This window comes from Balaenoptera borealis (assembly GCF_965194805.1).
Source record: "Balaenoptera borealis genome assembly, chromosome: 14".
In the NCBI taxonomy this organism is placed as follows: Eukaryota; Metazoa; Chordata; class Mammalia; order Artiodactyla; family Balaenopteridae; genus Balaenoptera; species Balaenoptera borealis.
This window is the reverse complement of record NC_138875.1, coordinates 55,886,848-56,124,500: the sequence shown is the minus strand read 5'-3', so window position 1 is coordinate 56,124,500 and position 237,653 is coordinate 55,886,848. Positions and strand designations below refer to the sequence as shown.

Sequence of the window (237,653 nt, the reverse complement as noted above, 5' to 3'; positions counted from 1 at the left end):
GAAGGAATCCAACATTATTTTGTGTGTTCCTATTTCATAAATAATGTTGATTGTTAACATTTTAATCAGGAAAATTTTTTAAGTTCCTAAAGGAAACTAAAATTTCCACTGAAATTTTAAAATAGGAAATTGATTACGAAAGCTTTTTTGCCAGCTCAGGGTGAAAGAAGAAAGAATTGGAAAGATGCATTTCCTGAGAGGAAAAAAAAATGTTTAGACCCTCTAGTTTTTTTTAAATACACATTTTGCTTATTTATGTGATCTCATTGAGATTTGACTGCGCACAGTAACAAACTGCCCACAACGTTTGTTACGTTGTTAACAAACACCTTTGACAGTAGTTTAATTTCTAAACAATTCGCCTGTTTCAGGTCAGCAAAGAGAGAGATCTAGGACAGCTATGATTACTCCATCAGAAAATACCCATTTTCGGGTAATTCCCAGCGAGGACAACCTCCTAAGTGAAGTTGAGAAGGATGCTTCTGTGGGGGAGACGGTCTGTACCATCGTGAAGCCCAAGCCCCGGGCCCCAGGGAAGCAGAGGAGTGGAGCAGCCTTGGCATCAGGGCCTCGGGAGCCCCCCGAGGGGTCAGACGCCCACCACCCTCCTCCCCCCGTCCTTCGCCGAGGCACCCTCAGAAGCTAAACCAGCCGCTAAAGTCGACTCACCCTCAAAGAAAAGAGGTAATTGGTGGTTTGATTTGGCCTCTGCTGCCCCAAATCTACGTGGTAAATTTCTCCAGGGTTTCAGGTAATACTCAGGGGCTGCCTTTGTGTCTGTGCTCTTGACTGGGACCTGCCACGCTCGGGGGGCTCAGGCGCCCCTGGAGGCAACTCTGACCTCCTCCCTCTCCCGGCCGTGGCTGCTCAGGCCCCTGAGAAGCGTTTATTGAAAAACTTATGAAAGCGTTAAAATCAGTTAATGACTAAAGTTAACCCCTTTAGTGACTAGGTGTGTCAACAATGTGAAGTAGACTCCTAAACAGTTATGTTTAACAGAAAAAATTAGACTAGAGAGATGCTTACACCTGAAACATCTGGCTAGTTGAGGCCAAACTAAGTACTTTTGTTGCAGTAATATGGGCCCTATATAAATGCACACTGATTACTAGTGTGTGTCCTCTTCTTTTGATTGTTGATTGGAATCCTCTAACAGCTAGAAGACAGGGTGCAGCTCCTGGCGCAACAGCTCTCACTTTTGGAAAGTAGTTGACATCATCAGAACGTTCTTACTGTTGAAAAATATAGTTATCCATTGATACTGGATACAGTGTATCTGAACACTGGCTTTGGGCCTATTTTTAGGGAAGTAAAACCTTCCCTAAAAATACTCAGTTGTCACATAGAGCCAAATACCTACTTCACTTTTCAAAAAATGCCAGCACCATAAGTTAGATGATCATAAACTGACTTAATAGCCACTACAGGTGTGGACCTTCAGGGTCACTCAGAAACCGTTTATTTAAAATAAAAGAATATGACTGTCAGGGGTGTTTGTGGCCACATGTGCTCACCCGGCTGGTGAGGAACTCGGTACCTGCTTCTTCCTAGCTCAGCGCATCTTCTCAGACCACGTGTGCTACTCTGAGAACTGCTAAGGGGGCATCCCGTGTTCCGGTTTTAGTCCAGGGAATAATGACCCCTGTTCTCGGCACACAGGGCAGGAACTGACTGGAGAGAGAACACCGCGTGGTGGTTTCCACCATGGATTTGGCCTCATTCTTTTTTCCCCCCCAACTTTTTATTATAAAAAGTTTAATTCACATTTGCTTTGTCTCTCCACTCACACACATACAGTTTTTTATTTTAAGCCATTTGAAAACAAGTTGCAGGCATGATGACATTTCACACTCAAGACACACCTTCTAAGGCTAAAACATCCTCTGCATAACCACGGTTCCACTGTCATCTTGAATGCATATTCATGTTCCCCAGATGTACCTAGAATAGCTTTTTAACTGTTTGGTTTGGGTTTTTTTTCCCTCAAACCAAGATCTCATCAGGGTTTTACATGTTGCATTTGGTTTTTGTGTTTAATCTTTTTTGTTTAGAACAGCTCGTGTGCTTGTGCACACACGAGCACACACACGCACACACCCGCCACTACCACTCTTTCCCCCTCTGCACCCATGATACTGACCTTTTGAAGAGCCCAGGCTATTGTCTTGTGTACTTACTTTCTCACAGTCTGGATGTATCTTGATTGTTTTTTCAAGGTGACATTCCCATATTTCCTTAAACTGGAACTTAAGTCTTTAACATTAAAAAAAAAAAAAAAAGTAAAAATAAACAAGTGAAACTAAGTTTACTAATGTATTCTATCTAAAGCAGTAAATTCAAAACTGCTTATAGTTTGAATATAGTTGAGTAGTATAGTTTTAACAAGTAATTAATATAGAAGTTATGGAGATACTTTACATTTTTTATAGTAAGCCTTGGAAAGCTGGTATGTGTTTTTCCTTTTTTGTTTTTTTCTTTAACATCATTGTTCATTGGATATATACAAATTAAAACCAGAATGACCAAAATAAAAATAGTAGCACCATCAAATGTTGGTGAGGAAGCAGAGACATTGGATCATAATTTCGGGAAAATATACCAGACAAGTGAAAATTACGTTCACACAAAAACCTGTACAGTAATTTTAATAGCAGATTTATACTTAATAGTCTCAAACTAGAAACAACCCAGATGTCCTTTGAATGGTGAATGGTTAAGCAACCTGTTATAAGTACTTCATACCTTCATACCATGAAATACTAAGGGAAAAAAAGGAACAAACTAGTGATAATACGCAAGAACTTGGATGAATCTGAGGAAATTATGATGAGCAAAGAAAGCAAGCCAATGTCAAAAAGTTACATATTGTATGATTCTATTTATATAACATGCTTGAAATTACCAAGTTAGAGAAGGGAAGAACAGATTAGCGGCCGCCGGGGGTTAGCAGTGAGGTGGGGGAGGGAACAAGAGAGAAGTGGGTAGAGCTGTAAACGCTCGCAGCAGGATCTATGAGGTGACAGTATTTTATATTGACTGGGATGGTGGACGCATGAAGTGCACGTGTTGAAATAGCATAGAACTAAAGATAAACGCGCACACGCTTCTCGCGTTTTACAGGCCTCACTCAGGTTAGGTCAGGTCACGTGCCCAGCAGCCGCGCGTGGCAGTGATGAGTGGGCAGCACAGCTCTAGAGGCGTGATTGGATTTGGGATCAATGTTCTTTATTTTTTGACTTGAAGATGCTCCCTACTGCATCTCATCATGTCCCACTATGAGATGCTAACCGTGATCCTGTGTCGAAGGCGTTGGCTGCCAGGTTTGCCCGTGGTGTGAGGGGTCCTGCCCTCCGCAGGCACCGAGCAAGCACCCTGTCCCCCGCAAGCCTCCCCTCGTGGCTTTAGAATGATGGCCTCTTTCTCAGTGCTGGTGGTCACGTCAGGTTCGGGTTCGGTCTCCTTTGTTCGTGCTGTAAATATAATAAACGTTAACCTTCAAGTGTAAACGATTTAGGGCCCAGGATTATTCACGTGAGAGCAGGTGAAAGAATGCGTGACTCAGCGCGTGTTTATTGGGCGGCTGTCAGGAGTGCGACCCTGACGCCCTCTTCCATTCGCATGGATGCTGAGAACCCACACAGGGAAAGAGGTTAGTTGACACCTTTAAAAATACAACGAAATTCCAATCACGGTCTGTTTTATTACTTGCAAACTTTTGTTTTCTTGCAGAGTTGTAAATGAAGAATAACCAAGTTCTCATCTCCAATTTTTTTTTTTTTTTTTTTTTTTTTACAAAACCAGGTGTCCACAAGAGAAGCCAACACCAGGGACCTGATGATATTTACCTGGATGACCTAAAGGCACTAGAACCTGAGGTTGCAGCTCTCTATTTCCCCAAAAGGTAGTGGATTTTATATTGAAGAGTGGGCAGCTCTGAAATATTCTCCATGTTTCTAGAGCAAAGCATTCTGTCTGAGAAAAAGGAGCAAGGGGATGGTATCCTTTAGCTAAGTTGGATGATTGCTTCAGATTTTGGAAAATTCAGAAATTGTGCATGTGTTGTTTTGAGTATAGTGATTTGAAGTTAATAATTTACCTATTTATGAAAATATTTTCAATACAGTAAGAAGGTAAGGTGCACTAGTGAAGCCTACATAAGGGCCTGACATTGGACGTGACTTCAGTTTAGCACCTCCTGTTCATTAGCATTTGTTTCCTTTACTATGTGTTTTAAAGGTAAAATATCTTTATTCAGAGATGCTTTACAAAGGAGGCCTCCACTCTTCAGTGAGTCTACGCTTGCAGTCCTGGGTCTGGTGGGGCCCCTTCCAGGGCCTGTGCACCCCTGGAGCTCAGCTCTCGGCTCCCCCTGGCACCCCCTCCCCCTTCTCCTCCGTGGGTCTCACCTTGGAATAACACTGAGATCTCAGCAGCGATAGACTTGCGCTGTTTTCCCAAGGTCACTTCCATTCTTGGGGAAATTCCATGATAATACTCTATCTATGATTATAAAAAACAGTTTACTTTTCTCGTGAGAAGTATGGTTTGAATATACTGAGCCATAGTCACACATAATTAAACACTTTTAGGTAAATTATTGAAAAGCATGTCTTAAGTTTTTATTTAAAATAGAAAGATGGGATTGAAAAGAAGATACTTAAATTTTTACAGATATTTTTGGAAGATCCTTAAAACTCCTTCCTAGCTTTCTGCCCTACATTTGTCTCCAAGTATCCACTTCTTTTGAAGTAATAGCTGGGTTTTTAAGGTGAGAGAACTGAAAACTGGTCCTTTTTTTTTTTTTTTCCCAATAAGAAAGTTAAAATGTAAGCTGTCTTAAAATTATCTCTTTGTTTCCAATCTCCCAGTCCTTAATCATTTATTTACACTGGGATTCCTAAGACAGATTTCTTAGTTTTCCTTTTAAAAAACGGGGAAGCGTGACTACTGCAGTGGGGCCTCCCAGTGCTGTTATAACTTCACCATCTGGGGCCGTTGCCATTCACCAAGCAGGCCTCTTACCTCAGAAGCTGGTTGTTTCTTGAGACATTCATAAACATTTAGAGACAGTGAGATTATTGAAATGCTCGTAAGCATTTGTTTTATCATCGTGACCATTGCCGTCTTGACTGAATAGCCAGTATTTGTAATTAGAGCTCAACTTTACCCTAAATCACATCAGTCTCATGGGTTTGGCGGCCCGTTGAGTCAGGTGGGTCCTCTGTATTTAAGTGGTGGCGTCGGTGAGGGTCACACCAGCTGCTCTGACTGATAAAACTCAAGACCTTGGTGGCTTGACCACAGCAGTTTATTTCTTGCTCACGTGATGCTGTTCTAGTACTGGTGTTTGGTGGGAGGCCTTGCACACAGGGGCTCAGGAGCACAAGCTCCTTCCATCCTGAGACTCCACCATGCCCTCCGGGGCCTCAGCGGGGAAAGGAGAGGATCACACGGGGCAGTTTATTCAGGGGCCCAGCTTGGGAAGGACACAGCACACGCCTTCTGTCCACATGGACAGCTCAGTCATCTGATCAAGTGGCCACACGTGACTGCAGGGGGACCTAGCCGTGTGCCTAGGAGGTTGAAGACAAGGGTGTTTGTGTTTTACCCCAGGGGTCGGCCTGCACTGGGACCCCAGCATAACAGCATGTTTTGCTGCTTTATGTGGCTTTGGCTTCTTCACCATTTTCAGTGAGGAACACATTCTGTTGATCCGATTGATCTCAATATTGTGATATGTGTGTACATTGCTCTTTAGGAGAGAGAATTCCCAAAAACCTGATTCCCAAAAACCTAAAGTTTTCTTCAAAGGCTCAAATACAAAACGTGATCATGTTCGAAACTGCTTTATATTTATGACATATCTGTACTCTGCTGCCACCTACTGTTCAAATTTCAGATTTTTTCCTAAAGATCATATAACTTCACTGGATAGCATACATTCATATACTGGCTTTTTTTAAAAAAAAAAGTAAAAGAATTTGAAAATTCTAGAACAGTATTTCAATGTGACATTGAAATAGAGCAGTAAACATTCATGACTAAGAGACTTACGGCGCCATTTCCTTGGTTTTTTTTCTCTCAAACTTAACGCTCCATTACAGAAAGTTTCCTTTAGGATCAGCTTCTAAAACCTAGCTTCTGTGCCTTATTTAGAAAAGTGAAAATATTGAATACCCTCGACTTTGGTTCTGGAGCTCACTAGTGTAAGAACAGCTTATTTCTGGTTTCTCAGTACATTTCTTTCTTGAGGTGTGTCTAGGCTCCTGAGAATTTTCACTTGGTTAATTACTTTGTTCTATTTTGTGAAGTAACAGACGATTTAGAAAAGCCTTGTTTTTAAAAATAATACAACCTTGGGCTACAGCATTTTCTACAGGATGTATATAGCACTGCAGCTTTTTCTAGAAAGTTAAGATCAAAAGGTTTTCAAACATCAGATTTTTCTTAATTACTCTGTCATTTTCATCATACAGATGTAAATAAATGCTTATAACTCTTTTACCCCTTTAAGTCAGAACGGCCATCTTTGAAAAGTTTACATTATTGTGAATGACGGTAGTGATGTTTGTGACGTGTTCACTGTATTCAGGTAATTCCTCAGCAGTGCTATTAGGTTATTTTAGTGTCATCTGTGATAGGGTTCTCAGCACTCCCTAAGGAAAGCCGCGTCCGATGCCAGGTCAGCCTGCTCCTATTCAAAGCGCCCGGGGAGCCCCGTGGTTGGAAAGCTGGGAACGCGGGCAGTTGTGCGAAGGCCCATGCTTTTCTCCCGCAGCGAGTCGGAGCCCGGCTCCAGGCAGTGGCCCGAGGCCGACACGCTCTCTGGCTCCCAGTCCCCACAGTCTGTGGGCAGCGCGGCCGCCGACAGCGGCACCGAGTGCCTCTCGGACTCTGCCATGGACCTGCCCGACGTCACCCTGTCCCTCTGCGGCGGCCTCAGTGAGAACGGAGAGATTTCTAAAGGTAGGCCAGCAGCCACGCCTGCCCCGCTGAGAAGGCGGCCTCAAGCCGTTGTGGGAATCCAGCTCGCGGGGTCTTGTGCAGGTCACTGGGGTCCCCCTCTGCTGTCGGACTCTTGGCCCTTCACTTAGGTACCTCGTGTTGGGGTGACGCCACAGGTAAGTGGGTGGGAGAGGGCACGTGTCTGGGGCCGAGGTCTCGGGCGGCCCGCCTGCTGGGCGGCCGGGGTCAGCGCAGCTCTGGCCACCGTCTCTTCTGTAAGGTTGTTGGAAGAACAGTTGTGGGCCTGGGGCCTGGCTGCCCCAAGCCTGAGACAGGAGAGGAGGGCCTGAGGCCGCCAAATTGATTGTCTTCTGAGTAGATGGATGTTTCTGGCTAAAGGTAGAAGGGATTACTTTCTGTCTCGTCTTGAGAGTTGGTCCAGGAGAGTAAAGGTGCTCAAGACAAGGGAGCTTCTTAGCGGGGCCGGTTTGGACGACTCTGCTGTGGCTTGAGCAGCCGTGTGTACATCTGTCCCAAGTTCTTTGGCCTTTCTGGTTTTCCCTCCTTTTGTAAACTGAACTCTTCTTAACGTTTTCTCAGTTTGGCTAGTGGCCCCTGATGGACTTTCCTCTAAGGAAAGATTTTCTTTTTACAACTAACATCATCCTTCATCTTCTGCATGTGGCAGGCCAGGCACCCTGAGCCTCACGTCTGTGCTTCCCTGAATCTTCTTTTTCTTAGGGTCACGGGGTGATCACTGTGCCTCTTTTCCACCTCTTAATTCTATTTGTTTGTTTTACTTTTTGCTAGAAATTAAGAGCATGTTATTATGGCCAGTGGTTCCTTCTAGGGACAAAGTTAAATAGGTCACATTTTAATTATAATCCTCATAAGCCTCCACTTTAAAAAATATAGGTGGAGGAGGGGATATACAATTTATATAAACGATAGAATTTATACTTAAAAAGAATATTGTTCACTTAGGTAGAGTTTGTCATTGGGGGAGACAGAAATGGCCAGTAAAAGTAATAAATACACAGATTGCCAGGAGGAACAACCCCAGGGAGAATTGTCTCTGTTGGCCTGCATTAGAGCGCAGGGTTGCGATCAGCATACAGAAATTCATGCACAGTTCTCGTTTATTCTACAAGAGCTTGGCATTTATTTCTTGATGAGACCCTACGCCAAATTCTGGTGTGTGTTTGGTTTTTTTCCTCCAAGCATTGTAAAATGTTTTGATTGTTTTTTCTAACGTAGCTTGTACTTGTGCACTTAACGCTGTAAGACCCCCACGAGTATTCCCCAGTTATGCAGTCTCTCCTGCTTAGAAGAACGAAGCTCACAGTTTTCACTGGTTATGGAGTGGAGTGTGTGCACGTCTGTGCCTTCGTATCTTCCTCCCTCTCGCCACATCTGTAATCTGTTTTCCTAGGAGTCCTGGTTTATCCCTTTCTCCCGTTTTTCTTTGGTTGGTTGGTTGGTTTTTGGTTTGGGGTTTTGTTTTTTCCCATCTGCGGGAGGAGTGGTAGCAGAGGGGGAGTAGAAAAGAAGTGTTCTTTCTTGTCCTGGGGAAAAAAACCCCTCAAGTGTCTGACATTTGCTTTTGATGCATATTGAAAAGTTAGTTGTTGGGTTTTTTGTTTGTTTGTTTTAAAGGACTTTTTTTTTTATCTTTATAGTCCTTTCAGTGTAGAGAGTATTGTGATAATCTCATATGGGTATTTATTTATGTAATCTCTAACCAAATGGATAATTATTGTTTTACACTGCAGAGAAATTTATGGAGCATATCATTACTTACCATGAATTTGCAGAAAACCCTGGACTTATAGACAATCCCAACCTTGTAATACGGATATATAACCGGTAAATACTCTTGCTTTTGTAATTATTAAATACTCTTGCAGGTTTTTTTCCCCAAGTGCTGTTTTTAACCATTACAGTCTTTCTCGCTATAAAATATGCATTTCACATAAACGGGCTAATGGGCAGTGGAGTGACTTTGAAGTGAAGGTAAAGCCTCAGCTTTATTTTCAAATGATGTGTTGAAATGCTACTCTCTTTTATATTGGGTGGGCCAAAAAGTGCTTTCGGTTTTTTAAGTAAAATTAAAGGCACATTTTTCATTTTCACCAAAACTTTACTGAACAACGTATTCACCCTTTTGTTCCACTACTTTCTGCCATTTTTCAGGCAACTTTGTAATTCCATCTTCCCAAAACTTATCTTTTTTGAGCAAAGAACTGTTCCAGGTGCCTTTTACAGTCTTCCAGGGAATTGAAATTTTCTTCCATTAAGAGAATTTTGTAAAGACCTATAAATACATGGAAATCCGAAGGTGCAGTGTCTGATGAATGTGGCAGGTGAATCAGAACTTCCCAGCCAAGCTGTAACAGTTTTTGCCGGTCATCAAAGAAACATGCGGTCGGTCTTGTGTTATCCTGATGGAAGATTACGCGTTTTCTGTTGACTGATTCTGGTCGCTTTTCGTCAAGTGCCGCTTTCAGTTGGTCTAATTGGGAGAGGTACTTGTTGGAATTAATCATTTGGTTTTCCAGAAGGAGCTCATAATAGAGGACTCCCTTCCAACCCCACCATATACACAACATCACCTTCTTTGGATGAAGACTGGCCTTTGGTGTGGTTGGTGGTGGTTCATTTCGCTTGCCCCACGCTCTCTTCTGTTCCACATTGTTGTACAGTATCCACTTTTCATCACCCATCACAATTTGCTTTAAAAACGGAACGTTTTCATTACATTTCAGTAGAGAATCACATGCAGAAATATGGTCAAGAAGGTTTTTTTCCCTTAACTTATGTGGAACCCAAACATCAAAGCGATTCACATAACCAGGCTGGTGCAAATGATTTTCATACTCATATTTTGAGTATGTCAGCTATCTCCCATGTGGTATAACGTTGATTGTTCTCAATTATGGTTTTGGTTTGATCGCTGTCAACTTCAGCTGGTCTACCCTGACTGTGGAGCATCGTCCAGCGAAAATCTCCAGCACGAAACTTCACAAACCACTTTTGAAACGTTCAATCAGTCACAGCACCTTCTCCATACACTGCACAAATCTTTTTGTGCGTTTCAGTTGCATTTTTACCTTTCTTGAAATCATAAAGCATATGCTGAAAATGTTGCTTTTTTCTTCCATCTTCAGTGTTAAAATGGCTACACAAAAATTCACCAATTTTGATGTCTGTCTTTCTTTCTTTCAAATTTATTTATTTATTTTTGGCTGCGTTGGGTCTTCGTTGCTGCACGCGGGCTTTCTCTAGTTGCAGCGAGTGGGGGCTACTCTTCGTTGTGGTGTGTGGGCTTCTCATTGCGGTGGCTTCTCTTGTTGCGGAGCACGGGCTCTAGGTGTGTGGGCTTCAGTAGTTGTGGCGTGCGGGCTCAGTAGTTGTGGCTCACGAGCTCTAGAGCGCAGGCTCAGTAGTTGTGGCGCACGGACTTTGTTGCTCCTCAGCATGTGGGATCTTCCTGGACCAGGGATCAAACCCGTGTCCCCTGCATTGGCAGGCGGGTGCTTAACCACTGCGCCACCAGGGAAACCCCATAAGTCTTTTTTTAAATGCATGCTGATGTGACACCTGTCACAATACAATCTAATAAAATTGTTTCAAATGAAGTTAAAGACAACTGAGTGCTACTAGAGCCATCCTACGGAAAAAACCGAGCAAACCTTTTGGCCCACCCAAAGTTTGGCTTGAAGTTTGGCTTGAAGCAAAGATTACTTATGTGGCAAGCAACTGAGCTGATCATCTTTTCATTGGAGAGAATAAGGCATTTTATGTGGTGTTTCTCCCTCCCGCCCTCTCCTCTCTTGTGTGACGGCCTTGCACGGTTTTACTCTCACAGGTACTACAACTGGGCGTTGGCGGCTCCCATGATCCTCAGCCTGCAGGTCTTCCAGAAGAGCTTACCTAAGGTGAGCTGCTCCGCTGTGTTTCGCCCCCTCAGAGGTATCTACAGCATGTAGTGCTTCGAAAAATCCGGGTGTGCATATTTCTAAACTGGGTACTGTTCAGTTTTATTTAATATTCTAAAATTAATATTACCACTCAAATTATCTCATACCCCAAAGTGTAGGAAATTAGCTGGGCTGCCATATCTTTGCCATTTTTACTAGATATTTATACCGGTTTCTGATGGTATATAAAGGTTGAGAGATTTTACTAAATGTTAGTTAAATATAGAATAAATGAAAACATTTCCTCCCATTAATATGGAAAGAAGCAGCAAGAAGAGGGTGATGGGGCCACCAGAAGCGTGGCATGGGTGTGATCCATTCAGCTTGTGGTTTAAAAGTCTGTTATGTAGAACCTAAAGCTTTGCTTTGAATCTGTCCACCAAGACGACATCATCAGCCTAGCTGGTCCTCATAACTCACGAGAACCACATTTCCCAAGGGTAGAGAAATGAGAGCAGGCTGCCTGCCAGCCCCTAAGAGGGCTGCTCCTACGTAGCCAGACCACCCAATCTCATACCACAGAACTGCCACAAAAGAGGACACGGTCCGTCTTTCAGAGGAGTCTGGGAGGTGTGGAAAGCGTTGCTCACCGTCCTGTACGTTAATGGTTGAAAGGAGTCGAGTGCCTTGTGACTGACAGATGGCTAGACTCACCTGTGTTGATTGTTTTCAGGCCACAGTTGAGTCCTGGGTCAAAGATAAGATGCCAAAGAAATCTGGTCGCTGGTGGTTTTGGCGTAAGAGAGAGAGCATAACCAAACAGGTAACTGAGCTGGAGGTAGTCCTTTCCATGGGCTGAAAAGAAGTGAATCTTTGGTTTATTCAAAAAAAAACCTTTTTGCCAAGCACAAGTCAAGTTGGGCCACATAATCCTCTTTTAATAATAGTAGTCACCTGTTTGAACAGTTACGTGTGCAAGTCTGATGCTAGGTGCTTCACATGCATTACCTCTCACCTTTACTACAGCCCAACAGTATAGGTGTTTGGATTCCTGTTTTACAGGTGAGGAAACTGGAGCACGAGGAGGTGATATAACTTGACTGAGGGCACATAACTGGTGAGGGCTGGAGCTGGGGTGTGACCTTAAGTCTACGCCCAGAGCTTATGCCCTTTCCACCGCGCTGCGTCACCGGATGGAAGCCAGAGCTTGCCACCTTCCCCCGCTGGAGGGTGGGGCATCAGTCCCCTCTGTTCTGCAGGTCCAGCATCCCTGCCATGCACCTAGTTGTATTATACTGTGTGACTGAGCTGGTGCTCTCTCAACAACTCCTGCCCCTGACTTTGTGGCGGCAGCTTTTTGCACAAACAGCATATGACTTCTCTCTCAGGTTTCCGTCCTTTTGGCTCAAACTAGAGGAAGTTTGTTTCTTAAGCGTTTTTAAGTTGTGGATTCAGAAAGCGGTTTTGCTCGTTCCTGGAGAGAGCTACTGATGAATTTTTGCTTGACCGTAGGGGGAGAACTGCACATTGTCATTGTTATCTTGCCGTTCCAGCTGCCAGAGACCAAGGAAGGGAAATCGGAGGAGCCGCCACCCATAGACCGGCCGTCGAGCGCGAAGGAGCCGGCCAGTGGCAGGTGGGGGCCCCCGGTCTCTCCAGGCTCCCCCGCCTCGGCCATTGCATTCAAGCTGATGTTGGCCGTTTTGTTTAATTCTTAGTCAGAAATGTCTTTGTCCTGTGGACGTGCATGACAGTCGGTGGCTTCCTTCTGCTGCTCAGTTAGCAGATGATAACTTCCGCTTTTCTTTAAAAAATATCATCAGCTTCGGGACTTCCCTGGCAGTCCAGTGTTAGGACTCAGCACTCTCACTGCTGGGGCCCCGGGTTCAGTCCCTGGTCAGGGAACCAAGATCCCGCAAGCCATGCCGTGTAGCATGGCCAAATGTGTGTGTGTGTGTGTACGTGTACTATCTCATCAGCTTAGAGTAAATATACTCCTCACTGCTTCCTGAGTACCTTGCTCCTGTCCCGGAGCCGTGGACTCGGATGCCCTGAAATGCAGGCCTTTGGGAAGCAGATGTTGCGAAATTGTGAGATGTGCCGTCCCCGGTGCCCTGCTCCCTGGCTGTCAGGCACAGCAGGGGAGACGTAACAGGATCTGAGTTGGGCGTGGGTCCCTTCCATTTCTTGGAAGGAGTAGAGCCGCCTTAGACGTGTGGATTGGCTGCCCTGTTTCTTCCCCCATCAGGTTCTTTTCTCTTCCCGTTCTCTAAACACGGGTTTATCTGTCTTCTTGCTCTTTACCCTCTTCTTTTGAAAGGACTGTATAAAATCTTGTTAGTTTCTTAAATCACTAAGAAAGATTCTAAAGATGTGTATCTTTAGAAACATACATATATATCCCTTTCAACAAGAATCAGCGGACCTAGTAGCATTCACTGGTTGTAGCAGAAAATGGCCAGTCACAGTGGGCGAGTCACCACCGGCCAGTCGTAGAGGGAGGAGGGATACGCCGGTGTGGACCCTGGGTCTGGGGAAGGGCTCCTCCTAGAATGGATTTGGGATCTCTTTCTCTTCTTGATCCTAAATGAAAAGCTGTCGTCTGTAAAACGTCCTGCTGCCTCTTCAGTAACGGGGTTGTGTTGAACAGGCCGGCTGAGGAAGACTCATCGAGTGACGAGGGGTCCCAGGAGCTGGAAGAATCCATCCAAGTGGACCCCATCCCTACGGAGCCGCCGAGCCACAGCAGCACCACCTCCTATAAGAAGTCTCTTCGTCTGTCCTCAGACCAGATCGTGAGTTGCATGTGGTCTGGGTGGATCCAAGTCACATGAGCTCAGTAACTGTTTAACTCGACGGGTCTCCTCTCCTGTCCACCTGGCCCCAAGCCTTACACACGCGGCCCAGCGTGTGGTCGTGGAAATGCTCACATACGTCCGGGAGAGCAGCGTCCCTCACACCGGGACCACCAGGACCACCTGAGGACCTGCAGCACACTTCCTCCTCCTCCAGCCCCGGGCCTCCCACCTCCGTGTCTGGGAGTGAACCAGGGCATCTGTGTTCTCAGCCTGTTTCCAGGATGAATCTTATACATCTGGCCCGGCACTGGGCCACACACTGTCTTTTAGGAGCCACAGCCATAGGGAAATGACGTTTTCTTACTTGGATGCATTTTCCCCCTTCCTGTTTATTTCCTGCTCCCTGACTACCACCCATTTTCAATATGAAATTGTCCTGCTGTGCTCCAGGGCAGTCCCGGGTACAGAGGAAAAGGTTGGCGGTGGGGGGGTGGGGGGGTGGTTGTGATCAGAAAAGTGCCTGGCACCTAACACGTGGTTCAGGCAGTGGCTCGTGTGAGCCACGGGCGCAGCCCTGGGCCATCCTTCCTGAGCTGGGGTCCCAAAACGCTGCTGCTGGTTTGGGGAATGTTCAGATTCTGTTCCAAAACTGTGTTTTCTGCTGATTTTCTTTGCTTTTTTTTTTTGTTAACAGTTACTATGTCTTGTGTATTTCCGTCCATTCTTTCTGTGTTCACACACACACATTTATATATTTAAGAGGCTGGGATCCTTTTTCACGTAACATTGTGTCATAAGCAATTTCTCTGACCACGTATTCCTGGCAAGTGTGACTTAATTGTTGCATGTAATTCCATCAAAGTGATGTGCCATGAATTTTCAAAAGTCTCTGATTTTGTTTATTCTTATACTTTTTATAAAAGGCAAAACTGAAGCTCCAAGACGGCCCAAATGACGTCGTGTTTAGCATTACAACCCAGTATCAAGGCACCTGCCGCTGTGCGGGGACCATTTACCTGTGGGACTGGAACGACAAGGTCATCATTTCTGACATCGACGGGACGATAACCAAGTAAGCAGGAGCCTTGGGGTGACAGGGAAGGGCGCCCAGCTCAGTGTGTGGTAGACGGGGGGTGGGTCCCTCACCTGGGCAACCAGCCACCATCAGGAGAGTTTTTAAACTATACACACTGAGACGTCCTGAGTGCGGTCCCCACAGAATCATGTTATGGAGGGAGGAAATAGGTGGGACTGTACAGACGTAACATCAAAAATAACACTTGGGGAATTCCTTGGAGGCCCAGTGGTTACGAGTGCGGTGGCCCAGGTTCAGTCCCTGGTTGGGGAACTGAGAATCCCGCAGGCCGTGCAGCGCAGCCAAAAAAAATAATAATAATGATAACTTCGGGGAGGATTTAGTTATTTGGTTTCCAAATTCTGGTATGGGGGGGAGGAAGAAGCTGTTGAGATTAGGGAGGAGAAAAACAGGATGTGTGGTTGTCAATTCCCTCATGTCTGATGGCTCTTCTGGAAGCTCCTGGTGGGGTCCTTGTCTCCTGTGCACAGGCCAAGGAAACCGCCTTTGGGGATTGTCCCTCCACCCCTCCCCCATCTGGCAGCTGCTGGCAGCTGGTATTTAAGTAAATAGGTAAACACTTGGCTTTATATGCTTGATTCCTGATACCTTTTTCTGTTTCTGTCCTCTTAGGTCTGATGCTTTAGGACAGATCCTTCCACAGCTGGGTAAAGACTGGACTCATCAGGGTATCGCAAAGCTCTACCATTCCATCAACGAGTAGGTATCCCGACCCACGTGTCTGGTGAGCTAGAATTTTGCTTGAACTGTAGAAAGAGAGTGTTCATCAGCCAGCCCACAGAAATCTTGTTCATGAGCCAGCTGTTCCCGCTCTCCTTTCCCACCCCTTCCTAGAGCCTCACGCAGGGGAAAGTGTGAGCCACCGTCTGTGGGACAGGGGCTCTGTGCCTGGCATGGTATGCGCTCTTACGTGTGGTAACCTCGTCGTCTTGTTTTCACAGGGCTGTGGGTTGTAGGCACGGCCTGTGTCTATAATCATAGCTGTACTTGGGGGTTTTAGCTGTAATTTAACAAGAGAGCCAATTTTCAGTTTTGGTTTTTTGAGTATTTTTAATTGTATTTCTTGAAGTAGGTAATACATGCATGCATGGGGGAATCAATTTACCATGGGGTCCTCTCTGTCAGAGTACTTTTTTTGTGAGAAAATAGTGCCGTGGCCTTTGTGGGATCCCAGTACCTATGAGTTAAGTTTATCTGCAGAATTACAGTGTCTTAAGCACAAGTTGAAAATGTCATAATATGAAAATTATGAGTATGTCAGTTACCCAGGTAAAGTTTTGCTCCTTGTTTTATAGAATGATTTGCATTCTGGAAATTGCCTATACAAGTAAAATTCTTTGTATCTTTCATCTATAACAGATCATTTAAAGATAACCTCAAATTTTTGTCTGTTTTGTAATTTGGCTTCCATGGCCCAGATGCTGAAGCTATATCATTACTTGTAAATTTAGCATAATCCCTAGTTGCATGTACCTCCATTTTCCCCCCATGGTGTTTTTGATGGAATGGTGAGATCTTTATAATCCTAACAATTTTTCTATTAAATTTAAGAATTTGATTTTCATAGTAAATGAGAGGAACTTTATTTGGGCCTTTAAAAAGAAAAACACATTTTTCCCCCTTTAGCTAAAGCACACGGGCTAAACAGGACGCGTTCTCTTTCAGGAATGGCTACAAGTTCCTATACTGCTCCGCCCGCGCCATCGGCATGGCCGACATGACCCGCGGCTACCTGCACTGGGTCAACGACAAGGGCACGATCCTGCCCCGCGGCCCCCTGATGCTGTCCCCCAGCAGCCTGTTCTCCGCCTTCCACAGGTGCCTCTGTGTGCGTATGCGTGCGTGTGCGTGCACCTGCGCGCACACGGGGGCCTGATGCGACTGTATCTGTTGCGGAGCTTCTGCATCTTGGTTCCGTATGGTTCTAACTCACACATAGCTCACCTGGTCTGTGTCAGACACGGTTGAGAAGTCAGGTTGGCAAAGAAGGAGAAAGATACTGGTTATGAAGGATTAAAAAAATTGGGTGGTTGTGAGCACTATAAAATCTTTTTAGGACCACATACCAAGGAAAACTACCATTTTGGATTTGGTGATTGTATTTTCTTCTCCTAGGGAAGTAATAGAAAAGAAACCAGAGAAGTTCAAAATTGAGTGTCTAAATGATATCAAGAATCTCTTTGCCCCGTCTAAGCAGCCCTTCTATGCGGCCTTTGGAAACCGTCCAAATGTAAGTGTGTCTTCTGGGCTACACGTTCGGATGCGGTGTGTGAAAGTCAGAGGAGTGTACTTTTAGGGTATAGCCCTGTGTTAATTCTCAGACCAGTTGTATAGGCACAATGAATGTCTGTTCTGCTGAGTAGGCTTTCACTTTGTCTTTGTAAATTTTCTCCAGCGGTTGGGAAGGGCCTGTCAGAGGAGATGTGCCCCAGAAGGTAGGTGTGTGACAAAGGGCACGCCCTCTGTCTCTGTGGCTTCAGTTCCATTTCCTCAAGCAGTTCCGACTCATGTTCTGAGTGATTCTAAGCCGAGCCTTGGATTCGCCCCAGAACCAGGTCTCGAGGGCCCCCCTTGATTACCGCTTCCCCTCTCCTACTCCGGGGCCCCTGGCGTCTCCATGGCGTCCAAGTTTTCTGGCTTCCCGAGCGCCCTCTGCGGTGGCTCCGCTCTTCAGTTTGTGTGTGTCTAAAGCTCGGCTCCAGCGGCAAAGCTGCGCCGCGCCAGCTCCATGTGATTTCCATACGCTGTCTCCTGTCAAGGCGATTCTTCTGGCTCGCAGGAACCACAGGACTGTCTCCTCATTTCTTTGCTCCGTAATCACCCTGCCCCATGTTTTCTGCTGCAGGATGTCTACGCTTACACACAAGTTGGAGTTCCAGACTGCAGGATCTTCACCGTGAACCCCAAGGGTGAGCTGATACAAGAAAGGACCAAAGGAAACAAGTCATCGTAAGTGCGTTCCCACTTCTCAGCCTGGAGCCCTGCAGCCAGGGGCCAAGAATCAGAACTGCACCTGCCTTTGGAGGCTTTCCCCTCTGCCGGGGTATCTTCTCCTCTGCCGTAGCTGTTGGGGGAATTGCTGAGGAGCCTAGACTTTGAAGAGGGAGGTGGTGCCCTGAGAAGGAGGCCTGTCTGGGATCCTTCCCATCTGGGGAATCTGAGTAACTGGCTGCACAACCTACAGTTTGTGCTCGCAGATCAACTGATGAGTAACAGCTGGTGTGTTTCCTCCCCAATTCCTCCTGCCAGGTATCACAGACTGAGTGAGCTCGTGGAACACGTGTTCCCACTTCTCAACAAGGAACAGAACTCTGCCTTTCCCTGCCCGGAGTTCAGCTCCTTCTGCTACTGGCGAGACCCGATCCCTGAGGTGGACCTGGACGACCTGGCCTGAGGCCGCACCTCCAGCAGGAGGCCCTCCGCCGCTCGCCTCGCAGCAAGGGAAGGTGACCAGCCCTTCTGCTGGACAGAGGACATGGGGTCCCCTCCCGGCCACAGGTGTGGGACAAGACGTGCCGACAGTCGGGCACCAGCAGGGACGGGAAAGCTGCTGGGGCTGGACCGCCTTCCCCCTTCCCCCTCCCGGGCCCTGAGGGGCTGCTGTGGGGTGCTGCGGCCAGAGCCGCGAGGGGAGCTTGGCCCTGAGGACGGAGGCCTGGGCTCCTGTCACTGGCCAGTCCTCCCACGCGCTCTGTGTTGTGTGCTGGGTGCTCCTTTAATTGCATAATTTAAAAAGAAGAAAAAAGAAGCTAAGAGTGGACCAAAACGTTGCACAAAGTAAAGTATTCTAATTTCCACTGGGCAGTTGAGAGTGTTTCTCTCTAAAAAGGAGGGCTTACTTCAGGGGATCAGGGTCCAGTTGGTGATGTTGGTCCAAACCGCCCGTGCACATTTCTTCTGTGGGCTCCTCCCTCCCTGCTCCACGGAAACGGGACGCTTGCTCGGGCCCCAGGGTGACAAACGTGGGCTTCGGGGGAACATGAGGTCCTTATATCATTGCCTTCTCACCTGTGACTATTCCACGGTGGGGACCTGAACTGAGGTGTCGTGTCTCAGACCGGAAGGAAGGAGCAGGTCTTGCGGATGTATGCGATGCCCGTAAGAGCCGTCCTAGCAGCAGGAGTTGGTTAAACAGCAAGGAACAGCTCTGTTCTCAGGGGGGCCTTGGAAATGCAGATGGGCACTTGTGACGGGTCCTGGGAAGGGTCCGTTCTCCGTCCCCCTGCCTGCAGCCCAGTGTCCCAGCCTGGTTGTGACGAGCTCTTGTCGGACCCGAGCAGGCCGCCCCAGGGAAGGGGGGTTCTGTCCACAAGCCTCTGCAGAGCTGTGGGCACGAGCCTGCAGAGGTGAGGCTGGGTGTGGACAGTCCCCTTGGTGTTAAAATCGAGAGAACTGTTAGAGAGGAGGCTTTCCTGGGACCAGCAGTGCCCACACACAGCCCTGCGCTGGGTGAGAAAGCAGTGAGCAGGTTCCAGGGCGGAGGGTGGGCGCCCAATGGGAATACTGCAGAGCAGTGCAGACACAGCCCCCGGCCCCCATGGTTTCCCTTCCCACCTGTGCTTTCCCTGTGCTGGTTTGGCAGGGGGCACATCTCCTTGTAGTTTGCTCCACTGAAATAATAACTGATCTAGAGCTGGGGAAATGGGGGCAGTTATTTTCCAGAGTGGAGAGTTGAAAGTCCCTGACTCAGTTGAGCCGTGTTTCCCAGTGCTGTTGGGTGCAGGGACGATGGCACCGTCCCCGGAATGCAGCTCTCAGTGGCAGAGGCTGGCGGAGCCACATATGCTTCCTCCGGTGCAAACCGTCCCACCGTGAATAGCTCAAGGACTCATCATTTAAAGAATTTATTTATGTACAGGGTCAGGGAAAGTAGGTTGTGTTTGTATGAAGTTCTGCCCAGTTAGTGAAATCAATTCCTCGTACGGTGGCCCTGCAGTTACTTCATCTCATAGATGCCATCGGCCTGTCGCCCCACGTTTGCTGTAGGCAGTTACCCTGAGCTTCGTAGGGCTTTGCTATGTGCGGTACGGAAATCTTGATAACACACCTTCTGTAGTCCTTTGTTGGCTGTCCTTTAAAGAGTTTCTGACTAGACACTTTCTTTTTCTCGATAAGCTCTTCTCTCTGGACACAGGGGCATCTTAGAGGGTCGAACCTGGGAACCCAGGTCTCCCGGCCCTGCACTGAGGGTGGCTGACCCCTCTGCCCAGGGGCCATCAGCACTAGACTTCGTCATTTTGTCACCGCAGACTGATCCAGTGGGTACATATGCTAATTAACCTGAGTCTTTTTCCTTATTTAAAGGGGTCCCTCTTGCTGAAAGTAGATGATTACTATTACTATAGTGTTAAGAAAGTATGAAGTTTGTGCTGAAAATCCATTGCCATTTGGTACAAATGACATTTGTTCTTTCTGTGAAAGAGAGATGCCCTCGAGTGTGTGTGTACACAGACCCTTCTGATGGGAGCTGAGGAAGGAGCAGCGGCCTCTCGCTGCCTTCGGGGACGGGCAGCATCCCAGGGGGCCGGTGGGGGGGCCGAGGTGGACCGGGCTCCCCTAATCACTCTCCGCTGCTCCACTGGTGAAATGGCCGTGGCCCCTTTCCCTCTTTCCCGTCCAACCTGACTTGAATATCTGCCTTGGTGTCCGCGTGCTGAAGCTTGTATGGCTGTAGTGTTGACATCTGTATCTCTGCAGGGCTTACGAAGTGCACGCGTGGGCCCAGAGCATGCAGACTTGGCCCACGTGTCAGTATCGTGTTTGCTGTGCTTTAAAACATCTGCATAGTTTTCAACTGGAAAAAGAAAAAACTTACTAGTGTGATGTCATGAAATGAAAGCTGTTGACAATCTAGGAACAAGAGCCAGCTAACCAGCCGGAAAGTACTCATGCCTTTGGCTGCACATGGCCCTTCTGGAGTGTGTCCTTGAAGCTGCAGGCAAGACCTGAAGAAACGGGCAGAGAGTAAACTCTCATGTTTTGCAAGTTGGTGAAAACAGACTCTCCCAGGGAATTTCATCATCTTTTCAAGTATCATCATAGTTACTCTGGGAAGCCTTGTTTTCCTCTGTTTTAGGGAATGCTGGGTTTAATGAAACTGGTTAAAGATTGAGTTTTTGTTTAAGTGCTCTTTCCAGGTGAAAACTACTTTTTTGGTTTGTTTTAAAGGTAAGAAAGGGAAGGGAAAACTTTACTCTTTTAATTTAATCATTACGTTCAGTCTGTGATGGCATATTTGATTATTAGGCACAGCAGTGCCACTAACAAGTTTTTTAAGTTGTCAGAAATTAATTGTAAACATCAGTTCAGTACTTAGTTTATGGCAAAGACAAGCTGTCTTAAGGTAAATGGCTCATATTTTGGTGCAGTGTTTGATGTTCAAAACAAAATGGTACAACAATAAACAAATGTAAACTGAATGCATCTGACTGTCTCCTTCAGAGGACATTAAATCCTCTTCTCTAAACTCTTGCCAGAAATTTTTAATTTCCATAAATTAGCATTTTGATCTTTGCTGACACTTAAATTTGTGTATAGAAAGGACTTCTCTTTTGGTGCTTGTTTTTATAAAACCTGACTCCAGAGTGAGGCTACACCCACAGGAACTAACCTCTCTTGCTTTGTAGGTTCTGCCAGGCAGTGATCCATTCATACATATGTGATTTCTAGGGGAGTATCCCTGGCATCCTCCAGGCTGCTTCCTCCGCCGCCCCTCAGCCCTTCAGGGGTCCCCTGAGCGCCTTGCATTAAACCCTTCCTCTGGGTGAATACTACTTAGCCGTCCTGATGTTTTCATCAGCTGTTAGGAGAGTCAAAGTGATCTTGGATCAAAAACCACACCCCCCATGTGATGTTATTTGAGTATCTTTATCCCCTAGACGGCTAAGCACACACTGAGCCTGCCGAGCGCAAGAGCCCGTGTCCACCATGGCCCCGCTGCGCCACCAGACTGCGCTGTCCTTCCCCGTTGATGGGACGGGACAGGGACAGCGCGCGTGGATGTTTAGGAAGTGGGTGTGGATGCGTGTAAAGCCATGTTTCACTTGTCTCTGATCACAGATACTTCTTTCCTTTCAAACTGCAAATTGTGAGAAATAACTCAAGATGATAGGGTCACTGAGAAAGGTTAATGCACTAACACGGGAGTGACGTCAAATGAAGTTTGCACTGATTTGCCGTCTTTACCGCTGGTCGTCTATCGTTTTTCACCATTTAAGCGTCAGGCCATTTGCTGATGTTAGATGTGGGGGCATAACGTCCCGGTCCTGTCTCTGCTTCTCTCGGGGGGGCGCCCTGACCTTCTTTCCAGCAGCCCCTTGTTTCAGAAGTTGTAACCTTGTGCCTGATTGCAGTCCAGGGGCCTGGTCCGTGCGTCTCACTCCCAGGCTCACAGCGCCGGGCCGCTGACATCTGGAGGAGCTGCTCCAAGCCTCCCAGCCTGAGCTCAGCCCAGCTTGCTTCTCTCTGTGCAAGAGGACAGCCTTTCCCTTGTACAGACACTGACTCCTGTGAACCACGGTCCAGCTTTCATCCCATTGAAGTCAACGCAGAACCTGCTGCAGTCGTGGATAGAGAGCGGAACTTCTCCGTTGTCAATAAATGAGTCAGGATGCACCGGCAGAGGGGGTGTTTTACTTGCTGCTCTAAGCACTGTCTGTGGAGTGGAGGAAAGTAATTCTCTGCCTTCTGTCTGCTCCCTGCCTTTCCGGCTGTTGAGCATTTGTTCCCTTTGGCACCAGGTAAGGTCTTTAAATGGGGTGTGAGGTGGAGAGGGCAGAAGCATGTGCCCACTGGGTTTTCCTGAAAATGCTCCACTGCAGTGGGGTTTTTCCCATGAGTCATTTCTAGGAAGCCACTGCTAGCCAGTCCCCCAGCTGCAGAAACGGGGCAAGTGTGCTGCCCCACCCCCATGCCCCGGACAGAGGCCCCGCCTTCCGTTCTTGGCCCCTTCGCCCTAGCTGGTGGAGGGGCTGAGGAAGAAGGCCTCTCTCTCTCTCCACCGGCTGCCCTGGGCTCTCATTTGCAAGCAGTCCTGGAAAAAGCATTCTTACAGCATAAGAGTACCTTGGTGGCTTGATGTCGGCCAAGGAAGCTTGTTTCTATTGTCCACATCTTTCCCTAGGGCTCTGGGGGACATGCCTCCCCGCAGTGGCACTTGGTTGGCCCAACAGGTTTTACCAACCTGATTAGCAAAGACCACGCGGAGCTAAGGGTTTGCTGTCCTGCTGGTAGAGGAGTGAGGGGCCTGGGCTTCCTGGGAACAGAGCATGCTCTCCACGGGGAGAGTCCTGCTTTCCTCAGATGACCTCGGTGTTCAGTGTGGTCGGTTTTGTTTTGGGCCTCTTGTTGCCTGGGAGCTCAGGAGTCCTTATAGCTGCATCTGCTGTGAGCTGGGCAGCTGCGGGTTCAATGTGAATGTTCAGCACCCCCTGGAGGAGCCCCGTTTTCAGCTGTGGGGCTCACATGGGGACTCTGACCTCCAAGCACATCTAGTCTGTCTTTACAAGCCAAGAACAACCCCCAAGTGCACGGCGTGGATGCTGAGGGATAAAACAGATGCATGGTTGAGATGAATTTACTCAAGCTTACTTTCTGCAGCCATTAAAGTCATTTACTGTAGTTTGCTTTTCAGCAGCAACTCTCAATCCAGAAGGCACCAGACTTAACTGGAAGTGTTTTACATCTTTATTGACACTCCCTGTCTTTGCACTTAAGTCGTACATGTCATTCAAGGAGCCCAACAAGCCACATGACAGTCTCTCCTGTGTCCCTCTCAGCCAGGCAAACCCGGGGCGGGGGTGGGGGAGGGAGGGGGGTGGCGAGCCAAACCTGGGACAGCCCACTGCCCACCCTAGGTCTGTGGTGGCACGTGCCACTTCAGTGTTTAAACTCTTCTCCCGCATGCAGGGTAAGTGAAGACAGAAGCAGCTGGCGACAGCTCTGCTCCAGTAAAGCCTGGCCACTGGTGCCAGTTCTGCCTCCTCTCAGCGGCTCGTCCTTCTCCAGCAGCAGGGCGTGATCCCACCGGGCAGCAGTTGGAGCCTCTGCGGTCAGCACCCTGTAGGCCCAGCACAGGCCACCCGGAGAGAGCTCAGGCCACGGCAGAGCCAGAGGTGGGAGCTGGGAGACGCAGTGGGGGGAGCCGGTGTGCAGGCAGGGGCGCTTCCGACGTTAGCCCGTGGTCTACTCCTCGCTGCCTTGGCAGCCAGGCGTGGCCTTTACCTGGGGGAGGTGGTGGGGTGTCCGCAGGAAACTAGACCAGTGCTCCAGTTACACACACGCTGAATACATTAAAGCTGCCGAGTTCCTACAACTCTTACCCCTTCCCTTGCCCGGCCACCTCAGAGGTGGGACAGGAAAGGATATAAGAAAACCCCACTAAACGTGGAGTACATTTCATCAAAGTCCGTGTGAGCCAACCTGCCCCCAGTCACCACGATGTTGACGCCGTCCCCTGCCTTCAAGTGCACGATAAGGTGGAATGCCCCCGGGCCCCCACAAGTGTGCAGAGCCCCCTGGGGCCGGTGGTATTCCAGGAATTCTCTCTTGTAGCCGGCCGTGTGCAGCTGTGCCACGCTGGCGTTGGCGACCGAAAGGACGGCTTCCACGTACGTGTCCCTCTCGGGGGTGAGCGTGGCCGTGATCAGGTAGCGCCCGTCGTACGGAGCTGTGAAGACCCCTGGGAGGAGGAAAGCAGACACCGGTGTTCACGTGACACCATCACAGCCTTCTGCGACAAGCTGACAGCCCGGATGAAGGCAGACCAGCCTCTGGGTTTGCCCTGGGTGGCCTGGGTTTGGGCTCAAAGTCCTGCTCAGCCTCCCCACGGGAGGCAGGCCCACTCAGGGGCGCAGCCCCTCTATACTAAACCCACCCAGCGACAGTGACAGTCCCCTTGGCCTACACTGCCCTCGCACTGACCTGGTCCTCACTGCAGACCCAGCAGCAGCCGGAGGGAAAACTGGCCCCTTACTGCGCACGCTGGCCTGTACCCCTCACCCAGGTTTTATCGGTAGGAAGCGGCCACGCCGATCCTGGCTGCCTCTGGGGAGTTTTCTCTGTCACTGAAAGCACCTCGAGGCCAACTTAGAATCGACCTCACGGGCACGATATCCACAAAACGCCTTAGCTGCCTTCTGGGGAGGCAGGACCAAAAAATCCCCACAAGGTCGGTCATTAACGCAGGAAGGAGAGACACGGAGCCAGAGGTGCAGCCACAGCCAGCCCTCCTCCGCTGGAAGAGCCAGGCTCCCTGCTGAACCAGTACCCAGGTGGCATCCACGTGCAGCCAGAAGCGAGCGGGTATTTAGACACACGCTCTGGGGCTGGGGAGGCAGGGGAAGCGCTGGTCGGAGGTGGGGGGATGAGGTTCGCAGATGTTGCCCATTTGCAGAGCAGCAGCACGTGGGCCCACAGCCAGACCCGGTGCTGGCCGGAGTGGCCACTGCCCAAGGGCTCCCGGGAGGGGGCTGGACATGGACCACTGACCACGGGCTGAGAGCTGAGAAGGAATCTAAGGGGCCTGAGTCTTCAACCTGCCCTGAAACGTGCCAGGCCGCCCAGCTCCCTTCCCCAGCTCTTCTTAGTAATTTAGAGCCTGGGGACAGACAGGCCCCAGCACTCCGGGCACATGGCCAGCGTCTGCTCAGGGTCACGCAGAACTCCCTTTGCTGAAGCCCCGCTGGAGAGAATGGTTCTAGGCATCCTGGGAACAGGAGAGAAATGTAGGTCACGGTCCCTGTGTGCCGAGAGCACCTGGCCTGTCGGCGTGGAGTGAGGGCCCCGGGGGAAGCCCGACTTGAGCACAAAGCGAAGCAGCCTTCTCACACCCCCGCCTCCAAGCCCGTTAAAAGCAGAGTGTGAGGCCGAGCTTCACGCCCATGGGCCGGGAGGCCAGGAGCCCCGTTTTTACACGCTCTGCAGTTCATTCACTCTGATGCTCGCTAAAACCCGAGGCCCCGCGGTCCTGAGACCCGGGGCCAGGGCGGCAACTCACATCTCTGCCCGCAGAGAGCCGATTCCCTCCCAGGGGCCACGCAGAGCCCGGCCACCGCGCGCACGCGACACCCCGATCCGCTAGTGCCCGTGGGCGGGGGGACAGCGGCGGACCAGGGGGTCCTGGCTCTCCTCCCACAGGTGAGATGCCCGCGGCCCCGAGGACAGCAGTCCAGGCACCGGGGTGGCCTCTCGTCCCTGCTGTCCTCGGGGGCTGGGGACCACGTGGACCGAACCCCCGGCAGGGCGAGCAATTCTGCCCCAGAGCAGGCGCCCCGCGCTGCTGCTGACCCACTTGGGGCTCAGAAACCAGGGATCCTGCAGGCAGCGGCGTGGGCGCACCTGTCGTGGCAGCCGGGAGGGACCTTCCTCACAGCCTCCCGGCTGGGAGAGTCCTCCCGAGCGGCCGTGTGTGTGGGCGGACTCACCGGTGCTGGGGTCGTACACGTCCCCGTCGTTCACCAGCACTTTGTTAAAGAGGACGACGCCCGCATCGCTGGGGAAAGGCTTCCGGGTGAGCCCCGCGGAGAAGGACACCAGAGACGGCGCCGGGACCCCTGGGTGGAGAGAGGATGCGCCTGCGGTCAGGCCCCGCCCGAGCCGAGGCCTGCGCGCAGTCCCGAGGGGCAGCCTGGGCCTTGCATTTCGCCTCAAAGTGGGCACACCCCCTCCTCACATCCTGGGCCCGACAGTGCCCTTGTCAGGGTGGCAGGCAGTTGCTGGGAGTGCGCATGCGTGGACTGCGTTGGACGCTGCGTGAGATGGGAGGCTTCGCGCATGCGTGGGCCTTGTGCATGATGTCTGGGGTGTGGGCGCCGAGGCCCCACAAGGTGCTTCTGTGTGAGCGCTTCTGTGATGAGAGCTGTGAGGCTGTGCGCGTGCACATGCGAGGCGGGAGCTTTGCGCATGTGTGATGCCATTCGGCGGGGGTGGGGGCCGTGCGTGTTCATGTGCACGCGAGCAAGTGAGCCAGGGAGAGCTGCACCCGTGCCAATGGCCCAGAGGGAAGAGACAGGACCCGCGGTAGGGGTGGGGGGCGGGAAACGGGGGCTGCCCAGGACCGCCCGCCTCGGCCTCCCGTCCTGGCTAACGTACCTGGGGAGGCTACAGGCGGTGACTTGGGGTACCCTGAAAAACAAAACGCAGATGCAATGTCAAAGCTCTAACAAACAGCGCACCTCATTTTCCTGAGCCTCTCCTTTTCTGCCTGTTTCTCACACTGTGTAAGTAGACAGTAAGAGCACCCACTCCCAGCTGCCTGCACAGAGAAGACGGCCCTGAGGACGAACTGGCTGGGGGAATAGGAAGAAGATGGACTGGAGCCTTGGGGCCCAAGCCAGCGAGCAGGCTACAGACTGACATGTCCACTCCCACGCTTGCCCTCCAGGAGCAGGGACTGTTCACTAGCTTTGCCCCCAGGGAGACTGGATGCAGTGTTTGTCATACGGATGCGTGGAAGGAAGGACAGACGTACAAATGAACAAATTGCCCAAAAGAATATAAGCATCCAGGATACGTGGAACTAACAAAAGGAAAACTGTCATCTTAGAAAAAGCACCACACCTGCCTGAGAGCTATGATCGCTGGAGCTTGGGGTGGCTGAGAAGGAAGGGCAGTGACCTCACCTCCCCAGCAGCCACGGTGCTTCATTCAGGCAGGCTGTCCGTGCCCGTAGCTGAGTGCCTCCAACTGTCAGCTTGGTTTAACTCTGAGGCAACTGGTTGGTACTATCCTGTGACAGCTGACGTGATCTACCCCAAGCAGCATCACGTGTTTACATGTCATAGCACAGAGCCTCACTTTCCTCATCTATCAGTAGAATATCAACTTCACAGTGCTGTGGGGAAAGCTGTAGATCCAGCATGCAGTGGGTGTCCCATAAATGCTCGCTCCCTTTTTCTTCTCCCTCCTGCCTTTACCTGACTTCACCTCCTCTACCACCAACACCTCCTTCACCACCACGGTGCTGACCTTCCGACTCACATGAAGCACTTAACTGGCCAAGCCCTGACCTAGGCTTTTCTCCATCCTCACAATAACTCTCTGAAGTCCTATTAGTATCCTCCCTTTGCTGTTGACAGAGCTAAGCCTTGCAATGACATAGCTAGGGTTGGAGCCAGAACCTTCCAGCCTACCCACTTTGATGTGTGCTCATCTTTGTGGCTACGCAAGCTCCCAGTATCCTCTTGGTTTCCCCAGTACACTTCCTGCTAGGGAGATCAAGGAGCTGCCTGGGTGGTCCAGGTATTACAGCCCATGGCACAAATCTATTTCTAAGTATGATGTACTATCCCCAGGGTACCACAGAACCTTTGGAGAGCCAAGTTTTGGACCTTGTACCCTGAAGGCTGCACCCATGGCCTGCAGAGACGCTGCAGCAGCTTCCTGGGGCTCAGGCTGCCCCCTCTGTGCATCCTCACCTTCTGTAGCTCAGATGGCCCAGCAGCGGGGGACCCTTACCTGGTGCTCCCGCGTAGCCTTCGGCCCTGGGGATGGGCCCCTGCCCAGTCTGGCCGTCCACGCCCCGGGGCAGTCCCCGCCCTGACATGCCCATCCTGCCCGGGGGCCCGGCCTCTCCAGTCTCCATAATGACCCCGGTGGAGCCAGGCAAGAAGGGCAGCCCCGTCCAGCCGGGCCGCAGCAGCGGGGGCAGTGGCCGGGGGCGTCTCTTGGGCAGGACAGGCTGCTGGCCTGTGTACGGCTGCTGTCCAGGGTCCTTGGGCGGCGGGGGAGCACTGGACGGCGGTGGAGGGGTCAGCGCAGGAGCAGGTGGCTTGGTGGGGGCCTCTGCCGCGTGCGGGGCCTTCCCTTGGGGCAGAGGCTGGGGTGCTGCTGAGGGCTCCTCCGCTGAGCATTTGGAAAGTGGAAAGAAATACACAGGGTTCAAAACCTCAGACTTGACTGCTCGACCACAGGCCCCTCTGAGACTCCGTGGGCATGGCTCCCTGGAACGTGTGTGCTTGGGGGGCTGGCCTGTGGCCTCTGCGGGGTCCCTGGGCTGGGCCCACCAGCAAACACAAGAGCAGCCGCCACAGAGTGGGGACAGTCTGCCTGGACCCCCTGCCCATGGGGGGGGGGGATCTTCACCCTCTTTCTTCGTGATGGTCACACTCCAAAACAGCACCCAAAACTCCCCGATTTCACGGCATGGTGATACCACAGGGGTATCTGCCTGCTTGCTGCCACCCATGGCCTTGCATTCTCTCAAACAAGCCAGTCTCACAGTCACTGTGGACAGCCTCACAAGCTGAGGGCCTGCTGGGTGCAGACATCACGGGACCCAGGCAGGTGTCAGGGAGCTCGGGCTGCCTCTGCAGTAGGCACAGTTCCCAAAGGAGTGGCAGTGCCCCCCACCTCTCACCACAGCCTTAAGATCACCAACTGAGGGAATTTCCACTGCAGAAAAGTCCTGATTCACATTTCCCTGCCCTCTTGGGATGGCGCTGTGACACAAGCGGGAAGCTGCCACCCTTTCCTCCTATGAATACATTCCTGGAACTACCTTCCAGGAAGCCCTTCCTAAGGCCTGTAAGACAGCTAAAAATAACCAGGACTGGTCACAATACCATCCTCAAAAGCCAAACCCCACCCACCTCCTCAATCTGTATTATGCCTGCAATGGCCCAGCTTCCATGGCTACAAAATTATGACCAAGCAAAATCAGTAACTGCATTGTGCCCCACTGTCTAGTTTTGTTTTAAAACTCACAAAGGTAATTATGGCAGATCGAACCCATGCTCCCCCTCTCCACTCACAGGTTGCTAGCCCACCTCCAGCCCCAAAGGGAGACTATTTCTCAAATAGCCTTTCCCACCCAGTACACTCCATGAGAGGATTAATCCCTAAGGAAAATGATTTGAATGAAGTGATCACTTTCTAATTTCCCCCATGGATGGTACAGAACTAATACCATTCTAGATGCTCTGAAGATAAGTTCATTCACACCATACAATGGAAAGGCATCAGGCCTTATATTCTCTTCAGGACTCTGGTGGGAAGTGTTGGGTTGGGCATAGAAACTGAGGCAGAGCAATTCCCGACATGGGGACACCACGAGCCACAGTGAAGGACAAGAGTGAGAAAGGAAACCAACGAACAAAAAGGAACTTTAAAGAGATAATACAAGAAAATAAACATGTAATAAGGCGTGCTCCACACTAGCGAGGATGTCCACAGGCTTCTCCAAGTGTGTAACTTTAGCTTCTGCCCTAAATAAACCGCTTCATTGCGTGCTCTCCCACACATACTGTGCCTGCTTTAAACAAAAACAAACAAAAAAAAGTAATAATCTCAGAAACAGAAGACACTGCATCCAAAGTATAAGAATAGATTGGTATTAAGCCTAACCAGAGAATAAAGATGAGTCTTTGCTGATTAAAAATATACTTGCCAAAATAAGAAAATTCAATGAAACAGTTGGTAGATAAAATCAAGGTGCTCTTTCAGAAGGTAGACCAGGAAGAGAAAATAATGGACAATAGGAGAGAAACCATAGGAAAATTAGACTCTTTCCAACCCAGAAGTCTTTCCCAAAAAGAAAGATCAGAAAAACGGGTATAGGGATGATGAGGTAGTAAGGAGAAACTCAAATACACAATTTCTCAGAACTAAGAAAGATCCCAGCACAATTATTGAATGAAAGACCCAAACCAAAGCATATTCAGAACACTGAGGATAAAGAGAAGACCACACAAACTGTCAGGGGAAAACGAAAAAGTGACCTCAACTCAGAAGGGCATCATCAGCCTTCTCAACAGTACTGGAAACCAGAAGACAAAAGAACACCTTCAAATTCTGAGGGAATATCATTGCTAACCTTGAATTCTATACCCAGCTAAAATATCTGCCAGTTGTGAAACTAGAATAAAGACATTTCCAGACATGCACTATTTAAAGACAAACAAGCAAAACTGTCGAGCACCCTTTCTTAAAAAGCTATTGGAAAATGTACTCCACTGAAACAAGGGAGTAAACCATGAAAGAAAGAAATGCAGAGTAAAGAAAAGGGTCTAAGACAGGAGAGAGGTTCAAGAAATTTCTAGGATGGTAGTGAAGGAAGTTTCAGATTGAAAGCTTTAGAGCAAGTCCAGAGAATAAGCAGTCCAGACTGGGTCAGGAAGAGAACTCCCGGAGGGAGGTCACTAATTTAAAAAATGGAACTGACAAATGATCTGGTAATTTTTATGGTATTGAGAGGGTATCAGAGGGTGAGAAGAATCCAAAACAGATATGTAAAATCTAGCAAATAATAATGCAGCACTACTACTAATTCAGAGAAAAGCAAAACAAAAAGCATGATCATATTTGGCCATTATTGAGCTGTTTAGCTCCTCATAGCATAAATACTGACTTGATTTTTGTGGCATAACTCCAGTGGGAGCTGGGAGGAGGGGAAGCAGGGGGAGACATGAGAGAGCCTAATACATAGGCTAATGTCTACAGCTGATAAGTAATATATATAATGTCAAATAATACCCATATAGAGATATCTAAAGCTAATAAATTGATGGTAAACATCAGGAGGAGAAAACAGCTGAAAGAGTGGCACGTGGCCACCTCTGGGGTGAGAAGGGTAACAGGGAAAAGGGGACAGGAAAGCTGGTTTTCATTATAAACTTCTCAGAACTATTTCATTTTTATAAGACATAATTATGGAAGACACCCAGGGCCTGTCTCTAAACTCTTTTCCCTCCAGTCCAAGCTCAGGTCCCTCCTTGTCTGTCTCCCCCTCCCTCCTCACGCTGTTTCCAGGCTCACAAGCTGGCCTCCCTCCCAGGGGCACAGGCTCCTGCCTTAGCCCCACCTCCCTTCTCTGCTGGAGATGCTCCTCCAGCATCACCCCTCTCTCCTCCGTCTCTTTCCTTCCACCCCACCAGCTCCTTCCCTTTAGCCCACGTTTATGTGTCTCCACCCAAAATTTAAAAACAAGTACTTTTCCTCAGTCCTACAACCCTCAATGAATTACAGTTGACAAAGCACCTAAAAATAGCCAAGTACAAGCCCCTCAACCGGGTCCTTATTTTCGTACCTATCCCCCCCAAACCCTTCAAACCAGCCCTCTTTCTCTGAAGCCCCCCTGTCTGTCACTTGCCCCATCACCTAGTCCAGGTGCTCTCGCTTATCACACACGCCCCAATCTGGGCTAAGTCCAGCTGATTCTAATTTTGACTTGTCCTTTGGGTCCTTCCTCCACACCTTTCTCAGAATGCTCTTAGAACGCGTCCTAGCCATTTTCCCTGCTCAGAAATCTCCGGTTGTCCTACACTGCTCATAAAATCCAACAGAATCTCCTCCGTCATCCGTGTCCCCACCCCCTGCCCCATCGCCTCCTGCCACCTTCAGTACCCCCACTGGGGCCCGGATCTCATCTGAGCGTCCCTGCCTTTGTGTTTTGCTGTTCGCACTCCCTAAAATGCCTCTTCAGGTTCCCTCACCAAAACACACCTCTCCCTGCAGTCCCGGTTCAGACACCCCCTCCTCATGAAGCCGTCATGAATCTGCCCAGTAGGGCTTGAACATCCTGCCTCCGAACCATGAACCACCTTGGCATCTAAGGGGTCTTTTCAGTTTTTTACATCTCTCCTTTCTTGCTGGATGATGAGCACTTGAGGACACATTTTAATGATCTTTTATCCCCAGGGCCTGGCACGTGACATTGAGACATCTAAGTATTTGGTGAATGAGGGAAGGCTGGAAGTACAGCAGGTACCATGGGCTGCACCCTCACTCCTGCCAACCATTCAATTAGGCGCCCTCATTTTGCCAACGATAATCATTCTGGGGTCCTATAAGGGCAATGCCAGTGCCTAGAGTCAGTGATGGTTCTCTTTTACGTTCACCACTCCCTCAACACCCAGGCTTGTCATAGCAAGTGGAAGGTAGAGGGAAACAAATGAACAACCTGCTTGGGCCAAATACCCTCCACCAATCTCCGTGGGGAGTCCATCCAGCACACTGCGCAGGACAGGCGGCTCCAAAACACCACTCACATCACAGCAAAGACGGTCACGAGAAAGCTGCCCCGGCTCCAGACTGCTCCCCATCCCTGGCCCCCAGCACAGGCTCAGCCCAGCGCATCACGTGGTGTTTCTAATGCACACATTTACTACGTGGTTGTAACAAAGACTGGACGGCATCTTGCTCATTCTGGAAAGATAACTCTGGCAGTCAATGTCTTTCCAAAGCGAACATATGTTTCTAATCCAGAGAGTGACCATTTGTACTGAGTTCCTCATAAGAGCCAAGTGTTGCTGCCCATGTTTCACGTGCGAGGAATGAGGAGGAATGATCAGCCGCACGTGCGCTTGCTTTTGTTCCAGAACTTGCCCCAAGGCGCTGGTCCTGATGCCACAGTGTGGCCTTGTGCCACTGTGCGTGGGATGGGCAGGGCCACAGCCTTACCAAGGATGGACCTGACACCATGTAGGAAAGGCCACTCTCTCTCCATTAAAGTTCTTATTAAAAGCCAATTTCAACTTTGCTAAGACAAAGACCTGCCTGAGGAAATCCCCAAGAGTCCACGAGACTGACATGCCTTCCTCCGCTGTCAGGAGCCTGGGTGGTCTGGCTCCTCCTGCAGCCGCCAGAGAACCCTGCAGAGTGGCAGCTAAATCGCCAAAGTTCCGGCCCCGTGGCTGTGCCTGGCAACTTGGTGGTATCTTGTCACAGAGCAGGGATGCGGGGACAGACACGGGCCTTGGACGTTAGCATCTTGTTGGTGGTGTGGCTGAAGGAAAGCCACAGAAACCTCCTGAGTTATCAGCTCAGCCGTCACTCGGGCTAAACCGGCAAAGCCTCCTGACAAGCCGGCGGCATCGGTGCCAATCAGATGAAGTGATGGGTGCAGGGGCGCGTCCCTGACTGTAAAACACTGTGCAAACGTCAAGGGCAATTCCCGGTTGGGGGGAAGCTGAGCTGCCTGGCATCCCAGGGGTGTGTCTGCCGACCAAAGCCTGCAATTACGGGGACTATTTTAAAGATGTCAATCAAGCCTTCTGACTTCATATTTTCTTTTATTTATTTATTTTTTGGCCACGCCGCACAGCTTGCAGGATCTTAGTTCCTCGACCAGGGACTGAACCTGTGCCCTCAGCAGTGACAGCGTGGAGTCCTAACCACTGGACTTCCAGGGAATTCCCAAGACTTCTGACTTTAAAAAAAAAAACCCATCCACATGCTGACATACAGCAGGCTAAGTGGACGGAGGGCCACACTGCCCGGCAAAGCTCAGTTCTTGGGAAGGGCCTGAGAAACGCGGGGCTCAGCAGGAGGTTCCCCGGGACCGTGTTGCTCTCACTGACCGGCACAGGGCGGGCACGAGGCAGGGGCTTCCGAGGAGACGCTTGCTGGTCTCCCCGCAGAAAGGCTGAGGGAAGACAGGCCGTGGAGGCGTGTGAAGGACTCTCAGGACTGGGGAGACAACCCACAGAAACCCTGCACTGCTCCTCTGACAGCAGAGGAGGGGAAACCATGCGTGCGCAGGAACGGTCCTACTCGGAGCAAATGGCAGTCGAAATGCTGCTTTGGGCTTTGGTTGGAACGAAGAGGAAAAGCGTTCAAGCTCGTCCAAGGGGCGCTGTGGTTCCATCACAGAAGGGCCCGGACCGACTCTTCCTCTAGAGGACAGAGCCCACTGGCCCAGCCGAGAAAGGAGTCCAGACGTGATCACACTTCCGGAAGCCCGTGGAATCAGGCTCAACAGGGGAAACAGGTCGACATTTCTGAAAAGTACAACCTAGAGAACACTGACACAGAGAGACGGCTCCGGCCGCTCCTGCTGACATCGGGGGCAGCTCATTTGGGACCGAGAGTCATTCGATGTCACTGAATCCCAGAGAGGTGGACCCAAGCATCAGCATCACTGGGGGATTCTTTCTGGTAGAAATTCACAAGCTGATTCTAAGTTGTATATGGAAATGCAGAGAGAGGATCTACCTGATTTTCAGACTCACTATAAAGCTGCAGTAGTCAAGGCCTACGGAGACACATCAACAGCGAAGCAGAGTCCCTCAGTGGACGCGCACGTCACGGTGGAGCTTGCGTGGGTGACGCTGGGTCAAGTCCGGGATTTTATCCTCTCTCCTCACCGCCCTCCCGCCCCCGCTCCTCTTCTTTCTGGGCACGGCAGCCCCGGTGCCGCCTCTGAGGGGGCCTGCCTTCCACTTCTGGGACCAGAGCTAGGGGGTTCTTTGTTTTAATTACAAATTTAATTACAAATTCCTGGATCTGACCTCATCCCTGCTGAGCAGGAATCTCCCGAGTGAGCCCAGAGTCCTTATTTTTGTAAAGCTCACAGAGGATTCTGCACGCAGCTGTGGGAGAGCCCTCCCGGAACATGGCAGTTCTAAAGTCAAAGTTAAGATGGAGAAAAGCAGCTGCAACTTTCACCAACTCAAGAGCTTTACAACAACCAGATGCTCACAGGGCAAAAGGGCAGGTATCGTCCGGAGTTGGTGTGGTCTGAGTGTGGGCAGTTTGTTTAGCCTTTATGTATTTATAAAACTCTGACTTACTCCATCATAATATCTTGGACCTACACTGGCCCCAAACTCAGCCAATTTCAAGTTGAGGGCCAAAACCATCATAACGCTGGCATCAGGCCACACTTCCCCTGGCCATGCTTTACAGTTAAATACTTATTTGAAAAAATCTGTGCTTTTTCATTCTTACGGCGCAGCTTAGGCTAAGCAACTGGATAAAGATGGGATTCTTAAGTCTGTAATACCCCCGAATGAAACGTTATTAATATAATTCAAAACTAAAAATAGAACTACCATATGATCCAGCAATCCCACTCCTGGGCATCTATCTGGAGAAAACCATCATCTGAAAGGATACATGCACCCCAATGTTCACTGCAGCACTATTTACAATAGCCAAGACATGGAAGCAACCTAAATGTCCATCGACAGAGGAATGGATAAAGATGACGTGGTACATACGTACAATGGAATACTATTCAGCCATAAAAAGAATGAAATAATGCCATTTGCAATAACATGGATGGACCTAGAGATTATCATACTAAGTGAAGTAAGTCAAAGACAAATATCATATGCTATCACTCATATGTGGAATCAAATTTTATAAAAATGAAACAAATGAACTTATTTACGAAACAGAATCAGACTTACAGATATCAAAAACAGACTTATGGTTACCAAAGGGGAAACGTCAGGGGGAGAGGGATAAATCAGGAGCTTGGGATGAACACACACACACTACTATATATGATAGATAACCAACAAGGACCTACTGTACAGCACAGGGAACTCTACTCAGTATTCTGGGATCACCTATATGAGAAAAGAATCTAAAAAAAAAATGAATATATGTATATGTATAACTGAATCACTTTGCTGTACACCTGAAACTAACACAACATTGTAAATCAACTATACTCCAACAAAATTAAAATTTAAAAGAAGAGAGAAAAAAAGTATTTATGAGAAATTACCCTAAGACATTTGCAGAAGAAAGAGGCGGCGGATTAGAAAGAGGAAGCAGTGCCGCTGTCACTGGTGTGTGCTGAAACAGTGCTGCAACGTCCGGCAGGCACGGCCCTTCTTGGAACCGTGACGCAGGGGAGGAGAGCTTCCCTGACGCGCAGACTATTCCTCTGCCCCATCTCGGCTCGGGTGGGAGCCCCAGGTTTCTCAGCAACGGGAACTGCCCTTATGTCCCAACTGGAAGGGGAACAGCAGAAACGTCACGGTCTGGTCCCAGGGCCCCGGCAGAAAGCAGACTCTGGCTTTCAGCCACGCTGGGGACAGACCCTGGAGCTGCCAGCGACACAGCGACCCCTACCCGACAATTTCAGTCAACCTGGGGACAAGTTGCAGCTAAAGGAAAGGGACAGGGTGCTGGGGAGATGGTGTGAAGAACCAACACTGAAAACAGGAGCCCGTGGGACCGGGCACAGAAGGCCAAAGCCTAGGGCCACATCCACAGAAGAACAAAGGACTTCCCCATCTCCTTGCCCTTCAGAAGCTAATTTATTTGAACATGAATCCTGAATGCTAGGAAGGGGAGATTTCTAGGCTTTTTACACTTTCTACCTGACTCCCAATTTAGAAAAGAAGAAAAGGAAAGGGAAAGAAGGAAAAAAACAAAACCCTCTGGCTTTCTAGAAACATTTGACAGAGCAGCCAGGAGCCCCACACCCAGGGCTCTCATCCCATGTCTGCGGTGTAGACAAGCCTGCTCTCACTCCTCTGAGGCTGCAGGCCCAGGGGCTGGCAGGGAGAGAAAGAGAGAAGTTCACCCAGGAGCAGAATGAACATCCACCACGGGGGACAGAGGGCCGCCATCACAGCTGGTATTTATTGAGGGATTACCAAGTGCCAGGCACTATTTAATACTCCACTAGTTAGGTATATTAATCCTCATACTAACTTTTTGAGGTATTATTGTTATCATGATTCTCTCCAATTAACAGGTGTAGAAAGTGAGGCATTAAGTAGATAAATAACTTGCCCAAAGTCACAAAGAATGCGTAGAGTAGCTGGGATTGCAAACCTGGGAAATAATAATCACTTCCTGGCTCTAAATTCTCCAAGAGTTTCTCATGATACTTAAAATCCAAATCCGTTATCACAGCCTATAAAATCCCACCTCATCTGATTCCTACTCCCTGACCTCACTGCCTATGACTTTCCCCCTTGCTCACAGACCTGATCAAACTGGCATTCTGAGTCCTCAGTCAGGAAAAACACATTCCTGCCTCAGGGCCTTTGAACATGCTTTTCCCTCTGCCGGGAACACAGATCTCTGCAGGGCTCGCTCCCTCGTCTTATTCATGTCTCTGCTCAAATGTCATCTCCACTGAGCAACCCTCCCCGACCTCTGATCTAAAATACAAAGTCCCCCATCCTCTATCACCTTCTCTGTTGGGTCTTTCCCCACACACTGATCGCCAGCTGAAATCAGATCTTCATTTGCTGGGCTGTGCATTATGTGTCTTACGCACTAGAGTGTAAGGTCCTTCAGGGCTGAAACGCCAGCCCTAGGACATGACTCAGTAAGTATCTGTTGAATGAATGACTATATAAATGAAGGGGTGGGGCATATGGGGCCCAGGAGAGGGGTGTCACACCCACGTCACAGAGCGTAAGGTGAGACAGTCATGAAAATACAGTGGTTCTTCACCTTTTAGAAGTTAGGCAGTGCTGGGCTTCCCTGGTGGTGCAGTGGTTAAGAATCCGCCTGCCAATGCAGGGGACACAGGTTCGAGCCCTGGTGCGGGAAGATCCCACATGCCACGGAGCAATTAAGCCCGTGTGCCACAACTACTGAGCCCGCATGCCGCAACTACTGAAGCCCACGTGCCTAGAGCCCATGCTCTGCAACAAGAGAAGCCACCACAATGAGAAACCCATGCGCCGCAACGAAGAGTAGCCCCCGCTCGCCACAACTAGAGAAAGTTGCACACAGCAACGAAGAACCAAAGCAGTCAAAAATAAATACATTAATTAATTAATTAATTAACCAAAAAAAAAAAAAGAAGAAGTTAGGCAGTGCTCTGAGTCCTAGATGACAGGCACGGGCCTTTCGTCCAAAAAAGTAACCAAACATTTGTATATAATCTCAAGAATCAGAGGGATAAATTGGGAGATTGGGATTGACACATACACACTACTGTATATAAAATAAAATAGATAAGTAATAAGAACCTACTGTATAGCACAGGGAATTCTATTCAATACTCTGTAATGACCTATATGGAAAAGAATCTAAAAAAGAGTGGATATGTGTATATGTATAACTGATTCACTTTGCTGTACAGCAGAAACTAACACAACATTGTAAATCAACTCTACTCCAATAAAAATTAATTTTCAAAAAAATCTCAAGAATCTCTTTTAAACCCCAGGGAAGAACATCTGCACCAACGATGCGGGGGGTGGCAGGTAACAAAGAGACTCGGATCTATCTGAGCGCCAGCTGAAGCCCCTTCTGCTCCCCCGGCTGCCTTGTGGGTAGTTCCGCCCCCTCCGGGTGCTTCTAAAGAAAAGAATGGGGTCTGTGAACAGGGCAGTAGAAACAGCAGAGTGTGAGTCCCTGGCCCAGCAACGTGGCTTCTGGTGGCTACATCCTGCATTCTCAGCTCTGGACCTTGGCTCGCAGTGGGAGAGATGACGACTATCGTTAATATTCCCTCTCTCCCGTCGCCCACCAGCCGCATCACCTTGCCTTGACCAATGGAATGTGGCAGAAGGGACACCATGCCAGCTCCGGGCCTCGCCTGGAAGAGGCTTCCGCTTTCACCATGTGATAAGTCTGACTACCCGAGACCACCTGCTGTGAGGAGGCCCAAGTCAGCCACATGAAGAGACAGAGGATGGCCCTGCGGAGGGACCCCTGAGGCACCGGACACATGACCCGTCTGCCTGGACCTTCCAGCCCAGCTGGGCCCACCAGCCCCCTGACTGCAGCTGAGCAAGTGACTCACGCTGACACCAAATGGAGCAGAAGAACGGCCAAGCCAGTTTCCTGACCCGCAGGATAATGGAAAACGATAGAGCTTTGCTGTTTTAAGCCACCAAGATTTGGGGTAGGCTGTCACACAGCAGTAAATAACGGGCCCATTCACACAACTCCTCAGCAGGTATGTCCTCCCCTCCTGCTTTGCTGAACCCTACCCACCCCTCAGTATGAGCTCCAGTAACGCCTCCTTCCAGAAGCTTCTCTCATCACTCCACCTTACCCTTCACCCCACCAGCCTCTGAACTCTCAACCTCCTCATCGTTGAAGGCTCCCTCCTCCGAGAAGTCCTCCCTGACTTCCACAGTGGCCATGTGCCTGTGCCCATCTCTGTCTGCCTGTTTCCCCTCAGAATGTCACTGTCACACACACTGTCACACATCCACATACTCCACAGACATAGCTCATTACTCCCACAAAGTACGGGTTCAGTAAGATCCAATGAACTAAAAGGATAAACCCTGACACCACTCACTGGGCCTTGACACACCACCTCATTCATCCTCTCTGCAGACTGGTGCATGTCGTTACCCCCGTGACTGAAAACGCCTGGAGGGTGAGGGTCGTGCTACTCACCTCTGCACCCCTCACAGAGCCCTGCACATAGTAGGTGCTCAATAAATGTACTGTTGACTTTTTTTTTTTTTTTTTGGCTGTGTTGGGTCTTCATTGCTGCGCCCGGGCTTTCTCTAGTTGCGGCAAGTGGGGGCCACTCTTTGTTGCGGTGCACGGGCTTCTCATTGTGGTGGCTTCTCTTGTTGCGGAGCACGGGCTCTAGGCGCGTGGGCTCAGTAGTTGTGGCTCGCGGGCTCTAGAGCACAGGCTCAGTAGTTGTGGCGCAGCATTTGGGATCTTCCCGGACTGGGGCTTGAACCTGTGTCCCCTGCACTGGCAGGCGGATTCTTAACCACTGCGCCACCAGGGAAGCCCCTGTACTGTTGACTCTTATTTGGTCCATGTGACCTGAACTCCAGATTCACCCACAGACCTCTCAGGCTCAGGTTCTCCTAGACCTGGATGCACCGCAAGGATGGATAGACTCTGCCTGTTTGTCTCTTTTCAATCAATGAAATTCTCGGAAATCCATGCTTTCTACACTCACAACAATGAATTCATTCCAAAAGGATCATCTTTTGGAAGCCACATTCTCTTTAAAGGCACTCACCCCCGACCCCTCCTTTCACAGCCAAGCGTGAAGGAGTTAACACAGCTTGCCACACTGCCTGGGAGCTGCAAATCAACTGGAAATATCTGGTTCAATCTGTTGTTATAAAGCACAGTCCAGACAGAACTGTCACCATGAGGGACAATCATTCTATGTACACACATAGTCCTGTGACCTTTACCCAACATTCCAGAGATAGGGGAGCTGCATGGGCCTGGGGGGAGGGGAGGGGGAGGGTTATAAATATCGGGACTGCCTGGGTAATTCCTTATCTACAAACTCCTTATCTCTGGGAAGGTTCAAAGCACTTCCCACCCACCACCTGGGACCCTCCCGCCTCCTGGGGACCAGGCCCTGGCTCTCCCCGGCCAGGCCAGGGCTCGTCTGCTTCTCCTGCTCCAGCCTCCCCTTCTCAGGCTGTAAGTCTCAGCTGGGACCCGATCCTAAAATTCTATAAGCTCACACCAGGCCAGGAACTTGCATCAACAGGTAAGGGCCTTTGTCACCTGGAGCTGAGCAAGGTGGAAATGTGATAAAGGCCAACAAAGAAGACAGGATTGGTCAGGAAGTCGGGTCCTTTCGGGCACATGGCTGGCCCTCCCCAAGTCCTCATGGACCCAGTAAGTGTGCGTTCATCTCTGGGAGACATAGGGGAGATGTGTGCAGGCCTGGAGGACAGCGCCTGGGGTCCTCACCCCACCTCCACCGCTTCCCAGCTGTGCGACCTTGGAACACATCCCTGAGGGGACTAGGCCGGTGCTGATTCAAATAAAAAGCGCTCAATAAATGTGAGCTCCCCGCTCATCCCTCCCGCGTCCATTAGAAAAGGCTGGCTCAGTACTGAGGCTACTGAATCCAGGTACAAGGCATGCTCTATCCTTCAGGGATGATGTGCTGAACCCCCAAATAACAGAAATTAACTTGAATATATCACTCAGTACTATTAAGGGACCATTCATTCATTCAATTCATTCATTCATTCATTCATTCAACAAACATTTGTCGAGTGTGTCACGTGCAGCCAGCGTTGCCCTAAGCGCAACTTATGAGTGTCCCTGTTCTGGAGACTATGGGGCTTTAAACAGTTACTGCCCCTAAAGTGCTTTTGTCCACGGTCCTGTCTCTGTCTTTGGAAAGGAATACAACGCATTCTACCTGCCATCATGTAGGCCCTAGATTTTAGGGAACAAGAGGATGCTCAACAAGGATGCTCTGTCATGATAATGACAGAGATTCTAACGACACCAGCAAACAGAAGTGATGCTCACGCAGAGGTGAATGGATACACACACAGGAGACTCCCTGAGTAGAAAACAAGACAACATATCCACCGCCCCAAGCTGCTATGCCACAAATCTGACCCCGACTCTAAGCTCACAGACATGATAGTATAGATCAACCTTCTACCACCTACCTGTGGGGAAGGACCAGTTTTCCTTTTGCATTTTTCAATTTGCTGTCGGCTGATAATTTGCAAAATGCACAGATCGTGTGCTTGAATGCTACGGTGATGTCAAATTACGTTAAAAGTTTCTAAATACTTTCTCTCACTGTTGGTATTTGCCTTAATTTTACCCAGCACCAAACGATTCACAAACTGGCCCCCATCTATGAAGCACACTTTGGTTAGCAGTGATGTAGTTAATTCCACAAACCATCCCAAATCGAGCATAATACGTGTTGCAAACAATTATAAGAAATGGAATTGTAAAGGTCCACTTACTTGCCGATGGTCGAAATCTGATCAGATCTTGCAAGTCAGTAGAAATCTGGAAAACATGGCTATAGAACTGCTGGACTGAATTCTTCAGGCCAGAGATGTCTCTGGAATGTGTCTGGAGCGTCCCGTTCATCTGCCTGACACAACTCCAGAGGCTGCTGACATGCTTGTTGAGCCCTTCCTTGATTTTCTGAAGACTTCCTGAGATGGAGTCCAGTTTGCTGCAGGTTTTCTCCATATGAGACAACCTGTCCTCCACCACGGAGACCCCCCTCTGGACCCCGTGTGTCTTCTCCTTACAAGTGTCCAGCTCGGCGAGGACCTGGCCCTGCAGCCGCTGCCACCTCTCCTCCAGCTGGTCGCAGCAATGCACCGAGGCGGCCGGGGGAGACGGGAGGGGCTCACCCCCCTTAGAAGACCCACGTCCTGCAGCCTTTTTACCTTCTCTACCACTGCTCAGCTCATTATGAAGATGACTCACGTGGTCTTCTGTGCGGTTTAGTTGAGAATAAAGAAAACTAAAATCCTGTTGAAGTCTCTGGATGCTACGCTCGGTTTCTTGAAACTTCCTATGCATTGTGTCATTTAGAGATTTCAAAAGGCTCAAAGGGTCACCTTCTGAGGAGTCGTCTCCTTTTCGCAAAGTATCTTCTCTCCCACGAGGCTCTCCCTGGAAATTCTGTAGGCACATATCCTCCACCACTTGCACTTTGCCCTTCAGGTGGTTTAACTCCACCAAGACCTGCTCGTTCCCAGCCCCCGACCCACCAGGCGGGGCTGACGCTGGGGGAGCGAGTTCTGCCTCCGAGCCATTGGCCATCGCCAGGAGAGCGCGCCCCAGCCGCTCCTCCAGAGACTGGATTTTCTGATCAAGAAGCTGCTTCAAGTCATCTACCTCCCCACTGATGGTCCCCCGGAGGGTTTCTTCAATATAAAAGCAGTGTTCCTCCGCGTTCTTCTCTGTCACGTTGATCCTTGCATCCAGTTCATTCCATCTGGCATCAAAGTCCACATCCGGCTCTGGAACTACGAGGCGGTCAAACTCATTGTCTAGTCGTCCGTTCAGCATTCTGGTCGCTTCAGCAACTCTTTCAATTTTCTGGTCTAACATCTTGATCTGTTGCCCAAAGTCACCATGCTTGGCACCGTCACAGCAATTTTCCCTGGTCGAAGGGTCTTGGACCCGGGCTCGAAGGTCACTGATTTCTTTTCTCAGGTTGGTTTCCTTCTCTCCTATAAGCTCGATCACTCCCAGGTAGCTGCTCCCATAGTCATCACAGTGCTGCTGGAGACCAATGAGCTTATACTCACACGAGTTCTTCAGATCAGCCAGCTTCCTGTCCATTCCCTCCATGAGCTCCTCTCTCAGGGCATCAATCTGACTATCGACATACGCTTGGTAGAGCTCATTGGTCGTCATGGTGACCGTAGGGCCCTGGGCCGCCTCCTGGAGCTGTTTGAGCTGCCCTTCATAGCCCTTCACTTTCCCATCCAGCTCTTCCAGCTTGCTACTCTTGGTCTTCAGAGCATCCTTGACTTCAGCCAATTCAGACTTGATGTCCTTCATGCCAGACTCCTTATTGTTGAGGACACCAGGAAGCTGGACCATTTCTGGTTCTCCACCAATGGCGCTGTCAGGCACTGGCTGGGGGTGCAGGTTACTGAGCCACGATGCCAGCATTTTGCTGGCATCATCCTGAATGGAGTGTTTGAGGTTTTCATTCACTCCAGCAATGGAAGACTGGAGATCAAGAACTGTCCTTGTGAGTCGGAGAACCTTCTCCTCAAGCACCTGGATTTTCTTTTCCTGAAGTTCTAGGGGCCCCTGTTTTAGATCTACGGTCCGACTTAGTTCTGCTGCAGGAGTTGGTGACAAAGTCTTCTCAGGCTCTGAGACTCGGCTTGGTTCATTGTCTGTTACAAAGAAAGAGTTGGACATGACTTAACATTTTCTACCTTTACCCAGTTTCTGCAAAGACAATAAACAGGGTATTCATGGGATTCACTTACAGCTCCCTTCTCACTGCAGGTAATTTTTGTGCTAGAGTAGAAAAGACTATGGGCTTTAAGTAAAATAGACCTCCAGGGGCATTCTGGCTCTGCTGTTTACAGTCTGCCCTCGAGCAGGTTAACTCACTTCTGTGAACTATAATCCCCTCATCTATGAAGAATAGGTACTATCTTCCCTCTTGGGTTGTTAAGAGGATATTTACATGGCACATAATAGATACTCAATGGCCTCTTTCACCCTGAAGGGAGATATTCTTTATTTGTGTTATCATATGAACACACATCATTCCCACATTAGTAACTGCACCCACACCCGGACAGTTGACTGCATTCTGTAAAACCACAAGAACCCACTTGAGATCCACCCATTAGCAGTTGGGTGGTATGATATCACACGAGCAACAAGTTACCCTCCAAGCAACCCCTAAATGTTTGCTTACTTTTAATAGCATCCCTGTGCTAAAAGACTCTCATAGACATTGTTCAGTGCTGTCATGCAGCTGGGGAAACTAACAGCAAATGAGAGATAAAGCAACAGAGTCTACTGGCATCTCCCAACAACAGAGCTACATGGCCCTAAGTAGTGAGAGTCACTAAGTCAAAGAATACAAACATTGAATTTTTTTTGGCCAAGCCCCACGTGGCTTGCTGGATTCTAGTTCCGGGACCAGGGATCCAACCCGTGCCCTGTGCAGTGGAAGCACAGAGTCCTAACCACTGGACCGCCAAGGAATTCCCCAAACATTCAAATTTTGATAATCGTACTTTAAGAAATGTACCCTGCAAGGAAACAGTCCAAAAGAAAAAAATTATTATAAAATAATTGTGATGAGTCATAAAATGAAAATAAACTAACGTACAGAGAGAGAGATAAATTAAACAAAAAGCAGGTTATCAGAATCTGAGGCACTGGACTTCCCTGGTGGTGCAGTGGTTAAGAATCTGCCTGCCAATGCAGGGAACACAGGTTCGAGCCCTGGTCCGGGAAGATCCCACATGCTGCAGAGAAGCTAAGCCCGTACGCCACAACTACTGAGCCTGTGCTCCAGAGCCTGCGAGCCACAACTGCTGAGCCCGTGTGCCACAACTACTGAAGCTCACGTGCCCAGAGTCCATGCGCTGTAACAAGAGAAGCCACTGCAATGAGAAGCCCGCGCACCCCAACAAAGAGTAGCCCCCGCTCACCGCAACTAGAGAAAGCCCGCACACAGCAATGAAGACCCAACGCAGCCAAAAATAAATAAATGAATTTATTTTTTTTTTTAAATCTGAGGCACTAGGAGAATAAGTGGCAAACCACGCCCTTGAACACAGAATACAAGGAATACTAGAATACCATCGACAAGCCTACAGACGATACTGAGACCTATCGTGTAAAGTGGAAAAAGTCACACACAACATAGATTACAATGAAATAAAATGTATTAATGTACACTGACAAACACTGGAAGTAAATTTAGAATGTTGTCGATATTTGAGCTTAATGTTCATTGTTTTTTCCTCCTCTAAACTTTTGCAGACGATCATATCAACAGTTATTATTCATTAAAATCGACATAGTGTTAAAACCAAGACTGGAATTCAGATGTCTAAATTCCCAAGGAGAAAACTAGAAAGAACACCTTGTTTTCCATACTGAAAAATGTATTCTATCTCAGGACACCAGAAATAAAATTCATTGAATCATGTACAAATGAAATGCTGTTCTGAGCAAAAGAAATTCTTTTCAAAGGGCCGGAGAAGCGGGGGAAGATCAGGATGTAAGCAGATGTTTTTTTCATATACTACTGGGATATAAGAATTGCTACAGCTTTTTGGAAGGATAATTTGGCGAATGTATCAAAATACTCAGAATCCTTTTGACTCTGCAATTACACTTCTAGAAATTTATTCTAGTAAATAATAAGGATGAATCCAAAAATTTAACAGGGAAAAAATACTTATTCAAATACTATCTATAATAATGAAAAATTGCAAACAGTCTAAGTGACCAACGGTACAGGATTATGTCCAAACAATCACACTCTATGAAGCCATGAGATGATATTGTAGTATATTTAATGACATGGGTGTTTTTTCATTAAGTTGAAAAATAAGTTCCAAAAACAGTATGTTCATTATAATGATAGTGGATTGAGGATAAGCACTTCCTTTCATTCTCTTCTGAAATCCCACTAAAATGGCAAAAAAAAAAACAAGCAAAACAAACCCCAACCAAGTCACATATAAAAAATTGGGAATCAGAATGGTTTTGGACTTTTTCACAGTGCATTGGAAACTAGAAGAAAAATATTTTTTAATTGAAGTACAGTTGATTTACAATGTTGTGTTAGTTTCAGGTGTACAGCAAAGTGATTCAGATATATATATATATATATATATGTATGTATATATATTCTTTTTCAGGTTCTTTTCCCACATAGGTTATTACAAAATATTGAGTATAGTTCCATGTGCTATGTAGTAGGTCCTTGTTGTTTATCTATTTTATATATAGTAGTGTGTATATATTAATCCCAAATTCCCAATTTATCCCTCCCCCGCAGTTTTCTTCTTTGGTAACCGTAAGTTTGTTTTCTATGTCTGTGAGTCTCTTTCTGTTTTTCAAATAAGTTTATTTGTATCATTTTTTTAGATTCCACATATAAGTAATATCATATGATATTTGTCTCTGTCCGACTTACTTCACTTAGTATGATAATCTATAGATCCATCCATGTTGCTGCAAATGGCATTATTTCATTCTTTTTATGGCTGAGTAATAGTCCATTGTATATATACACACCACATCTTCTTTATCCATTCACCTGTCAATGGACACTTAGGTTGCTTCCATGTCTTGGCTATTGTAAATAGTGCTGCAATGCACATTGGGGTGCATGTATCTTTTCAAATTATAGTTTTCTCTGGATATATGCCCAAAAGTGTGATCGCTGGATCATGTGGTAACTCAATTTTTAGTTTTTTAAGGAATCTCCATATTGTTCTCCATAGTGGCTGCACCAATTTACATTCCCACCAACAGTGTAGGAACGTTCCTTTTTGGAAACTAGAAGAAAATTGAGTGAGGCTTTCAAAATTCTAAAGGAAAATTATTTCCAACCTGATATTCTGAAAATATTTTCAGAATATCAAAAAGCTTACCTCCCATGCAATCCTCTCATGAAACTACTAGAAGATGTGCTCTACCAAAACAAGGGAATACATTGAGAAAGAGCAAGCAGGGGGTACAGGAAGCAGGGAACGGATGGGAGAGAAGTCAGTTAAGGTCATAGGGTGGCAGCTGTGAACAAGGACAAGCAGATGACCAGTCCAGGTGGGGCAGGTGAGAAGGCTCTAGGAGAGATTTCTTCAAGAAGATGAAACCGATGTGTCTGAACATAACGAGGGGACATGTAGATAACCAGTGGAGAGTCTGGGTTGAAATAGGGATAAAAATATAGAAAACCAAGCAAAGGAAAACATACTTATTAACTCTAGAGAAATCCAAAAACAGTGTAGGAAAGGCAGCATATTCATAGTACACTACAGAGCTCAGCTGTAAACATTATATAACTACTACAATGTAACCAATAAATACTGAACAGATAAAAACACAGTATAACTGAATGGAAAGGATGGCAGTATAGGAGCCCCATGTTAGATGAAAGGGACTTAAATCCTCACCTTCCATAATGAGAAGTCAAGGGGTGTGGAGGTAAATTCCAAAAGACCATCTAAAGAGTTTAAAGCACTGCTCACTTCAGCAGCACATTTACTAAAATTGGAACGATACAAAGAAGATTTGCATGGTCCCTGCACAAGGATGATAGGTAAATTTGTGAAGCATTCCATATTTTTAAGCAACCTAAGTGTCCATCGATAGATGAGTGGATAAAGAAGATGTGGTATATGTACACAATGGGATATTGCTCAGCCATAAAAAAGAATGAAACAATGCCATTTGCAACAATATGGGTGGATCTGAAGGGTTTTATGCTTAGAGAAATAAAAGTCAGACAAAGAAAGACAAATACTCTGTGTTATCATTTATATGTGGAATCTAAAAAAATAAAACAAATAGATGTATATAACAAAACAGAAACAAACTCACAGATACAGAGAACAAACTGGTAGTTACCAGTGGGGAGAAGGAAGTGGGGAGGGGCAAGATAGAGGTAGAGGATTAAGAGGTACAAACTATGTAAAAAATAAATAAGAAACAAGGACAACACGGGGAAATATAGCCATTATTTTGCAATAACTTTAAATAAAGTATAATCTATAAAAATATTGAATCACTATGTTGTACACCTATAATTAATATAGTACTGTAAATCTATACTTCAATTTTTTTTAATTTTTAAAGAGTTTAAAGTACTTACCCCTGAGAAGGGAAAGTGGGAGAGAAAGGGAATCAGTGCTTTTCCTAATAGTCCTTATAAAGCTACTGAACTCATTAAACTACATGTATGTTTAAACTTTTATAAAATTAAAAGTAAAACTAAACAAAACAGAAATAAACTGCCCACTATGATTCAACACGCCCCCTCACTACTTGTCTAGTGTCTGCCTTCCATGAGGTCAGGGACTGTGTCTGCTTTGATTTTCTCTTTTCCTAAGAACCTAGTATAGAGCCTGCAGATATAGAAGCTCAATAAATATTTGTGGGATGAATGAATGAATTTTTCTTTAACAAAATGTATGCACAGAAATAGAAAAGAGAATAGTGCTCTATAGTAAAATGTTAACAGTAGTTGTCATTTGGTGGTGAGATTATGTGTACTTAAATATTTTTCCTATAAACATTCTGTAATAGATATGCATTACTTTTATAATAAAAATTATTTTAAAATCTGTTTTACGGACAATATTGGGAAACACCACTAGTTTCAAAACCGAAAACACAGGACTTCCCTGGTGGCACAGTGGTCAAGAATCCACCTGCCAATGCAGGGGACACAGGCTCAAGCCCTGGTCCGGGAAGATCCCATATGCCGCGGAGCAACTAAGCCCGTGCACCACAGCTACTGAGCCTGCACGCCGCAACTACTGAAGCCCATGCGCGTAGAGCCCGTGCTCTGCAACAAGAGAAGCCACCTCAATGAGAAGCCCGCGCCCTGCGACGAAGAGTAGCCCCCGCTCGCCACAACTAGAGAAAGCCCGCGCACAGCAACGAAGACCCAATGAAGACAAAAAAAAAAAAAAAATGAAAACACCTCATGGGAAAATATAATCATTTAAAGACGACTTAAACATTTAACTCATAAGAAAATCTAGGTTTTTCTCACTGAACTTTAAAAAAGAAGAAAGATAAAGTGATGTAGAATAAAATGTCAAAATATTTTTATCCATAAAAGTCAGTTTCTTAGTGTTACACTTAAAAGCCAAGGTGACAATTATCATTGCTTTCTAAGCTATTCATTGAGTTTGTGCTACTTCACTTAAAAAAAAAATCAAAAGCAAATTTAAGAACAGCCTCATTGGATACTTCTAACTTGGGGCTTAGCTTTGCAGATATCTCACCCCAAACAGAATGAGAATGATTCTACTTACCTATTTTTTTTTTGAAAAAGAAACAATTTTAGTTTCTTCAAATTCAGGTTTATGGGAGCTTGTACATGAAAAGTAAAGTAAAAACAAACCAAGCATCATTACCTCATTACATTTGACTCTCTTCTTTCTGTGCCTCAGGCCACACGAGGCTGAGACCAGCAGCATCTCCCACTCTAAGGCCTTGGCTTTCACAACCAGTTGGCCCTAACAAAGCAATTTACTTTTTAAAAGTCTGTCTTCCGATCGCTACTGCTTCTGCAAATAAATTTGTGTGCCATGTGTCTACTGCAGGCATATATGCGTGTTTTGGGAAGACCGTGGAAAGCTCGACACTGTAACTCATAAATCCTGTAGTTTGAAGGAGCAGTGGCGGCCTGCAAAGCAGAGCACAAGTCAGAAGTTACCTGTGGCTTTCTTCACGCTGTTTCTCGGCCGAGCGGGTGTGGGGCGGGGAGTCTTCACGGGGTCTCTGGGACCTTCTTGGCAGTCTCCTCCCCTGAAGCCAGGGCAGCACCTCCATTCCAACTGTGTCACCGTCTTGTACCTGGTGACATATCTGGGTCTGACATTCACACGATAACTGCCGAAGAAAAAGGTGGCATCTCTCTTTACTGGCTGCTGTTGCAAACACCCCCGGCCCCCCTGGCTGAACCCGAATGAAGACGCTCCAGGTCACTGCTCTCTCCAGGCTGACCCAGCGGGGATCACTGGTCTCCTCTAGTCCGGCCCTGCCCCCCTCCTTCCTCCAGCTCTTGCATCCACCTGCCCCCAGCTCCCCTCCCACTAAAGGCTGGAGAAACAGACAACTCAGAAAAACTTGGCCCATGAATCTCATTGGATGTGGACATTGTTCACAAACTGGGCTTTTATTTCACCGAAAAACTTATACAATTCGCTGCTTTGTGGAGGCTTTTCCAAGGTAAGTCAGGGCCGTTTGGTTTGTGGTTTAGAGAAACACCCCCGGGTGCCCTCGCCTCCCATGGCTCCCTGTGTATTCATCTCGGCACCGTCTTTCCCAACACCAGCAAAGGGAGCAGCGAGCCTCTGGAGACCCACCTCACGCTATTTGTTTTCAGATCCTTTTAAAAAGATGCCCCGGTCCACACGGCTAAAGACAGAAATAAGGAAGCAGAATGGGAACCATTCAAAAATCCCATTTACGGTGCACTTGTGTATCACATAGAGACCCTGGCAACAAGCTGGAAAGTCCTTCAGACCCAGGGCTGGACCTCAGCCCAGAACAGACCGCGACAACCCAGAGCCCCTGGGCGCTCAGAGGGACCAACCAGGAGTTCACCCCCCAGGGGCCCTCCCTGCTCACAGCACAGAGGCGAGCCGGCTCCTGGCTCACCCCGGCTTCTCTTTTTTTTTTTTTTTTTTTTAATTAATTTATTTAATTTTGGCTGTGTTGGGTCTTCGTTTCTGTGCGAGGGCTTTCTCTAGTTGCGGCGAGCGGGGGCCACTCTTCATCGTGGTGCGCGGGCCCCTCACCATTGCGGCCTCTCTTGTTGCGGAGCACAGGCTCCAGACGCGCAGGCTCAGCAGTTGTGGCTCACGGGCCCAGTCGCTCCGCGGCACGTGGGATCCTCCCAGACCAGGGCTCGAACCCGTGTCCCCTGCACTGGCAGGCAGACTCTCAACCACTGCGCCACCAGGGAAGCCCCCAGCCTCTCTTTCTGACTGGGAACGACAGCTCTCTTGAACCTCGTCACTTTCTCTTCATTTCCAACACCAGCACGAGTGAGCAGCTAGCCCCCTTTTGGGACCGATTCCCAGAAAGAAATGGGCTTTGCATCACGTCCTCAGGGTTGCTGTGTGCTGCTCAGGGTGGAATCGGGGGGCCTGGTGCCAGCCTAGTGACTCCATCAGGCCCCGGCCTTGTGGCAGGTTGGAGTTCAAAGTTACATTCCGGAAAAAATTACAAATGGCTAAATGTAATGGACTTCTGGCATCCTCCCTGAGGGTCCAAACCATGACACTCAAAACCTCACATGCCAGGAACTACCTCACGTGCCAGGACAGGCAAGGCAACCCTTCAGAATTCCAGGAGGGCCCACCGACAGCACTGCCCCAGCGGGAGTATCCCAACACCTCACTGACCCGTCTCACCTGGTCTTGTAGGGTAGTGGTTCTCAACCTTGGCCGTGTGTTAGAATTACCAGGGACCTGTGAAAAACTACCCATGCCTGGGTCCCACCCTCAGAGGCTCTGATTCAATCGGTCTGCAGTGCGGCCTGGGTGTGCGGATTTTGAGACGCTTGGGTGGGAGCCTTTTTAAGGAAAACTGATGAGAAAGCCCAATAAGTAAAACAGAAAAGAAGGGCGGGCTGCTCAAGGGGTCAGGGGCAAAGCAGGTGCAAGACCTCCCTTCCTCGTTCTTCATTCTCTCATTCCCGCCACGTCCCCCATCAAGGCCCCACTATACACATTATTCCTTTTTCACAAATGAGAAAACAGAGGCTCGTAGAGGTTAAGTGACTTCTCCCAGTTCCAATGATCAGGAAGGGCCTGGACTGGACTTTATAGCCGTGTGCTTGCCTGTACCCTGCAGGGCCCTCCCAGCGCACAGAAGCAGCCAGTCTCGCTGGCAACTGCCTTCAATTTGAAGCAACCGCACCCACCCAGGCCTGTTCCAAAAGGGCCCACAAGCTGGGTGAGAAGGCAGCCTGAGCATCTAATTCGGTCCAGGTCCACACTAGCCCTCAGCCCCCAGCACCCCACCTACCAAAAGCATCCTCTGTGTGGTCCCAGAAACTACAGGAAAAGAAAGAAAAATTCCACTTCATTGTTTTGCAGGCTCAAGCACAGCATAATGCTGGAAAAATGTGTAATCTCAGAAAAACTTGGTTCCTCTGAGCATTTAGGATTGAATGTGAAAATGTGTCTGCTCTGGGGTCTTATCCGTGTGCTGGAAGATAACAGCCCTCATTAAACCCTTCTGGCCATGGCTGAGCGGGGCCGAGGGGCCCAAACCCCGCAGCTTCGATGCCGAGGGACGAGGAACGGCCCCCCACCCCACCCAACTCGGGGGACTTAGCCCCTCACCGCCCAGCCAAGCGCAAGAAAGTTCTTGCTTTTCCAACACATTTCATTCTTTTAGCTGAAGGCAGTGATGATTTCGGAGCTAGCGCATAACTTAGGAAAGCTCCCTGGAGCGCCCTCCTTTCTCTCCGCCCCACCCCCACCCCTCACCCTCCACCCCTACTCCTCACCCCCACCCCTATGTCTCACCCCTCACCCCCACCCCTCCCCTACCCCTACCCCTCACCTTCACCCCCACCCCTACCCCTCACCCCTACCTCTACTTCTCACCCCTACGCCTCACCCCTACTCCTACCCCTCACCCCCACCCCTCACCCCTACCCCTCACCCCTACCTCTACTTCTCACCCCTACCCCTCACCCCTACCTCTACCCCTCACCCCTACCTCTACTTCTCACCCCTACCCCTCACCCCTACCCCTACCCTCACCCCTACCTCTACTTCTCACCCCTACCCCTCACCCCTACCTCTACCCCTCACCCCTACCTCTACTTCTCACCCCTACCCCTCACCCCTACCCCTACCCTCACCCCTACCTCTACTTCTCACCCCTACCCCTCACCCCTACCTCTACCCCTCACCCCTACCTCTACTTCTCACCCCTACCCCTACCCCTCACCCCTACCTCTACTTCTCACCCCTACCCCTCACCCCCACCCCTCACCCCACCTCTATTTCTCACCCCTACCCCTCACCCCTACCTCTACTTCTCACCCCTAAGCCTCACCCCTACCCCTACCCCTCACCCCTACCCCTACCTCTCACCCCTACTCCTCACTCCTATTGCTCTAGATTTCCGGTTTCAGTGGATTTCAGGTTGATCGCATCTCCAACCAAGTTTCCAGCCCTGCATGTGAAAGCAGCAACAGCTGGAAGCCACTGGGGGCCACCTGAGCTCACGGCCACATATCTGTGCACGAGGACACGATCCCTGAGGCACCAGAAGGTCCCCAGGTCTCATTTCAGGGGGGTGTGATGGGGGGAGGCGGGGGTGTCCAGCCCCACAGCCCTACTAGGATATCCTGACAGAAACCGGGCTGCCACTTCCACGGGGGCAGCCAGGGGGCTCCCCAGAGGATGGGGAGGCACCAGGTAGGACTCCCAGGCCTGCCCCCATGCCCTGGATCCGCGGGATAGTATCCCGGCCAGCAAGCTTTAAAAAAATGCCTAGGCCTTTACCCTCAAAATTCTAATTTCATTGGTCTGGGGCGGGGGGGACCCAGCTGTCTGTACCTTTCAAAAACTCCCCACGTAATCGTCAAGTGCAGCCAGAGTTGAGAAGCACGCCCCAGACCCAGGCAGCAGCCCAAGCGTCACCCCGGGGCCCCTGGGCAGTGGGTGCTTGGAAGATGCTCCGTGGACATTTACTAAATCAGCAAACTGCACCCAGCTGGGGGCGGCCAAGGAAGGGCCAGCAGCCAACGGGACAGAGTCACTGCCCGGCGGGGCTGGAGCCCGGGGGCTGACTGGGCTACAGCCTTGGCCCCCATCCCAGCCTCGGGTCACATCTGTAACAGCATCCTTTCCAGGGGGAGCCCCGATCAGCTGCCTCAGGCACCCCTGGGGGCGGGCAGTGAGCTGCCCCACAGCCCTGTCCACTCTCCCCAACTCTCCCCTCCCCTCCTCTCCTCTGAAGCCCTTTTGAGGGGTGAGACAAGGGCTCTCCATTTTTACAAGTTCAGTCACCGTGTCAAGGCACCAGATGGGCCCAGGAGATGCTAATGAGAAGGAAGTTGGAAGAAAAGGACTGGAAGAGTGGAATCAGAGCTCAGGGACCACATGACAAAGTGTCCCTGTTAAAACAGAATGGGACAAAGTGTGCCTCCATTTGATGTCACCCCCACCAAGACTCCTTCCCACTGGTGGGAGGTGAGACCTCGCCTCACCTGCTTCCATTCACACTTGTATTTGCTCATCCAGAGTTCATCCTCCCCGCCAACCGCGGGGCCCTTGAGGGCAAGAACGCCTGTTGGCTCTGTTCTCTACAACATCCCCACTTTTCAACACAGTGTCTGTCCTATTGGGCTTAATAAATGAGTATTAATCGTTAATCAGTAACTGATTGATCAAACAATTAATTAATGACACTAGGCCTACTTTTGACAAGGTTTGGGGGAGTCCAGTGTCCATAATAACAACCCCAGAGCGACCCTCAGGTCTAACCCAGCTGAACCCAGGAGGTTCAGTCCTCCCAGAACCCAGTCGAGCTTCAGGGTCCACAGTCATGTGAACAGGACAAGAATCAAACACCAGAAGGTGAGCCAGCGCTGGGCTTTCCAAGAAGACAGCCATTAAGCGGGGGCGGCTGTTTAAATGTAAACTGATTAAAATTAAATAAAATTGAACATCTACTTCCTCAGTCACACTATCCACATTTCATGAGCTTTATAGCCACAGTGACTATGGTATTAAATAAACAAAGTGAATATCTCCAACATCACAGAGAGTTCTGTCGGACAGGACTGCGCGAGAGCGTCACAAGATTGTCAAGGGAACAGCAATGGGCTCACGTCTACCTGTTCATCTGATTTCTCCTCCCATCTCCCCAGCACTGCAAGTAGAACATTGCTCTGAAATAACCACACATCACTGGCACAGGACCATCTAGACAGTGGTTCCACAAGGCAAGGATCTTTTCCCTGCATTTAGTGTTTACCTGTATTTTATTTTAACGCTCTGCACAAACTGAAAACCCAGAGGCCCCCTGGGGGCACTCATTTGACTGAGATTTCTCCCAAGAACGGACTTTATAGTAAACTCCTCTCCCTCCTCCAGTCACTGGCTTGCCCCCCCAAAACCTGGAGTCAACTCTTGTTGCTTCATTCCGTGTGTGTAGCTCCGCCCAGTATCAATCAGAATGGGACAGAGGATGGAGAAGAGGTGCTTCCCCTCCCTTGTAGGGAGCACCCAGGCCCGGGGAAATAGCCACCTCCCCAGGGACAAGGAAAATCCACACGAAAAGGTGAGAAATCATCTCCCAGAGTTTCCGAATGCGCACCCAGGGCAGACTTGGGTGTCTGGCATTCAGCTACTGCTCCAAGTTTTCCATAGAGCAGTTCACTCCAGCCATAGCAATTCCATTTTTTAAAAACTGTGGTACAGTAACGTAAGTATGTAAATACATATTACATAAAATGTACCATCTTGGGCTTCCCTGGTGGCGCAGTGGTTGGGAGTCTGCCTGCTAGTGCAGGGGACACGGGTTCGAGCCCTGGTCTGGGAAGATCCCACATGCCACGGAGCGACTAGGCCCGTGAGCCACGACTACTGAGCCTGCGCGTCTGGAGCCTGTGCTCCGCAACAAGAGAGGCCGCGATAGTGAAGTGGCCCACGCACTGCGATGAAGGGTGGCCCCCGCTTGCCGCAACTAGAGGAAGCCCTCGCACAGAAATGAAGACCCAACACAGCCAAAAATAAATATAAAAATAAAAATTAAAAAAAAAAATGTACCATCTTAACCATTTTTAACAGTACAGTTCAGTAGCACTAAGTACATTCACAGTGTTGTGCAAACATCACCACCACCCATCTCCATAACTTTTTCATCACCCCAAACTAAAACTCTGCACCCATATTAAACATTAACTCCCCATTCCCCGCCCCAGCCCCTGGGAACCGGCATTCTACTTCCTGTCTCTATGAATCGACTACTCTAGGAACCTCACATAAGTAGAATCATACAGTATTTGTCCTTTTGTGACTGGCTTATGTCACTTAGCATAATGTCCTTGTAGGCGAGGAAAGGACTTTTCCTGTACCCTCTTAGATTTGTTCCTGAAGCCTGTGAATTAAACTGACAAAAGACAGATTAACAGGAGAGAATGATATACAAATGTCATTGATATGAATATTTTTATGTGCATGGGGGCTTCAGGAAAGAAGTGAAAACTCAAAGTAGCAGTTAGACTCAGAGGCTTATGTACCATTTTAACAAAGGATGATAAAATGTGGAGAAGGAATCAGACAAAGGAAAGGGGGTTTGGGCTTCTAGGGGCAATAAGTTGTGGGAATGCGGGTAGGACACTAATGGGCGATAACGGCTATTTTAGGAAGGTTTGTTTACACAGACTTCTCTCTGTGCTGGCTCTCTGTCTCTGGTGATTAGGGTCACTCCCCTCATCCCGATATAGGAGAGGCAGGAAACTCACACCCTGCTTTTGGGAATAAATGGGAAGGGTAGAAAGGTCTTGTCTCTGAGGTTTCTCAATGGCCTTCAGCTCAAAATAATCAATATGGAAAAGTGGCATGTTTTGAGGTGGTCTGTCCTTATCCCCTTCATCTCAGGCTCATCCATATTATAGCGTGCATCAAGATTTCCTTTTTAAGGGGACTTCCCTGGTGGCTCAGTGCTTAAGAATCCACCTGCCAATGCAGGGTACACGGGTTTGAGCCCTGGTCCGGGAAGATCCCACATGCCGCGGAGCAACTAGGCCAGTGCGCCACAACTACTGAGCCTGCACTCTAGAGCCCGTGAGCCACAACTACTGAGCCCATGTGCCACAACTACTGAAGCCTGCGCACCTAGAGCCCGTGCTCCACAACAAGAGAAGACACTGCAATGACAAGCCCACGCACCACAACAAAGAGTAGCCCCTGCTCACAGCAACTAGAGAAAGTCCGCGTGCAGCAATGAAGACCCAACACAGCCAAAAATAAATGAATAAATTTATTTTAACAAATTTCCTTTTTTACACAGAAATTCACTTTTACAAAGTTTGGTCTCAGTGTTCTAATTTAGAAATTGCTAAGACAGTGGACTGATTTTCTAGGAACTGCTTGTGACAAATGGATTTGCTTTCTCTTTTGTTATCGTTCTACCAATCAATGAATAAATAAATGAACTTTTTATTGAAGTAACACTTTGCCAAAAATAAATACAGCAGTGGCTATAAAGTTTGAAACAGAAGGGATTTCAGAACTACATGAAGGAAAAGTGGTTCTGCACCAGCAGAAGAGACACTTCCATCTGAATCCACTGTGTCTACTGACGATCAAAAAATTGGCCATTTGAGGGGCTTCCCTGGTGGCGCAGTGGTTAAGAATCCACCTGCCAATGCAGGGAACACGGGTTCAAGCCCTGGTCCGGGAAGATCACATGTACCACGGAGCAACTAAGCCCGTGAGCCACAACTACTGAGCCTGTGCTCTAAAACCCGTGAGCCACAACTACTGAGCCCATGGGACACAACTACTGAGCCCGCATGCCACAACTACTGAGCCCGCGCACTGCAACTACTGAAGCCTGTGCGCCTAGAGTCCGTGCTCCGCAACAAGAGAAGCCACTGCAATGAGAAGCCTGCGCACCGTAACAAAGAGTAGCCCCTGCTCGCTGCAACTAGAGAAAGCCTGCGTGCAGCAACGAAGACCCAACGCAGCCAAAAATAAATAAATAAATAAATTTATAAAAAAGAAATTGGCCATTTGAAACCATGTGCAAGACAATCTGAGGAGGTGACTCTGGTCCCCAAGGCTAACTGTCCACAATCTGAAAAAGTCTCCCCCCACGAGAGAGTGAAGAAACCAGATAGCATTCTTCCAGGTTAAAGCACATCACACACACAAATCACAGTTCTCATCTTATCTTTTTCTGCTACATTGCACATTTTTAATTAGATCCCTGCCTGGAGAAATTAATAATGTGGAAGGAAAGAAATGCTCAATATTTTGCTTGACTCCTTAGGACAAACCATGTAAGTTTTAAAAGTCAGAAGGCTTGGGTAAATACATTTCTGAAATACAAAATGCATCTAATGAATCTCGAAGTCAGATGGATGCGTCCTAATTAAAATCAGATTACAATACAGCTTTGTACATTTCTTCTTTTTTTTTTTCTTTTGGCTGTGCTGGGTCTTCGTTGCTGCATGCAGGCTTTCTCTAGTTGCGGTTAGTGGGGGCTACTCTTCGTTGTGGAGCACAGGCTCTAGGTGCGCGGGCTTCAGTAGTTGCAGCACGTGGGCTCAATAGTTGTGGCACACAGGCTCAGTAGTTGCGGCTTGTGGGCTCTAGAGCACGGGCTCAGTAGTTGTGGCGCATGGGCTTAATTGCCCCGCGGCATGTGGGATCTTCCTGGACCAGGGATCGAACCCACGTCCGCTGCATTGGCAGGCGGATACTTAACCACTGGACCACCAGGGAAGTCCCTGCTTTGTACATTTCTTTTTTTTTTTTTTTTTTAATTAATTAATTAATTAATTTACTTTTGGCTATGTTGGGTCTTTGTTTCTGTGCAAGGGCTTTCTCTAGTTGTGGCAAGCGGGGTCCACTCTTCATCGCGGTGCGCGGGCCTCTCACCATCGCGGCCTCCCCTATTGCAGAGCACAGGCTCCAGACGCGCAGGCTCAGCAGTTGTGGCCCACAGGCCTAGTCGCTCCGCGGCATGTGGGATCCTCCCAGGCCAGGGCTCGAACCCGTGTCCCCTGCATTGGCAGGCAGACTCTCAACCACTGCGCCACCAGGGAAGCCCCTTTGTACATTTCTTAAATCACAGACCCTAGACCAAGGCAATGTGCTCAAAATGAAAGAGTACGTATAGCAGATTGTCTGTTTCCCAGTACAAAGGAGACACTTGCTGGAGAAACCACAATTGTAAGCTGTTTCTTTTTCCATTTCTTCTTGAATTAATTTCCTTCCTTACTTAGAGTGGCAAGTTAGATTCCAAACCCTAAAATCCTCTTTACTTCTCAGCCGTTTTCTCTGATCATACAGCATAATGAGTAGAATAAGTTTTCCCCACGACGGGTCACCCTCCTTAACCCTGAGGACAGAAAAAATTCTACAGTCCTGAAAGAAAGGTGATTGAAGGAAAGCCCAGCGGCTCAACTGAGAGGCTGTCCCAACTCGGCTGCAACAGACAGTGAAGTGTCATTTTCAGATTTACCATAAGAGCGGCCGGTACCTTCCTTCGGAGCAAACTTGCATTGCTAAAAATGACATCATCTCCAAGCGCGGGGCGCGCCCAGCAGCATGAAATACAGTTTACGCGTGTGTGCCGTGGAGTCCGCATTCTTAGTTTTAACTTCCTCACTTGGGGAAATACATGACAGAGCTCAAGTCTGCAGTGGGGGAAGGGCGAGCGAGCGCGGAGGCCTCCAGGGCCCGAGCACCACCCCGGCTTTCTGGCGGCTGAATAATCCAACACTAACGAAGGCCCACGTTCCCCTAACAATTCTTTTGGGGAAGGGCCATCGCCGCTGCAGGCTGCTTTCCCCCACTCCACTGTACAGGATTCCATTTCTCGAACTCACATCCCATCTCCTCATTCTCGGAGTCAGGATCACAGAGCTCCCTCCGCCCCAGTCGTGCCCGGATGCGCTCATTCCCCATGTTCCCACGGTGCGGCCCGGAAAACAGCTGCGGCCTCAGCCTTTGGCGTGATGCTCACCCCAAGGGTGACTTTCTGTGGTTCGGGAATCCAAATCTTTCTTCTCAGAGCCGCTGAATAACTCTTTTGATCATTTCCTCTTTTTTTTAAGAGGAAAAATGATTTCCTCAAATTCTGCTACAGAAGTCACAATAATTTCGAAAGCCCTTTTCCTGTGTGTCCCCTGCCTCGGTTTGCAAAATTCCTCCCCCCTCAGGGTCCAGTCACTCTGTGCTTTCTCTCCTCTCTCAACTTCCATATTTGCCAGTCACCCTTCAGCTTGCAGCTGCCCACCCGGCATTCTCAGTACAAGCGACCCTCCAGATCGGCGGTTCCGCATTTGCAGGTTCAACCCACAGCAGATTGAAAATATTCACGCAAAAAAAAAAAATTCTGGAAAGTTCCAAAAAGCAAAACGAATTTGTCATGCTCCCAGCAACTATGTATTTATATAGCATTTACATTGTATTGAGTATTATAAGTTATCCAGAGGTGATTTGAAGTATACAGGAGGATGTGCATAAGTTATATGCAAATATTATGCCATTTTATATAAGGGACTTGAGCATCCGTGGATTTTGGTATCCGTGGGAGGTCCTGGAACCAATCCCCTATGGAGCCCAAGGGACAACTGTACTGTTTTTCCATACAAAAAGGGAACTGGCTATGATACCCCATCCGTAATCAATTTTGGACCTTTGGATGGTGACCACGGATGGTGGCAAGCTCTTAAACAGGCCTCACCTGGAACTTGGTGGGCTTAGAAAATCCTAAGACAGTAGGAGTTTCTCTGCAGATATAAAAACAACATTTTCTTCCTTTGGGCCAATTCATTCTCATTAAAAAAAAAAAAAAAATCTGGGAATTGAAAACACAGGAACACATATTTCTTTTCTAATTTATATCACACTGGGGGAAAAAAGGACCAAAATGTTATAACCTAGTTTCATATTTCTCACATTGTCCAGGCGATCCCAGTATTACTTTATGTCTTTTAAATCCACACTTAACAAAGTAGAGACATTTACATTCGCCAGCCCTCTGCTTAGAAGGAGCATGGTTTTTCTTTGGAAGATGCTACCACAACCCAGCCCACCTCCAGGCCTGAAGATGTAGACAAGGAGAGGGGGAGGGACAAGATAAAAAGAAGAATTTTGCTTCTTTGCTTTTAAATAGAGAGGGGGGGTGAAGGCTGTGGACTACCACTATGTGGTCGTGTATATATGTCCATGCCACTCTCTCACTTCGTCCCAGCTTCCCCTTCCCCCTCCCCGTGTCCTCAAGTCCATTCTCTACATCTGCGTCTTTATTCCTGCCCTGCCCCTAGGTTCTTCAGAACCTTTTTTTTTTTTTTTAGATTCCATATATATGTGTTAGCATACGGTATTTGTTTTTCTCTTTCTGACTTACTTCACTCTGTATGACAGACTCTAGGTCCATCCACCTCATGACAAATAACTCAATTTCGTTTCTTTTTATGGCTGAGTAATATTCCATTGTATATATGTGCCACATCTTCTTTATCCATTCATCTGTCGATGGACACTTAGGTTGCTTCCATGTCCTGGCTGTTGTAAATAGAGCTGCAACGAACATTGTAGTACATGACTCTTTTTGAATTACGGCTTTCTCAGGGTATATGCCCAGTAGTGGGATTGCTGGGTCGTATGATAGTTCTGTTTTTCAAAATGCACTTCTATCTTTGGTCACTGTATCCTCGCAATTATACCAAGCCATTTTTTAGAGCTGTGTAACATGAACCCTCCCAAAATCAAAGCTGTATCATACTTCACCCAGACAGTCAATGTACGCTTACACCTTGGTAAAAAAGCTTTCCAAGGTCACAATGAGATGACCAGTTCAGGACTCTAAACGACAATGTACATCATTACTTTGCTCGATTTAACTAGAGTCTATCATACCACAAATCCTCATTTTAGCTGCAAGCCACTGTATTTTCATTCATCATGAACAATCATTTCAAAGACTATCCATATGTCACAATTTCCATTTTAAAAACACAGCCATGGACAGTTGTTCAAACTTATGGTCTCCGGGCCTGAAACCTGAAAACCAAACTCAGCACATATGAGTCTTAACAATGGGAGGAGGCTTTCCTGGTGGCGCAGTGGTAGAGAATCTGCCTGCTAATGCAGGGGACACGGGTTCGAGCCCTGGTCTGGGAAGATCCCACATGCCGCGGAGCAGCTAGGCCCGTGAGCCACAACTACTGAGCCTGCGCATCTGGAGCCTGTGCTCCGCAACAAGAGAGGCCGCGATAGTGAGAGGCCTGCGCACCGCGATGAAGAGTGGCCCCTGCTTGCCACAACTAGAGAAAGCCCTCACAGAAACGAAGACCCAACACAGCCAAAAATAAATAAATTAATTAATTAAAAAAAAAAAAAAACAATGGGAGGAAAAACAAGCTAAAACCTTTCTCTCCCAAGAATGAACGCTAATGCAAACTATGGGCTCTGGGTGATGATGTGTCAGTGTAGGTTCATCAGCTGTAAGAAATGCACCACACTGGTGGGGATGTCAATAGTGTGGGAAGCTGTGCATGTGTGCGGACAGGAGTTTATGAGAAATCTCTGTACCTTCCCCTTGGTTTGCTGTGAACCTTAAACTACTCCAAAAAAATATAGTCTTAATAAAAAAAAATTCACATGCTTTCTCTTTCATCCATTCATTCAGTAAACATCCTTTTGGTGCCCACCAGGACCACACTATGGCTTTCCTTGGGCCACCAGTATCTACTATGGAACAATCATACTTAGCTGGAGCCCATCTACTCCTATTATCCATAACAGTCACTGTTCTAGTGCCAACTCAGCCAAAGACCAGTTACATCAGACAGGACATATATAATTATTTTTACCATAAGGCAAAAATCTGCAATAAGACTAAAACTATGGGCTGCTTCTATAGAATAGACCCAATTGCCCACATGCAGGATTAGAGTTGATTCCGGATCATCAAAGGTGGTGAATAATGAGGTCCTGATCGTTCTGTGGATAAAGGCAATCCTGCCATAACCTCCAAACAACAGTCCATGAACGAATTCACCTTCTTTCACAAGGTATGGTCCTTTTTATCCACACTGTTGACAACGGACTGACAGATGCTCGGAGACCCCAAATCTCAGCAGTGCTACTGTGCGTGAAGCACAGTGAAGTGGTCACCAGGCCGTTCCAACTCGGTCACTGCTCATCCCTCCACGGCCAGACCCACTTCTCCCGCCACATCTGCCTCAGCGCCGCCCACCAGGAACCCTGGCCAGGCTCCCGACAGGGCCCCTCCTGCCGTCCCCCAGACCCATCCATCCTCTCCCCTCTCAAACCCATTTTGCACAAATTGCCAGATTAACATTCGGAAGCTCTGCTGGTGTCCCTGATCTAAAACCTTCCATGACTCCCCTTTGCCTAAACGATAAAGCCCAAACTCCCAACCCTGGGTTATGGCTTGAATTCTCTGTCGCCCCCAAAATATGTTGGAGTCTGAATCCCAGTACCTGGGAATGTGGCCTTATTTGGAGGTAGGGTCTTCTAGGGGTAAGCAAGTTACCATGAGAGCATCTGGGTGGGCCCTACCCCTCATAAATAAGGGAAATTTGGACAGAGACATACAGGGAGACGATGACCATCTACAAGCCAAAGGGACAGGCCGGGAACAGACGCCCCTGCACAGCCCTCAGAGGGACCGGCCCTGCGGACACCGAGACTTACTCCTCCCTTCACCCCCTCCTCCAGGCCCTGGCTAACGTCCTCTCTTGGCCTCTGCTGGTATCCTCTCCCATAGGCATATATTTTCAACTGGAAGCTACCTTCAAAGCCCTGCTAGGATGTCACCACCTACAAGCAAGTTCTCAGATTCCTCCTGGCTGGAAACAGTTTCCTCCACCTCTAAACATCCTCAGCTGTTTGTGCTTCTCTCATTGCCATTCTCTTGCCTACCTTTTACTTTGTAATTATTTCTCTTTATGTCTCATTTCACCTACTGGACATGAACTGCTGGAGGGCAAGAGAGAGGTCGGGTTCCTTGTTGTGTCCCCATGGGGCCTAGTCCTGGGCCAGACAGAGGCCGTGCCCCAAAATATTTGTTTAATGAAACCAAGGAACCAAGACTCTTCAAATAGTAAGTCTACTTTAACCCTACTGAGCTTTGTGCCAATTCGACATGGTGTATGCTAATTACGCAGCCTCAATCCAACATTTCCCAGGGCGAAAATGTGCAATGTGTTTTTCTTACTCCATTATGTTTTATCCAGCGTTCTACATCTGTTAGGTATTTACCATCTCAAAGGGTCTTCGGAAAAATCAGAGCAGTAACCTTACTATCAATATAAATGAGTTTCCACACTGCATTTCACCAGGAGTCCTCAGCTATAAAACAACTGTATACAAATGGTGGTGGACACATACAAAGGAATCCTACTCAACAGTAAAAAGTAATCAGCTATCGTTCCATGGTACAACACGGATGTACCCTGACATAACCAAGTTGAATGAAAACCTAACGTGATACTACAGACTGTATGACTCGACATAAATCTCTAGAAAATGCAAACTCATCTGCGGTGATGGAAAACAGATCATCAGTTACCTGAGGAGGGAATGTGTGTGGGCAGCTGGAGGAAAGGATTACAGAGGGGTGTGAGGACATTCTTGGGGGTGATGGAGATGCTCCATATCCTGGTGTGATGTTGGTTTCACAGGTACAGACACATGTTAAATTATACAACTTTCAATATGTACAGTTTATGTAAATTATACCTCCATAAAGCTGCTTTATATATATATATATGTACTTTTTGTATATAATATACGTATTTTATAGATAAACATATTTTGTATATAACATACACCTTATATATATATTTTTATGCATTCAGGTACTTTAAAATCTCATCAGGGACTTCCCTGGTGGCGCAGTGGTTGAGAATCCGCCTGCCAATGCAGGAGACACAGGTTCGAGCCCTGGTCAGGGAAGATCCCTCATGCCGTGGAGCAACTAAGCCCGTGAGCCACAACTACTGCGCCTGCGCTCTAAAGCCCATGAGCCACAACTACTGAGCCCGTGTGCCAAAACTACTGAAGCCCACGCACCTAGAGCTTGTGCTCCCAACAAGAGAAGCCACCGCAATGCGAAGCCTGCGCACCACAACGAAGAGTAGCCCCCGCTCGCTGCAACCAGAGAAAAGCCTGCGCGCACAGCAATGAAGACCCAATGCAGCCAAAAATAAATAAATAAAATAAAATAAATTAAAAAAGAAAAAAATCTCATCAGAATTGCAAAAGCAAAGTGCTAGATAGTCTTGACTATCTGATTATATATCTCAGTGAAGACAAAACCCAAACCAGCATTATTAAGTCTTTTTCAGAGTTTCAAAATGAGGATTTAACTAAAGTTTTGTTGTTTTGGGTTTTTTTTAATGTATCAGATTACTGTTCAGACACACAACCAATTGTTTTATCTACTGGGAACTCAGGCCTAATATTTATTTTTGTACTTTTGAAGGTATGGACCAATGATTAAGGAAAATAGAACAGAATTTTCCTTTTTATAGCCACCTTGAAATTGCCATTTTGTGTAAAATAACACAAAACGTCAAAGATGTAGATGAACATTTTAGACATATGACAAAGAGTGACTCCTCACCGGGATGGTTATTTCGCGCTGTCGATTCTGCTATGGAGGGCTTAGAGGGCGCCTTGCAAATTGGTTCAGGAAACAAGCCATGAATGGTATTTCTGCCTTCCCTCCCTCCTGCACCGTCAGTGAGCAGGGAATCTGGGTTACATCTTGCTAGTTGTTTTCTGCAGTGATGCAACAGAACGACTCCCAGATATGTTGAGAGTGGCCAGAAGATGATGCAACATGTTGGGATGAGATCAGGCACATCGTTTATCACGACGGAGCCAGGGCCCTGACGCTGCACTGTGGTCCTGGAAAGCTGCTGCCCGAGCAGACAGCAGCTGGGGAATCTCCAAGGTGGGCCACCTGATGTATAAACCAGGCCTGAGCACCATCAGGGCCGCGGCCGGCCTAGAGATTCTGTAATGTTCGAAATATCCAGAAAGGCTCGCCTATGCCTCCCTGCGCAAGGCCGTCATCCCCCCAGCATGTGAGAGCTCTTGGGGTTGAAACCAACAAGAGCCAGAGAATCACTTTATTGGTGAAAAGATCTCTAGTGAAGGGCTGGATTGTGAAACTCGTCCCCGCCCTGAGCTCTGTTGCAATCACCACCACAGCTTTCGGGCTCCGCTTTCAAGATACACAGAAAAGCTTCAGTTAGCAGAACACAAGTGGCATTTTCACCACCATGGTTTAGAAAAAAAAAAAAAAAATCTAGGTCCTTCTCTCATGATCCTTTTAACAGCATCCGGGCTGGGCAGATGCAGGGAAGCAGCTTTAAGCAAGAGGGAAATCTCTAGTACCTCGTAATGGACTGTAGGCAAATCTCAGAAAAGATGATCTAGTAAGCCCACACATTTGGCAGACCCTAACAATCACAACTGTGGCTAAAGATGGGAGAAGTCAGGGAAAAGCTGAGAAGTCTCACGGCAAATTCCCTTTCATCGAAAGATCAGCTTGAGAAGACTTCATCTAAACTACTTGTCTCAAATTTCTTTGAACCAAATGCTCAGCAAAATACACTGTCCTGAAAGGCTGATGCTGCAAAGAATAATTTTTAGGCGTATTCCTTAATCTTCTAATATTTTTTTAGGTGAAAAAAAAGAGCAGCTGGGTCCTGACACACCCAGAAAAGTTTGCTTCCACAGCATTTTCAAACCAGGAATTTGGTTAGTTTGAAACCTCCCTACTTTTTTTCAGCACCCATCACCACTTTAAAACAGGAAGGAAAGAAGAAAACTTATTGGTGAGCTTCGTTTTAATCATTTCATTATTTTTTCTCCAGTGTGAACTGCTGTCATACTGAAAACTACTTTGTTCCTCTCTTGGTCCTCGCAGGAAAATCGTTCACCAGGCAAAGTCACACTCATGTCGTTTTATCAAGTGGGTCATTGTTATTTTTAAGGCCAGAAAACTGCTTCATCAAGCACAGAAGCAGTTAATTCTGAGTAGTGAAACAGTCATGTAACCAACAATAAATCAGAACATTTGGGTGACAGTCTGGAAGTAATCTGAACACTGGCAGTCTGTCAGTTTTCGGTTTTAAAAAACAGTATGTAAAACACTGGGTAACTGTCATACACAGTACCTGCCTCATTATTCACACTCAGTAAACATGAGTAACATCTTAATGTTCCCAGTACAAGGAAGAGGAGTTTTTCCAAGAGCAAAGAATTCAAACAGCGTGTTCTTGGCTGGATGCAAGATGGTCCGGGCCTCAGCAAAGGCATCCTTGAACACCCAGCTGACCTCGCTCTACGGCCCCGCCATGGACACCCAAACACCTGCAGAACCAGGAACCAAGGTTCCCATGGCAACCAGAGCACTTATTTAAATCGACCGTAACCACTTACGTGCTTTCCCCAAAGAAACTCTACGACTGGCTCTGCTTCCAAAGCAACCTCTGAGTTTAACTTCACATTGAAAAGTCGATTTCAATCATTTCATTTTCTTAATTATTATCTTAGGTCACTGAATGTATTTATTTCATTCTTAAGCACCTCAGCCGTTCTCTAACTTGGCAGGAAAGTCAAAGCCTTCAAAGAGGAGACCACCCGAGAAGCAACAAATCCAAACAATGAGAACAAGGAGTGTTCGTTAGACATGGCTGGTGAGCGTACCTTACAGCTCTGTCACCTCCCCCGTAATGTAGAGATGAGGAAAACACACCTCAGAGAGGCTGAGTGACTAGCCTGAAGTCACACAGCTCGGTGGTGGTAGAGGTCAGGCCAGAAGCCGCATTTTCTATCTCCTCTTCCAGAACACATTGGCCACACCAGCCAGCCTCGAGGGACTGCCTCAGGGGACACCTGCCCCCTGACCTTCCCCCGCCATCTCCCCTTTTCTCGCTGTCTCAGAACTTTAATTCAACGACCAAGTGCCAAAGTGGTGGAATCACAGATCGTTGGAGGAAGACCAGTTAATGGGAATAACAGGAGGTTTCACAAAAACAAACTCTTTTCCTGAAGGCCATAACCTCTATGTGAATCCTATTCATTCTTCTCCAAGATAAGAAAGCTAGAAAGTATAGCCCATAAGCATAAAGTTCTTTTTCCAAGACCTCAATCTCTGCCCTACCTAACCTCCTGGCTGAGCTTGTGATGAGAATAAAATAATGAATGTGAAAGTGTTCTGGAAACACCAAAGGGCTCTACAAACACAGCATCTTATCTACTGGGACCCTAGGAAAAGGAAAAGAGCAAAAAAAGCAAAAGAGCAGGGCTTCCCTGGTGGCGCAGTGGTTGAGAATCTGCCTGCCAATGCAGGGGACACGGGTTCGAGCCCTGGTCTGGGAAGATCCCACATGCCGCGGAGCAACTAGGCCCGTGAGCCACAATTACTGAGCCTGCGCGTCTGGAGCCTGTGCTCCACAACAGGAGAGGCTGCAACAGTGAGAGGCTCGCGCACCGCGATGAAGAGTGGCCCCCGCTCGCCAGAACTGGAGAAAGCCCTCGCACAGAAACGAAGACCCAACACAGCCATAAATAAATAAATAAATAAATAAAATTAAACTTTAAAAAAAAAAAAAAAAAAGCAAAAGAGCAAAGCAACTTGAAAGGAAGGTCTGAGGAGTCTAGGGAAGCAGCAAAGGCTGGTAAGGACAGGGACCCGAAGAGGGGGAGGCAGCAGGGCCTGTGAGCAGCTCTAGGTGCCTCTGTGCAGGTGCTGCTTCCCCAGGGCTTGATTTGGGGTCCCTCAGTACCAGGGAGCAAGGCTCGTCACAGCCAACGAATCGCAAGATGTTGGCTAAAAAACAGAAGGAAGAAACACTCTCTCAAAGCTATACACACAAAAGGCACATTTTGAATTGAAAGGAATTCTATTTCTGGAGACATAAAAAACGTAGAATTGGCTCTAGAAGATGTTAGCCCTCATTTTTTCCCCCCCAGTCTCAAGTGTTTTTCTCTTTTTAAGTTTTTCCTGGCTGAGATTGCTCCCTCATAGAAAACGTTTCTTCCAAATGAATGACCATCTGCTCCCCCTAAAAATCTAAGGATGAGAGGAGTTCTGGAAACTCGGCACTCAGAACTCACACCTGCTGCAAATTCACAAATTCTCCCTCTGTGTTATCACAGCAGCACAGGCTTCTCGAGTCGGCCTCACCCAGCTCCCCTGCCTGACTGATGAGATTTTTTTTTTTTTAAGAGCTATTAGGAAAAATTTCACCAAGATTCTACACACCCAAGAAAGGGGGTGGGGGCCGGGCTGGGTGGATGCCGATAAACCCCAGTGAGTTTGCAGTATCAGAGGGAAATGAATACAGGGGAATAACCCTGCCTTACATTTGGGGTCCTCCGTGTTCTTACCATCGAGGCAGCTGCTCTGCACACTGGACGCCCCCAAATGCCTCAAATACTAACAGCAGTCAGCTGGACCAAGCTGAGTGGGAGGTTTGGAACTATCTGGAATTACGGCCATGAGGCATGAATGATGCATGAAAGGAATAACGCCTAGTCCAGGAAGGAGAAGAAAGTGCTGTTTTCCACCAGCAGTGCACCCAAGCATGGCCAGCCCACGTGGAGGGGGGCTCTAAAGGAGCTCAGGCCCTCACCTCCCCCTCCCATCGCACCAGGGCTGTCAGTGCCACAGCATCCCACATGGTCACTCGCACACGTGCGTGCACACGCGCACACACACCCCCCCCCGGGCTGCTCCTCACAGGGTGTGGGTTTAGACAGCAAGGGGGTGCAGGGGTGTGGGGTGGGAAGAGCCTAAGGCTTAGAAATAACAGACCTGGATTTGGGTCCAGGCTCTGCTACTTCCTGACTACATGCCCTCCTGTAAAATGGGGATAATGCCCCGGGGTTGCTGTAAAGATGGAAGATAATGAAAATAAAGGGGCTCATCACGTTACAAGGATGTGCTCTGGGGAGAGATTCTCACCAAGTCAGCCCTGGACACTGTATCAAGCCTCCCAAGAACGTCAACCTGCCCAATTCCCACCCCACAGAAAGAATTCTAAGTCGCCCACATCCCCATGTCTCCCAAAACGTGTCCCTAAAACCAGCCCACGACCAAGACAGACCCCCTCCATGCTCAGGTGCCACTGCGGAGACCCCAGACTCAGGTGTGGATCCCCAGGGACCATCCCAAGTGCTACGTGGTGGGTGTGTGTGGGGGGCAGTGTGACAGTAACAGTCTACCAAACGGGCGGAACTGCCAGAGGTGTTTTTTTTTTTTTTTTTTTTACAATGAATCAGAAAAACTCTTCAATGCAATGAAATTTTAAAAGATTTATGCCTTTCTTAACATGGAAGTGTAAAGTGAAACAATGATCTCAGAGGGAGAAAAAATCCTTAGACCCATCTTAAGAATTAGGAGTAAATGGTAAATCACGACTCAATTTTATGCTACTTTAGAGTCTACAGCAGCTGCCCTTCCTCCTCAGCGGATAATTATCACCAGATAATTCCCCTTATCTCCTCTTCAGGTCCGATCAGCCACACTTAGGAATTAGCTGAGGGAAGACAAAGCGGTGTCTGTTGACACAATCCTGTGCCTTGGGGATCCAGACCGCTCCTCACGTCTAGTGCGCAAGAGACACAGACCGACAGAGAGAGCCCTAATTTTAAATTCCTAGTGACAGAAAAGTCTTCGTAAGAATTAAGAATTCTCTGCACACAAGAATGGTATCACTACCTCACAAGCATCAGGACACGAGCTTTGAATGGTTTTTCCGGAAGCATACTTTTAACTCCATCCCCCGGTTCCAAGTTTCAAGGTGGTGGCTCAGCCAGGGGACACAGGTGTGGCTTCCCCAATGTCTCAAGCTCCGCCACTCCAGCCTCCCTAATAGCATCCTTTAAACAACCAGCCTAACAACCCAAACAAAGAAAGCAAATCGGCCAGTGTTTTCATAAAATAAGAAACTGCACAGCATGGTGGACGGTGTGAAAAACGATGTGGTCCACTGCATCCTCCCAAATGACCCCCAGGAAAGAGAGTAAAGCACACGGGCGTGAACACACGTGCACATGCTTGCACACAGACCAACGGTGCTCACTTCACTTTTATATGGGAATTGCCTTCCATGAAAGAAGGTGGAAATGTTCCTAGTAGTTGAGTAGTGTGCTAGCGACAGAAGGCACACACTCAAACACACACACATACACACTCTCTCTCTCTGTCTGTCTGTCTGTCTGTCTCTCTCTATTGTTACAGGGACAGAGGCCGGTCCACAAAGGCCAGGTTTGGAGGCAGCTCAGCCACTCACCTGTCATGCGACCACAGGAAAGTCAGGGAACTTCTTGCCTTGTTTATTCATTGGTAAAATGGGGACAGTGGTATTCATCTTGAAGGGATGTTGCAAGAATTAAACTAACATATGGAATGAACAGCCCTAACGCAGTGCCTGACACACAGAAGGTTCTTTACGGCTTCAGGAAAGTGATTATTCAAAATGTCCACAAATCACACAGGAACCCTCTCTGCTCCCAGTTTCACATGAGGACACCCAAATTCACAGTCTGGAATCTAAGTCTCTCCATATATGCAAACAGAGCATCGTCTAAACCTTCTGGAAGCATATCCGTGCTAGGTCCCCACAGCCCATGGCGGCTGAGCGCCCGACGCCTCGTCAGGCTCGGAAGTTCTCCTCTTGTTGCAGGACTTCCCCATCGAACCCCTCGTTTCCCTGCCGATTTCCCCTCCGTCTCAGAGCGTATTCAGTCTCTCCCTTTGGCTTTTTCACTTCCGTCCTAAAACATGCCGAATTTTCTAATTCTTCACCTGCTCAACTCCCTTTTTCCACCAAAACCTTTGCAACACATTTGATTCCTAGTAAAGGGGTTTCCTCACGACCCACGCCCTGAATCTCACACAAGTTACAAGGCCTATACCCCCCGCTGACCTGAAATTGTCTCCTTCTGCATAAGCAAATCTTCCTGCTGCCTAAAAGCCCTGGCCTTTCTGGACCCCTCAGCCTTCTGGGCTTCTCCCCCCGGGGTCTCTAAGATGGAGCTCCCTCCTCTGAAGTCTTGGCTTTGCTCTCTCTCCTCTCCCGGCTTCTCTTCCTCCGTTCACTCCACCGCCCCTAACAACTCAGCTCTGCTCCGACTCTGTGAAGTCCTCACGGGCTCCTACCTGCTCCTCCCAGACACTCGACTGTCACCAGCGGCTAAACTTCACTCCTCACTCAAGCAGCTTGCTGGCCTCCAGGCCTGCACGTCCCACACCCGGAAAGGGTCCCTCAGTAACTCCAGGCTGAGTTTCCCAAGAGCCTTCACTTCCACAGGTCTCAGGTTCTAAAGATCAAATAATGAAAACCTGACAACACCTGTGAATTGAGAGGAGTTACTCAGGCTCCTGGACTCATCAGAAACACCTGGGAAATTCCGTGTTAAATGCCCCTTCCAGCCAGAGACACAGGTAGTATGACAGCCCTGCGCCCTTTGACAGGTTACACAACTCAATGTGACAGACAGCAATTCAATTTCGACCTCATGCTCTGCGTAGAGCAAGTGGGGAATCTCTTCTAAGTTTCTGTTTGTTTTGTTGGGGAGGGGGGGGTTGTTTGTTTGTTTTTGCTTAACAGGAATTATCCCTTCCCTGATTCAGTTCTCATCCCAGCCCATGTGCAATGATCCAGGGACCACTACCACCTCATAGGCCTGAAGGCTCATCTACGGCCTTCTGGAATAACGTTTCCTGCAGCACAAGTTCCAGTCTGTCCCTCTGCTTTGCCAAAGACAGATCCGCCTACTGGCTATTCTTTGCTGTAAAGACAACTGTGCTCTAAGACAAACAGTTTATTCTTAGGGGAAAACAATTAATTTCAACCATCACATGCGTTCTCCAACAGCCATTGATTCACATGGCAGATTCCTCCTCTGGCAGATATCAGCTCATCCTCTGATATCTGGCTTCCACAAAGACACAAAGACTTGCCAGATGACAACTGAATGAACGTGATGTATGTAACAAAATCTGTACTCTGTCAACATGATGTATGTAACAAAATCTGTACTCTGTTGCTTCGCTTACTGTTGTTTTTTTTTTTTTTTTTTAAGACAGTGAAACCTTTATAAGGAAAAAGATTAATTCTTCCCCTGGTCTTTAAGGACCATTCTCTCCTGACAACCACTTAGCTGAATCCCCCAAATCTAACTTGAAAAAACAACAATCGCACACTTTCAAGCAAGTTGTTCCTGGGGACTTTAGAAATCTACAACACCTACAACTGAAGAGGTCAGTTTTATGGGGACATTTGGATAAAACTCTCCTGTTCTACAACACTGGCTAGAGCAAACCTCTCAGCTAATCCTACATGTAAGTTTTTAGCAGTATACATTTTGGAATCTTCTCTGTGCCCCAGAACACACAATATGGATCTAATTAGGTCCAGCTGCCTTATGTTAGTAATAAAATTGAAAGAAAAAGAGAGAGAGAAGTGGGGGTCGGTGGCTTTGTTCGTCCCCTCCTGTGCCCGGCGATCGCCAGGCGGGCGCATCCTCAACGTTGACTCCAGGCAACACACGCTCCTTAAATACCCCATTGAGCCTGGTACCCTGCTCAGCGCTCAAACTTTTCAGCTGCTGAGTTTTCACCCGCTGGAAGAGATTTACTGAGCGGCTGGAGCCCAGCGCTCTGACCCCACCCCCGCGGCCCCGGTCCCGGCGCGCCCCGCCCGCCCCTCGGCTCCCGGGACTTACACGAGCGCGGACGGACAGGGCATCTGGTTCCAGGCACAGTTGTACTGAGCCTGAATAAAACTCTCACTTCCTTCCAGCACCGAGCAGCTCACGTTCTTGTTCACGATGTAGGCGCACCAGTTCCTGGGGTGGAGAGAGAGGGAGAAGGGCACGGTATAAACCGGGAGAACAATGAGGCTGGGGGAGAAGGGACGAGCCGACCCGGCGGCTGACCGCGCGAGGGTCGGGGAGCCCGTCGTCCCCGCGGAGGCGGGAGCTCGACCAGCAGACGTTCGGAGGGTGCGCGGGTGCGCCTTTGGAGAGAGTGCACCGTTATCCCACAAAAGACAGACGGGAAGAGCCCCCACGGCCCCAGGGGCCCCAGTAATTCCCGGGGGAAGTTTCCTGATCGCCCTGCTCTGCGGGACACTCCCTGCGCCCCACGGCCCCGGAGGCAGCACTGCTGGAGGCGAGGGCGAGGTCGCCCGGGACGCCCCGCGCCGGCCACGGAGCGCGCGGCCACCGCGGAAGAGGCGCCGCCCCGGCAGCCCGAGAGGAACCCCGGCTGCGGCTCCTCGCCTCGGCAGGGCAGCTTCGGGGCCGGCGGCCGGTCGGGGAAGGGCAGGCGGGGGCCCACGGCTCTGGGCCGTCCTGGGGCAAGGAGAGGCCGCGCACTTACTTGTTCCTGGCGCTGGGCCGCGCGGGGTGCCTGGGCTGAGGGCCGGCGTGGCACAGCCCTGCGCCGCCCAGGGCCAGCAGCGCCAGCGCCCAGAGCCAGGGCGCGCGGGGCCGGGGCCGTGTCCGCTGCCACATTCTGTGCGCGGCGGGCGCGACCCGCCGGCCGGATCCGGAGCGCGGGTCGGGCGAGCGCCGGGAGGCTGCGGGCTGCCCGGGCGCGGCCGAAGGCAGGAGGCTCGGGCGCTGCGCTGCGCCCCCACCCGCGCTCCGCGGCCGCCCCCTGCGGCTTCTCGCTCCCACTTCTCCTTTTCCGCCCCGTGCGCCCACGCTTCTCCCCCTCAGTGACGCACAGGTCCCCCCGGGTGCCGCCCTCTTTATTTCACTTCCCTCTCCGGAACGTGACTCTCGCTCAACCACGTCTGTCTCCAGTCCTCTTGCTTCTCGGCAGGGGGTTGCGGGGGGTGAAAGGGCTGTAGGGTTTGGGAGAAGGGTCTCTGTTACAAAATTTCCAATTACTCATTCCTTTGGTCTCATCCCAGGAGCGGGGCAACTCCGCCTCCCACCTTCCAGCAGGCGCGCCCGGCCCCTCGGGAAGGGCCGCCGTCAGCGAGTCTGGCAGTCCACACGTCGGGCCTGGGTGCCGGCTTCCCAGGGCGAAGGAGGAGCATCTTTATCAGTCCTTTATCAGACTCGGATTTCCTCCTCTGGCAAGACGCGGCCATTCCTCCACATTTGAACTTGAGAGTTTAGGGGAAATGAACGCGGGTCCCCTTCTCTTTCTTTCCCTTACGCATCCATTAAATAGTTTCTAAGTCAACGTGCGGGGCAGCAGGGGACACTGGAAGCAACAGCCCCACAACTTCCCAGCAGATTCTGAAGCACAGCATCAGGCTCTAGTATACAGATCATCTCGCAGCCTCTGCTTCTGATGTCCTATTCTGAACTTTCTTTTTCTATCAATATTAAAGACATTTACTCCACAACAATCGCCTTTGCTTCTAAACAGTTCAGACACGGCTAGACATTTGTCTTTTCACTTGCTTGCATATTTTCTGCCTATTTTTTTTTTTGGCAGTTTTCAATCCTGTTATTTAATATGATTATATAATGAGCCATAATTATAATTTACCATAGATCTTAAATTTTCCTTTAAAAATATTACTTAATGGCTGTATAATATTCCATTTTATTTCTGCCTATTTTTGAGTTACACTAATCTCTACCAATTTCTTTTGGGGATGAAGCAACTCTGCAGAAGAATGTTACATAAAATCCCCACCAGAGTGTTGTGTTCTTGGGGTGAGGAGAGAACTATATATCGATATTTGAGTTAACTTGCTGAATCTAATGAACCGGAGTGGGGTTATTTGTAGACTGCATAGATTAACTGCAATATCTGTGAGTTGACAGGACACTGTTGGCTGTGAATTGTGATGTGGACCATAACACTTTGCTATGTTCCCTACTGTAACTAAATGAAACTAGTGGTCCATTTTACTTGATATGCTTTGATGATGTTGTAGGGCCTTTTGATTTGCAAATAGAAGAAAATTCCCTAAGTAGAAACTTCACAAGAGCCAAGCAGAAAAATATACCATGTAAGAACATAGTCTGTCCATGAACTCTCTAAATGGAAGATCATGCAGATAATGGACTGATGTCATCCCAGCCTTCGAAAGAGCCACCCTGAGGGGGAAGTAACAGAAAGGGATAAAAAGCTGTCTTGCATAACCCGATCTCTATCTTTCTGTGTGGCTTCCCTATCCTTCCCATCCTAACACCATTTTTGTCCATGAAGTGTCATAGGGAAGCAGCAGAGCACAGAAATGAAGGAGAGGGACAGAAGGGAAAAAATGGAGGAAACACACAAGTTGTGTATGTCTACAGCTGACAGCTAACAAACCACAACTTCTCTTAAATACCGGTAATTCTCAAACTTGAGAGTGAGTCAGACTGATCAAATCACATCTAGTTTTTTCATTGACTCAAAGTTATACCGGGAAGCTGTCTTCCAGTCCAAGAGTTGGAGGACCAAATTTTTATTGAGATGACCACGACACCAAATTTAATCAGCTATAAATGGCATTTATCAGTAAATAAATGTTATTGTGGGCATCTGTTACATGCGAGGCACCTTGCAAAAATAGTAAGTCATGGGTGAGTGAACACGGACGGGGGCTCTGTGTTTACAGAGCTCCCAGGCCTTCCTGTGCAACGAACCGTGTGACGTTTCTGATGTGCAGTCAGATAAGTTAGACAATATTTGTCCCATGCGTCTCTCTAGACACATCCCCACGGGTACCCACTGTGGGGCTGCTCTGGGAAGATGGAAGATTTGAGGCCAAGATCTCAAAAGACCCTTTTCTTTTTCTCTTCTCTAGCCAGAGGAAGGGACCCTTCAGACTCAGGAAACAGAGAGCCTTCCAGAAGAAGCAAAGCAGGAGAGGCTTCCTGAGGAGAGAGTGGAAGCACCTCAAGAAACAGTCTAACTGGGCAGATCATCTGGTCCCAGTCATAAGCAATAAAGTGTAAATGATTGGCAGAATGCTGCAAGTGTGAATTCTTTATAAGCCGCCAACTTCCTCAAATAAGCCCTTGAAAGCTGTCAGTTTCCTGTAACAATCCAAAGTAATTTCTTTCTCTTTTGAAACAAACATGCCCCATAGTGATTTATATTCTTGATTGTGTCACCAACTTACTGAACCGAACTTGGGTCTGCTCACCCAATGAGCAGCAAAGCCAATCTACTGATACCAGGTTGTGGTGAAGGAAAGTACAGCATTTATTGCAGGGCACCAAGCAAGGAAAACAGGCAGCTCATGCGCAAAAGACCGGAACTCCCCTTTGGCTTTCAGGGAAGGGTTTTAAAGGCAACATCTGGGGTGAGGGTCGCGGGATGTGTGATCAGTTCGTGGACTTTCTTTTGATTGGTTGGTGGGGAGGTAACAGAGTGATGTGGCAGGAACCTTAAGCATCAGTCCTCTGGTTCCACGTGCTTATGGTCAGCATCCTCCACCTGGGTTGGGGGGGGTGTCTTAGTTCTTGCAGAACAACTCAAAAATATGTGTCAAATTGTTGTGTACGTCCCTTGAGGAGGAACTAGGACTCTGTATTATTGCTCAACTATTGTTTAAGCTACCATTACTTTTCTTGCTTGACTGCTTTTCCTTTGTTTCTGAATTCCCTCACTTCTCTAATTAGTAACTGCTTGAGTCTGCTCTTTGGAACGCAGGCAAGGCCTGAGAGACTAAAGCCTTTTTCTCTACAAAGAAGAAACAGGGAACACAGAGGGGCTTTTGTACCCAGGGAGGAACCACAGGGTCCTGCTAGGTTTCAATCTCCACTTTTCTTGATATGCCTCAGTCCTGAGGGAAACAGGGGCTGGACAAGAAAGGGAATAAGGTTTTGTTTATTTATTTATTTTTGGCTGCACGTGGGCTTTCTCTAGTTGCAGCGAGCGGGGGCTACTCTTCATTGCGATGTGCAGGTTTCTCATTGCAGTGGCTTCTCTTGTTGCGGAGCACGGGCTCTAGGCACGTGGGCTTCAGTAGTTGTGGCACACGGGCTCAGTAGTTGTGGTTTGCAGGCTCTAGAGCACAGGCTCAGTAGTTGTGGTGCATGCGCTTAGTTGCTCCGTGGCATGTGGGACCCTCCCGGACCAGAGCTCGAACCTGTGTCCCCTGCATTGACAGGTGGATTCCTAACCACTGCACCACCAGGGAAGTCCCAAGAAAGGGAATAAGGCTTTGGATAGAGAGGATAATCATAAACTCAGTAGGAGAACTCGGATTTAGGGGGACTCAGTCCCATTAACTAAAGCAAAAATGCAAAATAGAACTATTTCATAAAATCCATTCCTTCACTATGGGTCATGATAAAAGAGCTCATCAGGCTCTGTACTTGGGGGGTACTTCTTGTGAAGCAGTGAGCCTGCTTGACCCCTACCACACCCAGACTCCCTTCAGTTGCCTGGAGGAGGAGAGTGGGCGATCATTACAGAGGTGGCAGGGGGGTTCATTGCCTCCACCCCACCACCAGTCATCTGGGCACAAGACATTTGATCAAGATGAACTGATCTGTATCTAGGATGTGGTCAAGAGTCATACGACTTAGCCTGGGTGTCCCAACCTACTCATTCCTCATCTTTTGTTTTCTAGAACTCAAAAAAATGTCTCCCCTGATTTCTAGCTGTAATTTTAGGTGTCTTAACTTCTTTGTGCTGTTTACTAATGATGAAAAACGAAAGTCCTTGAAGATTAGACATCTTGCATAAATTTTGATTGCAAAGCATTTCTAACATAATACACCCTAAGAAAATGTCTTATACATTCTTAAGTTAGTGATAAGATGCCCTTCATCTTTGTTTGTTTGTTTTTGTTTTTTTAAGTGTGGTTGGGTAGGGAAGGAGAGACAGAAATGTCTCCAAGGAAAATGAACTGGCTGCACCACGTAGCTTGGTCTCTGCTTTGGAATGCCAAGATTTGGTTGATACAATTTTGTGTAGCTCCATTCGCCATAGGCACAGCATTTGACAAGGCACCTTTGGAAGGAAGTCAGTGAGTCCCCAGACTTCAAAATTTACAAACAAGAGCTACTTTCCCATCTTGTCAAAGGCTTTGCTCAAATAGACCCAAACTGAACAAAGAACAGTTGCTCTCTTCATTTTTTCCTAACTATATATTGCAAATATCCCATCAGCTATACAGAGCTAAAGATTCAAAATCTCTTTATCCTCTGAACCCAAGACTGATCTTATTTATCAATTGATTGATTTGATAGCATTGTGAAGGATTATGGCCATTATGTTAATCATCCTTCTTGAGAGATGCCAGGAGCATACCTCCCTTTATTGGTCAGGGGTGTGTGCCTTAATACATGCTAAACTATTACCTGAGAACTTCAAAACTGCGAAAAGTTGAAATTATGCCTGAAATCACACATGAAAAAAAATGTTTAGGAGCTCATGCAATGGACTTAGCATACTGTTCAAAACTGGGTACCCTCACCTCCTGAGCAGAACAATGGGGACAAATCAAAAGCCTCCCAATCCTCCATTTCCTCCTCTGGAAAGGGGATGCCTCATGTAGCTGTTGGGAGGGTGCCTTGTGTTACCACATGTACACTGCTTAGCACAGTGCCTGGCACAGGGTAAGTGGAGGATAAATTTTCACAACTGTTATTGTTACCACTTTGGTACTGCAACAAATTTGCAGTCAGGTCCAGGAGCTTTGTCATCTTTTTGTTGTGTCCACTGATGTGGGAAGCTGACCATCTACTGCAGTTCTTCTTTCCAAATAAGAAATATATATCAAGAGGGCACGTGCACAACTCAATCAGAATGACTCTAAGTGTGATCATCGGGAACAGAACACTGGGTTCTTGACTTCTACCTCAGTTTTCTTTCTACTGCTCTCCAAGAGAAAACGTATAGCTCAGCTGATTGTTTAGGAGATTTCATCCTCTACTTTGCAAAGGAATTTATTTTAGGACAATTCAATGAAATCTTTGGGAGGATTAATAACTCTACAAAAATAAACTCAGATCATCAGGCAATTCGATAATAAGTTTCTTCTTCTTCCTCAAAAAGATGAAATTAGTAACTAATTCCATATCCTTTAATTTTTTTCAGATGTTGCTTAGATCTAAAAATGCTTCCTATAGCTAACTGTGGGCCATATACTGCATTTGAGAATTCAGTGCTGTCACACTGATGGTGTGGTTTTGAACACATTTTTTTCTTCATAAGAAATATGACAAAAATAGGCTCTTAGAGTTTTGTTTGTTTCCAAGAGAATTGTAATAGCTTAGGCAATAATGCTTTCATATATATGAGTCACATCAAACTATGTTGTATAGTTCATCATTTATTTATGGAATGAGAGTCAATTGTTCTGGAAACAACAGAGTATTTTAAATAGGCAGAATGTGTTTGATGATTGTAAAATAAATTGTTAAATTTTAGGACAATCTTGGTCCATACTCATTAGAATAGTATTCATGAGCAAATGAACTCTTTCTAGTATTTCAGGTTGTGCAGTTCTAAACCATGTTTCAAGTATTTAAGTATAGTCAGCTCTCATTATTTGGTGTCATTTGTTCTATTAAGTTGCTGCAAACACTGAATTCGTGAATACTGAACAATTGCTTGCAGAGGAAATACAGGAGTAAGAAGCCTCTGATCAAAAATGTTTTTGTCAACCAATCAATACATAACCTTCTTTTCTGTGTGTTTCTATTTAAAGACACCTTGTTTGATATTTATTATTGATTCATTGACAGTGAACTCACAGCCAACCCCACTGTAACTTGTGCCTGAACAAAGCTTACCTCAAACACATGTTTTCTCCATAAGGCACATCACAACCTTCTTGAGCTAAGGAACACAAGACAGGGCTTCATCACTGCGCTTGGGGGCCATTTTAAACAACGAAATCACCAACAAAAAGCACAAAAATGCAAAAAGCATAGAATTCAATTTTCCATGAAAAGGACACTTCTTTACAGTATGAGACCTAAAACAAGAAGGCAGAGCACTGCCTTGCTGGACCTCAGCTGGAAATGTGCACAGTTGGGCAAGTCAACTTTTTTGCCACTCTGCTCAGTTTCACCAATGGCCACGAGAGTGCTGCAAGTATTGCTTTTGTAGTTAAAAATAAATTCCATGAAGAGGCAACTTCACAAAATATAGAATCTGTGAATAATAAAGATAGACTGTATTTCAACTTAAGTCTGGGAACAGTAAGAAAATATTACATCTGGGGGGAAAAGGCAAAGTTCTTGGAATTTTGTGGCCATCAAAAGATTTGTTTCATCAGTAAGCATATTGAGGAAGTTCTGCATATGGAACACTGCCAGGCAATATGTGAGCCAGAGAAAAAAAGATTTAGTTCTTTATCATCTTAATTGGCTGGAAAGCAAAACACACATGTATGAAATGACCTAATACGTACAAAGTTACATTCAGTAAATAAAATACTGCATAGTAAAAGCAGTGTACCTAGGTTATGATAAAGAAGCAGAGCTTGAGGCAATCAGAAAAGTTCAGTATTAATTAGGAAAGACCATAGAGAAGTGTGGGTTTGAGTTGAGTGTTTCATTTTTTGTTTTGTTTTGCTTTGCTTTAAATCAGCTATAATATCAAAACCGAATGTGATTTGCAAGAGAGGAAGGAGCAATTAATGTGACCTTGTACACTGTATGTGTTTAATAAGTAGAGACAGGGGCCAGCTTGTAGATTAGCTAAGCCAAAGTGTGTGGCCTTAGAAGTAGCCAGGAGGTTGCAGCAACATGAATGGACCTAGAAAGTATCAAACTAAGTGAAGTCAGTCAGAGAGAGAAAGGCAAATATGATATCACTTATATGTGGAATGTAAAAAAAAAAAAAAAATGATACAAATGAATTTACTTACAAAACAGAAACAGACTCACAGAGATAGAAAACAAACTTATGGTTACCAAAGGGGAAAGGGAGGAGAGGGATAAACTGGGAATTTGGGATTAACAGATACACACTATACTATACATAAAACAGATGAACGAGGACCTACTGTAGAGCACAGGGAACTATATTCAATATCTTATAATAACCTATAATGGAGAAGAATCTGAAAAAGAATATATATATTTTATTTATATATATGTATAACTAAATCACTTTGCTGTACACTTGAAACATTGTAAATCAACTATATTTCAATTTAAACAATTTAATTAAGTTTAAAAAAAAAAAGTAGCCAGGAGATAGGTGAGTTGGGGAGGCCAGTCGGGATTGAGGGGTAATGAACATGAGGAAAGGGTGAGGATGTGTCACTGTTAAAAAGTACAACATAGGCTGGTGGAAAAAACAAACAAACTTCTAGTTCTTTTTTCCCCTCATCTAAAGAGAGGTAGGGTGACCAGATGTCCTGATTTGCCCGAGCCAGTCCCAGGTTACTCCTGTTGTGGATCAGTTGACACTGTTAATTATCCTTAGTGTCTCCTTTCATCTTCAAAAGTGCCCGGATTTGGACAATAAATTATATGGTCACTCTAAGGACCTAAAATGAACTGAAAATCACAACTCTGTTTAACACCAACATAGTGTTTATAAAAGCTGAATAAAACATTAGTAAAGATCAATGCAAATAACAAAATCAGAAAATAGGAGTGAACTGGACTGCTGCAAGTCATAACTTTACTCAGGGCAAGTGCTTCTGTTCTGTTACTGCCTCATGCATTTTATTTATTTATTTATTATAAATTTATTTATTTATTTATTGGCTTTGTTGGGTCTTCGTTGCTGTGCATGGGCTTTCTCTAGTTGCGGCGAGCAGGGGCTACTCTTCGTGGCGGTGTGCGGGCTTCTCCTTGCGGTGGCTTCTCTTTGTTGCGGGGCACAGGCTCTAGGCACGCGGGCTTCAGTAGTTGTGGTTCGCGGGCTCTAAAGCGCAGGCTCAGTAGTTGTGGCGCACGGGCTTAGTTGCTCCGCGGCACGTGGGATCTTCCTGGGCCAGGGCTCGAACCCGTGTCCCCTGCATTGGCAGGCGGAATCTTAACCACTGCGCCACCAGGGAAGTCCTGCCTCATGCATTTTGGTGATGTATTATATTTTAGAAAGTTGATTAGGCACTGGAGACTTGGTTTGTTTAGTTGGTTGTTGATGAAGCTGGTTATTTGCATGAACTTTCCTTGGCTCTGTCTTTTCAGACGTAATCACTTTAAAACTCATCCGCAAGAGCTACGGAAGAAGAACACAGTGCCGTGGCTACATTCTTCTTAAATGCTCCAGCCCGGCCACAGCTCCTTTAAATAGTGCAGATCAAGGAAGACCCTACTCAAGGGCAGCTCACAATCAAAACCCACTGACATCTTTGAACACTTATTGGTTGAAGAGACTAAAACAACATAAATAATCAGCCATGAGCAGATAAAAGTTGCTAATGTCTTTTGACTAACGGTAACTACAACGTGAGACCAGAGTTTCACATTCAGAGAATGTTGAGGGGTCAAGGAAGAAACTGCCTTCGTTTTTTATTGCATTCTCACATGTTTTTCCCCATCTTTTAAAAATATAAAAACAAAATACGGGACTTCCCTGCTGGTCCAGTGGTTAAGACTCCACGCTCCCAATACAGGGAGCCTGGGCTCGATCCCTGGTCGGGGAACTAGATCCGGCATGCCGCAAATAAAGATCCCGCACTCTGCAGCAAGATCTTGCATGCAGCAACAAGACCCCGCATGCCGCAACTAAGAGCCGGCACAGCCAAACAAACAAACAAATAATAACATCTAATTAAAAAAAAAAAACTTTATTTCCTGAGTATTCTGAGGTTATGCTTTCCAAAGTGCTGTTTGGGGGCAAAGTGGTGCCAGGATTCCTGGGAGAAATAGGAAGGACATTAGAAAACAGGCACCAGAATTCAGTTCCTATGTTTTTCAACCCTGAAAGAATCTTCACTTTCCTGCTGGGGATTCCAATTTCATAAAGGTTTTTAAAAAATAAATATTTGTGGACTGTGGTTTTCTAATGTAAATTTTATCAAAGGATAGCATTCTTGCCAACAAGTGCATAAAATGTGATCAGCTCACTGAATTTTTCACAAAGTGAAGGCAGCCACGTAAGCAGCACCCAGATCCTGAAGCAAAACATGCCCTCAGGGCCCCTCACAGTCCTTGCAATCATTAACCCTTCCTTCCCCAAAGTCACATCAATTCTGACCTCCAACACCATCACTTAAAGATTTGTTGAAGAAAAACTATTGATTTGTCTTATTTTGTCCATAATAACTGGCACAGTGCCTGGCACATAATACTTGTTTAATAACTTGTTTAATACTTGTTGAATGAATGAAAGAAAGCAAACAGGTGTCTAACTTTTATAAGACAGTGGATCAAATTAACATACATAATATACTAGGGGGAAAGGGGCATTACACTGGGTGAGAATTGGGATCTGGGGATGCGAACTTGGACAAAAGTTGAAAACTCAAACTTCGAACAGAAGAGTACATTTCAGTTTTATCTTTTAACAAATATAAACAATTTGAATAAATCTAATCCTCTGCAATTTTCCTTGGGCTTTAATCAACTCCGCTCACATCACATCCACTGTAACTGGTGAGGCCAACCTCCGGAGAGCTTGTTTCTCTTTCTCACTTGTAAATGGACCCATGCAGCCAAGAAATGACTATTTTCAGCCCTTCTCCACCCCACTCTGAGGCCCGGTCAGTCAGAAAACAAAATTAGAGTCACCCTCTTCCTCGGCCAAAGCATGTGATCTCTGGCCAGAGCCTTTCCCGCCCTAATGAATGAGGTAATGAGGGGCCAAATAAGGTTTCATATGTACGTCGCCTCAGAATTACAGTTTATCTTCACTGTGCTTTTCAAAAGCTGGAATTAAGAACCTAGCGCTGCCAAATCACAGCTTAGAGAGATCTGTCAACTCTAGAGATAACAAATAAAAGGAAAATCCATTTCAAGCTTTGAACTGCTGCTCCTAAATGATTCCCAGGGAAACACAAATAAATGATGTCTTCAGAGGACAGATTCATTATGAAAAACCTCATTAAGTTGGGGTTTTAAATATTTCTTTAAGATACTTCCAACCTTTAAAGGAAGCAAGTCTGGAAATGGAAACTATTTTGCTTAGAGGATGAAACCCTCCAATTTACACCACCCCCCCCCCGCCCCCGAGATATGTCATGCTTTATCATAGATGAACCTTCAAAGGCAAGGTGCAGAGGTAAAGGCCAGACTGGAGAAACACACAAATCCACCAAATCCATTTAGTCTACATTAAAACTAGCCTTCTAAAACAGGAGTGTTCGATCCAGAAACAAATCTAATTTGCCTGAGGAGGAAGAGCAGGTCTTTTCCCTCTTTCACTTTTTTTCTAGTTATGTTTGATTGGAGGCCTGTAAGCAAGTATAATCTTTGCATAAACTGTTCTCTGTGTGGAATTTTCTCCACGCCTGGAGAACTTCAACTTCACCTATGAGACCTTGGCAGTCATTCGTTCTCTGAAGCTTTCCAGGTGCCTCCAAGCCTTCTCACATGTTGCAACATACAACTGATAAAGAATTGATAGAGGAATTGATTTAACAAATGAACAAATCAACAAGAAAAAGAATCCAGGGACTTCCCTGGTGGCGCAATGGTTGAGAATCCGCCTGCAACTGCAGGGGATACAGGTTCGAGCCCTGGTCCGGGAAGATCCCACGTGCTGTGGAGCAACTAAGCCCGTGCGCCACAACTACTGAGCTTGCGCTCTAGAGCCCGGAAGCGACAACTACTGAAGCCCGTGCGCCTAGAGCCCAAGCTTCGCAACAAGAGAAGCCACCGCAATGAGAAGCCCGCGCACCATAAGGAAGAGTAGCCCCCGCTCACCGCAACTAGAGAAAGTCCGCGCGCAGCAATGAAGACCCAACAACAAAGACCCAATGCAGCCAAAAATAAATAAATTAATTAATTAATTAAAAAAAAATAATAAGTTCCCTCTGAGGACTTAAAGTGACATTTAAAAAAAAGAAAAAAGAAAAAAAAAAAAAGAAAAAGAATCCAATAGAAAAATGGGCAATCTGCTCTTCACAGAAAAGGAAACGCAAACGGCCAATGAAAAATATGTTCAGCCTCATTAATAATCATGGATGTGCAGAGTAATACCTAAGTAATTAATTAATATCTAACGCAAATAGATACCACTATGTACTACCAGATTAAAATTTAAAAGCCTGACAATACCAAGTGCTAGTGTGAATGCGGAGAGAAACTCTCCCTCACTGCTAATGGGAGTGTAAACTGGTACAACTGCTTTGGAAAACAGTTCTGGCGCTTCCCTTGTGGCGCAGTGGTTAAGAATCCTCCTGCCAATGCAGGGGACACGGGTTTGAGCCCTGGTCTGGGAAGATGTCACATGCTGCGGAGCAACTAAGCCCGTGCGCCACAACTACTGAGCCTGCTCTCTAGAGCCTGTGAGCCACAACTACTGAAGCCCACACGCCACAGCTACTGAAGCCTGCGCGCCTAGAAGCCGTGCTCCGCAACAAGAAAAGCCATCGCAATGGGAAGCCTGAGCACACAATGAAGAGTAGCCCCTGCTCGCCGCAACTAGAGAAGGTCCATGCGCAGTGACAAAGACCCAATGCAGCCAAAAATCAATCAACTAATCAATTTAAAAAAAAACTGTTCTGCACTACTTTTTACATTTGAACAGTCACATACCCTAAAACCCATCAACTGCACCCCTAGATGCATAACCTAGAGATGGATGAAAAAACTGGGGCTGCCAAGGGGAGAACCTCACCACTATTCTTTTCATCTCAACAAGCCCAGAGTAAGCAGCAAACCCTATGCCATAGTGATGGTTCTATCTCTGTGCACAATTACTATTGTTCTTTTCAACGAATTAAAACAGTTTCACAGAGTTGTGATTAGAAATAATGGAATATGTTTAGCACAGTTTCTAGGAATTTGTCTATTTCATCTAGGTTATCCAACTTTTTGGCATACAATTGTTCATAGCAGTCTCTTATAACCCCTTTTATTTCTCTAGAATCATTAGTAAAGTCCTCACTTTCATTTCTGATATTAGTAATTTGTGTCTTTTTTCTGTAGTCCATCTAGCTAAAGACTGTCAAGTTTGAACCAATTTTTGATATCATTAATTTTCTCTTTTTTTTATACTCTATTTGACTTATCTCTACTCTGGTCTTTATCATTTCCTTCCTTCTACTAGCTTTGGGTTTCATTTGTTCTTTTTCTAGATCTTCAAGTTGTAAAACAAGAGTGTTGATTTCAATCTTCTTGTTTTTTTTAATATGAGCATTTATAGCTATAAATTTCCCCCCCCTCAGCAGTGCTTTCATTGTGTTCCATGTGTTTTGGTACATTATGTTTTCATTTTCATTAGTCTCTAATTATTTTCTGATTTCCCTTGTGATTTTTTCCTTGATTCATTGGTTGTTAAAAAATGTGTTGTTCAGTTTACACAAATTTATGAATTTTTAGTCTTCTATTTCATTTATTTTTAAAATTGAAATATAATTCACATACTATACAACTGACCCATTTAAAGTTCACAATGCAGTGGGTTTAGTACATTTACAAACATGTGCAACCATTACCACAGTCATTTTTGGAACCTTTTTATCATCTCATGTAGAAACCCTATATTCCTTAGCTATCACCTCTGGTAGTAGTTTCCTAGGGTTGCCATTATAAAGTACCAAAAACCAGGTGGCTTGAAACAACATAAATTGTCTCGGTTTTGGAGGCTACAAGTCTGAAATAAAGGTTTTGGCAGTGCTGTGCTCTAAGAATCTTCTGTTTTAGTCTCCTTAGGCTGCTATAAGAGAATACCACAGACTGGGTGGCTCATAAATGAATTTATTTCTCACAGTTCTGGAAGCTGGGAAGTCCAAGATCAAGGTGTGGGCAGATTTGGCATCTGGTGAGAACCTGCTTCTTGGTTCACAGAAAGCCCTTTTTGTTATGTCCTCACATGGTAGAAGGGGTAAGGGATCGCTCTGATGTCCCTTTTATAAAGGCGCTAATCCCATTCATGTGGGCTCAACCCTCATGACCTAATCACCGTCCAAAAGTCCCACCTCCAAACACCCTCACGTTTGTGAATAGGTTTCAACATGTGAATTTGAGAAAGACACAAACATTCAGTCTGTAACACCTTCGTCGCCTCTTCTAGCTTCTAGTTCTTTGGTTTGTAGATGCATCATTCTCATCACATGGCCATCTTTTGCCCATGTGTCTCCACACGATCTTCTCTCTGTTAGTGTCTGTGTCCAAAGTTTCCCTTTTCATAAGAACATCAGTTACATTGGGTTAGAGCCCACCTTAATGATCTCATTTTCACTTGATTACCTCTGTAAAGACCCTATTTCCAAACAAGACCAAATTCTGAGGTACTAGGGTTTGAACTTCAGGATCTTTGGGGGGCATACAATTCAATCCATAAAGTTAACTCTGTATCCTTTGGCTATCAGAACCCTACTCCTAGACACCCCCCACCCCACCACTAAGCAACCACTAATCTTTGTTTCTATAGATTTTCCTGAATTTTCATAGGAGTGGAATCATACAATATGTGGTCTTTTGTGACTGGCTTCTTTCACTTAATGTTTTTGTAGTTCATCCATGTTGTAACACGTATAGGTACTTTCTTCATTTTTATGGCCAAATAGTATTTCACTGTGTGGATGTTAAAAATTTTGTTAATTCCTTGATGGACACATTTTAGTTATTATGAGTAATGCTGTTATAACATTCATGTACAAGTTTCTGTGTGGGCAAATGATTTCATTGCTCTTGGGCGTATACCAGGAATGGAATTACTGGGTCATGTGGTAATACTATGATTAATCATTTGAGAAACTATCTGATTCAGATTGTTCTCCAAAGTGACTGGATCGTTTTACATTCCCACCAGCAATGCATGAGGCTTCTAATTTCTACACCTTCTTGACAAAATTTGCTGTTATCTGACTTTTTGATTATAGCCATCCTAGTGGATGTGAAGTGGTGTCTCATAGTGGTTTTGTGTTTCCCTGATGAATAATGAGGTTGCACATCTTTTCATGTGCTTGTTAGGCATTTGTGCATCTTCTTTGGAGAAATGTCTGTTCATATCCTTTGCCATTTTTAAACTGGGTCATTTATATTTTTATTATTCAGTTATAAGGGTTCTTTATATATTCTAGGTATGTCCCTTATCAGGTATATGATTTGTAAATATTTTCTCCCATTCTGCTGTGTTGTCATTTCATGTTGATAGTATGCTTTGAAACAAAATTGTCTTATCTTGATGAAATCCAATTTATCTCATTTCCTTTTGTTGCTCTTGATTTTGGTGTCATACGTAAGAATTCTTTGTCAAATCCAAGGTCATGAAGATTTACCTCTATGTTTTCTTCTAGGAGTTTAAAATTTTTGCTCTTCTATTTAGGTCTTTGATACTTCTTGAGGTAATTTTTGTACATGGTGTGACGTGAGATCCAACTTAATTTTTGCTTGTGACTGTCCAGTTGTCTCAGCACCATTTGTTAAAAAGACGATTGTATTCCCTTTTGTTGATTCTTGACACCCTTGCTGAAAATCAGTTGACCATAGAAGCATAGGTTTATTTCTGAACTCTCTTTGTCTGGATAACTGTTGCTTTCTAGTAAATTGTGAAACTGAAAAATACATCTGCCTACTTCATTGTTGCACATTTTCTCTTAGCCTCTGCTCATTTTTCTTCATTCTTTTTTCTCTGTTCAACCTGCATAATCTCTATCAATCTATCTTCAAGTTCACTAATTCTCTCTTCTGCCAGTTTAAATCTACTGTTGAGTCACTCTAGTGAATTGCTTATTTCAGTTATTGCACTTTTCAACTCCAGAATTTCCATGTAGTTCTTTAACATTTTTCTTCTTATTGATATACTTAATTTGATAAGACATTGTCATTGCACCTTTAATTCCTTAATCAAGTTTTCCTTTAGTTCTGCAAACATATTGATAATGGCTAATTCAAAATATTTTTCTGTTAAATCTGACAACTAGTAGCTCTCACAGGCAGTTTCTGCTGCCTTCATTATTTCCAGTGTAGGAGTCATACTTTCCAATTTCTTTGCATCTCCTAATTTTTTTGTTGGAAATGGCACATTTTAGATAACATATTGTAGCAACTTTGGGTACTGGTTCACCATCCTCTGGGACTTATTTCCTTACTTAGTGACTGGCTGGATTATTTTAGTGAAATCTGTGCCCCACCCCATCCCCCAGTGTTAAGTTGGATGCTCCTCTTCAGCGAGGCACAGCTCTAGGTGTGCCCCACAGTCACTCTGGGAGAACAGTGGTGGTGTTAGGACTCTCTTCTCTTTCCTCGACCCTACAACCAGCTGTCAAACTCCATTAATAGCTGGTTGGCTGCTCTAAATAATTTATATCAATGCCCAGAGCAAAAATTCCTGCACAAACTAATTTAATTAAAGTATGGCTTTTTTGATGGGGATGGAAGTTTCTGAGGTGTTTGATATTTGTTCTAACCCAAGGAGGGCTTCTTCCAGGTGTCTTATTGCTCCATTCTCTCCTGAAAACTAGCCAGCCTATAGACTGTATCTTCATTAGTTCCATGGACCTCTTCCCAATTCCCTATACAACCTCCACTGTTTTTGAGAATGCTCTTAGGTTTAGATTTCTCCATGTTGTGAACAAAGCCATTTCCTTTGCGAAGTGATTAGGAGCTATTTGTTTGACATGTTTATCTCCCCTCCTCGCTCCCAAACAAAATCTCAGAGCCAGGGCTCTGGAGCTGGGAACGATGGCAAATTTCTGAGTAACACCTGTGCCCTAGGAGCTAAACGTGGTAGAGGCGGCAGTAGCCCAAGATCCTCTTGGCTTGCTTCTCCTGGGGTGGAACCACCACCTCATGAGCTAGAGGAAGGGCTAGCAAGGCTCCACCATCCTCAGCACGCCAGGTCCAAGGTGGAGCCTCCATCCCACAAGTGGGGCCGGGGAGGAAGGAGACAGCCCACACCTCTTGACCACACTGACCTGGGACTCAGCTTTCAGCAAAATGCAGTTGTGGGTACGGTAAGAAACCACTGAAGTCTTGCTCCTCCTGGAAAGCAAGTCCTCTGGCTGGGAGATGGAGAGGCAAGGGAGCACAGGGTCCTTGGCTGCAGCAGTCTGGACTGGGGTCTCCACCTTGCTGAGCTGGGAGGTGGGAGGGGGACAACAAGGTTTGGTTTAAAATGCCACAGATCCTAAACTTTCTTACAGAATTTTCATAGATTTTCTTGAATAGATGTTTCTTCATTTACTGTTTGTCCTTAGGACCATTCCAAGAGGTTTTAAATGGTTTTTACTGTTTGTCCTTAGGACCATTCCAAGAGTATTAAATGCTTTTAATACTTCTCACCAGCTACTGGGGAGCAGCGTCAGCAGAGCTCCTCAGGCTGTCTTAGCAAAAGTTGATCTCCCTCCACATTTTTTTTTTTAAACAAACATCATCATGGAATTAATTTTCTTTTTTGACCACACCGTGCAGCATGCAGGATCTTAGTTCCCTGCAGGGATTGAACCCCCGTGCCCTCTGCAGTGGAAGCACCAAGTCCTAACCACTGACCGCCAGGGAATTCCACTTTTTTAAAATTTTATTTTTGGCTGCGTTGGGTCTTCGTTGCTGCATGCAGGCTTTCTCTAGTTGTGGTGAGCGGGGGCTACGCTTCATTGCGGTGCGCGGGCCTCTCATTGCGGTGGCTTCTCTTGTTGCAGAGAATGGACTCCAGGCTCGAGGGCGCAGTACTTGTGACTTGCAGGGTTTAGAGCGCAGACTCAGTAATTGTGGCGCACGGGCTCAGTTGCTCCGTGGCATGTGGGATCTTCCCGGACCAGGGCTCGAACCCATGTCCCCTGCATTGGCAGGCGGATTCTCAACCACCGGGCCACCAGGGAACCCCCTCCCCCCTGGCCCCCACTTAATTCTTAAAGCATAGGTTTGATTAGGACTGCTGGAAAACTTGTAGTTACTTGTACTGATTATTTCCTTAAAAGCCCAAAGCTTTAGAGGTCTGCTCTCAAATTAGATCTAATTTTATTTCCCATTGCACTGGAGTCAGACTGAGCTCCTTCCAAAGACATGCTCTTTTGTCTCACTGTCTTCCCTTACAGTGTCCTTTCAGCTCCTCCCTCCTTCCCCAAACTGCAGCATACATAAATCCTACATACCCATCAAGGCCCAGTTTGTGTCACATGCTCCGTCATCTCTCTGCAATTCACACTTACCTCTAGTCAGATTTAGTGATCATATCATCTGTCCATGTAATTGGCCTAACAAAGGGAAGAAAGTGATATCCATTGGAAACTCACCAAATGCCAGACCCTATACTAATCATTCAACTAACCGTTTCATTTGATTATTAATCAACCTTACAAAATAGGTACAATTATCCTCATTTTAAAGATGAGAAAAACTGAGATACAGACAGGTTAAATAATTTGTCCTAGCCATAAAGCGGGTAAGTGTTAAAGCCTAGATTAGCATAGGCAGAGCTTACACAATGCTTCCTTAGCTCGGGGATCAAACATGTATGAAAAGAATATATGTAAATGTTTTACTCAGCATATAGAAGCTATTATCTCCTTCCACAGGTCAGATACACTGGTTTGCAAAAAGCACATATATGTATTTGCTAAATTAATGAATTTATGAATGTTCCAATAAAAACCATTCTGTATTTCAAACAACTAAGGCCAACTACTTTTTAATTTTACATTTTGAAACATCCCCAAAGTCATATTTATAAATGTCTTATGAAATTGGCACTCCATTCTAACCAATAGGATAATCTATATTCTATTATAAAAACATCAGGCAATCAGCACATGAACATTTAACACAAATGTAGCCAAAGCTCAATATATTATTACTTTTTTAAATTTAATTTATTTTTGGCTGCGTTGGGTCTTCCTTGCTGCGTGCAGGCTTTCTCTAGTTGCGGCAAGCTGGGGCTACTCTTCGTTGCGGTGTGTGGGCTTCTCATTGCGGTGGCTTCTCTTGTTGCAGAGCACGGGCTCTAGGCACGCGGGCTTCTGTAGTTGTGGCACGCGGGCTCTAGAGCGCAGGCTCAGTAGTTGTGGTGCACGGCCTTCGTTGCTCCACGGCACGTGGGAACTTCCCAGACCGGGGCTTGAACCCTCGTCCCCTGCATTGGCAGGCGGATTCTTAACCACTGTGCCACCAGGGAGGCCCTATATTATTACTTTTAAACACATATGATTGGTTTTTTTAAATGATTCTTTTGACTTTTCATTAATATTTGATACAGGGATCACTGTTGAACTGTCAGCAGTTTCTTTTTCTGTTTCTTTTTTTTTTTGGCCGCACCCCAGAGCTTGCAGAATCTCAGTTCCCCGACCAGGGATTGAACCCAGGCCACAGCTCTGAAAGCCCAGAATCCTAACCACTAGGCCACCAGGGAACTCCCAGCAATTCTTCGTACAAGAGATTCACTCTGCAAAACTACTGAAGAAGAGAAATATGCAATATGCTTAACAAATCAAGACATAATTCTAGTCTACAAAAACATGGAAGTAAATTTTTTCACTAAATTTGGTAGTCATTTATCAATATATCACAGAACTAGAGAAATCAGAAGAAATACAAAGTAAGATTCCTCTTTTAAACGTCATCCTATAATTTCTAGCCCAACATAACGAATGGTCTTGTATAAAGTATAAAAGTGAATTCCAATTATGTTTAATTATACCTAATAAAAAATTCAAATCTTCACCAGTGGAATATCAAATAAATAGGTCAAGGTACATAATTTTTTATTCCCACTAAAATGAAAACATAGAAAAATGAAATGCTATGTTCCATTTCCACCAAGAATTTAACAAGAGGTTAAGAATAACTGAGGAGAAACACAAGTGAAAAAGATGTAAGCAAATTCTATTAGTAAGATTTAAATATGGTACTACACAAAAATATAAATATTTTCTAGTCCATGTTATTTGTTTTATTGGAGTGTGGTCTAAAGAGTCAGAATACTAGGAATTTATATTATCAGACATTATTTTGAAATTAGGCTTCCTAACATTAAAAAAATATAACTAATGTCTCTTTATTGCTTGTCACTTGGGATAGTGATTCTTTAACACTGATTTGATCTCTCTCCAAAATACTTAAATAGTATTTTCAGATACTCAAGTTATTGATGAATTCATAAATGAAATAACTGCTTGCATAAGGTGGAGAAACTTTACCTTATATTTAAGACAATTAATATTTTAAGGCCAAGTGTCCTACCATGAATTTTAATGCTGCTAACCTATCCCTAAACATATACCTGCTAAAAAGAAGCAACCTCTTTTTGAAGTCAAAGGAGGTACTATGTGTTCAAAAAAAAATGAGAAATAATATGAAATTAACATGTATAAAAGTAAATTTATAAATATAATTACATTACCATGAAGAGATGATACCATGAAAATGTTTAGCAGATATAACTGAAAAGACATTATGACAGTAGAAAAATGATAGAAATTAAAAACTTTTTTTACTAAAAAGTATTATGTGAAAGTTACATACTAAAAATATTAATCCTACCCATTTCATAATGACTGTAAGTAACCAAGTCATAACCTCAAAAAGTTAAAAATCTCAGAAGGTGAAACTTACCTTTCTGGCACTAATATTTAACACTTAATAAGTAGTAGTTTTACTTACAAGGAATCCAATCTTTCTTTTAGTTAATTCTTATTACCGCCATTTTGTATCTTTCTTCAACAAAACAGTTAAATGACTTCCAATTATAAAGAGAGGTTAAATATCATAATATTTTACCAAGGTAACTTTTATGGAGTTTTAAATTTTAAAAAAGGAAAACACACCTATTCAACAGGGAAGAAACAATCTTCTTTATTAACCTCACTGTATAGTCAGAAAGGATTAAAAAACACACATTTCCTGGGCCACAAAACTGTACCAAAAGTATTTCCTTATAAAATAACTTCACAATCCAATAGTCCTGGACTGACACAAAGACATATATTGACATACATTAGCATGAATTAATACACAATTCAAATGTTTTTGCAGCAACTTTCTAGTAGACCCTTATTCCCTTAATGAGGGAGTGTACAACTTCTTTAACCCCTTAAAAATAGTACTAAAAAATTACAAAATAACGTAAACATAGAATTAAGGCTGAGACTATATAATCTAGTATTAATAAAGTCAAACAATACTTATAAAATTGCTGCTGCTGCATATTATATATATATACACATATATATACAGGATAAGTCTTTAGAAATTTAAAATGCTACTGCTGTCACAAGTCCACCCATCACTTTAATGTTTTTCCATATATCTTAACATCTGAATTCCCAGATACCTGTGCTTGTCTACGTTTATTCTGAATTCTTAAAAGTTTCCCTGCATATTTACAATTAAATACCTAACCTCTAGAACTTTCCTTAAACACAACAGACATAACAGGTATGTTAAATAAATTCACACAAAAGTAATAAAAAGGTTTGCTTTCAAGAAATAGTTCTAGCATATTCATGATAAACACACTGAAAAATAGTACATACACTTTTCTTCAGGATTAATAAATGCTATGTGTCAGGTTTGCAGTCACTACCATAGTTGCACATCTCTGACACATCTGCAAGACAATGACAACCAAAGGGCATGATGACTGGAAGAATTCCAGTAAACCCATATTGTTCGGTGAGATTCACAAAACTGAATGGTTGCTTCCAGCGCCATCTGGCTAGACACGGAAATACATGTCTAGATACTTGTTATCATCCCCAGAAGTATTCGTCTGTAAGTCACCCTCTTGATCTTCTGAAACAGAGCTGCAGGAGGCAGGGCATTCTTAGGGAGACCAATGGCCCCCTCTTCTGTCACCTCTCACACATCTGTTTTGGTTATAATCCTGATCAAAATGGAAAAAAAACACAGTAAATTTTAAGTACCAAAGTTTTCCTTTCCTGTAACTCCCTCATCAGACCTGGATGGTTAAGTATCCAGTGGAACTATGTTCTACTAATTATAATAATTCTTGGTATAACAGACAATTAAATCCTTGTATATAACCACTTCTTTCACATGTATGCAACAAACAAACAAAAGCTTAACATAAAAACAGTAGTTAACATATACAGAGGAAGGGATAAGTAATTTGTAGCACAGTTCTCTGGAATGGTATATCCCAGACCCAAATTCTGCAGATTTTTGCCTATTTTCCCCTTTCCTAAAATGAAATGACCATTTAAAAAATTAACAAGAATTACAATGCTCATTAGAGAAAAGTCACAAAACAAAGACAAGCAAAAGGAAAAACACTTAAAAATACCCACAATTCCATTCACGTAGAGATGAACAGAATGAACATTTTAGTATATATTTATGCAGATATTTTCTTATTCAGATATACTTTATTTTTTAATAATAGTTCCCTGAACTGCCATCTCCAAATAGAAGACACCCAATTTTGATAAAGAGCTATTTTGTAATCTTTATTAGTAGAAAATCAATTAGAAAACTGAAGCCTCTACTGAAGAAAATGAGTCTATTGCATAGTATATATTGCTAAGTATATTTTGTTGATTCTAAAATCCACATTTTTCCACATTTAACATCTCTGAAATCTACCTTAATGTCATGAGCTAATTTGCAGTGTTTTCTTTTAATGTTTCATGAAAAATCGTGTTTCTAATAATTACTGACATCCTACAGTTGATGAAATATGGTATATAATCCCTATAAAAGCTAACAATAAATATATAAATAGGTAATAGCCACATACTAATATAAATAATAACATATAAACACACACACATTATGTTACTATTTCCTACTACTGAATTTGTTTCCAATTGTATGGATGAAATATACCACTGTTTCAATACTGTTAAAAATACTTTAATTTCAAGTGCTCTAACATTTTTGATATGGTGTGATTTATGGAGAACAGGCAGAGACTGGGGCAGAGGCTGGGGATGAGGAAATTATTAATTAAACAGTGACTTAAATTTTAAACTGAAATTTAAAGGATTTTAAATTTCCCAAAGGTAAGCAGGATGCAAAAGGGAAGCCATAGGCTAGAATACACCAAATTTGCAACCTAAATCTTCTCACCTGTCACCACAAAGCTAGACGTTTGTTTTCTGTGTTTCAAAAGCTGTACTGACAATATGGTTTCTCTCTCTCTATGAAAACATTTACACTCCTCCTCCTTTTCTTGATATTCTACAGTTTTGCTATGAATTATCTTGGTATATCTTTTGTCGGTCATTGTGCTGGGCGTTCAATGGACCCTTTCATCCCTGGGAATTCTCTTCCACATGATTTTTCTTCTCCATTTTCTTCTTTCTAGGATTCCTGATAGTCTCAGTTGGTTCTCTACATCTCCTCTCCTTTCTCTTCACATATTTTCCCTATTTTTCTGGGAACTTTCCTTTACTTTAGTCCTTTGAATGTTTTTCCCCCTCCTCGCCTGGCTTCCCCCACCCTTAGTCCTTTGAATTTTTAAATTTCAGCAACAGTATTTGTAATCTGTAATCTTGTCCTGGCTGTTTTTTTCTCCTAATACCCTCTTAGTTTCATGAATATAACTCCTTCTGCAATCTAATCAGAAATTACGTACAGTTTTTAAAAGAGTTCGGTTGAATCATCTTCCAGGGTTGGTTTTGCTATTTATCTTGGATCTCCCTTCACATGTTGTTGACTCCCCTCATATGTGTGATGTCTCTTGGTTGTACGATTACATTTAAGAAAGAGGACTGTGCTGCTGGCCTGGATTTCTTCTGCTGTTATAAAAATAGAACTGTTTTCCCATTAAGGCTCCTCTCTGAGTGGGAATTTTAAGGGACAGTGGGAGCAGGGGCGTGGACAAACAGGCTTTGCTTTAAGGGTGCGGCTGGAGAGCCAACCAGTAGGTTGCGAGTCCCTAGATGCTGGCAATGGACAAGCCTCTAGGGTGCCACCAAGTACACCAGAAGCCAATATACCAACATTTAACTAACTAATTACCATCATCATCTAACTTCCTGGCGGGAGCTTTAATTCCTAGAACAAGGGAACAAAGCTCTCAAAGTTTGGGGTTGAAAATCTGGCATGTTCTAGGCTAGGTTTCCTCTCCTTTTCCATTCTGCTCCCATCCTTCCTGTTTTGGGCTGGACTTCTCTGACTGAGTCCAGGGTTCCACCAGGCACTGTGTCCCACTGTCTCTCGACTATTCCCAGTACCTTCTCCTTTAGTATATTCCAGCCTTGTTTCTATCCTGTAATTCCCAGAAAACCTCAATCAAATGTGAAGGCAGAAGGAAGACCGTTTCAGACATGCAAGGGCTCCAGTTTCTTTCTACACACTTTTCATAAGGAAGTTATGAGAGAAAGAAAGACAAGGAATCCAAGAAACAACGGATTCAACCCAAGAGAGCAGCCAAGGAGGACCCAGAAGGCCTACATGGTTACTAGTTACTAAAGCAGGTGGAAGAATACATGATCAAGTTACATAGTGAAGGAAAAAAGAAAGAAAATTAGAAACTCCACGCAGGTTAACAACATCCAAGAAACAGTCTAAGTAAGAACCGGATTAAAATTTAACATGATTTTAAGAACTGATACAGTACAGAAGATTTATTTGACTTTCATGCTTGGAACACTGACTGGCGGCCTAAGTAAGGGTCATGATGTTAGAACCTTACAGAGAGGGAAATGTAATCCTAGCACACACTTTGCCTACACTAAATATTTACATAGCTATAATAATGTATGTTGTTTATCACCTTCTACCTTTGAAAAAAGCATGGAGGACTGGGTTGATGGTTACAGGAGAGAATATAACTAAATAATCACGAGAAAGGGTAAGCTCTAAAATAATTCAGAACAATTTAGTCCAAAAGTCATGAGGTGGGCCAGGCAAGACAGACCTCCACACCAAGGTGTTGGGTGGGCTGTGTTGTCTGAAAGCTGATAAAACAAGACCGACATAATGTATACAAAAAACGGAGGCAACAACAGAATAACCAGAACAGTTAAAACAAAGGTTGCCTCTGGGAAACGGGATGGGGTAAGGATACACAGGAGCAAGATTTCATCATCATGAGCTCTTTCAATACCTGTGCTGTCCAATCTGGTAGCCACTAGCCTTGTGTGGCTCCAGAGCACTTGCAATGTAGCTAGTCCTAACAGAGGTTTGCTGTCTTTTGAAGTTTGAAGACTTTGTATGAAAAAAAGAATTTAAAATATCTCATTAATAATTTACTATTTGCAGTACGTTGCAATGATAATATTTTGTACACTGTGTTCAATAAAATATACTATTAAAATTAATCTCGCTGTTTCTTTTAAAATGGCTCCTAGAAAATTTTAAATTACATGTGTGGTTCACATTTTACAGTACAACACTAAATCTATACACCAATTCATTTATATACATGTATTACTTTAACGAAAATGATACTATTACTAACAACTTAAATATAAACTAAAACTAAAAAAGAAACTTTAGCCCATACCACCTCTGAATTGCTACAAAATCTTAATTAACAAGATCCAAATTAATGACATCATTTGTAGTTCTGTAGAACTGTAAGGTCCTAGGCTAATTCAGTGCTGAAGCTGCAGGGCAGCCTCAAGAATATGTACTTTAATACTGCTTGACGGGAATTTCCTCACTTGGTCTTTTAAAAAACTGGAAAAATGTTTCCCATCTTCCATAAAAATTATGGCAAACCTACAGAAAAGCAGAAGAAATAATATAATAACATTTTGCCCACTCTTATTTTGATATGCTGTCACTTTTTTTTTCATCCTGTAGTGTTTTAGAGTATACCCCAGACAGCATGTTATTCAACTGGTAAATACCTCAGTATACATTTCTAACTGTGTATTTATCTTACTATAAACTCTGTGATGCTGTTATACAAAAAATTCACAATTTCTTAATATATCTAATATCCAGGTGATTTAAAAATTTCTCCAATTTTTTCAAAATTGCATTTTAAAGATTCAAAATCCATATCCAAACAAGGTCTACAATTTGCATTTGATTGTTATACCTTTCAGTTACTTTTATTCTATAACAAACAGTTCATCCTTCTCCCTATGCTTCTTTTATGTCATTAATTTATTAACAAAACCAGTCATTTGTCCTGTACAATGTTACATTCTTGACATTCTAGATTTGGCTAATTGCTTCCTGGTGGCATCATTTAACTTGTTCCTAAATTTCCTTTATTTCCTGTACACTTGGAGTTAAATTGAAGGCCCTTCTCAAATTCGTGAGAGATTTAAGCTTTAATACCTTAAGGTATCTATTGTATGCAATGAATTAACCTCCTTCTTGCGCATCTAGAATGTTAGATGAACTATCCTGGGGAAAAGTCACCCAGTTTTCTGCAGTGCTTATTTCCTGCACAGAACCCCAGCTGAGAAAGGCTGACTGGAAGCTTCATTAGATTCAGGTTATTTCTCTACTGAATCACATAATAGCAAATATCCTGCTTTTTAATCAGTGGGTTCAGGAATGTCCGTCTGATCTTTCCATTATTATCATTACTATTATTTTTTTTCAGGCAAGGCTTTATTGGGGCCCCTCCTACAGCAGGGGGGCCATTATTATTAAGTTTCCCCCTCAACTTTTTACCTAATCATTTGGGTATCCATTGATTATTATTCCCTAAATCTATTATTTTATTAGGAGTGGCCAAAATGTGAAGTTTTAATTTTATCATGCTTCTTATACTTTATTCTTATATAAAGAACTTTATAAAGAAGAACTTCTATATAAAACTTTCTCCAATTATTTGGTTACTCTGAAAGTTCATATAAGAATGAACATGTCTTTTCTATATGAATATATCAATGAGTTGGTGTCACTATCTCACAATTTTTTTGCAAGATATTATTTTGGGGAGGGGCATACTATGGCTTCTGTCTACCTCTCCAACCACCTCTTGGGACTTTCTCCCTCTTACCCACTATATTTTAGACTCACAAGCATCTTTTCAGTTCCTCAAATATGCCAGGCTTGTTATTTTCTCAGAGCTTTCATACCTATTCTCCCTCTGACTGAAACCAATCCCTACATGGCTGGCTTCTCATCCTTCAGTTCTCTGTTAAAATGCATCTTTCCCAACAACCAACATCATCTTCCCATTATTCTACATCACTTCATCCTTTGTTCTTTTTTTTAAAAAATTTATTTATTTTTGGCTGTGTTGGGGTCTTTGTTGCTGTGCGCGGGCTTTCTCTAATTGCGATGAGCAGGGGCTACTCTTTGTTGCGGTGTGCGGGCTTCTCATTGAGGCTGCTTCTCTTGTTGCGGAGCACAGGCTCTAGGCATGCGGGCTTCAGTAGTTGTGGCACGCGGGCTCAGTAGTTGTGGCTCACGGGCCTAGTCGCTCCGCGGCATGTGGGATCTTCCCAGACCAGGGCTCGAACCCGTGTCCCCTGCACTGGCAGGCGGATTCTTAACCACTGTGCCACCAGGGAAGTCCTATCCTTTGTTCTTTTGTAAAACTTAACATTATTCTATATTTTTACATATAGAAAAAGGTTTATTTTTTGAATTGTCCTTCTGCACAGGACTGCAGACCTCCCATGGGGGCAAAAACCATGTCACTTTTATTCACCCAGCAACATATAGCACAAAATAATCAAATAGTTACTGAATAAATGTAGAATATGTAGAGGGACAGGGCATAGAATACCAATTCTAAATACCACGGTCTCAAAGGAACTCCTCAAAGGTCAATACGAGAAACTTATTCAGGCAGAGTCTATATTTGAACCTTTTGAAATAATGTATAATAAATCCCAGTACTATGGTATGTTTCTGTGGGATGGCCTTACTAGCATCTATTCTGAAACAGACAATTTTCTTCACTGAGTTAGGATGCAGATGGCTTTGTTGGCTTCTTGGTGAGCTATATAAATGGTACCTGATTTTCCAAAACACATATCATAAGAAACTTTCATATGAGTAATGTACAAATGATTCTGCATATTCTATATTCTATACTTAGGTTGCTGATCCTATGAAGCAGAATGCAGTGTATTAGAAAGTTTCCAAATAATTTGCAAAACTCATTTAGAAAACTGGAGCATCCTAGGAGAAAATAATGATTACATCTTATCTTCATTATCCATCATCACTCAGTTCAGTTAAAAAGAAACAAAATAATTCTGGTTCAAGGTGGGTAAAATACCCTCATGCTATATTTAAAGTATAAAGAGCCAAAACCTTGACAAACTAAGCAATCGTAACTTTCGGGTCATAGTAGACTCACCTATTTTGTCTTGTAGCTTCTCTTCTCATTCTCTTAGGAGGAATTGGACAGTCTGTCATTGGATGACGCAGTGAGTCATTACACTTACGTGTGGGAGTCATACCTGTAAAGACAGAAAATGTAGAAAATTAACCTTTAAAAGATTGGAATTATTATAAGCAATAAAAGTGAATGTCTTAATTTATAGAAGAGTAATTAATAAATAATACTGAGAATGCTTCTTACTACTCTTGTTGACCGAACAGCTTACAAACATTTGACAGTTCACTTGGAGGTCAAGAGTGTCTGTAATTTAAGTTCTGGATCATTCACATTCTTTCTTCTTGTAGCTGAACTATCTCTAATCATGAACACTATCTTCATGCAGAGAAAGATGTTAACAGAAAGTACAATACCTAGTTTTTGCTCTATCAGTTTGAGATTCTTTTCTTGTTCATCAAGTTCCTGTTTTTTCTTCTTCATATCCGGAGTGTGAAGGTATTCCAACTGCCCGTTAAGGTCCTTGTTCACACTGCCCAACCTGCACACAGCAGTGCGGTACTGCTGAAGAAGATCTGCAAAGAAACCAAAGACATTCGATTAAATCATATCAAAGCAGTGTTTTAGGAAAGAAGAATCAGCAACACTGAGTGTTGTTATAGTAACATGTGGGAACTACTTTTAACGTTCGATGTAAACAAATAAAATAAAAAAGCACAGTTAAGACCCCAGCACAAGACTGGTGCTGTTAAATATTAATTTTCTTCAGCTGCTTGACTTTAATAAATTTCTGTGTCAGGAAAGAGTTTTCTATATAAAAGCACTCTGAATTAAATCACTCTCTCAGTCAGTGTTTACATCCTGCTTGATACTCAGTATTCAATCTAACTCCACACAAATTTGTGAGAAGGGGAAGAATGCACTAAATATAGCATTATTAGAAAATCCCTGCTTCCCAGTACTGATGAACCTAGTGGCAGGGCAGGAATAATCATGCAGACGTAGAGAACGTACTTGAGGGCACGGGGGGGAAGGGGAAGCTGGGATGAAGTGAGAGAGTAGCTGACATATATACACTACCAAATGTAAAATGGATGGCTAGTAGGAAGCTGCTACATAGCACAAGGAGGTAAACTTGGTGTTCTGTGACTATCTAGAGGGATGGGATAGGGAGGGTGGGAGGGAGGCTCAAGAGGGAGGGGATATGGGGATATATGTATACATATAGCTGATTCACTTTGTTGTACAGCAGAAACTAACATTGTAACAACACTGTAAAGCATTTATATTCCAATAAAGATGTGAAAAGAAAAAAAAAAGAAAATCACTGCTTCCAACAGACATGATCATTACCTTAAACACAGCTTTCAAAAACACTCTTGGATACTTAATTTTCAGAAAGCTTAACTTCCATTACTTTGTTTAAAAATGTATTACATTGGTCAAGTTTGAGACTATTTATTGCCTGTTTGTATGATTTATTAGACACCAAAAATTAAATACATTGACTATACTTTAGTCCAGGGGTCAGCAAACTATGTAGTCCATGGGCCAAGAATGGTTTATACAGTTTTAAATGATTACATTCTAAATGGTTATATAAATATGTTCATAACACCCTCAATTTTGCCTCCTGGCTCACAGAGCCTAAAATATTTACTATCTGACCCTTTGAGACTCTAGTCACACAAAGATGATCAATATTCATGGGAATGGGCATACAAATACCCAAATGTTTAATAAATATATACAGTGGGTTTACATATAAAACTGTGGAAGAAATTATTTGAGTCAGGGTACACAAGATATGAGATATTCTATACTTAAGGGTCAATAACAGTATTTTTAGAAAACTATCAAGCATTCTGGGAATGAGTGAACAAACACACACCTGTGAACACTTATGAGAATATTCATATATTTAAATATGAATTCCATATGTGTAACTGAGTGATGACAAGGTCCTTATGTTTCTTAATTCTTTATGATTTATTGGGAACTCAAAGGTAACTAAAAATGTCTGTTTTCTGGTTTGATAGTATTTCTAATTTCATGTTAAAGTTATGTTTTCTATATGCATAAAATTATATTTATTTTGTATGTGAATGAGTTACAAAATTATGTTCAGATCCATATGTCAGGGATGCTGCCTAATTCAGAAGACGACACATAAAAATTTCAAGTCGCTAACGGTTGAAATCCTACTTCTTAACATAATAAGTTAGTTATGAGGTTCTCTTACCTTTTAAATACTCAAGAAATAGTATGTTCAAAAGCTTTAACAGAACATTAAGTCAACTTGTTATTTACAAACTGAAAGATGGATTGTTAAATACTTCCCATGAAATGGAGCACTAATATTAAGTTCATATTTTATGCGTAAGGTGGACAGAAGCAACTTAATTTAATATGCCTTAGCAATTCCCAATTTTTTGTATATGAAATGTAATTTCTATTTACCATAGTGTCTATAAAAAGTCTTTTCTAAGTCATTTAATAAAATTTTGCCAAAGAGAAAAACTAAAAATTCATATTTAATTCTGTTTATAAATGATTTTAGAGCTCTAACATTATATGTTGTCTGAAAATTTTAATTATCTAGGAAAAAAACTAATGATGCTTTACTGTGAAAACAGCAAAATACTTTAAAATAAAAAATTAGGGACTTCCCTGGTGGTCCAGTGGGTAAGAATCCGCACTCCCAATACAGGGGGCTGGGGTGCAATCCCTGGTCAGGGAACTAGATCCCACATGCATGCCGCATGCCGCAACAAGGACCCTGCGTGCCGCAACTAAAACACGGCGCAGCCTAAATAAATACATAAATATTTTTTTAAAAAAAGTGTAGCTTAAAATTAAAAATAAAATAAAATAAAATTAAAAATTAGTTCATGTAAAGGGACAAAAGCTCAAATTACAGTGTGTTTATTTCTCTATGCTACGTATTAAGAAAGATTATTTCAGTGTATCCAGGGGTAGACTCTTCGGCAACAAACCAGAGCAGAAGTTCTAGTAAATTTTGTCACCTAATTTTTAGGTGACACATTGTTCACTGAGGCAGATCTGGAAAAATATATAGAAAAGGATAATGGAGAAGTAAATTATCTCAATTATGTAATTCAGGAAAAAAACATTTTTCTTTCTACTCTTTTGTGTCACTGTGCAAATGAACACATACACTGTCCTGAACTTGGCAAAGTTATCTAACTTTTTTTTTTTTAAACATCTTTACTGGAGTATAATTGCCTTACATATCTAACATTTTTGAGGCTCAAATTCCTCATCTATAAAATGAGGAGAACAGCAGTAAATGAAATAATTCAAGTGACAAGCTTAACAATGTATGTGGGACATAATAAGCCCTCAAATAGTAACTTCTTATTCTCTTGAAAATTGCTTATTCATATGTTATCCACCTATTTTTCTATTAGTCTTTGTCTTTTTTCTTGATTTTTAAAGGTTGCTTTTAATAATAAGACTATAACACCTTTGTCTACCATATATACAATTTTCCCCAGTTTGTCATTTGCCCTTCCATTTTCTTCAAGGTGCTTTAAAATTTTTATGTAAACTTTAAAAAAATTAACTATAAAATGTTTTCTCACATGTGCCAGTACTTGTCTGTCAAAAAGCCCTTCTCTCCAAGGTGGGTGTTTCTATTTTAGATAGGCTGATCAGGGAAGTCCCTGAAGGTGTGACATTAAAGTATAGAACTGGAAAGAAAAGAATCAAGCCATGAACATATCTGGGGCAAAACCATTGTAGATAAGGGAACATTAAAATAAAGTGTTCCTTTCAAGATTAAACTTTCTTATTTCTATTCAACTGTGCTAAGAACTTCCTGAACACAGGCGAAGAATGGTGGTACTATAAGTTTTCTTTGCCTGTGCCATTTTGGGAAATAAGTTTGTTATTAGTTTCATAAGATGCCCTGAGTGATCTCCATATTTATCTATATTCTGCAACAAATTATATTTGAAATTCACTTATGAAAAACCTATAGGATGGAGTTAACTTTTTGAACACTTCTTCAGGCAATGGTCTGTGTAAGTTTTCTTCCTTATTTAAGTCAATTTTGTTCATTTGCAATTTTCTAGAATTTAGTCCACTTTATTTGGACATGCTAAATGTATTTATAATATTATGAAAACCTAAGAAATCTCTGTATCTGAATGCATCCTTTGAGCCATTACTCCTATTGTATTTATTTTTGCCCAAAGACCATCTTTACGAATTATATATTCAATACAAGGGTTTTCTTTTTTTGCAATCCATTTGGTTGTACTTGTTTCTTGAGATGTATTTTTTCCCTCCTCTCATTTGAGTTGAATTATTAATTTGTTTTTCTCATTTAATAATAAAAGCGTTAAGCCTGTAGGTTTACATTTGATCTCAGCTGTCTTCATGCCTCCTATGTATAATGTGTAATATTCTCATTCTTTTTAATATTTAAACTTTTTTTGACAAAATAGTTGTTTCTAAATATCCACTATTTGAGCTTACTTTGGGAGGAAAGGAATAAGTTATTTTTTAGTTCTGTTACTATCCTAAGTAAATTTTGCTTTTTGTAATTTGTAGTCTCATTGTAGCTGAGTAGCAGTTTGATCAACTGAATTTATGGCCATTTTTGGTGACATATTACCTTCTTACCTAAGAAGGTACTGGTATTACAACTTACTAGGTAGAAAATTCCTTGTTTTTTGACTAACGACCTGTCATGGATTAATGGTTTCTCGTAACAATATTTCTGTCTCTGTATAATCATCAGTTTTAAGAAATTTGATTATGTAATTTATTGAATCAAGTTAATTAACTTTTGGACCTCTAGTATGGAATATATCTGTTATCAAAATGAATCTATCTTTGTCCTTTTAGTGCCATTGCCTTGAATTTAACTTTGACACTAATACTGTTACTTGTGATTTCGTCTATTCAATGTTTACATTTCATCTTTGTTAATTCTTTAATTTTACACTGTATTGGTGTAGAAGGGAGTTTCTTATAAAAGATATAAAGCAGTGTCATGGAGAGAACAGGCTTCAGGTACACCTGGCTCTGGGTTTGAGTTCTGTTCTATGGCTTACTGACCATGTGGCTTCTCATGTCATTTAAATTTCCACACTTCTCTCTTTACTCACTTTATTTAACTCTACTTCCTGGCACATGTTAAGCACTCAATAAATGGCAGCTATTTTTAATATATCCTGGTACTAGATTTTTAAAATCTGAATGTCTTTAAATGAAAGAACTTCATGTATTCACATGTTATTCAAGGTCTTATTTCTAATCATCTTATTTTACAACATGTAAATACTCGTTTTTTCTTCTGTTTTATGCTCTAAATTTATTTGCTCTTATTTCATTATCTCATATCAAATACTATAATGCAAAACACAGTCTAAGCAAAATTAGAAGGCACTCTGCTTTTAATTGTGCTAGTAAGCAGGCAATTTTTGTGGTGGTAGTCTAGTTCAAAATTGCTTTTTCTCTGCAAACAATCCCATGATACACAAGGAAGAGTTTCCTCAAAGCTCTGTTCTATCTGATCCTTACTATGGCTGGCTGATTCCAGAGGAAACTTCTCTCTCCTAGGGGTTGTGGGCTCTGAGTCATGTTAAGAGATGCCCTTCTAGGTGAAGATGCAAGGAGCTCAGGCTGCTCAATGTCCCAGAGCCATCCTTGTTTTTGTCTTGGCTGTTTCCAATCTCCTTTGAACGTGTAATTTCCTCCACTTTCTTTCCAATACATTCCCGTTACACTTAAAAGTGGTCAGGCCTGGTTGCTATCGCTTAAAATCAAAAGTACTTTATACATATCCAGTAATCTTAAATTGTCTCATTGGATTTTTCAAACCGTTTGTCTAATATTTGAGTGCTTATTGTGGAATCATTAGTCTGTATGTGGAGTGTATCTTTGAAGATATTTACCAAGAAGAAAAAGTAACTGTTATATTTTTTAAGTCCTTGCATTATCTGTTAACTTTACATGTTTGACAAACCAATAGGGCACAGAAATCTTTAATTATAATCTTTTCATCCCAAAGATCTACAGATAAGGCCTTACTGTTATACTGACAGTCAGATGCCCAGGTAAACTGGAAATTCTGTCAAAAATACCTCTGCATTTTTAAAGTTCCACAGGTAATTCCTTTTAGTTTGGGATCCACTGCCATAAACTGTAGTGCTGGAGTGATAAGAGTTGAGGGTTTTTATGCTGATTCACTGCCTCTGACTAAATTGTTTTCTCTTATTTCTTATCAGTTTGTTTAGATGTTCACTTATTTTCTATAGAGAAGATTTTTTTCATGCATTCACTGCCATCATTAACAGAAGTATGAAACTCTGTATTGTTTATAATTTAAACTTTCTGTATATTATGATGTTTTGACATCTTAAAAAGCCTTTCTGGCTGGCGAGAGATTGCCTCGCCTGGGACAAGCCAATTCTTAGAGACAGCTAAGGGTCTAGCATGCCTCTGATACACAAACTAACCAATCCAGAGCCAAGCTTCCTCTATCTGGCCCCTGCACCCCAAGGAGTAACATTCCTCTGCCTTAATCATCTCAGAGCCAGGTACCAGGCAACTAGCTAGAAACCATGCCTAGAGCCCAAAGACCACTCAAATTATTCAAGCTAGTCAACCCTAAGCTGTTGACCTTGTCACCCCTTTGCTGCAGAGACCCCAGTAAAGGCTGTGGCTGAAGCACTCTCCTTGCTCCTGTCTTCTGCCTGCTGACCACCCTGGTGTTCTTCCATGTGGCCCCTGTGTGGCAGGCTGTGCCTCCTGTCCCTAGGACCTGTGAGTATAATAAACTTTGTTTTCCTGAGCCTCTCTTATGTCTCCTCTTGCAGCTGCACCTGACTATTTCATAAAAGAAAATATGCGATATCCTACCATCTTTCTCAATTACTATTTTAAACATTGCTGGGGGATGAAGTAATAACGCCAAACTGGATACTACCCAAATTCCTCAACAGCAGAATAATAAAGAAATAAACTGTGGTATATGTGCACAGTGGGATACTATCCTGCAATTAAAATGAACTACAACTACATACACAGTGTTGAACAAAGCCAGACACACAAAAAAGCGTGGATTGCATAATTCCATCTACATAAAGTACAAAAATGGGAAAAACTAATCTATGCTCTTTTAAGTCAAGAAAGTTGTTATACTTTGGAGAGGGGGTCGGGCTGTGACTCGAAGAGTCCTGAGAAGCCTTTTGTGGGGCTGATAATGTTCTATTTCTTAATACAGAAGCAGTGTTCATTTTGTGAAAAACTTGTATATTTATGAAATGTGCACTTTTCTCTATGTATATTACACTTAAAAAAATTAACAACAAAATGTGGTGTATACATACAATAGAATATTATTCAGTCTGAAAAAGAAATTCTGCCACATACTACAACACTGAAGCGCCTGGAGGACATTATGCTAAGTGACGTAAGCCAGTCACAGAAGGGCTAAGACTCTGATTCCACATACATGAGGCGCCTACAGGAGTCAATTCACAGAGACAGAAACCTGGGCAGTTGCCAGGGGTGGGAAAAGATTTCTGAAGATTGGCGGCAGAAGGGTGTAAATGTACTTAACACTAGTGAACTGTACATGTAAAAATAATTAAGATGATAAACTTTGTTATATGTATTTTATTACAATTTAGTATATATTTTTAAAGTTAACAACAAACTACTTTTTGCTGGAAAAGTAGATATCTAAGCATATTAGAACTATATAAGATTAAGAGCAAACAGGCTCTTAGATGATGGCCTGCAGGGGACCCTCCTGTAAAGTATAAGCACTTCAGAGCACAGATGTACAGACAATTATACCGGCCAACTATAAATAAGGGGACACAGCCTGCAGAAGGGAAAATGGGGGAGGGAGGTCACATGTCACACACACTAAAAAAGATATATCTAGATAGTTACCAACTTTGATACAAAAAGAAGTATTATGATTTGATGACATACTGGTTTCCTCAACAAGGAAATCTTTTATTTCAAGATAAGAATGAAAATATGAAGGAAAACCTACTTCCTATATACGTATTTTAAAACTATTTGGTGTAAGAAAGCTGGAAGTACTGGACAAAAACATCTTATTCATATCTGTTACTGGTTACGTTTTGATGTTAGAGTCTCGATAAACAAGGTCCAAATAAAGGGTTAAAGTCAAATGAGAAATTATTAAGTACTTATTTAACCTACCTATTTGTTCCCCTAAGATCAGGCACTGTTTTGGTACTGGAGCTCCAAAGACCATTCCCCGAAGTTTATCCATTGGAGGAGCTTTATTCTGAAGGCCCCCAAACTTTCCATTACTTCGAATGCGATCTCCATCTCTGGTCAGCAGTGTAGGACAGTGTGTAATTTTAACAACCTATTGTAAGTAAATGGATATTAATTAGCGAGTCTATAAAACTTTTTTCCACTGCTCTAAGAAAAGAGAAATCACTTAAGGGTTCTGAGATAAGAAATGACATGATCATGATAGTATTTTCACAAAATTAATTACCTAGTGATGTGTAAGATGACTGGGGGAAAAAACCAGAGGCAGGGAGATGAATTAGACTACCTCTCAAGTGTTAGCCTAAACTAGAATAGTGACAACACAAATGGAAAAAAGTGAAATTGATGACCTGATGGATGGCTTGATTGATAAGAGGAAGGAAGAGAGAGGGACAAGCCAGAGACCTGTGTGCTTCTGAAACCCAAGGTAGTACCCAGCCTGTATCACTAGCTCAGTTTCCTTCTGTTAGACAGAAGTTTTCCAGATGACCAAAGGCTAGCAAAAAGGATATTATATTAGACTGAAGAGAATACAAACTCAAAAGCAAAGGGACAAATCTTCAGAGGACAATACTACGAGTTCAGTTGTAGGAGGAAAAAGAGCTGGTGAGTTGAGAATTGGGGGAACTAGAATTATATAGTAAAACCTAAGTCATGGAAAGGGAAGTAGAAAGTGTTAGTCAAGAACTAAATTCTTCAGAGAAGTCAGAGAATAAAAGAAAAACACTAGATTTAGTATTTTATGATCTTCAAGAATATTCTTTCAAATAAAGGTCTAGGATATACAAAAATAAAACGTTCAACTTCACTGGTAACCAGTAGTGGAACTGAAATAACTTGAAGTGGAATTCAAATGAGATATTTTCACTACTAAAAAATGTTAAAATACACACACACACACACACATACATACACACACCACACAATGTTGGAGAAAGGGTCTTCTTGTACTAATCTGCTCTGGGACAGCCCTTCTCAAAGCAAATGTGACAAGTGTTTAAAAGCTTAACAGTTAGGGACTTCCCTGGTGGCACGGTGCTTAAGAATCCGCCTGCCAATGCAGGGGACACAGGTTCGAGCCCTGGTCCGGGAAGATCCCACATGCCTCGGAGCAACTAAGTCCGTGCGCCACAACTACTGAGCCTGCACTGTAGAGCCCGAGAGCCACAACTACTGAAGCCTGCGCGCCTAGAGCCTGTGCTCCCCAGCAAAGAGAAGCCACGTCAATGAGAAGTCCGTGCACCGCAACAAAGAGTAGCCCCCGTTCGCCACAACTAAAGAAAGCTCACGCACAGCAATGAAGACCCAACGCAGCCAAAAATAAATAAAATAAATATATTTTTAAAAAAAAAGCTTAACATTTTGCATGACCCAGCAATTCCACTTCTAAGAATATTCTGAAAAAAATCATCACAGATGTGAACAATGTGCACTGAAACATTGTTTTAATAATGAAAAATATGAAACTTGCACGTTTCAATAAGTTACATAAATAAATTATGGCACATCCACATAATGAAACAGAATGCATACATTAAAAAAATGAATAAAGAAGAATAATTTAATAACATGTAAAAACACCTAATCCAATCTAATACTGTGGATTAAGTAGTTTCTGAATTATAAAAGATTAAATAAAATACAATTTTTAAAAACGAAAAGCAACAGGACATGTAATAGAAAATCATGACTAGTATTTATTCTTTTAATATAATTCCAAGGTAATTTACGGATATTTTCCCATCAAACTGGCTACTTTCTATAAAATTTAAATGCAACAGAATGTCTATTTCAAGAAAATCTGTGGTGAATTCTTTGGTGAAACGAATCTTAGTAAAACAAACTATCACACCTTACTTTCTTAGTTTTGCTTTGGATTTGTATGTTTCCTAAAAGTGAACATTAAAAATACAGACTGAATTAATGGACTATTATCATATTATTATTATTATTAAATTATAGTAAAATTATTATTAAATTATCAAATTTCAGGCAATGTTTTTACAGATTTAGTACCATCTTAAATAACAAACACACTCAAATTTCTTGTCTATTTTCTTGTTAACACACTCACTGACAGTATGAGTTACAGGCCTCTGGTAGAAGGGACAGTTTTTCAATTCTCAAATGGCATGGAAGAAAGGAGAAATGACAAGTTGCTATTTAATGGGTACAGAGTTTCAGTTTTACAAAAAGAAGAGAGTTCTGCAGGTTGGTTGTACAACAATGTGAATGTAATTAACACTACTGAACGGTACACTTAAAAATGGTTTAGATGGTACATTTTGTTATATGTATTTTACTATAATTTACCATTAAAAGAAACTTCAGTCCTCAATAGGCACTGTATTAGGACAAAAAAGATCATGACAGCTTTTACAAATTCAGTGAGTGAACAACAGTGCTACAGTTCTGGGCAGTACTTATTCACAACTGCTGTAAGGATTAGCAAGGGATGGAATCAACAAGGAGTTGAAGTAGTATAAACGGCATGAAGAATTTAGGAAGAGAAAACGATAACAAAGACTACTGAAACCTAACAATATCACCAAGAGATGTCATAAAAGCCTTTTCTTAGGAGAGCTTTAAAACAATATTTAATTGGTGGAGTGACCTCATTAAAAACTTCGGAAGCAAAAAATCAGTATGTGCTATTCCAGGTGTCCCCAACCCCCGGGCAGCACAGCAGAAGGTGAGCAGCAGGCAAGTGAGCAAAGCTTCCTCTGCCGCTCCCCATCACTCGCATTACCGCCTGAACCATCCCCTCCCACCCCACTCCATCCTTGGAAAAACTGTCTTCCACAAAACCGGTCCCTGATGCCAAAAAGGTTGGGGACTGCTGTGCTATACCAATTACGAGGAACAAATGCTGTCCCCGCTTTTGTCACATATGCTGTTACTTAAAAAAAAATTTTTTTTGATGTGGACCATTTTTAAAGTCTTTATTGAATTTGCTACAGTATTGCTTCTGTTTTTGGTGGGTTTTTTTTGGCCATGAGGCATGTGGGATCTTAGCTCTCCAAGCAGGGACTGAACCCACACCCCTGCATTGGAAGGTGAAATCTCTTTTTTTTTTGGCTACATCAGGCAGGTCTTAGTTGCGGCACGTGGGCTTCTCTCTAGCTGTGGTGCGCGGGTTTCTCTCTGGTTGTGGCGTGCGGGTTTTCTCTCTCTAGTTGTGGCACACAGGCTCCAGAGCGTGTGGGTTCTGTAGTTTGCGGCACGCAGGCTCTCTAGTTGAGGCATGCGGGCTCAGTAGTTGTGGCGCATGGTCTTAGCTGCCCCGCAGCATGTGGGATCTTAGTTCCCCGACCAGGGATTGAACAAGCGTCCTCTGCATTGGAAGGCACATTCTTTACCACTGGACCAGGCAGTCCCTGAAAGGTGAAATCTTAACCACTGGACTGCCAGGGAAGTCCCTCTTACTTCTTTTTTGAAGCTATGGATTGGTGTCTTTCATCAGTTCTTAAAAGTTTTCAGCCATTAGTTCTTCAGATATTACCTGTGATCCTTTTATCCTCCTCCTCTTGGCACTCTGATTAGATTTTTAAAAAATGTTTTCTCATTCTATCCTTAGTGACTACTCAGCCTCTTTCTCTTACATTCCTTCTCTCTGGGCTGCAGTCTGGATAATTTTTCTGACCTATCTTCCAATTCACTAAATTCTCTATTAAGCTGTTAAGTCTGCCCAGTATTTAATTTTTATTATATTTTTTATTTTTAGATGCTCTATTTGACTTTTTCAAGTCTACTTGCTCTTATCTTCTTTTCAACACTTTTATTTCTTAAAATATATTATAAAATATATTAATACATATTTCAATGAATATTTAATATTTCTTAAATATTAATATTTATATATTTAAAATATACTTTAAAATATTTGCTCTTATGTTCAATATGTTTTCTTTTCCACTTAGTGCTGAAGTTCAAGAAGGGTAATTTTCTTACAGTCTCTAGAAGCACTTAGGAGTTGAGATGGAGGGGGCAAGTTAATTTCTTTTGTTCAGTCTTATACTAAGGGGTTTAAGCCCTTTGGGGGGGGTTCCAGTTTATTGGGAAAGAGGTCTTTGATCAGATTCCCTACTTTGGTATGTCTTACCCTCTGAGCCTTTCAAAGGAGTGCAAATTGATGCTCAAGTTCCATTAGTTTGACAAATGTTCTTAAAGCAAAATCTGGCTTCACTGTTATGTTTATCTCTGGGTTCCCACCCTCACTTAGAATTCTTACTTTCTTGCCAGTTCATACAGTAAGATATATATCTTAATGATATATATAGCCAGAACTAGCTTTTTGAAATGGCCTTTTAGTTTACCTCTGCTAGAAATTCCTTTGGCTACCCTAGTTGTCTAGTCCATCTCTGCATAACCTTCAGTGCCTAGTGCTGTGCCTAGTGATATACTGGAGCCAGCATTTACTGGGTCATGAGAACTGGGTCTCCTGAACGCCTCATTCAATGACCACACGTAGGCAGCTGGAAGTCAGCTATGATATGAGTATTCACACTATGGGGGCTGGCAAAAGCTACAGATCGGGGTCCCAGCACCCCACTCTCCAGAGCCAGCTGTTCAACATTTAATAGCACCCCACTGTGTCTCACACACACTAAGTGTCCAAATAACGGACTGAACTAACTAGAATCTTCCAGTTATTACCCAACTTGTTAATTCTATGCTCACTAGTAAGCTTCTCATCTTCTCCTAATAGATTCCATGTTGTCATACCACTTAATGGGTATGCTTTCTAGCCTATAATTCAGGACATACAAGCATGCTAATCACCACCTGAATACAGCAGCGCCTCCACCCACAACTGTTTTCTGGTATAGTACAGTAGAGCCATTGTTAGGCTCATAAGGAACCATTCGTGAAGATGCCACATACTTTTACACAATTAGTTGTTTAATTTTCAATAATCTCACTAATTTAGCTCTCCTAAATTCAAGACACTTTTTATTTCTTCTTAACTGGGCCCAAAGAAAAACTGTTCTGACTAGTTCTATTTCTGCCATGAATTAGGACTATGACTTGATAGAGAACCATTATTTGTTTTGAACTTAAGGTTTCTCATCTAGAAAGTGAGAGTATATGATTTTTAAGGTATCCATGACTTTAGAATACACTATTTATTGGTACTGGATCATATTTTAAACTGACCTCTGTTTTCTCTTAAGTAACTGCATCCTTACTTTCAGCTTTAATAATTTGCAAGCCTATAGTGTTTACATACATGTTTATCACCTACTATTTCCAAGTCCCTAACACCATATTTATTAAATTTAATACTTCTTCTGTATCAAAGAATTCAAAGACCTCTGGATTTCAGATCCAAAGAGAGCATTCCTCTACTGAAATTTTACTCTATTTCTTATTTTATTATTTTATTCAATCTTTACAACAGCCCTCTGAAAGGTGTTTCTTCACAGTAGATTGCCTTTCTTTTCTCATTAAGTAAAACTTAGAAGTAATTATCGAAGGGATAATCTTTCTTAATATATACAACAGTATACAATATATTCTCCCATCTTATTTAAATTACATAAGCTTATTTTTAAAAGGGCATCATCTTATACTTTATCATTTGGCAACTTTTCAACAAAACAATATATTTTGTACGTCTTCCTTGTTAGGACATATCAATCTGCTTTATGTCTTTTTAATAGCTACATACTACTCTACTGTATAAATTACTGTAGTAGAGTTGTGCAATCCCAACTGATGGACTTCACACTGCTTCCAAAGTGTCTTAAAAATTCTTAAATATTCTTTTTTTTTAAACATCTTTATTGGAATATAACTGCTTTACATCTAATGAATATTCTTGTACATATCTTTATATACTTGTGGGAGCATATCTGTAAGATAAATTAATTTAAAACGTTGTGATGGTACAAAGATGGCGGCAACTTCTTTGCCCCTCCCATGGAGAGGAAAGAGTCTATTTCAAACTCCCCACTCCCCGATGTGGGTCTGGGCTGGCCAGATTCTGAACCGAATGTACTTCCTGACGCTGGGACTTAAGAGACCTGCAACTTCTGCCATCACTGATCTAACTTCCCTTCTTAGGTCCCAAATGCCATTTGAAAAAGCCCCAGCAGCCACAAGGAGAGGTTTGCATAGAGAGATCTAAGTCTGCCAGCCTACCAAGTGCCTATCCAGTAGCCAGTATCAACTAGCCAGTACAGGTGGGAGATAAACTAAGTAGGAACTAATTCATTTTCAAAAATAATTTCAAGGAAATATTTCCAACCCAGAACTTGCTGGGTTGGACTGTTTTTCCTCCCCAGCCTGTTCAGCTAACAAAATGTTCTTGAAAAAGAAATGGAAAGCCTCAGGGCTAAGATTAAATCCAGGGTACAGCCAGTAAAATGTGGCCTCAAAGTCAAATATCAAGTGAAGGATGTCCCTATGTTAAGACCTCAGAAAGATTTAAGGCACTGCTTTCCAGATCCTCTTAGCTAGAAAAAGGTTTCTAAAAGCCTTAATGGCATTATCTCACACACCCGTGAGTGGAGGTGAGAACAATGACCCCAGCAGACAGCACCAGCTGAGCCTCTGGCCAACTCCAGCTGAATCCCGGATGGCTACCAGCATCAACTGCCAGCTATGTGAGTGAGGCATTTTGGAGCTTTCACCATCTCAGTGCAACTAGCTAACACTACTGGGAGAAACCCACAGAGAAATGAGAAATAATATGTTGTTACTGTTTAAAGCCACTAACTTCTGAAGTGTTTGTTATGTAGCAATAGATAACGGAAACATTTATATTGCCAAACTGCTCTCCAAAAGTATTATGGGTTGAATTGTGTCCCTCAAAATTCCTATGTTGATGTCCTAACCCCCAGTTCCTCAAAAATGTGACCTTATTTGAAGACTGAGTTTCTACAGAGGTAATCAAGTTAAAATGAGGTCATAACAGTGGGCTCTAAGCCAATGAGTAGTTTCCTTATACAAAACGGAAATTTGGACACAGATATGCATAGATGTGAACAGACACAGGGAGAAGATGACCAACTACAAACCAAGGAGAAAGGCATGGAACAGACCCTCCCTTCATAAGCCCTGGAAAGAACTGACCCTTCTCACACCTTGAATTTCGGTTTTAAGCCTGCAGAACTGTGAGACAATACATTTCTACTGTTTAAGCTACCCAGTCTGTGGTGCGTTGTTACAGCAACCCTAACAACTAATAAACAAGGGCTACATCAAATTACATTTCCAACAACATTATCTGAGTGTACTCTTTTTCAATACCACCATCAATAACAGATATTGATTTTGAGTCTTAGGACAATTTCATAAACATCTCATTTTAATTTGCATCTTGGCAAATTCATTCCTATATTTTGCCCAATTTTATGCTGCTTATCAATCTGTAGGATTTAAACTGGTTCTGACAAGGTTACTTAGTCATTTGCACATGTATCCTAAAATAAAATTATTTCTATACAGAGATATATATTAAATTTTTAAAGTACACATTAAAATTGGAGCTACAAATTAAAAAATAATTCAAATACATACCTCTTTTCTATAATGATTGGCAGCATCCAAATTATCCAAAATAATGGTGTCTCCTAACAGCATACCAAATACTAAAACATTCAATTAACAAGTTATTAAAATTATGACATATTTTTTGGTCATATTAAAATATTAACACAAACTTCTGGTGGTGAGCATGCTGTTGTGTACTCAGAATTTGAAATATAATGACTGTGCACATGAAACTTTTATTTTTAAAAAACTGAGATATTTTTTAAAATCTTAACATATATTACAAAGTTTTATTAGAAATAATGCTAATAACATAAGAATTTTATTCAATATTTTCCTCTAACAGGAAAAATGAGAGAAGTAAATATTAATAAAACTATCACTTATAAATTAAATAAGAACATAATTTTTCCATAGTCAGTAATTTATGTATCTGGATCACAAATGTAACATCTGTATAAAAAAAGTCATCATAATTTCCTTTACCTGTTTCACAATGTTCTACGTTATCTGGAAATGTTAACAAATCTCGGGCAAAGACGGGATCTCCAATGGGTTTAAAATACGATTTTCCATTTCGGTAATGAGGCAGAGGTCTGAATTTTAAAAAATTTTAAACAAAACATGTAACTTTTAATAAAAAAATGTATACTATGAAAAACATATGAATATACTGATTATTTTTGTGATCATTTAATCAACTCCCTATGCACAGGTAATACTCCTAAATTATTAACCGTTATGCCTTTAGAAATGAAAATGATATTTACCATTTAAAATATCTTAGTTTTATCTGTACTGCTATCGTCATATTAGTTTGTAAAATCAATATAAACTAACTTTTGTTTAGTTTGACAAAGAAAGGAGAGAAGCAGCCTCTCAAGCTGGCCCTAAACGAGGATGCCAATGATATGACTGTCTCATGTGGAGAGTGGCCCTAGAATAGACGGCGGGAAGCGGCAAGGCCCAAGACTGAGCATACGAGAGGGAAACAGCCCAGTACACTGGCCGCCTGTCCTCTGACACACTGTACAGAATGAGCAACTGAAGTCCAGGGATAACAATGAGATTCAAGAGATGGAGACTGACTGGGGTGTCAGGGCTTTCCCCTTCCACATATGGTAGCTTTTCCCAAATCTTGTAGGTAGGAGTAGAGGTTGGGGTGGCTTTAAGAGCTAGTTAACTCAATCCCAATAACAGGCACAATACCAGAAAGAGAGAATAACTAGCTTTGAGAGCAAGCATTAGCCTTAAATACCAGATTCATACTTTCCCTAAATCAAGAATTCTTAACTTGGTCCTCAGGTATTATGAAATAAAAGAGAGGACCTCCTGGAAGTAAAATTACTTTTACAAAAATTATTACCCTTATAAACACAGTTATTATGATTTGACAGGATTTCCCACGTTGTTTAAAATGGGTGCTGACTGGTAGCAGAGTAGGAGATTTTAGAAGCAGATAGATTTGAGTTCAAATTCCAGCTGTTTCCTAAATGTATTTTTAGATTACAAAGTGAAATAAAATGTTAGTTTAATGACACAGTAAGCTCTTAATATTAGTTTCCATTCTCCTTCAAGTCCCCATACCTACCCAACTGTACACCTTGCAAAGCTTTGTTTAGGAATCTAAGAAAATTATTGGTCAATACTCTGTTGCACATTTTAATTTTTTTGTTTTGTTACCACCATTTCGTTTTAGTCTTTTAAGGTAGATTTTTAAAAATAGCCAAAAATTAGAGAACACATAAAATATTTTAAATTTTAGATTAAAAATGCTTAATTGGTTTGCATGGTTATTTCCTAAAAACATATTTTGAAAAGTAAATGGGAAAACACTTAAAGAAACCAGATTTATATTAAAACAAAGATGTAACATCTTTAAAAAAAAAAAAAAAAAAGGTGTAACATCCTAAGTAGATGGTCTCTTACATTTCAACTTTGCTAATGGCAGTTCCAATAGAGAAACCTTCTCTACCTAAATGATGGCTGCTTATTTTCATACGACATAAATAGGACAAAAGACATGTATCTATACTCTTACTCCAAATGAAGGTGTTCCATATTCTGTTAAGGATAATGACATCTTACCATCCTTCCTGTTGCAAAGGCCAAAAATTCGCTTTGGGTTTGTGTGTTTGTGTGCTTGTATGTGTATCTCTCATACATACAAATAACATTTAATTGGCAAATTAAACTTGGCCCAGCATATATGATCAAATACACTGCAATACTGATCTTAACGAAGATCATATTTGTGATGAAGACAAAAATAATGCAGATACTTTGAGTCACTTCTCTTTTTTTAAGCGTCTTTTAGAGAAATTTTAAAATTCGGTGATTTGGTAAAAAATAGAAAAGAAATTTCTGAAAAAAATCATTACTTTCACTTTTTTCTAACCTTTTCCAATCTGGAAGAGTCTTCTTATAAATAGAATCAAGGGGCAACACCTGCTGACGACCTTGGGTTTCGTCATAGATACGACGTGCAGCATCAGTGGTCAGGGTGACCACACAGTCCATGTCACTTGCCAGATGCCAAGAAATAACCATTGCGGCTCTATCATCTTCAATTTGTGCCAAGTGTGCAATCTATAGCCCATTTTACAAATCAAGTAAAAAAGTTTTAAATATATATAAATCTGACATTAAATATTTTAAAAGCCCAAGTCTAAAGCAAAAACACTTTTTTTGAAACACTCACATAAATTAACAAAAAAAATCTCAAACTGTAAAAGCTTACTGGCTTAAACATATTAAACTGTCTCTTCTATTAAATTTTAAAAAACTGTTCCACAGATTAAACTACAGTAAATTTTGCAAGTAACCAAATAAAAATATTTGGAATATTATCAGCTAGGTGATGTACTTTTTCCCCCACATTTAATATCTCTACTATTGGAGTGTGTCAACTGATAAAGTAATCATAAAATACACTTAAACCTAAATATAGTTATATACTATACCCTTCTAAGTAGATCTTTTACTCAGATGATTTTTCAGAAAACAAATCTAAACATCACAGATAAGAATCATTTCTTCTGCTTATATAAACACTTTAGAGCTTAGAATTAACAGTCACTCTCCTATTTACAAATACAGCTGACCCTTGAACAACGTGGAGGTTAGGGCCACTGACCCTCCAAGCAGTCGAAAATCTGCATATAACTTCACAGTCGGTCCTCCATACCCACAGTTTCACATCCGAGGATTCAACCGTTAGGCAGTACTGTAGTCGGTATTCAGTTTAAAAAAAAAAAACTGTATAAGTGGACCCTCACAGTTCAAACCCATGTTGTTTAAGGGTCAACTGTATAGCAGTCCATCAGTATCCATAGGGGACTCGTTCCAGGAACCCCCTCAGATACTAAAATCTGTGGATACTTAATAAACCCTTTATATAAAATGTCATAGTATCTGCATATACCATCTTGTACACTTTAAGTCATTTCTAAATTACTTATAATACCTAATACAATGTAAACATTATGTAAATAGTTGCCAGCATATGACAAACTCAAGTTTTAGTTTTTGGAACTTTCTGGAATTTTCCCCCCAAATATTTTCCATCTGCAGTTGGTTGAATCGAAGGATGCAGAACCTGTGGATAGAGAGGACCCACTGTATTTTAGTCACAAGCTTGCTCAAAGTCCAACAAGGTTGAAATTTTGTGGCAGATTTCAAAACCTCATTTATTGCACTGATATGGTCACATCTACCCTTTATTCTTACCTGATCTGGTAGCAAAAACCTGCCCTAGCAATGAGAACGCTGTGTCACTGTTAAAAACATCACAATGTCTACTCTTGTACAGTAGTCCCCCCTTATCTGTGGTTCCTCTTTCCCCAGTTTCAGTTACCCACAGTCAATGGCAGTCTGAAAATATTAAATGAAAATTTCAGAAATAAACAATTCATAGGTTTTAAACTGCACACCATCTCAGTAGTGTGATGAAATCCCACTCTGTCCTGCCTGGGATCCCCAATTATCGGTATCGTCATAGCTCCATGATCTAGGATCACCGAAAGCAGATAGAAAACAAGATAATAAAATGTAATGCCTCTTAAAAGGCTTAAACACAAACCTTTCCCAAAACATCTCCACTGCCTTTAGTATAGTTAGGAAGAGTACATGATCTTCTGGGTTTTTTCTTTAGTTCTTCCTGTTCTGATACCTTTCTCTTCAAAAGTGCTTCAATGTGTGGCATCTGTAATTTAAAAAGAAAAATTAACTGCAAGGCCAATTACAGTTAGTCTTGTACCAGGCAGAGAAAATAGCAGAGAAAACCCAACAATTTAGACAACTCGAGAACATAAAGTTACAACTCAAGAACATAAAAGTTACTAAGCAGCCATTCCTTTCTTATAAGAGTATGATCATAGTAATGTAAAGAGTCAACCTCACTGATTCTTTTTTTTCTTAGTTAAGAAATATATAACGTATAATAGGACTTATGAGTTATACACATAAAGAATGTAAGCTTTAAAAAAATCTATTGTCTTTTGTTACTTTCTCTCATTTTCTTTGCCACCACATATACTGATTATCACTTAGGCCTCTTCAATGCAAGTTCTCAAGTTGGTGTATTATTAATTTAATTTATTGGTGTCATTAGATTAGAAACACAAACTGCAATTTCTTTGAAAAGAGAACTCCGTCATTGTTAGCCCATTTTAATGTCTAGTAAGTGACTAGATTATAATCCACATATGGCTTAGTACCCCAAAACAACAGTGTACATAACATTCCTAATAAAATATGAATGGTAAAAAAAAAAAAAAAATTATAGGTTAGAATTTAATTAAAAAGAAAAAACTTTCACATATACTTGGAAACTGTACCTGTTGTGTTGTAGGAATGTCAATATTGTGTGTTTTTAGTTCATTTCGCAACTGGGCCTCTTTTAATTTTGCTTCTTCAACTTGGCCTAAAATTAAAAACAAACAAACAAAAACTATCAATTTGTGATAGCCCCCAAAATACAGTTGTTGAAGAATGTTTTCAATCCCTTGTTTTTTTCCTTTTAATGACTGATGCTAAAATGAAAAATGAGGACTATTATAGAAATTTTAAATTAAACGAAAATCTAAAATTAAAGTTCATTTCTAATACACAAAAATAAAAAACAAAATTAATGCAGCTAAGGGAGGTATTATGATATGTTACAAACCACAAGTAATCTTGGAAAAGCTATTTAATTCTAATCCACGTGACTATACATAATTTATACATAATTGCGTAAGGTTATTCTAAGAAACAAATAGGACTTTTTAAAAACAAATTTTCAGTGCTACAAATTGTGTATTATTTCATTACTCTACTTAGTTCCTATTATCCTCTAAATATCCTTGACCTGTGAAAAAATCCGACAGAGCACAACTCAGCAAATGCCTTGTCTTAAACAGTATACAAACGTTATTAAAAATTGTAGCAAATATTCCATGTATTTATTAAAAAATAAATTACATATTTCTCTGCTGCAGATATTTTTAAATTGAACTACACACAGTCGCATGGCTCAAACTAAAACTTAAATTACATATCACTCTTTCAGTGATATTGTCATCCAATGTCTTTTGCCAAATGCTAGAGCTAGATATAAACCTTATTACTGTTATGTCAAAACCTTTAAATTTCTATAGATTCAGATTTCTAGTAAAAGTTTCAAATTTTTGTAGGTAAACAAGATATACATTTATTTAAAATGCAGGAATACTTCATCTTAAGAAGATCGAATGATGAGTAATATAAACCACACTACCACCTTTCTGCCGTGTCCTGCAGTTTACTTCTAAGTTCAGGAAATTAGACAATGTTTGTGTCTCATGGCCTCAACCTTCTACCTCACCATTCCCCAAAGCATCATTTTCTATTACCTTTGAACACAAAATGACTTACACTTCATCTCATCAAGGAGCTGTTTGCTGGCATCAAATAAACTTCTATACATTATAATAGACTTAGATAATTGGTCCTTTTCTTTTGTAAGTGCTGCCATTTGTTGCTGCTTCTTAACATCTAAGAAAAAATATTCAGATAATTTACTTCAATTTTTAAATTGTGACTTTTCCAAAATGTCATAACATGATTAGATAACTAGTAAGCACCATGTTAATGGAAAGCAAAACAAAGTTATATAAAGTACCACTAACTTAAGAGTTTATCCTCTATTTTCCTAGAAACTTACCATTGTAAAACATAAATGGTAGGATATATGATTCTAATGTTCTTGATAAGCCTGGTAGCCGAGGCTCAAACACAATAAAATACTCAGTGCTATCCCTTCCAGGACTATTTTCTGCCAGAACTAGACTCTGTATAAAGAAAAAAGCAGTAAGGAAAAAAGAGATTTGAAAAGGTATTTGTAAATGTATAAATGTTATATATCTCATTGTACTCTGTTTTCAAGTAAGTGGTAAATTTTAAAGGCAAAAGGCAAAATTGACTGACCTGTGAGATTCATTAAGCATTCATTAAAACATCAGCAGCACCATCCAAGACACAGAACTCTTTACCTTTTGTTATTGATTTGAAAGTCAAATTATCTTACCAATAAATAGCTTATGCAAAAATTATATACAATGGAAAACTATAAGAAAAAGTATCTTTCCAGGCCAGAAATATCAATGGCCACTTATATCCTGACTAGAAATATCTTCCTGATTCCAACCTTTAAGTTGAAGCAGTGTGAAACAGCTGATGGTGTGAAAGTTATAAAAATAATCACAAAGAAATGCACAAAGCCCAATGCTGAGTTTAAGTTACAGCTGTTACCATGGAAGTAGACCCACCAGTCCCAGGTGACCAAACAAAAGGTCCTGAAAAGCTCTAAAGATTTGTTTTTTGTTTTTTTTAATGTATTTTTCTTCATTAATGAGCACACACACACACAAACTTCTGATATACTTTGAGACCATAACATATAACTAGTAAATAATGCAATATAAATATTTATATCCTAAATAACTTCTTCAGTCTTACAAGGAAACAATAGGTACTAATTGTTTTGTTTTTTAGACCACAATAAAATTCAGATGTAAAAGTTCTAAAAATCTAAATTAATAGAACACTGTAAAACAATCCACGAAATAATAAAATTATAAGTCCATCATTAAACCAATCCCCAATCCCACCACTTAGTTTCTGAAAGCTGTTTTCAATGTATTTACATGAATATAAACACAAAAATAAAACTGTTTGCACTTTAAAAATAACATACACTTTATACTGTAGCAATTTGCTTTCAGCACTCATTTTGATCTGTCAATCAATTCAAGTGAATGTTTAAATACCGATTTTTTACATTTATGCATAGTATAGATACAATACACTATAATATCCTTTCACTGGGTGATGAACATTTCATTTAAAATTTTTTAGCTATTATTTATAATACAGGAAAGAAAGTAGCTTTCAGTACTTCTTGGTGTATTCTCTAGAATAGAGAAATATAATGACTTTTTCCCCCATAAATTTATCTATCTATCTATCTATCTATCTATCTATGGCTGTGTTGGTTCTTCATTGCTGTGCGCGGGCTTTCTCTAGTTGAGGTGAGTGGGGACTACTCTTCTTTGCGGTGTGTGGGCTTCTCATCGCGGTGGCTTCTCTTGTTGCGGAGCACGGTCTCTAGGCGCGCGGGCTTCAGTAGTTGTGGCACACGTGCTCCGTAGTTGTGGCTCGCAGACTCTAGAGCGCAGGCTCAGTAGTTGTGGCACATGGGCTTAGTTGCTCGGCGGCATGTGGGATCTTCCCAGACCAGGGATCGAACCTGTGTCCTCTGCATTGGCAGGTGGATTCTTAACCACTGAACCATCAGGGAAGTCCCTATAGTGACTTATTAAAAGTTTATTTTAATAGGTAGTATCAAATTTCCCTTCAAAAAGGCTACATCAATTTATCCTCTCACTATTAGTGTATAAGAATATCCAGTTCCCCTGATGCTTGGCCAACACTTACTATCAATCAAGTACTTCTTTTTTCTAAAAAGATGTATTAAAAACAACCAGTCATTATTGTTTTAACTAGCATTTCCCTGATTAGTACTGAGGTCATGCTTCCTGTTTATTAGTCATTTATACCTTCTCTTCCATTAACTGCCTGCTTCTGTTCTTTGGTCATTTATTTTTCTACTAGATTGTCTTTTTTCTCATTGATTTGCAGGAAGTTCTTTAGGATGTTTTAAAAATATGTTCAATATACTGTACTAATATATTGTTATACCAATATATTAATATTATTAATCCTCTATTTATATATATAGTTAAATATAAAATCTTTTCCTTTATGTCTTGTTTAAGGAGGCATTTCCTATCTCAAAGATTTATAGTTTGTAATCTGTGATGTACAGTTTACCAAGATACATGGAATAACAGAACTGAAGAGAACTGAGGAGTCCAAAACTGCATCCATACACAAATGGCAATTTGGAATATGAGAAAAGGATAAATACAGAGCAGAATAAAACTTAGACACCTCTTTCAGAAATTTCCAGATCAAGTAGGCAAATAATATAAAGAATTTGAATAACACAATTAACAAACTTGAATAATTATAAATTTAGATTAAAACTTTAAAGAAAGCAGTACAAGTTCTTTTCAAGCAAACAGGGAACATTTACAAATGACTGTTTTATACCAGTGTTTCCTAAATGTCCCTAATGATAAGAATCACCTGCACAAATCAGATTCCTCAGCCCTGCCCCAGACCTACTAAATTGATATATGGGTCAGGAGCCAAGTAGGACCTGAGAGATTTCTGCTTATTCAGTGTGATATTAGGAACCTCTAGTGGAAATTCATATGCATGACATGAAGCTGAGAGTCCATATGCAGCTGTGGGGGAATAGTTTAAGTCACCGTCTTAGCCTCAGAAATGTGTACAGCAGGGTAAGTAATTAATTTAAATGTTGAGAGTAATTTAAAATGTTGAGAACTAATTAAAATGGAAATGCTGTAATGTTCGGTTACTGCCAGACCAACCAACAAGTTGAACTTTAGGCCAGGTACAAGCTGGCAGTCTCCCCAACTGTAAGCCTAATATTGCTAAAACAATGTGATTTTAGCACTGGATTAGATAAAAAGATAAACACCGACAACAAAAAAATACAGAAAAAGGTGAAATTTCATATTTATTGGTACAGGAAGAATTATTCAATAAACGATACCCAAAACTTTAGTTAATAAATTTGAAAAAAAGATAAAAATAAAATCAAGACCAATAAAAAAATTAAAGGCCTAAGAATACGAGAGCTATCACTGTGAATACAACTCTTCCTCCTGCCCTAATATAGACAAAGCGAAAATCTAAAAGACAAACTCAGGAAAAAGCTACTTATACACAAAAGAGAATTAACATCTTTAATATAAAATTAAGAATAAAATGATGAATCTCCCAGAAGAAAAAGAGTCAAGGGACTTAAAGCAATTATACTCCAATAAAAATGTTAAAAAAAAAAAAAAAGAGTTAAGGGACAATCCTACAAAGGTCAAAACCATGAAAAATGTTCAAACCTTCCTAGTAACAAAGAAAATATTTAACAATAAAAAGAGTGGTTGAATTTTAAAAACCATTCTGTTCAGGGTTGGTAATATGAGAATGTACACGTATTTCTGGTGGGAATATAAACTGAAAGGCAATTGGCAATAACTACCAAAAGGCTAAAAATGCACACTCCCTATCTCCAATTCTACTTCTAGCAATTTCTTAAGGAATCAGATTTGTGCAAAGGATATACACAGAAGAAAGCTGATGGAAGCACTGTTGATAAAACTTTGGAAAGAAACTAAATTTTCACTTAGGATTGATCAAATAAATTATGATCATCAATACAATGATGTAGGTTTATACTTGCTGGTAAAGAAATGTATCAAGGATGTGTTAAATAAGAAAAGAAGATTTTCATGAAAGCAGAGTTCTATTACATTAATGAAATTTTACACCCTCTTCCGTGTCTATATAAATCATACTCACACAGGACATCCATGCAGGGTCAGTGTATACACAGAAAAGTGTGGAAGGTTATACACTGAATTGCTAATCATCAATATCTCTGAAGGGTGATAATATAGTGATTATTTTTGATGTTCTTGCACTGTGTATTTTTTATATAAGTAAAGCTATTTCCATTTTGGAAAAAAAATGAATAACAAAGGTAAGCTGGTTTTACTAAACTTTCCCAGATATATGTACATTTTACCTGGGCTATGTTTGATTCTATTTCTATCCACAGAATGGTAGCTTTTCAATGATACATGAATATCAAATTGTCACTGAAGTTAAAATCACTCCAGTTACAGAAAACAGTCATCCACAGAGGAAAAGAGGATCTTTCTAACAGTAACAATGATCATGGGTTCACTGTGTAATAGCTTAGAGCAAAACCTCAAAATATTTTAGCTGACTTTCCAATTTAATGCTATAATTAGAACATCTTCATAGCTATACATACAAAAGTACAGGTATTGTAATACTGTGGTTTAAAATATTAAATATAGAAACCTTATCTACCAGAAGACAAAAATATTACCGTGATTTCAGATGAACCTTTCACAAAGGGAAATTCAAGTGTTCTAACTTTCCCAATAAAGAGTGGGGTGTCATCTTCCTCATTAGAACCTTTGATGGTAGCCATTACAGTGCCAACCAAATCAATTCCAGTATGATTGTTGTAGTCATCCTTAAAGCAAACAACAAAACGTAACTAATTAGAAGTACAAAAAGATTAAACCCAGAGAAGGGCATGGACAAATCAGAAATATGACCTATTTATAAAGCCCCAAATATTAAATCATCCTGATCCTTCTTACTCCAAACACAAAATTCACTTCTCAGAGTAAGTGCTCCACAGGCAGGAAATAATCCCAGAAACCATAAAAGAACCATCTAATACAATGGCTTCCATCTAATACAATGGCTCCCAACTCTATTAAAAGGACTCCCATTTAAAAATTAGTTATGTACTATACCTTCAGCATATATATATGATCTAGGGAAGACCAGTTTAAGAACGACTCATGTGTCTAAAACAAGAAAATACACTGAAGGAGTTAAGTACTCTATCAGCCAAACTTTTCATAAAAATGACGTGCCACTAGTGTGTCTTACATGTTTTTGTTAATATTCTTAGCAGCACTATTGCTGCTTACCCTCTGGGTAACTGGAAGCTTTGAGGAGCTCATTATGATCAGCCATGAGCAGATCTCTTCAAAATAAATACTTTAACTACTTTCTGCCCCTCAGTGAAATGGACATTGAAGAATCAACTTACTTCACACATTCATAATGCATACATAAAATAGTGGATTAAAGATCTATTAGGAAAGGTAGGCAGATTTCTGCATTTTTGAGTAATTTCTACTTAGTATATCTGGATTTTATGTATAATGTTAAACATTATTTTTATTCAAGTATAAAGATATTGATATATGTATTTCATTCATCTGCACAAAGTTTTCCTATAAACTTAAACTGAATAATCCAGATATGATTCTATAATAACTATCTTGCACCCTAAAACTAGGAATAATTTTTCTTGTTAACCTTTGTAATTTGGAAGTAAATAAACATTACCGTAATACGAAGATACAAATCTTTGACCAAGGTCCTACTGGCAACTGAGCGAACATTTGAAACAGCTGGTGTAGCTGGCTGAATTTCAGGAACTAACTTCACAGGTTGATTAGGTAGAACATCCACTATAATCTAACAAAAGAAGCATTCTGATTAACAATACATTAATGGTTTAGTATTAAAGATGAAGAGAATAGAGAGCATATACTAAATGAAATGAAATATTACCTTCTAAAATGTATTTCCATTAAATTCTTAAAACTAATCAGCTTGTAAAAATTGAGGATAAAAGGCATATCAGATTAATTTTTGAATGTTAACCATCTAAAAACAAATTTAGAAACACTTAAAAATATATGTAATTTAAAAAAATTTAGTGCAGTAACAATAATGAAGATAATGTATGTGAAACTACCTTAAACTTCATTATCTAGAATCCTAGCCTGAAATGTTATTAATTGAAACATGTTCATGTACAATTGATAGGAGCAACCTTACCATGATATAGATTAAAATGTTTACTAACTGAGTCCTCGATATAAAGAGGGATGAAAAAGTAACTTCTGCATCAGGTCAAATTTAACCAACATAATTTAAGTATGTACTATGCTAAGATTCCTGAAGATGGCATTATTTACACCTTTCAACCAATAATTAACCCACTTGTAAACAAAACAACACACTCCTCAACCAAGCAAGAACATGTGAAGCTAACTAAAGCTAACTGCCATGCATAAAAAGAATAAACAAACCTGCTCACTGTTAAGGATATTTGCTTTATCCATCATAAAACCAAACTGGATACAATATGTCCCCACTTTGTTAGGAATTGCTTTATCCCTAAGTTAAAAAGAAAGAGACAAGATCACTGAAACCTTTTAAATAAAAGGGGAAGAAATTCAAAACATTAACATTTCTTTTACTTCCACAAAAAGTAAATGAGTAAGAGGAGAGTTACTATTACTACATTCACCTTCATTCACCAAATATTTCCTGCAATATCAGGCTTAATTCCAGATCCCTCTTACCTGGACATTCCATCACAAAACATCTAGAACACAAACTCTGGGTGTGGCAAAAATTGAAAGAATAGGAATACAAAGTTGACAAAGTAAACACAAAAAATGCTGCATTATATATCAAGTGAATTTTGCTTCATTTCTACACAAATTTCCTACTCAGTTTTATACTGTGAATTTATAGATTATCCAGCTCATCTTTTTATGTTGCTTTGTTTTCCATTTATATATTCTAAATATATAACTATATAACTATATATATATATATATATATATATAAAAGATATTTATTGTGATTTAATTATCAATAAAGAACTCAGTACCTAATAAGAGGTAGACTTACTAGACTATTTTGGTCACAAACACAATGAATATATAAACGACAGTCTACAGTATACCTTGCCTGATACGTGCAATGTGGTTCATGACCTCTAAGTTGGCTCTGCCATGTCACTCATATTCTCAAAATATTGGCATAATGTAGTAAACAAAGGCTGTGAACACACATCTGAATTGAAATTCTGCACTATAACATACACACAACCTTGAAGAAAATTATGTAACCTTTCTCTAGGTTGTGTTTTCTCTGAGGATAATTCCTAATAGAGTTCCAGTAGGAATGAAACAAGACTTCTGCTCCCAAATGGCAGACCAACACTTCCTGATGAAGGTAACCATATTAAAAAAAGACATCTGCTTGAAAATGTTTGAGAGATAATAAGCAAAAGTGAAAAAAATGACTCAGCAGGATACAAGATAGCATGGAGACCCTGGGAAATGAGTTTCATATTTAAGGTTGCTTGACTCCTGGGAGAATATCCTAGGAGTAGAGGTGGACCTAAAGCAGACAGGCTCCCAAAGGAAAAGCAACTGAGCTTAGAATTATCTCAATCTCTGAAAATGGACCAAAATGATAATAGACTGCTAGTGTCTATCCCAGACAACGGACAGAAGCAAATGTAAACTCCATCTGGAGAAAGAGAACATCTTAGACTTCAAATTATTTCTATAAATATGCATAAATAAAAAGTATGGTTTAAAAAAAACCCAAATAAATAGGTACATGAAGAGGCAAGAGAATCATAATGAAAGCCAACAGAAACAAGAGACAATCAAAACAGACCAAAACGAACTCCAGACAGATTTCAGTAAACTCTGATTACTGCTCAAGGTAATAAAAGACAAGACTGAAAATTCCAACAGAGAACTGGACCTTTAAAAAAAAACTAAAAATACCAAACAGAAATTGATAATTCGAAGATGAATTTAATAGCAATTAGATACCACTGAACAGAGAGAGATTAGTTAATTGAAGGTAGCTGAGAAGAAAGTATCTCGAATGAAGAAAGACAAAAATATGGCAAATAGAGAAAAGAGGGTAAGAGAGAATACTATAAGGACTAAGTGCATGTAAATAAGAGTGTAAGGAGGAGAAGAGGGAAAGAATGAGGCAGAAGCAGTATTTGATGAAATAATGGCTGACAATTTAAAAAAACTGAACAAAGACCACAAAATCAAAGCCTATGAAAACAAAAAGGATAAATTTCAAAAAAATCCAAACATAGGCACATCACAGTAAAACTGCTGAAAACAAAATTCAAAGCAACCAAAAAGGAGGGTAAATGATGACTTTTCAAAGTAACAACAGTTAAGACTGATCGTTAACTTCTCAACAGAAATGATGGGACAGTGAAAGATGGCTTGAAAGTACTGCAAGAAAGAAACGGCCAACCTAGAAAATCATGTCCAGAAAAATATTTTTCAAGCATGAAGATGGAATATATTTTTAGGTAAAAATTAGATAATTTGTCACCAGCAGCTGTGCACTCGAAAATATTAAAGGAACTTCCTCAGATGAAAAATGATCCCAGATGGAAGCCCTGAGTTGAAGATTAACAGAAAGGATAAATGAATTAGTTTAAGTCTAAATGAACACTGACTATATAAAATAATAATGCCATGACAGATTTAATATACACAACAACAAAGGCATGTTAAGTTGGGAGAGAGAAAATGGCACTTAAGTGTTCTAAGATTCATGCACTGACCAAAAAGAGGGTACAAAATGTAAATTGCCATTTAGACACTGATATGTCAACTATGCATGTTGTAATCCCTAAATTAATTAATTTAAAAAATAAACAGAATCACTTAGAAAATAGTAAAAAATTGAATAACTACCAAGTTAATGAGGAATAGAAAGTGAAAATAAAAACAATAAATTTTTTAAAAAAGAGAAAGGAACAAAGAATAGTTGGATCAATAAAAAACAGTAAGATGTAGACTCAAAAAGCAAGCATTGGATCGTTCTCAATGGTGAAAAACTGAAATCATTTCCAATAAGATCAGGAACAAGACGAGGTTGCCCACTCTCACCACTATTATTCAACATAGTTTTGGAAGTTTTAGCCACAGCAATCAGAGAAGACAAAGAAATAAAAGGAATCCATATCAGAAAAGAAGAAGTAAAACTGTCACTATTTGCAGATGACATGACACTATACATAGAGAATCCTAAAGACGCTACCAGAAAACTCCTAGAGCTAATCAATGACTTTGGTAAAGTAGCAGGATACAAAATTAATGCACAGAAATCTCTTGCATTGCTATACACTAATGATGAAAAATCTGAAAGAGAAATTAAGGAAATGATCTAGCTTAAGGAACTAAAAAGGGTTGTTTATAGATGTTGATTTCAATGTTATTTATAATAATGAAAATGGAAATAATCTATTTAGCCCAAAATATGTGAATAGTTCAGTAAATTATGATGTATTTTCAAAATAAAATAATCTATTAAAAAAAAAAAGCAAGCGTTGGACTTCCCTGGTGGTGTAGTGGTTAAGAATCTGCCTACCAATGCAGGGGACACGGGTTCGATCCCTGGTCCGGGAAGATGCCATGTGCTGCGGAGCAACTAAGCCTGTGTGCCACAACTACTGAGCCTGTGCTCTAGAGCCCGTGAGCCACAACTACTGAGCCCATAAGCCACAACTACTGGAGCCCATGCACCTAGAGCCCGTATTCCACAACAAGAGAAGCCACCGCAATGAGAAGCCCGCGCCCCGTGACGAAGAGTAGCCCCCACTTGCCGCAACTAGAGAAAGCCTGCACACGGCAACGAAGACCCAAAAAAATAAATTAACTAATTTTAAAAAAGGCAAGCATTTTTGAAATATGTAATATCTAAACTTTTCAATTAAAAATTATTATCATTATTATTATTTTTTGGCTGCACTGGGTCTTTGTTGCTGCGCGCAGGCTTTATCAATAAAGAGAGAGAAATATCAATAAAGAGAGAGAAAACTTAAAAGGAAACCAAAAACAAATTCTGCAGCTGAAAAGTACAGTAACTGAAGTGAAAATTTCACTACAGGTATTCAAAGGCAGATTTGAGTAGGTAGAAGAATTAGCAAACTTGAAGATAAGACAGTGGAAATGACAGAGTCTGAGGAACAGAAAGAAAAATGATTGAAGGAAAGTGAACAGAGCCTAAGGGACCTGAGATGCCATCAAGTGGACCAACATACACATTGTGGGAGTTCAAGGAGAAAAGAGGGAAAAGGGGGCAGAGACCATGTTTGAAGAATGGCTGAAAACTTCCCTAGTTTGATGAAAGACATGAATATAAATATCCAAGATGCTCAAGGAATTCCAAGTAAGATAAACTCAGAGACCCACACCAAGACACATTATTACAAACTTTCAAAGGACAAAGAAAAAGAGGATATTAAGAGCAGCGAGAGAAGAGCAAATCACTACATACAAGGGATCCTCAATAAGATGATGAGATTTCTCATCAGTAAATTTGGAAGGCAGTGGGCCAATGTTTTCAAAGTGCTAAAAGAAAGAAACTGTCAACCAAGAATCCTATATCCAGCAACTGTTCCTCAAAAGTGAGGGAGAAATTAAAACATTCTCAGATAGGAATTCCCTGCAGTCCAGTGGTTAGGACTCTGCACTTCCACTGCAGGGTGCACGGATTCAATCCCTGGTCAGGGAACTAATAAGATCCTGCATGCCACACAGTGCAGCGACATTCTCAGATAGACAAAAGCTAAGGGAGTTCATTACCACTACACCTGGCCAGGAAGAAATGTTCATGGGAGTCCTACAAGGTAAAATGAAAGAACAATAGACAGTAACTTGAAGCCACACGGCAAAATAAATACCTCAACAAAGGTAAATACACAGGTAATTATAAATGCTGGTATTATTGTAACAATGATTTATATCTATACTTGTACCTTTTGCTTTCTATATGGCTTAATAAACTATACACTTAAAGAAATAAAACAAAGCAATTATTAGTCTAAAAGGAAAGGAACATTTCTAATAAATAAAAGAAACCTTAGACACCATCTCTCCAAAACCATTTTCAGATTTCAAAGCACAGGTCCAGACTAAAGAAGCAACACTCAAAGTCACACAATTAAACAATGAAAACCTAGTTCAGCTTTTTTACTTCATAAGATCTTAAGTTTAGAATTACAGAAATGTCCTATACAATAAAATATAAAGTGCTCTGACAACAGAATTCTTCTGACGTTTTTGATAGTTTTGAAAACAAATGTATCTATCACAACAATCTTTCCCCAAACCGTTTCACAAAGTTTGCAAACAAAATATTTTCTCAAAAAACTTCCTGACCAAAAAATTAAGAAAATAACACTTTCTATTCAATCATAAATTATTTCTCCCTAGCTGAGCAGGCAAATGTTGCCAAGGCTGATTACCTTCATAACAAAATATGCATTAAAATATGAAACAATTTGAGAAATACCTGAAGTAGAAGCAGCCATCTTCCTTGTCATTATCCTTTATTTTATTACAACTAAATGTTTCTGCCTAGAAGGAAAAGTAGGAAAGAAGAGGAAGAGGGAGAAATCACAAACTTTTAACACAGTGTATTTACAATGAAAATTTATTTTTCCTTTCACCAAGTGTGAACCCAGATCACATCCGGATTGATAAATACACACAAACACACCCCTACATGTATATATCTTTACCATGCATGTATGACACAAAAGTGAGATTAGTCACAATGGAAAGATATACCATTAATTATTAAAGGGCACAAAACAGATCTTAGAGGTGGTGACATAATTTTAAGGTAATAGCAGCTTGATGGGACTGATGGTATAAATTAAGGAAGCTAGTTTCCTAAACAGATGACTAAACTGAACCATAAATCCTGAAAGATGTCATTAAATCAGGACCCCTGATATAGCTTGGTTTAGTTTCCAATTTGAGATTTATTTTAGATTGGCACTGGCTGGTATGGTAGCCAATAACTACATATGACTACTGAGCACTTGAAATGTGACTGGTCCAAATTGAGGTGTTGTAAGCATAAAATACATACCAAATTTCAAAGACTTGGAAAGATATAAGAATGTAAAATATCATTATTAAATTTTAAAATATTGAGTTCATGGTGAAATGGTAATTTTTTTGTATATTAGTTTAAAACTATATTAAAATTAATTTTACTTACTTCTTTTTACTTTTTAATGTGGCTACTAGCAGAATTCAGAATTTGAGTATCACGTGGCTGGTATTATATTTCTATTGGACTGTGTGGCTTCGGACTCTCAAACTGTTCTCTCCACTCTACCCCCTTCTTTAATTTACTCTGTAGTCTATCAATCACATCTCCTTCTCTCACTTTTCATATTATCTCTTAGTGATATTTAGCTTTTTGCCTTGTGCTACTGTTCTTTAGACTTAATTCTGAAACATGCTCTGATGCATCTTTTAGAAATCGTTAAGTGATGGAATAGGTTACTTTCTAGTTCTCCAGGATATACACACTGCATTTTTATATTAAATTACATTTAATTTTATGTTAAATGTAAGAGCTACTTTTAATTTCTAAAATGCTTTCTATGACTCACATTTGCTGGTGGTCGGTTCCCACTGTTTGACAGTTTCCACATTTTCATGGAAATACGTGCTGGATTAATATTTTTAATGATACTGTCATCTTCAGAAATAACAGTAATCATAAAATCTGTAATGATGAACATTAAAAAATTATTTTCTTTCTAGTTCAATTAGTGGATTTGGCTAAATAACTGTATGTCTTAAAGCATACATCTTGTTTAAGTGTTAATAATAAAATTCTGATGAAGAAATAAAACTATTCTTTAATTAGTCTTCCCCAACAATTTGTCTACAGAACTTATTCAATCATAACAGGTAACTCTCCAGTGCTAAATCTCCCACAGAAATCTAATAAATACATCTTTGCTATTAATAATCCTTTGTCTTATTTTCACAGTCTGCCAAGCAAGACCAAAAAGGTAAGACTGTGTTATTTGTAGCACAAGGAACTATATTCAATATCCTGTGATACTACTGGGCATATACCCTGAGAAAACCATAATTCAAAAAGAGACATGTATCACAACGTTCATTGCAGCAGTATTTACAATAGCCAGGACATGGAAGCAACCTAAGTGTCCATCGACAGATGAATGGATAAAGAAGATGTGGCACATATATACAATGGAATATTACTCAGCCATAAAAAGAAACGGAATTGAGTTATTTGTAGTGAGGCAGATGGACCTAGAGTCTGTCATACAGAGTGAAATAAGTCAGAAAGAGAAAAACAAATACCATATGCTAACACATATATATGGAATCTAAAAAAAAAAAAAAAAAGGTTCTCATGAACCTAGGGGCAGGACAGGCATAAAGACGCAGACATAGAGAATGGACTTGAGGACATGGGGAGGGGGAAGGGTAAGCTGGGATGAAGTGAGAGAGTAGCACTGACATATACACTACCAAATGTAAAATAGATAGCTAGTGGGAAGCAGCTGCATAGCACAGGGAGGTCAGCTCCGTGCTTTGTGACCACCTAGAGGGGTGGGATAGGGAGGGTGGGAGGGAGGCACAAGAGGGAAGGGATATGGGGATATATGTATGCGTATAGCTGATTCACTTTGTTATGCAGCAGAAACTAACACAACATTGTAAAGCAATTATACTCCAATAAAGATGTTAAAAAAATATATCCTGTGATAAACCATAATGGAAAAGAACATGAAAAAGAATGTATTTATATGTTTAACTGAGTCACTCTGCTGTACAGCAGTAATTATCACAATATTGTAATTCAACTATACTTCAATAAAAAATAAATTTAAAAAAAAGGTTAGACTACAGATACTCAGCAATCTAGAATAGGCCAAATGGTTACAAATCTATATGCTTTATGTAGTCTGAGAATACAATGTTTACTTTCTTTTATGATTTTCAATAGCATACAGTAGCTAAACTATTATTACTTGTAATATTCCCTTATATTTATCAGCTGTAATATTCACTTGTCACCTGTTTTTTGTTTGTTTTTTTTTTTAAACATCTTTATTGAAGTATAATTGCCTTACAATGGTGTGTTAGCTTCTGCTTTATAACAAAGTTAATCAGTTATACATATACAATATGTTCCCATATCTCTTCCCTCTTGCATCTCCCTCCCTCCCACCCTCCCCATCCCACCCCTCTAGGTGGTCACAAAGCACCGAGCTGATCTCCCTGTGCTATGCAGCTGCTTCCCACTAGCTATCTATTTTACATTTGGTAGTGTATATATGTCCATGACACTCTCTCACCCTGTCACATCTCACCCCACCCCCTCCCCATATCCTCAAGTCCATTCTCTAGTAGGTCTGTGTCTTTATTCCCGTCTTGCCACTAGGTTCTTCATGGCTTTTTTTTCCTTAGATTCCGTATATATGTGTTAGCATACTGTATTTGTTTTTCTCTTTCTGACTTACTTCACTCTGTATGACAGACTCTAACTCCATCCACCTCATTACAAATACCTCCATTTCATTTCTTTTTATGGCTGAGTAATATTCCCTTGTATATATGTGCCACATCTTCTTTATCCATTCATCTGTCGATGGACATTTAGGTTGCTTCCATGTCCTGGCTATTGTAAATAGAGCTGCAATGAACATTTTGGTACATGACCTATTAGTTTTTAATCACAGGAAATAGGCCTTATCTCCCCTAACAGATTTCAAAGGCTATAATTATTTAAAATTATTGTTAATATTTCAATCTAAATATTTCTGGTCTGCTTCTTTCACTGCTTGTAACTATGAACAGGAATTCATCCTCTCAAGAAAACCAAAGTCTTCAAGAAAGTTACCTATACAAAGCAAATACAATTTCCTACTGACTTGGCTCCTGCCATATTACACTGAAATCATTTGCTTACTTGATTGTCTCCTACATTAGACTGAACTCATTGAAAACTGTCATGTTCATTACTGGAATTAGGAGTCTAGCATAGTGGATGGACATAGCAGGTGTTCAGTAAATGTTTGTTGTTCTGAAATATCTTTAATCATAAATTATGATGTGATGCATTTTCATCCAAATTAAGTTGAACAGTCCTGGTTCCGTCTGGTTTAACAGTGCAACATATTTAGTAGAACATACCCCCCCAGTTTTGCCATTTAGCAGTTCATACTTCTTTTGCAGAATCTCACAATTCAGCAAATGAACAAACACAAACTGATTATCTTAAGCTATCAGTTTATATATGAACTTTTAGTTCATTCTTGACCATTAAAGGAATGTAGGATATAGGGGAGAGGGAAGACATAGCTAAGTCAAATGTACTTTCTTTGCCATTTGAAAGGCCACAACATGCTTGCTTTTTTATCATGCTGAACACCCAGGATAAATAATTTATTCCACTAATGTATGAGGCAAATTAATACTACAAATTTATTTTAAAACTGTGAATTACTCACCAGTGAAAATACCCCCTGCTAAAAAGGAAGCATCTTTGTCATATTTAACATTGAGACGAATGGGTTTTTCAGGGTCTGGAAGAATCATTAACTTAATTATGGGTCCTTCTATGGTATTCTTGTTATAAATGGCTTTAACCTGCATAATATGTTCTCCTCTAAAAAGAAAAAAGGGGAAGGGGGTTCAAACTTCATTAGTTATAACTAAAAATTCTGAGACAATTTATACAAAGTTTAACTCATTTAGGAAACCTCTCTACTCCAGTTCCATTCCAACTCCTGACTATCACTAAATAGAAGGCTAGTTATTACTCTTAACGTAATCCAGTAATAACAAAAATCAATCTCTATAATACCAATAACTATCAAACTTTCAGTTCTTACCTAGGGGCATAAACACTGAACACTCCCAAATTAGCCCTGCCCCTTTCATCGGTTTTATGCTGTTGGTTTGAAGGAGTGAGCTAAAAACAAAACAAAACGGTTAATTAGAAAATTCTAGGAATCAAATTCTTTTCCTCTATTACTATTTAAAAAGCTACATTTGCACACAGTCTAAAATCTAAAATTGTCTAATTTGAACTAGCTGAAATGATATAATATGTAATCACATAATCCAAAGGATAATAATCACACTGATCAATTAAACTAGAATTTTGTGTATTTCAATTATTAAGTTGCAGAATTCAATGTTCAGTTTCAATAACGCTGATATATCAAGTGAAGTTTGGTCACACAAACACTGAAGGTATATTCCAAAACTGGGGGGTTGTGAGAGTCGGCGCAGGAAAAATAAACATAAATACACATACATAATTTCAAGTCAAGGCATAATACCATGTCCATCGTTAGTTATTTCATCTTTCTCTTAATGTTTACTCAGATGTGCTTCTTAAATCTTTGTTGCAATACTACTTTTGCATTGATAACCAAGCTTTTACTTTTAAGTGATTAAGAATCAGTGGCGGGCTTCCCTGGTGGCGCAGTGGTTGAGAATCTGCCTGCTAATGCAGGGGACACGGGTTCGTGCCCTGGTCTGGGAAGATCCCACGTGCCGCGGAGCAACGAGGCCCGTGAGCTACAATTACTGAGCCTGCGCGTCTGGAGCCTGTGCTCCGCAACAAGAGAGGCCGCGATAGTGAGAGGCCCGCGCACCGCGATGAAGAGTGGCCCCCGCTTGCCACACCTAGAGAGAAAGCCCTCGCACAGAAATGAAGACCCAACACAGCCAAAAATAAGTAAATAAAAATAAATTAAAAAAAAAAAAAAAAAAAGAATCAGTGGCCACATTTCCTAATCATTGGTTAGAAGAGTCTTTCAGTCTTTTGCAGATGCTTCTCTAAAAAACTAGGATCATACTCTTATTACCAGTAGAAGATAATCACTATTTAACTCTCTTGGAAGCAAACATTAAGAACAAAAGTAAATGTGAAGACTGTAGAAGCAGGAAAATCAGACTCTCTCCTAAATCCTAATACCTAATTTCTGTTTAACGGAACCTGAAGATTAGGTAATTATGGTACATGCAGACAAAAAAAAAAAAAAAAAGCAATAGTTGGTGAGACAAAAGTGAGAAAGAGTAATTGAACTGCTAGAATAAAACCCTATATTTGTACCTGTCTCATTTACCCTCCAATCCATCTTCTCTCAACCTGTCTTTCTCAAAGTCTTTCTTCCATCTGGGTCCTAAATCTTTGTTGCTAAGCCAGAAGTAAGTCTTCTATTTCAGGCTATATAGCAGCAATACTGTAGTCTTTTTTGACAGGCTAAGACCTCTGACCCTTTTCACTTTACTTTGAAAATAAGTTCATGTGGATCACAAGTCATTCTTGGCACTTTAATCTCCTGTATAGCTTTTATTTATTTATTTTCATTTATTGTCTTTTGGCCGCGCACATGGCATGCAAGATCTTAGTTCCCCAACAAGGGATTGAACCCAGCCCCCTGCAGTGGAAGCACACAGTCCCAACCACTGGACCGCCAGGGAATTCCTTCCTGTATAGCTTTTAAGATAAACTTGTTGAGTCCTGCAAAATCCCTACTGGGATTCTTAATGAACTAATGGATTAATTTCAAGTGAACTGTGTATTTACATAATACCAACTTTTTGCATCCACTAAAATTATAAAATTTGTGGAGGGATACTCAAGCCTGGCTAAATATAACTCCAAGAACTCGCTTCTGTGTTGCCTGGCAACAACCTGGCTGGGACAAATGAATTCCCTTCAACCAACAGGAGAGACTTGTGAAAATATAACTTTGCAAGGGACTGGCAGCTTCTTCCCTTCCCCCTTGCAGGAGGGCATAAACTTTGTGCCAGGCATCCAAAGTCCCCCCTACATCCTGGTTACCCCAATACTAATGTAAACACTTGGTACCTAATCTTGGACTTCCTGGTATCCAAGCACTATGTTTGTGCCCAAACATTACGAGGCCATTTTCATGCTTGCCGAATTCCCTAGAACACAAGCCAGTATAGGTCCAACAGCTATGCCCAGGCCCTGGTAGCTCTCCAAAAGGTAGGTGGAGTACAGTTACTCGCATGACTCTTTTCCTTCACCCTTAGGGCTTGTAAGCTTCCCCAATAATACCTGTTTCATAACCCATACTGCAGGTCATTGTATCTGCCATCATTCACCTTTGTCAGCATTATCTATTCTTAATCTGAAACCCAAATATTATTAATATTGTGTAATAAACACTCAGACATAACTGTAGAATGTTGCCCCTTGTTATACTGTTTGCAAGATATAAACTATACTTCCTCAAAATAACTATTAAAAATTTTAGGTTAACTTCAACTAAGCAATAATGAAGATTATATAAGACTATTTTTTTTTAAAAAAAGAAATGTGACACCTAAAGACATGATCCTGAGGATGAAAGCCAGAATTTTAAGTAAGTGAAAATATTTAAGAATGTTTAAAACTTACCTTTAAATTGTTAGCTTTTATAAGGCTTATTTTAACCTGTGGCACAAGTGCTGGATTATCCCACTGATCACAAAGTTGAACAATGAGAGGATTCTGTAATTCTCTTCCGTTAATCACTGGAATGGACTAAAACAGATATAATAATTTTAAGAAGCACTAAAACATATATGCCAAACAATATGATTACTATTTAAGTGAAACAATCACTTAATGTATCTGTTTTAGTCACAAATAGCTCCTTTCATCAATTAAAATAAACTTCTGAAAGTCAATTATGTTGTCACAAATGATCCTCTTCTTATAGAAATGATTGAAAATTTGATAAACGGGAAAATATCATTAGACATTACTGGCTTCTAGAGCCAGTCAAGAATTCTAAAAATTACATATTAGAAGGACTTCCTTGGAAACAGAAGCTTATCTTAGGTTCTCATCTTTAGCACTGTCATCTACAGTTTAACTCCTCCATCAATTGTCAGCACTCTGCCAGTCTACACGAAGCAATAATGCACAGCTTTCCAGCTCTTGGTTAAACAGGACTAGTCACTGATAATCTACACTGTCTTGTTGGCTTAAGATGTTTCTTTCTTTTCCATTACTTCATGTAAGGCCTGTGTAACTCTGCGAATTTGTGTGCCGACCTATTAATACTGGATATATCAAAGGAAAACACATTGTCAAGCAAGAAACCTGTGAAAGTCTAATCCTCTGTGTCAGATCTTAAAAGTTAAAAAAAAAAAGAAGATAGGAAAGATATAACTAGCAAAAAAGGAAAGCTGATTTATCATCTCTCTCCTACTAACAATGTTCCCTCCGCTTCCTCCACCCCTCACCTTACTTGAGGAAGTTGTTTACCAAATTACGTTAGGAGGTTGCTAAAAGTGGGAGAAAACTTAATAATGTTTTAGGGCTAGAAATTTTTTTTTTTTAAAGATACCCTTGAAGCTGGTTTAGTTTAAATGCTTGACTACCGAAAGATTTTCATGGATAGACTGTATTTTATCTGCAAAAGTTTATAAAAAGCTTGAATATATAAAAAGTGCTGATGTTTCCAAATGTAAACACTACAGGGTCTTTATTCCTAATTACATAATTGTCTATCCATCAAATAGTAACTACTTTTAAAGAATATCTTTCAGTAAATGACTTGTAGCAAAAGCTTTTAGTTGAACATTTTTCTGGGTAGTAGTGGGGAAAGCAAATATCCAAAATCAAATGTTCATGAATACAAATCTGCCCTTTGCCACTTTGCCACTTTTTAATATTGTCGTGTAATGTAATTCAGAATTTGTTTCCTACTTATAAAGACTGATAATACATCATAATGTTGCTGAAGATTAAATGAGAGAATATATGTGTATATTTATATATTTTTTCTATTTATCATGCTTAGGTGTTAAATCAGTTCCCCTTTTCTATTAAAGATCCTGTAGGCGGACAGTAGGTCAAAAATTAAATTAGAAAATTCTAGGAAAACCACATATTCAATGACTACGTTTTCAAGCTTACCTACATATAATGTATCTCTTAACAGAATGAGAAATTCCTTTTAGGTTTTATTTTTAAAACTTTTGGATTTCAATGGTATCTGCAAATAAATCTTGTAATAAGTTTTTGAATTAACAAGCTGTCATTATTTTTTATATTCCCCTCCTACAAAATCATATAAAAACATGAACATGTAAAGATTTTTTCCACCTCAAATGTACACAATTATTCCATGGTACAGTCAGTCAACAAATCCTTTACTGTCATCATTAGGCATAAAGAATGTATTGACTTATGCAATATATGTGCTTCCAGATAAAAATAAGTACACTCGCTTTTCAGTGAAATCCTTCAGTCAACACAGTATTACAAAAAACATTGTTTTTAAAGCACATTCATACACTAGTTTATCTGTTTTTTTAAACTCACAAATCAAAAAAGGGCAATCTCAAACTAGGGCGCAGATATGTAAGCTTTTCTTAGATGATCAGTTCCTTTACAGGATAATTTCATTTACTACCACGGTCATGTGAGATCATTTCCCATTAGAAAAAAATAAGCTTTCATACCAACAGATAAGGCCCTGCCACATTATAACTGAACACCAGAATGTCAACATTTTAAAATTAGAATTCTAAAAATTGAATGAAAACTGAAAGGTAACAGATTTGACAGATATTTGCAAAATTAGTATTTAAGTATTAGTAATTAGTATTTAATTCAAAAAGAGTCATGTACCACAATGTTCGTTCCAGCTCTATTTACAATAGCCAGGACATGGAAGCAACCTAAGTGTCCATCGACAGATGAATGGATAAAGAAGATGTGGCACATATATACAATGGAATATTACTCAGCCATAAAAAGAAACGAAACTGAGTTATTTGTAGCGAGGTGGATGGACCTAGAGTCTGTCATACAGAATGAAGTCAGAAAGAGAAAAACAAATACTGTATGCTAATACATATATATGGAATCTTAAAAAAAAAAAAAAAGGTTCTGAAGAAGCTAGGGGTGGGACAGGAATAAAGAAGCAGACGTAGAGAGTGGACCTGAAGACACAGGGAGGGGGAAGGGTAAGCTGGGACGAAGTGAGAGAGTGGCATGGACATATATACACTACCAAGTGTAAAATAGATAGCTAGTGGGAAGCAGCCACATAGCACAGGGAGATCAGCTCAGTGCTTTGTGACCATCTAAGGGGCGGGATAGGGAGGGTGGGAGGGAGACGCAAGAGGGAGGAGATATGGGGATACATGTATATGTATAGCTGATTCACTTTGTTATAAAGCAGAAACTAACACACCATTGTAAAGCAATTATACTCCAATAAAGATGTTAAAAAAAAAAAGATTTAACTATTTGCATAGGAAGGCAAACTGAAGTTTTTATGGATATAATGAATGACTTGATATCTGGTATGCTTTTACAAATTCCAGCAAAAACATTTTTTTAATAAGTCAGTGAGAGAGAACAATGAAATAAAATTGGGCAAAAATCAGTAACTGTTGAAACTGGGGGTTCATAATACTTTTTTTACTTTTATGCATATTTTAAAATTTCTATTATAATAAAGTGCTTAGAATTTGAAGTATTACACTTTTTTAAACAAATGAGGGCACAGAGATGAATTAAATAATGAAGTATTAAAATTCGTATTACTTTGTCCTTTTGTTATTGTTACTATTGTTACTGTTATTACTTCAACAACAAAATGTAACTATTCAGCTCTACTGACATTTTGAAGCAATAAGTCATGTGATATTAAATTCTGTCAATCAAGGCAGGAAGGTACTTACCTCCTTTAACTCTGGCCAGTCTACAAGGAGAAGTTTAGCTGGTGGCCCAGAAATTAGCTGCACTCGAATAAAGTCAGAAAACTCACGCCAAGTAAAACAAAGATCCTTATTTCCAGGGGGACCTGGAATAAATTTGATGCCTCTCACACTTATACTTTGTGTATTTTCCTAGTGAGGAAAAGCACATTGAAAAGAAACAGGGAGATAATGTTTAGTTTTCAGAAAAATGAAAGAAAATGTTGTCACCACCCATGTGCATACAGATGTGTTTCTGGTATAACAACAGCAAGTAACTTACACATATGCCAATACTGGAGTTCCCTGAATTTCATCTCCTTGAGAGGAGAAACTGAAATTCTTTTTTGTGAGGGAGAAATCTAAAAGGTTCAAGCTATGTCCTTTTTCCTGATATTTTCCTAATTTCCCTCTTATTTACACTTGCATTGTCTCCTTTCTGTTCCCCAAATAGCCATGCACGTGCTTGCCCAACACCCTTTGCACCTGCTCCTTCCTTCTGATTGCAACATTTTTTTTACCTACATGGCTTTTCTTCAGGTTTTTGCTCATAGAATACCTTAACCAGAGGGGTTTTCTGTAACTAGCCTATATGATGGTGCCCTATTCCCACAGCCCACTTTAATTTTCTTCCTGTCACTCATTTCCTACCTGTTATATGCTCTCCCATTACAAGGTAATCTCCGAGAAGGTAGGGGTTTTGACTTGTCACAATCCCATCGCTGGTACTTAGAATGCCTAACATCTGTTAATGCGAATCAATGACACTAGCCTATAATCTTTGCCAAGTGACTGAAGTAGATAAAACCGATTCCGTACTGGCATGAGCACTGTAGTATTTGCATTTTAATAGTGACCCTTAATGATTTCATCATCTTAAATTTCCATTAAGTACAAATATTAAGTACAGCAAATTTTAAAACTCAGAGTTAAAATGTCATGTTTTATGATCTGAAACAACTGTTTGTAGAACATTTCTGTAAAAAGACATTGCAAAACAATAGAAATTAATCTCCCCCAAAAGCCCATTGAGTGCAGGGGAGTTTTTTCATTATTTGGAAAACAAATTAAGCATTCATTAGTACAACATATTGAAAAGTTCAAAATACGTGAAGTCTATAGAATCCCACATTTAATAGTGAAACACCAAATGCCCTTTTGAAGAGGTGATGTCTTAAGTAATCTTGAAAGTTATTCTGGTTTTACCTCATATCTTGAAAATAAAATTTGCATGCACATTAACAAATTGTAGATGAGTATAAATAGAATTAAACACAAAATTCTGAAATGTACTCTCTAAGGTCTAATGTTGATATTATCAAGGGAATGTACTTCAGAAGAGCAGTACATTTTATGAAGATGTGGAAATGATTTTAAGAAACAATGGCATATTAAAACCAGTTTTTTTTTTAAAAAAAACTTTAAAAATAGTGTTTTTTTTTTATTTGTTTATTTATTTGGTTGGGTCTTAGTTGCAGCATGCATGTGGGATCTAGTTTCCCGACCAGGGATTGAACCCGGACCCCCTGCATTGGGAGCGTGGAGTCTTAACCACTGCGCCACCAGGGAAGTCCCCTAAAAATAGTGTTTTTTTAAAACAACTTTGGTTTAAAAAAAAAAAACCAGAGGCTCCCTTTTTTTCTGTAGAGACGAGGGGTAGACTCCTATTGTTTGTTTGAAAGTGAGTCAAGATGGTATACATCAGTTGTAAAATGACAGCAGAGAGAAAGAAAGTCAATTTGACTGGAGAATGAGCCATGGGAGGAGACAGGTATGCTGCAGTGGAATACTGTGGAGTACCTTAGGCCACCCTAAGGAGACGGAGTCTAACTTTACAGTATAAAATGCTGACAGGTGGCATAAGATGGGAACTGAAAACTGACACTAGGTTTGGTCAGGTGGCACAGGGCAGAAAAAGAGCGACAGTGGCTTGCCTGGGAATGATGGTCAAGAATGTGAAAACAGAGAGTATATACAACTCTTCCAAGGAGCTGTACTGTAAAAAGGAGGAGAGAAAGAGGGCCATACAAGAAAGCTGTGAGGGTTTTTTTATTATAGCATGTCTATATGCTGATGGGAATCTAATAGATTATAGCATGTCTATACGCTGATGGGAATCTAACAGACGGGGAAAACAAGATGTAGGAAGATAGGTTACAATTTAGGAATAATTAGTGAAAGAGGATGGGAGTCTGTGCGTAAGGCGACAGGAAGCAGAGATAGTTCATGTACAACAGCAGTTACTATCTGACTTCATCTACACAGAGGGTGAAGCTAGACAAGAGAAGAACCTGAAAGTCAAAGATCAAACCTTATCTTTTACAGTAAACAAAACACCATTAAAAGTTCCTCAGCAGTGCTAAGATATAGTGAAAGTGATGTTCTGAAAACTAGAAAATAATAGCCCAGCAGATTAGTGGAAACAGAAATTCTAGGTGGGAGGGGCAACAAGGAGGCTATTATGATCATTCTGTCGGGTAAAAGGTATAATGGAGGCTCCAAAAGGAAGAAGAGTTTTAAAAACCATTAAATGCCCTAAATGGATTCAACTTTACTTGGGGCTTAGCATTCCTTCTTTTTGACCTACTCAAGCCTGGTAGGTTCCTTGAAGGCTCAACTCCAACATCTTTTCTCGAAAACTGTCTTTAATCTCTCCAAGAAGAATACATTGTGTTTCCTTGCTTGTTTTAAACTGAAATAATTCCACCAGGGTTCTTATTTTTCAAGCTAATCTCAATTAACTGCACAGCTGCAAACTTTCACCACTAGTTTTCTCCCAAGCATTCTATTTAATGCAGGGACTGAGCACCAAGAAATTTTACTCAAATAGCTACATGAAAAACTATCTTTAGATACATATCAAAATACTTAAGGATGAAATGATATGATGTATGGAATTTGCTTCAAAGTGATAGATAAGGGGGAACTGATGAATGTTGAAGCTGACTGATGGGATCATGAGAATTACTTATACTATTTATTCTATTTTTGCATATGTTCAAAATTTTTCATTATGAAACTTATTTTAATGCCTTTTATAATTTTTCATTGTAAACACTGAAATCAAGTCTCTCTTATTTTTGTTTTTCCCAAACTTTTTGTTATATATAAACTGAATGGAATAAGCCAACTGTTATGGAAAACAGCCATACCTGAAAAGTAGTTTTCAAATGTGAGCTATCAAGTCCAATCCCAGCAATTCCCAAGGCAGATAGAGAACTTGGTGAAAATGCCTGAATTTGATTTCCATACTGATCTGTAACTATTATAACTATAAAAGGGGGAGGAAGTTTAATTTTAAAGTATCTTAATAAAATATACAAATATCCATAAACACACTTATACAATTAAAATTATACTTAGAAACTCATTCTAACTTTGTTCTTGTGTATCTTTTTGGTAAAAAGTAATTATAATCACTTCTTTTATAATCACTATAAAAATAATAAGAATATACGTAAGTACACTTATATTTACATATTTAACATGATGCTGATGTTAATCAAGTTTTTTACCATGAACATTTGAAGGAAATAATTTGGATACATATGAACCCACTAATATATTTACTTTTTACTCTTAATATTAACTATTAACATTTCTAACAAAAGTCAACATTCTTTTCAACAAACTATTTTTGCCAAACTGATTTCACAGTTAGGTCACCATAGGCAAAGACAGGGAAAAGCTTCAATCTTTCCAACAATGGAATTTAAACCATAAACCGTATATAAATCCCAAGTTTTCCTTTCAGATTATGTATGACAAAACATGAACATAAGGACATATTATAGAAGTGTTTTAAAGAAAGAAAGCAGGCCATACTAACCTATTTCTCCTTGAAGCTCTTGGCCCATCTGTACTGTTTTTCCTCCTTTTAATTCACATTTTAGATGTTTAGGTTCATCAGGAAGTGGTCTGCAATTGATTAACAAGTTAAACGCCTTACTTGCACCATTAATTGTAGAAAAAAATTAGTTTAAATATGCTAAAGAGTAACAAATACAACATTCATTTTCTAAAACTTAAAGTAACACCCCTCTAAATACCTCTATTTATATAACATAACTATTAACCCAAAAGGAAATAGAGAAAAGATAGGTTGCAAAGAGAGTAGAGAATACTGACAAAAACACACACACACACATGTGTTAGATTACAGTTATCTATGCTGGATTAAAAGGAACTTATGCCATGAGAGCACTGAGAAAGAAAACAGATGGGTCTGTAAGAATGACCCATCAAGAGATCTGTCTCTGGCTGAAGAGTTATACATCTTACAATTTTATCTCAAACATGGAGCTATTCTAAGTGTTGGAATAGTATGGAAATGTGTAGAGGAATTAAAGTGAAAAAGGTTATTAAAAAAGAGGCAGCCGAGGAACTGACAGGCCAGGGTGAAGGACAGGTTTTCAATATAGTTACTTAAATCTTCCCCTTTTCTATCAGGTGGACTCAGCTTTGAAAATCATCACTAACCAATGAAAGCATTCTTCCTTCTGAACAACACACTGACTGATCACACTGTATCTTTTGGACTTTTCATGTCTGTCATTCTGCAGGAGTTTTCACTGTTGCTTGTCCTAGGAGGGCTTTCCTTTATCAAAAGTTCTATTTCTGACAGATACTAGAGGGTCAATTAAGCAGAAGCTTGTAACAATATTAAGAATCAATCACTATCTTCAGTGAAGCTTTATTCCGAAGACAACCTATTTCCAAAAAATTGTGAAAATTTCTATATTAAAAAACAACTTTGGCATGTGTGCTTTGGAGAAAAGCACTTTTGTTGCCATATGCTGAATTTTGAAATACCTCAAAATATAATATGCCCACAAACCTTACTGTAAATGCACTTTCCAAAGACACATGATCATCTTGGAATGAAACCTGGCAATAGCGCATATCTTTTACAGATGTTGGTACTTGTACATCAGGAAGCAGACCCTGTAGTAAGTGCTCTTTGTTAATCTCAGGAGTCCAATTAACCTAGAAGAAAAATTATATATTTAAGAATAATATAAAGCTTAATCTAATGCCTTCCAACTGCCACTTATCTTACCAAAGACTCTTAAAATTATAACCCATCCTCCCCACCCCTAAGGAAAAAGAAATGCCCCTTATGACCAGAAATGATGGTCGTTCATATATTACTATAATAAAAAAGTATCTTCCTCATTGTCTTTCCTGATAATGTTGCCATATCTTTCAATGCAATAAAATAAATATTCCTAAGTCATTTCTTTAGCTTTTGCCACAAGATTATCACTGTGGTCATTATAGTTTTAAAAAAACCATGTTAATCAAATCATGTGATCAATTCTGAGACGTAATAGTCAATCTTTTTTTTTGAAAAGAATCTTATTAATACAGGTTTTAAATGAGATCTAAGTGGACCTGATTCAGCAAGGTGAGAAAACAAGTTAAATCCACTAATGTAATTACCATCCTGGCCACATCTTGATCTTAATCTACTCTGGAATGTTTTCAGCTCTAATTTTAACTTTACATCTCTTAAATTCCATATTTTGTTACCGGATCCATTTTTTAAGTTGATTACCCTACGCTATCCTTTTAAACTTCCAATCCTTTCTATTTAAGAATTTTTAGCTCAACTTTATGCTTTTAGCCTTCTATAGCTGTGATTCTTAAATCATTGATATTCTAATATTTTAATCCTACTTTATGCTGTTCTTAGTTACCTTTTTTTTTTTTTATAAATTTATTTATTTATTTTTGGCTGCGTTGGGTCTTCATTGCTGCACGCGGGCTTTCTCTAGTTGCGGCTAGCGGGGGCTACTCTTCCTTGTGGTGCACAGGCTTCTCATTGTGGTGGCTTCTCTTGTTGTGGAGCACGGGCGCTAGGTGCGCGGGCTTCAGTAGTTGTCACTTGCGGGCTCTAGAGTGCAGGCTCAGCAGTTGTGGCGCACAGGCTTAGCTGCTCCGCGGCATATGGGATCTTCCAGGACCAAGGCTCGAACCCATGTCCCCTGCATTGGCAGGCGGATTCTTAACCACTGCGCCACCAGGGAAGTCCTCTTAGTTACCTTTTAATCTTTTTAAACCGTCTTTTTATTCTTTATCATACCTTTTTTTCCTTTTTTTAAAATAATGGAAGCAGCAAGCAGGAGTTACACAAAAAGGCTTTCTTCTCTCACCCTAGTTGTGCTCTCTCTTCAATGAATTCCTAGGTCAGTTTGGGTTGACTTTCCTCAATACTGGAGAATTCTCTAAAGACTACAAAACCACTTTAAGCATATACATTTAATAAAAGTATTTAATATCCTTTATTATCAATAAAGGTGCATGTTTTAAAATCTTTGGAACCCAATAAATATATAACTACTAGAATTGAGGCAAAATGTGTCAAAAGCTGGCCATGAGCTTAGAGAATGGCAAAAAGAAGGTTATGTACAGAAAAAGGCTCTGAAGTCAATGTTTCTCCTTACCCTTAACATGAAACTAAACTGTGGAAACATTATGAGAAAGCAAGGAATCAGTTCAGAAGCCAGGTTGCTGGTACCACTTTTAAACTACTTGCCTTCAAATCTGCTGACAGAGATAAAAATGGCTTGCCTCCCTTCCAAGCAGGATAAGGATTATTTATCTCGAAATCCTCCCTTCCCTCATTACGGAGAGGAAAATAAACTGGCTGGAACAAGGGTTATTCCAAATAAGATTTTAAAAATAATGTCAGCTGAATCCTGGTAAACAATTCTTTTAAAGTATCAGATCCTGTATTTGGAGACTCAGGATGGCTACAGAATACAGCAGTGCAAAAGAGCGGAATTCCCTGGTGGCCCAGTGGTTAGGACTCCACACTTTCACTGCCAAGGGCCGAGGTTCGATCCCTGGTCGAGGAACTAAGATCCCACAAGACACACGGCATGGCCAAAAATAAATAAATAAAATAAATTAAAAAAAAAAATCTAACCATTTTGATTTGGTTCTCTGTTAAGTGAGCTGTTAAAGTTTCAACACATAGATTTACCCTATCAAGGTACAAATGATACATTTAGATGGCAGGTCTATGAGGACCATCTGAAGCTACTGAGAACTGACAAAAGCATTGTCTAAGGATCACACTTTTAGAGACTGCTATACCAATTTCAAATGGGCAAATCAGGGGTCTGTAGTTAACAATACTGTTTTACCATTTTCCTTTAACAGACTTTTTATTTAGTGCCTTCAGAATAGCTACAAAAACACTGCTTTGGTTGGGGACTTCCCTGGTGGCACAGTAGTTAAGAATCTACCTGGCCAATGCAGGGGACACAGGTTCGATCCCTGGTCCAGGAAGATCCCACATGACACAGAGCAACTAAGCCCGTGTGCCACAACTACTGAGCCTGCAAGCCACGACTACTGAAGCCCGTGCTCCACAACAAAGACAAGCCACCACAATGAGAAGCCCGTGCACTGCAACAAAGAGTAGCCCCCGCTCACCACAACCAGAGAAAGCCCGTGTGCAGCAGCAAAGACCCAACACAGCCATAAATAAATAAATAAATAAATAAATAAATAAATAAATAAAATTTTAAAAACAGACAAACACTGCTTTGGTCAAGTGGTGATCTTGATTGTGAGTACAGAAATACAGTTCATCAGGACTGGAATTTTATTTAGGTGTCAAAATCATTTTTCTAAGCATGAATTTATCACACATGTATCATTCAACATTTCAATCTGGTGCATGAAAAAATATCTTACTTAGTCCAGGATTTTATATAACAGTACTATTTTTCTGTGATAAGCTTCTTCTTAGAGGATAGCCTATAAAACTTGTGCAGAGTCTTCCAAGCAAAAAAATGAACAGAATTCTTGCAAATAAACAATCTGTTTGAGATACTTACTTTAATTTTCTCTGCTAAAGCTGATGTTATATGGATTTCTCTTTCTCCTTCATCATACATTTGAAAAATAAGGTTATGCATAATATCTCCTGCTATCCAATTAACCTCATCCTGATGTTTGATCTGGATTGCCTTTTGTCCTTCTACACTGAATATCTGTAATCTTGCAACATGGCTACTGGGAAGCAACTTAATAGTCTTCTCCACAGGTGCCACATCTTTACAACTCTAGGAAGAGAGGAAAACACAAATATATACTGAATGACATCTGTATTGAAAACACAGTTTTTGGCTTTAATGGTGAATCTTCCATATTGCTTAAGAATTTATTTCCAATATTATGGGAGATCATCTTACATACTGTTAACATTCATAGATTTTCTCATTAAGAGGATACTATAGTATCAATAATTCCATATTTTATACCATCAAGTTATAAATAATGACAGTGGCCACATTCTTAAAACCAAAAACTAGCATATTTGGACTTAAAAGAACTTCCTTCCCCTTCATTTGTAAATTTACTTAAAAGTGTTGCAAACCTGTGAAATTTTAATCATATGACACAGATTTGGTGACCAGCATTTATTAATAAAAATAATGGTGTAATAAATTAAGAATTTTCCATAAATTAAAGATAAATATTGCCATAAAATATGTTATTTAATGACCTTCTAGAGCTTTTTCAATTCATTTTACATTGGGGTGAGTGGACAGAGTTGCTTGTAGCTAGATGAGGACTCTAGATGCCCCTAAAGGTTGAGCTGGCATATTTATAATTTGTTATGGGCACATCAGTGTTCCAAAGATCAGTAAAGATGAGCTGGTGTGCTACATAAATTGATTTTAGGCACACAAAGTTAAAACATTACGTAATTATTTCAGAATCCAGGTATAGTGCATTCCACAGGATACAAAAAATGCATATAAGTCTAAGCTTAAAATACCTCTACAATCCTACTTCACTCATGTCTCCTTCCTCACCCAGTTGCAGTCATTTTACTGAAGCCCATTCACATGAACAATGACATATTCAAAATTCCTACCTCACAGAGTATCAGGCAAATAATCCATCCTCTATTATAAGCACATTTTATTTGCCCGGCTCAAACTTAAGAGTCACTGCTTTTGGATAATATGTTCTAACTGCAGGTTACAAGATATACCTCGGTCTTTGTGTTAACTGACCAGGACTCTTGGTGTTCTGCCTGTTGCTGCTCTGCAGTATTTACATAATTATATGTAAATGCTCTCTTGCTCTCAAGCCCAGATTTCTCCCTAACTCCAAGTCTTTTTCCTGAATCTCCTGATCTTTTGCAAGATGGTATGCTCAAAAATATGTTGCCCACATTATTGAAAAAAGGAAATGCATAACAAATATTTGAAGATTATCAAATATAACCAGCTTCAAAAGAAAAGAATTAGAATAAAGTCAAATCATTTCATTCTAATGTAAAAAAATAAAAGCTTTTACCCTTTTGAGGCTCAAGATATGTTAGCTGATATATACTTAGTAGAAAAAACACTGGTTAATCAACCGATCAGGTAATTTATCATCTACTAACCATATCAATTATGAAGAAATCACATTTAGGTATTTTACTTGTATAAGTATTTGTTATCCCATTTAGCAATCTTAGGAAACCAAATGCTTATATCAACTGCCTGCCCTTCTCTAGGCTGGCTTCACCTTCAGCCATGATGTATATCCAATAACAAGTGTCCTACTGGCACATTAACACAGCAATCTCTTTATAGGAAAATACTAATGAAAAACCATGTATTTATTTTGTTAATTATACACACATATTAAATATTCATATATCCTTCAGTGGTGGTTCCATAGGGGCATTTACCGAACTTTCTAACAAACAAGTGTAAACTATAAGAAACGAGAATAAAATAAAACTGATAATTGTCATATTTTAATATAGGAAAAAATTAATTTTAGGAACATGTAATCAATAATAGCTATAGATATTATAAAAGGTTTGATCAAGAAAATTACTAATATTTGATACAAAATGTTATTTACTATACTATTTTATTTTTGCCTTTTCTTCCCTCTGGCTAAAAGAATCACAGATATCTCATTTTAAAAAGTCAAACAACTTTACATAAAATATTATAAAGCTGCTAAAGAATATTTGTATAAAGACTCAATATAATACCAATGAATAACAGTAACAACTTACAGGTATTTCAATTTTTGCTTTAAGAGTCTGGTCTTTTTTGATATTCTGAACTTGAATTGCTGGTCCTGACAAAATACTGGTTCCAGAACTACTGCAATCCACAACGTAGAGTGGAAGGTTTGGAGCACCTGAAAACTATTGGAAGCATACAAAATAATTTAAGACCCCAATCAAATGTAACTTACTATTCAATAACAGTTATTTAAATTTTCAAACAATTTAGTATAGCTACTATTTCTGGCTATAAATTAGAAAACTATAAATATAATTCACTAATATTCTAGACAATTTCTGAATGAAAAGAGTAAGTTTCTACAATTCTAGGTAAAATTTGTTGATTTTGGAAGAAAAACCAACTTCCTCAACCATTATTCTTTCTTTTTTTAACTCCACCTATTTGGGTTTTCCTTTCCTTTTTGTGCTCTTTTACTCGTATTCATTTATCCATCCATCCCCAATCCTAAAGGATATTTCCATCATCCTACTCATAAATTAAATACTTCATCTGAAATGAGGAGGATGGACTAAGGAAGGAGAGGGGAGGAATCTGCAGTCCAATACTTGGCACAGCTGGCATCATTACTGGCTTAGGGATGCTGAAAACTATTGACAATGAGACAGCCCACAAATTTCTCCATGGAATAATCATTACACAATCTAGATACATATAAGGCTACTATAAAGGAGCCAAAAGATATAGTGATTTAGTGATTTCCATTTAGTACCACGGGACTCAAAATCTACATATTCTTATCTTATAACAGCTTACCTTACAATGAACAATCAATTTGGGTTGTGCTGTTATATTGTCTGATTCATCCAAAACTTCTACCTGAAATGGGAAAGCTGTTCCATTTTCTATAACTAAAATTTCAGAATCAGGTTTCACTTTCAATCGATGAGGGGGACCTACCAGAAAATTATATAATAAAATAGAGATTCAAGTTTCTAAAACTGAAATGTTAAAATAGCAAAAGAAACAGCTTTTAACATTTCAAGTTTTAATATCTTTTAAATAATGCCAAGAGAGAAAAAATATCCATGTTTAATCATTTCTATCCCCCAAAAGCATATATTCTATACATCACGAGAGTGGTCTCAATTATATTAAAATGTTTGATGTCTAGACTTAGTTTTATGTAACAAGCTAAGACACGGTGATAACTCATGTTAGAAATCACCCAAACATGTGAAATACTAAAAAGATCCTGGAAAAAAGTATTCAAGAATAAAAGTAAAAGTTTATTAAACTACTTTTTTATTTACTACTTTTAACTTTACACAATGAGACTGATTTCTCAGGCACATTACATACCTGTCTCAGGTAATTTTGTTCAAAGGATCAGTTCATATAATGACATAACCAGATTACTTACTTGTTAGACTGCCCACAACACTTTGATATCCTAAGCAAACTGCACCACAAGTTTCCCTAAACTAATAAAAGAGGGTTTATACTTCTGCAGCAAGATGACCTGATGTGCCCTATAAACACTGATATTTTAAAATACAATTTATGCTAAACACTGGGAACACAAGTTTACAAAGAACAGTTTTATCAGTTAATATTTGTGTTTTTACCATATGCCAACTCTGTTCTCAGAATCCTTACAATGATCTTGATCAAGAAGGTGATATTATTATCCCCATTTTATGGATGAGGAAACCGGGACCCAGAGAGATTAAGTATTCTGTCCAGGTCACATGGCTACTAAATGGCAGACTCAGGTTAGATCCTAGTTTTGTAATTTGAAACCTCTTGACCATTATCACTACACAGTCCCACTTCCTACTTTACCACCTTCACTCTCAAATTCTAAAAAAATATCAGAACTATCTGGTTAATAAGAATTTCCTTTGAGTAGATTTGAGTAACCCATACATTTTAGCTAACCTCTTAAAATAAAAGCATTGTAAGTAAGTATTAACACGTAACAATTTTTTTCTTATACTTCTACCAATGGGCCAATCTTTACTTCTAAATCAATTCATGCCTCAGGGAAAGCTCAAATTACACAAATTTGTGAAAGGAAATAGCTATTTTGTTTCTTTTCATTAAAACCAGTACAAAAGGTCATACATGGACAAAGATATGATCACAGTATTGTTAATATCAGAGCTAAAACTTCCATAACAAGTCCTGTTCTAGGTGTTGTGCAGCATATGCACTTCTCACTCTGCACAGTACTGTGTTAATGAGAACTCATGCATATTGGAAGTGTATCCTCCACTCAGTTACCACCGAAACCATGCAAAGTAAGGGCTGCCCACATTAACTCATTTAATCCTCACAAAAACCCTGTGAATTACATATTATCTCATTTTACACATGAGAAAACCGAGGCACAGAACAAGTGTACCTCACTGCTAAGTGTCAGAGCTTAGATCCAAACGCAGAAGGGCCGATGCCAGAATATACTCTTTGAACCTCCACAATAGACTGATTCTCAAATTAGCTGGCTTTTTCTACCCTAACTTTACTGCAACTTCATTTTCGAGTTGATAAATCATTATTCAAATTAACAACATAAAAACATAAGAAACTTTTCTTCTTAAAATATAAAATATTTATTTATATAACAAAAAGTAAAGGACAGAGCCAGTTCTAATATAAGTCTAATTAGTATATCCTTAAGAATAGCTCCCCAATATAGTTTCAATATTCACATTTTTCTCCCAAGATTATTTTTAGAACTTCACTCAAGTCTTTCTAAATGTTTTCCTGTCTTTTATTTTTAACTGGTCATTTCTGTTAGCGCTATGTTTGTCATTCAAATGTATTTTCAAGACTTGTACCATAACCAAACCAAAAAACACTTCACCTTTATAAGTGTCATTATATTTTATCATAAGAATATTATTTAAAAGCTAAATATTAGGAATATTTCTTAAAGTAATATTACCTGGCAGTAATCTAATTTTCAAAATCTGTGAGTCTTCTTTTAAACCCGGAAGAATAACCTTCAGATTAAAATTCTGTTGAAAAAATTATTTTAATTAAATTCAAGTCCTAAATAAATACTTAAGTAATTTACTACCTCAATTCTGATTTACTTTTTGCTTTTCATTTTCATACCATTATAGAAATCTACTCAGCAAATTTATATTGACTAAAATTTTCATATATATGTATGAAAGAGATGCAGGTGAAAAAACTGATTTATATTGCTTCTTTATAGATAATACTATCTTTGAATTCAAAAGGCATAACCTCTGAATAATTATCAGAATTAGGATGGGCACTATAAAAAATGTGGAAAGTAGTGAAATGGAAAGAACCCAATATCTAGACATATCTAAATACAATGTGGTGTTCTAGATTAGATCCTGGAAGAGAAAAATAATAGTGGAAAAACTGGGGAAATGTTAAAGCCCAGAGTTTTGTTAATAGTATTATATCAATGTTAACTTCTTAGTTTGGATAAATATATAATAGTTGTATAAGATGTTAGTAGAGGAAGCTGGGTGAAGAGTATATGTGAACTCTCTATACCATCTCTGAAACTCTTCTGTAAAACATAATTATTTCAAAATAAGAAGGTTTTTAAAATCTAGAAATCTTTTTAGCAAGTTTATCTTACTAAAGTCAAATTTTCCATGCATTTCAAGTTCTTTTTCCATAAAAAGCTTAATTCAGAAAGATGTACAGAACCTGCTCTTTAATTTGATTTGGTTATACAATGCAGTATAGTATACAATACTTAAACTCACATGCTCTATTTTAAACATTATTTTGATAGGGAAAATTTTTAAAATATATATTGAAGGTAATGATACAATGGAAAAAAAGTAACATAATACTTAAGTTATTAGGCACAGTGTTCACATTAGTCATATTAATCTATTAGCTACTTTATATACTTAACTGAAAAATTACCTTATTGGAGTTTGTCTTTACTATCTCTAACCTTATTCCTCCCAAAACACTTCCCTTATCCAAATACCAAACCCAATACTTTTATAGAAGTGAGCTAAAGTTTCTCATATTTTTGTTCCTATTCTAAGAAAAATATTGAAAAATGGAAAAACTTACAGAGAAGAAAGAAGCAACATAGTACTAGATAACTGTTGTAAATGGCTTTGAATGCAAAAAGACTGGAATGAAAATGAAGACAGTTGAAAATATTTAATTCATAAACGTTTAACAAACAATAGCAGCAAATATGCTGGTCTTTCTCAGAGATGTAAATGGTAATGGTATGTCGGGTGACATGATCCTGATTAATCCCTAAGAACCTGACATTACTGTCATCTTGTCACAAAAATAGGTTATTCAATTTTAAATTTCCAATTTCATTTTTACCATATAAGAAATAACATGCATTATAACATGTATGCACAATGCTTACCTTGCCTTGACAAGAGTTTACAGGGCCCTTAGCTGTAACACCTCGAATGACACAATTTGGTCCATTGGTTATTTCTTCATAATGTAAAGATAAACCACTGGAAAAAATAAATTATTTTTTAACTTTCCCTCCATTACCTACAAATAAGCTGCAAATGTTCTTTTCTCTTTTCTTTCTTTTTTTTTTTCGAGCTGTGCCACATGGCTTGCAGGATCTTAGTTCCCTGACCAGGGACTGAACCTGGGCCCTCAGCAGTGAAAGCACAGAGTCCTAACCACTGGACTGCCAGGGAATTCCTGCTGCAAATGTGTTTGTCTTCTCATATGACATTCTCATTTTTAATTCATTTTTCTAATAAAATTGTATTTTTTTAAAAGAGAGAAATAAATGAACAGAAGCAAATTCCCATGAGATTTTTACAAAGAAAAATGATCCAACAAGTATTAATGAGTGATACCATTCGTGCAGTGAGTAAAGATACAAGGTAGGAAACAATCAAATGCTAGACCATGTATACAGGCCAAAGAAAATGAAACATCCAAATCGGTCAGGCTTAAGGATGTCTTCAGACTTTGCCCTGGATTCTTTCAAATCCTTCACCCACAGGGATTTTAGAGACTTTCTGGCACCTATTAAACTGAATGGCAATTTTAGACAAAGTCCAAATAATTAAGTACAGCCTTGTGCTAACGTAACCTTGCTAGAATGTATACTGAGGTCCTCTAATCTACTACCATGAGCAATGTGATTCCTAAACCACCTTTGACCACCTGTAGATCCTTACAGTGTCAACATTTTACTCTGTAAGGGGTAAGGTGATAAAAAAGAAGGAAAGATATACCATGATGGAGAAAAGACCTAATTTTTCTGAAGAATGAAATTAAATATTTACAGATATTATCTGAATAAGTTGTAAAAATTAAATAACATGGCTTGTTTGAAAAAAGCTGTAAAGAGGCATATAAGGTAAAATAAATTCCCTGAGAAAGATGGACATTAACCACAGACATCTACTTTCACTATCTCTTAAAGCCTCACTAATATAAGAACGAAGGGATTCCATATATTTACTTTTAAAGGCAAAGATATGGGAGGTATGGAAGAAGAGACAAGGCCAATAGAACTTATCTGCTAGAAAAAAGGATAGACAAGTGGCAAATGACCTAGTATAGTCCCAAGAAAACTGAACTGTGAAACAGCAATGGAAGAAGCTCGAAACCAATATATAACACAGAATTCCCAGGTACCATTAAGGAACTGGTGTTACTAGGTACCCCTAGAAGCAGGGCCAAAAAAGAAAGGCCAATAAAAAAAAAGGGGGTGGTGATTAAAATTTCGATCCCCAGATCTCCCCTCTCCACCTCTGGCAGATGACTGGAAAATTATTCTCTGAAAAGGTTTAAGCAGAGAATCTGTGAACCAGGGCACAAAAAGTAAGTTGCAGGAAAGGGTAAAATACTAAAAAGAATACAAGGGTAATCCTCAACGGACTGCATATGGATACTGAGACCTTCTCATGCCCATTCCTACCCTAGTCTTGTTCCTGGACTGGCTAGGAACCTGGACAGCCAAATTATTCCCCTCCAGGCAAGAGACTAAAGATTGTTCTTTGAGCAAACTACCCAGCCCAAAAAAAAGACCTCAAGATACAACAGGATTTCCCCCAACAAAATGTTACGGACAGATCATCCTGTAGTGGAGTTCACACTCAACAGCCTCTCCCAAACTCTCAGGATCTCCTATGTGCATTTTAGTTCTCCATCAGATATAAAAGCAGATGACCAAAGATTAACCAGATATATGAAGAAAGAGATCAAAATCCAACAAACAAAAAGCAACTAACTTGGAGACAATAAAGATTATCAGTGTAGGTAACTTTTTTTTAAAAACTACCATTTATTTATCAGCAAAAACAAAAAATGTATTACATTCATAAAACAAGAACAGAATCTACAAAAGAACATTCGGAGAACCAGGAAGAACACTTGGAAATTAAAAATACAGCAAAATGAAAAACTCAATGGAAAGATATAAACATAAAATTGAGGAAGTCTGTCCAAAAGTAAAACAAAAACACAGAAAGATTAAGAAAAATGGAAAAATTAGGAAAATCAGAGAACCAGTCCCAAAGGTACATCATCAAATAAATAAGGATCCCACCCCCCAAAAAAAGAGAAAACCGTGATGATGGAAGGTAGAAAATGAAGTACTTCAAATAATGAAGAGACCTATACAAAGATGTACCATTATAAAATTTTGCCCTGTTGAGAATTAAAAGTGGGTCCTATAAGCTTCCAGACAGAATACGTAGGAAACATAAAAAGGAAAATTAATCAGAACAAGTTTAAATTTATCAGCAACAGTAGAAGCTAAAAGGCAAAAATGGAGCAATGTTTTTATAATTTCGATGGGAAGTAGTGTCCAACTTTCAATTCAATCAATCAAGTAGAATAGAGACATTTTCAGAGCAATAATTTTCTCTTACATGTAACTCCTTTCTTAGGAAACTAGTGAATAATGTGCTCCAGCAGAAGGTGAGGGACAAGGGATTCTTTCAAAATTGGAGACCCAGGGAAGGTTAAATGCTAAATAAAATAAGCTACTTAATAATCTCACAAATTCAGGAATGTTTCCTCAAGGACCTGACAGCCAACTCCACGAAATTTAATCATCAGTAAAGGTAAACCTCTATCTCCCAGTTTCCTGGGTCTAACTTCTGATCAGTTAACTCCAAATTGCAAACTCTACTCCCAGTCATAAAGATACTTAGCAATTTTTCTTGAAAACATGAATGTGATAGGTTATATTCACTTACCCATGTAACAGAGTAAGATTTCCTTCCTTGCAATCTCTATCAGATTGTGACGAGAATCACATTCTGGTTTACTGATTATTCAATCATAAAATTGTTTTCTTTCTCTTCTACCTTTGTGAAGAAGTTTTCTAGCTTGACAGTAGGTTTTGTTTTTACTATATTTCCCCAACACAAAAGACAAAGGGAATTCCCAGGATGAAGGTGAAGGAAGATCACAGAAGGACAAATGTAACAAGCCTAAGAACAACTGATCCAGACCAGAGCACATGGCAAAGTTCCAAGAAAGATGTCTACAAGAATATGAAACTGAGGGACTTCGCTGGTGGCGCAGCGGTTAAGAATCCGCCTGCCAATGCAGGGGTCATGGGTTTGAGCCCTGGTCTGGGAAGATACCACGTGTCGCGGAGCAACTAGGTCCGTGTGCCACAACTCTGAGCCTGCACTCTAGAGCCCGTGAGCCACAACTACTGAGCCTGTGTATCACAACTACTGAAGCCCGTGCGCCTAGAGCCCATACTCCACAACAAGAGAAGCCACCACAATAAGAAGCCCACGCACCGCAACGAAGAGTAGCCCCCACTCGCCGCAACTAGAGAAAGCCCGCGCGTAGCAATGAAGACCCAATGCAGCCAAAAATAAATAGAGAAAAAAATATGAAACTGATAGGTTATCTATGTACCAAGCATCTTGAGAACTGGCAGACAACTGGCAGAGAGTTACTTAGCAAAGAAAAAAAGAACAACAGTTGTGCAATTAAGCAAGTAATTAGCACTTACATAATTATAATAAAGCAAGCACTAAATACTGATCAAGCCAGAATACAACTTTATTGAAGAATGTGGGAATAGGAAGGGGGTTTATTTGTAACGTAAGTGGCAACAAGAGTGTGTGTCCTCATCTTCCATAAGTCAAGAGATAATGCTTAAAACTGAAGAATCAAGAAGTAACAATATAAAAGTTACTTAGATATGTGGCAATAGGTACCAAAACATTCAAGTAAGAAAGCTGAAAGTGGTTCTGAGAAGTCGACTGTGGGTGGGGTGGAGAGGGCAGAGGAACTACTCTTTTTTAATATAAGCCTCATCCAACTATTTGATTCTTTAGGTTATATGTGTGAATGATTTTTAGTTTAATTTATTAACACTGAGAAAAAACCAAACAAATAAACCCACTCAGACAATGATCTCACTTTACTGAAGGTAAAATTCACATAGCCAGACCACCAAGATTTTTTTTTTAAGCCCCAAATCTTAATTACCAGTATGTATGTGTGATAGAGACTTTGTGTGTAAGAATGTCCTATCAAGGATAAGAAGGAAGTTATAATTGAAAACAGGGGTCAACTAATGCAAAAATATTTTCCATTTGTGACTAGACATTACTTGTAGTGTTTTTTATTAAGCACATAGATGCTTAAGTATTCAACTCTTCCATTATGGTTTAATATTCAAATGAATATAATATGTCAAAATCACTTTTTGCAACTTAAGAGAACATTTAGAAAAACTCATTTTCAATATTTTTTGTAACTCTGTTTTGCTTTTCAGGAACTTAACCATGGTATAAATCTGGACACTAAACTAGTCTGTGAGCTTCTAGAAGGCAAATACTATGCTCTTATTCACTTCTGTATCTCCAGCTGGCAAATGCCTGGAATACAGTACATAGTCAAATAATTAAAAGAGTAAACGATTACACCAACAGGGGAAAAAAAGTACACGGCGATAGCAAAAGAAAGCATACATTAAAACGTGGGCCCAGGGACTTCCCCGGCAGTCTAGTGGTTAAGACTGTGTTCCTGCTGCAGGGGGCACGGGGTTCAATCCCTGGTTAGCATATGATCCTGCATGCCTCGCAGCGCAGCCAAAAAAAAAAAAGTGTCTCCAAAAAGACAAATTTGGCAGAAATTTGAAAAACAAGAATTTCTTCCTAGGCACCTCAAAAAAAGGTAATGGAAAACAATGAACATCCTCAATTGTATAACTGGACACATTGTTTTTCAGGGCTATTTTTTAATATAAGCCAATCATATCACTCTATAGAGCTATTAAGTAAAGGCAAATTCTAAGGAAGGACCAAATTTCCATGGAAAGTGTAAACTTTATTGCTATGGTTTTAAAAGCAAACCAAAATAAATTTTATTAGCAGGTTAAAAACCTACCAGTATGGGCTTCCCTGGTGGCGCAGTGGTTGAGAATCTGCCTGCCAATGCAGGGGACACGGGTTCAAACCCTGGTCTGGGAAGATCCCACGTGCCACGGAGCAGCTGGGCCCGTAAGCCACAATTACTGAGCCTGCGTGTCTGGAGCTTGTGCCCCACAACAAGAGAGGCCGCGATAGTGAGAGGCCCACGCACTGTGATGAAGAGTGGCCCCCGCTTGCCACAACTAGAGAAAGCCCTCGCACAGAAACGAAAACCCAACACAGCCATAAATAAATAAATAAATACTTTAAAAAACAAAAAACAAAACCTACCAGTAGGTAACCACTAAGTTTAAATAGCCATAATTTCTAAGCAAACAAAATAAACATGGTATGGTTTATAGAATTGCCAGGAGAAGTCATATCATACTTGCAAAAAGAAACGGACTAAGACAGAACTATATCAGTCTCACCCAAACAACTGTAACAGTAAATTCAGTCAAAACAAACTTTATTGAGGTAATGTATGTATGACACTACAGCCACAGAGGATAGCTTGGGACTAAACAAATCCCCCAGATATCATAAAATATCCACTAAGCATTTTAAATAATAAATCTGAAGTTAACTGAACATAAATAATTTAAGTGAAAAAAAGAAAAAAGTGAATACTTAGCAAATATGAAAATTAAGATTACCTTGCTTCAAAAACTGGCTGAATATCAGTTGATAGTTGACTAGTATGACCAAATTCATCCTGAAACTCCAGAGGGATATTGAATGGGACTCCAACACGAAAAGGAGGATCCAAAAGACCAAATGAAAATTTCTCTGGTTTACCCTCTTAATTAAAAAAAAATAAACATGAAAAGAAAATTCATCGGTCAGAAGATTCATTGTAGGTAGAAACATCCATTATATATATGGAAGATTAGACTACAATAAAGACGGCACTTCAAATCAGTGCAAAGTTTATATAAATTATATCTATAATCCACCTGTGAAAATAATAAAGTTAGAACTTTATCTCACACCATGTATAAAAGTCCAGAGATAGAGATAAATGTGTTTTTAAACTATGAAATTTTCGAATATAATAAAGGAATATGTTTATAATTTTATCGTAGGAAAAACTAAGGCAAAACACAATACTCAATAGCTATACAAGGATGTATTTGATAAAGTTTAAAATATTTTATTAGATACAAAGTTAATAGAGAAGCTCTGTAAGAGAAAATACTTGCAACGTATGCAATAAAGGATTAAAATCCACAATACATTAAAACTTCCTATAAAGACAGTATTTTCAAGTCATCCCTGGGGAAATTATTAAAAATGCAAATTCAAGGGCTCACATCATCCTACTGAGTCAGAAACTCCAGGAGTGAGGCCCACCAGTCTGCATTTTAATAAGCCCAGCAGGTGATTCAGGTAAAACTTAAATTTGAGAACTACAGCTTTACACTATTAAAATAGGCATAGTAGGCACTTCCCTGGTGGCGCAGTGGTTAAGAATCCACCTGCCAATGCAGGGGACACGGGTTTGATCCCTAGTCTGGAAAGATCCCACATGCCGCAGAGCAACTAAGCCCGTGCGCCACAACTACTGAGCCTGCGCTCTAGAGCCCGTGAGCCACGACTGCTGAGTCCAAGTGCCACAACTACTGAAGCTGGCACGCCTAGAGCCCGTGCTCCACAACAAGAGAAGCAACTGCAATGAGAAGCCCACGCACCACAATGAAGAGTAGCCCTCGCTCACTGCAACTAGAGAAAGCCCGTGCACAGCAGCAGCATCAAGACCCAGCACAGCCAAAAATAAATAAATAAAATAAATTTTAAAAAATTAAAAATAAAATGAAATAGGCATAGTAAAGGAACAGACTTTCACAGATGACAATGTCCACTAAAGGCTAGAAGAGGTACACAACCTAATAATTAAATAATTTAACCACCAACTAGGCTAAATATTACAATATAGGTTAGCCAGGAATGAGCATAGGGAAACAGGAACCCTCAGTCTGTTGGTGAGGGTACAAAACCTTTTGGGAGGGCAACTTGACAGTAAATATATATAAAATGTTAAAGCACACACATTTCAGCTTGGCAATTCTACTTCTTGGTATCCACTCTAGAGATATTCAAGCACTTGTACACAAAGCATCATAACTTTTTTCTGTATAGAAATGTGATTTGTGACAGCCAAAAACTTGGAAACACCTGAAACGTTCATCAAAGAAAAACTGCTAAACTACAGCATGTCCATACTGTAGAATGTTCCACATGTGTATTTAAAGAACATGACAGATCTGTATGTACAAAAAGGAACACTCCCCAAGGTGGCCGTCTCATTAGAGAAGGCAAGATAATCACAGGCACTTAAATCAGCTCTCTAAAACCCCATAAAAATGTGGCACTACAGAGATTTTTTTTAAAGAGGCCTAAACCTACAAAAACAATGAACAAGAAAAAAGACAACAGCAACAGAATTTGAAAGCTGGAGAATATATGGGCAAGTATAACTGACTTAGCAGAAAGACTCAAGAAATCAAATCCTCAATCATCAACAAAGCAAGCAGGGAGCCAATTTAATTCACATTATATAACACTCAAAAGTCTCAAGAATGGCTCTATGAAGTAGGAGTGAAATTGAAATAAAAAAGGAAGACTTGTTCAAGTTTGTTTGAGAACAGTTCCTCAGATCCCCACCCCTCAACACACAGAGCCAGTCAACTGCCTTCCTCATCTTCAGCAACATCTGGAAGGTTTCTTCTCCAGGGAATGTTAAGAGTAGGTCCAAGGAGTAAGGGACACAGCACTACTGAAAGCATTACAGTTTACTGAAAATAGGAAAATCAAGTGAAAGATCAATACTGAATATGAGCAATCCCACTACTGGGCATATAGCCTGAGAAAACCATAATTCAAAAAGTCATGTACCACAATGTTCACTGCAGCTCTATTTACAATAGCCAGGACATGGAAGCAACCTAAGTGTCCATCGAGAGATGAATAGATAAAGAAGATGTGGCACATATATACAATGGAATATTACTCAGCCATAAAAAGAAACGAAATTGAGTTATTTGTAGTGAGGTGGATGGACCTAGAGCCTGTCACACAGAGTGAAATAAGTCAGAAAGAGAAAAACAAATACTGTATGCTAACACATATATATGGAATCTTAAAAAAAAAAAAAGGTTCTGAAGAAGCTAGGGGCAGGACAGGAATAAAGACGCAGACATAGAGAATGGACTTGAGGACATGGGGAGGGGGAAGGGTAAGCTGGGACGAAGTGAGAGAATGGCATGGACATATATACACTACCAAATGTAAAATAGATAGCTAGTGGGAAGCAGCCGCATAGCACAGGGAGATCAGCTCAGTGCTTTGTGTCCACCTAGACGGGTAGGATAGGGAGGGTGGGAGGGAGACGCAAGAGGGAGGATGTATGAGGATATATGTATACGTACAGCTGATTCACTTTGTTATACAGCAGAAACTAACACACCACTGTAAAGCAATTATACTCCAATAAACATGTTAAAAAAAAAATACTGAACATGAAACCTCTAACAGTCTTCCCCAGCTTGGCTCCCCAAATGCTGGCACCCAGGTGTTTACACTCCACTCTGGGGAATCTGAACAGCCAAAGAGAAAAAAACCTAAAATTATCTTATCATAATCTCCCCAAATGAAATAAACACTCTCGAATGTTCTATTCTTAAATGTGTGCAAACAACTAGTAATGTAAGAGAGCATCTAAAGGACCCAGAGCAGATGTGAAAAAAAGCAACATGGAGGAAACAGGCTATGAATAAAGTTTGAAAGCATCAAGAAAAAATGCCACTGTTATTAATAGCCTCAGAGAATTAACAAAGATACCGAATCCATGAAGTCGGAGAAAATACTTTGAAAAGGGAATAACCAGAGAATATTTCAGAAACTAAAAAAATTATAGCAGAAAGGAAAAATTCAACAGAAAGTATCGAACATCATGTTCAAGAAGTCTCTTGTAAAGTACAGAAATAAAACCAAGAGATGTAAAGCAGAAAAAACAGTATTAGTACACCAGTCAAGAGGTCCAACGTCTTCAACACTAGATGTTGTAGAAAGAAAAAAGAGTAGGAAATCAAAGTAACTCAAGAAAAATCCCTAGAATTTAAAATTTCAGAAATTTGGACCCCCCCCCCACAAAAAAAATTATCCAAACTTCTGAGGATTGCGGAAGAGGGAGGATAGGGGCGGCTGGATTGGGAGTGGAGGGTGTTTAACATGCAAAAGTTAGGAATCAGAATAACTTTCGACCCTACCAGTAACAAGGGAAGCTAGAAAACAATGATGCTTTCAAAAGTTTATAAGGAATATGATTATCAAGCAGAATTATAAAGCCATTCTAAGACCAAGATGGTTATACAATTGGTCAAACATCTTTTATTAAATTATCTATTTTCCTCTTGATTTAAAATGCCACCTTTAGCATACAGAGTTACATATTGGTGTTTTGCTTACCTTTGACAGAAAATTTAATTGCTTTAGATGGTAGTGGTCTTCCTGCATAAGTGTCTGCATTACTTTCATTCAGTACAACTTGTAATTTCAATGTATAATTCCCCAACTTTTGAATATTTTCTGGACAAATTAAGAAGAAATTAAAATTCAAGTAAACGAAATACTGATATAATTTTTAACATTCAGAATAATAACTCACCCATTTTTTTAAACCAGTAAGGCCATTTTCCTCCATGTTGACTAATATGTGAAATGATTTCTTTACTTCCACTTGGAGCTTAATAAAAGAAAAAAATTTTATATTTTGAGAAATTAAATATAGAACATGAATACGAAATGTCACACTGGCATCAAATGTCTACCTGCTATACATTTTTTAAGGTAGTTTTGAAATCTCGAAAAATCTAAAGCTATCCTATTCAAGTCAATAGCATAATGAAAATTTAGCTGATTAAAATTCCTTTATTTCAATTCTTAAAAATGTATCTGTAAATAAGCTTAACTGGCACAAACAAAAGAATATAGAGATAATTTTCTTTTGATATTGAAAATCATTTCTTTAAAAGTTTTCTTCAAGAGGAAAATAGCACACTTTATTTACATAGAGTAATCTCTAAGACCTAGTGATCTATTAAGAGAAAAAAGCAAGACCTAAAGTAGAAGAAAGAAAACAAATAGAAGGATGATATCACTTCTCTGAAATATACCTTGTTATTTATTTTTGACTTTGGAATTACATGACTTAAAATATTCACAAAATAGAATTAAAATAAAGCAATTCATAAGCAAAACCAAAATGTAGGTAGGCGATATGACCACATTAAAAAATTTTTAAAAATTATTTCAACTGACTTCAACTTTAGAATATATAAAAACTTTAAGGACAAATAGTGCTTCAAAGAAGTCAAATTTAATCTAATAGTACTATTAGTAATTTTATAAGTATCACTATTTTGAAACTATATTATAGGATAAAGCAGTAAATAACTGTTAATGTTGTTAAGAATCAAGATTTTCAACATAAGGGACTTCCCTGGTGGCGCAGTGGTTGAGAATCTGCCTGCCAATGCAGGGGACATGGGTTCGAGCCCTGGTCTGGGAAGATCCCACATGCCGTGTAGCAGCTGGGCCCGTGAGCCACAATTACTGAGCCTGCGCGTCTGGAGCCTGTGCTCCGCAACAAGAGAGGCCGCGATAGTGAGAGGCCCGCGCACCGCGATGAAGAGTGGTCCCCGCTTGACACAACTAGAGAAAGCCCTCACACAGAAACGAAGACCCAACACAGCCATAAATAAATAAATAAATACTTTAAAAAAAAAGTTTGAGAAAAAAAGAAAAAGATTTTCAACATAAAAGAAATGAAATAAAAGGATAAAATCAAAGTGGTTAAATAAAAACTCAGAATATCGATATGAATTCATTTTTTTTCATTTCCAAAAATATTCATGTTTAGCTATCAATTGAAAAAGCTTAGAAACAATTTCACCCAGTGGCCATGAGCGATCCTAACACTCAGGCCTCTAAATGCCATTCCCCACTGAAAGGACTGGGACAAAGTTAGAGAGTGGCATGGACATATATACACTACCAAATGTAAAACCGATAGCTAGTGGGAAGCAGCCGCACAGCACAGGGAGATCAGCTCAGTGCTTTGTGACCACTTAGAGGGGTGGGATAAGGAGGGTGTGAGGGAGAGGCAAGAGGGAGGAGATATGGGGATATATGTATATGTATAGCTGAGTTACTTTGTTATAAAGCAGAAACTAACACACCACTGTAAAGCAATTATACTCCAATAAAGATGTTAAGAGTAATGGCTGCATCAAGGTTTAGGGTAAACATGTACAAGAAGATTCTAGGATGTCTTGAGCCAGAAAGGAAGAAAGCTCAAATCAAAGACAAAAAGGGTGTTATCAAGAGGACAGAGGAGCAAACGGAAGGCACATCAAAATCAAGGAAGCATGTCAAATCTATAAAACCCCATACATTCACAAAAACACATTTATGAAAATCAAAAAAACCAGTCTCTGAGCACCACAGTACTGTACCAATTCCTGACTGGTCATCTGCAATTAAAGAAAAAGGATTAAGCCTTTATACTGCCTTTCCTATAAAAGCTGTGGTTCAGAGTAAACCAATGACCCTAACTGAAATTTATTACTAATAAATAAACTAGGAAGGATAATAAACTGGGATAATAAATTAGGAAGAAATAAAAGAATGGGGGGATCACCATTTTGCATACCAAATAACTATGCAAAAATCATTAATGGATGAAACCATTACATCACGGATGAAAGAACTTTATAATCATATTAGCCAAGTGAATTCAATAATCCACTTTAGCAGCACTAAAAGTAGGACAATTAATTACAGTCATCAAATGCCTCTTGATGTAATACGCTAAGAAACACAGATTCGCTATGGAGTATGGATTCTTGCTTTATGGGGGAAAAATGGTGAACCTAAATGTTTAAGCTTTTGGGATAATTTCCAGTCTTCAGGAAATAGAACAAACAATGGAACAAGTTAAATGACATTCCAAAGAAACAAATATGTGAAACACTCTACAGTAAAGTGTACATTTAAAAAATAATTGGGGCTTCCCTGGTGGCGCAGTGGTTGAGAATCCACCTGCCAATGCAGGGGACACGGGTTCGAGCCCTGGTCTGGGAAGATCCCACGTGCCGCGGAGCAACTAGGCCCGTAAGCCACAATTGCTGAGCCTGCGCATCTGGAGCCTATGCTCCGCAACAAGAGAGGCCGCGATAGTGAAGAGGCCCGCGCACCGCGATGAAGAGTGGCCCCCGCTTGCCGCAACTAGAGAAAGCCCTTGCACAGAAACAAAGACCCAACACAGCCATAAATAAATAAATAAATAAATAAAATAAAAGATCTCTGGACTTTAAAAAATAATAATAATAATTGAAATGGTAAATCTGTTATATATACTTTAACAAAAAAAAATCTTCTAATTAAAAAATATATATATATACAGGCAGACCTTAGAGATATTGCAGGTTTGGCTTCAGACCACCACAACAAAACAAGTATCGCAATAAAGCAAATCACATAAATTTTTTCGTTTCCCAGTGCATGTAATAAAAGTTATGTTTATACTATACTGTAGTCTACCGAGTGTGCAATAGCATTATTTCTTTTAAAAAATAAGATGTTCATATCTTAATTAAAAAGTACTTTATTGCTAAAAAATGCTAACCTTCATCTGAACCTTCAGCAAATCGTAGTAATAACATCAAAGATCACTAATCACAGATCACCGTAACAAACATAACAATGAAAAAGTTTGAAATGTTGCCAGAATGACCAAAATGTGACACAGAGACATTAAGTGAGCAAATACCGTTGGGAAAATGGCATTAATAGACTTGCTCAACACAGAGTTTCCATAAACCTTCAATCTGTAAAAAATGCAGTATCTGCAAATGGCAATAAAGCAAAGCACAATTAAACGAGGTATGCCTGTGTGTGTTTTTGTTTTTAAATAAGACAGAGGCAGGAGGGTCAGAGTCACAGAGAGGTTGGAAGATGCTACACTGCTGGCTTTGAAGATGGAAGAAGGGGCCACAAGCCAAGGAATGTGGGTGGCTTCTAGAAGTGGAAAAGGCGAGCCTTCCCTAGAACATCCAGACGGAACACTATCCTGCTGACACTTTGATTTTAGCACAGTGAAGTCCACCTGGGACGGATGACCTAGAGAACTGTAAGATAATAAACGTATGTTGTTTTAAGCCATCAAAAAAAGTTGGAGAAATATAAAATAGTGTCACAGAGGCCAAAAATAAGAGTACTGCAGTAAAATTAGTCAAACTGTTCAATGCTGCCAAGGCTAATAAGACATTTATACAATGAAAGTATGCATTACCATTGACTAGTTTATAAATGTTGGAAATAAATGCATAGTGAATAAAACACATCTTTAAAATCCATGGACCAGACATGCAATATATAGTGATAGAACAGACTACTGAAAATATAAATTGAAAATACTTTCAGGCAGTCAAGACAAAAACAACGGACAAAGAAAACCATAATTCAAAAAGAGTCATGTACCACAATGTTCATTGCAGCTGTATTTACAATAGCCCGGACATGGAAGCAACCTAAGTGTCCACTGACAGATGAATGGATAAAGAAGATGTGGCACATATATACAATGGAATATTACTCAGCCATAAAAAAAAAGAAATTGAGTTATTTGTAGTGAGGTGGATGGACCCAGAGTCTGTCATACTGAGTGAAGTAGTAAGTCAGAAAGAGAAAAACAAATACCGTATGCTAACACATATTTATGGAAACTTAAAAAAAAATAAAAAACGTTCTGAAGAAGCTAGGGGCAGGACAGGAATAAAGACACAGACATAGAGAATGGACTTGAGTTCCCGGGGAGGGGGAAGGGTAAGCTGGGACAAAGTGAGAGTGGCATGGACATATATACACTACCAAATGTAAAATAGATAGCTAGTGGGAAGAAGGGGCATAGCACAGGGAGATCAGCTCAGTGCTTTGTGACCACCTAGAGGGTGGGACAGGGAGGAGAAACGGGGATATATGTATATGTATAGCTGATTCACTTTGTTATAAAGCAGAAACTAACACACCATTGTAAAGCAATTATACGCCAATAAAGATGTTAAAAAAAACCGAAAACAACAGACAAGAAAGTTAACAAACAAGGTGATTCAAGTTAGGAAAATACAAGATGAGCAATGATATGCAGTTCTTTTCCTTTACCAAAGAGTGGGCCAGGATTCTCATCTGAAACAAGTACTTCTGGCCCATAGGTTCAGAGACACAGTATTTTTGATTTAGAAGGGATCTTAAGGATTAGCCAATCTAAATTCCTATTCAGTACAAACTACTATATGTATGCACATCATATCTTTATTTTAGCCCATAGCTACCTACATAGGAAAATTCAGAATAAAATGTTAAAAAAAAACCTCAGAAAACAATTGATTTTTTTTAATATGAATTATTCACACTTTTGAAACGCCTAACTTTAAACAAATGCACTATCAGATTGCTAGCTCATAATTACACAAAGATTTTAAAACATGTTATATATTTAAGAACAACAATAAAGATCCAAATTAGTTTGTATACTTACAGTGTAGTATAACTTTGAGCTCAACCAGGAGTTTCTTTGACCCTCCATGACTTGTTCCTGGAAGCTTCTGCATTGCTTCCCCCTTTTTATTCAATATTTCAATTCTTAACGCACCTATCAGTCCAAAATTAAAAATAAGAATGTCTGAGTTACACCCAAAGAATCTGATGAATCTGCTAGGTCTTCACACAGCATTTTAATTTTTCATGGTCTTTTACTATGAAATGCAAGATGTAAGAAAAGCATTTCTTCAGTATTTAAAAACAAACAAACAAACACAAAAAACCCAAAAACATACCAATGGGGGTTCCAGCAGGCCTAATCTCATTCGGCAATAATTCATCTCCTTCAGGCCAAGTTACTGACAATCTATCAGGGAGCCTATTATGAAACCAGCATATTAATGATTCATGAACTGTGTTAATTATGGTCTTATTTTTAAAAATAAAACTTACTAGAAATTTTAATATTTATTTCTAATTTTTTTTGACAGGTTAAATCTGAAATCTTGTATGATTAATACTGTGAACATTTCCACCTCCTCAACCACTGTTGTGGCTACAGAGTAAGACAAAATCTCCTGGTGTTAACAGCCAGGAACTGTGCTTTTTTTGAGATTTTTCTATTCATTTATAGTACAACCTACCTTTGGGAGACAGGATAAACTCTACAAATAAAAGAATTACCAGTGAGATTCAGTAGGAATCAAAATGACTGCATCATAAGCTACACAAGAGCCACAAACCATTTTGTTTTTTGACTTCCTTTTACTTCCTTTGTACTAATCTTTACCTCTCAGCAGTTACTACCATTTTCTTCTAGCTATAGGCCAAAGTTGTTTTTTTTTTCTTTAACAAACTTAATCATAGTGCTGATAACAGTGACACTGTAGATATAAGATTTCCTCATTTTTCTATAAAATACAGGATTCTGTTTTTGTAACAGAGAGCTCTCAGGTTTTTTTTTTAACAGCAAGAACTTTGTCACAATACACACATCTAAGACTACAAGTGCCCAAATAGAAGAGCACAACGACATACTCAATAACTGCTAAAAGAACAATTCTTCTTGATTTTTCTTGTTATTTTTTACCATGCATCTTGAAATGTAAATTACCTTGCCATTTCATCTTCTACATATTTTTTCACAGCTTTCTCAGCAACTGTCCTATCCAGCTTTGCAATTGGCACAGTTTTTATTTCATCATACAGTGCTTGAGGCTCCTGAATAAATAAAATTTATAACAACATTTCAAAAAAACTATTTAAATTTAGCTGCAACTGCCACCACCAAGAAGCCTGTGTGCAAGCACAGGTCACTCTCCACACCTCCCCCCCGGGAGCCTGTGCAGCCCGCCACTGCCAGGGTCCCGTGATACAGGGACAACTTCCCCGGGAGAACGCACGGCACGCCTCAGGCTCCTGCAACGTCACGCTGGCCTCTGACGCCGCAGGTTCGCCCCGCATCCATACCCCTCCCTCCCCCCCGGCCTGAGTGAGCCAGAGACCCCGAATCAGCTGCTCCTTTAACCCCATCCTGTCTGAGCGAAGAACAGACGCCCTCAGGCGACCTACACACAGAGGTGGGGCCAAATCCAAAGCTGAACCCCAGGAGCTGTGCGAACAAAGAAGAGAAAGGGAAATCTCTCCCAGCAGCCTCAGGAGCAGCGGATTAAATCCCCACAATCAACTTGATGTACCTGCATCTGTGGAATACTTGAATAGGCAACGAATCATCCCAAATTGAGGGGGTGGACTTTGGGAGCAACATATATTACTTTTCCCCCTTTTCCTCTTTTTGTGACTATGTATGTGTATGCTTCTGTGTGAGATTTTGTCTGTATAGCATTGCTTTCACCATTTGCCCTAGGGTTCTGTCTGTCCGTTTTTTTTTTTTTACTTAAAAAATAATTTTTTTTTTCTTAATAATTATTTTTTACTTTAAAAACTTTATTTTATTTTATCTTTATTTTATTCTCTTTCTTTCTTTCTTTCTTTCTCTCTTTCTATTTTTTCTCCCTTTTATTCTGAGCCGTGTGGATGAAAGGCTCTTGGTGCTCCAGCCAGGAGTCAATGCTGTGCCTCTGAGGTGGGAGAGCCAACTTCAGGACACTGGTCCACAAGAGACTTCCCAGCTCCACGTAATATCAAATGGCAAAAATCTCCCAGAGATCTCCATCTCAACACCAAGATCCAGCTTCACTCAACGACCAGCAAGCTACAGTGCTAGACACCCTATGCCAAACAACTAGCAAGACAGGAACACAACCCCACCCATTAGCAGAGAGGCTGCCTGAAATCATAATAAGGCCACAGACACCCCAAAACACACCACCAGACGTGGACTTGCCCAGCAGAAAGACAAGATCCAGCCTCATCCACCAGAACACAGGCACTAGTCCCCTCCACCAGGAAGCCTACACAACCCACTGAACCAACCTTAGCCACTGGGGACAGACACCAAAAACAATGGGAACTACGAACCTGCAGCCTGTGAAAAGGAGACGCCAAACACAGTAAGATAAGCAAGATGAGAAGACAGAAAAACACACAGCAGATGAAGGAGCAAGGTAAAAACCCACCAGACCTAACAAATGAAGAGGAAATAGGCAGTCTACCTGAAAAAGAATTCAGAATAATGATAGTAAAGATGATCCAAGATCTCGGAAATAGAATAGACAAAATGCAAGAAACATATAACAAGGACCTAGAAGAACTAAAGAGGAAACAAGCAACGATGAACAACACAATAAATGAAATTAAAAATACTCTAGAAGGGGTCAGTAGCAGAATAACTGAGGCCGAAGAACGGATAAGTGACCTGGAAGACAAAATAGTGGAAATAACTACTGCAGAGCAGAATAAAGAAAAAAGAATTGAAAGAACTGAGGACAGTCTCAGAGACCTCTGGGACAACATTAAATGCACCAACATTCAAATTATAGGGGTCCCAGAAGAAGAGAAAAAGGAAGGAACTGAGAAAATTTCTGAAGAGATTATAGTTGAAAACTTCCCTAATAAGGGAAAGGAAATAGTTAATCAAGTCCAGGGAGCACAGAGAGTCCCACACAGGATAAATCCAAGGAGAAACACGCCAAGACACATATTAATCAAACTATCAAAAATTAAATACAAACAAAACATATTAAAAGCAGCAAAGAAAAAACAACAAATAACACACAAGGGAATCCCCTTAAGGTTAACAGCTGATCTTTCAGCAGAAACTCTGTAAGCCAGAAGGGAGTGGCAGGACATATTTAAAGTGATGAAGGAGAAAAACCTACAACCAAGATTACTCTACCCAGCAAGGATCTCATTCAGATGTGATGGAGAAATTAAAACTTTTACAGACAAGCAAAAGCTGAGAGAGTTGAGCACCACCAAACCAGCTTTACAACAAATGCTAAAGGAACTTCTCTAGGCAAGAAACACAAGAGAAGGAAAACACCTACAATAACAAACCCAAAACAATTAAGAAAATGGGAATAGGAACATACATATTGATAATTACCTTAAATGTAAATGGATTAAATGCTCCCACTAAAAGACACAGACTGGCTGAATGGATATAAAAACAAGACCCATATATATGCTGTCTACAAGAGACCCACTTCAGACCTAGGGACACACTCAGACGGAAAGTGAGGGGATGGAAAAAGATATTCCATGCAAATGGAAATCAAAAGAAAGCTGGAGTAGCAATTCTCATATCAGACAAAATAGACTTTAAAATAAAGACTATTACAAGAGACAAAGGAGGACACTACATAATGATCAAGGGATCGATCCAAGAAGAAGATACAACAATTGTAAATATTTATGCACCCAACACAGGAGCACCTGAATACATAAGGCAAATACTAACAGCCATAAAAGGGGAAATTGACAGCAACACAATCATAGTAGGGGACTTTAACACCCCACTTTCACCAATGGACAGATCATCCAAAATGAAAATAAATAAGGAAACACACGCTTTAAATGATATATTAAACAAGATGGACTTAATTGATATTTATAGGACATTCCATCCAAAAACAACAGAATACACGTTCTTCTCAAGTGCTCATGGAACATTCTCCAGGATAGATCATATCTTGGGTCAAAAATCAAACCTTGGTAAATTTAAGAAAACTGAAATCGTATCAAGTATCTTTTCCGACCACAACGCTATGAGACTAGATATCAATTATAGGAAAAGATCTGTAAAAAATACAAACACATGGAGGCTAAACAATACACTACTTAATAACCAAGAGATCACTGAAGAAATCAAAGAGGAAATCAAAAAAGACCTAGAAACAAATGACAATGGAGACACGACGACCCAAAACCTATGGGATGCAGCAAAAGCAGTCCTAAGAGGGAAGTTTATAGCAATACAAGCCTACCTCAAGAAACAGGAAACATCTCGAATAAACAACCTAACCTTGCACCTAAAGCAATTAGAGAAAGAAGAACAAAAAAAACCCAAAGCTAGCAGAAGGAAAGAAATCATAAAGATCAGATTAGAAATAAATGAAAAAGAAATGAAGGACACAATAGCAAAGATCAAGAAAACTAAAAGCTGGTTCTTTGAGAAGATAAACAAAATTGATAAACCATTAGCCAGACTCATCAAGAGAAAAAGGGACAAGACTCAAATCAATAGAATTAGAAATGAAAAAGGAGAAGTAACCACTGACACTGCAGAAATACAAACGATCATGAGAGATTACTGCAAGCAACTCTAAGCCAATAATATGGACAACCTGGAAGAAATGGACAGATTCTTAGAAATGCACAACCTGCCAAGACTGAACCAGGAAGAAATAGAAAATATGAACAGACCAATCACAAGCACTGAAATTGAGGCTGTGATTAAAAATCTTCCAACAAACAAAAGCCCAGGACCAGATGGCTTCACAGGCGAATTCTATCAAACATTTAGAGAAGAGCTAACACCTATCCTTCTCAAACTCTTCCAAAATATTGCAGAGGGAGGAACACTCCCAAACTCATTCTACGAGGCCACCAGCACCCTGATACCAAAACCAGAGACAAAGATGTCACAAAGAAAGAAAACTACAGGCCAATATCACTGATGAACATAGATGCAAAAATCCTCAACAAAATACTAGCAAACAGAATCCAACAGCACATTAAAAGGATCATACACCATGATCAAGTGGGGTTTATTCCAGGAATGCAAGGATTCTTCAATATATGCAAATCAATCAACGTGATACATCATATTAACAAATTGAAGGAGAAAAACCATATGATCATCTCAATAGATGCAGAGAAAGCTTTTGACAAAATTCAACACCAATTTATGATAACAGCCCTGCAGAAAGTAGGCATAGAGGGAACTTTCCTCAACATAATAAAGGCCATATAGGACAAACCCACAGCCAACATTGTCCTCAATGGTGAAAAACTGAAACCATTTCCACTAAGATCAGGAACAAGACAAGGTTGCCCACTCTCACCACTATTATTCAACATAGTTTTGGAAGTGTTAGCCACAGCAATCAGAGAAGAAAAAGAAATAAAAGGAATCCAAATCGGAAAAGAAGAAGTAAAGCTGTCACTGTTTGCAGATGACATGATACTATACATAGAGAATCCTAAAGATGCTACCAGAAAACTACTAGAGCTAATCAATGAATCTGGTAAAGTAGCAGGATACAAAATTAATGCACAGAAATCTCTTGCATTTCTATACACTAGTGACGAAAAATCTGAAAGTGAAATTAAGAAAACACTCCCGTTTACCATTGCAACAAAAAGAATAAAACATCTAGGAATAAACCTACCTAAGGAGACAAAAGATCTGTATGCAGAAAATTATAAGACACTGATGAAAGAAATTAAAGATGATACAAATTGATGGAGAGATATACCATGTTCTTGGATTGGAAGAATCAACATTGTGAAAATGACTCTACTACCCAAAGCAATCTACAGATTCAATGCAATCCCTATCAAACTACCACTGGCATTTTTCACAGAACTAGAACAAAAAATTTCACAATTTGTATGAAAACACAAAAGACCCCAAACAGCCAAAGCAATCTTGAGAATGAAAAACGGAGCTGGAGGAATCAGGCTCCCTGACTTCAGACTATATTACAAAGCTACAGTAATCAAGACAGTTTGGTACTGGCACAAAAACAGAAATATAGATCAATGGAACACGATAGAAAGCCCAGAGATAAACCCACTTACATATGGTCACCTTATCTTTGATAAAGGAGGCAAGCATATACAGTGGAGAAAAGACAGTCTCTTCAATTAGTGGTGCTGGGCAAATTGGACAGATACATGTAAAAGTATGAAATTAGAACACTCCCTGACACCATACACAAAAATAAACTCAAAATGGATTAAAGACCTAAGTGTAAGGCCAAACACTATCAAACTCTTAGAGGAAAACATAGGCAGAACACTCAATGACATAAATCACAGCAAGATCCTTTTTGACCCAGCCCCTAGAGAAATGGAAATAAAAACACAAATAAACAAATGGGACCTAATGAAACTTAAAAGCTTTGCACAGCAAAGGAAACGATAAACAAGACCAAAAGACAACCCTCAGAATGGGAGAAAATATTTGCAAATGAAGCAACTGACAAAGGATTAATATCCAAGATTTACAAGCAGCTCATGCAGCTCAATAACAAAAAAACAACCCAATCCAAAAATGGGCAGAAGACCTAAATAGACATTTCTCCAAAGAAGATATACAGATGGCCAACAGACACATGAAAGAATGCTCAACATCATTAATCATTAGAGAAATGCAAATCAAAACTACAATGAGATATCATCTCACACTGGTCAGAATGGCCATCATCAAAAAATCTACAAACAGTAAATGCTGGAGAGGGTGTGGAGAAAAGGGAACCCTCTTACACTGTTGGTGGGAATGTAAATTGATACAGCCACTATGGAGAACAGTATGGAGGTTCCTTAAAAAACTAAAAATAGAACTACCATACGACCCAGCAATCCCACTACTGGGCATATACCCTGAGAAAACCATAATTCAAAAAGAGTCATGTACCAAAATGTTCATTGCAGCTCTATTAACAATAGCCAGGACATGGAAGCAACCTATGTGTCCATCGTCAGATGAATGGATAAAGAAGATGTGGCACATATATACAATGGAATATTACTCAGCCATAAAAAGAAATGAAATGGAGGTATTTGTAGTGAGGTGGATGGAGTTAGAGTCTGTCATACAGAGTGAAGTAAGTCAGAAAGAGAAAAACAAATACAGTATGCTAACACACATATATGGAATCTAAGGGAAAATAAAGGTCATGAAGAACCTAGTGGCAAGACGGGAACACAGACACAGACCTACTAGAGAATGGACTTGAGGATATGGGGAGGGGGAGGGGTAAGAAGTGACAGGGTGAGAGAGTGGCATAGACATATATACACTACCAAATGTAAAATAGATAGCTAGTGGGAAGCAACCGCATAGCACACGGAGATCAGCTCGGTGCTTTGTGACCACCTAGAGGGGTGGGATAGGGAGGGTAGGAGGGAGGGAGATGCAAGAGGGAAGAGATATGGGAACATATGTATAACTGATTCACTTTGTTATAAAACAGAAACTAACACACCATTGTAAAGCAATTATACTCCAATAAAAATGTTAAAAAATAAAATAAAATAAATTTAGCTGCAACAAAAACATTTCTTCCAAAGAAACATATTTTTACCCTAATTAAGTATATAAATCATAATATCTATTATTACATTATACCACAGTGTTTACTTCCATTTTTCATGTAAACTCCTTAGGCCTAATTAAATAGGCCTTAGGCCATTCTAATTTTAACAGGAGCATAGTATAAGGATAAAACCAGCTCTAGTTTTGAAGTTTTTCATTCTTGAGATAGAAGTCTGGCTCCAATGTTTATGTTTGTGGGCATTGGATGAAATGTGCACTTTACAAAATTACTGTGTTAACTAGCAATAATATATGTAACATTTATTAAACACTGGGCACACAGATGTTAAGTTCTACAGATTATTAAAAACATCAAATATGAAACATAAAAATTCATGCTACCACCGCTTTAACCAATGGAAAATCCAAATACAAGGCAAAATAGAATACCGTATCTTTGTTTTAACAATTAAGCAAAAGAAAGGAGTAGTACCAAGAGACTTTGAAGAAATATTTTTTGTTATTTGGGGGTCTTACCATTGCAATTTGAACCTCTCCTCCTGTAGCATATACTTCTCCATCATGATCACCATAAAGAAAAAATTTTACAATGCTTCCATAAAAGAGAGGAAGTGTCTTGATTGTCTTGACCTAATATTTAGTTTTAAAACAAGGATTTAGTATTAATATTTACTTTTAGAAAAACAGGTTTAACAATTACTTAACAGAACTACTTTATGCAAGGAGAAAACTCAGCATCTATCATTAGAAAAATTAACAAAAAAAGCATTCTAATATTCTAATAAAGTTATATTTGTGAAGTTCTCCACTTATTTGTAACATCTTTGAAAAGACACAGTGGCTTCTTCATACAAAAATGTCATAGCTATGCATGTGTCTAAAATGCCCAAAGCCTTCAAAGTCAATTATTATTAATGCAAATTATCTCAAACCCCCATAAATGTTGCTTGCAGACTGTGAACAGTGACTTACAAAGTTATCATTTCTTTCAAATAAATTAGCTCAAAACTTGCCTATAATGTATTTCTTCTCCTTACTTGGCTTGAAAAATCTAAGGGTAATTTCCATTGGTCCAATTCAAAACGTCCCAACTACAAGGACAACAAAAATTTACACCCAACCTACCTTCCAGCCTCATTTCATTTCTGAACTATTTCTCCTCACACACACAATAGGTTGCAGCAACCCAACTCTGTTGCTTGCGGTTTCCCTGCATTTACCTGTCTTTGTCTGTGCTCAGATTATCTTCTCTGAGAAAGCGTTTCACTTGACTACCACACAGAATTTGACAAAACTGATCACTCCCTCCTTGTAACTCTTCACAGATACCTTATTCTCCTGGTTTCCTTCTATCTCACTATCTTATCCCTTTCAATTCTCCTTTGCCAGCTCCTCCTCTTCGTTTTCCTAACCTCTAAATGTTGGAAAAGCAAGCTGTAGCTACACACACTACTTGGAGGTGACCGCATTTGATTCCAAAGCTTTCGATATACGATGATGACAGTGTCACATTTGTGCATTTATTACCTTCATAATTACCTCTGAAAACCTGAGCCTTTACCTCTTTCAAGTTCCATACAAATGCCACTTCATGCACAAAGAATTGCATGATTTTACCCTCTTCTCCCAGGGCAATCCAAGGTCAGAAAATTCTCTCCTTCTAAACTATGAGCATTATTCATTCTCTCTTTTCATAGCACTTACCCCCTTCTTACCTATGATTATTCTGCTTAGGTTATCTCTGTTTTCAGGCTGTAACAGCCTGAAGGACAAAGGACATCCCCTAGATCTCTGCATTCTCTACAATGCAGTCAATAGCACAGTAACTCACGAGCAGCACTCAATAAAAATTTGCTGAAAAATAATTTCCCCATATCACAATTAGAAAAACAAAACGGAATTCTCCATTTGAGTAAAGTTTAGTGCAAGAAACAATAAAAACCTTGTTAATTGAGCCTTTGGCAAAAATCAAGTTTTTTATAAAATGTCCTGTTAAATCACGTAATTAAAATCCGTTTGGCCTTTTCGTTCTTTTCTGGCTCCTGAGGAGCCAAGAGTAAATATATTATTTTTGGTTGTTGATAAATTCTAATACATCTAATTTAGTTTCAAATTCTACTAAAAATTAAATCTAAAAGTAAGTTAAACTTACCAGCTGTCCTGCTTTGTATATTTTTCCATCCCATTCTATTGCTGAATAAGTCGCCCAGGGGCCCTGCTTTTTAGAAGGAAGATCAGGACGTGTAATTATTCCTTTAAAAAGTGTAAATTTTATTTGTTTGTCATACTTTTCATGACAGTCCTTCAGCCATAAAGCAAATTCTCTGTCAATCTTCATTCGCTGCTCCTGTAAAATTTTAAAATGTTCTATGAAATATAGCTACTAGTAAACAAATACAACCACAGACACTTCTCATTCATTTCATTTTTCCTTCCACATACCTGCCCACCCCAGAAAACCTAATAAAAAACTAAAATATTTTGCTGGATCCTTCTCCCATACAAATTTAGATTTCTATCAAACACATTACTAAAGAAAGAAAAATCTTTGCTACATCCTTGGGTCCAAGGTCTCAATGGTCAATATCAACAAAGATTTGCTTCCTTGTTTTAAATCCTAGGATATACCAAAAAATGACAAACACTGGCTGCCTAGGATAAGGAGAACTAGCTGATTAGGGGAAAAGGGTAAGTGGAAGCTTTCTTACTGTGAACGACGCACATTCTCAATAGGGCAATAAAAATATCTTTTTATGTATCAGGCACAGATTTAAATACATATAGTACTTAAACGTATATATGGTATATCTATGGTATTAAAATGTCATTGGGGGGAGTGATTAGGGGGAGAAAAGGTCAAGAAAGCTCTTTTATAAAGTGATAGTGAAAAAAACGTAAAGAAATATTGCTATGCAAAACACATCTTTTCTTTTAATTATGTATTATATATCTATATTTATTCAGAAAATAAATCATAAAATAAAAATTGTTTTCTAATAATACGTAAGAAGAAAATGTGCTACTGCTTAGCATTCTTCACCCTGATGGAAGACAGTATAGAGATTTACATTCCAGCATAATGTGCTATATACTTGTTTAATGCCTATCTTTAGGAGAATGAGTAGGGAAGATAATCTCTACATCACATGCTTTCACAGAAGACTTTGCATAAAGTTATAGAAGTTCATTTCCCCCTATATATCTTATTCCACAATATACCATTTCCAAATGAAAATGGGGCAAAACTAAAACTGATTTCAGCTTAAGTTTTTGCAGCTTATAGTCAAAGGGCCAGTAAGTTAATCACCAAAAAAAAAAACCAACTTTTGGTTTTAAAAAGTTATTTGAATAAGAAGTAACATGTACCTGGTAAACACTCAAAAATGGCATATATCTTCAAGGAACTCTTCCCCCTAATCTGTTCCCAGATACCAACTCCTTCCTGAATCAGCAAATTACTGTTGTCACTTTGTCAACTTGACAAGAATATAAAATTATTAACTAGGAATGGGACAGTCCGCCTACCAAATTTTTATGCTGTATTTCAATGTACAGCCCTTGTATTCGATAAAATTATATAAGATTCAGTAACTTTTTATTAAGAGCAAAATGAATTTCAACATGTTGTAGGGATGACTGACTATAAATACTGTGTGTCATGTATTGTGCTTATTGCTTAAGCAATTTTAAGTTCAGAATAAACGCATCCATCTCTTGGCAACTTAACATTAAACTACTGAAAGAGTAGTATCAAGTAAAAGTTTCTGAGGTGCTTAGGTAGAATAAAAGTACACTAGTTCTATCCTACTTTTTAAAAAATTTATCATTCTTTTTCTATTGATTAATGCAGATTTTAATACTGATCAATCTCACAGCACCTTTTAGCCCAAAGTATTTCATAGTTCTACCTCAATTTTACCCCCAAGATTAGATTAAAATTGCATATTTAGGTTATTAATATATAAACACAGCTTTTGTATTAGATAAAATTGTTCTTATATGCTCTTATCAAACAGACATGGTTCTGTAGCTTCTATTTACTATGTCAAGGTACTGATGAAGATCTGATAAAAGATCTGTAAATTTTATCTGAACAAGATCTAATCAGTTTGAAATTTTTGAGTGAACACATAAATGCTCATGAATGAAAATTTATACTCCTGATTAAATAAAATGAAAAGTATGCAAATTGTCAGTACAAATCTACACTACTAGTGACTTTTGTTGTACTTAAAACAGAACACTTGCAAATATTCAAAACTTGATACTTAAAACCATACCTGTCCATTTAAAATCCTTGTAAAAAGGGTGTTCTTATCTTTCAATTTTAGCTCAAGATCCATAAAGGTCAGTTTATTTGTGCTGACCTGGAATTTGTCATTAGTGAATAATGCACCAGATATCCTATTGTAGCACTCAATCGGTGCAAGCCCTCTCTTCTTAGGAGGAGTACACCAGTCAAAGCTTGAACAGAACAAAGTATTAGTTAGTAAAAAGATTAGATCACAAAACAATATAATTTCAGCAAAAATCAGAACTTACTCTTCAACAGATGTATATGGTATTAGTCGTCCATTCCAAAAACATTCAAAAATAGGTCTTTTCCCTCTTGCTGCTTTCTCAAGTATGAAACAGTCATCATCATCGTCTTCATCTTTTAATTCTAGAACAAAGGAATATTGGAACAAAATGTTTATTGCTATAAAGTATATGCAATTTTTACCACTGAGAAATCAATTTCTGTAAGTGAAATGTTAAAGCTACTTCAGAGAAATGGTAACAAAAATTCTTATGATCTTTAACATTGCATTCTATAAAACCTAAAGGTGGCTTTATTCTGTTTGCCCTCAAAAAGGCAGATTTTCAAAGTGGTTCCACATTACCAATAGTGTTTCGCATTACAAAGTCAATAATTACTTACATACTAATCAATCTGTGTTAGGAGTACTATACTAGCTACTGAGCCTGCAATCTTTAAAACCTATTTATAAATATGGGAGCTTGAATCCTGTACCTAAACCACAAGCTTCACAACTCTGTCAGAACCAGTTTACTTACATAAAAATCATCTGGAAAATCTACAGTATCTAGCAATAGCAAGTTTGCCTAGCTTGGACAAATTAATAATACTGAATGTAAGTTTACTTTATGATACAGCTAGAATTATAACCTATGTTATAAAGCACAACTGTCTACATTTTTATATTTGTTAGTAATACATTTTCATATATTCAGATAAATTAGATTCAAACATTCTGATCCTGACATGGTAATACCTCAGTCATTCTGGCATTAATCATTCCCCCCACCCCAAATAAAGCCTTCTTCTCCCAAAAAAACTCTCACAAGTCCAGCACAAGTAAATATTCCTTTCAATCACACCATTTCACTTGCTCTTAGAGAACCCCTCTGATCTCATTCAACTTACTGGCTATTATTTTAAAACATCATTTAAAGAACTTTATGTTTTTGTCTATAAGCATGCAAAAATTACAAATGGCAAATGAAAAACATGCTAGAGACTTCACGGGAGGGAAGGTCACTGAGTAATAACATGTATGAGCACTTACTAAACAAAGTCGGGCACTATTCTGAGGACTTGAAGCAGTTCTTATTCAACCCTCACAACACGTCTATGAGGCAAGAATTATTACCCCCCCATTTCACAGATACTGAGGCAGGCAGTACTTTGTCAAAGTTTACACAAAGTGGCCAAGATAGGATTCAAATCAGGAAATCTGGTTCCAAAACCCACAATACTAAGGCTATACTAAAGAATTATTCTGAATGAGAAAATTTAATACTGTTAATCTATGAAAATTCAATGCAATCCCAATAATACCACTAGGATTTTTTTAAAGTGAAAGTACAATACAAAGTGATTCCAAAGCTTATCCAGAAGAGCAAAAGATTAAGCATTAAGAATTTTCTCAAAAAAGAACAATAGCATCTTGCCCTATAGATATCAATATACAGTATAAAGGACAAGAGAGTATCATTGCTCATGTATAAAAACACAAAATAGGGACTTCCCTGGTGGCACAGTGGTTAAGAATCCGCCTGCCAATGCAGGGGACACAGGTTCGAGCCCTGGTCCGGGAAGATCCCACATGCCACGGAGCAACTAAGCCCGTGCGCCACAACTACTGAGCCTGCGCTCTAGAGCCCGCGAGCCACAACTACTGAGCCCACATGCCACAACTACCGAAGCCCACGCACCTAGAGCCCGTGCTCCACAACAAGAGAAGCCACTGCAATGAGAAGCCTGCACACCACGACAAAGAGTAGCCCCCGCTCACAGCAACAAAGACCCAACACAGCCATAAATAAATAAATAAATAAATTTATAATAAATTAATAAATAAAAACACAAACTAGATCAATTCCTTACAGTAAAAAATCCAGATCTATGCACTTATGGGAACTTCATATTATGAAAGTGATATTTAAACTATTACAAAAATCATAACGTTCAATAATTGGTGTTAGGAAACTGGAAACCCACATGAAAAATATTAAGTTAACCCACACACAAAAAAGATTAAAGATGTGTCAAAGATGTAAACATAAAATGATTAAGAAAAAAAAACCACAGGATCTTTTTTATAATCTTGAGGTACAAGAAGCCTTTCTACAGCAAGGCAAAAATCAGAAAGCATAAAGAAAAAACTAGTATGACTAAGTAAAGTTTAAAACTACTTTATAAATACCTACAAAGATAACAGGAAGACAACATGGAGACTATATAAAGGATTACTATGCAGTACATAGCTAAAAGTTCAGTTCAGGAAGAGATCTATGATAAAAGAATATATAATCTTTCTTAAAGCCACTGCTTTCTTCATCTGGAAATGAATATACACAAAAATTAAGAATTATAAAAATTATAAATACTTTAATAACTTAAGATCTGCATGAGGGAAAAAAGTTTTTAAATTTATCTAACCTCAACAGCCCAACTAATAATTATTATTAAGAAAACAAATCACTATCCTAAATCACAACTTCACATTTTGTAGCTAAGATAACAGATTAACATACTTGATGGAAAGCATGGATCATCAGGGTACGTTTCTCTATCATATAAAAAAGGGTGATATCGGATAATCCCTTCCACTACACCATCTCCTTCAACATGAGCCTTGAACTCAAAACTATCGGCTGCTGTATTTATATACAACGTCTGCATGTCATCTTGTATTTCCCTTAGGTTGATAATCTTAGGTGTCTTCCCCTTTTCAAACACAGAAATCTAAAATAAAAATAAAACAAAAACAATTAAATTCTATAGTGACTTTACTTTTGTTCTCAGCTATGATCCAACAACAGAACAGGCAAAAACTACTTTTATTTGTACAAGTAATCATCTAGCTTATTGAAATACATATATATTTTTATTTGGATTAAATAGCTCTAAGTAGCATCTCAAACAAAATATACTACAAAAAGCTGAAAGTAAGCAAAGAAAGAGCAAAGCAGAGCTGAAGGATATATTAAGTGATGAGTACATTTAATTCAAGGTTTCCTGCTAGAGGTAGGAAGTGGGATAAAGATGTACATGAAATTCTTCCTGATGTGTGGGCAAGGATACTAAGAACTCAACACTCAAATATTCTTTTCTTCTGAATCTTACTTTACCGTTATAAGACTTCTGTGAACAAAAGAGAAACTATTTATTTCTTTTCTTCCCTGCTTTTGAGACATGATATTCAGTAACAGCTCATATCTCTAGAGAAGACAGAGAAAGGAGAAACCATATACTACAGTAAACAAAGGTTCCACAAAAATATATCTAGGAATAATCTCTTTACTTGGATATCAAATTAGGAAGTGTTTTGGTAAAAGACAAGGACAGAGAAGTTGCCTATTTACTGACTGATTTTTCTTGTCCAGAGTAACTTGGAACTAGAACAGATACCTAATAATTCACAATACTTGAAGAAAGAATTTTATCTTACTTCAATATCAATGTTGTTGAAAGGTCCAACTTCTTTTGATGTACGTTTTTCATTTCCTTTTGGGCCATGAATATAGTAATGATAAATATGCCTAAAACATAGAAAAATAACTTTACACTTTTAATTCACATAAAATTACAGTTCATCTCATCTTCTACCAAAAAAAATTCTATAACTACTATTTGGCAGTACCTACTAGGTGCCAAGCACTATACTAAGCATTTTTAAACAGAGTACACCATTTAATGGTAAAAACAATCCTGAGATTCAGGTATTATTACCCTTCATTTTATATAGAAATCGGAATGCAAGAAAAATATATAATTTAATTTACTTAAGGTCACAGAATTATAGAGTTGGGGGGGCTTCAATCCAAGTCTTTCCAACTTCAAGGCCCAAATACTTTAAGTATAGTTTATCAAAAAAACTAAAACTAGAAGTTAAGAGGCTATAATTCTACTTGTTAGGGATGTTCTACAAAGGACTCAAATATCAGGGAGTATACAGGATTGGGTATCTTTAACTTATGTCCCCAACATGAGAGTATCATTCTGTAACTCTCATCTTTCTTCTCCTGTGACACTGAAACAATCTTATGCCAATACTCCTAAAACTAATAAATTCAACATTATCCCATCAAAAACCACCACTTCAGAAATCTTTATTTTATTTTGGCAAATGTTTCAAAAGATTATATTTGGGGGAGATTATTCACCTCTCCCCATATCCCGTATCACATGTGTAATTATTCCTCAAGCAGGAATTTAAAATATTCCTTCATATGAATTTTAACTTTTTAAAATTACATTAATTGTCCTAGTTTAAAACACTACTAAGATAAAAGGAAATCACTGAAAATCATGAGATCTTTCTTCAGACATCTCAAAAGTGTTAACATCATAGTCAACAATAAGTTTACAACCATACATTAAGAAAGAGTGCTATAAATAGCTTAGCAAGTGTCTATTTCAAAGAATGGTTAAAGTTATACGTCATTCTTTTTAAAAGCAACAGTTAAGTTATAATTATGTCATTAATGTACACTGAATTCCTTCGGTTAAGAAAAATAATAAAATAACTAATAAAAGATGTTCTTAGAGAAGAAACATTCCGAAGTCCTATTTAAAACTCTTGTGTTACAGAGCCAATAAACATCAGTATTCAAGAAAAAAGGCATTCCTAAAATCAAATTTATTTCCCCATAAAAAATTTTAATTGTTAATATATATGTATAAAATAGAGAATCGCAAAGTAAGTACAACAGCCCTTTGAATAAATAAGAAAAGATACTTTCTTTAAAAACATGAATTTTGTACAGTATACCCATTTTTGCAAGACTAATTAATTCAGGCTAATACAAATTATGGAAACAATCCAGTCAAAGGTCTACACTGTGTAACTACAGAGGAAAAAACTTAAGAGCCATTCAATATATATACTTTTGATTTGATCTAATGGAATATATGCTCTCTAGAAGTTTTCCTGGAATAGATACACAAAGATTTATTTTCAGTATTACTCATGTCATACAGGCACATACAGATTTTTTTTTTTATTTTAATAGACTCAATACATTCATTCAGTAAACTTTTATTGAGCATCTAATATGTAACAGGAAACACTGGGATACAGCAGTGCATAAAAAACGACAGACATTCCAAGGTAGAAGGCAGACAAAAAAATAAGTAAACTGTGTGGTATGGAAGATTATAATACATGCTACACAGGAAAGGAAAAAGGGGGGATCTGAGAGTGATGAGCTGAATTGGATGAACTCAAGTTTATTTTAAATGTTATCACAGTTGTCAAAAAGCATGTTTGTATTTGTATTTGTAATGACCAATACATTACCGGTGACTGGTGCATTATTTACAGAATACAGAACCATTTTAACGTTAACATCAGAGTAATGGTTCCTGTACTGAAGGGAAGGAAATGGGATAGAAGTAAAGCAGACAGCCAAGAGGCTTCAATGTCTGTAATATTTTCTATCTTAAGAAAGATAAGAAGAAACATGTCCTGAATCAAATGTAAATACTTACGCTAACTGTCTTGTCCAAAGAAGGAAATAATTTTTCAAGTACTGTATGTGTTCTGGTTGTACCCCTGTGATAACCACAGCAGTAAAGCTATCTTTTTCCTTCTCTTCTGAGATAAGATGTTGTAGAAATCTTTCATCATCATTTGTAATGTGAACAGAATCAGACGGCTACAAGAGTGAACATAAAGTACAACACATTACATGCACCTTAACTGTAATTAACAAATAAAGTTTACATCAACCTTTAATGTGATTCACTTGGATAATTTCAAATACAGGCTTCAAAAATCTTTTGGAGGAAAATGGCCAATTGCAAATCAGCTGAGTGTGTGACAACAATGCTGTGAGGAGAGGGAAACTTTTACATAGATGGCTAAACTGGCACACATCAAGGAGAATGCTACACCGTAATGCTACACGAATTGGAGAATCATAAAGAAAAGGGTAAAGAAAAATAAATACTGAGTTTAAAAATGCACCCCAAAATTCAGAACACTTACCCTAAGGTGGAATGAGTCCTTGCTTGGGGTACCTACCACTTAACTTGGTCAGGACCAATGCCCAGCCAGCCCTCCAAGTTCAGGAAAACTAGGATGCAGCCTGAACCCAGCTGGCTTAGCCCAAAGGCACTCTGTTTAAAAGGGAGTAAAATCATCCTGGGCCCCAGTCCACTTTCAGAGAATATCTACAGTTTGCAGAGGGAAGTGGGGAGGGGGGAGTGGGGGAGTGTTTGAGGATAAGAATTACAAACTTCTCAGTTTTTACTATGAGTCTGTATGTTAAAAATTGCATGCATATATATACTATATAAGTTGTACACATAAAAACTTATAAGGCTAAAGATACACACTGAACTATTATGTCTAGGAAACTGGTTTTCTTTTTTTAGTAAGTGTGTATTACTTTCTTAATAAAAAATAAAAACCAACCCTCCAATACGATTCCAATGCATCCCTACACACTAAATTACTAATATTATAGCTACAATACATAATATATAAGTAACATTTTATACAGTTTGAGAGTTAGTAGATTAGCTTGGGTTTACTGATGATGCAGGTTCATTATCCAAATATTTGGATAGCAGCTTCTAAGCCCTATGACTCAACCTGGGCATGAGGAAAATAGGGTTCAAGATAAAAGAAAGACAGCATCCTTCCTCCCTACAAATTCCATCTAATAGATGAGAAACAAATGATTATAAAACAATGTGCCATTAGAAAGCTATAAGCCAAGAACTACAGAGTTAAAAAAATAAAAATGGGGTGACATTCACCCAGCAGATGACTTAATAAAAACATCCCAGACCAATGAGAACATGAAGGATTTGAGACTATAAGGGATACAAGGTAGTTTAGAATATATGTTAAACATATGATGAAGGACGCGGCTGGAAAGGCTGAATCAAGCAGTGGAAATGAGTGGAAGAGAGGATAAATGAAAGGAACTATTTCAAAGGAATTAAATGTGGTGAATGATTAACAACAAGGATTACAATTACTACTATACTGTTAATGGCTGGAGGAAAAGGGGAAGAAAATAAGAAACGCTTATAGATATTTGATTTCAGATGTACCAAAAGGGAGTTATTTACAGAACCCCTGGAGAGGGACATCTAACTGAAACTGGAAATGCGTGTGCTAGATAGGATCAATTGGTATTCAGCTGCCATTTGTACCACCTTATGTTGTCCCCTCCCAGGCTGCAGAGGATGGAAAGAAATCCAAAAACGTCTATTTCTCAGACTCTTAAATTTTTGCTTGTGGATGCAAATTAGGTTTCACCAATTAGATGTACTAGCCAAAGATTTAGAAGGGAAAAATGAGGCAAAGGCCATCTCCTGAGGTTTCTTAAAAGTTTTCTGTTACCATGCAAGGTACTGAAAGACCAGTATCCAGGTTCCAGCTTAAGCATCAGCACTGATACAGCACTAGTAATGGCCAGAAATTCTGTGTCCATTGTTGGAGCAATTGTGGCAGCAAGACTTTTCCAACTCCTGGATCAGAGACAAGGTATTGTGTTTCTGAATTCCAGATTCAGCTGTGGTCCTCCAGCTACATGATTACAGCAGATGTTGCAGCATCCCTAGAAGGTCAGTTTGGAATATCCTGGCATCATTCTACAAGACTCAGCCTAAAGATCATTCCCTCAGCCCTTCCAATAATCATCTAAGCATCTAATTCCCTTTATGAAATCCTTTTCTGTTTAAAATGGCCAGAATGGTTTCTTCCCTTTAAGGAGTCCAGACTGATTCAATGTTTCAATCTTAAGAAGAAAGTCTTGACAAGAAATACATATTTGAGAACTGCTGGTATTAAGTGGTATATATAGGAATGAATATATATATATGGGGGGGGGGCGCGTGTGTGCTAGCCCCCATAGATCAAGAATCATCAACCCCCCCCACACAGTAGTAACTGATAACAGCTTAGGAATAGAGGAGGAGCCCCCAAAAAGTAGGCTGGAAAGGACAGGTCAGAAAAAGAAAAGGACTAGGGACCTACTGGTACCCATGAAATGTTTGCTGGGATGAACTAAGCACAAAACACAGGAAAAGCTGGAAGAAATGATGACCCAAGAGACCTCAGTACTATCCAAGCTTTATCATATGTATACAGTTCTGAAAAAAATCACTTAAATTCTCTATTTCTATTTTTTACCAGTTTTAACACGGCAAATAATATTTCCACCAATATACTTTATAGGGCTTTGTGATTTTAAGATAACATAGAAAAGATAAGACAGAATACTGTTACATAAACAATGTTATTAAGGTATGTAAATTGTTAAATAAATGCAATAAATTTAAAGAGGAAAAGGTGGAATGAGCAAAATGAAGAAATTTCTCGGACAGAGGATAATGTTCAGTTATAAAGAAAGTAAAAGTAGCTAATAAACATGAAAAAAATTCAGCCCACTAGTATGAAAGAAAAGGTATTATTTTCACTTATCAAACTACTAACATTCTGCTATCATTCTTCCCTCCCCGCTTTGTTCTTTTGAAAAATAAGGAAATGATCCAACAGGCACTTCCAATATACCTTTGTTGGGAGTGTATATGATTTGGGTTCAACCTTTCAGAAAAGTGACTTTGTAATATACACCATAAATGTTTCTAAGTTCAAATTCCTTATAACGGTTATAAAAATTCTAACAATTTATACGAAGAAAAAACTGCAATTCAGGCAACATGTTATGCAAAGATACTAATGGCAGTGTCTTTATAATTATAATAAAATCCTTCAAGTAAGCTAAATGCTTAACAGAATAGTGAAATTACTGTACATTTAGCCAAAGATACTATGAAGCTATTAAAAGTGTGTTGTGTACCAAAATACTTTCTAAAATGAAGAAATACTCAAAATATTAATAAATCAGAGCTCAAAAAACCATAAGTATATGACAGAGTTAAACTAGAAGAAAATTCAACTAAATATGTCATAAGTACTTTTTTCTGGTATTTGAGACTATTTTTATTTTCTTTATAAAATTTTTTACAATTTGCTTTATAAGCAGAAAAGAATTTTTTTCAATCTTACTTTTAAAAAAGGTTTTAAAAAATTTAAAAATTCTAAAATGTTTCAAACAGAGAAAAGTTGAATGAGTAATACAACAAATACCATGTGCTCACCACCAAGATTCAAATTTGTGAACAGTCTCCTTATTAAAATGAGCGTTTGAATTCAAATTTATAACAGAAATAAGTTTCTCGTTTACTTATTTCTCTGGAGCTCAGATTTCTTAAAAGTCTATTACCCTATCACTGTTTTCTACTTTGCTTCTATGATTATTATACAACAAATATTTAAAAACTCAAACTCAGTGCAAGGAAAAAGGTTTACAATCTTATGAACAATTTCCAGAAAGCTTACTTGGCTTTATGAGAAAATCTGTTTTCTGAAGACTTCAGCCTGAGAAAGCACATAAATGATCACTTCTGCTATTCACATAATTAAAAGAAAAGTAATAAAAATTTAATTTGAAAATTCCCTATCTTCAAGTTTTTAAAATGACATTAGTATCTTAGAAAATGAAAAAAATGTTCTCGTCTTATCATCCATCCAAAGTAATGAATCTACAATTACTGAGTTAAAATGTATTGTACCTTTCTGTTTCTAATATATCCACTATATATTGCCTCTTTATTTTTCTCCTTCTTCTCAAAATCTTCTTTAGAAAGTACAAGTTCATGAACATCCTGGGAATCTGCAGGTTTGCTTATCATCTGTTAAATATTAAAAAGAGTACTTTATAAATTCCCACAACTTAAACTGGATAACTAACACATTTAGAAAGTCAACCTCAAAATATTTTGATCAACTTTCACTTTTAAGAAATATTTTTACTTACTCTGGCTGATTGTCCAACAAAGAAAACAGCCTGCTTGCCCCCAACACCAAAATAGGAAATATCACTATTTAAACTGCGTGGCACTGGTAGTGGTCGAACATATCCTGAATGATCACTAAAATAAAACATTACATTAATGCAATGATGTTAAACAAACTACTCAGGTGCTAAAGGAAATTGTTATAGCAGTTTTATTAAGTGTTAATAAAATGATCCCCGAGCCAGATAACGCCCCTATTCAAATGTAAAAGAGCCAAAAGCCAAAACATCATCTAGTCCAATGGCTCTCAAAGTTTATTACCCAGACCAGCTGCATCAGCAACACCTGGAAATGCTAAGAAATGCAAATTCTTGGGCCCACCCTGATAAATCAGAAAATCTCAAATATCTGAATAACTCTACAATCTTCCCTTCAAAATTGTTTACTCCTTCAAAACTCATTAAAATATTGCCTCAATACTAATGGGAATTACAGCAAAGAGATTCTTATTTCCATGTATCATGACAAACGAAGAGCTCTGATTGAACCTCCTACTGCACCATAACAACACTCCGGAGAGTAGGCATCCCTGGTCTCTCGAAATATAGGCAAGATCGCTAGGGACACCATTTTCCAGTATCAGAAATAAGCAGAATTGGGGATGAGGCTGGAACCACTATTACACCAAATGGAAAGGTTAGAGAGCAGATGTGGCATAGCTGGAAAGATTTAGAGAACACAAAGATACATTCAAAAACACTTACCCATAAGAAACAAAGAAAAAAAGGAATGAAAAATATCAAAGTGGGACTAAAAACATGAATGACTGAAGGATAATATCTCACACACAAGTTTAAATGTACTTGGAGAAAGAGAGGAGAGAACAGATAAAAGCTGCAAATATTCTCAAACCACTAAAAGGCATAGATCCACAGATTCAGACCAAAAGAGCCCAAACAGGATACATAAAAAGAAATCCACATCACAGTGAACACTAAAAACAAAACAGAAGAACTAATAAACAGACTGAGAGAGAAATGGCTTTGCAGGCTTTGACAGCAACAGTATAAGACAGTGGAATATTATCTCCAAAGGGCCAAGAGAAAAGGTCAATGTAGAACTGAGAACTAGGACTAAATAAAGAATTTACAGACAAAATCCAAGGGAATTTACCATTAAGAGATTTGCTCTAAAGGAATGTTCCTACAAGCACAATCTGACATACAAGGTTATCATAATATGGTAAGTACAAAGGTAATTTTTAATATATGTGTTAAAAAATTTTTCATGTGTTGTTAGAAAAAATGGTGAATATAATTTGTGGGATTTCCGAAGTCAGACTTGAAATACTAGACAACAAAAGTATAACTTTGGGAAGGAAGTGATCAGAGATAAAGTGTTCCAAATTTTTTAATATGGGAGAAGGGAGGTGTTTTTTTAAATTTTGAAGTATGATGTTAATGTGCATTTTTAAATTTCAAAGACAACCAGGAAAACAAACAGATAAATTCTAAAATATTAAAAGAGAAAAAAAGGTAGAACAACATTTTCAAAAGCAACAACAAAAAGATGCAATGAATTTAAAAACAAAGAAAACAAAAACGAGAAATAATGGGATAAATAAAAATATTTTAATTGGTATAAAAAGTTCTCACCCATATATCAATAATCAAAATAAAGACAACAATGACCAGGTAAAACACCATAATACCAGACCTACAAAACAAAGCACACAAAAAATAGCCCCCTGACAACATACAAAGCAACCGCCATACACAAACTCATCTCCACACAACAAAGACACAAACCTGCCCCCATGCAAAAAAGCATGCGTATACACAAACACCCCACACAATACACAAACCACACAACATGCATGCACACTTACAGTGCTCCCCCAACACAAACACACAATGTATACAACACCAACTATAAAAAGAACATCTTAAAAGAGTCAGAGAAACCATACATTCCGAGAAACAAAGATAAGAATGACAATGGATTTTTCATTGTAAACTGTGCAAGTCAGTAGAAATGGAGTAGCATTTTTAATGTACTAAAATGTTTAACAAAGTCAACCTAAAATTCTATACTCAACAAAAATATGTTTAAAGGGGGAAGGAGGGTAAGAATAGATCCAAACTTTATCAGACATACAAAAGCTGAAAAAATTCACTGAGAGCAAACATGAATTATAAAAACTGTTAAAAGACCTTTAGGAATGAAAATGATACTATGGATTTAAACAAAGGAATGAAGACCACCAGAAATGGTAAATACGTGGGTAAACATAAACTGCCTCAGGGACTCAAACTAATACTTGTATATGAATGTTCATAGCAGCATTATTCACAATATACAAAAAAGGTAGAAACAAGACAACCGTCCATTAACCTATGAATAGAAAAATGTAGTATAGCTGCATAATTCAGCCATAAAAAGGGGTGAAGTTCTGATACAATCTACAACATGGATGAACCCTGAAAACATTATGCTAAGTGAAATAAACCAGAAACAAAATGACAAATATTGTATGATTCCTCTTAAATGAAGTACCTAGAATAGGCAAATGCATTGAAACAGAAAGTAGAACTGTGGTTACCAGCAGCTGGAGGTGCGGAGAATACAGAGTTATCTTTTAATGGCTATGAAGTTTGTTTGGGAAAGACAAAAATCTTTGAAAATACATAATGGTAATGGTTGTAAAACACTGTGAATATAATTAATGCTACCAAATTATACACTTTAATTTAATGTTATACTTTTTTTTAACCACATTTTTAAGAAAACAACTGTTAAAAAGAGAAACTCATAGAAACAGACAGTAGAAAAGTGGCTGACAGGGACTGGGGAGTGTGGGAAATAGGTAGAGGTTGGTAAAAGGGTACAAACTTTCATCAATAAGATGAATAAGGTCTGAGGAGCTAATGTATAACATTGTTAAGTACAGTCAATAACACTACTGTGTAACTGAAATCTGCTAAGAGAGTAGAACTGTGATAAATTAAAGATGTATACTATGAACCCTAGTTGCCAGTAAAACAAAAGAACAGAGTAGCAGCTAATAAGTCAATGAAGGAAACAGTGGAAGCACACATACACACACACACTCAATTTGAAATAAGGCAGAAAAAAGGGAAATGTGGGGAAAAAGGGAAAAATAAACAAATAAGAAAGATGGTAACCAAGAATACTGATAATCACATTAAATGTAATTGGTCTAAACATCCCAATTAAAAGGCAGAGATCGTCAATTTTAATACATAACCAAATGCTGCCTAAAAGAAACACTCTTTAAATATTACGAGACAGTAGGTTAAAAGGTTGGAAAATGAGTTACCATTTCAATACTAATGAAAACAGAGCTGGAGGAGATATATTAATATCGGACAAAGTTAATAAAAGAATATTACCTGGGAATAAAGAACAATGAAACAAATATGCACATAAATAAAATAGACTACCTTTCTCTGCTTGAGTTTTTAAAATTACATTAGACTGTTGAAATAAAAATAACATGGTCTGATATGGTTCTCAATATATGTAGAGGTAACACTTAAAACTAAATTATAAATGGGAGAGAGTTAAAATACCTAAATAATTTGGTGAGATTTCTGTAATTCACTTTAATTGGCAAAATGTCCATACTAAGAGACTGTAATACAGTATTCCCTGGAGCAGCCATTAAAAAATAAATAAATAAATAAAAGATATACTTGAAAACCACTATAAAGAAAACAGTGTAGTAAAATATGTTCAAGTAAACCACAAAAAGGCCAGAAAAGACAAATGCAAAACAAAGGGAACAAATAGAAAAGTTAAAACAGGACATATTTGAGTCCTAATGTATCAATAATTAAAAATAAGTAAATGTAATAGTACAAATACACTAAATAAAACTGACAGAGTGAATTAAAAACTGACCCAACCAGGGACTTCACTGGTGGTCCAGTGTTTAAGAATCCACCTTCCAATGCAGGGGATGGGGGTTTGATCCCTGGTCAGGGAGCTAGGATCCCATGCGCTGCAGGGCAACTAAGCCTGTAAGCCCCAACTACTGAGCCCACGAGCTCTGGAGCCTGCATGCCACAACTAGAGAGAAATCTGTGCACCGCAACTACTGAGCCTGCATGCCACAACGAAGATCCCACGTGCCACAACTAAGACCTGACACAGCCAAAAAAAATAAATAAATATTCTAAAAAGACTATAGTCAAAAAAATTTTTTAAATAAATTAAAAAATTAAAAAAAATTAAAAATGACCCAACCGTATGCTGTCTACAAGAAACTCATTTTAAATATAATGATATAGGTATTTTAAAAGAAAATGGATAAGAAAAGATATACCATACAAACATAAACAAAAAGAAAGCTGGAGTGGCTACACTATCAAATAAAATACATTTCAGAGCAAGAAATTATCAGGGACAGAAGCATTATGGGAACTTCCCTGGTGGCGCAGTGGTTAAGAATCCGCCTGCCAATACAGGGGACACAGGTTTGAGCCCTGGTCTGGGAAGATCCCACGTGCTGCGGAGCAACTAAGCCTGTGAGCCACACTACTGAGCCTGCGTGCTGCAACTACTGAAGCCCATGCCCCTAGAGCCTGTGTTCCGCAACAAGAGAAGCCACTGCAATGAGAAGCCCATGCACCGCAATGAGAACCCCACGCACCGCAATGAAGGGTAGCCCTCGCTCGCCGCAACTAGAGAAAGCCCGTGCGCAGCAACAAAGACCCAACGCAGACAAAAAATAAATTAAATTTTTTTTAAAAAGGCATTATGAAAGGGTCAGTTCACTGAAAAGTCCTAACAATCTCAATTATGCATACAAAAAATAACACAAGTTAAAAATACACAGAGCAAAAATTCAGAGAACTGGAGCTCTTCAATACTCCTCTCTTAGTTACTACTGCTACACAGAAAATCAGCAAGGATAAGAAAGAACTGAAAAATATTATCAACAGATGGAATCTAATTGAGATTTACAGAACACTCCTCCCAGCAACAGCAAAATACACATTCTTTTCAAGGACACAGAAAATTCACCAAAATATAGATCACATCCTAGGTCATAAAACAAATTTCAACAAATTTAAAAGAACTGAAACCATGTAGAGTATGTTCTCTGAATATAATAAAGTCAAACTAGAAATCAACATAAAGACAAGAAAATCTATTGGGAGCATTTGGAAATTGAACAACACATTCCAAAAAAGATCCATGGATCAAAAAGCAAGTTGCAAGGGAAATAAAAGTTACACTGAACTGAATGAAAGTGAAATTACAGCATATTAAAACTTGTGGGATACAGCAAAAGTTGTCCTGAGAAGAAAATTTATAACACAAAATATTCATGTTAGAAAAGAAGTAAAAAAAAACCTGTAAGATTCCACATCAAGATACTACAAAAAGAGCAAATAAACCCAAAGTAAGAAGGGCATAAATAATAAAGAGCAGAAATCAAAGAATTTGAAAACAGGAAAACAGAAAATTTATCAAAGCAAGCACTAGTTCTTTACAAACATTACCCACAACTATATGCCAATAAAATTGAAAATTTAACAAAATGGACTAATTCCTAGTAAAATATAACTTACCAAAGCTAAATCAGTAAGAAATAGAAAGCCAAAATATTCTTATAACTCTATAAAGAAATCAAAGCAATAGTTAAAAATTCCTCCTGCAAAAAACATACCACATCCAAATGGTTTCCCAAGTGAGTTTTATCAAACTTTCATAAGTGGTTAAAGTATAAATTAATACGATCACTTTGGAAAATAATTCGCCATTACCTTGTAAGTTGGAACATTCATTTTTATATCCTACAAATTCCCTCCTAGGCATATACCTAAAACTTACGTAGATTTGGACCAGGAAATATATATAACAGAATACTACACACACACCCCATATATAAGATAGTACTGCTAACAATTGCTAAAACTTGGGGGAGAAAGCCAAATGCCCACTGACTGGAGACTGGATAAATAAAGTGGGATTCCTTTTTGGTATATATTAAAGATTACATGGTTATGAAAATGAATGTACTACAGACCCACACAAATATGCAATCTTAGTAACCTAATATTAAATGAAAATGCAAGTCCCTTATAGATCAACATATAGTATGATTACACTTTTTCATATTATCAAAAACAAGCAAAATTAGATATATACATTTAACAAAAGGAAATAGCTAACACATATATATGGAATCTAAAAAAAAAAATGGTTCTGAAGAACCTAGGGGCAGGACAGGAATAAAGACGCAGACGTAGAGAACGGACTTGAGGACACAGGGAGGGGGAAGGGTAAGCTGGGTCAAAGTAAGAGAATGGCAATTGAGATATATACACTACCAAACGTAAAATAGCTAGCTAGTGGGAAGCAGCCACATAGCACAGGGATATCAGCTTGGTGCTTTGTGACCACTTAGAGGGGTGGTATAGGGAGGGTGGAAGGGAGACGCAAGAGGGAGGGGATATGGGGATATATGTATACGTACAGCTGATTCACTTTGTTATACAGCAGAAACTAACACACAATGTAAAGCAATTATACTCTAAAAAAGATGTTTAAAAGAAAAAAAGTAAACAGAAGAACAATTCAAGATACTTGTTAACTTTGGTGGCAGGGATGAGGAGGACACAGATATAAGTTACAGTATATTCTACTTACTGGATTGGGTGGCAAATTCTGGTTATTCAGCTTATTAAATTTTTCAATAAATAAACTTTAAAAGGGCATGTCCTACACCATTGTAAAGCAATTATACTCCAATAAAGATGTTAAAAAAAAAAAGGGCATGTCCTGCATTGATACATTGTAATAAACCAAGAATTAATTAAATTCTATGAACAAAATATTAAGAAAAATAAAGAGTGAATAGGTTCTAAGACTTTAATTACTATGACAATACTTCCAGGAAATATGCTGAAAATACCCTCCCCTAAATATTCTCCTTAAAACACATATGGGGAAGTACATTAAAAGTTTGGGAGGGCAGAACTCAGAGATAAAACAATATATACATACTTAATCTGATTCAAAACTAAGGAATTCTGTTCACTGATTAGGAATGGACACACTTAATGACCAGGCAGTAAGTTTCCTTTTTCAACCTTTTTCCTAAGTTTCTTTTTCCATTCATGAAAGCCTAACCTAAGCAAAAACCCTATTACAGCAAATAAGGCTGAAAATACTAATTTCCAGTAGGTTTTAGACTTGTGTAAATGAGTTCAGAAAATTCCTATATCCACACTCACGGGCTATATAGATCTCCCTTCATGAAGATAAATATAATCTAAGATCTTAAGAAACAATTTTGCATCACAGAAGGAGTCCTCTGGAGAATTTAGAAAGTCACCTCCCTCAAAATAAATTTTTATCACAGTCTAAAAAAGTTTCAGAAACTATCTCATCCTTATTCTTCATACAATATAAGAGGGCACTATATCTTTGTGAAACAACAGTATTTATTAGAAAAGAGAAGCAAAATCTGCATGAAAATGTATGATAAAAGGTGTAGAAGGTAAGAAAAAGGAATAGGAGAGACGATCAAATTAGTAAAAAGAAGCAGGTAAGTGATTCAGGAAATATGGTAGAGAGACTATGTATATATATTTAGATCTCACTATCTCCAATCTACCACAGGGAAAAAAAATCAGCCACAATGAAGAAAGTGGCAAATGGCCATAGGTAACTAACCGAGCTTCTGGAATACACGTGTCTCATCTCGATACAGATGTGTCTCATCTGTGAGACACAATGGAAATAACCAAATTAAAGTAGGATGCCTAAATGTTACATTCTCTAAATTCAAGTAAGTACAAATATCTACTTGAAAGTTCATCTTAATTGCAGAAAAATACTAAAGACAATTGAGCTTTTTCTTTAGGAAAATTAGGGAAAATCCTGTTGGGAGTCCATTTCTACAACCTAAAAGTGGCATGGGAAACAGGCCATGTGGCATGCTATTTTTATTTTCCAAAAAACGGCTGACTGAGTTGAGAGCTTTTTAATTGCTGAGCAAGTTTAAAGTGCAGAAAGTAGCACTGATCCAACACACATCTGAATTATGGCCACCCAGCTGGTCTAACTGATGTCACCCTTCTTTCTTCCACAAAATAATTAAATGAACACATAGTATTACAACAAGGTTCTAGGTATCTAATTTAACTTATGATTGTAACAGTGCCTCAGTCATGAGCAAATTTCCTAGGTCCAGGTAATGTTCTTTATCTTAGGGGTTTGGATTAGACCAGTGTATGCACTTGTCAAAAATCAGTTAATTGAGTGATCACTTCCAGAATGGCAAAGTAAGAACATATGAAAATCCACTCGTTGATAAACACAAAAACAACACCTGAAAAAATTGTCAACATCAACTTTTTCAGAACTGCAAAAATTAACTTAAGTCTTGCAACAATCCAAGGAGTGTTTATTTAAGACACATTGATGAGTTTTGGTAAAAACTGCGAGCTCTGTTATGTTTTAACATACCCTCTCCCATTCCCCTCTCACCAGCTCCACAGAAGCCTTGAAAACAAACAGCCCTGCAATCATGTTGCAAACTAACAGCTTAGGAGTCACTGGAATGTGTTTGGAGTTCCCCAAAAGCTCCTTCCGCACAGAATTGCCATTATTGGATCTGACAGTTCCACAGAAACTTCCACTTGCAGGGTTTGTCTTTATTTGACCTAACTCAGAACTTGCTCTCTGTGAAAAGCATTTTCCTTGGGTCATTTGTCAAAAACAATCAGTGGCAGATGTTTACCATCAAAGCTGACTAAGGCAATGAAAACAGTTGGGAGAAAACAAGAATCTGGGCAAATACTCAGAAGAAAAAGCTGGGGAATGAGAGGTCCATAGTGGTTTTTAAAAGCTCCAACATAGTCATGAGAATCAAGGTCACACTCATGTGCAGGATTGTATACATACTCAAGAAAGAACTGAGAAGGCTCTAATCTCTTATTTCTGGTTGACTTTGAGGTTTGGTGCAACCAAGAGTTAAAGGCTAAGGCAGAGCTGTAAACTTCCTGCTGGAACAATAAAAACAGCCCAGTATGCACACAGAACCCCTTGGCAAAAGCTGTAAGACTTAGTGGTTCCAGACATTCAAGGAAATGTCTGATCATTAGTTGACCACCAAATTAACTGAGCAGAGACTTAAGGGGCAACACAAGATAAAGAATACAGGTTTTACAGAATTAGTTTAGGGAAGTCACTATACAAACAACAAAAAGACAAAAGCAACAGTAAGCCCTGGGGAGAAAGATAAATCTGATTTCCAGATTTGCCACACTATATAATTTAAAATGTCCTATTCTAGGGACTTCCCTGGTGGTCCAGTGGTTAAGACTCCATGCTTCCAATGCAAGGGGCACGGGTTTGATCCCTGGTAGAGGAACTAAGATCCTGTCCATGCCAGGCGTGGACAAAAGATAAATAAATAAAATAAAATGTCCTATTCTAAACAAAAAAACTATGTGCCACACCAAGAAATATTAAAGTCTGGCCTACACACAGGGAAAATAGCACTCAGTAAAAACTGTCCCAGAGAAAGCCCAGGGATTAATTAGACTTAGCAGACAAAGATTTAAGTCAGCTTTTTTATAACAAATGCTGGAGAGGGTGTGGAGGAAAGGGAACCCTCCTATACTGTTGGTGGGAACATAAGTTGGTGCAGCCACTATGGAAAACAGTATGGAGGTTCCTCAAAAAACTAAAACTAGAGTTGCCATATGATCCAGCCATCCCACTCCTGGGCATATATCTGATGAAAAATATAATTCAAAAAGATACATGCACCCCTATGTTCACAGCAGCGCTACTCACAATAGCCAAGATGTGGAAACAACCTAAATGTCCATCAACAGATGAACAGATGATGAAGATGTATACACACACACACACACACACACACACACACACACACACACACACACACGCAGTGGAATACTACTCAGCCATAAAAAGGAATGAAATAATGCCATTTGCAGTAACATGGATGGAACTAGAGATTATCATACTAATTGAAGTCAGAAAGAGACAATTACCATACGATATCACTTATATGTGGAATCTAAAATATGACGCAAATGAACTCATCAACAAAACAGAAACACTCACAGACATATAGAACAGACTTGTGATTGCCAAGGGTGGGGGTGGGAGAGGGATGGAGTGAGAGTTTGGGGTTAGCAGGTGCAAACTAGTATACATAGGACAGATAAACAACAAGGTCCTACAGTATAGCACAGGGAGCTATATTCAATATTCTGTGATAAACCATAATGGAAAAGAATTTTTTAAAAAAGGAATTCTATATATATGTATAACTGAATCACTTTGCTATGCAGCAGAAATTAACACATTATAAATCAATTATATTTCAATTTAAAAAATTTTTTTAAATAAATCAGCTATTTTAAATACATTCAGTGAACTAATAGAAATTATGTCTAATGAAGTAAAGGAAAGTATGAGAACAGTATTTTACCAAACAGAGAATATCAGTAGAAACAGAAACTACTAACAAAGAACCAAACAAATTCTGGAATTGAAAAAAAGAAAACAACTGAAATGAAAAATTCAGTTAGGTGGCTCATGAGCAGATATGAATTGGCAGAAGAAATAATCAGTGAACTTTAAGGCAGGTTGATTGAGATTATTCAGTCTGAGAAACAAACTGAAGAAAAAAACCCCATCAATGGAGGGGATAAGATGAGCCACAGAAGGACAGGAGAGGAAGAATATTTGAATAATGGCCAAAAACTTCCCAAATTTGATGAAAACATTAACCTAGACATCCAAGAAGCTCAACAAACACCAAACAGTATGAACTCAAAAACTAGACACGCCACAAACCATTAAAAGCCAGAGAATCTTGAAAGCAGAGAGAAGTGACTAGTCACATACAAGGGATACTCAAGATTAACAGCTGATTCCTCATCAGAAACTATGGAGTCAGAAGACAGTAGACTAATGTATTCAAAGTGCTGACAGAAAAAGACAGTCAACCAAGAATTCTTCATTCAGCACAAGTAGCTTTCAAAAGTAAAGGAAAGAGGGCTTCCCTGGTGGCGCAGTGGTTGAGCGTCAGCTTGCCAATGCAGGGGACGTGGGTTCGAGCCCTGCTCTGGGAAGATCCCACATGCCGTGGAGCAACTAGATCCGTGAGCCACAACTACTGAGCTCTGCGCATCTGGAGCCTGTGCTCCACAACAACAGAAGCCGCGATAGAGAGAGGCCCGCGCACCGCGATGAAGAGCGGCCCCTGCTTGCCGCAACTGGAGAAAGCCCTTGCACAGAAACGAAGACCCAACACAGCTAAAAATAAATAAATAATAAAAATAAAGGAATTCCTTAAAAAAAAAAAAAAAGTAAAGGAAAGAGATTAAGACATTCACAGATAAACAAAACCTGAGGGAATCTGTCATCAGCACATCTGCCGCAAAGCAGCTACTAAAGAAGAGTCCCTTGGACTAAACTGAAGAGACACTAGAAAGTAACTTGAATACAAGAAAAAACAAAGAGTAAAGCAGAGGTAACTACATAAATAGAAAAAGACAGTATAAGTGTATTTTTTACAACTCTCCTCCTGATTTAAAAGACAGGTGTATAAAGCACTAACTATAAAACTGTGTTGACAGGGTTATAATGTATAATCATGTCCTTTATATGAAAATAATAATACAAAGAAGTGGGAGGGAAATGGAGCTATATAGAAGCAAAGTTTGTATGTATTATTGACATTAAATTGGTGTTAATCCAAAGTGGACTGTTATAAATTAAAATGTTAATTGTAATCCCTAAAAAAACAACTGAAGAAGTAGATTAACAACTATTCAAAGTATATCAGTGATTGCAATGAGAGACAAGATTGACTACAAGTGGTTACAGGGTTTCTTCTGGAGTGACGAAAATGTTCTGGACTTACTGGTGATGGCTGCACAACTTTGTGACTATATGAATTATATTACCATAAAAAAATTTAATGAAGATACACTTCAGACAGATGTGAGCATTTCAATGTAAATTTTACCTCAAAAAAACTCCCTGAATTCTACATAATGATACCAATACTTAAAGCAGCAGGAGAAAGTTTACTGATATCTGTAATTTATTTTGAACTGAATCAAAAAATGAGATGACCTGAAGGATAGTCAGATAAAAAGATACGTGGTAACGCAACTGTCAGTGGTAGAAACTTAGTATGAGTATCTTGGGTACTGACTGTAGAATTTCAACTTTTCTGTATAATTGAAAATATTCATAAAATTTTGAGGAAAAGAATAGTGTCCAGTAAACATTCAGATCCAGCTTGTGGACTGTTCTACAACTAGCCTGAACTCTACCAAAAAAAATGACAATTTCATGAAAGACACAAATGTGGGGAATTATAGAATAAAGGAGAAAAGAAAGACATGACAAAGGGGAAAAATCTGAATATGGACATTAGATATTTTGAATCACTGAGAAATGTCTTGGGTATAAAGGTATTATGGCTATTTATGAGAACATCGCTGTGAAGGAAATAGATGCTACAGTATTAAGCAGTGAAATATCATAAAGTTTGCAACTTAACCTTCAAATGATTTAGGGAGAGAAAGTGTGTGTGCTGTGTGTGCACGCATGTGCACACCCACACATACATAAACAGATAGACAGGAGATAACAAATGTGGCAAAATGTTAACATAAATCTAGGTGAAGGATATATGAGTGCTAATACTGCTCTTTCAACTTATTTGCTGGCTTTTTATTTGAAGTTTTTTCAACTTATTTGTTGATTTGAAATTTTCAAAATAAAAAAGTGGAGGGAAAGGTAGTACCAAGGTGGGTGAGAGTTATAAAGAATATTGCCAAATCAGAACTCTCACCTCATCTCCCTCTACCCTCCCCTTCATATGCACTTAACCACACTGGTCTCCTTTCCGTCTCTCAAACGAAACAAGCTGATCACAGTTTCAGGGTCTTTGTATTTGCTGATGTTCCTTCTACTTGGAATACTCTTCACCTAGATTTTCGCTTGGGTGTTTTTTTCTAATCATTGAAGCCTCAACTCAAATGTAACCTCAAAGAGGCTGCCCTCTTTTCTAGTCACCTTACCTAAAGGAGATGGCCATCAGGCTCTAACATATTACTCAATATTTTCTTAATCAGTAACTGAAGTGCTTATACACTTTTTGGTTTACTTTTGGCTTTTCCTCTACTACAACATAAGCTACAGTCAAGATAGTCAGCTGTTTTGTATTTGTAGGCTGTCCTTCCTTTTCTTCCACAGCCTGTCTCCTACGATACCCATCCTTATATCCAATAAAAAACTAAATTAGAAGCAGTAAAACAACTGATAATTTTTTCTATAGGAGTAGAAGCTAGAGGAGTGAGGGGGGTACAACTATGCTAACAGAAACTGGAGTGGGTTAAGGGACTGATACTGGACTCAAAGACAGTATGAGTACATAACAGCTATAACAACAACTGACTGTTTACTGATACAACACCTATAAAAAGCTAGGACCAGAACATACAACAGGTAGATTTCTACCAAAAATTAAAATTTCCCTAACATTTGAATTAAGTTTAAAAGTCTGTGTTGTGCTAAAATCTAGAGAAATCTTAATAAACTGTAGGCTCTACTTCTTTCTACTCTTCCACTTGATTTAACTAACATTTTTCTGACCTTTTTGCCCCAATCTACCATCTGTTCTCCTTTCATTTCTACCTAATATTTCTATCTTATGCTAAATTCTATCTTTAGACTATGAAAGACGTGACCTTTGCCTTCTTTACGGCTATTTTATAAATCCCTGAAGTGGCACGTATTCAAGAAAATACTGAAAAAGAATACTTGCAGAAAAATCTGAAGCCACAAATGAGAAGTAGTAACTACAATGATAGCTTGTATTTATTGACTGCTTATCATTTGCCAGGCTCTAAGGACTTCACATGTACTAACTCACTTGGTTTTCACAAAACCTTATGAGGTATTATCCCCATTTTACAGACATGTAAACTGAGATAAAAAGAAGTAAACTACCTTGACCAGTGTCATACAATTAGTAAGGCTAGAATTCAAATGAGACCAAATGATTCCAGAGCCCTTGTTCTTCACTTATTGCTGCCTCTCACCATGGCATTGTAAGTCTTTACAAATTTGATGAAAATTCTGAGAGTGCTGAAATTTCAGAAGTGAGAAGGCAAATGTGTTAACTATATTAATTTTACACATTACTGAGACTGTTCCTTAAATTTGGGTGACTTTCCTTGACACAGCAGAAAGAAAAACAGGACATGAACAAATACTAACTACTTAATAAGAATGCCAACTGATTCTTCCCAAATGTGTTTCCCGAAGTACACAACATAGCTGCCATAACTATTGTATTTAGAGCCATGAGGTTGGATGGAATCACCAAGTGAGGAATTAGGAGAAGATAAGGGACCAAGGACTAAGCCCTGAGGCACTGAAACATTAAGAAGGTGGAGAGACGTCCCTGGTGGCACGGTGGTTAAGAATCCACCTGCCAATGCAGGGGACATGGGTTCGAGCCCTGGTCCAGGAAGATCCCACATGCCACGGAGCAACTAAGACTGCATGCCACAACTACTGAGCCTGCGCTCTAGAGCCCGCAAGCCACAACTACTGAGCCCATGTGCCACAACTACTGAAGCCCACGCGCCTAGAGCCCATGCTCCGCAACAAAGCCAAGCCACCACAATGAGAAGCCCTCACACCTCAACAAAGAGTAGCTCCCGCTCGCCGCAACTAGAGAAAGCCTGCATGCAGCAACGAAGACCCAATGCAGTCAAAAATAAATAAATAAATAAAATTAATTAAAAAGAAAAAAACCTCCTATATACCTCAGGAAATGCAAAAAGAATCATTCAATGGAAGGGCGCAATATGATTTATGCAGTTTTGACTATTTCTAAGTACTGGTCATAAAAACTTTATTATAAAAATCTAAATAAATATGCTGATAACATCAAAACCTCCAATGTATCATGTATAACTAAAGAAATATAAGAGTTCTTATCCTTATTAAAATACCCAGCTGCCCATAAAAAAAGTGAGTAAGGTTTTCTAACCTTTCAAAGTCACCTTGCCTTGTAAATTTTGACAACCTATACACGGCCCAGTTGTTAAGCTGTTTAGAGGTCATTCCTCTTCCATTATCTATCACTGCAACGGCAGGTTTTCCTTGTGTTTCATCAAAATGCTATGAAATAAAATAAGTTCAAAAAGATAGGAAAAGTCAAATCAATATTAAAAACATGAAAAGTTAATATAAAAAAAGTGATTCATTGGGCTCATTCATACATTGCTGGAGGAAGTGTACACTAATACAACTTTCTGAAAGGCACTTCAGCAGCATGAATCAAAGGCCTTAGAATTCTTCATGTCCTTTAACCCAGAAATTCCATTTCTCAGAATTTAGCTTGAGAAACTAATCGGAGATATGTACAAAAATCTATAAGGATACTCATCATGCCAGCACTGCTTACAATGGCAAAAATATAGGAAAAAAATCTAAAAGTTCAACAACAGTAGACTGATTATATAATTTATATTACAGTCAATAAACCAAACTGCAGCAGTGGTATATTATATTGCAGAATATTCATGATATGGCAATGTTTACAATGTACTATTAAGGGAAAATAAAAGATCACAAATAACAAAATGTACAATATGATCACACATACATGTATACATATATGCATAGAAAAAGGGCACGTGAAAAAATTTTAATGACTGAAGAGACATCAGATAATTATTTCTACTTTTAGTTTATCTTTATTTTCTAATTTTTCTCCAATGAACCTGTAGTACTTCTATAAAAGGACAAGTTAAATTGCTTTAGAGTATTATCTCCTTACCAATTTGATCTGTATTCTTCTAACACCAGTGTTACGAGAAGTGGCAGACAATGAATTATCAATTAATTCTGCAAGAGCAAATGCTGGAAGAGAATGAGAAAACGTTATTGCTTAAGTTTTCCCTCCTAAATACTTCATATAAAAGTTCAAAGTAGAAGAAACTCTGAAGTACCTTAAGCCATCACTTTTATTTTCCAAAGAGCTAGAATTAAAGTATTATCCTGATCCTAATGACACAAACATAATAAAGGCATCACCAATCACCCCCAGCATAAAAAAGCAGTCACCAACCAGTACTTGCATGGCACTACACAGCATGAGTCAGCCAGCCATGATTCCTGGCTTCAAGGAGTTTATAATCTAAAGACAGACACACACACATAAGAGACAAACAGAAGACCATAACCATAAAATCAAATAGTAGTCTGTGGTACGTAATTACATCATGCACAAGTCAAACGTAAGCACATTTTGAGATATAAGGACAACTATAAAGCAACTATAAAAGTGTCTATTGAGAGCTAATTTAAATAGATATCTCACAACAGCAACTTGTGAAATGGCAGAATGTATCTGCTTAATTGACACAAAACTGCTCTTAATTTCCTACTACACAACCAGCTTGACCTTCAGTTTATCACTGGCTCAGCACTGTTCCTAACATTCTCCTTTCTCCAGGGTCAGTACCCAAACTATTTCTCACTTTTATTCCCCTAATTAAAAGGGGGAACATACTAAATTAATGTCTCTTCCCCTGAAGCTTAACCCAACTTAAGCGTAATTAATCCACAGAGTAGCACTCCAGCAAGCACTTCCACACTCTCAACACTCAGGGGATGTCTATGTTTATAAGCTAGTTAGAAAGAAGTTACCACAAATCAGCTATCTATAAAGACCTGGCGAAGGGTATTAACTAGGAAATGGAGAAGTAGGGACACTGAAGGAAATGCAAGGAAAAAGAGTTAAAAGAAATCTCAAAGAAAGAAATGAGTAGAATTTAGTATATGATTAGATATAAAGAGAGAAAGAAAAAGAAATCCAAGGTGGTTTTGAGTACTTGCTCCAGAAGACTGGATAAATGGTCGTATTTTCCATAAAATTTAGAAGGAGAAAAATTTACAAGGGAGGAAAGAAAACTTCAGTTTTAGATGCGATACCCTATCACTATATCAAGCTCAATGAGTAGAGGTGTTCCACAGAGAGCTGGAACAGACTATGCTTAATGGAGAGAGTAAAGACAGCCAGAGATAAATGCTTCATTGACACAGAATAGTTTAGACTTGGGTAAGTTCACTTCAAGTATAAAAAGATCAACATGACTTAAAGAATTATCCACCATACAGTCAACAGTAACCAGAAGTAGCATCAAAGGCACAGGAAACAGAGGCAGGGAAAGACCCAGGAATTTAATGTGAAGTCACAGAAATCAAAGCAGGAGTTTAAACAGTGATATTCTCTGCCTATTCATATAATGACAGTAGGAATGAAAACCCATATAACCAATCTGGAAGGTAATTAATCTATATCAAAAGTCTTAAAAATGAATGTATCTACTGACTCCATGATTATACATTTAAAAACTTATCCTCAGAGAATTAAAGATTCATTCAATATGCAGATATATAAACCCTTTCACCTAGATTCACATGTTGTTAACATTTTGCCACATGGCTCCTATGCATTTTTTAAATTTAATTTTTATTTTATATTAAAGTATAGTTGATTTACAATGGTGTGTTAGTTTCAGGTGTATAGCAAAGTGATTCAGTTATACATATATATAAATATATATATTCTTTTTCTACATTCTCTTCCATTATAGGTTATTATAAGATATTGAGTATAGTTCCCTGTGCTATATAGTACGTCCTTGTTGGTTATCTATTTTATATATAGTAGGGTGTATATTTTAATCCCAAACTTGTAATTTACCCCCCACCAAATGCATTTTTGACTTAGAATATTTCCAACTTACATGGGTTTATCTGGCATAGAGGTGTAGAGGAAACATAGGTTGCAATTTTAAATAGGGTGAACAAGATAAGTTTTGTTGAGAAGGTAATAGATAAACAAGACTTGAATGAGGTGCAGGACTGAGAAAGAGGCTATCCAAGCAGAGGGTCCTAAGCTGAGAATAAAGCTGGCAGTGAAGAGGAATGAACAAGCAACAAGAGCTGTGGAAACAAAGTCAGAGAGGTACAAAGCACAGCTTCTAAGACCATGCAAGCAATTGTAAAGACTGCGGCGTTTACCCTTAGTGAAACAATCTGACTTCTCAAACCTTACGTGTACAGGCATGAAAAGAGAGAGACGAGGCCACTGTATAATCTCCGTAATCTATGATGGTACCTCAGACCTAGTGTTACCAACAGAAGTAAAGAGAAATGCTCATTTTAAGATAAACACTGAAGATAGTGCCAAAAGGATTTTCTGAAAGATTGAGACAAAGAAGAATCAACTGGATTTTTGGCTTAAGCAACTAGAAAGAACCAAAATTAATTTGGATGGAAAACTATGTGTAGTATATTCCCATCTTAGATATCCTAGTAGAGATGCCACATGGGCAAGTGGATAGACAAAACTGGGATTCAGGAGGTAAGTCTGGCATTATTTTCAACACTTAACTAAAAATGACCATTTCTCACTACCTCCATTTGGTAGTCGCTGCCATAACTATGGTATTTAGAGCCATGAGATTGGATGGAATCACCAGTTGAGGAATTAGGAGAAGATAAGGGACCAAGGACTAAGCTCTGAAGCACTGACACATTAAGAAGATGGGGGGACTTCCCTGGTGGCGCAGTGGTTAAGGATCCGCCTGCCAATGCAGGGGACATGGGTTCAAGCCCTGGGAAGATCCCACATGCCGCGGATCAACTAAGCCCGTGCGCCACAACTACTGAGCCTGCGCTCTAGAGTCCGCGAGCCACAACTACTGAAGCCTGCATGCCTAGAGCCCGTGCTCCACAACGAAGAGTAGCCCCTGATCGCCGCAACTAGAGAAAGCCCACGCACAGCAACGAAGACCCAACGCAGCCAAAAATAATATATAAATAAAATAAATAAATTTATTAAAAAAAAAAGAATTAGTCACAAGAACATTCAGTCATTTGTAACAATTAAAAAAAAAACTGAAATAACCTGAATGTCTAATAACAACAGTACACTGTTCAAATAAATTACGTTATCTAAATACTGTGTAACCCCTAAAACAAACATATATTGACATGCATATTAAAGATGTTCATTACATTTTAAATAAAAAGGTAGGTTAAAAAAGTATGCATTGGGAATTCCCTGGTGGTCCAGTGGTTAGGACTCTGTGCTTTCACTGCTGAGGGCCCGAGTTCAATCCATGGTCAGGGAACTAACTAAGATCCCACAAGCCATGTGGCACGGCCAAAACAAAAAACAAAAAAGGATGCATCATACAAAACCATTAAAAAAGAAAAAAAAAAGTCAAACAATATGAAGAGGTCTGAAATGATAAACACCGAAGTGTTGGTGGTAGTTACATCTGGGTGGTAGAGATAGGGATGTTCTTTATGCTCTTTTTGCTTATCTATGTTATCTAATTTTCTACCAACTCTAACACATATACAATGAAAAAAATTTTTAATAAGAATGTTTACAGAGAGTTCCTTGGTGGTCTAGTGGCTAGGATTCCTGGCTTTCACTGCCAAGGCCCAGGTTCAATTCCTGGTTCCTGGTTAGGGAACTGAGATCCCACAAGCCACAGCACAGCCAAAAAAAAAAGAAAAAGAAAGTTTATAATGAACATCTAAATAGTATTAAACACTTTGGCAGGGTCCAGACAGAAAAGATTCTCTAAATCAACTAGCAAACAATCCAAAGGTAGGATTAAAACTGGCAAGTAGTAAAGGTGGAAGGAAATGATAAAGAAATGATAAAGAACACAAACCACTTACTTGTGCTGTTCAGCTATAAAAAACGTGCAAGGTAAAACAAATATTTTCTCAACTGGGAGAGGTGTATAGGAGGCCAGGAAGAATAAATCAGGAAAGGAGAGTGTACAGGAGATAGATGTATAAGTACAGACCTCTTATGAGTTGAAAAGGAATGAATTCTCATTCTACATTAGTTTTAAAAGAGAGGTATCTTTATTCTGAAGTAAGATGACTTAGGTAGAAAAAGAAATACACTGTGATGAAGAGACGAAGTAAGGACACTCACAAAAACTGATCATAGTCTGTGAATAAAGTAGAATGAGAGATCTTTTTTAAAGTGAAGGACTAGGATGTGTGATCAGGGGATAAAGGTGAGTGATAGTTTATCAAAATTAGTATAAATGGAATACTTACGTAAAGGATTTTGTCCTTCACTTGCATAATATTCATACATGCCACTTTTAACCAATGTGTCATAGTGAGGTAGGAAGTCAATTCGTTCTTTTGTAGCTGTTAGTAGTAACTGATTGACTGACTGTAGCAGGTACAGAGTGACTCCATCTTTAACAGTTTCATCTGTAATCAAGAGGTAACATCTTAAGTGCTAAGCTAGCATCTGAAACACAATGAATTTATAATTTTGAATACACAAACTGTATCTATGAAACGACTTTAAAAACTATACAGGCAAATCCCCAAACAATGGATCCATCTATAAATTCAGTTGTGTTGTGTTTTGTTAAGAATATCAGTGGAATAGGTTCAAATACTTCCACTCATCTGAAACACTCAATTCTTAAGTTAAGCTGTCACAGAAAATCAGATGAGGAACTATATTAAAGTGGTATCAATATGAATGGAGAAGAATGATTAAATCCAAAAAGGAATCAGGCATGAAAAATTGGCAAGTCTTAGAACATAACTGAGTAAAAAAAGATAATGGAAGAATCCAAGTTGGTCAGAAGAATTAACTTCTTTTTTTTTTTTTTTTTAAATCAGGGAAACACTTGCTTTTTTTTTTAATTTTTTATTTATTTATTTATTTATTTATTTTTAGCTGTGTTGGGTCTTCGTTTCTGTGCGAGGGCTTTCTCTAGTTGTGGCAAGTGGGGGCCACTCTTCATTGCGGTGCGCGGGCCTCTAACTATCGCGGCCTCTCTTGCTGCGGAGCACAGGCTCCAGATGCGCAGGCTCAGTAGTTGTGGCTCACGGGCCCAGCTGCTCCGCGGCATGTGGGATCTTCCCAGACCAGGGCTCGAACCCGTGTCCCCTGCATTGGCAGGCAGATTCTCAACCACTGCGCCACCTGGGAAGCCCAAGAATTAGCTTCTTAAGGGCCCAAGTAGAAGATCTGTGGCTAGGTGTTGTGCTGAGCAAGGTCTCATCTTCTGTAGCCATAGATGATATCAACTCTTTTCCTATAATCTTGCTTGAAAAATATGACCTCTGCACAAACTGGATGTATAGCTAGTTTCCTCCCCCATCCCCAAAACATCACAGTTTTTTGATGCTTATCTATCTCATAAAATAGTCATTGCTCTATGATATACTAGAACATATTAAATATAAAAGCATAAACATAACATTGCTTACCAAAATTATCACAGGTAATTTCTTTCCTACTTGTTGTTGTAATAACAAATTTTTCTTCAGGTGAAATGCCAAGTGTCTAGCCAAAATAATAGAATAAAATCAATTATTATACAAAGGAAATAAATGCACAATTCAAGTTTACAAAAATATGAAAATATTGATAAGGATATTATAATCTTCTAACAGTGCTACATTTATTTGAGAAATATGTCTTAATGTTTTTAAATTTTGCCTTTGCATAATTAACCACAAATCTAACTACAAATTACCTAGATTTTTCTGCTATTATACGTCACCTAGGAACACAAGTGATTAATTGAACACTTTGAAAGGGTTTAACATCAGCAGGGCTCTCTTAGACAAAAAACATATAATTTTATGTCAATATATAAGTAAACTTATTTGGAGCAAAGTATTAACATAACACTTATGTTCATATATATTAAATATTTAAATATGCAAAAACAAAAGTACTAGAAGAAAATAGAGGTTAATATTTTATAACACTGAGGTAAGTATAGCCACACTATGCAGGGCATCTGCATAAAGAATCTTTTTATCTATTATAACCCCTTCCAAAAGTATAACTTTAAAAAATTAAGGCAACATAAATTATGGGGGAAAACTACAACAGGAAACAAAGTGTTAGCATCCTTACTTCTGTTTCAGGTAATGATGAACTAGTTAATCTAGACCAACCTTACACAGAAGATTACTAAAAAAATCTAGACTAATGATATTCAAGTCTTCAATACTGATACTAAAAAACCTATTGGTCACTACTGAAACTAACTGAGGCACTAACTCCTTACTCTGAACACTGACAAATTAAAGGGAAAGAATAAAGCATTTATCCTGCTTTCTTGTACCAATTAGATTTCAGGGTAACCATATATCTCTAATTGATGAGGCGAAGTTGTTCTCTTGCCTCATCAATTAGAGAGGCAAAGAATTCCTGCTAATAAATACAGGAGGAATGGCAATCAGAATAGCACCATCAATGAATGAACCTTAAATTAAAACTTGTTTATGAAGGAATCCTGCTGAAACAACCTGAATCCCATTAATTCAATCTTAGCATTTCTAAGAGTGGGTGAAATAGCCTTACATTATGTGCCTCCTGATGTGATGTAATACGAAGTACCAGCACCACCTATGAAGTATTTTTTGCTTCCCTACCCCAAAGAAGCTGAACCTAAATCTTAATTATAAGCCTTTAAAAATAACTTCTAGTTTATAGGATATGTTGAGTTAGAACAAGCTAAATTACACCATAAAGGAGCACAGACAAATCCAGAATGTAGAATACGAGAGACAAACCAACTTGATTTCTTCAACAAGTCAATGTCAGGAAAAACAAAAAAGACTGGGGGAAGGTACTTTGCTCAAATGCTCTAAATTTTAGAAGAATTAAGAAACATAAAAAACCAAGTTCAATATAAGGACCCTGATTTAAACAAACCAACTATAAAAAAACATTTCTGAGATAAACAAATCTGAATATGGACTGAACAATACTATTAAAAATGTTAATTTTGATGGTGTGATAATAGAAGTGCATGTTGAGTATACAGGAGTGAAGTAAACTAAGGCCTGGAATATGCTTCAAAAGGCAAAAATGAAGCTAGCATGGTAAATACTTGGAAACTGTTGAATGTGGATGATGATTAGACGTGGGTTCATTATACTACTATCTCTTTGTGTATGTTTGAAGCTTTTAATGAGAAGAATTTCTAACTTAAAATGTACTATTATAGACCAGTGGAAGAGAATAGAGAACCCTGAAACAGACCCACACATACATACACAGGGAGCTTGGCAAATAGGGGAATGACATTACAGATTGATGAGAAAAGAATAAACTATTCAATGAATATTACTGAGACAACTACTTAATTGTACAGAAATAGATTTTAAAAATCCCCATCTCAACATACACAAAAATAAGTTCCAAGAGAACTAAAGCAGCTACATTTTAATTCAAAATTGTAGAGGAAAAATAGGGAAATCATTCTGAGAGGCGAGAGAAAGGATTTCTGAAAATACACAAGAAGTGCAAGCCATAAAGAAAAAAACTGGAAAACATGAAAAGATGCTCATCCTAGTTATCAGAGAAAATTAAAACTTTGATTATCATTCCCACAAGGCTGGCAAAAAATTTAAGTCCTGATAATATAAAGTATAGGCCTCCATTAAAAGAATCACACTTGATGAAGTGGAATTTAACCCAGGGATGAAAGAAGTTTTCAGTATCGACAAATCAATGTGATACACCACATCAACAAACTGAAGAATAAAAACCATATGATCATCTCAATAGATGCAGAAAAAGCTTTTGATAAAATTCAAAATCCATTTATGATAAAAACTCTCCAGAAAGTGGGCACAGAGGGAACATACCTCAACACAATAAAATCCGTATATGACAAACTCACAGCTAACATCATACTCAACGGCGAAGAGCTGAAACCATTTCCTCTCAGATCAGGAACAAGACAAGGATGCCCACTCACACCACTTTTATTCAACATAGTTTTGAAAGTCCTAGCCACAGCAATCAGTGAAGAAAAAGAAATGAAAGGAATCCAAATTGGAAAAGAACAAGTAAAATTGTCACTGTTTGCAGATAACATGATACTATACATAGAAAATACTAAAGATGCCACCAGAAAACTACTAGAGCTCATCAATTAATTCAGTAAAGTTGCAAGTTACAAAATTAATATACAGGACTCTGTTGCATTTCTATACACTAACAACAAACTATCAGAAAGACAAGGAGACAATCCCATTTACCATCGCATCAACAAAACAAAACAAAACAAAACAACCTAGGAATAAACCTACCTAAGGAGGCAAAACACCTGTACTCTGAAAACTATAAGACACTGATGAAAGAAACTGAAGATGAACAAACAGATGGAAAGGTATACCTTGTTCTTGGATTGGAAGAATCAATTTTGTTAAAATGACCATACTACCCAAAGCAATCTACAGGCTCAGTGAAATCGCTATCAAATTACCAATGGGATTCTTCACAGTACTAGAACAAATAATTCTAAAAATTGTATGCAAACACAAAAGATCCTAAATAGCCAAAACAATCTTGAGAAAGAAGAACAGAGTGGAAGATTCACACTTCCTGACTTCAGACTATACTACAAAGCTACAGTAATCAAAACAGTATGGTACTGGCACAAAAACAGACACATAGCTCAATGGAACAGGATGAAAGCCCAGAAATAATCCACACACTTATGGTCAATTAACCTGAGACAAAGGAGGCAAGAATATACAGTGGACAAAAGACAGTCTCCTCAATAAGTGGTGCTGGGAAAACTGGACAGCTACATGTAAAAGAATGAAATTAGAAGATTCTCTAACACCATATACAAAAATAAACTCAAAATGGTTTAAAGACCTAAATGTAAGACCGGATACTATAAAACTCCTAGAGGAAAACATATGCAGAACACTCTGACATAAATCACAGCAATACTTTTTTTGGCTCTGTCTCCTAAAGTAATGGAAACAAAAGCAAAAATAAACAAATGGGGCCTAATTAAACTTAAAAGCCTTTGCACTGCAAAGGAAACCATAAACAAACCAAAAAGACAACCTACGGAATGGGAGAAAACATTTGCAAATGAAGCAACCAACAAGGGCTTAATTTCCAAAATACACAAATAGCTCATACAGCTCAATATAAAAAAAAAAAAAATTTAAAAATGGACAGAAGACCTAAATAGACATTTCTCCAAAGACAGACAGACAGACAGTCAACAGGCACCTGAAAAGATGCTCAATGGCACTAATCACCAGAGAAATGCAAATCAAAACTAGAATGAGGGACTTCCCTGGTGGTGCAGTGGTTAAGAATCCACCTGCCAATGCAGGGGACACGGGTTCGAGCCCTGGTCTGGGAAGACCCCACATGCCGCGGAGCAACTAAGCCCGTGCGCCACAACTACTGAGCCTGCACTCTAGAGCCCGCGAGCCACAACTACTGAGCCTGCGTGCCACAACTACTGAAGCCCATGCGCCTAGAGCCTGTGCTCCACAACAAGAGAAGCCACTGCAATGAGAAGCCCACGCACTGCAATGAAGAGTAGCCCCTGCTCGCCACAACTAGAGAAAGCCCGCATGCAACAACAAAGACCCAATGCAGCCCAAAAAATAATAATAATAATAAACAAATTTTAAAAAAACAAAACAAAACTAGAATGAGGTATCCTCTCACACTGGTCAGAATGGCCATCATCAAAAAGTCTACAAATATTGACGCTGGAGAGGGTGTGAAGAGAAGGGAACCCTCCTACACTGTTGGTGGGAATGTAAACTGGTACAGCCCCTATGGAGAAGAGTATGGAGGTTCCTTTAAAAATTAAAGAGTTACCATAAGATCCAGCAATCCCAATCCCACTCCTGGGAATATACCTGGAAAAGACAAACTCTCTAATTCGAAAAGATACACACACCCCAATGTTCATTCCAGCACTATTTACCATAGCCAAGACATGGAAGCAACCTAAATTTCCATCAACAGATGAATGGATAAAGAAGATGTGGGGTGTGTGTGTGTGTGTGTGTGTGTACACACACGTACACACACACACACACACAAAATGGAATAGTACTCAGACATAAAAAAGAATGAAATAATGCTGTTTGCAGCAACATGGATGGACCTAGAGATTATCATACGAAGTGAAGTAAGACAGAGAAAGGCAAATATCATATATCACTTACATGTGGAATCTAAAAAAAAAGATACAAATGAACTTATTTACAAAACAGAAACAGACTCACAAACATAGGAAACAAACTTGGGGTTACCAAAGGGGAAAGCAGGGCAGGGGGGATAAATAAGGAGTTTGGGATTAACAGATACACACTACTAGGGAATTCCCTGGTGGTCCCGTGGTTAGGATTCGGCACTTTCACTGTGGTGGCCCAGGTTCAATCCCTGGTTAGGGAACTACCCGCAAGACGCATAGCCCAAAAAAAAGAAAAAAAAAAAATACAGATACACACTACTGTATATAAAATAGAAAAACAACAAGAACCTACTGTATAGCACAGGGAACTATGTTCAATATCTTGTAATAACCTACAACGGAAAAGAATCTAAAAAAGTGTGTGTGTGTGTGTGTGTGTGTGTGTGTGTGTGTATATATATATCTGAGTCAGTTTGCTCTACACCTGAAACTAACATTGTAAATCAACTATACTTCAATTTTTTAAAAAGTTCTACTAAAAAGACAGGCATATTTTGAAGGATAAAAAAATAAAGTATAGGCTTCCATATAGGAAAGATGGACCTTACACATTTCGGATAGGCCCGAAAGTCAGTACAACCATATTGAAAAGCAATTTGGTATACTTTAGTAAAACTAAAAATACTCATATCCTATGCAATTCCACCCAAGAGAAATGAAGCTATAGACATAAACTGATGGGGAAAAGATTCTATTTGTTTACAGAAATAGAAATTGTCTTCACAGATCTTAGGCTTTTGTATAATCAAGACAGTCTTTATTTCTCAGTTCTTTACTACTTTATTTCTACAATGTCCCAACTGTTAGATCATGTGGTTACATATCCTGTAGAAAAAAATACATATTTTTATAATTAAATTGAATTTTTAAGATCTATGTACATCTGAAAAGTATTTATATATATTTCACACAATCTCTCCATAATTTTATTATTCAATTAAGATACATAAGCTATCTTTTTTCTCTGCTTTATCTATAATCCTTTATAAAAATTATTTCTCAAATTCATAACTTCTCTAAATATTTTATAGCTCTGGTATTCGACAAACATAAGTTAAATATTTTTACATTATTCATTATGCTTTTATTCAAGATGTCATACTCTTCTCTCTCCATATTTTTGGTCTAAAAATCTATCTTATCAGACGTAAACTAAAGTCTTTCGTGTATCTGTACTCACCTGGCCTTGAATACAGATACATTTCCTCTGCCTTTCTCTATATGAAAGCAGGATGACATTCTATTTGGGCAAGAGTTGTGACTGGGCTTTTTCATTTTTTTTTTAAATTATTTATTTATTTATTTATTTTTGGCTGTGTTGGGTCTTCATTTCTGTGTGAGGGCTTTCTCTAGTTGCAGAGACCGGGGGCCACTCTTCATCGCGGTGCGCGGGCCTCTCACCATCGCGGCCTCTCTTGTTGCGGAGCACAGGCTCCAGACGCGCATGCTCAATAATTGTGGCTCACGGGCCTAGTTGCTCCGCGGCATGTGGGATCTTCCCAGACCAGGGCTCGAACCCGTGTTCCCTGCATTAGCAGGCAGATTCTCAACCACTGCGCCACCAGGGAAACCCTGGGCTTTTTCATTTTTATAAGAGCACTTCAATTACACCTTTTTCTGGGTTAATGTTAAAGCATATGGATCTTCCAAAGTACCAGCCCTACATGTCTTTAAGTTAGCTTCAAACTATCTGCTGCCCAACTTCTCTCAAAAGCCAATTTTAAGAAATATTTATGAAGAGCTAACTAACTTGTAGTCCATAAAATCCTGAATACTTTAAACTTCATCAATGGATTAGGTCACTCAGAAGTTATATAGTTCAATGCATCTCTCTGAACAAAAAACTAGCCTTTAATGATGTGCTTTGGTATTATATCCAATTGTTCTGTCCCTGAACCACACCAAAACCAGGAACACCCATATTGCACTTGAGCGAGAAATCTCTACAAAAATTTGGGTGGTAACTGCTTAAAGCAGGCTGCAATACCCTAAACAACACATAGCGTAACTTGCATTAAAAGACAAGACAAGAAGAGCCTCTCCTATCTCTAAGAATGTTGCCCATTTTATCAGGATTTGTGAGGAATCTAGGGAGAAATTTTTCTCAAATCAAAGGTTTGCATCGTTAGCAGCTGGAATGTTTTTATTTTATAGACATTGTGGATTTTGTATCAATTACCTTTCCTTCTTTGTTTTGACCCTTAAGAAACTCAAAGCTGATTTCATGCCTCAGCACTGGTATATGCTTTAATCAAATGAACTTCCATTTATTAGTTCTCCTCAGGTTACTATTCTACTCTTTCCTACATCTACCTTCTTTTACCTTTTTTCTTTTCATCTTTTGGAATTTTTAACATAATATACCTTACGTACAAATTTTTTTTGAAGGAACAGATTGATTCATTTAACTAAACAGCTATAAACCAACTATTAGGTAAGGCTCCTACCCTCAAGAAGCAGAGACTATTTTTTAAGTATGATGGTATAACAAGTGCTATAGAAGGGTGACAAGGAATAGTGGAACCACACAAGAGAAGAAGTAGGCATTTCCTCAAAATTAGGGGTGGAGAGGAGGGTTTGCACATATGGGACTTAATGCTTGGGCATATTAAGAATTAGCCAAATAAGTTATTTTCTAATCTTTGATTCTGCAAGGTCACAAGGGCTCAAGTGAGTCAATAACTGCTTATCACAGGTGTAAGGGCTTCTGCCAAATCCACCTTTTCCTCTTCCTTCCTCTTGATTGCTCCTCTTTTCTACAAAGTGCGCTTTCCCCAAATAACAGTTTAGGACCCATAATACTTTCTAGCACTACAAACACTTATTAGTTTGTTTTCAGTTTTAATGAAAAACTTTAATTTAGTGCACTGTCTGCCTCTTCCCCTAAAAAGGAAAATGAAGGCTTTAGTAAATAGTGTGGACATTGTGGAGATTGTTTTAAAAAAATACAAGCTTCAGAATCAAACAGACCTAGATACCAATCCCAGTTTCATTGCTCATGAACTGTATAAACTCAGACTTCATTCAGTAACTTATTTCAGTTCTTCATGTCTGTAATGGGGACAAAGTTATGGGATTAGGTGGCATAATCTAATGATGTTTTAAACTCTCAAAAAAAAAAAAAGTTAGCCTTCCTTTTTTTTACTAGTTCTTCCCTCCCACTTCTAATCAAATTTAACCTTCTCTGTTCCAGCAGGAAAAAGTGGAAAGGAGAGGAAAAGAATCAGTCAAAGAAAATATTTTCCTTGTTAAAATATTGAAGGAATGGAATGAATGTATCTGTTCCCTATAACACAGAACATCATTTGAGGCTGAGTGGAATAACAAAAAGAACTTGACTTCTGGGTTTGAATTCTAATTTTTGTACTATCTGTTTGACTTAAGTGAGTCACCATCTCCAAAAGTGAGTTTCCACTTCCGTAATAAGAGGTTAATACACTTCCCCTATATATGTAGCAGACTTACTGACACTTCTCACATGGGAGAATTATTTCTACAGGGAGGGTAAATTAGTACAACCTTTCTGAAAAACAATTTAAAAATACGTATCAAGAGCTTTAAAAATATTCCTGACCTTTGATCCAGGAATTTCACTTCTAAGATTCTAAACCAAAGAAAAATAAAGACATAAAAGACTATGCATATAAGGGGAAAAAATTTTAAAAAGAATATATATATATATGTAACTTAATCACTGTGCTGTACACCTGAAACTAACATGACATTGTAAATCAACTATACTTCAATGTTTTAAAAAAAGGAGGAAAAAAAAGTTTAAACTAAAAAATAAAAACAAAATAAAATAAGTCTCCAAAAAAAAAGACCATGCATTCAAACATGTTTATCATGGTATTGCTTAAAATTGAAAGTAATGTAAATGTCAACAAAAAAGAGAGATATGGTTATGTAAACAGTGGTACAAAACAGACCACTTCGTTTATGAAGACTTGCGTTAAAACAGAAAAATACTGACAATATTAAGTGAAAAAAATGGAATATAGACATGTATTACGGTTATTTAAAAATGGGGGGTGAGGGTAAGGATACAAAGAAATAACTCCAAGTGCTAACAGTGGTTACAAATTTCACAGTGAGTAAAAGGGTTTACTTTTTTCCCTCTGGTTCCTTATTTTCTTTAATGTGCTGATAGTTTAAAATCATTTTTATATGTCATGACTTTAAATCATTTACATATAATCAATATAAATATTTTATATAATCAACTACAAAAATCATAAACATGAGTTTCCTTTCCCTGATGAATATAAAACATTCATCAAAAAAAAAAGAGCATTCATTCATTCATTCACTTTTCAAAGACATGGGAATCTGCTATATCCATACACAGAATGAACTTTTGAGTTTATAAAATTTTGTCTCCATTCTAATTTGGCCATTTACTATGTGCCAGGCACAATTCCAGACGCTGGGAATACAGAACAAATCAAAGTCCTTCCTCTCAAGTCGTTTTTTCCCCTGAGTCTTGATTTCAATTATTTCAGCAACTAGTATACAGAGTTAACAGCACTAAAAACATCAGCCTGCTCAAGTTAAAACAGTGCTTCACACCAAGTCCTTTTTCCTTGGAAGCTAAGTGTTCTCTATCGCTTAAAAAGAGCCCCAAGTGGTTAATGCAGCTCACGACAATACCCCTTCTTTGAAGCTCGAGCACCAGCAACACCTCAGATCTAGAAAAGACTTCCCAGTTTAAAGTAGGACTTTGCCTACATAGTCATTAACTTTTAAAGCAAACTAGTACAGGGAGTATACAGGTCCTTTGGTGTTCCGCAGATACCCTTGGACACCCTTTGGGTGGTTCAGGAACTCCCAGGGGGCTGGGGGGTGCAGGAAACCAGAAGGGCAGCTCCACCTGCGAAGCTCTCTAGGTCAAGTGTTTCCACTACGGAAGGACCCCACTAGGGCGGGCCTGCAAGCCTTCTTGACAGAACGACCCGGGAAATTACTGCATCACTGAACGAACCTGAGGAAAACTGACTCCAGGAATTTCACAACTTCTAACTATCACAACACTCCTAACAGAGCCATCGGGGAGAACTCCGCTCTCTTCTTTAAAAAAAAAAACAAAAACAAAAAACAAAACAAAAGTTCCACCCGAAAGAGACACAAGTGGCTTTCCCGACTGGAAGAAGAGCTGCACGGCCTCAGAGTGCTAAGGTCGCCCCGGGCCCATGAAACCCGCGGTACCAAAGCCTGCGCGGCGCGACCCCCGAAACAGGGCCGGGGCAGAGGGAGGCCCACCGACCCGCCGGCTCCGCACTCCGAGGCCGGCGCCCGGACCGGCCCCAGGCTTCCCCGCCCGCCTCGGGCATGGCGGGCACCAGGGAGGGAGAAGCCAAGGCCGCAGGACCGGGGCCGGGTGACAGGTTTATTGCCCCCGGTGAGCAACTTGGGCTTCTCGTCACCCTCCCAACCTCAACTCTACCCGCGCATCCCTCCTTAGCGTACCTGACACACTGAGGCGCGGAACGCCGCGAAGTCCGAGCGCTCCGTGACCTGCAGCGCCCGGTCCCCGAGCTCCGACTCCTTCTCCCGCCGGTCAAACAAGTACACCGTCCTGTAGCCGTCGCCTCCGCCGCCCTCTCCGGTCCCCACCGAGGGCCCGCCGCCGCCCGCCGCTGCCATATTGGGGAAGAGGAGAGAAAACAGCAACGCCGACTCCTGCGGCCGTCGCGCTAAAGGCCGAGGTACGGGCTCCGCGCGGCGGCTTCAGCTCCAGCCCCCGGGGCGGCGCAAGGCCTCTACCACGGCGCACTCAGCTCCTCCCTCGGCGACGGCGGCGGTGGCGGACCAGCCGCAGTCGCGAGGATCACCCGGGAACCGATTCGAACGAGCTCCTACCCGTGCACCACGTCACTTCCGCGGCCCGCCGCTCCCGCAGAGGAGGGGGCGCGCGGCGCGCTCCTCGCAGGGCCGGGACCCGCGCCCGCTGTCGCCCAGGCGAGGTCGCAGCGCTACCCGCAACCAGGCCCGCCGCCTGTAGCTGTGGCGCAGGAAGAAGAGGGGCCGCCGGCGGCGCGCAGGAGGCGGGGCGAATCCGGCAGGCCGCGCGGGCCGGGGTGGGGCTTCGGAGCCCGCTGACCGGGGCCCGCCCCTTTCGCCCTAGCGAAGTTGGAGGGAAGCGCGGTCCCTAGCGGGCGGTGGCGCTCTGAGGGAACGACCCGGTATCCTAGGCGGGAGAGCCTATCCCGCGAGCGGCGGGGGGAGTCTTCCGACGGACTGTTTTCTCCCATCCCAGAGGGTCCTGGTACCTTCCCGCCTCTCCATAACCCCGACCGAGCCTATCCGGCTTCGAGCTCCTGGCGCCGCGGCCACGGTTGCGACCTCAGGACCAGGTCGCGTGAACGCGGCGGTGGGAAGCGCCAGGCCCGCGGGCCTCGCGGTGTGGACCTGCCCCCGCCACGAGCACGTGGGTCCCCACGCGGAAAAAAACGACGCCGAGAGACCCTGAGCCACTTTTTCAGTCCCATTTCCTAGTGGTTATGTGTGGGCCGCGGCGTGGACCTCCGAGACAAAGCGGGGCCGGAGAACCTCCCCACCGAGGTTCTGTGACGTCACCGCGGCCTCCAAGGGTCCCGGCGACCATATCTGCCCGGTGTACACACCTACCCAACGCCGCCGCCACCACGCGTCTGGGAATCGTGCACAAGCACCCCTATGCCACAGAGTTGTTAGGAATAAGTTAAATAATGTTCGCAAAGGGCTTTTTTTTTTTTAATACAGGAGGTTCTATTAATCTATTTTATACATATTAGTGTATACATGTCAATCCCAATCTCCCAATTCATCACACCACCACCCCCACCCCCTGCCGCTTTCCCCCCTTGGTGTCCATATGTTTGTTCTCTACATCTGTGTCTCTATTTCTGCCTTGCAAACCGGCTCATCTGTACCATTTTTCTAGATTCCACATATATGCGTTAATATACGATATTTTTGTCTTGATTTACTTCACTCTGTATGACAGTCTCTAGGTCTATCCACGTCTCTACAAATGACCCAATTTTGTTCCTTTTTATGGCTGAGTAATATTCCATTGTATATATATGCCACATCTTTATCCATTCATCTTTCGATGGACACTTAGGTTGCTTCCATGACCTGGTTATTGTAAATAGTGCTGCAATGAACATTGGGGTGCATGTCTCTTTTTGAATGATGGTTTTCTCCGGGTGTATGCCCAATAGTGGGATTGCTGGGTGTATGGTAGTTCTATTTTTAGTTTTTTAAGGAACCTCCATACTGTTCTCCATAGTGGCTGTATCAATTTACATTCCCACCAACAGTGCAAGAGGGTTCCCTTTTCTCCACACCCTCTCCAGCATTTGTTGTTTGTAGATTTTCTGATGATGCCCATTCTGACCAGTGGGAGGTGATACCTCATTATAGTTCTGATTTGCATTTCTCTAATAATTAGTGATGTTGAGCAGCTTTTCATGTGATGCACACGCCTCCCCTCCACCACCACCAACACGCAGCTGAGAATCATGCACAAGCACGCCTATGCCACAGAGTTGTTAGGAATAAGTTAAATGATGTTCGCAAAGGGCTTAACATGCACTACGCTTCCGGTAACAGCCTTTATTGCGCTTCATTAAATATCCTATCCTGGCCTGTAGTGCCCTAACTCAACAACAAATAATGTCATTGTTAGACGACTAGGTTTAGTCATTTACTCTCCAGGTCTTAAATTATTTAGTGAATATTTTGTGCTTGAGAGTGACACGTAAATTCACTAAGACTGGGGGATTTTTTTGATTCTTCAAAAGTTTGGGTGATAAAGTATATTTTCCGTTTTACTAGGTTTGCCAAAACCTTCATGGTTAATTACATGGGTAGACTAATCATTGGTATATGTTAGAAACCTAGATTTGCTTGTCCAAATAAAGATGCTCCAGAATCGTAGGGTGTGTGTGTGTGTGTGTGTGTGCGTGTTTGGCTAGACATATAAGGTATTAAAGGTGGAACACACAGTTGGAACAAAAGTGTGAAGGCATGTGTTTGGGAGGAGCATAAATAATAAGGGCTGGAAGTGGGGAGAATGGAACATTAGATGGTGGAAGATAAAACTGGGAAGAGGCCAGATGTGGCCAAATGCCATTCATGTTCCTGAAGGGAGATATGAGGGAAAGCTGAGACCAAAGTAACCCCGACTCCTATGGGATTTCTTTGACCTCTCACATTTTACCTTTCAAATTCAAGTGAACTTTTTGTTATAGTCCATTATATAATGGTGTTTGATTTAAATGACAAAAAAAAAAAGGTTTTTGTATCTTAATGAGTGAAATGAATTGCCTATTTCATCAAATTGGGACTAGAGCTAGAAGTTCATCATCAGGACAATTTCTCATTTCTCTATAATACTAAATTATGTAAATGCATGGGTACAAACAGAAACTCTTTGTATGTCTTTAGAAGAGATTTAAAGATAATCTCACTGAGGAGAGATCCAAAATGCTGCCAGAGAAGTGTTCTACAATATTACAGGCAACTATTGGTGGAAACACAGATATGTATCTTGTTGAGAGGTCAACTCTGAATCACTGTCTTCTGTGGCAGTTTGGCAGTCTGAAACGTTTGCCAGTCAGCTTTTGTTCTCAGAGAGAAACTCACCAGATAACTTTTTCAGCAAAGAAAGATGATGTTTGTTTTTCGTTTTTTTTTAATTAAAGTATAGTTGATTTACAATGTTGTGTTAGTTTCAGGTGTACAGCAAAGTGATTCAGTTATACATATTGATATATATATATATTCTTTTTCACATTGTTTTCCATTATAGGTTATTTCAAGATATTGAATATAGTTCTCCGTGCTATACGGTAGGTCCTTGGTTTTTTCTTATCGATGTTTGTTCTTTAATTTTCATCACAAATAAATAAGAGTTTGAAATGACCCAGTGCCACAATTAGTTCTCTTTAATTGACTAATAATTTTTCTTTTCATTAGCCATCTTATCGTATAGAGTATAAATATTTAAGAATCCCTGTATCAGTTATCTCTTGCTGCAAAACAACATACCCCCAAACTTAGTGGCCTCTTGTACAACTCCTCACGGCCCTCCTCCTGGGAGAGAGTGAATAACAGCCCTTCAACTCCACAATTTAAAAACTCCTCCAATAAAACTGTGTTGCAAAAAATGGGAAAGAAACAGAATAGAAAAGAGTAAAATGAGTCAAAGAGGTAGAGCCTGAAGGTTTTGTGATGGAAAGAAATATTGGACTGATGTGTAATGAATGGGAAGGTGGTGTATATCCTTCAGTGGGAGAGATTGACAGGTGCTAACAATACTTGAAAACTGGAAGAAAATTCAGATCATCCAAAGTTAAAGTATTTCTTAATTCTGAAAAAGCTGGTAAAGAAAAAGATGGCACAAAAGTAAAATCTTTATCTGACAGTGAATCTGATGACGTCAAATCAAAGAAGAAAAGAGATTCTGCTTTGCCAAGATGCTTTGCCAGTGGTCTTGATCCTGAGCAAATAACTGGTGTTACATACAGCAGTGGATAATTAATATTTCTCATGAAACGGAAAGATGCAGATGAGGCAGACTCGGTGCTGTAGAAGAGGCAAACATGAAGTGTTGTCAAATTTTAATTGCTTTTTACAAAGGGAGACAAAGTTGGCATTCTCGTCCAGAAGATGATCAATAATTGTTTACATACATACAAAAATCTGGTCTTGGTTTATGACTTATTAGTATGAAAAATAACTACATTCTAATGAAAATCAAGTTTGATGTGTTCATTTTGAGTAGTATTAAGGGAATTGTTGAGTTGTTCTTGTTTTTATTTTTTTTCTATCAAAAGCACTGGTTACTTTGAATAAATAAAACTTTCTGTAGTTGCTTCATTTATCAGAACAGAACATTTGATACCATGGTTTATTATTTTCTCTGCATCAGAGAACAGCTTTTCTAAAATGTTAGAAAAATTTCCATAGTCGTTACTCAATCAGAATTTACATTTATTATTTTTAACCTATAATGCCCAAGGACCATGCTGGGTTTATTTGTTTTTGTCTGTATGTGTAAATACATACGTAAATGCTTGTTGTTGGGTTTTGGGGTTTTTTTTTTACATTCACCAAAACAAAAAAGGCATTTTTTCACAACCATGAGTAAGTCCGTGTTGTTTCTGGGATGCCATCATTCTGAGCAACCTAGGAAATAGATCACCTCAAGCTAAACTGAAAATTTTCCTGAAGCCATAACCTTTCAAATCAAATAGATGTCCCTAACACCATACACAAAAATAAACTCAAAATGGATTCAAGACCTAAATGTAAGATCGGACACTATAAAACTCTTAGAGGAAAACATAGGAAGAACACTCTTTGACATAAATCACAGCAAGATCTTTTTTGATCCACCTCCTATAGTAATGGAAATAAAAACAAAAATAAACAAATGGGACCTAATGAAACTTCAAAGCTTTTGCACAGCAAAGGAAACCATAAACAAGACGAAAAGACAACCCTCAGAATGGGAGAAAATATTTGCAAACGAATCAACAGACAAAGGATTAATCTCCAAAATATATAGACAGCTCATGCAGCTCAATATTAAAGAAACAAACAACCCAATCCAAAAATGGGCAGAAGACCTAAATAGACATTTCTCCAAAGAAGACATACAGATGGCCAAGAAGCACATGAAAAGCTGCTCAACATCACTAATTATTAGAGAAATGCAAATCAAAACTACAATGAGGTATCACCTCACACCAGTTAGAATGGGCATCATCAGAAAATCTACAAACAACAAATGCTGGAGAAGGTGTGGAGAAAAGGAAACCCTCTTGCGCTGTTGGTGGGAATGTAAATTGATACAGCCACTATGGAGAACAGTATGGAAGTTCCTTAAAAAACTAAAAATAGAACTACCATATGATCCAGCAATCCCACTACTGGGCATATACCCAGAGAAAACCCTAATTCAAAAAGACACATGCACCCCAATGTTCATTGCAGCACTATTTACAATAGCCAGGTCATGGAAGCAACCTAAATGCCCATTGACAGATGAATGGATAAAGAAGATGTGGTGCATATATACAATGGAATATTACTCAGCCATAAAAAGGAACGAAATTGAGTCATTTGTTGAGACGTGGATGGATCTAGAGACTGTCATACAGAGTGAAGTAAGTCAGAAAGAGAAAAACAAATATTGTATATTAATGCATGTGTGTGGAACCTAGAAAAATGGTACAGATGAACTGGTTTGCAGGGCAGAAGTTGAGACACAGATGTAGAGAACAAACATATGGACGCCAAGGGGGGAAAACTGCAGTGGGGTGGGGATGGTGGTGTGCTGAATTGGGCGATTGGGATTGACATGTATACACTGATGTGTATAAAATTGATGACTAATAAGAACCTGCAATATAAACAAACAAACAAAAAAACAACTAATACTAAACTTTCTTTGGGTTATTTGTATGGAAATATGTTAATATAAATGTTTCAGACATTACATGAAATTTCTAAAAATCTTATATGTTCTGGTATAATGTTATAAGTCATAATTCTAGTTATTACTTTAAAATGTATATCTCAGAAATAACTAAATTTCCTTGTCAATTGCATTATTATGAACTTTCATCAAATCTTTAACCATGGTCAGTTTTAAGTCTTTTGTCATTTGCAGACAGTTCTGGGTGTACTCTGATGCTTTTGCAAATATATTCCTATAAAAGGGTTTCATCTTCAAGGAATTCATGGAAAAGACTCTGACAAGTACAGGTTTCTAGTAACTGACTATACTGCTGAACTGAATGAATAAGCATTTTCAGAACTCCAATGGAAAACTGATGAATTCATAAAAGTGCTAACAAAAGATCAAAATTTTAAAAATTAATTACATGGGACTGAGTGAACTGATGAGGATGATTATAATTTTTGTGACTTTCTGTTTGAAAAAAAAAAAAAATCCCACAAGGACTCAGAGGCAAAAAATATACAAATCACTTTTCACTGCAAAGTAAAGGAGCTGTTGCAGTGGAGGATTACTGGACTGAATGTCAATATTATGACATAGTATGAGTGTGTTTCGTGTTTGGTAATTGCAATCATTGTTGCTTTTGTTGTGGTCATCCATTTACAATGCTTGATGTCAGTTTATTTATCTCTTGTAAAAATAAAATACAGTGTGTGTGTGTGAAAAAAAAAATTAATGCGTACTTATGGAAAGGAAACAAGCCTTTCCTAAAAGAATATGTTGGTTGAAATGAGGGTCCACCAAAGGTGATGAAACCAAAAAAAAAAAAAAAAATGTCAAATAGATGATTCTGTAATTAGTTGGTCAATCTAAATATAAACAATTTAAATTGGATAATTTAAATATAATGTAAGCAATTTAAATTGGACAATTTAAAGCAGTCTTATCAGAATTCCTATCTATAGCTATAGTCATATAAATGCAACAGTTTATTTGCAAAACTCCCTGAAAGGAAAAATTTTATCACTACCAACAACCTCCCCACTGCTTAGGAAACCAAACAAAAACTGGTGTGTTTAATTAGCCATCAAGGCTTTAATGGGCATTTAAAGTTCCTTCTAGAGAACCATTCCTTTATGAAAATTTGAAATCCTTATGTTACATTAACTAAAAGATCATGAGTCATGGACTGTCTGTTTGCTCATGAAACTAATCAGATGATTAGAGATGTTGGACCCAGTAGCATAAATGAGTGACAAACTTTTGCAATCTCAACTAGTCATCTGCATGGTTTTTCTTTACCCAATCATTCCTTACATGTAGGCTCGTTCTTTTCAGTATATGTGTTACTGGTTCAGCAGAAATCAGGAAAAACTAACTTTGTAGTAATCAGAATGTTATCCAACTGTATATTGCTTATTATATTGTAAATATTGGTGGACAGTGGTCAGTAAATAGTTTCACATAAAAAAAAAACTTAGTACAATAGCTTCAAATAGGAACCATTTATTTGCTCAGGTTTCTGTAACTTGGGCTGAGCAAGAACTTGGGCAGTTCTGCTGTGCTCACTTCAGATCACAAGCAGCAGTCACCTGGCAGCTTGACTGGGGCTGCAAGGTCTGTGATGGTCTCACTCACATGGCTGGCAGTTAGCTGAGGCTGTTGAGAAGTGAAGCTCATGTTCCTCTATTAGGCATCTCTAATAGGATTGCTTGGTTTCCTACTTAGCTGTCACAGAACTTCAATAGAAAAAGCTCCAATATGCAAGTGCCTATCAAAGTTCCACTTGCATCACGTTTACTGATCTCATTGGCCAAAACTAGTCACATGATCAAGCCCCTGAGTGGTTCCCTCCCATAACAGAGGGAAGCTTACAGAAATCCCTGCTGATCTGGAGGATAGCATTGCTATATGTGTACTGTGATGAAACCAGTTTGAAAAAGAATTACAGATATAGCTGGCAGAAAGTAGGGGGGGGGGGAAGAAATCTTGTTAAGATTTGCTGATGAGACTAAATTCCCCCCAAATAAAAATAAAGGGCATGGAAAGTGAGTTTTTAAATACTCCTATTTTCTCAAATTTATTTTTTAAGTATATTTCTTTCTGAAAATGTAAGGACAATTTTAGTGACATGAGTTCAGACTTTGCAAGCTAAAACACTTACTTTCTGTAATACAGTTTATGACTCTGAGCCCCAATCTACCAGACTGGTAGAGAACATTTAGGGGCTCCTTCTGTTTCCAGTTTTTTTGTTTGTTTGTTTGGCCACTCCACAGGGCATGCGGGATCTTAGTTCCCCAACCAGGGGTCAAACCCGTGCCCCTGCAGTGGAAGCGCAGAGTCTTAACCACTAGACTGCCAGGGAAGTCCCTGTTTCCAGTTTTAACAAGTTCCAAGCTCTGGGTGGTGGCGGAAGAGGCTCCCCTTGTCTATATACCTCTTTAGATCTGGTGGCTTCCTGTTGCTTTTGTGCCACTTGGGATGGGGGAATCACTTGCAAGCCTTCTTTTGATCCTAACTCCCTAAATGTACTGTATAAGTATTTAGGGGAGTAGGGAGGACCATCTCTTCTTACCAGCCTAAAGGAATCTTTTTTAATCTGGAGAAAATTCTTCTCTCTTCATCATTCTTCAAGGTATTTTATCAATGCCTCTAAGTCCTTTTCTCATCTCCAAAGTCCTTTTCTCTATCCCCTCTCCAAAACCCTCTACATTCTCCTAAGAATTTAAGTTTTTAGGAAAAAAAAAAAATTCCCAGGGGAAAGTATCTTTTCTACTCTGCATCTTGTTTCAGTTATCCATTGCTGTATAACAAATTACCTGAAAACCCAGTGGCTTAAAACAGTCATTCTCTTTATTTGCTCACAATTTGGGCAGGGCTTGGTGGAACCTGGTCCCCATGGTATCAGCCTGGGCAGTTTTTAGAGGAGTCACTTCTCAGACGCCTTACTCACAGGGCTGGCAGTTTGGTGCTGGTTGCTGGCCAGGAGCTCTGCTGGGGCTGTTGCCTCTGTCCCATGCCTCTCCTCATGGCTAGGTTGGGATTCTCACAGAGGGGTAGTCAGACTTCTTACATGGGGGCTGGCTTCCCCTAGAGCACAAACAAAAGTGGAAGCTTGTAGACCTTAAATTTTAGGACTTGAATTGGAACAGCATTCCTTCTGCCATACTCTGTTGGTTAAGGCAGGTCACAGGGCCATCCTGGATTGAAGGGGAGGGACTATGGCACAAGCTGGAATATGGGAACCTTGGTCCTTTGGGGGCTACCAGAGTAATAGTCTGTATCAAAGTTCTCCTGGGGCAAGAAAGCACAGAACCTGCTATTTTCTTGAATTAATGTAGGGAGT

The 237,653-nt window shown here is 40.2% G+C and overlaps 3 protein-coding genes and 1 pseudogene across 10 annotated transcripts in view; 2 read left to right on the top strand and 2 right to left on the bottom strand.

Moving 5' to 3' along the window:
* Positions 1-18,578, top strand: part of LPIN2 (lipin 2) — a 59,291-nt gene extending 40,713 nt beyond the window's left edge. The window contains 15 exon segments of the mRNA XM_082353634.1: positions 372-622; positions 624-684; positions 3,802-3,901; positions 6,779-6,966; positions 8,718-8,811; positions 10,814-10,883; positions 11,599-11,688; positions 12,419-12,501; positions 13,516-13,660; positions 14,587-14,735; positions 15,372-15,458; positions 16,425-16,577; positions 16,875-16,989; positions 17,605-17,708; positions 18,009-18,578. Coding sequence (XP_082209760.1) covers positions 372-622; positions 624-684; positions 3,802-3,901; positions 6,779-6,966; positions 8,718-8,811; positions 10,814-10,883; positions 11,599-11,688; positions 12,419-12,501; positions 13,516-13,660; positions 14,587-14,735; positions 15,372-15,458; positions 16,425-16,577; positions 16,875-16,989; positions 17,605-17,708; positions 18,009-18,153 — 1,835 coding nt within the window. The 3' untranslated portion in view covers positions 18,154-18,578.
* A 2,354-nt stretch (positions 18,579-20,932) lies between these two features.
* EMILIN2 (elastin microfibril interfacer 2) lies at positions 20,933-74,957 on the bottom strand. Its single transcript, XM_082353513.1, has 8 exons — positions 74,511-74,957; positions 73,853-73,975; positions 50,071-50,246; positions 42,125-44,035; positions 28,215-28,601; positions 26,850-26,882; positions 26,183-26,311; positions 20,933-24,438 (listed from the first exon to the last, which is right to left on the bottom strand). The coding sequence occupies exons 1-8, from the start codon at positions 74,642-74,644 to the stop codon at positions 24,101-24,103; spliced, it is 3,231 nt and encodes a 1,076-aa protein (XP_082209639.1). The 5' UTR covers positions 74,645-74,957; the 3' UTR covers positions 20,933-24,100.
* Positions 74,958-94,881: 19,924 nt separating this feature from the next.
* On the bottom strand, positions 94,882-228,852 carry SMCHD1 (structural maintenance of chromosomes flexible hinge domain containing 1). Of its 7 annotated transcripts, none has more exons than XR_014233989.1 (50): positions 228,319-228,852; positions 218,075-218,150; positions 216,896-217,057; positions 212,574-212,656; positions 211,782-211,912; positions 196,705-196,819; positions 196,460-196,579; positions 192,356-192,522; positions 190,314-190,404; positions 189,397-189,607; positions 186,898-187,018; positions 186,636-186,819; positions 184,508-184,702; positions 182,872-182,985; positions 175,783-175,889; positions 174,965-175,047; positions 174,667-174,780; positions 169,735-169,812; positions 169,536-169,655; positions 165,725-165,869; positions 160,070-160,166; positions 158,624-158,696; positions 156,490-156,629; positions 155,721-155,855; positions 153,526-153,753; positions 150,513-150,661; positions 149,505-149,593; positions 148,828-148,946; positions 145,661-145,828; positions 142,374-142,499; positions 139,825-139,904; positions 139,441-139,598; positions 136,558-136,673; positions 135,441-135,505; positions 130,391-130,478; positions 129,639-129,770; positions 128,596-128,745; positions 124,255-124,381; positions 123,966-124,085; positions 122,909-122,994; positions 122,152-122,274; positions 120,469-120,659; positions 118,557-118,666; positions 118,098-118,168; positions 110,493-110,664; positions 102,695-102,853; positions 102,300-102,402; positions 99,126-99,226; positions 97,650-97,812; positions 94,882-95,936 (listed from the first exon to the last, which is right to left on the bottom strand). XR_014233989.1 is itself a non-coding variant. In XM_082353448.1 (50 exons), exons 1-50 carry the CDS (start codon positions 228,493-228,495, stop codon positions 97,773-97,775), a joined length of 6,198 nt encoding a protein of 2,065 aa, XP_082209574.1. In that variant the 5' UTR covers positions 228,496-228,852; the 3' UTR covers positions 97,655-97,772. The 7 variants fall into 7 exon arrangements, 6 of the variants coding, with proteins under 6 accessions (XP_082209577.1, XP_082209574.1, XP_082209575.1 ...); XM_082353448.1 differs by lacking the exon at positions 94,882-95,936 and adding an exon at positions 99,655-99,742 and having other exon boundaries at positions 97,655-97,812; XM_082353449.1 differs by lacking the exon at positions 94,882-95,936 and adding an exon at positions 99,685-99,742 and having other exon boundaries at positions 97,655-97,812.
* A 281-nt stretch (positions 228,853-229,133) lies between these two features.
* Positions 229,134-235,039, top strand: LOC309610561 (chromobox protein homolog 3 pseudogene; annotated as a pseudogene). The gene has a single exon. The product of its transcript is annotated as a chromobox protein homolog 3 pseudogene (transcript).
* The last annotated feature ends 2,614 nt before the right edge of the window (positions 235,040-237,653 follow it).

What these genes read in the sequence shown, in the direction of transcription:
- EMILIN2 (XM_082353513.1), bottom strand. Translation starts at nt 74,644, where the DNA reads ATGTGGCAGCGGACACGGCCCCGGCCCCGCGCGCCCTGGCTCTGGGCG. An exon ending in ACCGCCTGTAGCCTCCCCAG is followed by an intron (nt 26,312 to 26,849) that starts GTACGTTAGCCA and finishes CTCTCCACCCAG; the next exon opens with GGGTCCCGGCGCCGTCTCTG. An exon ending in CGTGTACGACCCCAGCACCG is followed by an intron (nt 24,439 to 26,182) that starts GTGAGTCCGCCC and finishes TCCTCCTCCCAG; the next exon opens with GGGTCTTCACAGCTCCGTAC.
- SMCHD1 (XM_082353447.1), bottom strand. Translation starts at nt 228,495, where the DNA reads ATGGCAGCGGCGGGCGGCGGCGGGCCCTCGGTGGGGACCGGAGAGGGC. An exon ending in GAAGAATACAGATCAAATTG is followed by an intron (nt 211,913 to 212,573) that starts GTAAGGAGATAA and finishes TTTATTTCATAG; the next exon opens with CATTTTGATGAAACACAAGG. An exon ending in ACTGATAGAGCAAAAACTAG is followed by an intron (nt 102,403 to 102,694) that starts GTATTGTACTTT and finishes CTGTCTTTACAG; the next exon opens with GTATGACTCCCACACGTAAG.